The sequence below is a fragment of the Strix aluco genome, chromosome 5, assembly GCF_031877795.1.
Source record: "Strix aluco isolate bStrAlu1 chromosome 5, bStrAlu1.hap1, whole genome shotgun sequence".
Taxonomy (NCBI): Eukaryota; Metazoa; Chordata; class Aves; order Strigiformes; family Strigidae; genus Strix; species Strix aluco.
Window position 1 is genome coordinate 37,403,870 of NC_133935.1, and position 288,358 is coordinate 37,692,227.

General features: G+C 41.1%; 3 protein-coding genes across 11 annotated transcripts; 2 read left to right on the plus strand and 1 right to left on the minus strand.

Annotated features, from left to right (window-relative positions):
• The first annotated feature begins 14,070 nt into the window (after positions 1–14,070).
• On the plus strand, positions 14,071–157,744 carry TMCC3 (transmembrane and coiled-coil domain family 3). 2 transcript variants are annotated; one of them, XM_074827058.1, is made up of 4 exons: positions 14,071–14,120; positions 152,008–152,906; positions 154,337–154,472; positions 157,255–157,744. In XM_074827058.1, the coding sequence occupies exons 1-4, from the start codon at positions 14,109–14,111 to the stop codon at positions 157,555–157,557; spliced, it is 1,350 nt and encodes a 449-aa protein (XP_074683159.1). In that variant the 5' UTR covers positions 14,071–14,108; the 3' UTR covers positions 157,558–157,744. The 2 variants fall into 2 exon arrangements, with proteins under 2 accessions (XP_074683159.1, XP_074683158.1); XM_074827057.1 differs by lacking the exon at positions 14,071–14,120 and adding an exon at positions 109,518–109,715.
• Positions 157,745–168,689: 10,945 nt separating this feature from the next.
• Positions 168,690–195,092, plus strand: CEP83 (centrosomal protein 83). 8 transcript variants are annotated; one of them, XM_074827050.1, is made up of 16 exons: positions 168,690–168,770; positions 175,161–175,319; positions 175,679–175,829; positions 177,063–177,155; positions 177,444–177,575; positions 181,263–181,514; positions 182,849–182,980; positions 184,983–185,097; positions 186,452–186,596; positions 186,731–186,880; positions 187,565–187,640; positions 188,759–188,916; positions 191,623–191,752; positions 192,631–192,734; positions 193,372–193,552; positions 194,192–195,092. In XM_074827050.1, the coding sequence occupies exons 2-16, from the start codon at positions 175,171–175,173 to the stop codon at positions 194,375–194,377; spliced, it is 2,154 nt and encodes a 717-aa protein (XP_074683151.1). In that variant the 5' UTR covers positions 168,690–168,770; positions 175,161–175,170; the 3' UTR covers positions 194,378–195,092. The 8 variants fall into 8 exon arrangements, 7 of the variants coding, with proteins under 7 accessions (XP_074683151.1, XP_074683149.1, XP_074683153.1 ...); XM_074827048.1 differs by lacking the exon at positions 168,690–168,770 and adding an exon at positions 168,846–169,058; XM_074827052.1 differs by lacking the exon at positions 168,690–168,770 and adding an exon at positions 168,853–169,005.
• A 1,131-nt stretch (positions 195,093–196,223) lies between these two features.
• PLXNC1 (plexin C1) lies at positions 196,224–269,071 on the minus strand. Its single transcript, XM_074827056.1, has 31 exons — positions 268,121–269,071; positions 257,096–257,218; positions 255,580–255,714; positions 253,465–253,565; positions 246,995–247,109; positions 245,860–246,004; positions 242,391–242,460; positions 240,963–241,038; positions 240,789–240,842; positions 236,192–236,331; positions 234,916–235,095; positions 233,533–233,620; positions 232,431–232,637; positions 232,128–232,319; positions 228,555–228,654; positions 227,416–227,517; positions 226,928–227,031; positions 223,573–223,614; positions 222,958–223,082; positions 222,221–222,419; positions 220,681–220,827; positions 213,062–213,239; positions 211,787–211,890; positions 207,404–207,458; positions 206,281–206,312; positions 206,085–206,192; positions 203,970–204,133; positions 203,380–203,527; positions 201,418–201,558; positions 201,255–201,329; positions 196,224–199,565 (listed from the first exon to the last, which is right to left on the minus strand). Exons 1-31 carry the CDS (start codon positions 269,069–269,071, stop codon positions 199,461–199,463), a joined length of 4,506 nt encoding a protein of 1,501 aa, XP_074683157.1. The 3' UTR covers positions 196,224–199,460.
• Positions 269,072–288,358: the final 19,287 nt, after the last annotated feature.

Consider the following 288,358-nt stretch of genomic DNA (forward strand, 5'->3'; position numbering starts at 1 on the left):
CTCTGCTCTCAGACATGTCCCTCTAGTTTAAGAGCTGCTGAATTATATGTTAGCAAGTACTGAGAAGGAGGACAGAATGAGACACATGCGTGAGATATAGGGGCAAGAGCTAAATAAAAATAAATTCATGGGAACTCCTAAATTAGCCAGTTCTTAAACCACTTAACAAGTGCTTTTCTGACACGGTATATTACTAACTTTTCATCAGGTTTCACACAGTACAAAATTTAATCTCCCTGAAATCATCTAGGTGTGTTACATCTCCATGTTTACCTGTACAAGCTTGTACTCTGAAATGATGAAATAAGACTTCTTTGGCAAGTGTCAGAAAAATCACAACAATTGACACTCTGCGCCTACCATCAATTCTTGGAGTGCTGTCATCCCCTGTTGTCTCTGCCAGTATGTTTTTTCCACACTCCCAGTCACTACTAGGGTATATTTATCTTAGTTAAGTAACGTCAACATTTTATATACTAGCTCCGCATAAGTATCCTTCCAGTCTCCTGGAATTTCCCCAGTACCTTCAAAATCGAGATCAGTGAAAAAGAAGGATCCTCAGCCAACTCTTCTACCTCTCATTAGGTCTGGCTTCCTGTGATGTTAGGTTTCATTTAAATAAGAGGAGGGTTTTCCTTTTGCATATGTTTTGTGTTAATTCTTTTATTGTATTTACTTCTGACTGGCATCAGAGAAACTTCAGGTGATTGAGGGTCTATTTTTTCTTTGTTGCAAGGCTGTAGCAAAACCAGAATGTAGGAAGTAGCTAATGCTAAAATTACACCTTGTTTATATATTTAGTGAAAAATTACCCTGCAGAAAGCTTTGCTGACTGATAGGGGAGTGTGTGCACTCATTTCACAGACTGGACCAGAGCTGAAAACCCCAGTAAGGCTGCTTCCAGGCAGCTGCTAAGCAAGCCACAACGTGGTGCCGTCATAAAACTGACAGGGTGGCTTCACACCAGCTGTAGCTGCACTCTTAAATTAGCATTTGGTGGCTCTAAAAACGTAGTACTTTATAGTTGCTTGTCAAAATCCTCAACTGAATTAAAATATCACATTCTGTATATCTTACCTGATGTGTTAGGCCTTACTTATTTAGTGGCACAAGCTTTATTTTGATTCTGTTACTCTTGCTTCATCTTGTCATTCAGAAATTTCTAAAGGAAACAAAATTACACTGCCCCTATTTGTGACTGTGATAACTGCTATACATTAGGATTTTTCAGTCATCACCAGTGCTTCCTGAATCATTGGTTTCATGATGTGAGCCTCATGAAGAATCTGGCACCACCGTAATGCTGTTCTTTGCATTGAAGATAGGATGTCTGGTGTTAACCATTTAACAGAGAACAAGCTTATGGTGCCAAGGAGAAAGGGAGAGGTACAGGTACCAGGGATATCAAGTTCCTGCAAGTTTTGTAAATACTGACACTTGGGTAAAGGAGAAAGAATTAATTAATACCTCACCAGCAGATGGGGTGCTTGTGTGAGCTTCACAGTCACTTGTGCTGCCTGGCCTGCCCCTCTGCACCAGCCTGCATGCCCCAGCTAGCCAGTAAGCACGGGGTGTGAACCAGTGTGATGGCAGGCAGGGAGCACTGAAAGCAGAGGAGAATTTAGGGTATGCAGAGGAAACGGGGTGTGTGATGGGGTCATGTAGGGAGGAAAAAGCCAGAGATATTTTGGTGGGTGCATGAGGCCATGGGGTCTTCCTTAGTTCCAGCACTTGTGCAACAGTGTTTGTATTTACCTACATTTAGCAGCTGACCGATTGAAAATAATAAGCCAAACCATGAGGCGAAAGGTTGCCTCATCCTTACCAGTTCTCTGTGCTGTCCAAGATCCCACCTATTTTTTCTAATCAGAAAGTAGTGGCCTTCTATGGCTTGACTGAATCCCACTACAGCAGGTGAATGGCCTTTCCCTTCCCTTTTCCTGTCAGTCTACAAGAGTTGAATCAGTTTAATGTATGCTGCCACAGACAATTCATTTACATTTGTTCAAAACAAGAAGTCATAGTTTGTTGTGTAGACTAACTGCTAAAAACAAAAATTAAAAAATCCTATGTCAAGACACATTATATATTGAACTTATGGTTCTACACTTGATTCGCCGTTCAATAGCCAAAATACCAGACAACCAATCTCTGTGATGGGAATTGATTTTCATATGATGGGTTTTATGAAGTAGTAAATATTACGGTACTTGGCCAATTCAACGCAGCCACCCATGGCTTTCCATTTTGCTCTGCACAGACCATATACCATTCACAGCATACTATGCTGAGTTAAAAGATAGGGAAATGCCAACTAAATAAAAGCCATCTTTTGAGTGTGCTAGTGCTTACAGTCTTTGGTCTGGTCACAGTTTACATCACTGAGCTTTAAATGGAGATTATCTTGACGAAAGCCTTTTTAAGTCTGAGAGATTCCAATTTTGTATTGAAATACCAGATGTCACCTCGAGATTTAATATATTCTTTCATTCTAATCGACGGCAGACAAACTGTTTGATCTGACACTGCACACTGAAGTTATATTTTTTCCCATGCTGTGTGCTAAAGATCACTTTAAAAATCTGTCAGTAGATGCCTGACAGCTTTGTTTGTACTTGGTAATTAAGGGGCCTGATCTGATGTCCAAATGGCTCTGGAAAATGTTTCATTTTCTTTGCCAATTTTTTGCTTTATATTCTTATTACTCTTATTGTTTAAAATAGTCTTTTCTCTGTTCTGTAGGAAGGGAACTGGGTCCAACTATTGTCTTGGGGAGTGTGTGTTGAATGGAAGGGTTATTCACACTACCTATTTTAAGTAAATTTACCTCATTTGTCATATAAGGACTCTCCCCATAGGCAAGGTAGAGGTAAATGACTTGCCAGCAGCTGAGCTAGGCACTGAGTGTTTCATGTGTGAATATCCACCAAAGGAACACAAACTGGAAAAAGTAGAGCAATACTTCATTCGATCTGAATTGCCATGTTCCCAAGTCCTTGCTGCTATCAAAAGTAGGTCATTGTTACGAATTTGAAGTGGACTGTAGTGCTTTACATGCCCCAAGTTATGCTGTATTTATAGTTTTTTGTGGATGTACACACCTGCTGGGACTGTTGAGAGCTATGCCATGTATGGTAATTTGTAACAAGAGAGGATCTGCACCTCAGAATACCCTTCATGTGGAGAAGATATTGGTAGTGGATTGGGAAGGAATGCAGTGAAGGAACATTTCTAAACTGTGTTTCTTCTACAGAGGCGGTGAAAAGCAATGCTAAGAAACACAGAAAGTCATTTCAGGACAGTCTAACACTGTTTGGTGTAAGTGCAAGAAATCATTTCAACACGTAGTAAACTTCAAGCACTTTAAGCAAGTGCTTAAGGGACTCAAGGATCTTATTAAATGCTTTCCTGAATCAAGACTAAGATCTGATCACTTAAATAAAATTAAGAATTCTGTAAGCTTAGCCAGAATGCAAAACTGAAGTCAAGACCCAGTCTGATAAAAGATCCACAGCCCAGGCAGCCTTCCAGAGGGCAGGCACTCTCAGATCTCAGTGCAGTTAAGATATGCAAAATATTTCCTGGATGCACCAGGGCCATAGCTGAGTTAGCCAGCTCTGGGAAAGCCTGGGTTTATTTTTACAGCAGCTGTGGGGAGAATTACTTTATCTATAGAGCAGGTAAAGCCAAATGCAAATGTGTTTTTGTATCGTTTAGAGAATCTACAAGCTTGAACCAGAAAGGCAGTTACTGAGGTTGCTACAAACACAGCTTGGTGTGCTGAGTTCAGTGAAGTTACGTTTAGATAATCTCATAAGTAGCAGGGTAGCTACCTGCCACCATGCCATGAAAACATTGGAGGGGGGCATCATTTCTGGCTGAGCTTGTTTCTTTAGTCACAGAATACTGTTTTTCCATTAATTCTGATCTGTTCTACCTGACTGGAATATTTTGTTCCTTTCAATAGGTTTTTAATCCTTGAGCTTACTCATGTGCTTCAAAATACATGCTTAAGTGGTTTGCTTGGTCTATATTTGCTTTACTAGTAACTGCTGGATGCTGGTACTAATGCTATCACTGTAATAATTTTGATCTCATGACTAGAGGACGATCTTGAAATAGTGATACTGAATGTATATATGTTTGCTACTACTCCCTTGCCTTTTCTTTTCTGGGGAAAGTTATCTTTTTAGTATCTTACATTCCAGTTGAGTTCTTTTACTAAGATCTATCTATCTAGAGCTCTCTGTCTATCTGTTGTTCAAAATATATCAACATAACAACACCATAGCCAGTTATTTGTTTTGCCTACGAATATGCTTGAAGTAAAATTTCTATTTTAAATGTGATCCTTACTTAACAAAGCCAATCTCTTTCATCTTGCATTAGCTCAGATATTCCCATGTAAAATTTTCAACTCCCCCGCAACAGCCTATGAAGTCAGAAAAGGCAGTTTCAAAATCTTTGTTGGCCTGAAGCACTTGATTCCTGACTACTAGGCAGTTTGATAACTCATCTAATTCAAATATGAAAAAGGGTGAGTAAGCAATAAAACATTTCAAATCAATCCATCTGGCAGTAGGTAAAATAGCTATAATGAACAGCATGTTTACAGAGCACGTTTCCTACTCGGTCTAGTCATTTGCAGGATTCAGGCCACGGATGTCACAGGTTGTCTGAGAAGCATTAGATGCAAGGAGATGACTGCATGTGAAAGCTGAGTTTGAGGATAATTTATGATGATGGGTGGTTGCTGTTTATGCACACTTCATTAGCTAAGTCAGTCTGGCTAGTGCTCCTGGGACTTCTCTGCTTTCCCTACTGCTTGCTGATGGCCATTTGCTCTGAGTTCATAGGTGACTGAACACAAACATGTTTTTGGGTATATGATTTGCTTTATGATGATTAAGGAATGCATGAGACATCTGTTATGGATCTGTTAGGAGTTGCTATGTATGTCCTTTGGTACAGGAGCTCTGAAGAATACATCATAGTATTTCTGCAGGCAGAGGAAAGACACAATCTATTAAGTTTCTGTTTAAAATAGGGCAATTTTATTCTGACTTGAGATGCTCTAGGATCTAACAAGATCCTAAATTCACAGAATCACAGAATCATCTAGGTTGGAAAGGACCTTGAAGATCATCCAGTCCAACTGTTAACCTAACACTGACAGTTCCCAACTACACCATATCCCTCAGCGCTATGTCAACCCGACTCTTAAACACCTCCAGGGATGGGGACTCCACCACTGCCCTGGGCAGCCCATTCCAACGCCTAACAACCCGTTCTGTAAAGAAATGCTTCCTAATATCCAGTCTAAACCTTCCCTGGCGCAACTTGAAGCCATTACCTCTTGTCCTATCGCTTGTTACTTGGTTAAAGAGACTCATCCCCAGCTCTCTGCAACCTCCTTTCAGGTAGTTGTAGAGGGCGATGAGGTCTCCCCTCAGCCTCCTCTTCTCCAGACTAAACAACCCCAGTTCCCTCAGCCGCTCCTCGTACGACCTGTGCTCCAGACCCTTCACCAGCTTCGTTGCCCTTCTCTGGACACGCTCAAGTAATTCAATGTCCTTTTTGTAGTGAGGGGCCCAAAACTGAACACAGTCATCGAGGTGTGGCCTCACCAGTGCCGAGTACAGGGGTAAGATCACTTCCCTGTCCCTGCTGGCCACACTATTTCTGATACAAGCCAGGATGCCATTGGCGTTTTTGGCAACCTGGGCACACTGCTGGCTCATGTTCAGCCGGCTGTCAATCAACACCCCCAGGTCCCTCTCTGACTGGCAGCTCTCCAGCCACTCCTCCCCAAGCCTGTAGCGCTGCTGGGGGTTGTTGTGGCCCAAGTGCAGCACCCGGCATTTGGCCTTACTGAAGCTCCTACAGTTGGCCTTAGCCCATTGCTCCAGCCTGTCCAGATCTCTCTGCAGAGCCTCCCTACCCTCAAGCAGATCAACACTCCCACCCAACTTGGTGTCATCTGCAAACTTACTGAGGGTGCACTCGATCCCCTCCTCTAGATCATCAATAAAGATGTTAAACAGGAGTGGCCCCTGGGGGACACCACTCGTGACCGGCTGCCAACTGGATTTAACTCCGTTCACCACAACTCTTTGGGTCCGGCCATCCAGCCAGTTTTTTACCCAGCAAAGCGTGTGCCCATCCAAGCCACGAGCAGCCAGTTTCGCCAGGAGAATGCTGTGGGAAACGGTGTCAAAGGCCTTACTGAAGTCAAGGTAGACAACATCCACAGCCTTTCCCTCATCCAATAAGCGGGTTGCCCTGTCGTAGAAGGAGATCAGGTTTGTCAAGCAGGACCTGCCTTTCATAAACCCATGCTGACTGGGCCTGATCATCTGGTTGTCCCTCATATGTATAAAATTCACTCCCAACATGAGAAGCTTTGTATCTGCCTCAACCAATCCTATCAGCATAATGTCTTGGTATTATGAATCTTTGGATTGCCATTAGTGGGAACGTGTGTACATAAATAATAGCAGAATTTGGCTTTGTGTATGTAAACTTTTTAGACAAATCAGTAGGAGCAGCAAAATCAATCAAATAGCATCTGAAAAGCAAGAACATGAAGTGCTCTTTAATGATCCCAAACACGACAGCTAAATTCACAGTGAGTTAGAAGTTATACCACCATTGTGGTAGCATACTGTTTAGCAAGGACAAGCCAATCCTTTTGCTTTGTGAATGAGGAATAACACTAAATTTTTACAGTGATAATCAAACTCCTCGTGTAAATACATATGGAAGCATTCATACAGGCAGGAACAGGAACAGTTACTTGACCAACCTTCCAGATTTCTAGGAACAAAGGACACAGTAAATAAATATGTGTTTTGTAATTGTATCTCTTTTTTCTGAATGACAGCTTCCAGGAAATAGTGACAATGACAGTTCTGGAGATAGGATTCACTCTGGTTGCTTAATACGACTTGAAAAGTGCAAATAGCAAAAGAGCTGAGAATATTACAGTAAGATGCTATATTGCAAATGATAAAACAACCCCCTTAAGAAATTCAGATTACTGGTGCACCATTTGCCATTGTCATCAAGACACCTGTGCAGGTGAAGCCAGACAACCAGTATGCATCAGCAGGAACTGAGGCTGTGTGTCTACCACATGAGCATCTCAGTAGTAAAACTACTTTCAAGATGTGCTCCCACTTCCTTCCCAACTCTCCTGCACTCCACATGCTTTTTCCTTCAGTTATGCTGCAGGTATTAGAGCAGTTGAACAATTCAGCATAAGAGCTGAACTGACAAAACACTCCAAAAATAGGCAGAATGGTAGCAACATGTTATGCTGGTAATGGAAGTGCTTACATTGGAAATACTTGTCCTTGAAACCAATATTCACTATTCTGGTATAATTGTCTTATACCAAATAGCTTCCTTATTGTAGCCATATTTTTAAAATTAGGATAGCTGCAATAGCAAGTGCTCATACTAATTGAGTAACTGAGCTAATAAAACTGTAATCTGTAGAAAAGGCCTGAGAACCTTCTTCCATGCTTATTTTGAAATATCTCTCTTCTCCTTTCTAAGGTGTTATGATTCACACACTGCAGTACTGGGCATTTCCTCAGATCAATGTGGAATATGAGTGAGGCAGCAGCCCTGTTTGGTCCACTGCATGCTGAGCACTCCCGTCTTCAAAGTCCTCCTCGAGTCAGGTCTCTTAATATCCACTCACTCAAAGTTGGTGATATTCCAATATTTTGGGCTGAAGTCTGCTTGGGAAACTCTTCCACTTCTCTGGCTATTTATATTGTACGCATGAACAAAGCTGTGCATCTCTCTTGTGTTGTTCATCCTAGGATTTGCATTTCCCACAGTGACAGGAGATATTAATATCTCTGCAGAGTGGACTGAGCCTAGAACCTGCCCTCTCATTCAGAGTCAGCACCACATCTGACATCACCCTGACTCACATGAGAAACACTGAGGTCTTACCGTAACGTAGACCATCGCTATTTTCCTGCTTTAAATCTTACTATAGAATCACCTTCCGTTGATTTTAGAAAGTTTAGTTAAATAATGCTTATATTAGACCTGAATGTATGCTAATCTGAAATTCAATAATTCATGTCACTATAATTTCCTGTATACCTGTAAGAACCACAAAACTCAGGTTATTCTTCTACATTTGGTATGAAGAAAATAACTAGGATGATGCTCACATTTTATTTTGTATTTGTGCATATAGTATTATTTTATTTTTATCATGGGCCTTATGAGCAGACAGCTACTTCCTCTATGAACTATCTCATAGCTTTAAACTGACAGCTCCTGGAGGAGAGAGATAGCATATGACATGTGTACAGAATCCAAGATTGATAAGGGTATGCTTTCATTCATTATAATGTCTAAGAAGGAGTGAAGATTAGCAGTTCAATCACTCATTAATAAAGACTTACTGTATTCCCATTCATGAAAGTGTTAGTCAAATTCTAAAACATTTTTAAAAGGATATTATTATTATAATTATTAAAGTTTGATTTAGTACTTTCCCCTCATATGACAGTGTAGAAAAATGTCTATCAATAAACAGAATTTTAATTAGTCTGAAAACTACCCCAAAATTACTGATCTTTTTCCCTTCTTTTTTTTTTAATTTTGGGAAATATCTTTTCTGCTTACAGACTGACAAGAGGGAGGACTTAAATCTATGCTTGCTGTAGTTTAACAGGTTGCTAAACCTCAGCGGGGCCAAAGAACTGATACACCATTCCAGACAAGAGAGGATCAAACTAGGTTATGTTACTTTTAATTTGCTGTGGACAGAGGTCTGTGACTCATGTCAACTGAATTAGGACATTAGTGTCAGAGACTAATTACAGAGCCCACTGTGAAGGACTTGGCAGGGCAGGGTGGGAGCCTTGTCTCCCAGAGCAGCTCTGTCCACAGCCCCTTTTCCTGGAGGAGCTGGTGCTCGATGATGGGCTGGTCCGTGCTCCTGTGGAGCAGCATACACACTGGTCACTGAGGGAAGACAATGCTGACCTTGGCTTCCACAGGCTACCAGGCTGTAGCTTGTGTGAGAGCAGCCTGGACAACGCTGTGGTGGGATGAGCCACAGAGATGCTGTCTCGGGGTACGTGGTGCCAGCTCATGGGAAAGAAAGTCACCTCACAAACCCAGTCTTGATATGCATGCAGGGTAAATGAGGCAATCCACAATCATGCTAAGTCTTGTCCTCTGTTACAGCTATTCTTCTTCCAAATTCTTTGAGGACCTCTTCAAGCTTTTTCCCCCAGAGCAAGATTTAGTAAGATCTGAGCAGTTTCACACCCATTTCTTTCCTTGATTCCACTGCCAAATGGGATTGATTTGTCAGTTTGTCTTATTGTCTGTTCATGTTCTACAATAAGATGGCAATCTCCCATCCCTAAGAAGCTTATAGGTTTTTTTGGCAGTGAATGAGCCGTATTTTTCCACAGTTTGGCTGTGAAAATGATTGTTCTCTGTCTTGTGTTGACTGATTAGGTGAAGTGCAGATATAGACAATCTCTTTATTTTAAAAAAAGCCCCTCCTCTTGTTTCAGCTGATTGGGTGGAGAGAAGGTTTTGTTCCCATAGCAACATTTTGCACTCGAGCCTGGAGAAATGAGGCAGGCTGGAGGCATTTCAAACATGTTGCATTTAAAGAGCGGATTGTGCTTTACAATGCGTTTTCATTTTTGGGTCTGACAGAATTATTTAGTAAACACCAGAGAAACAAATAGAAAAATCTTTATATCCCCATACATGAAACTTGAGCCTGGTGATACTAGGTATGTCACAGAGCATTACTTGAACTGCTCTTGTAAAATGTGCACAGCGAAGCAACCTGACTGTGTTACTATCAGTTGCCTGAACAGACACCACAACTTAAAGTAAAAATCACTCCAAAGCTCAGATGCCGCTTTTGTAAGAGCCCTTCTCCTACCTTCAGCAGAGACAACAACACTGAGCGATGTGTTTGGAGGGAACTGGCTAGTAGGCTGAGGAAGAGTAAATTTATGCAGGAGGTTGTATCCCAGAGACATGGGGCAGCAGTAGGGGAGGAGCTGTTGAATTCTTGCAGAAGTGGCAGATAGGACAAAAGGAAAAATGTCTTTCCCAGTACAAGGAGCTGCTGAAGGAAGACGCCACTGGAGAAAGAATGGATGACAAAAGCACGTCACACTGTAAAGGTTGATCATGTGGTAGCAGGGGTAATTTTTGTGGCTAAAGAAGAGGGAATTAGACTTCAATGACCGAGGGAGAAGACAAGGAACATATTTCACTTCAGAACTTTTGGTTCATTTGTGAAATACTGGGAAGAAGGGCAGAGCAGAAGAAATTTGTAGTAGTCTTTAAGGGAGATGATAGAAACTGGCCCTTCCTATTTGGCTGCCATCTATCTGTGTTTCACCAGACATACCCTCTCACTCAGCACAGATCTTCTTTAGGCAGAACTGGAAGATTCCACATATTTATCCAGGATTTCACTTTGGGAGGTACACAGCTCAGTGGCACAGTACACACGTCAGAAGCACAGTGGTTTGGGCCAGGAAAAAATGATGGCAAGTCACCCAGGACAGAACTGCAAACAAAATGCACACATAGAGTCAATGTTAGAGTATTTTGGGAGTTATATATTATATTGATATACCGTGATACTTTAATGGGAAATTGAGTCATCTTTTCTCCATGTTTTGCCTTTGGGCACTGATAAGCAAAGTAATGACATTAAGAATAACCAAAAAGTTGGTGTTATTGGCAAACACCTTAGTGGGAACAAGTTGAGAGAGCATTGTTGTAGTGTAGCACTGTTCTGCAGGTAACACAAAACTGTAAAAAGGCCCCGATACAAGAAGGCAGTAAATTGTTGCCTAAAGCTTTTTTAGGGGAAGGAAATACAGGCCAATTGATTTCAGAAGTTTTGTGGAAGAAAGACACCTCACACCAAAAAATATGAGTGAAAGTCAGAGGAAATATGAAGCAGGCATTGTTGTTCTGAATGCTGTTTGCTCTCCAATTATCCAAGCTTCACCTAAACTGACCAGCTTGGGCTGAAGTTCCCACCTATCATATTCTGATTAAGTGGCATTATTGCATGTGAGTAAAGCTCTTTGAAGACCAGCAAACTAACATGGCTTTGTCAAAACAAGCTTAAAAATAATTGTACAATACTTTTCAGTCATAATTTTTATTAGAGGGTTTTTGGAAGAGGAAATAAATTTGTGTACAGGGAAACTGATCAAGGGTCTGTTCCTAGAGATCATGGATCAATCCCACCAAATCATTCATTGCTTCATTCCCAGACTTCCTCTGAAGATGCCTGGCATCACACAAGGATGAGAAGTAGGCTAAAACTGTAGGAGAAAAGGGGCACACAGGGTGATGCAAGAGTGAGTGTACCGAGGAGGAACATGGAGAGAGCTTATGGCAGCAGAAGGGCAGGAGAAAGGGTGGGTGCCAAGAGCCATGTAGAGTCACAACAACTGATAAAGATCACAAAAAAAGAAGATAGTGATGGGATGAAAGAGTGAAAGACAAGCAATCCTGATGCCCTGAAATGATATTATCTCAGACAAGACAAGACAAGTCAGCAAAATTAATTGCTGCTGGTTGGCCCGATGGCCGTGGAGTTGTATCAACAATCCCTGCCCACCACATTACTTGACAGGTCTAGATTCCAAACTTTTCCTCTACTTTAAAATGCTAACAGTTTCAAAATAAAGGGATGGACTCAAACCTTTATAGCTCCAGAAAAAAATGCAGTTGTCAACAGTACAAGAAGGAGGCAGCAGTATTCCTGCTGTTATGAGAAATCAAATAAAAAACATGTGCTGAGGTGAGTTGTCTAATACAGCTTTTGAAAGACGTGGACATCAAGGTCTATCTCCAGGGCAAACGGCTCAGCCCTGCATTCTGGGAAGACAAAAGCTCTGGCCTTGAGGTGGGAGCCAGATTTCCAACAACCTGTCATCAGAGATCCCAAGGAGGCTGCTCTATGAAAATACGAAACTATGAAAAAGTCTTGAACTCTCCTAATGCATAAAAAGCCAAGGTAGCAAGCACTGAGGTTTGGAATACTCTAGGAGCCCCATATCTGTAATTTAAGCATTGCAACACTTGAATCTTAGGGTCTCAACTCTCTTTTAATTGTACTCATAGATCTTCTTCAGAAAAGAAGTGATTCCATAGGACATGTCTTTTCATGAGTATAACTACAGAGAAAACAAACCAAATCGCCAGACCAGATTCCCATATGCCTTATGGTCCAGGGTTATTGCTGATGTTCTTATTCATCTTGATTATTCCATTTCACTTATAGGCAAAATAGTAATTGTATCAAGCTTACACAACCAGCCCTCATGCATGAAGGACACATGCACTTCAGTGAGAAATGTTGGGAAGAAAGGAAAGCCATTTGAGTGTCTGTCACGGCCAGGGCTGACAGCAGATACATTAAGAGGGATGTGTCCCGGAGCATTTTACACTGGGCAGTGGACAAGAGTCAGACTGTAGCAGGCAGTATTTGTGGAAACGCCACCAATTTCTGTGAACAGTTATCTACAGTGACTATGAAAACATCATATCATAACTGTAATATCGAAATGTTGGTAAAATGAGGGGTTCTTAATTTTCAGGAGGCAAGAGAAAGGGAAGAGTCAACCTGAGCAAGTGAATAGAAGCGTGGCTGAAGCCTGTATAATCAGACCTGAAAGAGGAGAAGTAACTAACAATCAGTACTGTGGTGTGGCTCCCTGCTCTCCGTGACGTAAGGTTATGAACTCTCTGTTAACCTGCCAGCTAATATTCAGTTGCTTCATCTAAACTGCTCCTGTCAAACTAATTCCAATTGTAAATGCAATGATAGTTTGCTCTATCTTCTTTGCTTTTTACTTACTAACTAGCTTGCTGGAAATGAATTTGCCGTGGGTTGCTATATGCTCACAAGACTGAAGTTTCATGAAAAGTTACTTGAGAGTGTACCAGGACATGGGGACAACTTGAAATAATGGGTTCCCCCGAGATATGCCACATCCTTCAGAACCTGAAACGCGTGGTCCTGTTCTCCCGAGACACGGTGGGACCTGCTGCTCCGTCACCTGGGTTCGGCTGCTGGGTGCACAGGCCCACCGGGGGTGCGTGTGTGCAGGTGTAACACGCCAAGCTGTGATTCACCTCCACACACCGGGCACCAGGAGCCCCAGGTTCTTGCACTGACTGTTAATACAGAAAGTACGTTATAATTAGCACTAAATACCTTTTGAGATCGGATTCTATTTTAACTCGAGAACAGCTTGTAGCTCTGACAGCGTACTACAGCTCGCAGTAAATCGCTCCTGGAATAGGTGTAATTTGCTTTGGGCGAGACTTGCTTCGCTATGGGGAGCTGGAGCACTATGACCACGGACGGAGTGTTCAAGCGCCAGCCCAGCGTGGCCCAAGTGCCCCCCAGCGCCGGCTCCGGCCGGGGCGATGAAGCCACCGAGCCCGACACCTGCCCCCTGCCCAGGAGGGGAAGCGACTCGCAGCCCTGCCCCGCTCTGCCCCAGACCAGCCGACACCGCCCAGCTGGGCGCAGGCGGCTGGCGCGGGGGGAGGGCGCACCCCGCTTTCCGCGGGGCGCCGCCGCGGCTCCCCCAGGCGCTGTGGGCGCCCACGCAGCGTGACCGAGAGCCGGCCAGAGGAGCCCGGCGCCCGGCTGCTCCCCGACCCTCGCGGGTGTCGAGGCCGCCCCTTCAGCCGCGGCCGCCCCAGCGCCGGGCAGCGGGCGCCCGCTCCGGGCGGGGCGGGGAGGGGGCTGCGGCCGCGGGCCGGGGCCGGGCGGCGGGGGCGGGTGGGCCCGGCCCCCCCCGCGGCCGCGCTGTCTCGTGGCGGGCGGCAGCCGTCGCGCCGCCGCTCAGTGTGGGCAGGCGGGCGGCGCGCACGGAGGGGCCGCCGCGCCCGCGGGCTCTGGGCAGTGCGCCGCTGGGCCGGGGCCGGGGCCGGGGCCGGGGCCGGGGTGTGCGCCCCGGGGCGGCCGCCGCAGCCGCGCTGCCCCCTGCATGGCCGCGCCGTGAGGGGCGGGAGCGCGTGGCGCCGTGGCGGGGAGCCCCCGGCGCTGCCTGCCCAGCATGCTGCGGAAGGTAAGGACCCCGCCGCTGCCCCGCCGGCCGCGGGCCCGCACACCGGAGCGGGGCCCGGGAGCGCGGGGCCGCCGCCGAACCCCGGGCGCCGTGACTGCGAGTCGAGGCGGCGTGTGGGGTGTCGCGGGGGCGGGGGGTGGCGGGCGGCCGGTGATCGGTGTGTCCGCCGGGGTCCCGCGAGGGGGCGCCGCGGCGCCGGGAGCGGCTCCCGCGGGGGGTGGTTGCTCCCGTCAGGGCGGGCGGGGGCCGGGGGGGGCCGGGGGCCGCGGGATCCCGCCGGGCGCTGTCCATGGTGGGGGGCGGAACAGCGGGCGGGCACGGGCGGGAGACACCGGCCAAACTTTGCTGTCCGCGGCCGGCGGCTCCCCGTGCGGGCCGTTTGCAGGCTGGAGTTGCCATGGATGCCCGCGGCTGGCAGCGCGCGTCCTGGGCGCGGGCAGCGCGGGGCGCGGAGGGGCCGAGTGCCGGGTGTCCCCGCAGGCCGCCGCCGCTGGCAGCGAACCCGGCGGGGGGTCTCGGCCGGCCGGCGCGGGGTGAGCGCCCGGCGCCGGGAGCCGCCCGGGACTGGCGGTGGGAGCGAAGCCTCCCTGCCCGCCGCTCTATTGTTCCTTCGTGCGCGGCAGCAGCCGATCCCTGCGCGGTGAAATCTCGGGCAGGGAGAGGGCTCGGCGCGTGGAACGGCTCCTCGGTTGTGCCCTCGGCAGCGGCGCCGATGGGGCTGTGGGAAGGCGAATGCGAGACTCTCGTGGCTGGTGAAGGCGCTGCCAAAAGCTTTAGAAAAACAACCTGAAGGTCTGAGCCGAGGGGAGGGCGGCTGCACAGCAGCACCAGACCCCACTTCGGAGCCGCGACCAAAAGCTGTTCAAGTCAATAGGAATCCTTCACCTGACATAAGAGGGGGTGCATACAGACCATCCAGCTCCTATCACAATTTGCAGTACTCCTTCCGAAAGGCAGGCTTTCCTTCCAGGTGGACCTGAGCTGCTTCCCATCGTTGCTGGAAGCTGTCTGTAACAGGAAAGTGCCAGTGTAGAAGGAGCGTTACCAAAAGAATGAATCATGTAACTGCTCAGGCTTCTTGTCCCGCCGTTGTTCCTGTCTTGCTCTCATTTTGTGTTATCTTCCCAAATTTTGTTGTTACAGCTTTAGGCCCACTAGCCTAAGTGTGCGGTAGCTCAGACAACTGGAGTAGCAAGACATCCCTCCAAATTTGTGAAAAAAAAGCGTGAGGAATCTCTAGCCTTGCTGCATGGTGAGTGAGGTGGTTGGAGCCTGAGGTCCACTTTGGCACTTCTGAGCTGCTGATCTGGGTTCCAATGGCTTGTGCTTGGCTTGGCAGAGCCCGAGCGACGCAGAACAAACAAGGTGATTTAGGATTTCGCTTTGTTCTGGAGAGGAACCCTCCACTTAGCCAGGCTTCTAAAGCCCGACATTGCTAATCTCTTTTTACAAATATTCCCAGGATTATTATGTAGTTGTTACACAGTTTGGACAGGCTGGGTAAGAGAAAGCTGATTAATTCTATCCTTGCATTGTGAATAATGTGGAACAAATGCTTCATTTGAATTTTACCTTCTTCCACTATCCATCATACTTCTTTGCTTACAAGGAGGGGGAGTGCAGAGATGGTCAAGATTTGAAATTAAGGATTTATTAAAGGTCAGAATGACCTTGGGGATTGTGGATACAAGGTATTCGAGCCTTGTTTCTTTTTTATACCTAATTCTGTGGCTGCCCAAGGGCTGAATCGGGGCTTTAGGGCTGGTCTATGCTGGCAGCCTGTTCTGTGCTCCACATTCATGAGCCATCCATTGCAGACTGACCTCTGTGTGAATTATAGAGCACCTGTGCTAAATTCCTCTGCTGTACCACCAAAACTAGAGCAGTACCAAGAGAAGTTGAACTAAGCTAACTTTAGCTTAAAAAATGATAAAATTTGTAATCCCTAATTCTTAGGCAACACATCAGGGCTAATGAAGACTGCATGAAGAACTGTCTGAGAAAGGGAATCTCCTTTCAGGCAGAAGGAGAAAGAAATAAGAAGAAACACAATTGCAGCCCTCACTCTGGATCATGAGTGCCCCAATCCTACTTCAGGCATCCCACTGGAGAACCTTCCTCACTGAGTTCGTGAATCAGGTCCTTAGCATGTCTTGGAAGAACAGTTGTCATGTGGGTGACCAACAGTTAAAATTATTTTCATGCCATGGCTCTTTAGGCAGGAGTATGAAACCTCAGTGTAGATTGCTTTGTCTCTTCTTCATTCTCTGCTGTTCCAGAGGATTTTCTACCATTTGTGACTTAGCATCCCCTGTTTGCTTTTATATGTCAGAAGGGGAGACAAAGTAGGGAGAAACCCCTGCTTTTCTATTTTTCTGTCTGTCGCTTGATTTTATGGCCAGCAAGAGGAAGCCTAACATTCAGGACCTCTCTGACTTTGCTGTCCCTCAATGCAGTTGATGTTTCATTGATTGCTTCAAAAATAAATTAAGCTGGAGGGGGCTGGGCCACTGAGATAGAAAGCTGAAATGCCTGCCCAGGGTTTAGTATGGGTCAACAGCTCAGTGTTTAAATCCACAATTTCCACTTGGATCAAGTTTTCCAGTGCCATCTGCACTCATAAAGGAGCAATAAGTACAAGAGTTGTTTTGGATATCTCAGAAGCGTAGTAAAAACCTGGGTTTCGTTGCCAGAGACAGATGAAATAACGTCCTTGCCCTTTCTTTTGGGAGTGTACTGAATTTCAACTCTAACATGGCAAAAATTGACCTGTGAGGATAGGTGGAATCAGTGAAATCTTAGTGTCTTGGTGGAGCTGCTGCTGAGTTGTGTGTGTCAGGTGGGCTTTCCCTAAGCTGACCCCTTGGCTCCTCAGGTAAGCTGATCTCTCCGAGGAGCCTGCCTGCTCCCTGTGCTTCAGTCACTGAAACAGGGTGAAGTCCTTCAGTCAGTAGTGACCTGAAGCCGGCAGTAGTACGCAGGTGCTGGCAGTCCTGTGGCTTCAAGAGTGACACAATGATGCTCTGTGCAACAGAGCACTTTTCCTCACCAGTGCAGAGGCACATCTTAGGCAGATGACCCTCCATGTGTTCCTCAGGTCCCCGCTGTAGTCCGTGGAGGGAAGCAGAGCAGCTCGGGCTAAGCGGGGTCTGGGCTGTGTGCATCAGGGCTGTGCGGTATGGAAGAGAGACCACCATGGGGAAGGACAGGCAGTAGCAAGATAACTGCTAGCCTGCTGCTTTCAGGGCTCTCTGCTGAACCTGGAACCCAGCTCAGCAGCTCTTACCGAGTGTTCCTGCCAGGGACCAGTTTAGACTTCTCTGCTTGCCTCCCAGCCCTGCTCCTCCTGGCCTCTCCAGCTACATATGTCCAACCTGTTCTTCGTAAAAGGAGTGTTTTCTAAAATCTTCTGAGTACTAGTGAGGTCGAGGTTTCCTAATTATCCTAACGCTGTTTTTGAGATGCTTTACAGGGGTTTTATCCTTCCAGAGAGCATGCCCCCCTTTCTTGTCTCTACACACTCTCTTTCAGACTTGAGAAACATGACAGTTGTATGTACAGCATTTCCTGGCCACCACTGCTTTTTCCTTCCTCTTCAAACTGTTCAAAATAGTTAAAGATGACAGGCATTTCCAAGTACTTTCTTGCTTGTATGAATACACTTTTTTAAGAACACCATTGCATAGTATCTAGGTGCTGCAGCTGGATGTATAGCCAACGTCAGCTGAGGTTGGTCCACTTGATTTCATGCCAGGTGAAAGATCCACTTCTTTTTCTTCCCTATGCCCCTCATTTTTTACTCAGTTTCTTATTAGTAAGAAAATACTAATGCATATATAAGCAGGAAGAAATCCCTGAGGGTTTTTTTCTGTTTTTACATACCTGCCCCTCCCCGGTCATTCAACTAAAATAGATTGGCATTCTAGTTAATAGAGACAAGCTGTCTATTAGACATTTCAGGAAGGCAGTTACAGAGTTAGGAGCAGAGAGACTACATTTTCTGGCAAAGGATGAAAAGCCGGTTCTCCAGACCTCAGCATTCTTGTCTCTTTAGACTTGTTTCTCTCAGCTTCTCTTCCTAGATGACCTATCTGTCTTAACTGACTGTATTAGGAGCTAATTTATTCAGCCTTGACAGTCTTTCACCAGATCACTGAAGTACATTTAGATAGAAATTCTCATTTGTATCTGCTTTTATTATCTTTTTGAATGTCAGCTCTGTGTATCTTGTTCATTTTTGTTAGGGAAAACAAATTGGTATGTCAAATACTGCTGGAGTTATTTCTTCAGGCAAGATGTACCCAGACTTGGAAATTAATGGAAATAAAACACATCAACAAGAAATTAGTATTTAGGGACAACAAGAAGAAGAAATTAGTATGGGTAGAACATACTGAAAATCCAGACTGGGCTAAATAAAGTGTGTCATGAAGATGAAATTGTGTGCTACTTCTGTTTTTATTATATATCATTTAATGTTCTTAGGTGTTTTTTGGCTCTGATGCTCAGTAATCAGTAGTTACTTTTGTAGGTACAAATGAGGAGGGAAAGGAAAAAGCCTTGCTTGGTAATGCTCTGTTTAATTCATGAGGTAGTTAGGAGGGACATATATACCTTCACAGGTACAGAGCAGTGCTACATCTTGCTATAAATTTTATTCACCAGATGTTTGAGCAGAATGAAAGCTTTATTTTTAACCAAGTTGTCACTGTCTGGTCTTTACAAGTTGTTGGGCAAAACTGCACATACTGGGACAGTTTGGGCTAATGGGAGTGGGTGGCACATTAGTTCTGCTGGGGAAAAAAAATGCCCTTTTGGTATGTTTAGTTGCTCAGAGATTGTGTTCAAATAGTATATAGCACTGTCAGTCGAAGACTACATTTCAGGGTTGAGGTAATAATGAGATTTTCCTTATTCAGCTATTTTAGAGGCTCTACTATTTTGGCTACCCTCGGGGAATATCAAATGTGTTACCAGTTAAATCCATGACAACAGATAACTTAAGCATTAGATTTAGCTGAGCTAATGTGCAGGCAATTTAACTGGGTAAGACACAGGCCACCCTGGCATGAGGGAGCACCAAATAAATCCTTGCCCCAAAGACAGCAGAGTGGGGGTTTGAATAGGGGTCTTCAGCCGTCAGCAGAAACATGACAGACAGGCAGTCGGAGACTGCTGCTACAGCTTGAGCGGGCTGTGACTGAGGTGGCTTTAAGTGGGTTTTAGTGGATTTTTAGTGAATTTAGGTGCCTGGAGGTGTTTCAGTGCCTGAAAGATTACATGATGTGCAAGTGAGGATTTCGGTTGGACGTAGCGTTGGTTTTGAAGGACTAAAGAGGATTTCCTGCCTTTACCTCAAGCACTCCTATTTGCTGAAGAGTTCATCTTTTCCATCACTGCTTCTGCTGGTTTTTTTCTGTGACTCAGATGATTAGCAGTAGGACCCATCTCTGCCAATAGTGTCTATGATGCAAATACAGACAGAAACGGGGCTGAAATTTCTCAATGCTGAAAAGACTTGAAACAGTAGCAAGGCAATAAAGGGTACCAAGGAAATGAAACTTCAGGCTCGGTGGTGGTGTGTGCTGTGGCAGGCAATAGATGATGGAAGAGCAATTCATTCTGCTCTGCAACGCAAACTAGGTTGCTTAAAAGGTAGCCTGGTATTTCTGCAGTTTCAGAGATTTTAAGTTGGAAGTGTCACTGTGGTATAAATAAATGTTGACGGACTGTCTCAAATATATCTACCATCTATTTAAAATCTCTGTCCTAAAATTTTTTTTTGTAAGATTCTAGAGTAAAATTCTTTGAAGCTGGGCAATAAGGAGCCAAAATCTAATGGAAAGTCAGTGAGCTTTGTGTATCGAGTCCCTGGGTTCACTTTTGAAAATCGGATTTAAATGGCTGATGTGCTTTCAACTGTCTCTCTTACTGGTCCTATTTTTATCTGCCACTTCTGTTGGTAAGCAGAGAGGAGAGCGAGGCGTAAATGGCATGGGGAGGAAGAATTAGAGAGTGACCAATTGTTCACTGTCTCTGTCAGCAGAAGAATTGGGGCCATTAAAGGAAACCATCAGGCCCCAGGTTCAGAGCAGAAGGATGTGCTCTCCTGTGCAACTCCTTGCCATTGGGCAATGTGGGGGGCATGAGTTTCCATGGATCCAAAAAACAAGCAGGCAAAGTCAGGAAAAATACTTCAGAAGTCCCTGAGTACAAAATTAACACCGCTGGCTCACAGAATCATCTAGGTTGGAAAAGACCTTGAAGATCATCCAGTCCAACAATTAACCTGACATTGACAGCTCCCAACTACACCATATCCCTCAGCGCTATGTCAACCCGACTCTTAAACACCTCCAGGGATGGGGACTCCACCACTGCCCTGGGCAGCCCATTCCAACGTCTAACAACCCGTTCTGGAAAGAAATGCTTCCTAATATCCAGTCTAAACCTTCCCTGGCACAATTTGAGGCCATTCTCTCTTGTCCTATTGCTTGTTACTTTGTTAAAGAGACTCATCCCCAGCTCTCTGCAACCTCCTTTCAGGTAGTTGTAGAGGGCGATGAAGTCTCCCCTCAGCCTCCTCTTCTCCAGACTAAACAACCCCAGTTCCCTCAGCCGCTCCTCGTACGACATGTGCTCCAGACCCTTCACCAGCTTCGTTGCCCTTCTTTGGACACGCTCGAGTAATTCAATGTCCTTTTTGTAGTGAGGGGCCCAAAACTGAACACAGTCATCGAGGTGCAGCCTCACCAGTGCCGAGTACAGGGGTAAGATCACTTCCCAGTCCCTGCTGGCCACGCTATTTCTGATAGAAGCCAGGATACCATTGGCCTTCTTGGCCACCTGGGCACACTGTTGGCTCATGTTCAGCCAGCTGCCAATCAACACCCCCAGGTCCCTCTCTGACTGGCAGCTCTCCAGCCACTCCTCCCCAAGCCTGTAGCACTGCTGGGGGTTGTTGTGGCTGAAGTGCAGCACCCGGCATTTGGCCTTATTGAACCTCATACAGTTGGCCTTAGCCCATCGCTCCAGCCTGTCCAGATCTCTCTGCAGAGCCTCCCTACCCTCGAGCAGATCAACACTCCCACCCAACTTGGTGTCATCTGCAAACTTACTGAGGGTGCACTCGATCCCCTCGTCTAGGTCATCAATAAATATGTTAAACAGGAGTGGCCCCTGGGGGACACCACTCGTGACCGGCTGCCAACTGGATTTAACTCCATTCACCACAACTCTTTGGGCCCGGCCATCCAGCCAGTTTTTTACCCAGCAAAGCGTGTGCCCATCCAAGCCTTGAGCAGCCAGTTTCTCCAGGAGAATGCTGTGGGAAACGGTGTCAAAGGCCTTACTGAAGTCAAGGTAGACAACATCCACAGCCTTTCCCTCATCCAATAAGCGGGTTGCCCTGTCGTAGAAGGAGATCAGGTTTGTCAAGCAGGACCTGCCTTTCATAAACCCATGCTGACTGGGCCTGATCATCTGGTTGTCCCACATGTGTTGTATGCAGGCTCAGAAGGCCTTGACCTGCATTGCTAGTGGCTGGAAAGTATTCTGGGGGGCAGCATTGCACAATTGTGCTGGTTGTGAGAGTCATCCCAAGGCATCCACTGTTGGCTGCTGTTTCAGCCAAGATACAGGCATGGATTTAATGCGAGTGTCTATGCTCCTTACAGTCCAGCACCACACAGCCGAGCTTTGTTTTCTCCTGAGGTTGGTTGTGAGATATTGAACTTATTAGATTCATAGTGTTGATTAAGCAGGTCAGCTGAGAAATGTTTTATGAGTCTATATCGTCTCAGAGAATGTGTGCATAACTTAAGATTGAAGCAGCGGGAAAGCAAATGGAGGAAGATTAAGACCTCTTAAACATGTTGGCTTCATTGAACCAAAAACAGAAGGATTTTTTTAAAGTAATTTCCTGTGTTCATGACTCCTGTTCAGGGCAATGGTAGGTCAAGGTGGCTGGTTGTGTGTTTCTCAACAGCTTGCCTGTGTCAGGATGAACATTTCCCTGTCCTCATGTTCTGAGGTGGGGACAAAGCAGGCTCCAGCACAAAAGACACAAAAAAAGGACAGTTAATATCTTTTCCTCTATATGTTCCCCACTGCTGGAACATTGTCCTGGTGAGAAGACAATAAAATCTTAACTTTAAAAAATATATATGAAAAAATTCTCCAGACAAGTTAAAAAAAAGGGACAGATGAGCTGACTGACAAAGGAAGGAAATTTTGCCTCCTTTAACAAAGATGATTTCTAGGTCTGCCCAGTGATAAAACTGCAATTTCCAAAGGGTTTTTAATTTCCGTTGTTTGGGGTATGGCTGTGCTGGATGGAGTTAATAGGTTCACCTTGGTATGAATTCCTGGTCAGTAAGCCATGTGTGACTATTTTTTCCTGTTAGCCCTTCTTGCAGTAGTTAGCAGTTAGTGCAAAAATGGATTTCTTCAGCCTGCTGCTTTACCATGTAGCAGAGGTACATTTAGAACTTGGCATCGATGGTTTGTGTTTTGGTCTCCATGGCCGCCTATTTACTCTGAGAGAAGCAGCGAGTCCTGCTCAGGTGAGGATGCGGCTGGTGTGTCCACCCAGTGCACCAGACAGTAACACCCTTCTTCCAAATAATTCAGCTGAAATTGAGCAAATCTGGGTATTTCTTGGACGGACCAGATCATTTGATGTTAGATTCTGTGTAGTTTGATGATGACTGAGGTCTCCTTAAGTTATAATATCCAACTAACTGAGGTAGCATCTCGACTGCTTTGTGGTGGGACTTCTAGGCCAAGTATCCCAAACATTTCAGAGCAGCAGATTATTGTGAACTGTTAACCCTGGTAAAACTATATTGATCGTTTTTCAGTTGGAAGCTGTTACACATTTCTGGTCTGTGCACCATTTTCTGAAGCCTTGGTGATGGTTTGCAAACAGCACCAAGCATTCAACGTACCTCCTCCTTGCTGCCTGAGTGATTTCCATCTTCAGAGGATAAGTGGCACCAACCTGTAGTCCCTGTTATGATGATGCCTCCCCTGAAACAGGGCTTGTGGCTCTCAGTGGCTTGGGCTTTAGGCTTGGTTAAACAGGTATGCTGTTTTCACTGGGCTATTGACGTGTTGTGGGATTTTGCAGGCAAATTTGTTTGTTCTTCTTCTGCTGTGGTCTGTCTTGGGCATGTTGTTGGTGAAGGAACCTTTTTTCTCATTGAAGAGGAAGTAAGACTTCCAAAAATAATTGATAGTCTCCAGTTGTAAAGTGAAAAATGGCTAGGGCTCACCTTTTCTGCCCTACTACAACATCTGTACATGCCCTAAGAGATCTCATGTGGCTTCAGGACCTATAAAATGAGGACACTGTCTCTTTGGTCACTGGTTTCCTGCTTCTGAACAATTGGTCTTAAGCTATTGTATTTAATGTAGTGAAGTCTGACCTTGAATACTAGAAATCATTATAAAAGGAAATGCTTCACTGGCCCATATTATTTTTGTCAAAGTTGTTTTTAATAGAAAATAAGGTTTTGGGTTTTTTTTAAAAAAAACACCACAGAAAAAATATTTTTGCTGACAAGATTTTTCCCTGAAAAACTGACCTCTAGAAAGAAAAAGCTCTTTATTCTCAATGGGAAGTCAAAATCTTTTCCGGAAGGGGAAAAGATATATATTTTTTCCAACAACAATATAGTATTAATGCTTGCTAGTTTGATGCAGATATTCTACTTTTTTTTGAAACGAGTTAGTATTTACATCTGGTTTTTCTTTTTTTTTTTTTATTATTGTTCATCTTGGACATTTGCTAGCATATAATTATGCATACCAGTAATTGAATCTGCAAATCTCCCAGTAGTTCTCCATCCTTTTCAGATGCTCGAAAAACTGTTCTATCACATGTTCTCTTTGTCTTTTTCAGCTTATTTCTGGGCAGATGAATAAACACACTTTTTAATGCATTTCAATTATCTTGCTTTTTGTCAAGGTATATTTTCAGGTAACACAATTAATTAAAACTCCATTAACCATTTAAAAAGGACATATCCTCTAGTGGCAGTCCTTTTGTACTGGCCTACTTGAGTTAATGAGTGCAAATGGATGTAGGATACATATTGACTTGCTCAGAAATAAAGGGGGATTTTTGTCCTTTTTCTTGCTTTTTTATGTATGAAGGAAGCCTGAAGAGATACTCTTTTCATTACTTTTTACCATTTAGATTCAGTTTATTCAGGCCTTCCTAAGAGTTAGATTGCAGGGCTATGTTTTAAAAATTTTATTTTATTTTGGTTTATGTTGTTGAAAGCAGGGCTGGTTGCACAGACTTGGAATGCCTTCTCAACAAATGGATTCTCTCTGACCTTTAGTAAGAAATAATTAGGACAATTTATCTAAACTTTTTGCTATTTGCATACCCTCTTAGCAAAGGTATAACCGTTCCCAGCCCTGCAGCCGAGAAGCTGTGTCCAGCCTCAGAGGCTTTTTTCCTTCTGCTGCCAGACCGACCTGTTCCCATCCCCTGCTGTTCACTTACCACCGGAGCAGCCAGTTGCTGAGGAAGCTTGTTCGGGCCGTGGGAAAGCTCAGGTAGACTGAGTTGTTTTTCTGAACTGCTTTGCAACACAAAGAAAACTTTTCAGAGAGGGCAGCTTTCACCGCTGCTCGCTGCTTCCAGGTCAGCTACTGGTCCAGGCAAACTGGGCTTTTGTGGCTTGCAGAGCACCTGCACGGGAAGGCAGCTGAGCACAGAGACTACCTTGATGAGGGAAGGGAGCAGGAAAAAGGTCCTTCTGCAGAGTGGTAAGTGTTATATTACGTGAATAAAGTTTGATTTTTTTAATTACTGTGGAGAATTTTAACCAGAGACCTTTCTAGTTTGTAACCCAGAGTGCTGTCATTGCAGAAACTATGTAGAATGAGTTGAGGGGATGTAGAATAAAATGCTGCTGGCTTTGGGTGATAATAGAAGCCACAGTTTCCTGACACTTATTTATCATTCTTCCTTTTAATGTGTTATCCAAAAGGGTTTTTTTATCCAAGAGGATTTTTTAACTTAGCCCTACAACAGGTGACTTCTTTTAACTACTGTTTCCAGATCCTAAAAAGTAGGAGTGCAGCTTTAGCAAGCAAGAATGTGTATCTATATACGTAATACTCTGGTAATTCACACATGTTGGGAGAAAAAGAGCAAATTTATATCCTAATAGCCTTGGAGTACCAGTTCTAGAGGTGGGAGTGAGTAGTCAAGACTTCTGTACTTGGCACCTCTGCTGCCAAACTCCACAGAAATTGGAATAATTAAAGATGAAGTTACTTTTATTCAGTCCGTCTCTTACAGAAATAAGGGAATGGTGGAGAATAAGGAATTCTGAATCACTGGTAGTGGATAGTGATCTAATGTAAATCCCCAGGCAGGTTAAGTTAATGTATTCTCGGCATGATGCCCAGAGTGAGATGGGGGGGGAAGGGATGGGAAGGGATGAATCAGCTCTGATGTTTTGCAAGATCCTGCCTTCTACTTCAATATTGTCTTGTTTTCTTTGCCTGAATTTATTCCTGACAGGTGGTATCAGAATGTTTTCGTTAAAGAAAGGCAGATACCTCCCTAGAATCACAGAAATCTTATGAAGTCTACTGTGGCAAACTAGTATTCAGACTTACAAGTGGCCAGATTCTCTTTGCCAGTTCTTTAAAGCTTTGAAATTCCTCCTTGCTGCCTAAAATCCCTTTTTTTCTGGGCCCCGTTATTCAGCAACACATGGACGAGAGCACACAGGCTGTATTGCTTGCTGCCTGCCCCTGCCCGGAGGGAGAGTGGCTGCCTGCCGGAGTCCGGCTGGGCCGCAGCCCGGTTGAGCCTTTTCCCCTCGCAGCCCTCATGCAGCGGTCGTGCTGACCTCCAGGTGGGCTTGGGGCAGTACCAGCACACCTCCCGACCTACTTTAACACTACTCAACATTGAATCACGTATCAGCCTTGGCATACTTTTTAAAACTACTGTCAAGAGAGGGTAAGTTGGTGCTTTGACAAGCTGGGCATAGGAAGCACTCCTGCAACAATGGCACTGTAAGAATATTAGCACTTGCAAAGGGTGCTTGTGCCTCCTTTGTACACAGCTGGTGGAGCCAGGGTAGATCGTGATGCTCAGGGAACAAACATGTGAAGTTTGAATCTCGACCATCTGGATGGGGTGGCTGTGCCTCACCTCGTATGTCCTTGAGAGCTGGTCACTCGAGTTTGTTGAAGTCTGTGCCACCTGCTCTGGTTTTGCAGTTGTGGTACCCCAGTGAATTTGAATGAGAATGTGGGTCACTGTCAGACTGTAGTGCTGCGGGGACAGAGGAGAAATGACCATCTGAACCTGAGCAGGGTGGGCAGTCAACCAGATAGCTACTGTTTCCAGCTTCAGGTGGACCAGGTCTCCATGTATGGGGTGGGACAAGGGAGGCAAAGAGGAGCTGCCTGAAGAACAAAACGCGCTCGTCATGAGTCTCAACAAAACCGAGCATGCTGGAGGTGGTTTTTAATTGCTGGTTCTGGTGTGCTGAACTGCCACCTCCAGAATAGCCTGCCTGTAACAAGTGCCCAGGAGTTTAGGCTGGGTTTACTGTTTTCCGTGGTAACTAAATTTAGACAGAATATAATTTAGAAATGAAAGACACAAATCACTAAACCAGAGGGAAGCATGGCATTGAGTTAAATGAGAAAAAAGTAATACTTTCCCCAAGCTAAATAACAATCAGTTCATTTGTTCCTTGCTTCTGGAGCCCATATTGATTTCATAAGCACATTTTCTTCCTTGACACTGCAGCTGTAGGGATTTTGAAAGTATATGTGTGTTCTCAACATTTTTTGCTGTGCCTAAGGTCAGCATTGTTAACTTTACTCATCTGAGTGTTTGGTTCAGTCTCCTGGGCCTATATAGTGATCAGCTTTGGCTGTCGCACAGGGCAGCTTTTGTCAAACAGCTTTAGAGATGCTAATAGGGGGTGATGGAAGGGGAGAGATACCACAGGGCTGAGTGTGCATTAAAAACCTATTGCCTTGATGTACCTTAATGGTTGTAGGATTTCTCATTTTCACAGTGCTTGTAAGCATTAAGGAATCCTCCCAACACCACTACCAAGTGATGAACAGATGTATTATATATACGCACGGTACATGAGAGGGCAAGAGATAAAATTGTCTTGTGTAAGGGTTGTCAAAGAAGCCAAGGGGAAAACCAGTAGTTTTAAATGACTGTCTTATCCAAGACAACTAGAATTTGTCTTTCTAAGACACTGCGTTGTAAAAGCATACACTTGTGTAGGCACATGCATCAGTGCTCTCCTGAATAAAGAAATGTTCCTGAACTAGTGTTTGGGAAACCAGTGCAGCTTTGAAATAGCTGAATGATTCTGCAGGGAAGAGCTGTCAGGTTTTTTTTATCTGTTACTGAGCTTACTAAGGGTTTTTGTTTTAGTAGGGTTTAAGATTAGAGCTTGTTTAGCAATTTCAGACTTTTCTCATGTGATTTCCCCTTCCCCATACCTCAGTTTGAAAAGGAGGATGGAGGAGAAGAAAAGGGACAGTGCCTCCGGAATATGTGAAGAGGGGTGATTGTGTCCCCGGGCTGAGGATGCCTGATGGGGCTGTGGTCGTGAAACTATGGCTAAGGGAAGAGGCGTTGCTTGGACCTTCAGGGGCTCTTCTGCTAGTTCTGCTGGAGCATCCTCGACTGGGCTCTGTAGGTCCTGGGCTTTGTCTGCTCCTACTGCCTGTTATTCTCACCCTTTGTAGCCAAAGCCTTTTCAGCTTAGTTCCACTGTTGCTGCATCCACCTCCTCCCATCTGTATTTGTTCTCTGCTGTTAGCAGCTCCTTGGCAACCTGCCGCACAAGATATAATCTGCAGCCTCACTTAGAGAATTACTCTACTCTGACCTCCTCTGTATTGCAGACTACTTCTGCTTCATAGGGCTTAATCCTGCAAAGAGCTAAACTCAATTTAAACTAGGCACCCTTAGCTGAGACTGCCTTCCCACGGGTGGATTTATGGTTAAGAGCAGCACATGTGGAAGTACATTAACCACTACAGCATAGAAATCAGTATGATGAATTAAATATTTCAAGTGAAGTTTGTAAACTAATTCTATAAAATCACTTTTTTTGAGGAGGATCCTCTTTCATGAATAAAAAGTTAAGGTAAAAATGAAAGCCTATTCAGTGTTATTGATTTTAAAACACTGTAACATACTTCTTTTGCCGGTACCACTAATGTTTTCTGATTGGTGGTCACTGAACATCATTCAGGATTTTTTTATATATATATATATAAAATAAATCTAGAGATGCATTGGGAATAATATCTCGTAAGACAAATACTTATGTATAGTGAAGAACTAGGACACAGATAATTATGTTTCTGGCCAAATTAAGCTTCTGCATACTGAAATATCCATGAAACAACCTGTCTGAGGCATTTTAAATGGCATAAAACTCACCAGCTGTATCCCTGCTGATTCTAACCCATTGCAACCCGTGTGCTCTGAGCTCTACAGCTCAGTAGACTGATACCGTGACTTGTTCACAGAAAGGCTGACTGGGTTCTTTTGTTTGCAGTAACATGGTTTCAGAAGCTGTAAAGGCCATTTCTTCTGTACCTTGGGTTGCTCCATGATAACCTCTTTATTTTCTGCAGGCACTTCCCTCTGCTCTCCTTCCAATGGCATCACTCCCACAAATGCTGCCTCCCACCTTCGATTGTACAGCTGTTGCCTTGGGGTCCATCCATCAGCGCCGCGTCCTTTCAGACTTCCCTGGCAGGCTCTGCAGCTCGGGCTTGCCTTAGCCCTGGTCCCTGTCTACTGCTGTGTGATGTTTGTGTATCTCTTCCCAGTTCCCTCATGGCTGCTCTGTTGTCCCCTTCTGCTGCTCTGTCTTTTCTGCAGTCGGTGGGCGAGGCACGTACCAGACATTTTCTTCCCCCTCTCCTTTCACTGAATCCCACTTCTTTCCCAAAAGCCCCCTCAGAGCCAGTGCCTTTGCACAACCTTGCCCTGTGACTAGGACTCTGTGTACAGGTCTCGCTCAGCTATCTTACCCTGCTAGGATGCTTTTCAGATAATGAGGTATGAAAGAGCAACACAGTTTACTCCAAGAGTTGAATTAGATTCATGTATCACCTGTAAACCTGTCTTCCTGAAAACAGAGCAGAAGCTGATGTCCCAATTTTCACTAATGCTATATTTTGAGAATTTTTCTGTTAGCCGGTGGGACATGCTGCTACCTGGGAACCAGGCTCCTTTGATGTTTTGACAGTTGTGAACCCCCCTATGCTCTCTATGGGCTCTTCCCAAGAAGACGGGCTGTTTGATTAGTAGAGTGTTGTTTCCCCCTAGACTTTGATTGTGTTTCTTGTGGGGTTTGTTTCTCTTTTTAAGAACGCCAGGCAGATACTAGTAATGGTGATTAGTGAGTTTGTTGCATTGGTACTGTTGTGTACTTCTGCGTTTGAGAATTGGGAATTAATCCATGCTGAGGAGTTCTGCAGAGTCCATCACCAGTATATACAAAAAGGGATATGCGTACTCACATACTGAGCTCACTCTGTTTAAGTATCCTGCATTGCTACAACAGACTAAGAATTACTATCTGCATGTAACATTTTTGTAGTACTAGTTTAAACTAATTCAGCTGTGTATGATTTGCCTTCTGGACTCTCCTACTAAAAACAACTGATGTTAGTGCCGGTGTAAATTAGACATGAGCAAAAACGCTGTTCAGCTAAACAGCTTGAATAACATAACAAATGGTGCCATTTTGCATGCCTATTCAGAGCACAGAAAATCAATCTGCTTTCAAAGCTGGAGCACTGCCACTTGATTTGTGGGTTTCTAGCAGTTTCAGACTTAAATCCCAGTCTACTTTATAGTTAGCATAATCATGCTGTCCAGTTGTGAGCATATAAATTGGACAGATTATGTTCAGGAATTGCATTGTGGAAATACAGACAGGTCTGTTTAATGAGGTACAAAACCTGTTTGGCCTGAAATGTATAAACCTCAATTATCCATATGCCACAAGGGACAGAGGATAAGTTTGATAACCAAGCTTTTAGAAAATGGCAGGAATATTCAATATGATAAGCATTAAGAATCATGACCTCATTTGGGATAACACAAGGCTTGGATTATTGAAGTGCTTCTGTATTGGATTCAAAGAGTGTAATAGTGTTTGATGTTTGGGCTTCAGTTTGGTAACTGCTATTAGTATCCAACTCAAAAAGATCTGTAAGAGACAAGTAGGTCCAAGTGCTTCTCACTGCCACTGGTACTCTTCAGTTAGCTATTACTGGGCACAGAAAAGGAGAATTTGATAGCCTGCTTCTCAAAGAGAGCCAATGTGCCATTTTCACACCGTGTATTTGCTGACTCCAGAAAAAATATTAGTGGTCTTAATTTTCTCTGAAAGTTGTATTTTAAAGAGAAAGCCTTTTCTTTTTGTTAAGGTTTGGAGCTCAGAATATTTTGGAATACTTTTCTTGCTCTTCTAGGGTAAATCCCACTTCATTTGAATTAATTACTGCTCCTATGGTGATATTTGAAATAAAGACAATCTTGGATGCTCAAAAGCGGGAAGAAAAAAGATTAAAACTCATCATATGAGTCTTACTGATAGAATCTTATTAACTCTGCATGCTGATGTTCAGAAGTTCCTCCATCCTTCTGCCTCCCACTATCTCTGCCTTTTGGTTTTTAAATGCATGGAAGGTTTTTCAGACAACTCCAGTAGAAGTAAGCTTCACACTACCTTACTAGAGTGGTAGGGATCAACTCAAAATCATCTGAGTCACTACACTCTGAAGTGATCAGTGTTTAAATTCTTGGTATGGATTAGCATATTCTCCTGTTTGAAATACCAGTGAGTTTATAGTAAATGAGGACATCCTCATGTTGATATGGGTGGACCATTTTGGTGGCTCTCCAGTTGTTTTACTTGACTACTTTGCATTCTGCCAGACTGTGTATGAGTGTGTCTCTGCTCCATGGGCAGAACAAATGGATGAATCCAAACAGATAGATGCATGAATGAATGGATATTGTTTGTCTGTTGAGATGCAGCCTAGGTCAATTCACTGGCAATTGCACGCCGATATCAGTCTGAAGCTGACACTGCATCATTATTCCGCCACACAGTGCACTTGGAAAGTGGTCTGTGGCCCGTCCATCGTCTCACTGGCTTTTTGAACACTTAATCCCTTGGCTGAAAGGATGCCCATGCAAGGTCACTACTGGGATGTAATGCTAGATCAAAAGTACCTGTAAGAAAGAAAATATCTAAGGCTGGGCTCAGGTAGTACTGCTATGTGTTCCTAATGTGTTCTTCTGCATAGCATGTAGTAACTGGAGGTGGACAAGCCATACTTTGTGGTAGAGACTGGTTTAGGACCTTGCATGTTCATAGTAAAGGGCTGCCTGGAAGCTGAGGAGTTCTTTGCAGTGCAGGAGACCAGCTGGATACAGAAGATCAAGGGAGACCTGAACTCATGGCCTTGCTATTTTCAGAGCAGTTGTGCTCCTACATCACAACCCTGCAGAAGGTTCTTTATTAGGTGAGCGTTTATCTTCTGACCCATTTCTTTTCCTTGTGCTATGAATAACTGGCCCTGTACACTGACACACAACCAGCATCTCATTCTCTGTGTGTGCACAGGATATCTGGAGATTCGGGAGGGTCCTTTTCTTTGTGTTTGAGAAGATTTGTTAAGAATCACAGTCTTGCACTATTCTCTCCCAGACTGTCATAATCTCCTGCCTTCTTATAGCTGGCTTGAGGTCCCTTTTGTCATTCATTTAAAAAGTGGTGCCAGCTCTACTGTGTTGTTTTACAACAGCAAATCAATAATCACGGCAAATCTCTGTAGTTCATTTTACCATAACCACTGTTCATTTCCTGTGACTCCTCTTGCAAAGCCTGCTTTCCCAAGCTCTCTGCCAGTCTTGTGCTGCACATTAGATGTGAAACAGAAAATTACTTCTTAGAAGGGTCTTTTTTGGCTGTTAATGTGTCACAGAAAACGAGCAGAATCTTTGTGATATTACATGGCAGAGGACAGTCAGTTGTATAAAGTGGGGGTGTGTTACACACACAAACATACATTTTGAAATAGGAGGTGCAGTGCTTGAACAAAACTGAGACATTTTGTTTTTCAGGACAAAATTTAGCAATTTAAGAGTAAATAATATATGTAGAAGTACATATGCCAATGATGTTAACTCTCACTATATCACTGAGATTTTTGTAGGATGACTTTATTCACTTGATTTCAGTGACAACTCTCTTGTGTTCTTGAGTATAGAAAATGTCAGGGAAAATACTCGGAGGTAATGTTTCAAAGCAGTGCCACCTTATGGTTCATTTCAGAATAGGAACGTGTGGCCTCACCCACACAAAAACATCGTGTGTATCTGGCTGGGCTCTCTAACTTTCTTAAATGGTCACCTTCTGTGTTTCTGATCACAGGCGTCAGTGATGGCCTACGCCTATCACTGTCACGACTAATTGCAGAGAAACAAATGCAATTATTAGACTGCTTCTCAAAGAAGAGCCGTTCCCTCTGTACAATTAACCATCCCATTGCTCACATGGGCAAAAACTTCTGCCTCAAGTCCTTCGCTCCCAGACTGCTGTCTGAGGTGCACATGCAGCTACTGTCTAGGGCTCCCATTTCTGCTGAGATGTTGCGTGCCAACCCAATGTCACAATCTATAATCTTGATAGCTGCAGTCCGTATTCATCATACCTACCCTTGTGGTCCTGTCGCTCATGCCATGGTAAATAATCACTAGCTGACCAACAGCAGGAGGAAAGACTTTGAAGTTCTGCAGCCCTGTTGCTCTTCTAGATCCCTGATCCCTAAGCAGCATGAGTTTTGTGGGCCTGGATGTGACCCTGCACCCAGGGAAGATGATGTTAGAAAAATCCTTGCAGAAAAAACTGGTCTTCTCAGTCTCTTCCTGCTCTTGTTGCAGCTTCTGGCAGGACTAGCTGCTGCCTGGATGCCAAAAGCTTGTCAGAGCTGCTTGGTTGTGTGGTTGCACTGAATTCCCCGAGAAGTCAATTACATATTGTCATATGCTCATGTGTTAATTACAGCTACTGGTGCAGCTTGGAGACCTCTTTAGTCTGCAGTAGCTGTAACAGTTTGCAAATAATTCTGGCTAGCCTGTGAGAGAAGGGTCACTGAATTACACAGAAAAATCCTGGGGATACTTTAATTAAATTCTAGGTTTAAAAGGAGCAGCTTCTTCCAGCTACTGCAGTGCATAAGTCCCAGAAGTGGAATTAAGGAAGATGGGATTCCCTGCTACCCTGCTGAATGCAGAGGATATCCATTTCTTGGGGAAATTAGTATTTGAACTGGAATGAGAAGTGACACAAGGATGGGTGAGGTGGGAGCACCTGGGACTAACGTTCAGCTGTTACTGCACTGCTGCTCAGTGCATTTTACACAACCACCAGCACTGCTGTCCTCAGTGTTGACCCGCCACCAGTTGCAATGAGGTTAAAATAAGGGCTGTTAGCTAGGCTTCGACTCTTTCTGTTAGACTAGTTTATTCACATACAGCACATAGACACTACACAGCAGCTTTACCAAGGGTTGTGCAGAGATGGCCAGCCCAGCACGACTGCTAAATTCCCTCAGATTCCAGCAGCAGTCCCATGTATTGTGGAAGACAGTAAAGTTTAATAATGAAAATCTCATCATTCATATTATCTGCTATGAATTTAGCTTGTTCACAAAGATGTGTATGTTAAGTCCCGTGGCTACAGAGAATACTGTGTAAACTGTTTCCTATCATCTTGAGCCTTTTCATTCATAGACTTTTAAAAATTAAATTATACTACTATTTTCTGTTCTCACCATGTATCCTATAAAATTCCCATCCTTTCTCATACATCCTTTCTTCTGCCAAATAGTTTGACAGCTGCATGCTGACTGCCTCATTTGACTGATTTGGCCAACAAAATCAAAACCTTGGCCTTCCCTCACTCTGGTGTTAAAAAATACACAGAGACCTCATCGTATTTGAGATCTCCAGTATCTGTCTGATTGGTCTGAAATCAACATTGAAATTTGTTACAGACATATACACAGACTGATCCTGGAATTTTGATATCCATAAGGAGCCAGGCTAACTAAACCAAGTCAAAAGTATGGAAATTACAACCAATATAAGATGAAAAAAATTAAAATGATGAGTGTATGGAGGTATAAGAAAACAGTCCAGAAATTAAGGTGATGCTACACTAGCTGCCTTGTAAGAGCATCTGAAACCCTTCACATCACTGGCCTTCCATGATTTAAGGAGTATTGCAAACTTTTCTTCTGAATGTCTTGATGTCTTGACTCACAGTCTTTGGTCAGGTTCTTCTTGGGAACAGATGGTTACAGCTTTGCTGACGGCAGTTTCAACACCAGCACCATGCTGAACACTGGCCAAGGGTGAGTGCCTTTTGGAACAATTTTGCAATGTACCTTGAATTTTGTATTTCCAAATCACTTGGAAAGAACTGTGCTGCTTTGCCTCGAGGCATCCATAGTAGCTTTAATACATGATACTGGTTTGGCAGGCCTGTCTGTGATTTACTCTTTTGCTTGAAATTATTTCTGTATAGTCGATATTTCCCTTTCATTGTAATAAAGCTTTTTTTATCAAACACTGATTGTATGTTATAAAAAAGATTTATCCTAAATGAGAGAACTCACCGACAGGGAACTTGCTATGTTCCTCTGTGCCCTCAATTTAATCTTTCAACAGCATTGTCTGTTCATGGAGTGTATTCTCATTCTGATGCATGATGGATTTATTGGTGTCACATAAACTATTGGATATCAAAATCATATATATCTGGGGAATTAAGTAACTGCAGTGTTGGAGTGGTTTCTGGTAAGTAATTTCAGTCCGGTGACTTCAGACACATATGGTAGGTCACACAAAAGTTCTGAAATATCTAAATATGCCTGTGGCCATGTGGAGCCTGCCCTGACAACCTGGTATGCCGATTGCAAGCGCTAGATGCCGGAGCTCCCTGCTCCCTGATGGCAAGGGCTAGATGCCAGAGCTCCCTGCTTAACAGGCTTCTCTTGACGTAAATGGGAACCTTACTCAGCCAAATAGGACCCTGTGATGCACAGGTATATAGTTCTGACTTTCAGCAGCATGCATATGTTTTCATTTATGCACTCTCACTCTGCATTATTAGGTGAATGGAATAGTTCTACTCCTTCCGTTCTTTGTAAGAAAGGGGTTTAAGTTTTAGGAAAAAAGCTGACTTTCAAGAAATGTGTGATATTAATGGAGTAATTGTTATAGCTTTGTTTTGAGTCTCATTTGAGTTGTTAGCATTTTAGGTGTGTAAATTTCTTTTGTTATATGTATTTTTGAGACAGCAGTTACTGGTTTGACTTTTCTTTTAAGAAACAAATTTAATGGAGACAGAAGGTTGTTTTTATAAAATACTTCTTACCTTTAACTTTATGTTGCTGAGTTTTAGAGACAAAGAAAGAAGCTTTTCAAAGATTCTGCCAGTTTCTTTAACGCCAGGTTTTCCTATGCTGGAGTGTGTCCAAAGAAGGTCAACAAAGCTGGCAAAGGTCTAGAGCACAAGTCTTATAAGGAGTGGCTGAGGGAACTGGGTTTGTTTAGTCTAAAGGAAAGGAGGCTGAGGGGAGACCTTATCGCTCTGTACAACTACTTGAAAGGAGGTTGTAGCAAGGTGGATGTCAGTCTCTTCTCCCAAGTAACAAGCAACAGGACAAGAGGAAATGGCCTCAAGTTGTGCCAGGGGAGGTTTAGACTGGATATTAGGAAAAATTTCTTCACCAAAAGGGTTGTCAAGCACTGGAACAGGCTGCCCAGGGAAGTGATTGAGGTTTAAATACCTCCATCCTTGGAGGTATTTAAAAGACATGTAGATGTGGCACTTAGGGACATGGTTTAGTGGTGGGCTTGGCAGTGCTAGGTTAACGGTTGGACTTGATGATCTTAAAGGTGTTTTCCAACCTAAACGATTTTATGATTCTATGATTCTATAAGAAAGAAAGCATTTATAAAGGATTCAGGATTATATGAGTAGAGAAATTGGTCTTGATTTGCTTCTGAAGATGCAGTTTCCAAGGCTGTATGACCTCCCAAGTTCAGGAGGGCTCATAGTTATAGCGAGACTCATATTGTCGGCAAGGCATCACTGGTGACTGCTTTTCCACAAAGAGTCTTCTGGTGGTTTTCTTCTGTCTTTCCCCCCTCTCCCTACTTTTCTTACCTCAGAAAGAGGAGTCTTTTGTCACTGTTGTTTGTTTTAACGTTCCCTGGTGTCTTAACTATGGTTTCAGGTATGAAACGGCAATGCACTAGTTTTCCAACCCTCTCATTGGTATTCCTGGATGGATTTAAAGATGGACTGATCTTTACTTGCCTCCAACAGTATCTGAAGGTTTATAGCATCTCTGTTTGTCAGCCTTGAAGGTTTGCTTACACTTGCATACAAGATCTCACGGCTGTAAGTGTAGCTCAATATTGTTTTATTTCTCTGCATTAGAAAATCTCTCAGCTTTCTGCAAGATGAGGAGACTGAAAACCATGCCATGTCTTGCTAGTGTTTTTTACATCTGCCAGAGCACTGTAAATGCGTTTGTGACACCTAAAATGTGATCTGCCTCTAATTGCACCACCAGTAAATACTCATGGCTTATTTTTATGTTGTTTGCTTTTTAATGCATTTGAAGCCTGTGTATTGTTTTCACATCTTTAACAGAGGATTGGTTTTTGGAAAATTTTATCTGTCTCATAAAAAGAATCAGGCTGCTTTTCTCACCCTTTTTACCTCTAAGATGTACAAATGTACAAGAATTTGTGCAAAGTGATAAAGCGTGTAACACAGACAGTGATGCACTATACGTGCTTCTCATGTGAGGGCATTTTGTTTCAGTTACACCTCTTGGTTTATCCCCTGGAAAATTATTATAGGTGCTAGAATTTGTATGGAAAAAGTACCTGCTAAAGGGTACGGGGTAATTAATGTTATGTAGGACTCCATGCTTGCATGGATCCTGCTGCAGGATCAATGTGTGATGTCAATGTGAATCTGGATGAGATGCTCAGCCTGTGAGGTGGAAGTAGCAGGCTTAGGGTCTAAAATGCAACATAATGCTTTGTCTTCCAGTTTGTTTTTCTGAGCTCTGCAGTAAATGCTACTGCTTGAATGTTCTCCGCTTGGTTTCTTCTTTCTTCGAGGCACTGCCTCAGATGGAGTGTGTTAGGACAGAGAGCCTTGGGTAGTTGAGCTTTCAGCCTCCTGCTCTGTTGCATCCTTCCAACACAGCACTGCAAGAGAAAAAGAAAAGGGAGAGAGATCATACTAGGAGCTAGGCTTCCTGCAAGAGCCAGGTTAACCCCATCTCCTTGCAGAAACTGAGCCTGGATTGTCCTGTATCCTAAATTCCTCATATACAAAATGACTTTAAGCTGCCACACACTGCATCTGTTGATGTGATCAGTCCCATTTGTTCTTGTACACTCAGTTTGCTGAGGTTTTGATTTTGTACGGATGTTGTACTCCGAATCCAAAGCTTAAAGAAAGCCATGAGGTACCCAGTGACTTCAGTGGACTCTGGGGCCACTCCTACATGCTAAATTCATTGATGCCTTTCAAAGGACCAAATGATTAGATGGAATTTTGAAACAGTAGAATAATCCATGCAAGGTACAACATACGAGTCTTTCTGCTTCACCTGTTCTGAAAGTTATTGCCTCCCCTCAGGTAAGGGATGTGATTTTATACCAAAACTAGTCTGTGATGTGAGACTGTAATACAACTTTCTACTTTCTGTAGATATATAGAGTATACATTATGTGTAGACGTATAATTGCAGTAAGACCTTCTTGGTTACTCAAAGATCCACAGAAGTCAAATGAAGTAATTTTTTCTGTCATCTCTAATGTGGTTTTGGATTAACAAGGGACAATGGCTTGTGGTGTTCTTACGGCCAGGTTCCTCATGGACCTTCAGGAGACAGGTTTACTGCATCTGCTTTTCTGTGAACACTGCGGCTGGCAGACGTGTAGATCTGTGTAAGGTTTGACATGTTTAGAGGGAAAAATGAAGTTCAGATCTGCGTGTAGGCTGCCAGAAGACTGCCTTCAGCTGGCCAGGATCGTGTTTTCTAAGACTATGGGGCTTTCAGATGAAGCTGGAATATTGGGAAACTTGTGGAGGGGGAGAGTTGTGTCTCTATCAGCTACAGTCAGTTCAGGCAGGTGCTGTATTTTGACTTTCAGAAACATTCACTTGCTCAGGCTCTTGCCATGTGTCTAGCTCACCTGGTCTCACTGTGTTGCTTACGGGCACTTGCTGGGTCCATTTTCAGGGAGGGTTCGTTATGTCCAAAGAGATGTGAATACAGATTTTAATTTAAAAATGCCATGAACTTGTAAATTCATACTTTATTAATTTTGTAAAAATAACAAATCACATTTATTTGACACAATGATAAGGATGCACAGACTGAGAAACCTTTGTGTTGTGTTTATAAAGGGGGACTAGAAAGTAACTTCATTCACTGTAACCATCTCCTTTTCAGAAGAGCTAGAGTGGAAGTGAGCTGTAGCTATGCATAGATTTTGCCTTGAAATTTGTAAGATAGCAAATATTTGTTTTATTCTTCCTCAAAGGCTTATCCAGTAGCACAGAATAAAACAGAGGTTCTTATGGAGAAATGCAGTGTCGTTCTCTGGATTTAGCAGTGGGATTTTATTGTAGTCTTATGGCAATTTTAGCTATGGTCTGTTCAGATCCATATTGAGACCTCCAATGCCAAGGCTGTGTGACTAAGAAATTCAGATCCATCTCCTTACCAGCAGCGTGAGGCCGTGAGGTTTGAGCCTGGCTCTATGTTTTTCCCAGTGTTTAATGAAGGTTTGGGCCCTGGTTTTGTCTGATACTCGGCTCTCACTTACAGAGGACCATACCTAGGATCAGCCACCACTGAACCTGTGTCGCTCAGCCAGCCATGGAGAAAGCTGAAGCTGTGTGGGTGATTGTGCTGATGCCCACCAGCCCCAGGTTCACAATGACATGAGCCCACCACACGTGCTGTGTGTCTCCAGCACCTGCCATGCCGCGCCACATGGCCCTTCAGCATGGGGGTCCCCTGCCGAAGTGCACATGCCGAATTCGTTTCCAGTGGGCTCCTCCACTGCCATGTCCTGCCACCCCCATGGCTGGGAGGGAGGCACTTGGGGGAACACCAGCTGCCCAGGGCTGCGAGAGGACGCCAGCGTGAACAGCCTTTGGGAGGCATTTGTTAAACCTTAGCTTGCATGTAGTCTCACCAGCCACAAGCCTGCTTCATCAAAAGGAACACATTCCCCAGGTGTTGATTTAGACCTGAAGAGGGGCCAGTGCTCTGGAGTCACGACAGCCTCCAGTCTGCAGAGCAGCCTGGTAAGGAAGGCACAGGGCTCGCAGTGGGTCTTTTCTAAACGTGATTTCTCTGTGTCTTCTGGGGGGGGTCATTGCAGTTTTCTGTGTATCATTTGCTCCCCCTCCCCTGCAGAAAAGAATGCCATTTAATGGACTCTGCAGCATATTTTGACATCCTTAAACATAAAACAATCTACAGAAATGGAAGAAGATCTGTTTAGATTTAGCTAAGACTAAAACTAGTCTTTAGAGTCTAGAATTTCACTTTGATGGTGCAAAATTGCAGGACCGAAAGTATGATAGAATAAATCTCCCAAGATCACTCAGTTCAAAGATTTATTTTATGTTGAACAATATACATCTTGTGAAAGATTTGTTGATTAGGGTTGTTTCTGAACCAGTCTCTCTTGTGGATATAATCTCACCTCGAGAGCATAAGGTTAAATAATTCTTTACACCTGCTCTTGCAGTTCAAAAGAGGCTGCTTCACAGTTGCTGTTTGATGTGATTTCAAGGTCTGCCACAATGCAGAGTTATTTTTTTCCTACCTCTGCTGAGGAATCATGCAAGTTTTTTCAGGCACTGTTGCTTCATTTGAACAAAATAACAACAAAACCTTCAGGTCCAGCATTTCTTTCTGGAAAAATGTTCAAAGTTATCAAATAAATCAGCACCTAGCAACAGATTGCTCAGGATATGTATGGATGTGAGTAAGTGATTCAGTAATAAACAACTTGGTGATACATACATTGCCAAATGTTTTTTCCTGCGCTACAGGACAGCAGTACCAGATTGGGATGTGAGCCGTTTGATTTTTTGTTTGTTTGAGTCACAGGTGGGTAGTGATTTACATTTCAACCTCTTATTTTCTATAGCTAGTGAGGTTTCTGCACGATCTGGGAAGAGGAGGATCCTGCTAAGTCGAGCTCTTGTGTGGTAGCATCGGCAAGTCACAAGTAGAATTGGCTGGTGCAACGGTGCAGTGCCCGGTTGGATGCTGGTGGTTAACCACCAGCTGGCTCGAAAAGGAGGGTTGATCAATCTCCTTGTTTACCATTGATAATAAAGGATTTAAGATCCTGAGAAGGTAAAGAGCTAGAAAAGGGCTAGAAAGGTGTAGAAGATTCCTCCTTTCCCCTCCATTTTTCATTTTGACTGAAGGATCTCACTATGGGCAGCAGCAGTGACCTGTCTGCTCAGGGAGAAGAGATTGCTGGGTTTGGTTCAAGAGGTGGATCTGACAGCTGGAGGGGCCATGAGCTGAGCCTTACCCCAAACTTTCTCTGTGACCCCCAAGGTACTCGTGGGGTTTCACAGCCCTTCTTCCTCCACAGTGGGAGAAAAAACAGCTGCTATTCTTGCACCTTGTGCTCTGATAAACTTAGGAGTTACTGCAACTATGGTGAGTAAAAATTGAACCATGTGTAATATTTGTGTGTCTTTAACGTGGTGTTTCTTTCCCAAATGGTGGCTGAGAGTAGCTGAAGCATTTTATTCCTCTGTATTATATGACTTAAATAGCCCTTTTTAAATTTTAAAGGGATTAGCTTCCATTTGTGTGTTTATCTTGGATCTGTTTATTAGGTTTGTTGTATCAAATGGTCTAGAAGTAAAGGCTCAAACCCCTGAAGATGCAGCACAGTGTGCATCACAAAAAAAATAGGAAGAAAATGAAGTTGTAGTGCATACCTATACATGGTTTTTATACTAGTTGAAATATTTGTATTTGCAAGTGCAGGAACTAGTTTTACAAGGTATGCAACGTTATCAGCCCACACCATGGAGCCAAATACAAACATAAGGTTGGGGGAAAGAGAAGGGAAGGGAACTGTGCAGTGGACTGGTATCCTTCCTCATAAGACCAGGAGTGCACATCAGCCCAAGTAGTATTGCTGAGGGTTGGTGCTGCCTGTGGTTATCTGGTGCCACTTTACCTTAGTTTAATTCATTCATGAAAAAAAATATTGAGTGAATCAAATCTTTAAAGATATAAAGTGGAACAAATTTTTTCTCGAGAGAAAAAGTAGATTTGATGTCACTATCACATTCCATATATATGAGACACTAGTCAGATTTTTTGTTCTGAAAAGCCAAGGTATCATGCTTTTCTAGAATTTTTTACTTTTAAGTAAAATTAAAAGTTTTAAACAATAATTAATGATTTTGTGGAACTTGAGAATACTTTGAATTTTTTATTTTCCTAGGAATTTAGAAAATGTTTGTTTTCACTTTGTAACTGAGCCAAATAATCGGGGTGGGGGGGGGCGGCGAAGAACAATATGAAGCAGTTTTTCATTTGCCAATGCCATCAAATGCTATGGGAGTGATAATTATTTTTATTAACTTGCTCCAACAGCAAAAGCTAGCACAGGGACATGCTTCTCTTGTCAGAGACCCAGCAGACAAATTTTAGGGGATTCTGTGACAGGTGAAGTCTCTCAGAGTCCTTCAGGATCCTTTGGCTGGCATCCTTAAGCACAGGCCATCTAAGAAAATTAAGATGCGCAGTGTCCATGACTTAAGTGTGTTAGCTGCATTACTGTTTATTTGCTGCTTTTCATGTTGTGTTGGTGGTTTAATTTCCTTTGGTGAGTGTTTTGCTCAGAAGCTACTGTTTCTGTCATCCAAGTGACATCTGAATCCATTAAACCTAATTTTACATAAGCATCCAAAATGGCATTTCGTCTTTGAAGGTGAAGCTTAGTGGGGTTTTGAATGCCTGCTTTGGTCTCCCATCAGTGCTTTAAATGCAGGTGTGAGAGTTTTGAGCAGGCTTCTCTCCTCCTTCCTGCAGAAATCAAGGAAATAAGGTTTCCTTTAGAAAGATGTCATATCAGAATGTTCCCAGTTATTACAGTCTTGTGTTATTACCACTATGTGTGCACAGATGTGAGAGTTCAAAAATAGCTTCTGCTGTACTGTATAGCTTTGTACAGCTGAACACACTGTAGTAGAAACACTGTAATAGGAGTGGGGAAGGAAAAAGCCTTGCCTTATCATCTGGTTTGCAACACATGCAGGCAAGACCTTAGCTATGTTTCCCTTGTAGTTTAAATACCTCTTGGGTGTTGAAAGCCACAATTTTTCGGTCTTCAATTCTAATTAAGATGAAGGAAAGAAGGGATGGGATGAACACCTCTATCGTCTCTCACAGTGATAGACTGTATGACATAAAGTAGCATTTGCTTCTTGCCTTCAGCCAGAAAATGAAAAATATTGAGAAAGGTCTGAACAGATCGTGTGGTCTACTTAAACAAGTTCTCTGAGTTCTGTATTTTAAATTAATTAAGCTAAAAAAATTAGTTCACCTGTAGCCTTTTCTTTTTCTAAACCTTTTCCAAATGCCTTACTTATGAATTCTATTGTTCTGGTTTCCAGAAAATAGAGCTTTCAAATCATTAGTGCTAAGACATATTTCCTGAGGTCTTACAGTCTTTTCTTCCATTTTCTTACAAAACATCTGAAATCCTATCCTGAGGCACAGAAACAAGGTTGTTTGATTTCAATTTCACGTTCTTTAACTAATTAACTTATCCTCTTGCTTTGGCTGTCTCATGGTAATTGGTCCCAGATTCTTGGTATAAGCTCTACAAGCACTTCAGGAAATAGTAAGAAAAGCCCAGCCTGTAACTTAGAGAGGGCTACTGTGGAAGACTGACCATGATATAGAGCAGTTGCAATTAAGGGAATGTTTCTGTATCAGTGGAGATAAAGCTAGGTGGCTGTGTACTTTCAAACTGCTTTTATCCTGGGTTATGTGGATAAAAATACAGCTCTTAAAAATGGCAATTTTAGTCTGAACCTGTTAAAACTATGGCAAGCTCCAAGAAGTGTGCAGAGGATGTCCTGACCAGGCAGATATGTCAACAGGCCACAGTTCACCCAAAGAACTGATTTCTCATTCCTTTGCATCTGATAGGTTTCTTTTCACATCTGTGTGAAGTGAGTGACAGTGTTTCATACTGAGTTTACCCAGAGCAATACACAGTCCATGAGGCCTCCAGTCCTGCAGCCTTGGACCTTTAGCTTCTAAAATGTTTGCACTTCTTTTTCAATGTGTGCATTCAGACTTTTTTTGAAATATTACCAATGTGATGAAATGCTGGGCTGTGGGCAAGATTCTGATCTTGTTTATAGTCTTCCTTCCAGTGTAACTTGGCAGAATTTGCTGGAGCCAGTCTTGATTTACATGGAAGGTTAGTTTGCAGATCCTTGCTTTCTTCATCTTTCAGCTGCTTGATGACTCTGGTTCCCTCCATTTTGTAAAAAATTACTGTTGTAGCTAACACATTCATGATTAAGATGTAGTTTTTCCCATCCAGACTGTAATCCCCAACAGAGTTTTCAGGACGGTTTGAGATAGTAGCTTTGGGGAGGGATGGTAAAGAAGAAGCTGAACTTGCTATGCTGCAGGGAGACCAACCCCCACCGTCCCATCACTTCTACTTCCCCCACCACTATGCTCAGGGAGTAAACACTGTGTTGGTTAGAAGGGCCAGGATGTCCCAGGCAGAAGGAATCTGAAGCAGAAGCTGTAAGGACACTGGACTTTCTCCTCTATTTTGTTTAAACTGCCAGTGCTACCTTCTCCTGTTAGGAGTGAGGACAAGCTTGTTTTCTCATCCTTTCCCTCCCTAATCTGTTATTCCAGAATGGGATGAAATTTACTTCAGTCCCTGGCAACACTTAATATGTAGGTGTGAGCAAAAATACCTCATTTATGGTGAAATGTGCTGCCAGCTACAGATGTTGAGTAAGTCAGAGAGTCCTTAGGCTGACTTAAACCTACTGACAATCTAGATGCATTATCCTGCTTGTTACAGAACATTGCTCCTGTTCTTAGACAAGCCTGTATTGCTCTAGACAAACCAGAATGCATCAAATCATACGTGCTTTTAAGTACATTTGTAGTATCAGGGCTGAAAGGGGGAAAGTATTGTTTTTTCATTGCATCTGAATAGAATCGGCATGTCCTGCAGGACTCCCAGGCTCTACTGTTAAATAGCTGGCACCTTCATCACCCTTAATCTCCAGTGCAACAACAGCAACACTTCTCTGGGTGCCAGATAACCTTGCTGTGAATGAAGTGGAAGGAGTAAAGGCAGCACTGTCATCTCTCTAAACTACAACGAGGTGGCAGCGTATCTCAGTACATTACTGATGCTACAATAGCCCACTTCTGGTAATCGGAGTTGTTCAGGGAGCCTCCTGAGCCAAAGCTTGTGTCCAAGCTGCCATTCTTACTAGCTGCTGATGGTCACAGCCTCCATGAGGTTTCCACATTTTAGCCCATTTATACTTCTGTCCACCAGAGCATCACTGCCAATAACTACCACAGTTAAACTGTGCCATGCAACAGGGGTGGCTTTTAACCACAGGTAGCTGGGGGTAGTTGTCACAGGCAACAGATCAAAGTGGATGGTGAAGCAAAATCAGTTTTGTTGGGTGCTAAAGCTGTAGGTTTGCCTGCACTTAAATTAGGCTGTCAGGAATCCTAATGCTGCATGTTTTCTGGCTGCTGGGAAGAACTGATTTAAATGCCACTAAGGGGTCCTCACACTGATCTGCAGAGCATCTCAGTGTCATGTCACATTTGTTCCTTCCATCTGTTGCTCACTTCTCCCACTTGCTTACGTCTGCGCACAGAGGAGCTCTTTCTGTATCCTGAGCTGAGGTCCTGTGTACAGCTCTGCACATGCCAGCAAGGACCCACTGAGTGTGGGCACAGATTACTGGGGTGAGATATCCCCTAGACCCCTAAGAAAAGAGGACACTGATGACAGCTCCCAGAAGGGCTTCTTCATGCTTCTTTCACAGCTTCCTTACTCCCTGCTGGTTGTCTTCCCTGGCTCCTGAAAACTCCTTCATTTCCTTTTAGTCTGGTGCCTGGGGTATCTGCTCCACTGTCCTTCACATGGAATTGCACTTCAAGCAAGCAAGAAACTTAGAACTGGCTCTGTATTACAGTGTAGTACATATCATGATGCATGAAGGTCTAGAAGGGTACCAAGGTGTGTAAGCACTAGAGAGGTGAAAAGTACAGAAATATTTGCACCCTTCCTGAAGACAGGTTGTCACCTGTGTGTTTAAGGAGCATCTTTGGGGTTTTTTTTCACTCTGAATTTGCTTGGCTCTACATAGGCCCAGAGATGTAGCTCTTGAGAAGACTGGGGAAAATAATAATTTGGAAACAATATAACAAGGGGAAAAAAGACAGACATGATTTTGAGAAGTGTAGAATCAAGGGCAAATATCCCTATCAGCTTGTAGAGATGATACCATTTTCTTATTCATTTGAAGTAGATTTTGTTTTTTTGGTTTTGCCAGCTGATATATGACCTTTTTGCTTTTTATTGCATATATGGTGTCCTGATTTACAGCTGTGTGGGAAAGTAGTAGTAACTCTTTTAGTTAAAGCAAGATTCTTATCTGAGGTGTTTTTGTCTTAAGACTTCTCAGAGTCAAGATACCTACTTTCCACTAGAATTACATTCTTGTATTACTTTCCAGCCTGATCCTGTGCTTGGAATGAATTTGCCTATTCTTTTGCAGTCAAAACAAGAATGTATTTCTTCTGTTATTTTTGCTTCTGAGGTTTTTTCCTTAGGACAGCACATAGACACAAACTTCCTGAAAGTACTTTTGGAATGAAAACAAGCTTAAACTGGTGACTCAGTTGCACAGCTTTTTCTGGTATTTGTAGAGATCTATCCCCTTAACAAGTGGTCCTATGGCTTCAGGGGTAATGACTGCAGAATTAGATTCAGGCTTGAATTCATTGCAGGTTCATTGCAGGATTATGAACAGCTGCTTCTGCTGGTTGTAAATCCTTTTACAGAACTTCAGAATTCGGCCATAAAGCTGAAAATTTCCTCTGCTAGAGCTACCTGAGGGAGACAGCCCTGGCTGGGACAAAGGTGAAACTGGAGCAACAGAGTGGGTGCAAATTTACCTGAATTTTTCAGCGGTTTGCTCTAAAGGAGTTCAAAGCAAAACTGAAGCTGTCTTCACTCCTCTGGGAAGATCAGATGGCAAAAATGTTGCTTAATTTTCCTAAGAGAGGTGTTTGGCTGATGAATATTGATTCGCTATGGAGTGTTTCTCTTGAATTCTGATTTCAGGTTGGAACAAATTTTTATCTGGCCCACAGACTAGAAAACAAAAATTGGCTGTGGTTGATTGATAAGAATATGCAGTCCTTGGCTAAAATGAGTATCTGAGATTTGGTTGGGAAGATGGAGAAATCAATCACTGTGTGACAAGTCCTGGGACATGTGTTGGGTATTTCCAGAACGTATTTCACTGCTTTAAACTGCTTGCATAACAGCAGGAAATAAAATTCAGCTCTGAGGTTTAAAGTGTTTATTCTGTGAAAATCCTCTGAGTTCAATCTTCTGCAGATATTGATGATCCAGTGAGAATTAAACCTTAGCAGAAGGTTTGTGAAGCATGAACATGTACATAAGCAAGTGCACACACTTGGATATGCATGTTCTGCATTAAAGTCCTTATTTCCTATTTTGGGAAAACAAAATAATTGACTCAGAATAACACAACTGAATTTAGTTACTTGAAGTAATTAGGACAGTGTATGTGGCTTGTGTAGGAGCCATGAGGGTGACTTTTTGTATCAAATCATAACTTATTCTAAACTTCTAACTCATTAAAAGATGAAGTGTATCAACTGGCTCCCTTGTTTTAGTGGTCTCCTGGGACTGTGGACTGAAGCACCTTCTTGAATTGTAGCTGAAACTGCTCCACTGTATGATAATGGTTCAAGAAGAATTTCCCAAATGGTGTTTTGAGTCTGTCAGCATACCAGCTACTTTGGAGAGCACATACAGCTGTGAAAGAGGAGGTGCACTTTGCTCTGAAGTGGGCTGCCTAGAATGGGATATGAGGGCTAATAACATAGTTCTATTTTCAGTAATGTTTGTGTACTTTTTGCACAGAGAGAAAATAATTGAATCCTTTGTGGCAATCTCTCCTTTTGGAAATGCAGAGGTCTAGCGTTACGCATGTTTTACAACTACCTTCTCTCCTTTTCCACTTGTGGGAGTATGTGTGGTGTTAATCTGTAATAACATCTGGGGAAACAATCATGGTTTTGAAAGGTTTTCTTTTACCAGTTTTTATTAGCAGTTTTTGCCTTTTTTGTGGCATAGTGTGTAAAAGATGCTGTGTGTACAGTACATGGAGTGGTAGCAGAAGTTAAACTGGATTGGAGAGAAAAAAAAAAAAAGCAGACTTGGGAGACCTAGTAATACTAACACCATTTTGATCTAACACGTACTTTGTGGTAGGCAAAAATTGTACTGGAGTAATTTCCTGGCATTCAAACATATATCTGAGAACACCTGCTATTATAATTCCAGCTTCATGTTCCAAGTGAATAGAATCCAATAAATGTTACATTTCATTCTCATTTTCCATATATAGACTTCAGTTTCAATTTGTATAAACCATACACCATGGAGTGTGTTTCTGCTTCCTCTGTTTGTCATTCTGTATATTTTCTTGTACACGGCAACACTTCGAAAAGATTTGCTTTCTGAAGCATACTGAATGAGGAGATGTATTCCCCAGATTTATTCTCCCAGTGTTAATTGTTTTACTCTAAATAAATCCAGCAAGCCTAAGCCAGAATATTACATTTTATGTTAAAGGTTATGATAGTCAAGTGAATTGGCAAACATACAGAGCCTGTTTGTTCCGTTCTTGGTGGTACTTGTACTGACATGGTGTTCTAGATTATGTGTCTTTAGTCAACAAATCAAAATATCATAAAAGTTTGTTTAGCCCATGTTGTGCTTCTGCATGCTTTGATCTAGCAATGTATGTAGTGCTTGGGAGGCTGGGAGCCTGTAGAGGATGTCTTGATTTACAGTACAGATGGATAAAATGATTTGAAAGCTGGTACTGCTGCATTTTCCCACTTTCCAGGTACTTCTGATTTTGTGAACTGTACTTTCCTAGTGTTTCTACTAATCATTGGTAACGCAACTATTGTTAACAGGTTTAATAACAACCAAGTGAGATATGAGTTTTAATTTAAGTTTTAGTTTCTACATTCATATCATAATTTTGCAGTTGTAATGTGGAGTAGTAACATATTGGTTTGTTAGCCACAGCTTTGTTAGCTATGTTAAAAAGAGAACGCTTGATCATCTTGTGTTTTAAAAGTAGGCATAATTAAATCATTGCTAACCAAGAAAACAAATTAAAAGTTCTTTCACTAAAATACTTAATTTGCAGTGTTAATTTGCAAAAACCTGGGGGATGATGGAGACTGAGCCTGTGATGGGTGCTTAATTTGATGTTTCTGGTGCATGCAGTGCTCTAATCCTAATGACTTTCAAATGATGGAAGAAATGAGTTGTGTTCATCTGCCATCGCCTGAAAATCTTGCTTGCATATATCAAATGCTGCAATCAGTTGAGAGGACTGATGGAAAATGGCAGCACATAATTTCATTCCAGTGAATCTCTGTGCTCCCAGCAGGTTATAACTGGTTTTTCTCTCGATACCTGTAGATTTTGCACTTTTATTTTCCTGTTTTGTAGTCTTTCAAAGCGTCCTTCCCAAACCTGTATCACCTACGCACATGCAGACTGGTCTCTGATTCATTTCTTGCTGTTGGAGAGTTGCGAAATGGCTCTCACAGATGGAGAAAAGGTCCAAAAGGGAGGGAGACTCTTTGCTCACATAGCTACTGCACATGCCATAGGAGCAGGCATGCTTTGATTAATGGGGAGGAGAGCTGGAGAGAAAAGGGACAAAAAGCCTCGTGCTCTCCCCTGCTCTCCCATCCCCTGTGGAGCAAATATTCAACCTGTAGCCATAAAAACTTCATGTGGTTGTGCATTACACTGCAAAAGACCATTAGAAAGATACTTTTTTGATTCTGTTTGATTTATAAAATTTACTGATGTTCCCTTTTTTATTTCTTGATTCATCCCTCATTTGTCTTTAGAGTGATTCTCCAAATAGAAAATCAGTAATTGAATTAATTTCTTGTAGTTGACCAGAAGTTTACTGCTATATTAAATATGCTGTTTTATGATGAAGGTTGAAACCCTTTCCTTTGGCCTCCATGGCAAACTGAAGGAGGGATGGCTTGCCTTTGTCTTCCAGCCCAAGCCTGCTGTCAGTAAGGACTGGGCAATGGGGATGCCTTTGTAAGTACAGTGCATTCTTAAGGCTAAAGTGGTTCTGCTTTCCTTATCAGAAAGGACTATCTGAAGCAAACAGAAAAGGGCTTGTGAGCCAGCAGGTATCTTGTATGACATGTATTCATACCGAAATTGCCATGGCCTCTGGGTTACCTTTGCTTATGTAGGGGAGGGAACGGTAGAGCGGGAGGAAGGAGACATGCTCCCAGCCCCATGGTGTAGTGTGGGCAGAGCATGCTCTGCCTGTCTCCAGTGCCAGGCAGGGGAGCTCTGGCACCCACATGAAGCCGGGTTGGTGGTGGCTGGGCTTCAGGGGAAGCGAGTAGCCAGAGGCCCCTGTCTGGCTGGTGGTGGATCTTTTCCTCACCATGTCCTTGCCTGTGGTCTGGGAGCGCAGCCAGCCCCACTGTTGGGCTCTGACGGGAGAGCAGGCACACACTGCTGTGGAGATCTTACCCATGGCAAAAGAACTTCATGTTTTCCTGAGACCAGTAAATAAAAAACACTTTCTGAGGCAGTGGAGGGCGGCCTTAGCTTCTTACAGGCACTGGCATTGAAATGATGTCGGTTTATGCTATCTGGTCAGAGATAAAGTTATCTTCTCCAGACGTTTCCATAACATTCCCTCAGCCTGAGGCACTGAGATTCCTGAACCGACACTCTTGTCTCCTCTTAAGATATAGTGTTTCCCAAGCATGTAGTGAGCTGAAAACACGGGTATCTGCAGCATCACAGGGTAAGAAAATGTCAAGGCTTTCTGATGAATCTCTTAAGTTTTCAACATACTAGTGCAGTACAACAAACAAGCATGGGCCCCTGTGAGTTACCATGCTGCTTCTAAGACATCTGTTGCTTTTGATTTTTGTATGTTTGGTTGATATTAATTAACACAAAAAGAAAAGAGATGCTTTTATATTTATTTTGGAGCTCTTTTTGGTGCTAGAGTTGCCCATGAGTGCATTTGTACTTTCTAGGACTGTCAGATGCAGGGAGTTCTTCAATTAGCAGCGAAACTCTCCTGCCGCTGGCTTTTTTGCTCTGTCTTGAAATATGTCACTTTTGCTTCTCCTTTTCTTTTACCTGATTTTTTAATTTTCTCCCTGTCACGTTACGGTAGAAGCTGTAATGTCACTGAACCACTGCTGTGCCTCCCTGTCCTTTCTGTATCAATCAAGCCATCTGGGACAGAGAGAACACCTTGAAGGTCACAGCCCCACCTTTGCTCTGGCTGTACATTGAAATAACAGGTGCAGGCAAGAAGGAAATTAGCCCTGTGTTTAGTGGGGTGATCCGAACCCTGAGCCTCCATTCTTGTTCTGATGCTGGCTGTCCCATTTATAACTTGCAGATGCATTTCCCTGTGACAACAGTGCTGTGTGGTTGTTAAAGGAACTGGGATTTCTGTAGAACAAAATTTCGCATGCCGCAATATGGAAAATCTCATCTGACCAGTCTGTGATACAGGATGAGTAATGGGAATAGTAGTCACGTGGAAGTTGTAATATGGTGAGGGATCCTGAGCAGTAGCAGAGAACAGAAGTAGAAAAATCCTAGACTAAGCACAGCAACCCCAGTTACTGTTCTCATTACATTTAATTATCTGTGTTATTCTTTGGCCACCCTGCGGTAGTCCATGCTTTCTGAGAGGTGTGGTACCTAGGCTGGGTGCAGTGCTCTTGCGGAAGCATTAACATCTACAAGTGAAACAAATGTTTAGGTTCCAAGGTGATGTTTGTTTTAGTGTCATCATTTGTTTGCCTGTTTGTTTTTGCAACAGCATGGCGTGGACATACATTTGTGACCCTATCTGATCTCCACATCCACCCATTCTCCATGTTGCATTTGTGCAGCTGATAACCACTTCATTTATTCATACTGTATTATCATCTTAAGTCCATTCCAACTGATCTCTCAAATCCTTTTAGCTTCTAATTCTGTCCTCCCACGTGCTCACAGCTCCTTCCAGTTGCTGTCTGTACTGTGTATAGAAAATGAATGTTCTCTATTTCACTGTCTCAATTGAGAGCTAAGCGAGTATCACATGGTATGACCTTCCTGTTTGGCAGTGAACCACTGAGAAGCACCTTCTAGTTTCGTATTGCGAAAGAGCATAAAAAAAGCTGTATATTAATTGGAGATACAGAGCATCTCCTACTTCTGTCTTACAGAAAGGCCTTTCATCCTGTCGTAGGAGGAAGAGTGACACGATCTGTCTCTGATAAATCCACATTAGCTTTTCCTCAACACTCTATAACCTTCTGGGTGCTTGCAAAGAGATCATTTCCTCTCCTGTTTCCATGTTTCCTGTGAACTGAAGTTCAGTGGGGCCAGGAAATTACTGATCAGTCAGCATATTTGTTGCTTCCAGAAAGACAGAACATTTTCCGCTGAATGGAAGCTCACAAACACAGTCCTCTCTCTCTTATGCGGAGGTAACTATAATCTATTTCATTTTCATTTTCACTGCGTTTTTACAGAAACTGTGTTTTCCATCTATACTTTTGATGGAAAATTACTGTCAAGCTTACTTCCAATAATCACTGCTGAATATGGTGTCCTTTATTTAGTGAATTACCATGGCAGTGGAAATTGTAGTAGCCTACTCTTCAAAATAGTGGGAGTCGGAAAACAGAGTCCTATCTCTGATGCAAAAGCATTGATCTGTCTGTAGCTGTTAGTATTGGGAGATCTAGATAATCAGCCCAAATTCACTCCAAAGAATCTGAAGCTTTTAAATGACAACTCATTCCTCTTGGCACAGAACATAGAGAGTGCTTGGATAGCAGTTAGGTGTCATAGTTAAAGGAAACTAGTTAGGTGGATGAACTTGGGCAGCAGGAAGCAAGTAAATGCACTTTGAAGTCAATGATTTACTGCATGAATTGATGCAGTCACTTAACCCCCTGAAAAAAACATGGGGACCTCACTAAACGTAGAATGGCCTGAGAGGGACTCTTTGTAATCAGTTTTGGCCATGATTGTGACTATCCAAAATACTGAGACTAAAAAGACAGGCTGATCAGCCAACTAATTTAGTTTGTGATCCAAATTGTATTAAAGTTAATGGATGGACTGTGACCTCATGAGAACTCTAATAAATAAAAGAATTCACTGAGCCCAAGACACATCAGAATATTTTTCTTGCTGTTTAAAAGTTATATTTAGTTTAAAAGTTTCAAGCCTTCTTCTTAAAATAGTATCTGCCTATGGTGAACCGCAAATGACTAGTCTGGATTACAGCAGAGCAGAAGTTAGTGAAACCTTTGTCTATTCTTGTATTTCCTCAAAATTTTCAGTTTAAGATTTCTTCCATATCTTAACCCTACCAAATATATAACCTACTTGGACTTTTACCTTCATTATTTTTCATGTTAACGTCTTGCACAGTTTCAGCTTGCTAGTTTTAGGGGAGAGATGAGTCACAGAATGGGGTAGGTTGGACAGGACCTCTGGATGCCTCTGTTCCCACCCCCTGCTCAAAGCAGGTCCAGTTAGAGCAGGTGGCTTGACTATGTTGCTGTTGAGTTTTCGGTATCTCCAAGGATGGAGACTCCATGGCCTTTCTGGGCAGCCTGTCCCATGGTGTGGCCAAAACAGAACTCTGTTGAGCAGATGACATCCAAAACAGAGCTCTGAAAGGCATTTCCATGATCTCAGTGGATGGACATGTGTCCTGGGTTTCTCTAGAAACAAGCAGGCATTCATAATTGTAGACAGGCCTAAAGAGACCTTATGTGTGATAGATACTCCATCCTAATTTTTTTTTTTTTTTATAGCCTCAGTTAGGGTTTAACTAGTATGTACACAATCTATAGTCTTGGAGTTTTTCAAACAGGGAGAAGATCCAGTCTCAGCTTGACCATTGTATCTCCCATTAAGTTTCTCTGGTTGGATTTCTTTGGCTGCTACAGAGCTTGCTATTTAGGGTTGATCCTTTGGATTGGCAGAGAAGGTCTCCAGGAGGCTGTGGTGGACATGGAGACGTCTGAGCCGTCTGCTGAGTCCTTTATGACCCAGTCGCAGTGGTGCTTTTGCTGTGTGTGTTTGACATTGGTTTGGTAGAAAGCTTGTCTGCATGCAGGCAGGAGGGAGAACATTAGCTCCTATAGCCTTCCAGCAAACACTTGGGACCAAAGTCTGCCATGGTGCTGGCCTCCATCCCTACTGAGCTGCAAAAATCAGCTTGAGGGGACCAGAAAAGCCCAGAGGAACAGTAAGGTCTAAGCCTAGAATTAAAAGTGACTCTCTCTTGTGCCAGCCCAGGCCAACAGACTCTAGGGCTTGCCTCTTATAAGATTTAGCCTCATCATTTCTTGAGGCTGGGCCCCACTTTGTCAAGGTGGGACTGCAGGCACCTGCTGCCTCCACTCTCTGTTAAGGTCTGGCAAGTAATGCTGCAGTTAGCACTTAGAGGGATAAAGGCTGCTTTTTTCCTCTTACAGCCTCTTGGAGATATGTCAGTAAACCATGTGCATCGTGTTATGGAAAATACTAAATGGAATAACTGTCTTACAAGATCCATTTTTTTCCCCTCAGTAAGCATTGTATGAAGATTAAATATAATATTAGATGAACAGGTTGCTTATATTACTAGCAGCATCCACTCACAGGGACACTCACTTCACTCTGGTTTTAGAGTGACTTTTTTTTGGGATGGCTACAGTCAGTTCTCACCTTTAAATACCAATTCTACCATTTCTAGTTGTTCAAGCTCTGGGAAAATAAGAATTTTGAGACCTGTAAACCAGAAGATGAAAACTAAAAGTATACAATCTAACATCTCCTGGTTGCTTTCTTAAAACAAGGTCTTAAATCTCAGGGACTCTCAGTACTTTAAAATACTGAAATTCTGCTTTGACTAGTCTTGCTCTGCAGCCTTATAGTGTCTAGGGTCATTGAAACTAACCTCAGTTTGGGTCTCAAAACTCAGATGTTAATACCACTAATTATCTTCTGGCATGCTAAAATGGCAAGAGTATTAAAATAGTTTTTCATTTTGTTGTCCCTGTTTTGACTGATTGGATTGTTTGGATGTCATTAGGATACTTATTTATAGAAAGAGTATGAGCGTTACACTATGAGCAGTGGAAGTAATTCGTGGCTGCTTAGCTGGAAGTCCAAATGTTAATTTTTGTTAGTGTTTAAATTAAATAAAAGTACCATTTTGTTCAGTTCTTCAGTATCCAAAATAAATTGATTACATAAGTGCAATTAAGATAACAAGCTTAATTTCTCCTTTTATTGTGCAAGTTGACCGTGCCATTATTAGCCTGCAGTCTTCATGACTTTCTTATGAATATTGTACATTGCTTTGCAGTCACTTAATAAAATTAAATTTCCTGAACTGAAGAGAAATAGTTGAATTATTTTTAGAATAACAGCCCAGATATCCATAGCATGAAGATAACAGTCATATTTTATCAAAGTACATCCTCAGTAAAAGATGCTTTGCAAAACATGTCTTAATCGAGATAGTGTTTAATCTTCCTGTTTTCTCTGGATTTTAGGTACGTGATTGAGAGTTCATGATTCAACAGTCTTTAAGTCATTGGTCATGCATGACATAGGGTCCTTAGATTGCAGAGCTCAGCTCTTAATAGAAGAAATGCTTTAAGGAGCTAAAAAGTCCTATCATGAACACACATGCACCAATCCCCCACCCCCCCCAAAAAAAACCCCAAACCCAAAACAACAACCCACCAACCAGCCCACATGTTAAAACCCAGTACTTCCTGACAGAAAAAAAATTAGGAGCAACCCTTACCTCCTAGCAGATCCTTATTACAGACTCTGCATGTTACTCCTGCACCAGAACTCAACGACTTTTTTTGTTTGTTTGTTTAATGCTTAGAAAGACCTCAGTCTTAGAACTCCTACCTCTCTCTCTCAACTCCAGTTTTTGGCTCTTTTTCTCTTTCGTTCCCCTCCATCTGTAGAGGAATAGCACTGTGGATTTTTTTTTTTTTTTTACAATCTTTGAAGTCTAGCTCAAGAAGTTACCCATTTGTGTTGACTTTAACTTTGAAAACTGTGTGCAAAACTTGGGATTAGCTAGGGAGTTTGTTCTCTCGGGTCATCCTGTCATGGTTTGATACCTGTGGAGACCTTCTAGCCTCTGTGAGTGAAGGCTGCGGCACCTCCAGGGCCTTTATATGGTCCTCATGACCATAGTGTTTATGAGAAATGGTATTTGGTTGTACAGCAGCCTGGGACTGAGGTAAGAACAGAATATCAGCCCCTGGAGCCTCATTTTGGTTTTGCATCTCTTATTTCCACCCTAGCAGACAGGGCAATGCCCATGCCTGAAACTTTGCTTGTCCCTGGAGTGTTAGGCCCGTCCAGGTCCAAAGTATATTTTGGGTCCGGCTTCAAGCCCAGGGGTACTAAAACTGAGGAAATATTCCTGGGCTGATTAGTGACTGAAGGAGGACATTGATCTCATGATTCTGGTTTGCTAGATATATGGGAAAATTACTGTGTTTTAGAAGTAAAAAATTGTTTGGGTGGGATTTTTTTTGACTTACATTTGTTAAGGATGCCTACTGGCACTAGATGGACATATAGATGTAGTCTCTATATAAGTAAACCAAAGAAGACCGTGATGCTATCACTGATGGTCCACACTTTAATATTAACTAGCAGTTATGTGTTAAGTGTTGAAGTGAGAGAGTGCTCTGCAACATTAATATGCTTTGCACTAAAGTAGGTAGTGTGATGGTCCCTAGCTGGAGTGTAAATGCTACACTTATCGTAGAATGGTTTGGGTTGTAAGGGACCTTAAAGATCATCTGGTTCCAACCCCCCTGCCATGGTCAGGGACACCTTCCACTGGATCAGGTTGCTCAAAGCCCTGTCCAGCCTGGCCTTGGACACTTCCAGGGAGGGGGCATCCACAGCTAATCTGGGCAGCCTGTTCCAGTGTCTCACCACCCTCTCAGTAAAGAACTTCTTCCTTACAGCTAATCTAAATCTACCCTCTTTCAGTTTAAAACTGTTACCCCTTGTCCTATCACTTCACTCCCTGATAAAGAGTCCCTCCCCATCTTTCCTGTAGACCTCCTTTAAGTACTGGAAGGCTGCTATAAGGTCTCACTGAAGCCTTCTCTTCTCCAGGCTGAACAACCCCAACTTTCTCAGCCTGTCCTCACAGGGGAAGTGCTCCAGCCCCCTGATCATCTTCTTGGCTCTCCCCTGGACCCACTAGAGCAGGTTCATGTCCTTCTTATACTGGGGGCCCCAGAGCTGGACACAGTATTCCAGGTGCGGTCTTACAAGAGCAGCACAGAGGGGAAGAATCACCTCCCTTGACCTGCTGGTCATGCTTCTCTTGATGCAGCCCAGGATACAGTTGACTTTCTGCTCTGCGAGTGCACATTGCTGGCTCATAGTCAGTTTTTCATCCACCAATACGCCTGAGTCCTCCTCCGCAGGGCTGCTCTCAATCCACTCATCTCCCAGCCTGTATTTGTGCTTGGGATTGCCCCGACCCACACGCAGGACCTTGCACGTGGCCTTGTTGAACTTCATGAGGTTTGCACGAGCCCACCTCTCAAGCCTGTCCAGGTCCCTCTGGATGGCATCCCTTCCCTCCAGCGTGTCAGCTGCACCACACAGCTTGGTGTTGTCAGTGAACTTGCTGAGGGTGCACTCAATCCCACTGTCCGTGTCACCGACAAAGATGTTGAACAGCGCTGGTCCCAATACTGACCCCTGAGGAACGCCACTCGTCACTGCTCTCCACTTGGACATTGAGCCATTGACCGCAACTCTTTGAGTGCGACCATCCAGCCAATTCCTTGTCACTGTGTGGTCCATCTGTCAGATCCATGTCTCTTCAATTTAGAGACAAGGATGTCATGCAGGACAGTGTCAAATGCTTCGCACAAGTCCAGGTACATGACTTAACCCATTATATCACTGTAGAGTTAAAATCTGATTAAGATACCTGACAGAAAACAGTGCAGAGAACAAGTTTACAGGAAATACAGATAAAAGTATTCCTAAAAAGGGAAATTTTATTGAGTGGAAAACAGACTGAAAATGCTAGTGAGCTAAGTGCTACTGGTATGTTTTAGTTGTCCCTCAAATTTTCCTCAGTAGGGATTACAGTTTGGTGCTGGGTTGTGGCCAGAATGCCAAGCAGTGCCCTCCAGAGCAGATCAGGTCATTTGTAAGTCTGCTGGTTTTACAGCATGCAGAGAAAGGCACAAAAAGTTCTAGGTGTGAGCAACAAAATCATCTTCTGTTGTTGTATCTGTAATAAATAATAAAGCTGGAATAGTGCAGGATGATAAAAGGACTAAATGAATGCCTGTGTGTAGACTTAAAAATAATTCAGTGGAAAAGGAAGAGTCCTGAGGTTTTCTTGGCTAATGTTTTGCAGGTCAGACTGACTAATGAGTATAATAGTCTTATCAGCCTTAGTATCTATTAATTCAAATCATGTCAGTCATTAACTGTTCTTTTTCTTCTTCTTTTTTTAGAAGAGGTACTCATATATTTGATCAGTTCTTAATGAGGTGGCTCCATTTGATTTCTTTGCGTAATTGCAGTTAGTGCACATCTGCGAGTAACGATTTTGAGTTTTGCTTTTCCTTTTTTCTTGTTCCAGTAAATCAGTCACAGAAGAAAATGTGGAGACATCTGAGGGGAAGATCTAAGTAGCCTGCCAGGCTGCCTTAAGATCAGACATCTAGCAGAGTGGTCTAGAAAGAACAATACCATCTGGACATGGAAAGAACCCTTAAGATGTTTTTGCGTCACACAGGGTTATTGACATGGCAAATGTGCAGCAGTAAAGCCTGCCAGAAATCTGTGAGCTGGTCCATGTGCTTTCCAGCAGCTGTCGGTGTTAAAACTCCCCAGACTAGCAGCCTGCAGCTGTACTTTCATTAGCTCCCTGTGAATTTCAGCTCTCACTGAAGTTCAGTTCCTAGATGGCAGGACTACTTGAAGACAAAAAATCTCATTTATTATTTTTGGGTCCCTGTTATGAATCTCTCCCAAAAGTTTTTTCAGTGTTAACAGCTGAAACATACTGTTTTATCCAATTTAAGCTAGTGCTAGCATTCAGGATCTATGTTTCAGCCATCTACAAAATTCAGCTATTTTAACTAAAACTGTTCTTAAAGCCTAAAGACTAAAAATTCTGCTCATGACCATTATCCAGACTTGTCCCTAGCAGATGTTAACACCTCTTGTTCTTGAATAAGCCTTTGAGATAGTTTCAGTCCACCAATTACCTAGCAGCCGCTCAGCTGACCCATTCGGTTAGCGTGGAAAAGGCAGGTGGGTGTTGCGTTTAGCCAGGTTACTTATTCAGCATGGATAGCCATCACTTACAGTGAGGGCGCCTGGGACTGGGCTTTGGGATGCAACTGGAACAATACATCAGCTCTTAGCCAGAATGAGCTGTCTTATCAAGTCCACTGCTGTGATCAGTGCTTGTTGCTCATTTTAAATTCTAAATTGGTGTTTTAGTCCCTGTACAGCTAGTGGGACTGATTTTTCAGAAGCTGTCTCTCCAGGTCTGGAGGAAACAATTTGATCTTACCCCTCTGATTTGAGGAAAGATGATATTGCGTCCTGCCATTCAGCTGCACTCTCTCATGATCCTTCAACAACTGTCTTGGATTTGGGGAGATGTAAGTGATGCTTTCAGTGTTCTGTTAAGCAAAACCATTTCCAGGAGCTAACCTGGCATAAATCAAAATGTGATGAAAGTGAAGTTGAAAGAAAAACAGCTTAAAAGCCAGCCTGTGCTGTAATCACCCTGTGAACCTTTCCCTCCTCATTTGGGTTCATTATCCCACCTGAGGAAGCTTAAAATCAGACAGTGCAGATGTTATCAAATATGACTCTGTATTCTGCATGCAGAAATCTGTGCTGCCTCCTGACTCTGCTCCATTTTTAGCTTTGGAGTAAAGTAGCGCTCTCATGATTTATTACACAAAACATTCTGGCAGCAGAAAGGATCAAGAGTAGGTGGGGCCATTATAGCTGTTATCTAATTCCTTTTGAATGTTAGAGAGTATTTAAAAATAAAAACCCAGCCTTTTTTAGTGTGTGCTCCAGGGTTTCCATTTTGTGTCAAAAAAGAAGTGGTCTGTCTGTAGCTAGTTGACCCTCCCTAAACAGGATAAGATCCAAACACTGAAAATCAGGAGCAAAAACTCCCAGTAACCTCAGGAGGGGCAGGGGTTTTATTCCCTTTAGTGTGACCACGAAAGAGACTTCTCCCTGCTTGCTGGAGGACAGCCTGGACACCTCCCTTCCCAGCCTGTACACCTGCTTTTGTGGGAGCAGAGATGGTGCTGGAGGGGAACAGGCACTCCCTCCTGCATCTCCTCCTGGTGCATGGCTCCTGCAGCAGACTCCTCTGAAACTACCTCGATCATGGTGCATGATGGGGACAAACTCGTACCTAGTAATAAGCCTCTTCACAGGCTCCAGTGAATAAAGGACTAAAAGCTAAACATGGGAGCATGGAAAGTACTGTCAGCTGTCAGAAACCTCACATTCAAGTGCAGTGTAATTTTTTCCAAGCAGAGAGGCACCACGTGTTGGATGATGCGATGGGCCACTTGTTGGTCATGTGAACAGGGAATGGCCACAGCACTAAGCCACATCTGTGGGCTGTGTAGTGGGACTGAGGAGAAGGAACAGTGTCACCATCTGAAATATCCTCAGCAAGAATATAGGGCTGTGGCTCTCTCCTGCTCCACGTCCCCTTGTGTTGGGTTTGGCGGCTCAAGGAGATCATATATCATGCCAGTGAGCTGTGTACAGCACATGGGTGCCCAGCATGGTGGGGGGACGTCCGTGTGTGGTATAACCCAGGCCTGACTGGAGACGGGTGTGAGGTAGGAGCCAGTGTGTGCCTGGTACTCAACACAGTGGGGAACAAGTGCTGTGTCCTCAAGGTACAGCTGATGCAACCTGCGGTGCTGAAACAGTTGCAATTGGGTGTAGTAGGGCTATGCATAGTGTGCCTCTTGGATGAAGCTAATGCAGAGAACAGGAATGAACTGGCCCTGAATAAAAGATCTAGAGTATTTTGGAAAAAAAAGCATTATAAAAATAAAAAAAGACAAGCTGGTGGTTGCAGTCCTTCAGAGAAGCTTGCTCTGCAGTGCAGAAGCAATGAAGATTGCTTTACTCTTTTGTTTGATCAAGAAGTGCATTAGTCAAATTATTTGGTTTATTCTTTTGCTCTTATTTAAACTAGCCTGAGAACGAGACATGGCCAGTTTCTTCCAGGGAGAGTTTAGAGCTTCTAGAATCTGTTAAGCACTCATGTCTGAACTTTAAGCTTGATTATGTCTGACTGTGTAGGGAGGAGGAGCAAAGGGCTTATCTTTCCCTCATTGGCCTTAGTAACCTTGCAATGAAAATTCAAACCAGTTTACATCTTTTTATAGAATTTTTAATGAAGTTTATAAAGAAAAAGTGCATAACTGGAAAAAGAGCAAACCTAGGTCCTCCTTGCAGTTTCTGGTTCCTGTGTATTCCTGAGGGGTCTCCAGCCTTTTCACTAGTACTCAGCTATCAAAATTCAGCCTAGAAACATTGCCCACACATCTTTGCTCAGAAAGAGCAGCCTCCAGAAAAACTGTAGGTACCACATGCCCTCCCACACCTTCTGTCCATCCTGGACAGGCAGGGCGAGTAGGCTGATTGCAGGCAGACCTGCCGTCTGGCTTGGTGCTGGGCAGGACATGCTCCCGCAGTGCAAGAGGCTTTGCATTCATGCAAGAGGAGTCGTCTAGTTTTGAGGAAGGCTCTCAGGCTATCTTTAGCAGACAGACAACTGCTGGGTTGTATTTCTAGAAACAGAAACAACCATCTAGTCTAACTTCAGTGCTGTTCAGGTCCCTGCTGCTCAGCTCACACTTCTGTTTCTCTCCAGGGGATAAGTCGTACAGATGCTACATGAAGGCAGAAACCATCTACCTCTCAAAGTTAACAGTACCTACTTAACTCTTCTCACGTGGCTGGGAGAACGCTGTCCTTGTGGACTGCTTAGGGAATACTGTTGGTATCTGGAGTACAGCTCACAAGTCATCTGCTTTTCTAGCCAGGACTAGGTGGTCTGCTGTGGTTGCAGTCTGGAAGTAAAGATGTTCTCCACATGCTCAAACACTTTTTAGTTTGACTATGTCTTCTGCCCTCTCATGCAGGCCTTATTCTTTGCCTCTATCACAGCAAGCTGTATTATGTGTGTGGTAAGCAAGTAGTAGTCAGCCTGCAGAGGTGACTGTTAGTGTAGGAGGTATTGTATTTGTATCCTGACTGCCAAGAGAGTGGCAGTAATAATTACCAGTGATTAATTAGATGACATGAGCCGTATGTGATAATACCAGTATTTACTGGAGTTGTTTTACTTTTGAAGTTCATGCAAGATCAGAAAATAGGTCAATCAGCTTTTCTGAAATCCTTGTTTGCAGTACTTAATGGTAAACGCAGTCATTTGGCTTCATGTACCTCACAATTTTCCTTCAGTTTCAAAAAACAGAGAAAGACTTGCATTTACAATGTTCCAAATATATTTGTCATGTTCCTCACTCATCTCTTGTTTTGCAAGTTTTGAGCATTCATTGGTCAAGTTAGCAGTTGACTCAGTCTATGAATCTATTATCAAAGGTTTTTGAAAAATTGGCCAGGAGACCAGTTTTACTGGTGCTGACTTGAATGCCCACATGCAGAATGCAGTGGTATAAATGAAGAAAAAATTTATCAAAGGTCCTAACCTGTTATATCTAGTACTAATTTTTAAAGCAGATTAAAATCAGTGAGAGTTGTCACCTTCCTCCCTTTAAATGTAGTTTGGTTTTCTTTCTGATATATAATAGCCAAGATACTCCACACCGTATGTGTATTCTCACTATAAGAGAAGAGTATGTGAAATTTCTTCAGAATAAGAAGATATTTCTGTATTTAATGACTCTTTAGATTTTGAATAGCAGTTGACAATACAATAACCTGGGATTTCGGGTGTGGAGGTGTTCTTGTGAGGGGCAGAAGGCACTAACTGAAAGTGGAGCAAGTTATTTCATATGATTATTCCCTTACTGTGTGGTCATTCATAATAAATGCATTTTGTGGGTACGGCAAGGCTGGTTTTTATAAGGAAACCTGAACAGGAATATTTTGTGAGCAACACATGAATACAGAGCACAGAAAGTAGCTGACATTATGTGAGTAAGAACTGGGAAACTGAATGGGGAAAGAACTCCAGAAGTAGAAAACAAACAGACAAGCAAAATCGATTTTAAAAGATTTATTTTTTCTTTCTATGCAAAGCAGCAAAATGTTGGGAGTTGGGTGGCCCAGTGGAAATTCCTGCTCTGGTGCAGTGTAGTTTGGGACTGACTGCTTGGCTCCGGGTACTCCTTACCTAACTTCAGGTAGCTGAATCTTAGACAGGAATAGCCCAGGTCAGCCATCTAATCACTTATGGTAATTGAAGGGGTTTTAAATATACAAAAGCCACCACTCAATGGTGTAAGTAAGACAATTTACATTCTGTTTAAAAGAAGACTGTTTACAGCCCCTAAGTTGTGTAGATAAACATGCGCAAGATAGTTCAAATGATGAGGTACAAGGGATGTGTATGACTGGATTTCTTCTGGGACTGTGGGAACTCTTACTATCAGTATCTAAGCGTCAGGCTACAGCCTGTTGGTGAAAACCTCGAGCACCTCAGGGGTATTGTGAAAGAAGGCCTCTTGATAATGCTTTAACGGTAGCAAGGCAGTGCCCTCTCTTCTCTGCTCCATGGATGGGAGCCCTAGGGAACATTTCCTCCTAGTTAGATGCTGCTGTAATTAGTGTGTGTAAATATGCTAGCAAAATAGTAGATGTTACTCCTGACAGTTGGGGAGTGTATGAACATTGTGCTTTGTCCATACAGCTTAGTGCCTGGCAGGATCTATCCATGCAGTATGGTGCAATGCTGTGTTTGGAAGCAATGCACCTCTATTAGATGAACCACAGGAAGAAAGGCCCAAAACCAGCTCCTAGAACAAACTCATTTTTATTGGTTCATCTATCCTCTTTGACAAACTTAAGTATTTAATGACTGATGTGTTTGTTGAGCATTCTATGGTGGTATTTTGCACTTATTCCAACACTTTTATTTCTTTGAATGCAGCTTTCTTATGGGACCATACAGGACAGTGTCCTGACAGGACCAGGTGATCCTGCCAGATGACTGCAGAAAGCTCAGGTTCCACAAAATGATGTATCATGGTACCCTTGTTTTGAAGATAGACACTCAGGGATTAAATGCATGGATTTAGGTGTCATAAGCCAGTTGCTGTTCAGGCAACATGCGCTCTTATTCTGTGTATTGGGTGGCAGTAATGGGGGAAGTCAGTTGTTACAGAAGACAGCTGTATGGGGTAGGTTAGTGTTTTTCTCCATGTGTGTGCATGTGGGCCTGTGGGCTGGCACACAGTGAGACTTGGGCTTGCCTTCCATGTTAGACTCAGTGTCTGAATGTTTCATCCACGGATGTATATGTATGTATAGTTCCCTGCCTGTATACGGGCCTCAGGATTTCTCAGGATAAGAGTAGAGGCAGTGCACAGCACCTGTAGCACAGAGTCCTTATCCAGCGGTGTGGATGACATGCTAGGGATCTCCCACATCTGCCTTGCAAGAAGGAATACTGCAAGGTCTCGGTTCTCTATGTCATTCATTAGTTTTCTTAGTAGGAGGAGATTTAAGAAATAGGATCTCGAATCCACAAAAAGGGATAATTAACCATAATAACTGACAATGCAGTGTGTGTGTGTTAAAAACATATAGGTAGAGGGAGGATTTTGAACTTCTTAAAAGTAATGCATTGTAATAGCATTATCACTGCAAATATCAGTGAGCAGTTGCTTTGGGCTTCCTCTGGCCTAATGTGGTTCCTCTTGAGAAAACTGAGACTGTAGCATTTACATCCAGTTCAGTTCAGGTTTTTTCAGCCATTCCATCTGAAAGGTTGCAGCTCCCCTCTGGCTTTGGAGCCTTGTACATAAAACTATGCATCCATTGACACCACTCCTGGGGCTAGAGGTGTGCTGGGTTATTCTCTAGACTTCTACGGCTCAAGGTTTTCATTCACGTAATGATTTAGGTCACAAGTAGCAGCATACTGGGAGTTTCACTTTCTCCCTCATATGCATCTCAGAGAATCTGTGTTGAAGAGTGAGTTACGTTTTAAGGGAGTAAGAGGTTGAGACACAAGGTGTAAGATGCCTTCCCAAGAGGGACAGGACTTTATTCTTGCATCTCCAGCCTATCCTAGTGGGATGAAAAAGCCTTGAATTGGATGTAGGCCAGCCTTAGTGCAAATCATAACCAGGCCTGGGATACAAACTCATGATGCTGGTGTTTGCTCACGAGGCTCAGAAGTCGTCATCTCTTCACTGCGGGGAATCCTGGGTGGCTTCTGGGTACCATATGGTGCAGGAGATCAGAGCTGCATGTTGTAATCTTTGCTGGCCTAAAACGTCTGTGCTTCTGTAAACTGGGAAACAGCAAAAAGTGGAGCAATTGTTTGTCAGAAAAGCTAATAGACTGCATCAGCACTGTATTTAATGCAGACCCTTATTTTGCCCGTTGTGTTAATTAGGTGCTATTTTGAGTTCAACAGGGGATGCAGTGTTTTGCAGACCAGACCCTTGTTTTGCTGTTACTTCTTTAAACAGTTAACTTGACACCAAATCCCGCAACACAATTATCTCCATTATTAATAGCTTTCACTGCTGAAGTATTTTTAGCCTTATAAGAAAATACACAAGAAAAAGAAAGGAATCCACTAGCAGATAAACGTAAAGGCTTAAGCAGGGCTTTCACTGCAGTAGTATTTCTTACCTGATGTGGGCTGCTTGGGGTGTGTGTAGGGAAGAGCCTCTGTGTGACTGTGTCCTAGCTGGTGGTGTCTGTCTTTCTGAGATAGAGAATTGGATGAGATGATCTGTCACTACTGTCGAAGTTTGCTTTTTTTTTTTTTCCCTATTAGGACAGGAAAAAGGTAGATAAGGCAGATGACTGAAATGATGAAGTTTCTACCTCTGACACCCACTTGCATGTGTAGCCCTCCTCTAGAAAATTAAACATGTAACACAAAGTGTCAGCCACTCAGGCCTTGCAAATTTACACCAGTCCTGAGCTGTAAAAAACAGTGCTTTCCTCTTGTTTTCTGGTTACAGCTTCAGGCAGTGGTGCATGCAGTCAAGATGACTTGGCCAACTAATGCCAGCACTTACTAAACAGAAGGCGGAAAAAGAGAAGTTAAGAGGAGAAATACAGAAGAAAGAATGGCATCTATTTTTTAGAGGGGTAGGATTTAGCTGATGTTGCTAATAATAGAGATTTTGCATTCCATGTCACTGGCAAAACTTTCATCTCTGCAGTTTTCATTAGTGGGAAGAGTGGAAACAAAAAATATGGTCACTTCTGATCCTTCCAGACCATCCATCCTCATGGGCCTTTGACCCTTTGGTGTCTTCTAGATATACGATTTCCAGAAAGTAGTGGTAACTGTATGCACTCAACATTTACCAGTCTGAACACTTTCATAGCATCTGCCATACTTCATTCTAAATCTCCTATTTCTAGAGTATTCTTGGTTTTGGGGGGGTTGGGATTTCCCCCCCCCCCCCCCATGGTAGCGCATGAAGGTACCCAAAACTGTGAAGAAATTTGATTGATTCTTTTACTTCAAAATACCAAATTACAGAAAGTGATTTATTTCCTGTTTTTTCTCAGTTTTATGACTATTGTTTTTATAGATGTGTGTCTGTTTAGTGGCCTGAGTTGAATTTCATTACTTTGGAAGACAGACCTCTGCCCCACACCCTTACCTTCTTGCACAGCTGAGCTGAAAGTTGTGCACATTTACTTGAGATGGGGAAAAAATCCCATCCATGCTCTGAGAAAGAATTCAAATTTTCTTCAAAATTGGGATATTGCAGTGTGAATGCATTATGGGACACTAGTTAAAGTGTTTTGGTTACTTTCTTTTTTATATAGTTTCTAGATCAGATTCCATTCCATGCTCCTTTTGCCTTCACGAACTGATGGATTTTAGATATCTTGAAGCAAAGTTACTGAATGTTTTAGTTTTGCTATGGGGAAAAAATAAGGACACTTCTCTTTCTGCAGCTAACACATTAATTAGTATTGCTAAGCCTGTATATAAATATGCCCAAAAACCTTCAGGGCAAAAAGAGCAAAAGCTTTCCAGCACCTGGCTTGTAAGAATATGGTGGGATTTATGGCAAAATGTATAAATGGTTGCAACAGATCTATAAAATCTACTGGCAAAATCTATAGTTAGTTTTTCATTGTTTAAACAAATTAAAAAGTCCATGTCCCTTCCATCAAATTTATGGCCTTGTTTGAAGCCCAGTTGACTTCTGCCTTTCTAGACTTCAGCAGGCTTTGGGTCACATTGATATTTTAAAAGGTAAGTGTTTATCTTCAGGGGACACATATTAAGAGATGGGGAAAGCCTGTTGGAACATATTCTTCATCACTGTGAATCCACTGTGAATTTTCCTATGGTATTTATGTGATTCTTTTCACATCTAATTGTAAATCGCTTCATCAATGAAGCCTCCATCAGCTCCCTAAGGGAAGCATCCCACATTTTGGTAGAGCTTTCCTCCCTGATAGGCTCATCATCCATGCTCCCTCTCTCAGCTGAAACCCTCACTCTTGGTGTTGACAGATTGTACAACATCTCACTTGGAAAACCTGAGCTGACTTTTGAGGACGTGTTGCCTGTCCATGGAGTTTGTTTCTAAGTATTTTCCTCTTTCCTTTCTCAGGCTAGCACTAGTCAGGGGCTGCCCTCACTTTTTAAAAAGGCAGTTGCCTTGGAGGTAGGAGAGGGGACAAGTCCTGCTTTGCTCTTCCAGCGCTATCTGCCAGAAGCAAAAGCCTGTGCACCAGCTGTGATGGTCTCCTGTATTCCCATCTTTGGGGCAGGGTGAGCTCCTTGCAGCACTGATGGGGGAAGGAGGGATGGCACTCCCAAACCAAGTGACCTGCATTCCTCCCAACAGGAAGAATAACTGCTGTTGTTACCATTGCTAATTTTAATATAAATTTTTGCTTACATGTTTTAAAGAGCATCAGTAGGATCAGGCCATGGCTCTGCAAACAAACCCACCTGGATTATGTATTCTGTTTAATGCTTATATTTTGCCAGGCACAGTGGGGTCTTGCCCTAGACTGAGAGTGCGACTGTGTTATAACTAATAAATAATAACATCTGACAGTAATTGTTTCATTACTTTAAGAGTCAGACCCTTTATTGGGGGATTTGCTAATTGACAAACAAGTTGTTCAGCTCTCTGTTTCCATTAAGAACACTGTACCAGGCTTTTTTGAGTCTTTGTACTGAGATGGAGACTTGAAGTCATTAATCATCATAATAAATACAAAAAGAAATAAGAAACTAGACAAATAAGTCGGACTTTGGTGCTTAATGGCTTGTTTTAGGATTCTCTCCAATGCTCCAGGGAAGTGAAATAGATAGAGGGATTTCCCATGCTGGTCATAGCCTGTATCTGTAGGTGACAGGAGAGGTAGGAGGCAAAGGAAGGGTGGCACGGGGTCATCACAGCTTGGCTTTGACTTGCCAGCCCTTGCAGCCATGCAGCTGCCCTCCCAACAGGCTGCCAGGGCATACCTGGGGTGTACTGGTCCTCTCTGCCTTGGCCACCTGAGACTGCCGTGCTCTGGACACACTGCAGAGCACTGAGAGGCAAGTTAGTTTCCGAGTTAAACAGAGATGTGGTACTAGTCTGAAAATGGAAAATCCCTTCCTGGTTCTGCCACACACTTCTGGTGATGCCTGCAACAGATTGATTCTCTCCCAGTTTCCAAAGAACCATGGAAATACCAGTTTCCGCTAATTTCCCACCACCTTGCCCTGTTTCCTCCAACAAATGTTCTTTTAGGGAATTCGGAACATTTCTGCACTTTACTGATAAAAAATGTTTGCTTCACCTCTGCAAAATGACACTTAATCCACACTGATGTCTCTTCATGGAGGTGAAAGACCTGTCAGCCCTGCAGTGATGCGTTTCTCAGGAGTTTTCATCGTGAATAAAAGGGGCAGCAGTTCTGACTGGATTGCTGGGCTTGTACGTGGATCTTGCTATTTCATTTCTTGTTGCACAGATGATTTTGAACAGCTTGGAAATTATTTTCCTCCTTTATGAATAAATCCTTCTTTGACAGAGGAATGCCACTTTTCTCCATGATGGTTTTCAATTCAGTTTTTATCTTCCATCCTGGTCACAGATTGTTATCTCTTTACATTTATTAACTGAAATGAGTGAATGCCGATTTGATGGGTTAGTCTCTGCTATTACTGTAACCTGACTCCCCTTCAATAAAGTAGATACCATGGGATATTTTTTTTTTTTAACTACAAGATATGAAGTTGAATGGAATGAGAGGAAGTTGTGCCATATGGTGTTTGTGTTCCATAAATCACATTTCTTACTCCTCCAGCTGTGAGTCTCCTCATGTGCCTGGGAGATGATTTTTGCAGGCAGTTCTGGATGCGATGTGCAGGCAGGGTATGGGCCAAGCCCTGTCCCCAGCTGAGGGAAGATCACATTCTCTTCCAAAACTGGTTCTGGCATACAAGAAAAAAATCATGGTATTCATCTTCTTCCTGTCATTTCAGCAACATCACCATTACATTTGTAACTCTAATTTCAGCCTAGAAGAAAGGTGGTGGAAGATGGTCTGTGTTAGGGTATGAGCACAAAACCAGAAGCAATTGAATTGCCTTCTCTCGAGTCATCCCTATGCGTCAGCTGAGCCTGAGGAGCTGGTTGTGTGCCTGGAGCAGCTTGCTGGGAGCAGTGGCAGCCAGAAGGCAATTACTGCCCTAATTTATGCTGAGACCCACATGAACCCTGAGGATGGGGGAGCCCAAAGACAAGTGAACCTTCTTGTGCATATTCCACCTTCTGTTGGTGCTAGGCAGAGTTCATGTCTAGTGATTGGAGTTCTTGTGTTCAAGTGCCACCAGTGAGACTTCTCAAACCACACTAAAAAAAAAAATAAAAATTAAAGGTAAATAATCATGCTGAGATAAAACAAAGATGATTGTTAGGATTAAGGAGATCCAGAATTTCTTTGGACCAAAACCTGGTTTACCATATGCTGCAAAACTCTTCCTTGAATTCCAGTTGAGCCAGACTTTCACAGATCAAGCTTATTTTGTTTTGGGGAGTCTGCGGACTTGGAGCAGTTTGGGCAGTATTTAGTCACCTGTGATGTGAACATGTAAAGCAGTGTAGTGAAGTAAAGCCAAACAAAGTTCTTAGTTTGCAAAACTCTGCAATGAAATTTTTATGAGTTTTGTTACTGATCTTGGAAGGCAGAGAATAACTCAGTACTACATAGTTCTCAATATCAAATGGTCCTCTTGCTCCGCAAGTTTTGACATTTCAATGTATTTTTCAAATATATTTTGATTTCAAAATGAACCAAAGTGAACCATGTAAGTAACTTGACTTATGAGAATTACCACACTAAATTCATGCAAATAACGACACACAGGTGCAAGAATGTTTGCAGGACACTACTCAAAAGGAAAATGGCTCTGGCCCCATTTACAAGGTGCAAATATTCTACTTTGTAACTAAAGATGTCTTTAATTGAAGTGTGACTTTCACTGGCAACTTCTGGTTTTGCTTTCAATATATGCCTTTGTGCTCAATGATGGCAGAAAAATTTTCCATAAGCAGAATTCAAATGTGCTGTTTTAAATTCATGTAATGGAAAAAGGCCTATTAAATATAATACAGAAAGGACCACTAGATATATTTCAAATTTTAGTGGGCACAGGAAGGAAGGTAAAACTAGCATTTATTCATTATTTATCTACTTTTTAATATTTATGACTAGCTCTAATTGTACTCTATTTTCTTTTTTGTTTTTTGAGAGTGCCAGTATAGTTAGATTCTGTAGAAGTAGTATTTTGGGGCAAATAGCAGATCTGCTGATGTCAAGTGTTTAAAAACTGAAACCGACAAAAAAACCTGCTTTATTCATTCATCGTATGATTCCGGAGCCTTCAGATGCACTGAGATCTCATTTCACATTTTCTCTAGGAGAGCTAAAAACTTTGAACTTTGCCATTGTTATTTTTCCTACTGGCAGGTGATATGTTCATCTGATGGCACTGATCCAGACACTGGGTCCTTTAGCGTTGTTGCAGGATTCATGATAAAGTTATGAGAGCTGGAATAGTGCATTGGAAGGCTTCCATTCCCATGATAGTAACTTTGCAATCCTTTAAGTGTCTGAGCAGAGGTGATAATGGTGAATATCTGACTTGAGCTGAAATCTTTGTCTAGAATTTGAGGGGGAAAAACGGTTTATCCCTTCTGAGGGCAAGATTAAGGAAAACAGTTTGGTCTTGTCTGTTTGTTGGTCTTTGAGAGTAGGCTGGCAGGCTGCAAGGACCCAGGAGGAAGAAGAGCAAAAGCTTTTTGTAATACATAACAAAAGGGCTTTGGTTCTTGCAAGGAATGAAGGATATGGCACGTGACTGTGGCTGTTTTGCCTCCTGTCTCACAGGCTTGGGGAAGGGACTCCGCTCCCAGACTTGCCTTCAGACTCCCCTCTGCTCCAGAACACAAATCCAGAAATACAAATATCTGTTTCACCACATACCCCTCGCTGGCCTGTGGATTAAGAAAGTCCCCAGGTAGTGCTGATGAATTTCTATTCCTCTGAGGGCAACTAGGTACAAGATTGCTCATCCTGAGGGACATGTGGGATGCAGTGCGGCATGCTGGTGTGCCTAGCCTGGAAGGAGGAGAGGGAGGACATTTCCTCTTTTTTTTTGTGCAGGTAATTAGCTCTAGACCACCAGGTTTTGCCCCAAAAGGCAGATGGGTGGAAGTCTTAGTTCTGGGAAAAGCTTAAGTGGGAATAGAACTTAAGTTGGAGCTCACAAGTACCAAGGCTTCCCAACTATAAGACACAAGAGTTCAAGAAACCAGACTTTACTCCTGCTCCTCAGAGAACTTTCTGTCTCGTTAGAAAATATGTGTAGAACTGAGTGATCCAACTGGAAACCATATCAATTAGAGATGCACTTTGACTGTATTAAGTGCTATAAACGTGCAAAGTTCTGTGCAAAATGAAACCAAAGTTGGTGGATATTATGGCACTGATATTTCTGTGTCTCATTTTCCCTCTGTAAAATTGTAGCCTGTAATTTTCTAATGCATTTAAGATAACTTTAGAAAAGTTTGAGAACTCTGATGATCCCACAGTAATACTCTTGCAGAAATGCAGGGTAGAGGGATTGGGGAGTGACATTATAAAATAAGAAAAACACAGTTGGAATGTTAGATGGATAACAGTGGCAAATGCTGTTTTCTTCATTCAGGTAAATGATGCAATCGTTTTGTTTGTCTTTTTTTCTGTATCCTTCAGTGTCCATCAGAAGTACTGCTGTTGTGGTATGCTCTTATCAAGTTCCCTCCAAGGGCAAGCAGAGGTCCAGGACACGTTTTGCAGTCCTGGGAAGCATGGCAGAGCATGGCAGGTCCTGCTCACCTAGGCGTAAGCATGTGGCTTTCTGACATGGGCTTTATCTTGCTACTCCTGAGAGTGAGGACGGAAGTGAGAAGCGTGGGCAGCCAGAAAACAAGTGTCCGCTAAGATGTGCTTCTTCCTGGAGGGTTGCTGGGAAGTCAGTGTGTGCATGCTCCCCCGGCATGGAGAAGTTCCACCAGCTTCAGCACAGATGGTTATTGTGACTAGCTGGTGTGCCCTGCACTGTCTGTCAGTTAACAAGGCAGGAGAGCGGCCAAGCACTGTAGAAGCTTCCTTGTTTCAGGACATGATTTCTTTCTTCCTTGTTAACCAGCCTTTGATTTTCCTCCTCTGAGAGGGCTGACAATTCTCTTGTGTTTCAGGAGCACCCTCTTTCCCTAGTCCCCTGGCAAGCGCACTTTGACATTCTCTCCCATCTTTGATTGTCCTTGGTCTACTCAAGCCTCCCTTTTCATTCCCACTCCTCCTTTGCAGGGTCTCTGCCTGCCCATGATACTCCCAGCTCTCTTCCCCTCATCTCCTGTGTGAAGAGTGCCAATGGGCACTTTTAAACCTTTCCTCTGTGCATGCTGTGTCTTGTCTCTATACCATGAATCAGTGGATGGTGATGCAGCTTTGCTGAAATCACGGGCGTCACACTGACCTGTGCTTGCTGAAGCTCTAGAGGTGGTTAATGAGTAGCTCTGGGAGGCTGATCCCAGATGTGGCGGGTGAAGCTGGGGAAGAGGGTGTACTGTGGGTTATTAATTGTGCATTTGTTTTAACCTGCCTGATCCTGTAAATGAAAGTCTAGCATTGTGGAGCCCAGTGTTGAACCCTGGAGATTACTGAGTAGGGATATTTGTAGGTACTTTGGCACCGGTGTTCATATCAGGAGCTATTAAAAATAATGGGATGCTGCAGCTTTACTAATGATTTAAGAGGTTCTCCTTGCATCTCAGTATGCGTCTGATCTGATGCAGCTATCTTCATTATAGCATCCCACGGTGTTTTGTCTTTATGAGTACATCTTGTTCTGGCTTGTTTCAGAAATCTGCTCTTAGCTCTAAGGTCTGCAATTGTTGGCCTGTAATTACTACCATTATTACGGTGCTACTACTGCACTGGTCTGAACTGCTGGCTATTTTTAGATATGACATTGTTCAGGTTTTTGTTGCATAGCTTATTTCTCTCATCATGAATCAGCAGGCTGCTCAGTATAAAATAATGCTGGTTTTTAGAACAATTAGTGCAGATTTATGTAGATACCAGTTTGCCAGTATTTATACAAACATATCTTTAGATGGAGACCGTGGTCCAGTCCCAGGCTGAGGGGGATTGTGGTCAATATTCTCTTCTGGTGGCTTGAAATACTAAGTACCTGCCTTGCCTGTGGGCCAGGTAGTTGAGTGGATTTACACTTAGTCTACAGCAAAATCAGATACTCGATGTGCACACAAGTCATGTAGGTAACATTTACCATGACTGAATCTGTGAACTGTTTGTCCGGAAGCTAAACACTGTTAATGTCCTATTGAGAAAGAACCAGGTTTATGCCTTATGGAGGACTAATAACAGGAAGCCTGACTTCATGAAAGCTTGGGTAAAAACCTAGAACATATGCTGCGTCCGAACCCTACAGCTAATGTCTGAGTTCTCTAACTTGTGTCTTCTGTTTGAATTGTAAAATGTTAGCCCCTCTGGTGGCTATAGCGTCCTTGACTCCCAGTTAGTATTGATCATAGATTGTGCAACTTTTGTAGGTAAGTGGCAGCTTCATGTTTCAGAGATCTTCTTTGAATGCCCTTAGGTTTTACTCACAAATAAAACTATTCTCTTTTCCATTCCCTGTTAAAGAGAACTTGCTTTCTGTTACACCTCTAAACCAAGATCAAGAGGTGCTAAATGTAAAAACCCAGTGAGCCTGGTGAAGAAGAAGCCTGTGCAGCTATTGAAGATACAGTCCTTGATTCCCCAGGAGAAACTTTTAAGACTAATATCTCAGAGAGCAGGCCAGTCTACTTAAAGGCTCAGGCTTAGTGAGAGGTGATTAAACCCAAATTAGAAACAGGCAGTTTCCATCTGTGATTTTAGAATCCTGGAAAATACTTGCATTAGAAAGGAAGACACCAGAGCACAGAACTAGAAAATAGAAATCAGGAGGCTACCTCCAACACGGATGTTCACTGCTCATGAGTACTAACAAGTCATCACAACGAAAGATAGAAATGGGGTCAGAAAACTAAATCGGATTCACCCTAAAATAAAGCTAGATGGGGGGAGAAATTTTCATAGAAAGATAAATACTTGAAATGTTTAATTTTGAAAAAATGCCAGGAGTGACAGTGTGCAGTTAATCAGTTATGATGTTGCAATTAATATGAATTATTCTTTATAATTTGATAGCATTCAGAGGTATCAACTACAAATGAGCATTTAATTTTTTCCTATAGAATCTGTCATTGTTTTACCTATAGTGGCTGGCTAATTATTGCTTAAATCTCAGGAGTGTTACGAATCTTAATTCATTAATGTGTTTAAAGAGCTTTGATGCTCTGTGCTAAAAGATGGCATCAATATAAAAATAATGTTAAGCACTTACATTTTAGTATTATTTCTGGATTTTGTTTTTGATGAATCTCTCTAACATGCATCCCCATGTACATTTATGAAAATGTGTGCATTTTCGGTTTCAGATTTCAATAATTTGTACACTGCTCTAGTCTCTTACAGTGTGCTTCAGAGGGAAATTTATTGATAGTTAAAAACCCCTGCATTTCTATATAGTGGCGTTTTAAGCCTTACTTACATTTCAAGTGAGAAAACACATCCTGAGATATGCCTGATGAGGCCTGAAACTGCTGCATACCATGAACAGTCAGCATGTGGCAAGCTGTGAGTTCAAGCCTGTGACCCCACCATCTAGAGGATTGCCGGCAGCTTTCCCTGTAGAAGACATGAATCCATTCTGCAGATAGAGAGAGGATGTTTCAGCCCTTTTTTTCGTAGAGGGTCTGTATCCAGCCGTCGGAAGAGAGAAGATTTCATGACTGGAGTGGCTGAATGTTGTGATGTTCAATCACAAAAACTGAAGGTGTTGTAAGTAATCTGGTGAAAATGGAGCCAGCTACAGCGATCACAGCCTCATCTCTCTGAGTGTGAACAGGAGCCTCCTCCGTAGGTAAATGAAAGAAATTAATAGCACTGATAAAACTATCCTGTGGACAGTCACGCAGAGACATGAAATGCTGATGTGATTGTTCATCAGAACGAAAAACCGCCTCACTTCAGTAAGGGACTGCAGCTAACAGAACAGAAGTATTTCTCAGGCCATTTTTTTTCTCTCTGATTACTGAAAGCCTCCACACGAAAGCAGAAGAGAAACCCTCTTAAAAAATTTGGTTGCTAACTAAATTGAAGTGTAGGGGCTTTTTAAAATTATTTTCTTTATTTCTGGAAATATATCTTCTTTTTAGGGAAATAAATGTATCTTTATTAACCTTGCCAGGAAATACTGCTGAAGATCATCAGCTCTTTTTAGCATTTCATTTCTAAATGTGCACATTTGAAATTTTAGGCCTCAGTGAGCTTTCTCAGTGATGAATATAACTCCTCATTTTGCCCCACTGCGCAGCCCACTTGTCTTAAGTGAGCTGCATCTAGCAGCTTCTTTCTAAACTTCTGGAAGTTGTGTACCCTAGCCAGCCATCAGGGCATTCCTGTACCTTGTGCTACCTCATCCCCAACTTGAGTTGCAGCTGGTTAGGGTCTTCAGTTAGTGCCTTTTTTCTCCTTCACCTCCTTGTGTGTGTGTGTTTGGGAGGGCAGGGAGGACTGTGAGGACTTCATGGGCACCACATGTGCATCCCCTCCTTCCTCTTGCTGCCCCGTGTCCTCTGCTACAGCTCCTGACTTCCTGGGCTTGCTGGGTTTTGTTCTTAGGAGGCTGCCACACATAGGACTCACCCAGCCTCTCTTTTTTCTGCTTCTCCCTATGCTAGAAGGTGCATAGGGCAGAGACCCCTTCTGCCCCATTCCTGCTGTGGCTCTGTCTTGAGAAGTCAAAGTAATTGTACGCCAGATACTGCATTTCGAGTTCTTGGCTTTGTTGGCCATTAGAAACCCACAGGAAGGTGCTGTATATGGGGAGAACGAGAGTCTCTGGGAGCATCCTAGGAAATGGAAGGCTGTTCACTCCTGCTGGGGTGCTCCGGCTCCAGAATTAAATACTGGGCACTGCCAATCAGTCTACCTTTGTTCCATGACAAAATACAGCTTGGGGATTAATGTGGTGCAGGGAGACAACTCCACCTGCTTTTAATTTCCTCAGTAGGAGCCTATCTGTCTGGCTGTCAGGTTGTGATACAGTTGTCTTGCTAGTTGCATTGACTCGTACTCTCTTTTCCTAATGATGCGTGGAGATCAATTACCCATACGTTGTTTCCAGTGCGTGTATCTGCCTTTCAGGCAGTCCCTCCTGAGGGGTTATTGACATTCCTGTAGAGCGTGAGAAATGGATGGGACTCTTGCAAGCAGCCTCTCTACTAATATGTGAAGAGATCCTGAGGAGGGAACTGGGAAATTGTTTCCTTTGCCTTACAGTGTTGTGTGATATATGTGCATATGAGTTCTCTCTAAATGTGTTTTCATTTCTTTTTGATTTCTTCATTAAAAGGTGTGTCACACATATCTTCTTCCTATTGCTTATGGCTAATATGCAGCTGAGCAAGTTTTTCAGTATCATGTCAAGACTAGAAAATAGAGGAGAGTGAGCTGGTTTGTTCTCAGGCTTGAGAAAAACATCCTGAATATGCCTGCTCCCTTTACCTGGAGGCAGTGGTTGCACCCATGGGCCACTGTGGGCCTCAGTTAGACACCCAGATGTGGCAAAGAATCAGCATGTGCTCATTTATGGTACTTGTTTTATTTGTATTTATTTGCTACCATTCACTGTTACTTCAACATAAGAGATGTTTGCAGTGAATTATATCCTGAGTTGGTTCTTCGTTGCTCCATTAAGGACGAAGCAATGTACAACCCTGATAAACAGAGCATCTTGCTTCAATCATGCTATGCTACGTTTTACTTTGTTACTGAAGGCTCTTGACTTTTCATTAGGTTTTTAAAATACTGATGTTAACCCTAAGTGGACTGGGATCTGCATGGTGAGAGAGAAATCTTATCCCAGGCCATATTACCACAGATGATACGTTAAAGTGTTCAAGCTCATTGGATTCATTTTTCAAGAGAGCCAAGTGACTACACCTGCTTGACCATTTGCTCACAGCAGTTGGAGCAGGACGGTCTGTGATGGGGCCCAGATATGGTGTTTATCAGTGAGGCTGCTCATCATCCTTGCAGAGCCTTACATCTTCTGGCTTCAATAACATGCTGATTGCTAGATTAGAAAAATGCCTCATTAACACTTGTTACTTTTAGTAGGTTTGTTTTGACTGAACACAGTGACATGACAGGAAGTAACAGGACTTTCTGTACAGAAATGGGGAGTTAACATTCTTTATCTTAGCTTAACTTGGCAGAAACCGAACCATGCCACTGAACCTAGCTTTTGCAATATGTTGGACTTTGAGTATTTATTCATTCTTAACTGTATGAAACTTCTTTACATGAATATATCCTCACTTATGCAGAACAAATATTTTAAAATGCTTAATTCCTCCCAAATTCCATTTTCCCAGAGTCCTTACTGTGACAGAATCAAAGAATAAAATTCACTGGCAGTGTGGTGGCTCTGTCTTGTGGTTACATGTGCTTTCCAGTAAACAGAGAAGTTTTGCCTTTGCACATTGCCAGGTCAACACTTGTAAGAGGTGACATGATGCTGATTTGTTGGGCTGGTTGGTCTGTTTTAAAAGAATTGAATTACAGGGTGAGGAATGCACAGCATGTCAATAAATAGCAGCATTGCTGTCTGCAGATATTTCTGGGGTTTGGTTTGCTTGGAGATTTTTTTTCTGTTTCATTACTTATACTTAATGAAGGAAGCAGACTACTTAAAGGCACATAGGAGTTACCAGTGTGGATCCCACTGCTAGTTCACCAACTCTATTTACGATCACAGCTAAGTGCATCAGAGGAAAGAATAATATGCATCATGGAGTGTACTTCATAACTTGTCTTCACAAAAATGACCTTCTTAACCTCTTCTGTCTGCTCCCCTTCTGCTCTCCAATTGCAAAGATGTACTTTCTAATGTTACTTTCAAATTTTCTGTTTGTAAGCTGCACTATTGTTCCTGGGTTGTTCTCATACAGAATTGTTCAGGTCCACAAGTCCCACTTGTTCCCCTGTTTGAAGCCATTTTCTAACCCTGCAAGTTAGGTCCTGACCATTTGGGCAGACTTCAGGTGGCAGCTGATGCCCAGGGAACCACAACAGTTATAGGATGTCTGAGAGATGTCTGTGAAGGGAGGGGAAATGTCTTTAGGACAGAAAGAAACTCGGCAGGAAAGCTAGGAATAAACAGATTCGGGCATTAACCTTGTATAACAAGGAAACCAAGTATTAAATTGGGCACAATGGAAACTCCTTTGTGAGTTTTATATTATTGGAATATAATTCCATCAGATGACAGTGGGATGTGTCTTGGGCTGGGTGGAAATACTTTTGCTGCCTATTATTCTGTGGAAATCCACCAGTCTAGTGAGTATTTTCTTGCCAGTTCATGTCCACCACTCCTCACTGCATTACTAGCACCTGTGAGTCAGGTGTTCACAGCACAGCATTGGCATTTCACATCACCCAAGTGAACCTAACAGGATTATAAGGTGCTTGATCTCATCCAGACCATTTGACAGCTAAACATAAAGGCTGTGAACTTCATTTCCTCCATCCATCAGGTCTCTGTTTACACAGACAAGAATGGGTGACAGCAATGTGCTGAAACGTGCTGACACAGGAAGCACTTCTACAAGAGGTGAGCTTGGCTGCACTGTAGAGGCTGTGCACTTCAACTAGTCCAGCTTGGAGAAAAAAAACAAATGCAGTGGAGTCAGGTATTTTTGTACATTCTTGTAAATAAACAGAACTGCATCAAAATCCCGCTTTCTTGAATGCCAGAGGAGTCAGTCAGTAACCCAAGGCAGTGTCCTCACTCACATCTCCAACACTGGGGACAGCGGGTAACTCCCCAGGGCTTGCTCTGAAAGCTGCTCCAGTCACCTCCTGCTGCACTCATTCAGCCATGCTCGAGGTTTTTTCTCATGCAAGCCATCTCTCCAGGCTTCTCATGTTGAGCTGTCACTCACACATGCATTTCTGACCAAAGCTATTCACTCCAGAGCTTCACTGTTCAAGGTTCAACAGCCTTTGGCCTTCCCCCGGTTTGGGAGGGCAGGAGGGATGAATACATACATCTCTGTCAACAAACATCTGTCAAGGACTGTTTAGCTAGCTGGTCCCCAAGGCAGCTCTGTCTCTTTAGCTTCTTCACATTTTTTTTTGGTTTCTGTGAATTTTGGATTTTCTAGATTTTCTTTTAATCCTTTTAGGAGACTAACTAACTACTTGCCCATAAAGGTATGTAATACCACCGTCCCCTCATTGGTTTTGTGGAAGGTATGTAAGTTTCTTCTGAATTTAGCTGGAAAATTGAACACTTTCAGACATAAATAAATTAAACTAATTGCTTTACAAATACCTGACTTTATTAATTTCAACCAAAACTTTTCAGTGACTTCTGGCTGACTTGCAACTTTTGCCTGGTCAGCTGAAACTGCACTCTTCTTCTGCAAATAAACTGTTAATATACTGGCCCAGTCTTTCATGCTAGTCTAGTGTCTTGTTTACAGCAAGCTGAAACCAGCTATGCCTTGATAAAATATGCATGTTTCCCATATTTTTAAATTGATTTTATCAACTGATAAAAAATGGAGAAATTTTATCAATTTCACATTGCTGTCATGGAGGTACTACTCTGGAAACATGGGAAGTATGTGCATCTGTCAGTTTCAATTTGATTAGAAAGGTTGGGTATCATCAGTTAAAACAGGAGATTTGTGAATTGGGTGCTCCTTAGAAGTTCAGGAGTACTCACTGAAAGGTTAAATGAACTGGGGCACACTATGCATTTCCCTTCCCCCCCATGACTGAGTAGAAGAGATGAATGCTATTTCAGACCGGTGCATCTTGTGGATGAATCCCTTCAGAGTTATTTTAAAATAGAACTGTGGCTTACAATGTCTTAAATAATATTTTTCCTAAAGATGCAAGAAACTGTTTCAATCTTTGATAAAGGTGTTTTCTAGTGTCTATTTTGCTGTTACTAAAGCAAACCATTACCATTGAAATGGCCTTAAATGAGGTGGTTTGTATAACAACTGAAGAGCAACAAAACCAAAACAATGTGCCTCTAATACATACCCCAAACACATACATATTATTTAAAGATATTTCAAGGACCTAGTTAGATTTGGCATCTTTTAATTAGAAGCTTAACATCGAGCTGTACTAATGCCACAATTAACTTGGACTGTTACTAATGAATTTTCTAAATACATTTTTATGCACGTTGTTACTACCCAATTGCTGGAGGCAAGGGAGTGCTGGGGAACCATACAAGCAGTTGCAATAATATCTGGGACTAATTGCCTCTTAGGGCTTGGCCTTTGCCAATTGCTTGGTTTTCATCAGCTTCAGTGATTTATTTTTCACAGAATCAGTCAGAAAATATGAAAGCAATCAAGTTGGTTTGCTTTTGAAAAACATCATCTGTTGTTCATTTTCAGTGAGTGCTAAAGCAATGGTATCTTTGGGCTGCTGCAGATAGAGTCCAGTTCCTGCCTTAGTTGAACTTTGTGAATTGAGTTTTGTCTGCCAAGACACTACCCGATATTCATTAATTTTTAGCTATGTCAAAATTTGGGGGTAGGATGTACAACTTCTTTGAGGTAGCATTTAGATGTATTATGTCCTCTCTGCCAACTTCTGTACTTAGCAGCCATGAGTCAGACCTTCCGAAGTAATGAGATTAAAACTAGTGACTTTTTCTCTTTGCCGTCTGTTTTATGTCAGGTGACACTCTTGACAGATTTTTAGCTTTTCTTTGTAATCACAAATTTACACTATTGAAGAATATGAAACCTGAGAATCTCAGTTTTATTATTCCAGAGACTGGGAGCTTTGAGAAACTATAAATGTCAGGAAACTTGGATAAAATCATGAGAGTTGACAGGGCTGTGGTGGGACAACAGAGCCTTCCTTTGGTTCTGCATGCGAGCCTGCAGATGGGCTTGGACGCCTCTCCCAATGATGTCAAGGGATCAAAGTTTGTCAAGGGATTAAGGCCTCCTGACCCAAGAACCCAAGAGGAACCAACCCAGGAGTGACTGACAAGTAAATGACACTAAGGAGACACACACCACAAGCGTGGTCCCCTTGGAAGGTTTGTGTGGGATCCCAGCCACTGCTTGTCCATATCCTCTGTATTGGCTAGCTGTGTATGGGTGGGGATCTGAGGAAACTGCCTACTTCTCAACTGTATTGAATCCCTGTCAAAAATTGATTACTTGGCCCATGTGCAGCTGTACTGTGGAGACAACTGGTCTTCACGTACTATTTCTGAGTTATATGCCATGAGAACTCTTACTCTGGTCATAGGAAAGGTCTTTGTCTGACCTAACCTTTGTCTGTGACAGTGGTGCAGTGTTTATCTGCCCTTGAAGAAAAGAGAAGAAAGTAATATCTGAATTTCCTCTGGTAGTGAGCATAGCGATTTACTTGTTCTTCGTAGAGAACTGTGCAATGTTAGGAAAACAGTGTTTACAAGACAGAGCTCCTGATGGCATTCAGAGCTGGTTTTCATCTGCTTGTCAAAGTGACAACAGTCTGAGCTACCTGGACACAAGAATAAATCCTAAAATTAGCAATAGTGGTTTGCAGTTGCATATTCTGACCCCCTCAAGATTTTGTAGCTGCCCCCAATAAGGAATTAAAAACAAGGGGGTACTGTTAACCTTGTATAATGCTTATGCAATTACCAAATGGAATGATTGGAGAAAATGTAAAGAGAGAAATTACTCTTGCATTTCACAGAAATAAAATAGCAAGTTGTTATCTTTCTGAATTTCTGTGTTTGCATTACATTTGAAATGGATATTTCCTAACATGATTTAAATAAGCTGTGCATGTACTTCTCTGATTTTAAAAGCCTGATTATTTTATCCCAAGAAAGATCTGTGCATCATCTGAATGACACACATTTCAGGATCTGCTTGTGTTCTGCTGAAAAGTCATTAGACTAAGGATGAGGAATGGCAACTGAGGAAACTCAACAATGTAATTATCTGCAAGAACTCTGCTACAGCCTCTGGTGATAAACTACAGTCTAGGTCCAGTCCTTGAGGTTCCAGACAGTATTACCTTATGACTTACTTAGCCTGACTCACTGCTGAATCTCTTCTCTGTGGTCTAATGCTGTGCAGTGTGCTCCCACCCTGTGGGAAATGTGAAGTCAGTGGCCAAAAGAACATGTGTGATAAAACCATTTCCTTTCAGTATTTGTATTACAGTCTCACTTCCTTTTTTTGGATGTGTACAAGTGAAAAGTGTCAGCTTTGCATTCAGATCTCAAATATACTCCTTTCAATCAGCCAAGCTAAGACTTGGTGACATATTAAAAAAAAAAAAACACAAACCAACAACCATGTACCTGGTAGTTTAGGCATTTTGGTTATGATGTACATGTGCTCTTTGGTCCATCTAGGCATGTGGAGTCCACAAGCTATGTTCTGGAATTGGAGGAAGTTGAGAAATGTGCATTTAGAACAGTGTGTATTGGCTATACAGAAGGTTTGATTTCCCCACACCTGATGACACTTTTGCTTTGTATCAGCTCTCTCACTTAGGCACCATGTATGTGCTGTTCCTACAACTCCTTCAGCGCTCTGTGTGCTAACAACCAGCTGCTGCATGGTACTTATGGAAGTGGGTTGGCTAGAGAGAAGGATGTCAAGGAGAGGAGGCACAAACCACACTTAGCATGCAAAGAGGGCTTGAGAGGAAGAGGTGGGTCGTTGTTGTCTCCTGCTTCTGTTCTGCCAGATGTGTCTGCTCAGATGTGCAAGAAATTGCCTTTTTTTTTTTTTTTTTTTAAGTTACTAGATGGGTAGAGCAATGAGATCTTTAATATTACCAAGGAACTGAGAAGATCTGGACCTGTCCTGAGATTTGCAGTAGGTATCATGTTTAGTATATGACAAGTAGAATTTTTGTGATAAATTGTCTGTACTTCTTACTGAACCCAGTAGGAATCCTTGGAGAAGATAATCTGATTTCAGAAGACCAAAGAAATTCAGAGGGAAAATGGGAGAACTGGGCAAAACAATGGGAGATCAATCAGGCTGAAGGAAGCCAGCTTTTTCTCAAAAAACTAGGTATCTTTAGGTAAAACCAGGAAGCCCATACCAAACCTGCTACAGGTAACTGTTTTTGATGATGTAACTCACATGGATTGTTTGAAAGTGTCTGGCAAAGTTATCTCTTCTCATAGCTCAGTCCAAGACACTCACTACCAAGGCTGGTAAAAAGAATAGGACCTAACTGTTGTTGAAGTATTAAGGATCCCAGAAATGTTCTTTGCTGGATTATTTTTAGGTATGTCAAACTGTCTTGAATGAACTAGCATTCTGCATTCCCAGACACACTTGTTATCAGGTCTTTGACATTTCTGAGCTTTAGTTAGCAAAATTTGTTTTCTCTAAGTTTTACTCAAAATTAGGTATAGCTAATGACATTTGTGTAACTGATTTTTTTCCTCGGAAAAAAAGGGATAATAATTAGCCATTTCTCCTTTTGTATTTGATTTGTTCTTGTACAGTGCAAGCCAACCCTCCTTGAGGCTGGTTGTTTTGCTAGAATGACAAATGCTCATCTATGGTCTTCATCAAATGAAGACCTTGGGAAATACTGGGATACTATGTTCAGGTGAAGGACACTGCTCCTCTCTGTCCCCATGCCTGATTTAAAGAATCAAGGCAATTGGTAAGATGGTGAGAACAGACATTTTAGCAATGCAGATTCCACTTACAACTAGAATAACTTACGTCTAAGTGTGCCATGGTGATCTAAGACAGACAGGTGCTGTAGATATGCCTCAGGCCTTCTTTCACAGGTGATATTGGGCAAATCAGGTGGCAAGTCTTCCTTCTGTACCATCAACCCTCAGGTGTGTGGCACAAAAATAACTGGAGATGGCAAGTGGGCCTGTGGGTTTGAGTTCCCTGAGGAAATGACCTAGAAGAGGCTGAAGGCAAGTTTAGCTGCTGTGGGACCTGTGGTGGCAGCCGTTTGGCTGTTTCTGAAGAGTGGATCAGATAGGACTGGTTGAGGTAATCTTTCAGCTCCCCATAGATTTGCATCTATATCTGCCTTTTCTGTGGCAGTTCAGTAAAGAAAACCCCTTTGTTTATGACATGTGAGTGAGAAGCCTTACTGTTTGGAAAAGACTGCTTTGGAGACTTGTGGTAAGTGTCCAGCAAATCAGCTAAAATGTATTGGTCTATTTATTTCTGCCTTTCCTAATCCCTGGGAGGGATTTTTTTACCAGACAAGAACCCAAGTCACAGACTCGAAGACTTGCAGCTGAATTTTGTCATTGACTCATCACATGCCTATTGGTAAGCCATCTGCAAATAAGATAATTGTAATTTGGGGTGTCTCATCTAAAGACCTCAATTTCCATTGCTAAAAAATGAGACTAATGCATATAATACAAGGATATTGTGTAAAATAACTCAGTGTATCTAACTATTGAAGAGCTCTCTGCACGTGTAGAGGGCTTGTTAATGGCTAATTAGTATTATTTAACTGTACTTCCAGCCATTAAAGCTTCACTGTCCCAAATTAAACCAAATCTAGCTTTTATTCTAACCTGTACATAGAGAATAATTTTTCCAGCCATAGCTGTGTGTAACTTGCCATTTGCTGTCATCTGATCCACTTACTAGCTCTTGACAGTGAATTAAGTTCAATCTCATCTGTCTCGGTAGCTCAGATGTTCCTAGACTTCATCCCAAAAACCTTTGCACACAGTTAATGCATTAAATTCGCATTTCGTTTAGTGGAGCAGTTGTCCCATTTCAGGCACTTGAAGGGTGAGAACCCTACTCAGTAAGTAGTGATGCAGGTTAAAAAATCAGTATATGCCACACTCAGCAGGAAGCTTTTTAGACTGGCAGAAAAGAGACGTGATAGATTGGCTGCTCAGGCAGTAGCTCACCCCTTGCAGGTATCGCAAAGCTGGAGAGAGCCTTTCTCCAAAGAAGGTACCTGCTTTGTCAGTTCAGATATTACTCAAAACAACATGGGCTTCATCTCTGCATATACCAAGACACAACAAACTAGGATAACAAAGGATTTTCTTTCTTCTTGGTTTCACTGGCTGGAGGCAGAGGCAGACTCAGCACAAGTGTCAGAGCAGGCTGTAGAAAGTAGCACAAAAATGCCGATCGTTATCTATAATTTCACTGTGATGTTTATTACTGTGTTTCACAAAAGTGATTTCCTTTATGAGGCAATTTCATGCCTTGCTACTTCCTAATGCATCTCGCTGCTACCTTCAAATGTACAATTTTAGAAGACATTTCCACAAAATCCTTTTCAGTTCCCAAATTTTAAAATATTCAGTGTACTCCAGCATGAATGTCATTAGGCTTTAGAATCTATAGATCTACTATATTTACTTTTAAATTTCATTTTCTAGAAATACTCAATTACTTACAGCAACATGTGATTGGTGATACTTCTGTAGCCTGGTGGGATACAGTTACTTGGTTCAGCAAAAGTTCACTTTTTGAAGTTTCACAGCAGGAACATGTTCTTTCAAAGTTGTTTTCAGCAGTTTCCCACTTCCTCCTCCTTGCACGTACTTAGTTGTTTCAGTGTTCATTATGCTGTGCTGAAATCCTGCCTCTACAAGCTCAATGCCTACTCCAGGTGGATGGCATATTCTCATTTATACCCTTTCAGGTGGTGTGGCTGAACTTGTCTTCTAAGCAAGAGAGCAGAGGCTTGGCCTAGAGCTCTTTAAAATCAAGCTTTCTATTTACTCTTGGTGGGCTTTATACTGAGTTAACAGTATATTCCAGTCAAGCCCAAAAGCAGCACAGCCCTTTCCCCAACTTTCCCTGCCTGAAGTCCAGCACAGAGCAGGTTGTCGTAATTTCTTTCATCTTTCTGCCAGTTTTTTTTCAGTTCAGCCTGAGTGCCTGCTGTCTGATATTTCTGCCATGGGATGTGTTTTAGAGTAAACAAGGTTTGTTTTAATTTCTCCAAGATAAATTACCTGTAAAAAAAAAAAAAAGTTGCTTGTAAAAGCCAATTGCACTTAGTCAGTCTGAAACACACCAGTTAGTGTGTCTCATTTCAGAGCATGTGTCTGAGCCCCTTGCTCTGCTCTGGTGTCAAAGGCTGTTCGTAGTGAGTACCGCTGGAAATAGGTACCTGCACTGTCAGGGCCAGCAAAGCAAAGGTGCAGGACACAATACGAAGCCTAACCAGGTGAGCTCTTGTGCTTCAAGCTACAGAAAGGAGCATGCTTTCTGCATGCAACTGTCTTGAGTTGGGGATGGGCCAGGAAAATAAAAAGGAATCATTCGGATGCACCTGAAGCTAAATGTGTAATTTGTTTAGCAGTGTGAAGTTTGTATTAATGTGGAAGCAGGAATGGGGCATATGTGTCAGAGAGCAAGAGGGAGAGAGAAAGGAAAGAAAACGTCACAATTATTGGAAAACAAAAAGTTAAAAACCTATATGTTCAGATCTGATGCTAGTCAAATTTCTTAGTAGTTCTGAATGATGATGAATGGAAAACTAGAATCCCCTGAACCTAAATATCCTTATATTGTAGTTAGTCCTGCTAGATGTACATGTAAATCCAACAAAAGTACTTCTGTGTCCACAGATGAAAACCTACCTGTATAAACCCTCTCACCCCTTCCACCTTGCCCACCTTGAGCTTCTAACTAGGAGGAATCGGGAAAGGGCACTGTTGGATTTGCAGTAAAATTTGGCCATGTGTATATGGTGCAATTATATGTCATGCCAGACAATAGCTGTATTATGTCACTCTGATTAAAAAGTGGACTGCTGTATCAATCAGCTGCTGCCTATCATGGTATCAGTCTGCACAATGCCGTTAATTTGGCAGACTTTTAAGCAAAAGAATTATAACCTCTTTCCTCATGATCACTTTATTAAATCCAGATTGATCTTTCATCCAAAACGCAAGGAATCTGCCAGCAGCTTAGCAATTAATGACAATAATGACCTGCTGTACAACAAACAACAGTGAATTAAAAGTGTAGGTCACGTCTGCATTTGCAACAAGATACAGATAACTTTTTTCAGCTGTTCTTAATTCTAATCTTTAAAAAAAGACATATATACTAGGGAGAGTCTGTTAATTGCAATTGAACTCAGGTTCCTATTTGAGCACTCAAAGATTTTGGCTCACAAATAGGGACAGCTTATGCTAAGTCTACTGCAGCAATTCTGGTCCCAAGCTTTTCACTCTGCTCTTCTTCAAAGATTTGTGTCCCTGCTGCTGGGATTACTTGGCTAATCATAAAGCAGTTGCAGATCTGCTTAAATCATAGCTGGATGCACTGGGAAAGACCAAAATTGATGCCAGTTTACATTAATATGCTGGAGTGATACAGCATCTACTTCACTAGAAGCTGAGCTGGTCCTGTAAGGAGGGAGGGAGACATCTAAAATGGGCAGATTGTTGGGACAGAAAATTCTTCTAAGCTTTTCTAAGCTCATCTGTATCTATTAATGAGTCAAAGCTTTAATTCCCAATGAATTAAACAGATCAACTCCGAGAGAGTTTTGTATGAGAGTATTTTTAAGAATCCAGCCCTTAAATTCTTAACTTATTTTAATGGTAGGACTGAAGCTCCTGAATCACTTAGACTTTGCAGTGTTGTGCCTAAAACACTGTAATTACATCTAAAAATTCATACAACTCAGACACTATCTGTAAAAAATGTTCTCAATCAAAAAAAAGTGCATACTCTGAGTGAATGTGCTGTTTCTGGTTCACGTTTATACTTAAAAGGGGTTTATTTTAAAGGTTAAATGCTTTATATTTTTGGACAAACATGGAAGTGAAACTGTTATATTTTAGCATCAATTTTAACAGCATTTCTACTTTCCTTTCATGATGACACAGGCCACATTGGTAAGATTTTATCTGCATGAAAGGTAAGAAACATCCCTATTACAGTATCAGGGAAGATGAGTGAAAGTGTAACTTAAGTCAGAGGCAAAACTGTCTCTTAGTTTAGCGAAATCAGAGTTTTCCTAGTGCGTTTGAGAATATATTAGTTCTTTGTAAAAAATCTTGTTCTTTCCTTTAGAATAAACCACCAGAATCTCCCAAGTATGAGAGCAGAAAGAGTCACTGTACTAGCATAAGCCTCTAAACACCACTGGAGACATTATTGCTTGAACAATTTTTTTTTGCTTGCTTGGATTATTCAGCATGTGAAGATATATCAGTTGTTTCTCACATGTGTATTATTATCAAAGCCAAAACTAATCTTTGTCAGATCCTGTGCAGGAGAACCCTGGAGCTCCCAGTTACTTGGATGTAAGTCCCAGCTTCTTGCTTGGCCTCCAAGAGGGCACATCTAAAGGTCTTTTTCACTTTTTGAAACACTAGGCCTTTCCTGACTCTCCATGCTGTCTTCTCAGAGCTACCAAACCCGTGGCACTGTCAGAGTATCCATCAGCTCCCAGCCCTGCTTTCCCCATCCCTTGCTCCTGTCAGTCTCATGGCCCCTCTTGTGTGGTACAGAGGATGCAAGCTGCGTCTCTTCTAATGCACAGCAGGTGTCTTGATCAGTGGCTTCATACCAGTTGGGAAAGAAGTACGATAATTTCTCAAACCTGTTATTTTTCTAGGCATAACATGGCCAATAGGTGTTTTGGCTATTACAGTACCCCCACTTTAGCTGGGGTGCTATCCCAACTGTGAGATCTGCAGTGGTTTTGGATTTCAGAAAGGTGCTTTTCATACTGCTTGTGTCTGTTCAAATGCTGTATGTTTTGTTCTCTGAGACATTTCCTGACCACTCAGTTGAAATTTCTGATTAATTTAGATATTATCAGATTGAAATGTAGTTAATTACAAAAACAGAGGTAACTGCTTCAAAGATGATGCTTGCATATATACTTCTTTCTGTTGGTTTTTTTTTTTCCCCCTAATTCTACTGTTGAAAAACAACTTGTTTTTTGTTTTGCTGTGGAAAGACCCCACACAAAGAGGAGACACAGATAGAGCTCAATTGTGCACAAAATGTTGTTAAATGATGGTGTGAGAAAATGAGGAAAAGGAAATAGTTTTTTCACTACCTCTTTGAAATCTAGTAAAGGGGACTGAGCCTGGTAAAGTTCAAACTTGGCCATTTACCTTAAAAGTAGAACACTGAAAACCAGGTACTTCTAGCAAGAAATTTCTGTAATTTCGCTTGATATATTGTGAACCTGCATCTCCTGAATGGATAGGATTTTGGAGATGTCCAGGGTAGTAATATACACCTGTTTTTTACTTTATTGCGTGGGAGCTTCACATCCAGTTTGGTTTATCTGGTATGTGGTATTTAAGTGGAGGTTGCATTTCATTTATCAGCTCATAATTTTTTATGCACGTAAGCATGACGAAAGGCATGCCAAAAGAAATATCTGCATTTGGATTGAAATGATCCATTAATATGAAAGACAAAGATATATCAACTTCATTTGTATTCTGTATACATGCATATGCTAAATACTTTTGTTTTCAGAGTGGATATATTATGGCTTTTTGACTCTGAAATAATTACAAGCCTCAGCTATAGTTGAAGTGTTGTTAGTCACAGTGATTTAGCTCTGCTGGTAATGTTGTGAATATATAGACTATTAATATGGTGTGGGGCAGCAATGATGAAGATGAATCTGTGGCTGTACTGAGTGTTCACCTTTCCAGACAACACCACTCATCTCTCTGTCAGTACTCGCACTCATCCACCTGTGTAAAACTGGGAAATGCTATTAAAATCAGATTCTTGTTTTAACTTTTTTTTCTTTTAAATTAAGACCATTATATTACTTAGTTTTCCAAGATCTTGTGTACTAGTTCCCATACCCATCCTCCCATGCCCTGGTGTCTGAGTGTTCTCAACATTTCTCAGTGCTGCGTTTGGTAGGACCAAAATGTGACAAAAGCAGTTTATTTTATTATTCCGACTATACTATTTTGCTTTCTTCAGCTTTTCTCAAAATAGCCAGCACTCACAGCTTCTTTTATTTTCCAGTGATATTTGCAGATACTGAGCATGTCTGGAAATTACAGTGAAAGTAACTAAAACAGGAATTCAAATAAGCTTAAGTACTTCATTTGGAAACCTTTGCAACTGACTTATTCGTAGGCGATGATCGGTCTGAGCAACAAGTCACAGTATATTTCTAAATGAAAAGTCAAAGTGTATTTCCAAATGAAGAGAAAAAAGTTTCAAGTTTAGAGAGGTTGCTCAGAAGGCACTCTGCACTATTCAAGTGTCTGTTACATTAAAAAGATGGCTATTGCTCCCCCTCTTAGACAAGGCAGCAAAGGCAACCACATCCTTGTTGTGCACTTTGTGTTCTCAGCTGCAGTTTGGGATTACCAAACCCACTAATTCCTCATTCAGCAGAGACCTGAGCAGACTTCGGCTATGGGATTTTTGCTGCCCCAGACGAACCTGAACACTGGCACGCTTCACTGCCTGGGGTGTACCATCAAGCATGTCCACTATGGGTTTTTACTGTCTGCAGAAACTATCTAACTACTAAGATAGTGTCTGATCATGTAGAGCAAATCTTTTTTTTGTCTAACTAAACAGAAATTATATTTTTAGCCTTTCTGCCACTGAATTTTTTAACGTTTTTCCTCATTCAAGTGAGTAGCAGTTTACTGAATCTTACAGTAGATGTTCAGTTGTAGCTTGTACCCAGAGAGCTGACGATGTTACGTGTTCAGTGAATTACATGGTAACGATTGACTTTATCAGAGTATAGTGCCAGGACAGCATGTTTCACTGCATTGTTTTTTGTAATGAAGGAAGAGAAAAATACCTGTAGGTGGCAATAGAATCGAAGCTGTAGCCACATGCCATTGTGAGGTTTTTTAATTAGTAGGTTACCATCAACTTAATTTTCAAGTTAGCTTTTTGCAATTCTGATTCAATCAACTGCTTTACTGATGTTGAAGGCCAGGGCAGCGTGGTCCCTAATGTCTGGCTGCAAATCTATGTGCCATATTCTCCACGCTGCCAGTACTGTCTGGCTTAGGCAAATTCATGGATGGCTTTAGAAATTTTGTTTCAATGTTTATCTATTATTTATTTATTTATTTATTTATTTTTAACCAGTGAGTGCTAACATGGATTTTTAGTGACAGCATTGAGAGAAGTGTGTCACTTTTATCATTAGCCTTATTTTAATGCACAAGAAGCTACAATGATATAGTCACAAATTACAGAATTGTCTCAGTGAACTGGAAAGAAAAAAGGTTGCGTATATCCAAATTAAAAAACTCCCAACATTGTCCATGGCTGAAGACAAACTTCTAGGCTGCGGTTGCTCTTTCAAGATGAACTCATGATGCTGATGGGTAACAGCATTATCTGGGGAGTGTAACGGTACCTGCACAGCTTTGAGGGCAGCTGAGGGAGGAGGTGTGCTGTGAGCACGAGCAGCAGCACAAGGGACCCTGTTGGGGTTAGCAGTTGATGGGCTGGTGTGCTCTGGGTTTCAGCTACGCTTAGAACAGACCTCACGCATCTTACACGTGGGCTGCTGTAACCTGGGATAGCTACAAAATACTCTGGGAGGTGTGACTGGCTCCAGGTCTGCAGGACTCAGAGCAGCATGTCAGCTGCTTACACTGCATTCATTGGGTTGCACAATGCCTTTTGCAGTGCACTTCTTGAGTAGGAACATGGCTAAAGTGAGAAGTTGCTAATTCAGTTGACCATTGCACTATGATGCACTGGATTTATCACTGCAGTGGTTAAAGACCAACTAGGATTACAGAAGTATTGTAAACAACTGCATAGGTACAAAGTAATAAACAGTTCTTAATTTACAGTCTATATCAGTATTTCTTCTGCATCATCATTACTTGGTAGGTTATTTAAATGCCTACTGAAAATTAAGTAAGATCTTACTTTGACACAAATAGTTTTCATTAGATGAGGGAATACTAACTGAATAGGAAAATCTAAGTTCTATTTATGGCCCATTATCTGTGGTGGCATTTTTATTAAATTCCACAAAATAGGGAAGAGACACATCCACTCAAAATTCTAGTTGCACTAGAATAACTATTTGCCAGAATATTATTTTCTGGGGGAGTCTAATTTATGCATTCCAAGTACTTTGCTGGCTGATAGTAATTCAAAATAAAGAACATTTTTTGCAGAAATTTAATCATTACCTTCAGCTGTGAATGCCCATTGCTCAGAGAAAATTGTCCCTGTAATTGTGCTACAATTTTAACTGGCATTGTAATTAAGGCTCTTCTGCTTATCAGTGTAAAACCAGGGACCGTTTGTTGTGCACCTGAATACAACGACTAAAATGAAGAAATTGGAGAAATAAACTCCATGTAAAATGTTGGAGTTATTTGAAATAATGAAATAATTGCAAGTGCCAAACTAACGTGAAATCAAAGCGAAAGAGAGCAAGCCTGTTGTGACTCTGGGAGCAGCAGGTGAAGTGGTGACTCTGACCTACTTTGCTGCACTGGTTTATTTGCATTAGTCATCCTGGTAGCCAAAACCCAAAGTTCCACATCTTGTTGATATTGTTACCCAGATGCTTGTAAAGGAAAGTCTGTGATGGTTGTTTCAAGCACAGCCGTGATTTCTCTCTCTGTGATTCACTATGCCTGACTAGACTTGTCTTAGAAGGTTAGCATGTTGTTCTCCTTGACATATTTTATCCCTCTTTTTTCAGTTCTTTTTGCTCTGCAGCTTCAAATAGTCCACACCTTTAAGAAAACTTTTATGGTAGTGGAATTCAGCAGTCAAATATTAGGAAAAATATAGCTAAGACTAAGCTTACAACTGGTGTGTGTAGGTCTTGTATTTAATTATTGATCCTAAATTGTTTGAACTACCTTGTACCATATGCCTGCTTTCTTGGTAGTCTTAGAGATCAGCCTTTGTGAAGGAACAATGTTACAGCCTCCAAAGGTTGAGAAAAATAAGCAGCCAACACACATTAGGGGAATTTTATAACAGTAGTGGTGGGTGGAAACAAGGTTAAAAACATTTCTGTGAATCAAAGATCAGACACAGGTTTCTGTTGTCAGGGCTGGAAACTCAGTTAAAGACTGATGACTTCAGCTGAACTTAATTATCTTGTTGTATAATGATCATAAGAAAGGGAGAGGCTTAGAAATACTGCCTTTGCTGTCCTTGGATAAATGTGGGCAAGGAATTACTAGGTAACATTGAAGTTTACTTTTTTGTGTGTATGTACATGCTTCCAATCTATGCTGTGTGTTTGTGGGTTTTTTTAATATGATGTTTTAAAAAGATCATGAGAGAATTTAAATCTTCACTTGATTACACAGGTTACTTAACTGCTGAGGAACCTGGGGGCTACCCAACCCATGATAATTGTGCTAGACTATAGATAAATGGTTTACAGACCAGCAGTAACATTCTAAAAATACATTGCTGCTTCTCAGTTTTACAACATGGGCAGATCCTACACACAAGCTACAGGGTTCATACGGGATATCAAAACATATTCCAGCAAGTTACAGACATCTGTGTTTCCTATGCTGCCATTTTCCAATTCACATTGTCCTGTCTTGCAGCAGCCCTCAGAGAGGCTGGGGAAAAGCACATCTGGAGGTATGCTCTGTGATAAACATCCGTCTTTTGCCCTGCTCCAGGTGACCGTAGGGAAGCATCAGGGGATGATGTTATGTCTGTTGGGAGGGATGGTGCAGTCCTCTGGGCCTCTTACAGTGGCAGAGCTAACTAGCCTCTCACCTGGCTGTTTAGCTCCCATCTCCCTACCTGACACCTCCTCCAAGTATGGTGGTATATGGACCCTGTAACCTGCCCTAACCCTCTGTTGGCTGGTGTGGGACTTGCACAGCCCACTGCATCCCCCCCAGAGGCTGGTGACTTTGCAAGTCAGTGAGAAGTCACGCTTGGTGTTGCTGCATGCTCCCATGTTGTGTGTGCCAGGTGGTGCTGCCATGTCTCACTGGCTCCTCTCCACAATTAGCGTCTTCCCCAGGGAACTTAAAGGGGGGATGGTGGTGTATTAACAAACCAACATGCTTGTTCCTCTGAAAAATGCAAGCTTATAGCCACCACTCAGGTTTTCTGTCTCTTCTCTTGCTCTTCCCAGACTGCTGCTTCCTCCCCTGAGTTATTCAATGTCCTATCGTGTTCTACTCCCTGTATGTCCAGATGATGGTGCAACACATGGGTTAAAAATAAGTCTTTTGAATGAGAAACAAATTTACAGCAACAGCAGACAAAAGGAAACAAAAATCAATAGAAATGGGTTTCTGGTTCAGAGTTTCGTTAACGTCTGCAGCTTTAAAGGGATTTGAGATTTTTGTGAGGTAAATGACTTGTTGCAGGCTACACAGACATTTCAAGTTACATAAAAATTTTAAGGCATAAAAAAGTGTTTCTGCATACTCCTGCTTCTGGGAATTTGAAAGGTTACTGCAGATTTCCTTTCCTGTTGCTATGCGTTTTATTTTCATTCTTGGGAAGCATAGATGAAGGTGAAGGTAGCAGCTGTTTTGGGAGGCTGCCCGTGAAGCAGGAAAGTTTTGTCAAAGTGTTTTAAGTATCTTCTTCCATTCTTGTTCCACCCTGCACAGGAGCAGATGCCGAGTACCATGTGCTCTCCTATTTTGTCTGTCAGCTTCTTACATAGGATTCGTCTCTGCTTCTTGTGTAAAGGCCTCCAAGTAAGGCTCAGCCGCTGAGCCTGTTCCCCTGTCTCCGTCCCTGTCTCCATTTTGTAAAAATACACCTGGAGAAGGGTTACAAAATTGTATGTGTCCCAGTAACTTCCTATGACAGTCCTCAGGGTCCCGTACAGACAGTGTAACATCTGAAAGTATTTGAGAAGCATAGCAACAGAAAGACGGAGCTACCAAGGGTCCATGTCTTATCCTCCCCAGATGAACTGCTGTGAATCAGTCCTTGCTGGCATTTATCCAGGGTAACTGGCATTAGTAAATAAGGCCACAGGCAGATTTTAACAGGAAAAAATAGCTTAGAATTTATCATATCATGTTAGTGGAGGCAACAATATCTCTTGGCAGGGTTTTCACCCACCCCATGAGTGGATGGAGCCGGACATGTGCCTGCATGTCAGCTCCTCAAGGACATGGTAGGTGACATCTGCCACCCCAGCCCTGTCCTTCTCTGGTCTTCCTGGGGAAGGATCAGGCATGTAACTTCATGGCAGATTAAGCAATGTTGGACTGAAAGAAAGTGCTCACTGTCCTCCACCTGGGACAAGAAAACACTCTTTTTGCTGAAGCTGTGGCTAAAACACGTGCCTTGCACAATGGTTTTATATTTTTTAGGCTTCCAGTTATCATGATACATTTAAAGGAATGTTGACAAATACAAGGAGATTGTTTACATTGAGTTTTCTCACCTCAGGGCAAATTTAAAACATATAGTACCGCTGGATTACAGCACGCTAACAGATGCTGTGGATTGTTTCAGGCAAGCTTTCATGTGTCTTGCAGTATCACCTACGCAGCAGATTGCTGAGTTTTGTTGCCGTGCTTAGTATCAGTTCTAACTTTCTCAGTGCCCACGTGCTTTAAACTTCCCTTGAAAGCAGGCTGCTGCCACAAAATAACCCAATTTCTGTTATTATTATAACATTTAAATGACATACCGTGGTCAAAACAAACCATCTGTGCTGACGATTTCCATCGGTACACAGCTGAGGCATCAGCCTTCAGCAGAAGAAGCGACCCAGTTAACACCATCTTCCTTATGATTTATTTCAAATTCATCTAACACATCCATCCACTGTCTTCCATCTTTCAGAGAGGCTGACAGAAGTGAGATTAGTAGGAAACTGTCTGAGGGGTGAAATTCATTCTTTGCTCACGACAATACCCCCGACCACGGCACGGAGCCCAACACAGAGAGAGCTCAAAAGTTTCTGCTTTGGGAACAGTGTTGTCTCTGATTTGCTTAACAATATCACTTAGATATATTTGTTTGTGTTATATTAAAGCACAACTGCTATAAACAATTTATATATATTTTAAAAAAATACATATCCTTCAGACTGATATTTGAAAGATCCCTCTATGTATGAAGTCTTTTAAGTAAGCCACAAAATCAAAGGATGCAGAAAAATTAAGGTTGAATATTAATAAAAGATTGCAGCAAGAGGCTTTTCAAAGTCCCTGTTTAACAGTGTTAGTGCTGTGGCTGTATCTGAAAGTTAATTTTGTGGTTTTTTTCTGTTGTTTGTTAGTGCCTCACCTTGATACTTTCCAGTTCTCTTTTAAGGAAAAACATTAAAAATGAAGTGAAAAGACCAAGTAGATTATCCAGGGAAAGTTAAGTTTTAATAAATGATGCATGTATTATAGCCCTGAGTGATGGATAATTCGATAAAATATCAGTGTGCCATTGAAATAACCTTACAGAAGAGCCGTTGGCCATAAATTAAGTCAATAACTTGTATGTGCACATTTCTAAAATATCGAAAATAGTTTCCATGTTCTCTCTCACGTGCCACATGATCTGACAAGGTCAGCATATGCTTCAAAGTACTTGCATAAATACATCAGTGTCTTTGCAAAACTATGTAAAATTCAAAGTCCAAAAAATTAGTCCTGAGTATCCATTGTAGCAGGTATTTCACCTACGTGGTAAATTCTGCCACAGCTGCTCCAGAGACTGATGCTGACCAATACTGACAGCATGATCTACAAGGTCCAACTAAATTGTGATGTCTCATGTAGGAATCCCTGTTTGTCTAAGCAGCAGCACTATATGCTGATCAAATCCTTTATGATCAAAATCAGTTTAATTACTATCATTAGATTTGAATCAGAGAGGTAACATAGATACAGAAACATAGAGACATATTTCTGAAATTTCTTATGGGGAACAAACTCTTGTCATGTATGTGGCTCTTATGACTCATTCAATTAAATCCTAGTAAATTGAATTAGGAAAAGCCAGCTAGAACAAATTATGTCTTTCTTCCCTCCTCCTGAGCCATTGTCCTGGTGGAAGTGCTCCTGCTAGCTTGCAGCCCACCTATTAATAAGAAAACACTGCAGCTGCTCAGTATTAAAACTGCAAGTTTTCATACAGCTTCTCATACTCCTGATTCAAGAAATGGTGTTATTGCATATTTTTTCTTTTATATGTGTATATATATGTATCTATACATAGACATCTATACATTGCTGAAAGCAAGGTTTTATTGCATATCTGCAGCAGGGCAGTAGTAAACTACAGCCACTAATGCTGCATCTTATTTGAATGGTTCTGTAGAACATGAGAACTTCCTCATTCCAATTATGGGACTGATTTTTTTCCCTGCTTTAATGGCTGTCCACAATTTATTAAATTAAACCCCATTGGCAATAATAGAAGAGATTTGGGAAGGTCCTTAGCTGTTGGAAATGGGTAATATTCACAGAAGTCAAAAGGTTTGTCCCAATTTCACAACGTTTTAAAAATCTGTTGCAAGAATTAATTACTAAAAATCAGCTCAGAAACCCATCCAATCAATCTGCAACATGCAGAACAAGTCTACTTATATTTTTTTGTTCTTGGGGTAAAAATGTACCAAGGCTGGTGGTACATCCTTTCTCAAACAAACTGTTAACTTCCTTCCCACTGCCCTGTTTTACTAGTTCCTGTCCATCCAACACAGTGCCCAGCTGACAACTGCTCAGGCTTTTGACAGACTGAAGTCAAGAAGTCGTGGTATGGGTGTTTCCACTACACACCATGCAGTGCCACATGGAAACCGCTCGCTCTGCCTATAAAATGCTGTAAGCACTGAGGAGGCATAAAATAATAATGTGTATTTATACATAGGCATGTCTATAGAATACCTAATGAACACAGAGAAGGTAGCTTGAGCAGTGTATTCTTAACCTGAAAATTTTCTGTTTAGTGTTTTTCTTATTTCTGAGATTGCAGGGCAGTATGAAGACATGTTGAAAATAGTAGGGATTCGTTTGCTGGAAATGTCATTCACAGCTGCTGAGGAATATTGAAAAACTAGAGGGAGGGGAAAATGATCACATGCGTGTGTTACCAACATGCATTTGTATGTGCGTAGCTCTAGAAGTTACAAAAAGAAACAAGAGGGCTGTGTCAAGAAGTTTTGGGGAAATCAAGTCACAAAGAGGTTTGTTGCAATGCAAACAATTTGCAGGGAGTTTAGCTCTGTGCACATGAAGAGGAAATAAAAAGTTATTTATAAATAGAAAATACACCTTGTGGGGGGAAACCTGCTGATGTGGGGTCTGTTAATCTCTTGTTTTAAAATTGCTGTATGATTTTGATAGATGGGCTGAAGATGTCTTGCTGAGAGCAGTTAGTAAACATTTGTTTTTATTCTCATCTTAAGAATTCACTTTAAGCTATTTAAATGCTTTAAGACATTGTTTAACTTTTAAATGTTTGTTCTGCTGCCTGTGTCCATTCACTACAGAGGAATGCAAGAATTCCCTGCTGATTTAGTTGAGCTTATCTACTTCTTCTCTGCATCGTTTAAGCTGAGTTGTGTACAGATGCGCTATTATTTCTTACTACTGGATGCCTTAGAAAAAGAAATACATTATGGTTTTGGAGACTGACCAGATGAAGTCCAGATAACTGAAGGAAATTTCATTACTGGTAGCAAGGGGAAGGTTTATACAGATTTAGTGAAGCATCCTCTGGAGATGACACAGTCTTAGAGAAGATTAGCATATTCCTGGTGGGTCGCTTATCTGAGTTATATAAAATGATTTTTTTTCCCTTTTCCAGCAAACCAGATAATTGTTTGCATACCTCAGATGCTTTATCTCCACAGATGTTCTAATGCCATGTTTGCATTATTCTTGGTCCTTCAGGCAGTCCTGTTAGTTTTCATTTTTCACTCATCATAATTTCAGCAGCTGGTATTGTGATACTCTAATATAATTGCTGATCTCAGCTTCACCAGAAGATTCACTCTGAAGCTTTCTGCTAGGTTTTTGCTTAGATGAAGCTGTTTGTTATTTTTCCAAGGCCTGACTGAATCATACTATTATTGAAGTTCTATTAGAAAATGAGAAAATAGTTAATTTTAAAGGTTTAATAGTTCATTTTGGGGCGCCCATGCTTTTGCAGATTTCCATAAATGTTAGATGGCTTAACATTTGTCTGTGTTCTCACTCCGTATCTTTTACAAGGATAATTAACCTTCATAAAGATCCACAGTATATTGATATTAAGTCTTTGGATATATGTGTACCCAACATTCTATGACACAATTAAACCCTTGGCAACTGAGAATATGATTGCATGATCAACTTTAGTCCTTACTTCTGACTTCTGTTAGGTTCTGCCTTCTGCCCTCAGGCATGATTCCCTGCCCACTTTCCTGAGTCAACACCACGGCTTGAGGATCTGTGCAGCCAGTCAGATGAGGGAGCTAATAAAATTCATATGTATGTATTTTTGCAATCAATAATTTTTTTAGAGGTAGTTTTCACCTGGATCAGCTCTCTGAGCAGCTCACAACTGTTCCATCCAAATTACAACCCAGCCTTAAGGCTAAGCTACTAGACCAAACACAGGCATTAAAGGCACATCTCTCTGCCCTGATAGTACATACACGTGTAGCATTACAGACCACCAGTCATCAATTCTACACACTGACTCTGAAACAGTGGCACCCAAGCAGTCAGTGGTTTTTGTTGCAGTGTAAGTACATAGTATAAATATTCTTCTGCTTATGTTACTGCCCGTGGGCAGCCCGCGTGGGTTGCTTCCAGGTCGGTATCAGTAAGTTGCCATTTCTGTTTATGGCCCTGGGGCCTCTTGATACCTTCCGGGGCTGGTAGTTTCAAGGCCACTGATGTCAGCCGGTGGCTGTGCTGTCGGGAGGCCCCACCTGTAGTTGGGATCATTCTTCATCTACGCAACAGGGGTGTATATAGAGAGCGCCCGTTTGCAGGTGCTTGCTATTACTCTCCGTGCAGTTACATCAGAGCGACAGGTACGTGACCAGAACAACTTTGCTTACCAGCCAACGCAAAACTGTGCCTTTTGGCTTAAGTAAATCCTCAAACCATGCCTAGAGTTTCAATGGCACAGAACTGCTGGAAAATGATAGGTTATTGTCATGAAAACTTGTAGCAAAAAAGTAAGTTAAATGAAAATTAAAAACTCTCTGAAGAGTTTTTTCCTGTTAAATTATCAGTGAAAGGTTTGTGATATGTTGTTTTAAAAGATAGAAAACATGAAAAAATGGATCGCTTAGAAAAAAGACAACCTTTCATTGAAAGAAATGCAAAGTTTTTGTGAGTCTTAATGAAGAATATGCTCTGTTGTTTCATAATTGTATCAGACCTGTGTGTTTGAGATGCTGAAAACCATTGGAATTGGTGAGCGTCTGAGCGAGTTGCAAGGTAGGCACTTTCCCTTCATTGTCCTCTATCTTTGGATACCACTTGTTTCTGAAGGGTTTGTCTTGATTTGTGTAATACAACTTCTCCTCAGCTGTGCTACTTTGTTATAACTTTTAGATGCCTGGGCCCTAAAACTCTTAATTACTTATGTTATATACCATGTTGCTATTAGAGTTTATGTATTGCTTCAATGCTTTCTACCCAGACTCCTAATTACAAGTGTTTCAAAACCTACATGTTAATAATTAAACTTTATTAGCAGAATAGGAAAGCTGGAACATTCAATTTCTCCCTTTCTAATACCTTAATTAACTTGTTTATAAGACTGTGTGTGAGATACAAAAACACAAATAAATTTAAGGGAACATTGTAAAAGAACAGTTTCACTAGTAAGTCTATAATTATTACAGGTTTTTTTTCCTCTGTTTTGATTTGTAAGCATGTGCCTATCATGCTTGATAATGTCATGCTCTTGGAGTGGGCTTGAAAAATCTGTGTGACATCTGTAAAATTGTTGGCCTGAGGTGGTTACAAAAAAGAAGTGGAGAGCTGCTCGTAGCTCAAGCAGAGGCAGTTACTTGCCAACCTTCCAGATCAGACCAACCCAAACCCTACTGCTGAAATTGTGTTGTTTGTTTTTTTTTTTTTTTTTATTTCTTAGACAGGAGGAGGGACAGCTTCATCTTTCAGTGACCCTTGAAGCTAGCTGGTGATGGGCAGGGCCAAGTACACAGTGGGAGCTGGAAGGGCAGCGGGGTTTCAGTTTCTTCCAGCCATAGAGCTGTCTGGCTGCTGCAGGGTGTCTTCTGCAGTGCTGTCAGGTGGCTGGATACTGAGGCTCTCTATGCTTCTGTTGCCTTAGAATTGCTTTATGTATAAATGCCTTACCAACATATCTGTATTGATTAAGGAGGTAAAGAAAAAGAAATCCTAGCCTTCATGTATATAACTTTAGTAAGAAAAGCTCAGTTACAATTATACTGGGAAAAAAGGTATTAATTTTGTTCCAGAAAATTATATTCCTATATAGCAGAATAGGAATGTTTATTGGCAAATGTTGTATCTCCACTGTTCCATTTTCTAGTGATCTCATGCTGTAACATTTTCCATTCATGGAAGTTCAGGGGGAAACTCCCCTGAAATGCTAGGACTCTATCTTGTGTTGCTACAGTTTCCAAAAATATTGCAAAGTAAGCTGCTTCTTATGTATTCCTGCTAAAACTCAGGTCCCAGGGGTAAGAAAATTGTACTGTATGATATCTCATTTTACTGGTTGTATAAGAGCAAAGCAGAAGAGTTCAAGCTTTCAAAAATTGTCCCCAAATTTTTGTAATGAATAATAGTTTATGAAATTCTGTTTTTTAAAAGACCCAAAAGGATGAGTATGAGTATATGTTAAAAATTCAGACTTATTTTTTTCTGCTTAAAATCTGTATCCTCTCACAAACTATTATGAAGCATCTGACACCACCAGGATAGTTAAAAGTAGAAATCATGTTATATCTTATCACTTGCCTCCGTGATCAGCTAGTCACATGTCTAAACTCACTAAACCTAAATGCCAATCTAAATCATGATTTCAATAGTCATAATTATATAGTTCTGATGCAGGAACCTATACATGCTGTTGCTGCAGTTTGATGTTGTTGAGAATGAATACTTACGTGCAGGAAGTTATGAAGCTCTGCCCCAATCTTTGGGACATTAGTAGTGAGTGAATTTGCTGTGGAATATGCAGAAATATGTGATAAAGGCCTTGCATATTGAGGCACTTGGCAAATCTATAATCAATGAACCTGGATTTTTTCCATAAAAAAACATTATAAAGTGAAAATAAAATGAATGTAATACCTGTTAGCAATATAACCAAGAAACAAATACAGCAAATACTTTGTTCAATGAAAACTATCGTGTAGAATTATATAGTAATACATAGTAATAACCCAGAACCAGTTCCTTGATAAATTAGTATATCTAGATGAGTAAAGGGAGTATGTTGCTGGATACTTATAAATGATGGTTCATACAAATTTATTTAGCATAATCCAAATGTCTATGCTAGACTATGCTGTGGGTTTTTGTTTGCAATTTGCTGCTTTTAAAATATTTGTTGTACTTGGAAAATTTATGTCAAATGTAGTGGCCTTTGGGCTTTTCTGCTTAGTTGATGTTAATTTTCCAAGTCCCTGTCACCCAAATCAAAGCTGAATGTCATATGTTTAGGTCTGGCAGATTGAGAATGAAACTGGAAGGAGCTTTCAGGTTTTATTATGCTCCTCTTAAATGGGCTCTTAACCATATTTATCTAATGTCCGGTTAACCGATCAGGTAACCAACTTAACACACTTCCCTGTTCACCTGGGTTTAAAGGAAAGCTTTCATCTTGCATCAAATTAGATTTACCAGCACTGTAGTTCAATGAGTTGTAGGTGGTTAAGTTTGATAGCAGTGAGGGAACTTGAGCTTCATGTCCCTGTAACTTGCATCTCTGTAGATAGGGAATTACTGTAGTGAAACCCAAAGGGCTGCGTTGTAACAACGCTTACCGGGAAGAGGCGTAGGCTTACTTGTATAATCATTAATTTTTCTGTCCTGTCATAACCCATCTGAGTTTTCTGGTTGACTGGCAAAGAGGTCCTAATCCTGCATTTGATGCTGTCTTTTGATATGAAAATAATTGATGTCACACATTTAACATGACATAATTTATACAGAGCCACAGCCATGCAACGCACTTCACAGACAAATAAAATCAACAGGTTCCTGTCCAGCACAATCTACAGTCTCTGTGTGCAACCATCAGCCACAAACTGAGCTGGGATATCTGTGAAACTACAGCCATAAAACAGTAAGGTGAAAGCTGGGGTGTATTGACTTACAGAGCCTTTAGGAGCTCAGATGTCAGCTATCCAGCTACATGCCACTTCAGGGGGGGCTGCGTGTGTTTCTCTGAGCAGTGGGTAGAGGTGGCACATCCTGAGAGCAATTCTTGTGCTCATGGGCTATGTCTAGTTTGAGGTTTTTGGCTTTTTTGTTTTAATTTGGGATAAAAGGTTGTGCTGATGTAACCACCAAGATATGCAGTAATAGGAGATGCAGGCTGGCTCTCTTCTGGCTGCAGTCTGAACAGTTTGGATGCAAGTTCACATTTGTGTTTTGGAATGGGGTACACCTTTATGCGCCAACAGGCTGCAGCTGTTGGTCCTGCATTCCTCATGGCAATATCAAAGTGGCTGATTCGGGACAGACAGGCTGCATATACTTATTCCCGGAAGGGCCCCAAATCACATACTATGAGGCAGAAGAAAATGTGTAAGCTGATGAGTGGCAACCGCTCATGTTGCCCAAGGGAGAATTCTGTACTTGCCTCTGCAACATGGGTCATCTTTAATGTAAATAGCTGGGCTCCAGGCAAGTTTTGGGTATACAGAACAGCTGGCATTCAAGTCTGCTAAAAAGTCGACTCTTATTCAGAGCATTTGAAATGCAAAACACTGCTACCATCCTGTAGGTACTGTTTGCACTATTGCTGTCACTCAGCGGCAGCAATGAGGAATTATGTAGCAGAAATTCCTAGGGAGGAAAGGGCTTGAAATTGCCTTTCATCATACAGCAAGGGACACAGGATAGTAAGCAGGGAAAAGGAAGAAGAGAGAGAATTTCTGTTACCCTCAACTGAAATTTTTCACTTGCTTCTCTGCCCTTCACCCCCTATCAATGCATCTCAATAATACACAATGACAGTCTTAGTTTTGGAGTTTTCTCCTGTGTAGAAAATGGGTACTCACAGAGTGTCCATGGCTGTTATATCCTGAAAGTGCATAAAACATTTCTTAATGAGGAGAGGAGTTGATTTAAAATTTTAATTTGATATCTGAATGTTTATCAACATCTTCTGAATGAACGTCATGGCTTGGCAACGCAATCTGTAAGTCTCGGTGTGATCCCTTGGTAGTTTGTGCTGGGTACAGACAGGCAGAGTATCTCCTTTCCTGTGGGTGTGAAAGGCTCATGCTTTGGCAGATAAACTGAGAACTGTGACAGTGTGCTCACGGATAACTGCAAGACCGACGTCACTCAGCTCTGTCCCATTTGCCGTCAGACTTAGAAATAGCACTGACAGTCTGTCATCACGTAGACCTTTTCCCTGGAGGCTGGTTGCTACAAGCCTTTGGAAAAAGATTTGGAGGGCATGTTAAAAAGCCTCTCGTAAGAAGCCCCAGTATCCTGTTTAGAGTACAGATGTTACCATTGTGGAAAAAAGGGACCTTTGCCTTCTTCCTGATTGTGCCTTTGAAATATACACTTGACACCATATGTTTCACTTCTCTCAACAACATCAGAACACAACATTTAATAATAGCATTTTTAATTCCGGAAAGCTCAAGGTTCTCTGCAGAAGAAAGATGTGCTGTGCTGCTCCTTTTACAAATGTGGTCGTGGAAATCCAAAGAAGTAAATTGCCAAGAGCCAGGTTCATGATAAACTGGAAAGAGAACAGGGCCAAACCTCAAGCCAGCCTTGGGATGACAGGATTTCCACGCCTTCCGTCTCCTGAAAGGTTTCCTTTCTTGTGATGCTTCCCAGTGTGTGTGTACGACCCCATCTATGGGATTTCATTGTGTGGGAGTTGGGTTTTGCTAAGTAATCCCACTGTCTCCCTCCATGGCCTTTGTGTAAATCAGTGTGGATGATTTGTGGCTCACAGGTGGGACTGCTGTGTCTGCTGTGCAGGGTCATGCAGCAGGAAATGGATGGCAAAGATGCGGCTTTCGCAGGGAAGTCACAGGAGTCATCTGTAGAAAGCTCAGGCTCCACCTGACAGGCCTGCTTTGGGCAGTGCCTCTGCTGCCCCGCCAGAGATTTGATTTTCCTAAAACAGGGCAATGCAGGCAAACCCAGTATTGATGTCTGTTCCTCTGAAAGCTGAATACAGTGATGTACACCCTTGCACAGTGATCTTAAGTCTAACCAGACCTTGCATTCCTAATGGGCATTATTTTTTAAAAGGTCACTTTAAAAAGATAGGCAAACCAATGTAAATATCAAGAGTTAAGCATTGTGGGTCATGCCAACACGCTGAAGTGAAGGAAAGCACTGGTAAAGGATGAAGTTAGTCTGTGCCTCTAAGGACAGCTGGGCATTCAGTGGGGGATTTTGAGGTATTTGAACTTTAAAATTGACACAGTGGATGGCTGGGATGACTTAATTCTTTTATCATTAATTTAAACCATAGAAATGAACTTTAAAAATACTTTGTGAGAAGAATAAACGATGAGAGAATTCATCTATGGGCTACCACTTCTATTTATGTCACTATGAGTCCAGCCTCACGCTCCTGCCAGTATCTGGAAGGATTTGCTTTAGTGGGTTGAAGGTTCAGTTGAGAGTAGGTGCAGTGTGTGGGATGAGCATTTATTCAAACCCTGTGGGGTTTTGAAAAAAACAGTGAGTGAAGTACCTGGTGAGGCTGTCAGAAGTATGGTACCATGCAGTATTCTGCCACATTTAGGGAGTCGTATGTCTGTTTTGGAGTGAGGAAGGAGAGCTGTACAAACCAGCTGTGTGTGAGAGAGGAGGGGGAGCTGTCTTTGCTCAGCCAAGCAAAATGAAATGTATTCTGCAAACATGCCATGGAATAACAGTCTTTCTGCTCCTACTACAGGCCAGGGAGGACCTAGCAGTGTGTGTGTGAGGGGGGGAAAACAAAGGGGAAAAAGAGCAGCCTTTGACCAGAGAATTGCATGGCATCATAGCTTGATATACACTAAACTTACATTCTGAAGACGCAGACGATTTGACTCCAGCATATGAAAAGAACCATTTATTGAGATGTTCACAAAGTGTGGTACCTGCAGAGACTGCCAAGATGGCAACAGCTCCTAATTCAGCTTGCATGGAAGGGCTCTCCTGACCTGTGGGACCGGTGCCTCTACCCAGCAGCTATTTCTCCTCCACCATAACTTGCTGCCGTGTGCAGCAGTTGTTCCTAGTTGCCCAGCCCACTGCCCTGTGGTCACAGCTCTTCCAGGAACTGCCCCAGGGCCAGGGCTTTTGCTGCTGGTGCAGGACATGGGAGCCATAGTTGCTGGTACCCGTGGCAGTAACTGCCACCACCGAGAGCAGAGCCCAAGCAAATGGAGCCACAGGCTTGATTGGAAGGTGTGACTAATGCAACACCGAGGTCTTACGAGACTAACTGTATTATCCTCGCTTCTTAGAAGCTACATTAGGAGAGAGTGCTTTCTTCGTGAATATATTAGCATGTATGTTAATACTACTGAGCTCAACCACACATGATATGCCTCTAAATACATATTGCACATCCCTGCCTCATTTCATCTTGAAGAGAAGTTTCATCATTTTGTAGCTAGTCTGGTATTATTTAAATAAAGCTGATATTATTTAAATAAAACTCTTAAAACTTTTGAATAAACTATGATTTATAATAAGCCTTGTATTACTAAAGAGCCAAGCAGATGAAGCCTTTTATGTGCCCCTTTTCCAATTACTTACCCTCTCTATGCTTTGATCAACTACATCTGGCAAGGCTTTAAAAAACTCCGGAAAGTTTCTGAGGAAATAAGGATGTTTCATCCTAGGTGTTGGAAACTGCACAGTCCCCTTTGGAAATGTGCAATTATGACTTCAGTGAAAACCCCAAACCCACAAGATTTGCCTATTTAATTTCTTATTGACCTTTACCTCCAGAGTTCCCCACCCTCTGGCACATTTTGAGTCATGAATTAACTTTCATGTCTGAGCTGAAGGACTGAAGAAATCCCATTCCCATTTTAAAGTTTTTTCCAGCAGCCTTCCAACTTCAGCTATCTTATTCAGCTGTGCAAGAAGTATAGGAAGGATGGCAAGTCATCACCTGTCCCTTAGTAAACCCACTCACTATGAATTTGGGATAACTTGTGTTAGAGTTGAAGAGGAAACACCTGCTGAGAAGGTGAGGTCTAGGATTTATTTTTACTTTGGATTTTCAGATCTTTCATTTTTGAAGACCTCATTACGTGAAAACACCAAGGAGGCCCTTGTGTCAGATAATTAACCTCTGATAGTAGTGTTACCGTGGAACATAAGATTCCAACAAAAAATGTAAATGGTGGCAGGGAAATATTTTTTTAAAATCTGCAAGCTCCCCCTAGGATAGTTAGCTGTGTTGATTTATGTATTTGTATATGCCTTGGGACTGTTGCTGTCTCCAGCTAAACAAAAGCAGTGTGATTCATGCATGAGCATCGTAACAACTGTATCTAAAGGGTAAAGTCCTGCTGCTGTTGCAAAGGAATCAGTCTGAAGGAACTCAGATTTACTTTGTGTAACAAGGTAGAAGTGGTAACCCAACTAGTCTACTTTTTCCAGAAAAGAAAAAAGTACATCTCCTGTACAACTTAATGAGTGATTATAAAAACAGTATTCTACTTACATGTTTCAGTAGTTTAAACTATGTTAAGTGTTACTGATTTAAATGCATTCCTCAGTAGGTATTTTGAAGATAAATGCAACAGTCAGGAACCCTGCTGAACTCTTAGGAATTTAAGTAGATTGGCATATGCATGCCCTGGAAAACATGTTTTCCTTGGGTGTTCACAAGTATGGTTTGAAGCTCCCCTGTGCTGGGACACCGAAGGATTTATCTCCTGGGTGTAATGTGCAGAACTGGGGACTGAACTGGTTGCCATGTTCCACTGAACATTGGAACTTTGGAAAATGCAGACTCTGATTGATTATTTAGTTGGTTTGACAGAATTTTTGTAACATGTTTATTGTGAGAAGCTCTGGGTATAGATTGTTTTCCAGCAGCAGCATTCAGCTATGTCCAGCGTGCCTTATGCTACTGCAGTCAAACCCTTACAAGTGAGTCTGCCCCAAAATGAACAATACACTTAATACTTCTGGTTTCCTCCTTTCTTTCCCCTTTGGACTTCTGAACCTTTAGGACGTGCTGTGTTTTGTGGGGTTTTGTTGTAGCCACAAGGTCTAGATTTCTTTTAACAGAAGTCGAGGTGGCCACTTGAGTTTATCTGGACAGTAACTCCTTCCAAGAGCTGGAGCTTTGGTGAAGAGCCAAAGCAGTGGCTGTCAGCAGGAGGAATGGGACTGTCACCCCTCTCTCTGTCCGGTCATTCCCCTGGGAAATCATCCTTGTCCCGGCTCCTGCTGCCCCCCAGAAGCACCAGCCTTCAAAATTTTTTTTAAAAAAAAGCGATTTATGGCCCACTCCCTCTGGCTAAAGCTCACTCCCACACTCTTCTCCCCTCAGGCATCCTCCCTTTTCCGAAGCGGGGGAATACTGCAGCCCCGATCCCCTCACGACCCGACCGTTAGGCTTCACAACGCGCGGCCGACGGCCCTCTTCGCCCTTCGCGGCGGGAACCGGAGCGCTGAGGGGTTAATCCGGGTGTGCCGCTTGAGGAGAAGCGGAGCGGCTGCCGCCGCGGTGCGGGAGGGCCGGGCACGCCCCTCCGGGCGTGCCCCCGCACCGCGGCGGCAGCCGTGAGCCCCCTCAGTCCCGCGGCCGTTGGGCTGGCGGTTGGGCGGCTGTCGGCGGGACCCCTACCTGTGCGCGGGCTTTTGGTGGGCGCCGCTGAGGAGAAGGAGGTGGCGGCGGCGGGGCAACATGCCGGGTAGCGACACGGCGCTGGCCGTGGACAGGACGTACTCGGACCCGGAGCGGCATCGGCGCCGCAAGACGCGGGTAAGGCGTGTGAGGGCACGGAAAGGGCGGTCGGGGGCCACCGTTGGAAGCGGGAGGCCCGACGAAGTGAGTGAGGGTGGTGGGGCTGCCCGGTGGGCCCGGGTGCCGAGCTCTGGCGACCGTCAACCTGCAGCGTGTTCCTGAGAGGTTTCCGCGTTTGCTGTGCTATCAATCTAAAGGGAAGGTTTTTATCTGTGCTTCTTTCATATTCCTACTCTTAACTACTCTTTGGTATAGGGAAATGAAATGAAACTGGTTGTTGACATAACAGAAACCGATGTTCAAGATATATCCACGGTAGAAACTAGTTGGAGGCAAGAACTTACTCACCAAAGTCAACAGCGGTGATGATCTAATAAAGTGACACTGTGTCTGATCACACTGGTGAATATGTGGTTTTGGTCTTGTTTCTCAAAGTCTGTTTAATAACATCAGGTGATTGTGTCTAGCAGCAGGGAATGATTACAGTTCCCTTCCTGAAGTTATTTAAAAGAGAACTGTGGCAGGGATGGTGAACGACAGAAAAGATGTATCTGTGTGTGCTAGGGAAAAAGTGAGAGCACACTGTATATCCATGATGTATGCCTTTATGGTATAGTTTTTCTTACGGTCTGCTGGCAAGTTCATCTTTTTCTTACTATTTTGATGTTTTGTTCATACAATACATGATAAACACGTATAGGCAATGCTAGTGATCCTTTCACGTATTTAGTAGCCTTTGTGGTGAATGTCCTGCTGATGAAGGCAGTTGGCTCTTTAGTTAATGCACAGATTTCAAATTCTTACCTAAATACTCAGCTCAAACAGGTGTAAAACAAACGGCTCTTTCTTCACATGCAGTGCAGGCAGATGTGAAGAAAAAGGAGGTTGTTCCAGCTGATTTGGGATATTGACAAATTCTGTTTTCCATGATGAGAGCCTGCATCTGTCAATAAAGGAGCTTTACAGTTTGAAGCGTAGGGATTAGCTACTTGTGAAGGAAGACTGGTTTGGGGTTTTTTGGGGGGGAGGGTTCTTGGGGGCTTGGGTTGTTTGTTGTTTTTTTTTTGGGGGGGGGGGGGGGGGTGTTGTGTTCTTTCTTTGTGTTTTGTTGTGTTTTGTTTTGTTTTTTTCCTGTACTGCACATTAGCAGTACTTTTCATCCCTCCAGCCCATTAATGGACAGTGCTGGAAAGGAGATGGTGTGCTTCAGATTGTTGTTGCATAATGAAATGTTTTAAAAATAGGTAACCCCATACACTCTAGCTTTACTACTGGAGTCCCTACTCTTAAACACCTCCAGGGATGGGGACTCCACCACTGCCCTGGGCAGCCCATTCCAACACCTAACAACCCGTTCTGTAAAGAAATACTTCCTAATATCTAGTCTAAACCTTCCCTGGCGCAACTTGAGGCCATTCCCTCTTGTCCTATCGCTTATTACTTGGTTAAAGAGACTCATCCCCAGCTCTCTGCAACCTCCTTTCAGGTAGTTGTAGAGGGCGATGAGGTCTCCCCTCAGCCTCCTCTTCTCCAGACTAAACAACCCAAGTTCCCTCAGCATCTTCAAGGTCTTTTCCAACCTAGACAGTTCTGTGATTCTGTGAGTCTACTGTGTTCTTCATACTGTAAGCTGGGTGCACATGCCAGTTGTAACCGAGTTAAAAATTTCATGTATTTCCTTTGTTTTTCTTTTTGAAAATTGAACTGATTAGTTTTTCTTCATTGTTCTTGCTGTAAGACTAATGTACTACCTAGCTTACTGTGGCCATGGAAGAAAGTTACGTACCTTGAAGGATGATTTTTGGCATATTTAAGAGGTTAACCTGAAGCCTCCACTCTGTAGTCTAGCTGCTCTGCTTAAAAGCATAAAGTATCATGGCTAACGTTCAGTGTTGTGTATTGTGCTTGTGTATTGAAAAATAAAAACCCCTTCATGCTTAAGACAATTTTATGAAAGCATCGGGCTTCTGTCTGATTTGGGGTTTCTTTTAATCAGGATTAGCCACTCCTTCCCTTCCTGCGACCACAAGAACTGGAAATATAACTCCGTAACAAGTTTGTAGAGTTGTATGTAGTTGCATTCCTCCAGGGTTTGGGCTTTACAAGTTGTGTCAGATATCACAGAACTTGTAATATAATTGCTAGAGGTGGTAGCAGCTGGTTGTATGTTCCAGATAGTGGCAAGAGCTTGCATTAAATCCATTTGTGCTTATTCTGAACAAATAGGATTTTTTCCTGAGTAAATTACCTGGATAACTTCAACATTCCTCTTACTGCTTTAATCAAGGGGATGGAAATGGTCAGGCACTGGAGCAGCAACAACTGATGGTATTATGTAGGAAAGAAGCAAGAAAACAGGATAATGTTTTTCAGTTAGACACTGAATAAAAAGCATCAGAGCAGCTGGAGTTAAAGCAGCCGTTCCCAAACATTCATGGAGAAAAACAACGCTGAACACAAACATAGCAATACAGAGTTGATGGGAGGACACTCAGAGAACCTGAACAAGCTAGGGAGACTTGTTTGTGCATGAAGAAAGTCTTGGAGTTGGTTTTGTCAGCGGGATAGGGACAGTGTATAGTAAGTAGGGTGAGATCTGTTTCATGAAGCCCGGGAAAAAGAGAGGTGTTAAAGTAGTTGCTGGATTTCATAGTCTGTATAATATGGGCTACTGAGTCCAGTTTTTAGGTGGGCAGGTTGTGAAGGACTTCTCCAGCCCTGTAGGTTACTGCCTGTGTCTTTCAAGCCCATCTAGATTTTTCTTATGAGAAAGTAAAGCCTCCTCTATGGACAGGCAAGAAGACAGTTCCAAAATTGCAGCTGTATATACTGTAGGAAAACATCATCAAATTCAGTTTGCAGAAGTGTTAGAACAACTTACTCTGAATATAGCCTGAGTTTGTAAATGGTAGAATCTGAGGGGAAGAGGATTTTAAAATACCTGCTGCAGCTAAAAAGCTTCTTCAGTGTAAGGCAACAGGTCTGTTTGATAACTTCTTCTTGGAGGCCATTTGAAATATATCCTGGGCTCTGCTAACAACTTTCCAATGAACCATGTCACATTTGGTGCAAAGTTCCCAGTACCTGAATGAGAGAAAATACTTTAATGAAGAACAGCTGTGCTATTTGTAACACGGGGGAGTCGCTGCTGCCTAAGGAGGCCAAGTATTTTGAGGGAGAGGCTGGATTCCTTTTCTCTTCCTTGGACAAGTCACAAGAGAGCCCAGCTATGCTGTGCATAGCAGCACAGAGTGGGGCATAAAACTACTGTTGCTTGTAGTGTAATGGTATCAGTGCCTGACAGTTTTGGTATTATTTGATGGGTACAGATTCACAGTCATGTGGTTACCTTGGTTCTGGTTCTGGTCATTCATTCCCCGCTTTAAGAAGGGTACCCTTCCAGGGGACTTTTCCTACCCCTCCTTGTCAATAGTATCTGGTCACTGTAATCTGGATTACTGCAGCTCGCTCTGGTGGCACAGGTGGAATCAATGTGGACGATACGGCTATGCAAACTGTTTCAGCTCACCTCTGCTAATGCCAGCTATTGTAGCTTCACTGTGCTTCATATCCACTACTAGTTGATTCCTACAACGCTTGGAAAATGAATCCAAATCTTTCCAAATCAGGATTTAAGCCACAAAGTAGGACAAGATTTGGGAAGAAGGGTTGCATTTTTAGCTGTCATGCACCAAGTACTGTTGTTGCTGGAATGTAGCTTGCGGGACAGCTAAAGAGTGTTATGGTGCTTTAGGGAACAAAACCATTTTGTAGTGAGTACTGTGGGAGACTAGAGGTGCTCAGATTCTGGCTACACTGTGCTTCTTGGGCAGTAAGTCCATGCAGAGGTCTATGCAGTTGAAATAGTAACATTCCTGATGCTCAGACTAGCTTGGCTATGCTAATTTATGCTTCATTGTGTTGATTTTTGCTTCTAGAGCATTGTCAGGACTGCCTTTCAGGGCTCTGTTAAAGCTGTGATCTCTGAATGCTCACCAGGTTGTCCTATTTAGACCTCAGAAACCTGTGTACACAATTTTTTTTGCTGCTGATCAGGGCATTGCTCTTCACTCTTGATCACTTACTCCTTACAGAACAAAAATCCTCTAGATTTTATCATGGTTATAAATGTATACGTATGGCTTTGTAGGAGAAGAATCCTTTTCTAGTACAAGTAAGACACGTGAGTTCCTTTACTGCATCCCATCAGAAGTCTATGCAGCAATACGTCCTGCTTTTAACAAGTACCAGATGCTTTGGAGAGAGATGCAGGAAGTCCTAATTACATGGTTTCTTGCACACTGGACCCTATTCAGAACTTTATTAGTGGTAGACTTATATTTGAAATAGTAAGACTTCCTCCTCTATTTAAAACCAAAAATCCTTAGCTGTTAACAGATGTGGTTTATTTATTAACAAGTAGAGAATCTTAATTTTAATCTTCTTGTGCTTTCAGCTTTAGTGAGACTACCAATAGAATCAGTGTTTTGTGTATGAACTGATTCTTACATGACAACACACACAAAAAGGCTTACGTTAAAAAACAAAACAAAAAACAACAAAAAACAAAAACCAAACCAAAAAACCCAGAAATCCACTTGCTTTCTACTGATGAAGAAACATTCTGTGGAATGTCTCTTCTCACTTTCCATGTCTCTCTTATGATCTGTCCCATTCATCTTGTCTATAAGCAAGGCAGTCTTTTTAATAATCTCTCCTTGTATGGAAGTCATTCTAAGCCTCTAATCGCTTTCATCATCTGTCCTTGAATTCCCTTTATTTCTTAAAATCCATAGTACATTTAGAGGAAATAACATAAAGGGACCTAGAAGGATTAAAAACATAAAAAAACCCCACCTCGAAGCAACCAAACAGCAACAAAAACCTCGACCTAAACCAGAAGACCACTGCATCCACAGTTATAGGAGAAAAGGAGCTTTAATCTCCTGGTGGTCCTTTAAATGCAGAGATCACCGTAGAAGAAATGCTTGTTCTGGGCTTCTGTGACTTGTAACCAAACCTCCATGTATTTTATGCGCAAAGAATTTAGACATACTTTTTCCAGAGTTCTCTCATGTTTTGACATAAGATAAAGATAATTTGATGGGATGGAATATTGTTAAGACTTTCAAGCATTGTTTTTAAATCCACGGTGTATCTAGAAATGTGTGAAACCTGTCAAAGAGTAGGCTGCATGATGTAGGGTTTTTGGGAATAAGAGAGGGAAGCCATAACTGTAATGTGAACCCAAAATGGCAGATTAGCTGGTTAGTACTGAAGAAAGGCCCCATTTGTTCATTTAAAACAGTTTTGGTTATATTGTCATTGTAGAAATGTTTGGAAAACTGTAACTTCTCAATTTTTTTGCTTGTGCCAGAAAGGAATGCTAGGAAGTTTACAAAGTTGGTATCTTTTTTGGTATACTTTGAGTTTTGGGATTAAATACATCTAAAAGACAAAGGTCAGTGCTAGGTGTAATTTGTTGTTGTCAAACAAAATAAAGGGGGAAATTGTTGCTGTACAGCTTAGTATAGTATTGCTGTGCTCCCTTGATCCTGCAAGGTGAACCTCTTTGGTAGAGTTATAAGTCATAAAGTTGTTTTTTCACCCAATCTGTCTTCTCCCTTCCAACCCAAGAAGACAGTTTTAAACAGTCAGCAGAAGTAGGGATGTATGTTCTTTTCAAAGTTTAAACTGATTTTTAGGTTTGGAAGTTTTATATTTAGACCTTTCATAGTTTTTGGTCTCCACCTGGAAAATTAATGTGTCTGAAGATTGTACAGTGTCTCCTTTCCTTTGCTGTCCTTATTGCAGTGAATGGTATTGCTTGCAGGACTGGGGGATCTATTATCACCTTTTAAATGTTAGGTATATTAAAAAAAAGATCGCTGGAGGAAAATCATTTTTGCTTTCTTTTTGAAGGACATGTAGTTGTCCTTCTGTCAAGTTGCCAGTGAAGATGTAGGGGAATGCCAACAGCTCTTGATCCCTAGCTTGCTTGTTGTCCTCATCTCCATAGGTGAGGTTTTAACTAGGCACCACCTGGTACAATGTTTACATAGAGGCTGAGCCTTTGAGGTTTTGGCTGGATTTGACATCTAGCATTGTCCAGGCTAAAAATATTGCCACTGCCCGTTGTCCAGTTTTTGTTGTTTTGGCACCATTAGTAAATGTGCAGCTTTCATCTTCACCCCCCACAGTGAGTGTGGTTTTGGGAAAGACCTGTGTGGGAGATGAGTTTCTATGTAGTGTTGGGTAATGGTAGAATGTAATTCTCATTTTTCATTTATGTATTAGATAGAGAAACTTTGCTAAAGAGCATTTGCACTCTTGCTAATGAGGGTTGCAAATATCTTTACTATTGAAAGTTTTCTGCTCTTCCCTTAGTCTGAAAGAAGAGCGGAGGATTAATATGCAAAGCCAAAAATAAACGTGCTGTTCTAAAGCCTTGACATATGGGACCTGGTATGCAACTGGGATGGCTTGTAGCTGTGCAGCTAACCTTTTTCAGACACTCAGCAAGTGAGAACTTCTCTAAGGCAGCTTTTTATATCATCGTACATAATCTAAGCTTTAATTTAGGGACAAGGATGAAACTGGAGGGGTGTCTCTACTGGCTGAGGTATAAAGAATATCTACAAATTGTGAGCTGTGATGCTGTTATTGTAGAAAGTTGAAATGAGGCTTTTTGTTTTCCAAAAAATTCCAGAAAAGCTCAATAATACTGAGAGCTGTCCCACTTCATTATTGTTCTGTTTAGGTGTTGCAACTGGATAAAATTCCAGAGGGCAGAAGGTATGGAAACCACTGCTACTAATATTTTCTTAGTTACCTCTGTACTGGACACTGAGACTATGGTATACTTTAATGGACCCTTGATATAAAAAATTTGGCATCAATTCTAAATACTTCTCAGTTAACCTTTATTATAGTAGGTACTTTTTCCTTGGTTTTCCTATTTGTGTACAGTTTAGTAACAGTCACCTTCCTTTGTAAATTTTTGTTTCAGTAGCTCTGGGTGAAGAATTCCTTGCATGGGGATGCAAGGAATTAATACTGTGCTATTGAATTAAAAAAATGTGATCCAAGTAGTGCTGAATCCATTGGAAACTTTTGATTGACGTCAGTGGCCTATGGAACCAATTCGAGATTAATTAGAACAGCCTTCTGGAAAATTCTCTACGTATTGTGTTCTTTACAGGATGGTGGATGCTACTTCCAGTTTGTATTATAGTCTCATCTATCTTAAACCAGGATGGTGTAGGTGGGTTTTCATCTTTGTTTTTGTTTTGTAAATAAATGTTCTTGTCGTGGGTTTAGCTAAAAATGTATGGAAACCTGTCTAGTTTCCTGGCAAAGGTTGTGATGAAAAGAGCAGTCAGTGTGTGTGTGTATATATATCTAAGAACTGCAACAATTAAACGCTCTGATTATCTATGTCCTGTGATTTTTGTTAAAGTTAATAGGACCATGACTTTCAAAAAGGGTACTCACATTGTCTTCTCAAGCTTTTTTTCTATTGACTTGTTAATCCTGTGTTTAAAGCAAGGCTTTTCAGTTGAAGATGAAGCATTATGGTGGAAGTTGGTGTTTTAAAGATAGGGAAGACTGCAATGCACTGGAGTCAGTTTATATGCGCAGGAGGTGTTGATATATAAGGTGAGACAAAGTGTTGCACAGAGCTGGTGGAAGTGTAAGCCCTCCATTCTTCAGAAAAATCTGATACTGCCTACCACCACCAGAAACTTAAATATCACAGGAAATGTGAGGAGTCAGTGCTTTGGTGTCTGTAGATTATTAGTTTTTAAATCTAAGTGAATTTCAAAGTGGGCTTTCAGTGCTACACTATAAGAATTACTGTGATAGGAAGAGAAGCCTTGTTAGGGTAAGTTGATGTAGCAAGTTTCTCTGGTTTTACAGCATTCACTCCTCCTTTTATTCTAACTTATTCCAGTACACGTAATACAGAAATTACAATTAAGCTAGTGCTCATTGTTCAAATGCAAAATGATATAAATATGCAGAAAATGTGCTGCTTGATACCAGCATGCCTGTACAGGTGAGTGACGCCCAAATATCAAACTGACTGGCCAATTAGAATTGACTCTTAACATTTTTCTAATTCAGGGCAGTACAGCTTAGTAGCATACTCTACTGTAAGTGTGCTAAGGACTTCACCCCCACTTCCTAGGAGATGAATTTATATCGAACGGGAGGTGGCTGTTTGTTGGACTCCAGCGGCCGTTGACTGTGTTTTGGATTGCAGTAGGCAAGAAGCTTTGGTTGAAGGCTGCTGACAGCTGCAAGGAAAGGTGGAAGCTTTGAAACCAGTAGGATCAAACCCAGTACTAGTCTCAAAGAGTCATTTAGTGTTAGAAAAACTAAACGAACAGATCTTGAGTCAGCATTGCCTAGATTGGGGTGAGGATCCCTTCTTAAGTAAGAAGGACCAAAGAAGACTTGACTGGGCACTCATTCACAGCTTCACCTCGTCTGCAGCATTGCAGGTTGCCACCTTCACCCTGCCAGCTTTCCTAAAGCTGATCAGAGCTATCTTGTTTCAAGTCCATTAGCAGCACCCTGGCACAGGGCTCCTTCACCCCCATTGTGGTCATACTGTGCTTACAGATTCTGCACCTTTCCCAGTGCCAAGCTTACCCACTCCCTGTCCCAGGGCTGAGGGGCCGGGGAAGTCTGTGGGTGTGACTGGGCAGCTCTCAGCAGCTTTTGGGCATGGTCAGGGCAATAGCAAGGAATGGAGAGGATAGTAGGGAGACTTGATAGAGAGAGGAACAGAGGTAGGACTTCACATTCTCTGCCCAGAATGGAGTGTCACTCCCACTTTCTCTCTGTCTCACTTTTTTTTTTTTAGCAGAAGTGTCTAAATGTTGTAGATGCTGTAGGTGAGACACAGAATTCCATCTGCAGCAAATTTTGAATGTACTGGTCTGGAGCCTTTGAATCCACACTTTGATATTTGTGCTGTGTGTGGACACTGAATTATCAGTGTCAGTAGTGTCATACCAATGTCAGTATATTATAATTATTTTATTATTATAAAATAATAAATTAGCATTATCTTATGTAAGTCTAGAAGAAACATGAATTAAAATCTGAAAATTATGGTAACTGGGAAAGGACAGGAGAAATGCTTCTTGGTGTTGGGGGTAGGGCACATATTAGAAAAGGAAAGAAATAAAATAAAATTAAAAAAAGGAAAGAAATAAAAAAAATAATGAGTGTGAGTAAATATAGTAAAAACATTAAGCAAGAAATGTACATTGCTCCTGTGATAAGTCTTTTTGTTAAGGCATTTTGTTGCAGGAAAGCTTTGCTAAATGTCAACTTCTGGAACCCTTTTGTGTCATACCTGCCTCAATTCTACTGTTTACCAATAACATTCTGATACATTGGACTGTGAAGAGGATGCATCCTGTATCACATACCTTTGGATTCTCTTTGGTGTCATAATGACACGGATGACTTGAAAATAAAATGCTTCAGTACTTGGTATTGCTTCAGTTACTGATGCTTGTGCATCATATGGGAGTGTGTGGCTTTTACTATGTTAGGAATCTTTGCTTTACTAGAGGTTTTGGCAGGAACAACACAGTTCTGTGTCATGGTTGTCCTTGATATTTGTTGCCAGATCAGTAAAGTATCTCTTCACCTCATCAGATTTCTGATTTGTTTCTTCCCCCTTCCCTGCCATGTCCAGAAAAAGTGGTTATCTTTGTTCATTCCCCACTCCTCCCATATCTTAAGAAAGACATCTGGCTACATCTTGTTACCTGTCACCAGTCCTTTTTTGAGCAAATTACACAGTTTGATGAACAAAAGACGGGTGACAGCCTGCTTCTAAGATAAGAGTTAAAGGGATATTCTTAGGAGTCTCTTTTAAAGCCAGGTAGTAAATGGCAGCAGACTGATTCGGTAGCTGCCAGGCTCCTGTTGTGCTAAAATGGGACCAGAAGGTTGGCAGTGAGTTTGCCATACTCTTTAAGTTGTTGTCCTGCTCAGCTTTTTATGAGGGTCCCTACAGTGGAACCTCTTCTTCACACATGAATTCATGCAATGGGTGATACTTGGGCCCTTCTGATACACAGCATCATCACAAGCAGGTGCTGCTGGTCCTGATGAGGGCCTGTGATCTGTATGAGAGTTATGCTCCTTCTGTCCTGTGCAAGTGGATTGGATTTGGTAGATTTTTGTACCAGAGACATGGGGAGGCTGGAGGATGAGAGGGAGGGAAAACATTTATTAACAAGACCTGAGGAGGATTTAAGAAAAGGAGAAGATTGAAGACAATGAGAAGATCTTTGACGATCAGTGAGAGTTTCTCTTTTGTTTCCCATTCGGTATATGAAGAAATTCAGAAACTGTCCTTGTTGGCCTTTGCATGTTTTGTTCCCATAAACTGTATGGATGTGGTTGTCAGTAGTTTGTCTTGGGAAGCACCAAGGAGGTTACTGTCTGTAAGAGCTAGATGCTTACTGCTACTGGTAAAGGAGATGTGCCATCATCAGGTCATTCCATTGTGTCTTTCCAGTGTTAACTCCTATGGTATTCTCTCTCTAGTGCACAGAGTGATCCTATTGTGCAAATCTTCTATTTCTGGTATTTGTGAAACTGGCTTCCTGTGGACTTCTACTTGAGGGACATCATTGGGTTTTGCAATATAAATGTAATGTAGAAAAAAGATGCACCTTTCTTTTCTGTGCGTGTTTTTTGGGTTTGTTGTTTTTTTGGTTTTTTTTTTTGCCTCCAAGGAACTCTTTTTCTCTTTTTACCAAGGAACTGGAAAGTTTTGGATTGCAGGTGAATTCAGGAGGGTGAATAAGACACAAACTGACAAAGCTGGATCTGAAAGTGATCAGGTGGAATCTCTAGTGACATTCATAAAACTTGGCATCGAGCTTTTGTTTGTGATTTGTTGATGCCAGAAGCTATGATATTCTTTTAGGTTTTGGAAGCTGGACTTTGAATGCAGTAGCTTACAAATTGTTCTTTCACAAAAGTTTTGACCTATGCTGCCACTTTTCATGCATACTTTAGGTGGGATTTCTCATTTACTAGTGAATATGTACATTACACAGTAGCATATGTGTAAACTGCTCTTTAATTTTGAAGAAGTATTCTTGCAATGAAGATACACCCACTTCTGTTTTGAAACAAATAGCCAAGCCTTTGTTTCAGTTATTCTTGTTTGGACTTGAGAGAGTCAACTAGACTAATCTTTCTGTGCTCTGTGCCATTATGTGGTGTGGCAGTTATGTCAGAGAAGGTTGAAGCAGTGATTTGCTTGAAGAGAATCTGTGTTTTGAAATGAAGTCTAGAGCAGTGGTGACAGTGTTAGCCTAAAGCTCTGGTGACATGGGTTCAGGCTACTGTGACAGCTTTCAGCCTTTGTGTAATGATGGGAGTTATTTAACCTCTGAAGAGAATGTGATTTCTCCCAGCATGCGCAGGGGAGGAGATAAATACCATGAAGGATACATATTTCAGAATCATTAGCCATCTGGGTGGATACTTCAAAGAAACCAGCCTCTCTGACTTTTTTTTTTGAGATCCAAAAATATGCAGTGGATGCACGTTCCTGCTCTCCACATCAGGCAGATTTTTAAGGCTATCTGCTATAGGTGCTTCTTCCCCCAGATTGTGCAAGTCTTGTGTAACTGTTAGAAATCAGGCATTTGCTCTTAAGGGACTTGTGTAGGGCATCCTCTATAGCTGAGAGGGGTACAGCTCTTGCAAGTGATCTGTCTGATCTCTGGTAGAAGCTTAGAAGCTTAAAATAAATCATGTAAAGGTGGGCATCTGAAGCTGGGTGAAACTAAATCCAGTCTAAGTAGCTGTGTGACAGTGGATATTGCAGGCACTGCATAAAAGATGCAAGTTTCACCATTTTTCATACATTATAGAACTAGATGTATGTGCTGAATATCTAGGCATCTGTGCCAAATCAACTTTATTCTTGAGTGGGACTTAAAGTTCTTTTTATTAGGCAGAACAGCAAAAGGCTTTTCTGGCTCTCCCTCTTGCACAGTGCATTCTTAATATTAGTGAATCTTCATTTCACTTGTGCATAACTGTACTGTTTTCCTAAAACTTTTTATTTGTAAATCTCTGTCTTTTGCCAGCTTTGCCATTATGCATAGAAACCATTGGTTTCTGGGTGCTCAGAAATTTGGCAGTACAGGATGTTACCTTTTCTATCCCCTCTTCTCTCTGTTTTGGCTCTACTATGATTATTACAGAGTGTTCCTGCTGTGAGTACTGTACAGAAATCCATTATTTTTCTCTGTGTAGTTAAGCCAGAATTAAATTGTGGAAAGGTTGCCTTTTTTTTTTTGGTTTTTTTTTTTTTTGTTTTGTTTTAATAAAGGAAGAAAGGTGAAAAAATACCAAAGTGGCACTTGGAAAGAAGGAGAGTAATCTTAAATTCACCTTCTCATTACTGCAAGAAAGTAAAAAATTGCTTCTGTAAGTCTGTTGGGCTCTTATTACTTCTGGTGGCAGCAGGTGCTTCTGATAAAGTTAAGTTTGGCAGTGTTTTGCACTTTGTTAGTGGTGCACTGAATTGGAATTAGACTGGTACTGACTTCCATGTGTCGTCTCATGGGAGACTTGAGTCTGCAAGCAGATGAGACCACTGCCAGGGCATTCCCATCAGCTGTGTCCTGCTCTTGGGTAAATCAGCAGCAATGCTGGGTAATTTCAGTGGTGCAGGATTAGGCTTTCTGCAGATGCTGTTTGTAATAATTTCATTAATGAAAACAGGCGTTTATGAACTTTTAGCATGTCAGTAGCCAGAAGAAGACAAGCTTCTAGTGATAGGACCTGGGAGTACATAGCCACAGTGTATTTGTATTGTCTGATTAGAGGTGTTGCTGTTGCAAAAAAAATATATATATTCTTTCAGCAAGGTAGGCATCCCAAGGTTCAGAAATTCAGAACTTGATCTTTAAAAAGTCTAAGGCCAGAATTTCTGTAGGAATTTTTAGAACGTGGAATTGGAAAGTGGGATTGAACTTGTTTATTTGTGTATGTACAGTACTACTTTGGGTTTGAAGTAAGCTTTTTTTCCAGTATATTTTTCTGTTGGTTTAAGGAGCTCAGCTTGGCCTTGCCTAACCTACAGCAGAAGATGTATTGATAGGATGCATTAGACAGTTTATTAGTCCTTATGTGTCTGTCAGACCTCAGTCTACCTTAACCCTTTTGGCAGGTTCTGCCAATTAAAATGAATCCTCCCTAAGGAGGGATCTAGTTTTCTAAGACTAGGATGTAAAGTTGTATAGTCTTTGAGCATATGCAGTGAGTCTTCACATCTTGGCAAGAAGTTCTGTGTGGTAAATTCTCAATGTCACTGTTACATGTTGTTTATATGAGACTACTTTATGCCCAGACACTGGCAAATATTAGTGCTGTCACGTTCGCTCTTTAAAGTAGGTGTGGCTGAAAAAGGAACCCATATAGCACAGTGGCAGGGGTAGAAGGGCAAAGAAGGCTGAAGTTTGAGGTGGAAAGGCTGTCTTGGAGCACTGCTGTTGTATTAAAGCATGTCTAGAATTTGTATTCAATAGCTCTGACAGAGGTCCAAACTAGAGGCTGCCTGAGAAGATATGTAACTTAAGTTGCATAAACCCTGGCCTTCCAAAGACAGATGATAATGTGTCATAATTCCTTTGAAACTTTTAGTCTTTATGATGATCTTCTAATTTCCTTTATTCCCATCCTCAGAGAAAGAATGCATTAGTTCCCCTTGTAAGTACTTCTTCAGCATGAACTGTCAGTGAATTCCCAAAACTGTAATGTCGTCTTTTCAGAATGTGCCCTGTAATCTTCAGTATGTAATTGCTTTTGCTATTCCTGAATGGACATTTTGAAGAGAATGGGAGGAAGGAGGGAGCTGGGGGAAAGAGGAAATTTCTGCTCTTTATCTATAGTGCTGTGGCTCAAATCAGTGTCTGTGAGTTAAGGAAATTTGCGCCTGACGCTCATAATTCCTCAAGTGTGACTGTGTAGTTAATATTTGTGCCTGACAGTACGTAGGGAGTTGAAGCACTGGTCCCTGTTCCTGCAGCTATACAGCTTATCTTGCCACTTCCCCTCACTTTGTCTTTCTCTAACAATGAGAAAACAAAGGTTATTCAGCCTTATACCATTATTATAGATGCTGATTGAATTACCTTGTACTGAAGTTGTTAATATGGAAACTGAAATTTTAAGTGAAGATTTGGGTTAGAATTTGCATTTTTAAAAGTGGAGAAAATAATTTTATGTGTAAAACAGAACCCTCATACTGTTTTGGGTGTGTGGGTTTTTTTAATATTTATGTCTGATTTTAGGAAAATAAAGGGCTACAATTTATTTGTAGACTGCCTAATAAGATAGTTTTAAAATGTCACATAGAGTTAAATTCACTTTATTAATATCCCCTGCACATTGCGATAGAGACTTAATTTCTATTTTTAAGAAGAAATTTTTGTCTCTGGTTACATCCAGTGTAGCTTGCTAATTTTAGGGGTGTGAACCCCTCATGGTTTATTGAGACAAAGTTTTAATAGCTGCGTCTGAATACCTGTTTAAAATTTATCACGGTATGTTTCTATGTAGAGCCAAATATGTTGCTTATGGTGTTGCTGTTTTGGTGACTAACAGGCTGATAAACACATACTTCAATAAAAGTAGGGTTAGTGAATTGGAAATGTGAAGAAATTCTCATTCCAAGATGATTTTGAACAGTGTCATGTCTCATGAATCATTGTATCAGTGTGTTTTAATGCTACAGAGTTGGAGTCGGCTTGGAAGTGTTGTATTTGAACCGAGTGTTTGAAATTTCCATATAAAGGACAGTGAATTTGCCATGTATTTTACTAGCCAACACATGAAGCAATATCTTTATTTCCTGTAGTTATTAGTCTTTGCTGAATTTGAGGAAGCTTTCAGTTTAGAAGGGTAGTGCCTGGTACCATCCAGTGTTGTGATTAATATGCTGGCAAGATTCAGTTCTGAGTGCTCTGAGACTTGAGATAAAATTGCTCGTTCTCTGAAATGTCTTTTCTTCCTGGGGCAGACAGGTCTATCTGTTGTCAGTATCTTTGCAATAGTGGTAAGATTTAGGAGACAGTCATGTTAACAGAAGTACAAAGTGTCCTCAATTCAACAGCTCATTTGAAAACACAAAACCCGCTCAGCATTATCACAGCAGATATGCTCGCTTTTTTGAATGTTGAATGCTCAGTAGTATTCCTTAGGCTAACACTATGCTCAGCTTGCTTCTGCCTGAGCAAGCTTTGCATTGTTTATTCAGCCCTTTGTCATTTTAAAGAGGGAGAATGACTGAAAATTATGCTCATGCATTATTTGAAATTGTAAGCATATGTTTTATATTCTGCATCATTTCTGTATACTCTTTTCCAGAAGTGAACAAATTGACAGTGTGAAAATATCGCAATGGTCTGATACTTGAACTTCCCAGAAGATGCACAGATTTTTAATTTCCTTATTGGGAATGATGTCAAGCCATCTTCCTGTTTCCACCCAAATAATGGACTGTCTCTACTGTATAAATCTCTTTTCTGGCAAGGTGTTTTTCATGCAACATGGTGCTCTCAAGATAACTTTTTTCCCTAAATGGACCCAGAACTCCATGTTCCTGGTATGCTAGATGTTACCCTTGCAGGTGCCAAATGTAGTTTTCTAATTGCTGGACATTAATTTAAAATGACCAGTTTGCACCAAATAGTATTTTCAGTAGTAACAATTTTAGACTCGAGGTTGTCTGTGTTTTGTGGGAGAGGAGAAAAGGACACAGATGTAATTTTATTGCCATAAAATATGCCATTGTGTGTTTTGTTTTAGACATATGTACACACATACATATTTATTCATGTATAAAATATTTAAAATTTTTATACCCTTTTTATATTTTATGTATTTCACCTCTTTTCCTTTTAGAAAAATGAGCACAAATGAACTGAAGGATGAATACTGTATTTGTCTTAGAAAATCTGGCTCATCTTTTCCTCCATTTTTTCTTGTGGAAGAAAATATTGTAAAATCACACCATGTGAAATGCGTGGAATGTGATTATTTTTCTTTTTTCTCTGGGAGCTATATTTCATACCAATTCCTGCAGTTTTCAATCTCTGGGAAAACTTGTATGGAAATTGTAGTTTATCAACTTCATTATGAAAGGACAAAGTTGAGACTATAGGGAAAAGTGCTATGAAGATTAGGAAGTCGCTGTTAATCATTGTTTATCTGCAAGCTACCACAAGAAAAGAGAATTTTATTGCTGTTGGCTCAGGACATACCATCTTTCGGGATTTAATGGTCAGTGTGAATGACAACAACAAGATGTATTAATTATTTTTATTTAAAACATTAGTATTTCAGTGGCTAAACTGCTCCTACTCTTGCGTGTAACACCATGATTTTAGCCAGAAGTCTCATAAATTGAACTGCCTATGGTGGTTATGGTGCAGATAGACTTAGATTTGGTAACAAAGAACCTGTGCTATCCTATCAGCATAGATTTTTTTTTTTAATAACATAAAAGAAAACCCAGAAACCGTCTAAACAGCCCTAAAGGATTCTTCACGTTACAGCTCTACATCATGTCCAGAGCTTTTATGAAACTGATGCATCATTTTTCAGATTATTTGGGCATTTTTTTCCCAGTCTTAAGTGTGCAGATTTCCCATTACCTCCTAGACTAACCTTTCTCTTCTTTTCCTTCTACATCCATTTCATTTTGGACTAATACATTCTTAGCTCTTTTGTCTCATTAGATTTCATCTCCTTTGGATACCTTTAAATTGTGTATTAAGTGTTTCAGATACTTGCTTCCAAAGTATTTACTTCTTTAATCCCTTAGAACTAGAAACAGTATGTTCCACTATGTAAATAAAAAGAGAATAGGTAAATTTCCCAGTGAAGGTAAACTGGGAATGAGATTAATCTATTTAGATATGTGCATAGAATTTAAATAGTTAACTTTGTCCTGGATGTTTGGCAAGACACTGGTGTTTAAGAGTGGAGGCAGAATGGCAAATCAGAGTGAACATGTAGAAGTGAGAGGTACTTGTAATCAAGGTGAAAATAAAACATGGACTTAGTCTGCAGTACTTGTGCTGGAGAGAAAACTGCAAGGAGTTAGCAGGACTAACCTCCTCCAGGAGAACAGCAAATGTAGGAGCTCTTTGTGAAAGAGAAGGAAATACTCCAAGTAGATACAGGTCTTCGTTATAACTTGAGTGACGTGGAAGGCTTTAAAGCAAATAGATCTCTGAGCAAATTTTCAAGGAGAGAATAATGAAAGACTTTAATTAAAGTCCTGGAGGTAAATAGAAAATGAAATAAATTTAACTTTTGGTTTAACCAGTGGTGGATCCAGCCGGTTAATCTGGTGTGTTATCTTAGCAAAGGTGAAGACCGTGTCTGCTGAATTTCCTCTGCTCGGAATATGAGTCCAAGTATTGCTATGGTGCAATGTGATAAACAGTATGTGAAGTTGGACATTTCACAAGGGATAGGGAATTAGAAGAGAGACAGGGTTAGAGATGGTTAATAGTCTTGCAAAGCATCTGGTATAATATTCCTTTAAGCAAAGAGAGGAAGTTTGTACTATTAAATTAATTTTCCTTTAGTGTATGTCATCCTGCACCTATCCACCAATAACAAAGAGAAATGGTTGAAACCAAGCTGGGTGTAGAAGAGAAAGATCTAACTGCAAGTAAGGGTAGTAAACCAAGGTAAAATTTTTATTCGTTGGAGTAATGATGTTCTGAAATTGCTTTCCAAACTTGAGTAGCAGGAAAAATACATGACTTCTTTGGAAAGGAAGCCTGATAAGTTTATGAATGTAACTTCAATGTTAGGAGCCAGGAATTTCCTTTAAGTCCTTTGTTTCTGTCCTGGAAATTATTTTACATGTTTCCTGAGGCTTCTGCATCATTCAGGTCTGTTGAAGTGAATATATTCTGCCTAATAAATTTGACAGGAGACTAGAGGCTTCAAAGGTAATGAGCTCAGACATCTTGTGAAAATAATTTTCATGTGTCATCACCAGGTACTTACCCATTCTCATAGGGATTGAAAGTCACAGACAATTTGCACATTGTCCACTGGCTACCATGCCAGTCTGTCAGTAGGCAGATAGTTCAAGATTATCCACAGAATATGCTTTCTTGCCAACCTGCTGGGCCAGAAAGGTTATGCAAGGGACACTAATGAAGTTGGAGACATTGTAAGCAGAAAATATCCTATAGCATTTTAGGGACATAAGACAATCTGAGGGTATTGAGCTGCGGGGACTGAGGGCATCTGGGAAGGTGTTGCTGGTGTTGTTGCTGTAGGAAACAAGTCTAAGGCCCGTATGATACCATGTTTCATTGTTTTTTGCAGAGCTAATGCTTCTGCTGGATTGTGGAGAATTATACAGCAGACTGTCCCTGCCAGTTCTTCTCTTACCAATTCAAATGTGTCCAAGGGAATACAGCAATCATTCCATGTTGCTGTTCAGGCTGAGCTGAGGCCCAAATCTCTTAAGAGGTAGCGGGTGATTTTGCATTATGGAACACTTCCAGAAATGTTCTTTGTGATAGAGAACTGGCAGGCCCCCTATCTCACGTGCTTTTCCACACACAGGAATATGTATGCACACTTGTATTTTAGTTCAAATGCAATTATTATGTTAAACTGCTTAACTAACAATCCAATCAATTTAGTGATGAGGAAGCCTTAATTTTGCTTAATAGTGTTAGACCAGAATACATATTCACTGTATCCCTCTGTCCTAGCTGCTGGTTGTGATACCCTCCAGGTGTATTGGAAAAAGTTATATAACGGCCATTGTGCTGCTGGAGTTTGCAGCCCGGGTAGTTCAAGCCAACCACAAATTATTGCTTAAAAACCAGTAATGCTATGTTAATACATAGATGTTCTTGCCCATAGTGCTCACTAGTTCAAGCATTAAGTCACATCATAACAGAAGATTAATGTTCCAGGGACATTCAGTCTATTATTAAAAATGGATTGGCTAGACTTTGTGGGCATACGTGGTTTCTAGCAGTGATTTAGAGATGCTTCTTGCAAAATTTATACAGCTTGTCACAGTAACTGTTGTTCACCTGTCAGTTGTCCATTGCAAGACAGTTGGGTTGCTAGTGTCTTTAAAGCAGTTACTAGTATTTGCTTTTGAGCTGTAGAACAGTAGACAACTTGCTTAATATACAGGCTGTACTCAGGTATGAGGTTTCCTATTTAGCTGCTTTAGTAACCTTAGAAGCAGATGCCTGTCTGCTGGTTCTAAACACAGTCTGATGCTGCTATCTTTGGGTTGACCATCAGTTTACATGTAAGCAGCCCTGCAAAAGAGCTTGCTCGCTCTCTCTGGAAACAAATTTTTAATCATCTGTGGTCTCCTCTGCATTGTGTTGCTAACAATGACACCCTTCAGAAGGAGCATGGAGTTAATGTGGGATCAAGTTATCCACCTGATGGATAACTGGTGCTTATTCAGCCACTGATGAGGTGTAACCTGTGCCCTTTGATAGTGTCTGTCTGCACCATGGACCTCTGCTACAAAAGACAGCTTTATATTCTAATTTGAATGAAGTTTTCATATCAGCAGGGTAGTGATGAATTGACAAAAGTGTGTTAATGAAAGCTCTGTTAATGATCTGCTCTAAATGCCTGGGTGAAAGTGCTCTAGCATCTTCAGCGCGTCACATTGGAGTGTAGAAAGAGAAAACAGGCCTGCCAGAGAGCGCTCTTTAGGAGCATTGAGAAGGCAAGTTCGATTTGTACACAACATCCCAGCCAACTCGTGTACTCTTAGCAGCAAATAAGTGGCCAGGGAAAGCACTGTGAAGGAAGGGTGGTGACTTCAAAATGAGATGGTGTGCCTTTGGAAAGGCATAACATGTCAAGAAGTAGATATTAACAGTAGACCATTCGCTGCGGTGTGGTGCTTGGCATTATACAAAGTGCTTCTTGCCACAATTGATGTGCACAGTTATTCTTGTATCCACTGCGTTTTGATGTGCCTGTTTCCTATCACAGCAGTGCTCTCTTCACTGAGAACAAGTGCCATAGGAAGTGTTTGAGTTGATACATATAGAATGTGTCATTGAAATTTTAGAAGGGGACCAGTTCTTTTTTTTTTTGACCATTTCCATGGTTGAATTTGTTACTGGAAACTAAAATCTTAGTTTTTAGTTTTAAACAATTGTTGAGCTTGTTTGGTGTTTTTTTTTTTTTTAATCCACATTCCATGAGTTAATTTAAGATTCACAGAAGACTAATGTTAACTATATTTGGGCATATGCTTCATGTGGCAGGGGATAAATGGAAAATTTTTGTCAATCTACATTTTGAATTCTCTCTCCAAGAACACAGCATGTTCATCGCTGTCTAGTGGTTTGGGTGGGTTTTTTTCTTTCAGTAGGCACACTTAATTCTGTTTGACAGTGTTTCATTGTCTTCAGGTGCATAGTATAGTGATGTTCCTGATAATTTTTTTGAGAATCTGAATTCATCCATGCTTGCAAACACAAAAAGCAATTGATGTTAGTCAAATATTTGAAATACCTTTCTGCACTGCTTGGCTGACACAGTGTGGAAGAAAGGTCTTTACTGAAGTAGCTCTGGTTGCTGCTTCTGAAACTCTGGATCTAGGTGTCTTGACAGACCTCTGGGGGTTTTCAGTATGCTTCATTCCTGTGCATGACATTAATATTTCACTTTCACAAACATTGAAGCAAGAAAATCATGACCTTCATAAAAAACATTACAAATATTGCTTTTTTTGGAGTGGATTGTGCTGTGGTATCTTACCAAGTGTTAAGTGTTTAACAGCTTGTCTACACTTCATGCACTTTCATTAAAAAAATAAAATTTGACTTTTAATAATTGTTGGGCCTTGCTGTATACAAGGCTGGATATTGCAGGTAACTTTTTAGCTCTGGTTCAATGTCTACTTTCCAACACATGTTAAGCTTCAGTTGATACAGAAATTTTTTTTCAGAATTTTCCTATTGACTTTTCTAATACCTGACATATAGAGCAGGATTGTCCAAGAAAATGTTCCAAAGAATGTAAGCTATTTTGTGCAGGTACTTGCTGTCCTCTGACTAGTTGGTGAAAATCTTTCTCATGAGTATATTTAATAGAAAAACAGTAAAATCAGTAGAGTTTTAAAATAATGTGAAGTGCTCAAGCATAATAGTTAAAGTTGCTGTAACCACCAGCTTGGGGTTCTTAAGTGGGGAAATATGCACAGAGGAATCTCAACAGTGACAGGCTGTCGTGGCTTGATTTCAAACTGGAGTGCAATCACCTCTCTTCAGTGGTGAATTATTTAAGTATATAAGCCAATTCCAGCCTACCATGATTTTAGAGGTAACTAGGTGCATTACTTGTGTTATGCATTTAATGAAGAGATAAGAACAGTGTATGGAAATCAGGTTCTGCCTACAGTCCATTTAAGCACTCTGGCTTGCATACAATATTAAGTAGTGATGGGTGTGTTTTTTGGTAAGCTCTGTTCAGGTCATGGCTGGTGGGGAACATTACAGCACAATTGCTCTTTTAATGGAAGAGATGTGTGGCTCAGACCCTGCTGATTAATAATGTACTGAAAAAATGGTCCAAAATATGGTTTTACAGGAATGGGATAAAGATTAGACGAGCATGTTTCATGGATATACTGCAGCATGAGTAAGCTGCAGCAGAACTAAGGAAAGGAGTCTGTTGGACACCTTGAGTATTCCCTACCATCTTGTTTGCTGCGGTGCTTGGGAGCCTGTGTTTCTGAGGTGTTCAATCTGATTGGGGCCTCTGTGCTCCTGAGGCAGGATGGCCCCAGCACTGAGGGGCTCAGGGCAGCAAGTTCCCTGTTGAAGAATAACAAGAGCAAGCCCAAGAATACAAGGCAACATGCTAGTGTGCCCTCTTGCAGTGACAGTGCACTTCTTCAAAACACATCTGTGGTGTGAGGACAGTTTTCCCCTTGCTGGGGCATGTCCTCACTGCCCTACTGTCTTTTGTAATCTCTCCGTAATTCTCAGGGTCTGGTGGCTGAAGTTCTTCAGGAGAGGCAGAGGAATGCCATTGTCTTAGCTGTCAGTTTTGTGGTTGGGGTGTCTTCCCTGAAGCTGTGAGCTTGAACATGTCTGAACCTGAAGACAGCCTAGAACCCAGCTGTTACTTCCTTGATGAACAATCTTAACTGATAAGCAAGCCTACAGGTTATTTCTTTCCCTATGTCTGTTGCTGAAGGCACATATGACTAAACATGTGATTCATCTTTGGAGTATTTCTTCCCCATTGATTTCTTCAATGAAGTCTTGATACATTTGGCATCTGAGTTGATTCCCCTAGCAACAGATTGTGTTATCAGTGCCCACGTTAGTGGACTATTATGAAGTCAATGCAAAGAAATCCCTGGAGAATGAGGGAATAAACTTTTCAGGAAAACAGATTTTAAAGCATGTGAAATAACAGGAAAAAGAATTCAGGAAATGACTGGCTAAGTGCACCTCACTTGAAACTGTGACATTTGCCTTAGCACAAAATCTTCAGACTACCTACGTTAGTTCTCCTGTAGGTTGTTTAGAATCATGGCTTTGTTTCAATCAGCTAAAATTGCTTTTGAAGTATTACTTACCATCCTTCCAATCTTTATTTGAGTGGCATGGAAGAGAGATGAAAAGATGATGGTAATTCTTTTCATTATACAGATACCACAGAGCTTTACTTTATTAATTGCTGTAAGCTTAAAAAAAGGTTAAAAGAAATGGGAAAGTATATTTTATAGTGCAGTTGCAATCTTCTCCCTTTCATGCAGTATCTAACAGTACAGTGCAATGGTAGGTTTTAAAGCAGATGTTATTTTTGCTTGACAGGCAAGTGGCAGCCTGGATAACCATGAGTAGATTATGACTGATAATAACGTAGCACTTCAGCTTTCAATATTGGCCTGGGTTCATTTTGGGTTTTGTTTTGGTTTTTATATGTGATCCCTTTCATACTTTTTTGTGCTTCTGAGAATTGAAGGCACATACACAAGAGACTAGAGAGGAATAAGTTTCTTCCAGGCACTGGCAGGCTGATGGGGAAGGCTGAATGTCAGAGCTTGTTACACGGTTTACAGAGCTGCTTGTTCTGCATTCACATTGGTTTGTATTGCTGCTGTTAACTTACTGTTAGACTCCTAGAATTAAAGCTGCTGTTGCTTTCCTGTAGAGTTATGCAAACTAATGAGTATCTGTACGTTTGATAGGGCATCTTTTGAGAGACTGGGAATGAACTACTAGAAAAATTGTGATTGGATAGTGAGATTATTTTCTTCAAATTCCCTAATGTGAATGGATGCTGATAGGATTTACAGGAAGTTGTACTACTAATGACAAATTATAGGCTTCTGTTATAAATGTTACGAAGTTAGATCCTATCTTCAAGACCCATTGGCTCAGAGATGAGCAAAATCTATTTGAGTCAGGAAATTTTGGGGAGTAGGCAGAAGTTCTGGATGAGGAGAAGGTATCCACCTATTACAAGGTATGTAGATGGAAAAGTGGGAGGGAAGCTGTGACAGAGAGGGAACTGAGAACTGAAGAGTTCACAAAAAAGTATATAGAGATAAAGGAAAGGTGGTAAGGGGGAAAAGCCTGAGCTCATGTGAGGCAGAAACTCACATGAGCTTTTGCTTACGCAAGTAGAACTCATGAACTTGTGCTTAACCAGTAAGCTGTGATTTGAAGTCCTTGTATGTGGCATCCTCCAATCCTCCAGGAAGGAGCAGAATAGGTCCTACAGTGTCTTCCCTGAGTTTAACACTTAGAAAAATTCCAGGCCTTCTTGCTTCACCCAGAATACTGACTGGTTCAGCTTCCACCTGCCAAAGTGGCTACCATCATCATTTGTGGATGCCAGCCATGCGATGGATGAGATAAAGTGAAGACATAAGAGCCTAGGTTTATGATTTGCAGGTAGCAGAATCACTATGTGCAAGGTGTCAGATGCATGTGGTATCAGACTGAGGATGAAATTTCACCTGAGGTGGCTGTAGGAGCTATGTGACATCTAAATGTAAGCACAGATCAAGTGTCTATGCTTGTCAAAGACACACACTGTTTACTTTTGGCCTAACAGGGTCCTTGAACATTTCCACAATGAAAGCAGTTTTTTGACACTTGATCTTCTGTGGACGGGAGGTCACAAAATCTTCATCTTATGAACACATGCTCAACAGGGTCATGAGGCAACACTGACCAAAAGGGAAATAGATAGATCATGTTTTAATACTTGGAACTCGTGACTGGTTTGAAAGAACAATGTGGTGATTAGTCTTTGTTCTTTTCATCTCTGGCTGGTATTGCCCACCAGTGTGTCTGTGTGCTTTGGGGCTAGGGAGAAAGGCAAATTCCTATGGAACAGATCATTGAGAACATCTGGCATGACTATCTCAATGCAAGCTGTGAGACACAGTTTGTCACTGGGGCTTCTCTTTCAACTAGTGGAGTTTTTCTAGGATTTGCCTTTTTTGCAGGTCAGAAGTACAGCTCACATCATTCTGGCAGGTTGTGCCAGAGACAGGTATCTAGAACTACCAGCTTTGACTTTTAAATTCTGTTATTAACAATGAGAACTCTTCAGAAGGTGATCATAAAAGTATAATACCCCCAACTCTGAAAATTTTACTCTTACTCTAAAAATATTTTGATCTGGCTAGACTTGCTCCCTGTAAAGGATATTGGCATGCTGCCAAGTCTATAGGTAGTGATTTTATGTGCATTCACATGTAGGAGTCTCTTACATGACCAGTCTGTTAGCACATCTGCTGAATCTGTTAGATTTTTTTTTCTAGTTGCACTGTGAGATGTTGTGTGACAGCAAGATAACTACTTGTAGTTGGATCTCAGCATTCTAGGCTGTAACAAAATTTCGCTGGTTGGGTTAAAACTTACATAGTGCCTACAGGGTTGTTGCTGTGTGTAATGAAACTATACACCGTCTGGAGCCATGCTCTTTACAAGAATTCTTTCCAGGAAGATTCCTTTCCTTTCCCTACAGATAATAGTAAAACTGTAAGAAAACTTGTGATCAGTTCTGACACAAATTTCAACCCTAATACATTAGGTAATCAAATATCACAATCTTATAATATTTTAAACATAGTAAGAAACTTCTCTTATGTGTTACCTCATGTGACCCAGAGCCATCTAGAGAACTTGAAGAGCAGTGTTAAAATGGTATAAATTTTTTATTACGCCACATCGTGTCTTGTTATTTACACTCTGCTAACCCTCAACCCCAGCGCTGCACGCTAAACAAGAATATATGCTCAGCATTATTTTTTAATTTTAAATTTTTATTTTAAAACCTGTATTGTGAAGTCAATACCAGAAACTAAACATCACCTTACTCACACTAAGAGTAGTGAAACAGCTTTTCAATAAAAAGCTGAATAAATGACAAATAGTTGTTTTTACTAGTCTATTTCAAGCTACTTTAAATGTGCTTAAGAGTCGTTACACGGATATACTACACTATAGTGGTCCCAGTATCTCTGGCTAAGCAAATCTGAAAATAGTTGAACATATAGCTGCTTTTATTTTGGTGAGTCTTTGGCTTTCAGCTAGCAGACAGCCCTAACAGGATTTTTCAGTAATTTTTACTGTATCTTTTGCTTTTAGGCTATATGACTGTTGTCTAAATATTGTTAAATTACACAGAGGAATATAACACCTGGTGTATTTATTTCTGTACTAACCTTTATAACGCTCTTGTTAAAGCAGTAAATGAACAAGAAAGATAATCAAAAGCAAATAAAAAGCCTACAGACCAAATGGGATGAATAATTAACTATGTCAGTTTATTCCATAAAGTTAAAATGACACAGTGTTGCCTGGTTAGTGCGAGAATCATATGTAGAGACAGAATTTTAAAATCTGAATTTGGAGAGCAGATCAATTAAAGGAGTGACATCATTTGCTCTTTTGGGGGGGGAGGGCAGAGTTCCTTGCATTCATGTTTGTATAGAAGGTTTTTGGCCTGTGCAAATCACTGCCACCCATTAAAGTTTCCCGAAGCATTTAATGAATGTTTGTAAATCTACAGGATTCCTCCCTAGCTGACATAGAATATAAGCTATTCGGACCACCGTGAGTTGCTAAAATGTTAAGTATTCTTGTTTTTAGTTTACTACCTGCCTTCCCCCCCCCCCCCCCCCCAAAAAAAAAAAAAAACAACCTTTGTTTTATTGTAAGCAGTGCTAAGTCTACAGGAGCTAATTTTTTAAAGTATATTTCTGTCCAAACTTAATGCTGATAGAAAGTACTTTTCTCAACTTTGGAAAACAGTTGATACTCGAACCAAAACCCAAACTGCAGCTAGGTTGGTGCGTGTTATGCTCCTGCATACAGAAGGTGACACCTCTAACCTGTTTCTTCCCATTGCTTACCTGCAGGCAGTCTGCTTTGATTGTAACAAATGTACCAGGAACTAGGGGGTCATAAGCTGAAGTAGCTTCCATTGCAGTTTGCACTGTAATTTCCTGGGCAACCCTCTATTTCTCTGAATTCAAAGTTATATCAGCAAAAGCTTCTTGACACAGCAGCAAATACAAATTGTTCTGGGAAGGGACTCTCCAAAGTCTAATGGAACCACTATCCATGTGACTCCTGAATTTTTGGCCTTGGCTGTAGTTGTGAAACCTAGACATATGTTGTGGAATTTTCAGTAAGGTGATAGGTAAAAGCATTCCTTAGAAATAATGGAATTGAAGTTGAGGCATGGCAGACTTCACGGATGAGCAAAGAGCAGTAGTTGAAAGGAAGAGCGGGACTTGCTTGAGGAACTGTTGGCACCATTGGCTTGTGAAAGAGCTATGGTGTGATTTATGTTTCTCAAACTTGTCAAGTCACTGTCTACAGAAAGCAGAAGTATTTGTCAGTCTCTTTCTTTGGGAAGAGTATCTGGAAAATGTTTTTTCAACATGTAACACAGTATATAGAATATTAACTCACTGTGTAGAAGTTGTAATTAGGCTAGCAGCATTTGGCTAATCTCTCAGGGGGCATATTTTTGAGGATTTAGTAGTGGCTATAGAGCTTCATCTGCCTGTTGAGGCCCCTAAATATTTGATTTATAGACAGTAGTTTATGCAGGTTAAATTACTCTAAGGACATGACCAAATGAGAGATAAAGGGAAAAAATATTTAGACAACTTTCTAATGCCTTGATCTTTTAAAATGGGTACTGTGTTTTGGGTTTTGTTTTGCTTTTTCACTTTCAAAGGTATGAGGTCTCCTATGTTGAATGTTAGGCTGTGTACTACAGGGTTCCAGAGCCTGTAGTCAAGCAGAGCTTCCTGCTCAGGTACAGAGCTTGGCTCAGTGCAGTGCCAGTAACCGTGGTAGAACTCCCAAGGACAGCACGACTCTTGTCTCCTTCCTTTCCCACTGAGCTCCACTTTGTTCCTTTTTTCTGTGCTGTTGCTATGACTGAGTATGGTAATATGTTTATAAATCTTTTACACCAAAGCCAACCATGTGATAAAGCATATCCTTTTAGACTATCTGAATAGAAACTTAAGAGAGAAAAAACCCGAATCTATTTAGAAAGGTCAAAGGAGAGGGAAGCAGGCAGACTAGGAACGGAATATTGGTTGTGGCTTCATTTCTAATCAAATCATATTGGTGAATAGGCTGCTAACATCTCCACAACTCTAAAAACAGAAAAATCTAATAGGAGTTTAATACGTAGGAACTAGCATTAAAAGAGAATTGGTAACTAGCATTTATGTCTATGTGCTTTTGAGGAAACCCTCTGTGTTTAGCTTGAATGTCACATGCCATTTTCTGTTGATAATTTTTTTAAAACGCTCTGAATTAAGATTACAAGCTGCTTTAAAAAGACCATCAGGCTTACTGCAGTATTTTATGGTGTAATAAAATTATATGGTGAAGCTAGGTTGGGAAACACATGACTGAAATTCTGTATCCTGCTTTAAATCATTCTGTTGTGCTATAAAGGCCAAAGAACATGGGGAACAAATTTACTTAAGTTGGGCAGCCTGTAGCTTCATACAAAAATGTTATAATGAGGTGAGTGGAACTATTTGACTATGACAGTGGCTTGAGAGAGGCTCTGCCAATTCTCCGTGGTTGGGTAAGGGAGGCAGTGACTTTCAAATAACTGAAAAATAACTTTTAAAATGTTCTGAAGGATCTTCTATTGTTTTCATACACTTGGCAGAGAAGTTGATTGGTGAACTCTGTGACTCAGTTCCTGGAAGGCATAAGTCATGGATGTTGAGCATTTGTGTAACAACTCGACCAAGCAGAAAAGCAGTAGACTGTGCTCTTGTTGCAGAAGTGCTATCCTGGTCTAGCTAACATGGGTTATGTCTATGTAAGAATCTGAAATACTTGCTTAATGAAGATTTTGTTAGGTGTAATATGAATAACTTCTACTACCATCTCTGCTTAGACAATATAGGTGGCTTTGTGTTTCTTCATAGCATGTGAAGCTTACCAGCAATGCTGAAAGAGATCCTCTGGTAAAACAGACATCTATACTAATGCCTAACTTGAAAATTGTGCCTTTGTCATATATATTTATACCAGTTGACATGCTTATCCCTATGGATTTAATAATGGACACTACTGAGGATGTAGCAAAATCCATTATCTTTTGAGACTGTGTTTTATTAATTAAGCAATATTATCAATCGTTGTGTCAAGTATTCTTTCAGATTGAAACATATGGATTCCATAAAATCTTGTGGACTATCCAGAGTTTGCAATATCCAGAATAAACGCTTGTTGTTTTTGTGGTGTAATATAAGTCATCACTATTATTTTAAAAAGACAAATTGTTCTGGGATAGTCCTAATTTTCTATATCTCCTTCTATAAGACTCTTAAACATCAATGCATTGACTGGCAATTTTTGTAAATCTTGGCAAGTATTGTACCAGGTAAAATATATCCCAGATAAAAAGCATGATTAAACTAATTTAAGTTGCAAATATTAGATGAGCAAAAGCAAGAAGAGGGAAGATATAACTGAAAAGAAAAATATACAACCTTAGAGTATAAATAAGCACATAACTGTTAGTGTAGATATTAATTCTGAAGCAAGCTATACTTTTATGTAAAGTTGACTGTACACTACTGCAATATTCTAATAGCAATATTAAGGTTTCCTCTTCCAAAAAATCTCAGTTTGATCAGTGAGGACCGCTGGCTAATATGAATTGATGAGTTTGTCTGTTTCGTCTTTAGAATCTAAATTATGGTTAGTATGGCATCTGCCCATGTAAGTATCTTGGTAAAGTAAACCTCTCTGAACTTTAATTATGTTTCAACAAATATTATTTGAAGAATAATTTTATCATTACCTGAGAGATATTATCCCAGAACAATGAAACATTGTTAGTCTTGCCCTATTCAAATAAATAAATAAGTAACCCCTCTGACACCATCATGTCCTTTGGAGTGTGAGGATGAAACACTCAGTATATCCTTAATGATGCAGGGATCCAAATTAAATTGTGACTCTAAAAGCATTACCAAGGGTCTTAATCCCCTCTGTCCTCCTAGATAGTTTTAACAAAAATTAAAAATCTGAAACACCTTGAATATGAAAGACAGGGGTCTGTAACACTTATCCAAAGGCAAGAAAAGACAGTAAAAGCAATACAGGCTGCAAAGCATCGTTGCTTGTCATTTTCTCATGTGACTTTTACTGTTGCTGTTGCATTATTGGTGTTGCATTTTTAGCCCTGCTGTCTCCTGTGGTAGTTCTGGACTAGATCTGTGCCACATTGAGCACAATTTTGCATAAACATGTTAATGTAGCAAAGAAGTTGCATAAAGTTGGTCCATAACATTTTATTAACCCTTTCAGTTATAATATCTAAGATAAGGGGGTTTAATTTCACTGTATTAAATGACTTTCAGCAACATGGTTTTAGCAGATTAAGAAAGGCCAACTTGAACACAGTTTTTTCTACTGAATCTGTCCTGTTCTATTAATTGAATGTCCCATGCAACTGTGCAGTTTCTGAGCACTTTCCTGTAGTCTGTTAAACAAAGTCACTACTGTTTCTTGCCTGTGATTCTCATCTTGTAGTCCTGCATTTGGGAATGGTGTTTGTGTTGGATGGCAGAGAGAAAGGAGTTGGTTTTTTCTTTTGTTCGGTTTTGTATTTAGTTTATGAGCACTGAATTTGTGCCTAAATTTTGTGTATAATACATTTCCTCCCGTGTATTTATACTACATGAAGAGATGTTCACCAAATGTGCCCTGTAGTTGGAGTAGAAGGCAGTGAGCTTTGTAATGAGCCTTTAGTATCCGCAGTTCATTTCGCAGGAGTTCATTCCACCCTTGACATTTTAGTTCTGGCCAGAGATAGATGTATTTTCAGTTTGCAAACATCTCTGAGAGGAGAAGTTTGCTTTCATTTGCAAGTACTACCCTGGCAATACATAACGGCTACTACTCAAGCTTGTTCAAAATTACATCAGAGGCTTTGTACCATACTCTCAAAATTTTGTGAATGCCCGTTAAAGACGGTTGTTTAAAAAATAGTTTCTTTCTTTACCCCTAAAACTTGAAACAAATTGTAACAAAAGTGTTAAGTCACAAGTAATATGGTGACATAAGTATAATTTAACCTAGTTTATCATCCAAACTTGTCTGAATTGCTATCTCAAAGTAATTCAGTTTAATAAATCTCACTGATTGGGGAAGTGTTTTCTCAGGATAGGAATATTTTTAAGACTAGATAAAAATTTTACTGTAGGGTTTTATTACTCTCTAATTGGGTGAATCTCTTTGATTTTTTTCAGTTAGACAAACCTTCTGCATTTTGTGTTTTTAATGAATTGATGTTGTCTTATTGACTTGAACTTCTTTACAGTACGGTTTCTTTTACAGGCTGATATATCTTCTGTAATGTTCATTAGTATTTGAAGTGTACAGTGTATACAAAAATTTGAAAGAAAAAGGAAAAAAATGGAGTATGGAGGTGACCCATCACTAAATACAAACAGTGGTTTATTTTAGGCCAATAAAATTGATACAACAGTCTGAGCTGACCTTGGTTCAAGAGTGAAAAGACTCATAGGAAAGTTATTTGGGTTTTTTCTTGGTTTTTCTTTTTTTTAAAAAAACAAACCCCCAACCTCTTATAAGAATGATTCATGCCATTACAAACTCATAAGCATTTTAAAAGATTTTGTGATTAAACTCTTCAAAGTCATGTGCTATAGACAGTGTTTTAATGTATGGTGATTCCTTCAAGACAACCTAAGAGTTTAATTAAAATTTTTTGTAAGCTTCTAAAATAATTTTCTTCCTTTGCAAGTAACAAATAGGCAATTGGTGCACACACAAAACATGTTTCTGGAGAGTGCACAAAACGCTAGCTGAAGTAGTTGTTCACTCCGATGTGTTGCTATTATGTGCACATGGAGCCCCTTCAAAATGGAGGGTTCAGGGAGATCTGCTTGTAGAGGCACACTCATCTTCAAAATGTGTGCTATTTGTGTCTCTTTCTGGAAAAGTTATCTTGTTGTGAATTTGTATTTAGTTGTAACTATTTGAATTGATTCATAGAGTGTAAACTTAAAATACCATGCCAAGATCCAGAAGGTGCACATCAGCTGAAACACTGCTTTATTTTTTTATATGTATATGAGATTTTTTCTGTGAACTAGTACCTGCTTATAATAATAATAATAATTTAATGTATATTTAAAAAAATACAAAAGCATACTTTTATCTGTGTACATTTATATAAATAAGAAGATAACAAGCATATAAATAATATTTGAGGACATTTCCTCCAGAATAAGGAGTACTGTTATAGTTGCTCTCAAGAAGATTTGATTAGTTATATTCATAAATGGAAAGCATTGCCTGTGACCCACTTTACTAGCATAGTCACAACAGCAGAAAACCTTGTTCCGTTATATTTTTGCTTTTGAAAACAACGTTATTTGTATTAACCTGGGGGACAATGTTTCATTTTCTTCCAGGAGGAAGATATGCGAAGAGTACTGCAAACTGGTTCTGTTGCCTAATGCTTTATATTGCCCCTTCACTGAAATGAAAATATTTTTGCTATTTAAAAAAGAAATGTAAATAAGAAAACGCTTTAAAGTTCTGTTGTTGTGGTCTTCAGGAGGTAGAGGGTTAAATCTCTTGAATATGCAGAGAATTTTGGCACTTAGTGCACTGCAATTAAGATGTTTTCTCCAGAGTTTATTCAGAGCAGTGTTAATCAGTTACGTATAGTAGCTTAAAATACCATTATTGCAGCAGTGTTTTTGAATAACAAATGATCTGTGTAATAATGCATCTGTGTGATTCCAGTTTTAGTTGTCCTTATCTTGCATAATGAAATATGGTTTTGTTATTAAAAATAATTTAAAACTTTTTTTTTTAATAAAGTAGGCTTTCATCTCCCTTTTCTTTCTTTTCTGGGCTTGTCTTCTTTCTTTTTTTCTCTTTTTTCTTTCTTTCCATCCGGATCATGAAGTATGGCCAAAGTTTTGATTGTTGGTGACCCAGTCTCCCTGCAATTCTCTGCCTTTGGGCTTACTTGTGGTAGTAGATACAAATAAAAGCCTTGGATATCAGGTGTGAAACAAACAAATGTACTCATAGGTGTAATGTGGCAAATAGTGAAAGTTTGCCTGTGTATATAAGTAACTAAGCTTAAAGTAAAGTTGTCTTGTCAAGAGATGTACTAGTTACTATGGAGAGGGAAATAAAATGCTTTTCAAAATGGAGATCCTTTCCTGAAGAGCAGCCTCAAAGTATAAGGGCAGGGGTGGGAAGGAGAGACCTTGTGGTGTTCAGCACGCTTTCAAGTTCAAATAAGTTTGTTTATGGCTGACACCTGGAAGGAGTTCTACCAGGTATTGAACTTAATGGATGAAAAAAGCTTAGGGCCCCTAATATCTAAAAGTTAGAGAGATGTCAGGAATATCAGGTATGCGTCAAATCTTCATAAAGAGGGATCAAAGCCCAGCTGTAAGCCCCCCAGTAGCTCCCACAATAGCGAAAAATGACATCTAAGCTGCTTATTAGGCAGCCTGTGCTTGATAGTGAACCAGAACTTATCTTTTGATTAGGCCTTCATATCAACAAATGAATTAAAAGACCTGTGTATAGGCAGAACTGCTGATGTAACAAATGTATTTTTGAGATTTTACTTTATCAGCCCAGTGTGGAGAGAAGGGGGAAAAAACAGAAGCAGCAAGCAGGCTTGTTTGAATAAGTGACTCAGTTCATGTACAGGACAAGATGTGATTGTTTATATGCTCAGGATGTGCTGCTACAGTATTAACGCAAATGAAAAGATCTTATGCGTGATGGAGCTATTGTTCTCCTGTTTATAAATGGAAGTTTTGCAATGGTTAAAACAAACAAAAAACCCCCCGTCTTGGGTCTTTTGCCTATGATGGTCAGTCTATCTGGATTTAGAGTGATTTATCTCTGAATGGTAATACTTCCAAAATTCCCTGCTACTGCAAAGTCTTAATGTCCCTGTTACAAAATAGGTTTTTATATAAGTGTTGCCAGCTCAAAGCAATAAGAAGTTGTGAATTAGACTTTCTAAAATCAGTGTTGCATTGTAGATCTGTAAATCACATATTTAAAATTTCCTTGATATTTTCTGTATTTTGGGGGAAGGAGGACTTGGTGGTGGACTATTAAGTTAGATGTGGGAGTTATTTCTCTGTAACAGAGGGCAAGAAACAGTAAAATTCGCTGGAAGTCTCTTGTACAGTTCCAGGAGCTGGGATTTCAGGAAATGCTTAGACAATCTGAATAGCAATAAAATTTTGCTGGCTGTGAAGCAGCAAGAACCGGGTGGAGGGAGCAGATGATTTACTGTAGCTTTATCAGCATGGAATAGATAATAGATAATGTGATGTGAAGTTAGACAATGGAGAGATATGAAGGAAAGCATACACTAAATCACAAGTGGTGGGAAATCAGAAGCATATGCTGTAACTATGAGAAGTGGTTAGTCATGGCAGGAATGTGGCTGGCTTTTTATCAAATTCTCATTCATAGACAAGGATTTAATAATTGAAGATATATAGCAGATGGCTTTTCACTGAGTATTTCACAGTATTCTGGAAAATTTCATTCTTGCTACCTATTTGAACATCTTCAGAAAAAGCTTATTATTGAATGGGAGGGGAAGAAACTCTATAAAAGCTGAAGAGGGGGACAGGGAGGGAAAGCACTTATTGGAAACACTAGAAGTGAGTTGAACAATTAGTCTAGAAGAAAGATACAGAATGTCTTGCATCACTCTTCAAAAACATGCCACCCCCACGCTGATTCACAGTGGCTGTATTTTGAGGGATTTGTGTCAGGTGAAAGGCACTCTTCTTCAGTGGGAGTGGGAGTGCAGGCTTCTCATAAGCACTTCTTGATGGAACCACCCGTGTGGTACCTGGGGCTCCCAAGTATTTCCTTAAATTGCTATGGAAACCTGGGACAGAAGGAACATACACATTAATGTGACATTTATTTTGATTTAACAAGTTAGGAGAGAGTATTTTAATGACTCCTTAATTATTGGTGCTTATCTAAAGAGTAGGACTGATCTGAAGCAAAATAGTTAACTGTGGGGTGTGGAGCCTGCCTCTTGCCCACTTAAGAAACTTAAGTGTAGTAAATCTGAGTAGTAGTAGTTTATTGCTGTATTATTTTTCCCTAGCTGGGACAGTGCTTTTTTTTTTTTTTTTTTTTTTTTTTAACATGACTGCTGGACAGTAAATGGAAAGTAGCTTACTTTTATAAAGGCCTGTTGAAGTTTGCAGTGTCTAGGCACAGAAGTTGTTTGTATTGGAACTGGTTTGCTCGTGTCAATCTTATGCTGTGGAACAACCTGGAACAGGACTGAGTGCAAGTTCTGACACGGGAGACTTTTCAGTGGATGTTGCTGGGTTTTGAAGGAGCTGTGTAAGGAATAAACCAGAAAACTGCCTCTTCCCGCCATTGTTCTCCCATTGTTGGCTTAATCTAAAATAGTGCCATATCTAAAGACTTATTTACACACAAGCGGTGACCTAGCTAATTTGGCCTTAGTTCAGTCCTTTAATTAGAAATTAGATAAAAGGTTATTTCTGGGATACTCCTAGTTTGAATTGAGTGTGTCCATAGCATTTGAGGCAAAACAACGTTGGTGTGAACTTGGCTGTTTGAGTCACAGGTTATACATGACTGTTTGGCATTGACCAAATTAGACCAAGGGAGTAAAAGCTGTCTTTCTAGTAACAGCAGAATTTATGTGTATGTGCTTTCTTTGCAATTACTTTCTACAGAGTTTATTTTAAAACATTTTAAACCTTTTTTTTTTTTCCTTAAACTGACATTACAAGCACATTTACATCTATCTTTGAGGTTACTGTGTGTATAGTCTCAACTCTGTGGTGCTAATAAGAATTAAAATGGAGGGAAAGATAGGTGATCAAACTGACCCTGAGAAGGAGTGGGTTCTATATTTGAGGTCTTGCCGAAGTTGCTTAGTATAACAACTGAATTTTTATAATTACCAGTCCATGTTGGCATAATGCGGAAAACTTTCAAACGTATCCAAAGCTCTACAGGCTAGTCTGCCTCCGTGTGATGCCTTACTTGTGAAATGGCCTTGAAGCTCCCCAGCCTTTGAATGTTGAAGTGTCAAAGGGTGTCTGGGATTATCTTTGACTACCACCTGGAATAAACCCCTAATGTGTGTTAGTGAGACACCATACAGCTTTCTGTTTGTCTTTTTGGTAGGTGATAGAGGAACTGTTGATGGTAAAAGAACCATCTTCTGTGTTACTTGATTCCAACAGCGTTTGCCAGGTGGTCTTGGACAAATCACCCTGGATCTCTGATTTCCCTGGTAAAAAGTAGAAGCAGGGTTTGCTGTCTCCCTCCATTCCTATATTTCAACCCTCTGCATGATTATTAGTATGATGTTATGAGTGTAGGTACTTCTAGATACTACTATTCAGTAGCTCTTTAAAAAAACATGAGCAGGTGTTTTGCTGTAACATACTGTACAGCAATTTTTGGGGCTGATTTTATATAACTTGAAATCTTTTATGACGATTAAGCACTGTTTTAAGCCTTCTATGAAGGACTCTTCTCCTATGGATTTTAGGAGGAGCAGTGAATTTGAAAGAGATGGTAAAACTCTCTCCCCAAACACTTTCCTGCTTTGGAATATATTGAAAAAGTAACAAAACCTTCTCTGCAAGCTCTTTTACCCATTGGAACCCCTGTGCTTCTGGTACATGGATATTTCCTGACAAAAAGAGATTTACTCCTGATTATTTTGTTGCTATTGCTAAACCCTCAAAGCTTTAAAGCTGCCTTAATCCTATCTTGTGTGTTTCTTATGGGATTCTTTCTCTTAAACACTAACCAGATACCCCTCTAAAAGTCTTGCAAGATATAGACTTAAACTGTCATCATAAACTTTTGTTTAGCTTGCAGAGCTCTGACTGGTGATGGTAATGAGGCTGTTTGGGGAAATTAAAAAAACCCCACGAAACTCAACCTATATGAATGAGTAGATCACTTTGTCTTCATAGTTTGCTTCAGTTAGTGAAGCAACACAAAGATGCGTGCTTTCTGGAGCATGATGTTTATATGCAGTCAATGACTCAGTCTTGCAAATGCTTTTTCTCTGGGCTTCTTTCAGCCACTTCTTAAAAAGAGTATAAAACTATGAAATAAACAGTTGAGTTCAGTTTGACACCTAAACATAGGTGGCTGAGCTCTCACTTGTTGGTGGAGAGCTATTGACACAGTCAGTGAGACAGAGGAAGTGATTCATCTGAGCAACCATGAGATGATGCTTGAGGGCTGCATGCTCTCTATTCACTATGGATTTCTTTCTCCCAAATGGGTCCTGCTCAGGATCTTTGGGGAAGAAATGACCTTCTAATCTGCTTTACATTTTGCAACCTGAGGATATAATGACCAATCTACACAAGTTGTTAAACATGATGTCCTTGCCCATTCAGCAGTTCCTGTCCATATGGAACCCCTTTCCATCAGCCTTACCTGTGGCATTTGGGTACATGGATTCTTTTGTGCTGTGGGCTCATTGTTAGCATGGCCTGCAAATCTGAGCTTTGGGTTGCTTTTGCAGGCAGGGAGAAAACACGTGGATCGCTGATGCCAATAAAATCCCTATCCTTGCTTCTGTGATGGGGTTTTCGAAGCGCTATTGTGCTCTGACTGCTTCTCTGTGAATGCAGGTTGCCTTTTACCCAGCTCTCCACTTACCATTTAAGATGGAAAGTATACCTGGCAATTCATGCATAATGAAGGGCTTCTAGCAGTGTGCCTGTGTTCATTGCACCAAGCTCAACACGGCTGCCCCTTTTGAAGCTCTGGACTTCGGCTTGGGTTGGGCTGCATGAACAGCCTGGCCACGCAGCCAAAGATCTGTTTGGCTTCTTGGAAAAAGGGGGGTTGGGGCAGAAGGAAGTTGCTTTACCTCCAAGAGGTGCCTATTGGTGTGTCATCTGTGGTGTCTGACTCTGATGCAGGCAGGGAGCCTGAATTGCTGCACTCCTAACTAAATCACTGTTTTTAAAAGCTAGTCTTTGAGCAGCACAGACATTACAACTAGTTCTCAACTGGCTTGTAGCAAAGTGCATATGCGAACTACTCTGTAAAAAGCAGTGGTCTCTCCAAGCCCCAGATTTCTTCTTTCAAGCTAACATCAGCTATGGCTATCCATGTAACTGTGTGCAAATTGTTTTTTCTTGTCTCTCACAGGGGTATTTGCAGTAGAATTTGAAGTTGGACCTCTGGTGTCTTGGGGTAGCAGTAGTGTTGGTTGAACTATAAAGCAATCAAAAATGGATTTTTGCCAAACTCTTCTACCTCATCAAGGTAGAGGACAGGTGATGGGCCACTTGTCTTAGAGATACCTGGGTCTTCCAGTGTCCGCTTGCTTCTGATTTTTAACCACCACCACCACTGCCCCCTCCGCCCCCCCCCCCCAAGTATTATATCAACAGAAGATTTCAAAAGCCTCTGTTGCTTGACCACCCAACCTTGCAGCATGATGGCAAGAGGAGACCTGCCATTTTGTCCAAATACAGTCAGACAGAGGACTGTCAGATAAGACTCTTCTGTACCCTTGGTGAGCTCTCAATCCAGTAAGCTAAAAAACTACTCCTAGCAGTGTTTTTGGAATTTAGACACTATTATTTTCTAAACTTCACTGAATTTGAACTGACTGTATGATTATTTTTACTCATTCCAGAAGTAGATTTGACATATGCTAACTAATTTCTCCAGCTCCAAAAGCAATGCAACTTTCAGCAGATGTATTCCCTCAATGCTATTGTTCTTTTTGTCTCTATTGGTGTTGTGACCTTGAAGTTCCAGGAAGGCACAGGGTGCATGGTGATGATAGATCTTGCTGAACGCTAGAGACTCCAGTGAGGAAGAGGACATAAAGGAGAAGGGATCTGGTTTGGGCTTGTATTCAATTATTGCAATATATTTTTAGACTATTTTGTACTAAGGAAGTAAACACTTAATGCTGTGTAAAGGTTAGAGATAGACCCACCCACTCTTGGAAGTATGTACCGCTTGTCCTGAGTCATATCAGTGATGGATCTGTCTTGTGTGTATATGCAATTCAGTGATTTATTACAGTATAATTTTGTGCAAAAGCTTATTCAAAAATGTCTTGGGTTGTTTCAGGAAACTATTGTTTTATACTGAGTTTTTTTTTTTTTTACTGAATTTGTCCAATTTAAATCCATTTAAAGAAATATTTGCATATGGGCTACAGATCTAGTATCTAAGCTTTTCAGCTATTTGCCTTGATTGCTTTTCTTTGCTGTATGAGCCTTTGGAAAGATGTAAGTATCCTATGTCAAACTACTTTTGTTTGTATTAAATGTATATTTTAGCTACCAGAACAGTATTATGAGTGTTATCACTTCAAAAAGTGATCTGTAAAAGATTCTTCCTATTAGTTATATTTCTAAGACTTGTTCAATTTAAAAAAAATCAATAAAAATGGAAGTTGATTATGTGATTTTGGCACTCTTTAGGTATCACCCTGAATATAGAATGCCATCCGTGTGTGTCATATCTGTGCAAATACTAAAATGAGATCTCATCAATAAAGTAGACTTTCTGCGAAGCAGATATGACTGGTGATACTAAATCATATACAATTTATAAAAATTACTTGCACCTCTTTTTAATAATAAAGCATATGGCTCAATATCAGTTATTTTTAACAAACTGGTAAAATGCAGAGCTATTAGACCACAGCAGTGGTTTTAATCCTTGGAATAGAGTCTGAGTCTTAAAGGTCACCATTAACCAATATTCTCCAGAAGAAATTGTCAGCTCCAGAACTTTTCAGTTTTCATTATTCAAGTGTCCATTTTTCTTAGAGATTGGTGAATGTGGACTTTTATGTTACCTGGTTTGCACCCTGAGCAGTGCAGTAGCAAAAGAAAAAGAAAAAAACCACCCTGCAATCTGTAATACAGTTATAAGGATAAGAATATAAACCAGGAGTAGAGATCATCTTGTCTGAAATGGTCAGGTACAGATCCAATTTTATGGCTGTACGACCCCCTCTGTGTTTGTAACCCATCATGACAGCCACAGGGTGAGAACAGTTCTCCTGATCAATCTGTGCATGGTGCATGTCAATAACAGTAGGATGCCATGTCTGGTTCCTGAGCCTGTATTTTAAGGGCAAGGAAGGAATGCTGGAGAGAATTTCCAGGAGGGCCACCAAAACTGTGCAAGGGGGGGAAAACAAAACATACGGCAATGCTTAGTGATGTTTTAATGTTTTTTTTTCTAATCAAGATAAAAACTGAATGGTGATCACTGGACATACATGGGTGCATAGGTCTTGCTGCAAGATATTCAGTATTATAGACAATAATCATCGAATCATAGTATGATTTGGGTTGGAAGGGACCTTAAAGATCATCTGGTTCCAACCCCCTGCTATGGGCAGGGACACCTTCCACTAGACCAGGTTGCTCAAAGCCCCGTCCAACCTGGCCTTGAACACTTCCAGGGAGGGGGCAGCCACAACTTCTCTGGGCAACCTGTTCCAGTGTCTCACCACCCTCTCAGTAGATAATTTCTTCCTTATAGCTAATCTAAATCTACCATCTTTCAGTTTAAAACCATTACCCCTCATCCTATCACTCCCTGATAAAGAGTCCCTCCCCATCTTTCCTGTAGGCCCCATAGTCTTCTCATCTCTAGGCTGAACAACCCCAACTTTCTCAGCCTGTCCTCACAGGGGAAGTGCTCCAGCCCCCTGATCATCTTCTTGGCTCTCCCCTGGACCCACTAGAGCAGGTTCATGTCCTTCTTATACTGGGGGCCCCAGAGCTGGACACAGTATTCCAGGTGCGGTCTTACAAGAGCAGCACAGAGGGGAAGAATCACCTCCCTTGACCTGCTGGTCATGCTTCTCTTGATGCAGTCCAGGATACAGTTGACTTTCTGCTCTGCGAGTGCACGTTGCTGGCTCATAGTCAGTTTTTCATCCACCAATACGCCTGAGTCCTCCTCCGCAGGGCTGCTCTCAATCCACTCATCTCTCAGCCTGTATTTGTGCTTGGGATTGCCCAACCCACATGCAGGACCTTGCACTTGGCCTTGTTGAACTTCATGAGGTTTGCACGAGCCCACCTCTCAAGCCTGTCCAGGTCCCTCTGGATGGCATCCCTTCCCTCCAGCATGTCAACTGCACCACACAGCTTGGTGTTGTCAGTGAACTTGCTGAGGGTGCACTCAATCCCACTGTCCGTGTCACCGACAAAGATGTTGAACAGCGCTGGTCCCAATACTGACCCCTGAGGAACGCCACTCGTCACTGCTCTCCACTTGGACATTGAGCCATTGACCGCAACTCTTTGAGTGTGACCATCCAGCCAATTCCTTGTACAGCGAGTGGTCCATCCATCAAATCCATGTCTCTCAAATTGGAGAGACAAGGGTGTTGTGCGGGACAGTGTCAAATGCTTTTACAATAAATACTGTAGTTGGAAATCAAACTTTTCACATAGTGTCTCAGGCATTTTGAAGCAAAGCATAGTTAAAGCATTTCACAAATGCATCTTTAAAAGACACTTTAATACAGCTTCTGCCTTGTCTCTGGAACAGTCTTTACTGAGCAATTGTATTAGTTCCCTCTGGTGTTAAATCTCTGAAAGCCCATTATGGCTAGAATGTTTGTTAAGCAGTCTGTATAGATATGATATTGTGGCAGCTTTAATGACATGTACCTTCTTTGTCACAGCGGCTAGCACAAGATGATAATGGGGGTGAAGCTATTTTGGTTAGATTGTTCTTGTCTCATGCCTCCTGCTTTGACTTTATATGAGGAAATACTTTTTATGTTTTGTATGGGACTATCTTGCCTTTCTGTTGAGAAAGATGAGTGATCTGTTGTGTTTGTGTTATGACCAAATTGCCTGATTGCTTTTGTTATGATTCCTGAGAGCATTGTTAAGGTGTACTGAGTGTATGCAGTTTTCTTTTGTGAGTTTCTTTCTGTAAATCCCACTCAATGAATTTGCTATTAAAACACTTAGCCCTACAGATCAAGTTGTTGAGCATCTTCATTAAGCATGGAAAGTCAAATGCGACCAGTTCTTTCTCTGTGCTATCTGCACTGAAAACTAGCAGCTGCTTCCTGCTGAAGCATGCAGTAAATTTTCAAGAACTCTCAGCTAGTTGTGCAAAAACTTTTAATTGTGTGACAGATTTGAATGGGAGAAGTGTGTATCAAAAAGGACTTTAACCTGATAAAATATACTGAACAGTATAACACCGCTGTAGAGGGAAAAATCTGTTTACACCTCTGTCAGTGTTTGACCATTTCTAAGAGAAAGATGGAGTGATTATCAGTCATGATCTCTTTGCAGCTTTTAATAATAAACTATATAAAAACTATATAGATATCAAGTATATATATAATCTATATACTTGAATAATTTTCACTCCAATTAATCTTGCTGCTTTTTTTAATAGAGCCAGGCAGTTCCTTGGGCTGTTTACCAACCTAAGAAAGTCAAGAAAAATGCTTCTTAATTTCAGAGTTCATTTTATTTTGCTACCATAAGCTACTTGGTATCGTGAACTTGCTATAATTACATGCAGAAAAAGAAACTGAAAGTTGGATTTAAAAAAGTAAAATCCAAATTCCATTTATCTCTTTTTTAATTTTTTTTTTCTTTTTCCTCTCTCAGGTGGAAAGACATGACATGAATACCCTGAGTTTACCTCTTAACATTCGCCGTGGAGGCTCTGACACCAACCTGAACTTTGATGTACCAGATGGGGTCCTAGAGTTTCATAAAGTCAAACTCAGTGCAGATAGCTTGAAACAGAAGATCCTCAAGGTTACAGAACAAATCAAAGTTGAACAAACTGCTCGAGATGGAAACGTGGCTGAGTATTTGAAACTGGTAAACAGTGCAGATAAGCAACAGGCTGGGCGCATTAAACAAGTCTTTGAGAAAAAGAACCAGAAATCTGCCCACTCCATTGCCCAGCTGCAGAAGAAATTGGAACAGTATCACAAAAAGCTCAAGGATATTGAGCAAAATGGATCTTCCAGAACTACTAAGGATACTTCCAAAGATAACTTGAAAGATATTCAGCATGGAAAGCCTCGTACCTCTGGGCATGGGACAGAGAGCAGCAAGTCAGGTGTCCCGGGTGTATCTCTGACACCACCTGTCTTTGTTTTCAGCAAGTCTAGAGAGTTTGCAAACCTGATCCGAAACAAATTTGGTAGTGCAGACAACATTGCTCATCTCAAAAATACCTTGGATGAATTTCGGCCAGAAACAAGCTCTAGAACGTATGGGGGCAGTGCCACCATTGTTGCCAAACCAAAATATGTTAGTGATGATGAGTGCTCAAGTGGGACCTCTGGCTCAGCAGATAGTAATGGGAATACTTCCTTCGGTCCTGCTATGGCAAGTACCATGGACAGCCAAGGAAAGCTTTCCATGATTTTGGAGGAACTAAGGGAAATCAAGGAGACACAGTCCCAATTAGCTGATGACATTGAGAATTTAAAAACACAATTTAAGAGAGACTATGGCTTTATTTCTCAGATGTTACAAGAGGAAAGATATAGGTATTTTTTTTAATTGTTCTCTTGAAATGACTTTCAAACAGTATAGAAGCTGTTTGGAAGTTGTAAGTGTGGGTGTGTGCTTGTGTGTGTGATATTTCAGAAGCAAGAGGAAAAAATAATTCCAATCAGTATCTGGTACCAAAATGTTCCACTCCTTCCAATAACTGAAAATACATGTGGAACATTAATATTTCCTGTCAAATGATGTCATAGTTCTTTGCCTTTTGTTGAAGGCTTGTCTGAAAATTCTCTCATCATTATGTGACTACTGCATATAGGAGATGATGCCAATTGTTTTGTAACCGGTGGAAGGATTCTTATCTGTTGTAACTTGAAAGTGCTAATCGGTCTGCGGTGTAGCAGAGCTGACTTACAGCTGATAAGTACACCCTTTAGTCCTGAGTACCTTGTCCAAATACTTCTCAGACATGTTGCTATCTTGTGGATGCAATGTCACTTTGTACCCTGGTGTAACACATGACTGTGAAATGTAATTTTAAGTGCTGTAGCACAACTTCCTCTTGCATTTATTACTTGGCAATTAATTCCTTTCTCAACCACTTGGCGAGTGGGGTATGTTTTACAGAGGGCTTGCACCTGCTGTACCTATATCCCATTTGTCATATCGCTTGTTAAAGTAAGTGTTAATTCTTGAAGTCTTTACTACACTAATGGGCAAAAACTCAGTATGAAATGCAATATTTAATGTTTCCCTTGTTTACAGTTCTTGAAATACAAGGGAAGGCTGGATATCAGGTGGTAACATGGGGGAGGAGCAGACTTTTCTGACAGCTCACTGCCATGAAGATCTCAAGCCTCTTGCCACCGTTTCGTCAGCTAGACAATTTTGCCTCCATTTTTGTGCCAGCTGCAGTGTTTGCCTGCTTGTGTGTTAAATCAAGTTACAAACTCACAAAAAAATTTTTAGTTTCCTGATGGTTTAGTTAAACTGGTTTACCATGCAGAGACATGCCAGAATAGGCTGTACATGAATGGCAGGACCTTGCAGTTGTGTTTGAGAGGGGATCCAGGGAACATGTTTTTCCTTTCATTACTGACAAGCTGTTAACTGGCTCAAGCTTACTTATGAAACCATATCTTCTGGTCTAAATGAAGAGTGAGAAATGGAAAAATGTGAGTCGAATACCCTTAGGCACTGTTTATAGTTCATATAATTTGCCAATGATGTACAAATATTTGCTTTTTAACACCCACTGCCAGCAAGAAACACTCAAAAAAGGCTTTCAGTTTGCTGAATAAATGCTTATGGAGAGTTTCCAAAATTTTTACTGATTTCTCTGTGCTCTGTAATGCCAGTCAGATGAATCCATAGTACACCGAGAAATTACCTTTTAAAATGTGTAATTGTTTTCATGATTTAGCATTACTTGAATAGAAGGCACTAAATTTAGACCTTTTTTCCTAATAAGATACGAAAGATTGGAAGACCAGTTAAATGACCTCACTGATCTTCATCAACATGAGACAGCAAACTTGAAACAAGAGCTAGCCAGCATAGAGGAGAAAGTGGCGTATCAGGCATATGAGCGATCACGAGATGTTCAGGTACTTTTTATATTTTCCATATCATAAACTTCTAACATTTTGTAGAAATCTTGTACTGTAAAACACTTGCATCTTTCCACATCTTTGTATATAAGGAATCTGGGGAAAGATTTAGGCCCGTTTTGTCTGTTTTAAGGTGAAAACCCAGCATGTTTAAATCAGTGACAGTCTCCATTCGTTTCAATGGATTCAGAATTTTACCTGCTGGAATTGATGATATATCCTAGGCAGACTTGTGGATGAAGAATGTCCTGTTTTAATTTCTTGCACCAGAGAAGGAAGGAATTGAGTCTCCCTGTATTGTACAAAATGCCACTTTTGACGATGTCATAACTCAAACCTCTTGCTTAGACTTTCTCCAATATGTAGTCATATTAATGGCAAGGTTTATTATAAATTAAGGTAAAAAGTAAGAGCTAATTGATAAATAAACTTATAGATTTGCCAGTTATAATTTAAGAGTTTTAATCCATGGTCACAACCACCCCTATAATCAAAGCTGTAGGGTATATTCACCTCAGTGATCAGTTGTAGTCATGTCTGGCTTTAATCAAAAGCCAGCAATAATGTCTAAAAGTTTGTCCTGACAGCATGTACTTACATACTTGAATATTTACATACAACATAAGCATTTATATAATGCACGATATTTCTACCCAAAGTCTGAGCAAGTGCTGAAAAATGGTGAAAACATTGTTTTGCCCTAGCTTGGTTTTAAATTCACTAACAGCTGTGGAATGCTCAAAGACTGTCTATGCATTGGCTCAGATGGTAAAAAAACCATCCTGTCCTGTACACCCTGTGCCCACATTTCTAAACAGAGAACGCAGGCAGCAGGACAGTCCCACTGTTTCCTGATTGGTGTGAGAGTCAGGAACCCCCTGGGAACAGAGTGGGAGAGGGATGGTACTGAAATCTAAGCATATTGTAGGTTCTTTTGTAGGTTTAAAGAAGAGCGGTTTCTCATGCAGGACTCCTTTCTGTGAAGGCATCTTGAGGATGTAAAAACAGAATGAGACCCAAGATCTCCAGCAGAAGGGCTGTGAAATGTTTGCTAACTCATTTAGCAGAACCCTGGAGGGGTGTCAGATTTTTAAAACTAATTGAAGTGCCATGTTGATGCACCCTTGTTTCTTTTATCTCTGTACAGTTGGGCCTGTTTAAACCTGTCTCTTTGGGGGTTTGGCAAATAAGCTAAAATACAGTAAAAGCATTTAAGTTGTGGATATTTTAAGTAACAACCTAACTTCAGAACACTCTGTCCCTAAGGGATGGGCAGATCGTTTTTAAAACGTTTGCTCAGCCTCTCAATACAGAACTGCAGGTATTGGACTTTTGCAGCTGGACTTTCTCTAAAGCAACATGAGATGATTTGAGAATAACTTACAGTCAGAGTGGAAAGACCAGGAAAGTTCTTCAGTGTGTAGTGGAGAGCATGCATGAACCCTAAGGGGCTTTGTGCCACCCATTAAGAACTGTCTTCTGTACTACTACTAATTCCTAGAGCAGTGACAGGAAGCAGTCTTTCGTAAGGTGCTGTGGCACCTGCTTTGCACTGACTTTGGTGCCTGCCTGGTCCCACGGTAAGCCAGTTCAACTTGCCAAAACAATGGAGAACTGATCCAACAAAAGAAAGCTAGTAACTGTGTGCAGTGGTTTGGTTTGGTTTGATTTTTGGTTTTCTTTTTACACAGAGGATTGGGATGAATCAGCTTACTGTGTGATCAGGTGAACACCCCTGCCAGTGCAAGGAAAATGTTTGGAGTTTGAGTGGGGAAGGAAGTAGCAATGCTGAAACATAATTTTTTCCTTTTACACAGTGGAAAAAGATTATGTCAAGTTGATTGATCTCATTAAATTATAGCATCGCACTGTGTTACATAGTGGTGCCCAAATCCCAGCTCCAGAAAAAAGTGGCATTTTGTGGAAAGTTAAGTGAAGCAGTTAGAAATTGTTCCATATTTCATTTGAGAGGGCTTAAGTGTGGATTTTTTTCCACGCTTAAGTGTGGAAACTTTAAGTCCACTTAAAGTGGAACCACTTTACTCAAAGACAATCTTTAGTCCACTCAAGCAGAAGAGCAAGGTTTGCTTGCTTTAGAACAAAATGTGAAGCAGAATATATCATGTGAAAGAGAATTCCATAAAAGCATCACCACACATTTCTCCACTGTCTCCACTGCCCACTTGGGGTATGGAGTAATGAGCCTTCGCCCTGATGGAGGGAGAGGGCAATCTCTTACTGAGGACTTAAGCCCAGCACTGTACGGTGGGTGCCTCCGAGAGAAAAAGTAATGTAGACTGGAGAGGTGGTGTAAAACAAATGCTACATGTTGCAAAATAGATTTAATTAGTATCACAGCAGGCCTGTACTACCCTAATGTTTTCTATAGCATGTACAAAGAAACTAACTTTGATGCTGGTTTAATGCAGTGAAAGTTGCCACGGCAACAGCTTTCCCAGTTCTCTTATCTCATCAGTATATGCAGGAAACATTAGCTGTCATGAACATTACAAGTTATGATACTTTTTCTCAAGCATGAAAAATATAAAAACTACATTTTGGACAGTCTAGTCAGACTTGATTATGCCTGAGCAGGCAGTGATACACACATGCAGATATATATGTGCATTTATTTTTTAAAAATTTGGTGGTTCATTCAAATTTTATGAGTCTATAATAAATTACACTTCTAATCCAGCTGATGGACGGCTCTGCAGCTAAAACAGGAAAAGTGGTGTATGGAAATACAGCTGTCCTAATTCTTGTTTTCTGTCTCCAGGAAGCTTTGGAATCATGCCAGACCCGGGTTTCAAAGCTGGAGCTCCATCAGCAAGAACAGCAAGCGCAGCAGTCCGAAACAGTTAATGCCAAAGTGCTCCTGGGGAAGTGTATAAATGTTATCCTGGCCTTCATGACTGTCATCTTAGTGTGCGTTTCTACTATTGCAAAGTTCATTGCTCCTATGATGAAGAGCCGTTTTCATATCATCTGCACTTTTTTCGCAGTGACGCTGCTGGCAATATTTTGTAAAAACTGGGATCATATTATATGTGCCATAGAAAGGATGATTATACCAAGATGAAGCTGCTGGTCTGGCTGCTTTCTTTTTCTTTTTTTTTTTTCTTTCCCTCCCTGTTTTTTAAGTGCTGTATGTATAAAAATTATTTTTTTGTTAGTTTAAATGTGCTGACTGGATGGAGAAGGCTACAAAGACTCTTGGACTTCAAGGTGTAAATACATAAATGCAGTCACTTGCCTGTTCAATCTGATTGTGTCTAACTGGCTATGTCTCTGATGAGCTGCTCGCTTATGTCAGTCTTCTGCCTTAATCCAGCAGGTTTCCCACTTTACAAACCCACACCCACAAAAGATGGTGTGGTGCTTTGGGAGGAATCCGAGCAACTGCAAGTGTCAGGTGTGCTTTTTACTAGACTGGAATGCAAAGAGAGTGATCAGGAGGGAGTGCACCATAATGTGTATCAGCCCTGTTAGACTAATAAATTAATTTTCTCTCTGAATCCAACTAGAATGATAAGCCAAATTATGCAGTCATATGTGTTAATAGTTCTTGATTCTAGATTAATGGCTATCTGTATATGGGGTTTCTAGTTTTCAGGACCAGCAGAACTTGATGCTTCTGTTAGTAACCTTTGGCACAGAGAGTTTATTGTTTGTAAATTAGACCAGTGATGACTACTGACCACAGTTAGTGGTTGTTCTATCCTGGCACTGTTCCTTATCACATTTGGGAAACACATAAATGTGGCATAAGACTTTCAGAGATGAACGGAATTGAATGTGACACGATCTCCAGGCCACTTCGTAAAGGATTAAAGAAACCTGTAAGTGGTGGGTAAGTTGTCGTGCAGACCAAAGCACTCGCTCGCTTCAAGCCCTGCAATCTGCAAGGGGAAGAAGTACACAGAAAGGAAACACTTATCTTAGCCTTTGTTAGCACTAAATTGTTGTGGTGCTCTAACTGAATGCAAAGCAGAGAGGTGGCGGGACTCTGGGCACAGTGGATTTTGTTCTTGTGTCAGATTAAGGAATGTGGAAGAAGCATGAGGGAACAGCTTCTTAGGGCAGCAGGGGGTTAAACTTCTGTAAATATACAAACACTGTGTAGACTCTCTTGACAAACATTCCTGAAAATAATGTATTAGCGTACAGTACCACTACTAGGAGACAGGGTTAGTTTTGCTTTCTTACTGGAATTTATGCAAAAAAAAATTTCCCTGAAATCTGCTTGGCTTTCAGCCATGATGTAAAACAAGATCTTTAATTAAAAAAAACCCAACAAAACAAACCACCACAACCAGAATTCTCCTCCACTCCATTAATGAAAAAAGACAGTGTCTCCAGTTATTTGATGTTCAGTATTACTTACTTCAAAAATAATTGTCATGACAGATTTTCTTTTCAGTTGCAATATTTGTTATGCTGGTTTTATGGTGGGGGGGGCGGGGGGAAGGGGATTACTCTGTGTGTATTTGTTTTAATCAAGTGCAATAGTTGGTGTAGAAATTCAGAAGACCTTATTCTGAGGAAAGGGGGTGGGGGAGGGAAGGCAGTGAATGAACTTTGACATTTTATCATGATTGGATTAACTGTGAATACAGTTACTTTTTGTGGCTTCAGGGACTGAAGGAAGGACAGAATTAACTGCATAAATAATGATATGACTCAGCATTTAGAAAATTCAATTAAACCACTTTAAAAATCATTGAAGAATTCTTCATATGTGCTATGTCCTTGAACAGAGAAATCAGGAAGGATTGTGCTGGCTCACAGGCACCGGAACTGGATCAGATCAGGCACACCCATGTTATCCTAACCCAGCCCTGCCTCATCTTCAGAGGAAGGTGGAGTGAAAAACAAAAGTCCTGCTGAGAAGCATATGCCTTTATAAAGCCCACTTACCTGTTGGTTTATTCCTGGCTGTGTCAGGAAGAATTATTACGTAGATACATTCTTCTTTCCCTTAATGTGTTTTTTTTTTTTTTCCACTTTGCCTTTACTCCTGTATTCCTGGTATGCCCTGAACAAGGAAGTGTCACATACAGGTATTGTGTCACACATAAAACTTTTCTGTCTTAATTGCTGCATTAAGGGGAGACCTCTCTTCTCATTGTCTCTTAACCCGTTTCAGCACTGTACGTGTGCATTGCAACAGGCCTTCACCCCCACCTTCCCAGTGTCTGTCCTTAGCCTCCTTTACAGACAGCTAATAAACTTAGGAGGTTGCTTCCACCAATGCAGCTTATAAACTTATCTGCACAGGAAAGTCCCTTCCACAATGTTAGAACGATTAAAAGTAAAAAACTAACAGCTCTTTCCTGGCCTTTACATCACAAGAAAGGGTTTCTCTTGGTTTGTTTTTATGACCTTTTGATGTGTCCTGAGATCCTCTTGGTGTTTTCCACTGCTTTCATATAATTTGTTCCTATCTTCGTTTTTGAAAAGACGTATAATGTCTTTTATAGTCTGTACTTTCTATTTCTTTAGCCAATGAGTGTGGTTCTACTCAGACTCCTTTCCCTTTTGAAGTCTTTTCCTAAATTCTACCACCCATTTTACTAATCAGCCCTATGACTTTTTTATTTGGGCCTCATTTCCATAGGCCACAAGATTGTACATACATGACAAAAAAACCCCAGGAGTCCTGGTACTGATCCTCAGAAAGCTGTGACTCTTCATGGTGTTTTCTTGCCATCTTTTTTTATGATCTCCATTCTTCTATTCAGTTCGCAGAGCCACCTTCTGGTTTGGCCACTTGAGAAAACACTGTTTGTCTAGCACTTTGTCAAAGGGGTTCAGAAGGGTACATGTGCAAGAAAGGAATACCACATATAAATAATTTTTACATAAGAAAAACTCCTTTACCTGTTGCATGGTTATATGCTTAAAGAGATAATCCTCCCAGTGCTAGTGTATGTAGTTAAAAATGTAATGTCAGGTAGTCTCAAGGTCAGGCAGGAAAAATATTAGTCATTTTTCTTATAACAAAGGAAGTTGGTATTACATGACCTGGGGATGTGAAGGCTTCTGCTCCAAGGTCATCTTATTACAATCCTGGAAGATGACCTCAGTGCAAAATGAGGGTAGAACATAAAATCAATGGGCTCACGAAAGATTGCTGGCTCTCTTGATAAAATCTGACTGGGTCCAAATTGGAAACAGAAGGGTCTTGTGTTTCCATATTGACTTTGATCTGGCAGAGAACACAGGAAAAGCTGTAAAGGCTGCAGAATGCTGCTCATGCAAATGAAAACAACCCTAATTGGTAAATGGGCACAGTACTTCTCTAGGTTGTTTTCCCTGCTGGATTTAAATCACTGGAGGATGTGACATGCATCAAGAAATTAAAAAAAGTTGTGAAGGGCAAAAGCCTGCTTTTGGGTGAAACTGCTATAGTTTTGCACAGAGTAAGGCTGCACCACCCGGAGCTCTGCCAAGTGGAAGGCCACCCAGAGTTGGGGAGGGAGGTCTCCCATCCTGCCTTCACCCTCCCAGTTCTTACCTTGTGCTGACACTGGTGTGTGGTGCAGTCTTCCATATGCCATGTTAGCTCACCAGTCTGGAAGAAAAACCTAGTGGGAGAGGTGGTTAGTTCTCCGCATCTAGAGACTTAAAGCCTGATGGAACAGTCTCATGAGTGTGAAGCGGGGACAAAAAGGGAGATGAGCCTTTTTCTTTCTTGCTGTGGTGAATCATTAGCTGCCCTGCAAACTGCACTCTAGGCAGTGTCCCTGCAGAATGATGGGGCAGCTTCAGCGTAGAAAGGTTTCTCCTAGCTTTTGCCTACAGGGAACAGGTACAAGCAGCACCAGGATATGGTGGCAGAGGCTCACCAGCTCTGTACCCAGGACCAAGAGCAGGCTGGTGGCGGGGCTGGCGCTCGGGCCGCTACCTTTAGTGTCAGCATCACTTCCACTGCTTTGGCTGGGATTATATGAGCATACCTATCTGGCCTGCAGTCAGCTCTGCTGGCTGTGGAAGTGTGCCTAGGCCATCCCAAACAGTTGCAAGACCTCTCTTAAGGAGAACTTTGTTCAGCTTCTCAAACAATTAACCATGTTCTGTCAGGATACCATTTCGTTTTATGTTCTCATACAGCACATTAGACATTCTTAGTGTACTCCTTACACTTACTCATCATGAGCCTCTAAAACACCTCCCACTCAACAAAAAGTTGCCAGACAGTGCCTTTTCTGCTTGGCGCTGCCTGGTAGTCAATTATTTCACTCCACTTTTTCAGCTGGAGAACTACTGTCAAGCCCTCCAGTTAGTTGTTAATACCTGTTCTATAGGTTTTTGGCAGCTTTTTTGCTCAGAGGCTTCTGAAGATGTAGTTTCTCAATGAAGGTTAGCAGAGTTTTCCTGGTCTCTCCCATTTCAGCATTCAGGTCTAAATTAGGTTTCCTCTAAAACTTGAATAATGGGTGCCTCCACTAGCTTCAACTATAACTCTGTTATTGTTGAACATCCAATTAGTCACTGATAGCACTGAACGAGACCCAGTTTAAATTCCTTCTCCTTTCTGCTTTATGTTATATGTGTTCAAGCAACTTCTCATTTTACTGCGCTCTGTGATGTCTACTTGTTCTGAATTCTTAGAGAAGCACTATCAAATCTGACGGACTGCTTTTGAGTTTAATATCGAAATGCTTGTGTTATGCAGTGCCTCTGCTGCAGGACCATCGCATATAGGTCCGATATCTGCACTATGTGAAGGATATTTAAAAGCCAATGGTTTTCTTTGAACAAATCATGACTGCTTATGGGGAATAGAAATTCAATAGGTGAAGGTGATTTGCTGCAGGCAAGGTACATGATCCACTGACTAGAAGTTGAAGCTAGACAAATCCAGTGTAAGCATAAGCTTCAGTTTTATAATCGTAAGAGTTACAAGCTAATTTTTAGCTACTGAATAACATAAGGACTCCAACATTTGAAGTTAAAGTTGAATGCTGCTGTTCAAAGAGGAATGAGTTCAGGCTGATGTTTGATACAAAGTCAACGGCATAATCACGGGTAGTGCTTTCTGTAGTTAAAATCAATGAATAAGAAATTATTTGGGGAAAAAAAAAAGAAACCCACAGAAGTTTGTGGTTCATTTAGGTGGTATGGAAACCAGTTCTGGAAACCATGACCCTTTTCACTGTGATATAGACATTTTACTTCTGGATTCAATGGTACAACAGAAGGTGAACAGAGATTAATGTAATTAAACACTTTAATTTGGATAACAGAATTTAATCACTTCTGAAAGTCCATCTAGGAATAGCAATCAGGCAGGTTTATTGTCCTCTTTTTTTAATCAAGCAAATATTTATCTGCTTTTTTCATTTACCATCATGCCAGAACGTGGCCTTTAATTATATTGTTCCCTTTTAAAATGCAAGAGATTATAAAAGGCTTGTTTTCAGATTAAGTTTGAATGGTCTCTTTGATGCTGAGTAGAATCCAGCAGAAAGAATCAGATAAATTTACATTACAGCAGTAAAAAATTAAGAAAAGTTTAATTTTAGTTAATGGAATTGCTTATTTTCCCTGAAAAAGCAAACTGAGATGATGCTGTATATAAAGACTGCATGAGGACTAGTCCAACTATGGTTGATTTGCTGTATGTTTAGCATATTAAGTTGTACTGTTGTTGGACAGTTTTGCACAAAGCCACCTTTCTTTTTACCCAGGGAACCTGGGTCTGGTAGTATGGAGGTGTACCAAAAATTGTCTGGTTTTATTGACTAAAGTTAATTGTCTCAGTGTGTGATCTACAATGTTTCTCATACCATTTTTTGTGCAGCACCATGGAAAGATACAACTACAAAAATTTAATTTTTGTATATTTTGTTGTGTAGTCATGACAGCTTCTAAGGTGCCATTAACATTTTTAAAAATAAAAATATTTACATTTATTTGATGATATTGTTTCTTAAACTTACTATCTGATCATTCAAACCCCTATCAGTTTTTCTTTGTCAGTAACAAAGTTATTCTACTGAGCATAAGCCCCAGCTTTAAAATACTGACGAAACTGAGCATTCTGCTCTGCTGCAGTTTTGACCAAAACTGGTAATTTGAATTTTATTTACAGCTATGACATGGCAAAACTGCAAACATCAAATGAGGTATCATCATTGCTCTTCTCCAAATGTGATGCTGTTGTGCCAAGCAGTTGGACTCACTTTGCATTATTTTTTTTGAAAAATGAATTAGAAACCTAAGCTGAATTTTTACATTATTGTCAGAAATCTTGGTCACATGTGCCAAAAATGTAATACTGACATGCCTAATAGTTAATATAGCTGACATAAAGCAAAACATTTTCATTTATTTTACACAAAGCAGAGGTCTTGTCAGCTGGCACTGGCAGCCATTGGGAATGATGCTATTTTTATATCAAGAACAGGGTAGAAACAGCACAGTAACAGCATGTTGCTTTGCAATCATGCTGTTATTTCCTATTTCCTCCTATTCGAGGAAATGGCATACAGCGCCTCCCGTGTCACCTGCAGACTTTCCAAGGTCTTGTCGTGCAGAGTTTCACGTGGGTACCTGGAACTCAGTCTCTACTAAGGCTAACTCTGTTCACAAACAGCAGGTTCCCCCCCACTCCCAGGAGATAACTTTTGCCTGCTTCTGGCATGGGCTGAATAACCCCTGCTAACACACTGGCAAACCAGACATAAAAAAAGACATCTCACTCATCATCACTTCTCTCAGTTGTTCATAACTCTCATTTTGAAGAGTGTATAACACACCCTGGCAACTGTTCTAGCACCCCAAAATAGAAAGGCAGAGAGGAAAATACAATGGTGCTGTTTAACTTAGCACAGAAAGAGAAGCGTCACTCCCAGCCAAGCAGTGGTCACTATGCGGTGTTAGCAATCACCGCGTGAGACAAACGACCCTTACCAGCAGCGTACACTGAAAATACTTTGTGTTGGTGCTCCCAATACCTCCGAGAACCAAAGTTGTACGAATGTGCCAGAAACTGGCTGGAGGCATCCAAGACTTCATCTGCTACTGCACTGCAACTCATTTTGCAACACGAAAACCTGCTTTGAACTAGCTAGTTCAGACACTGCTAGCTGTGCAGTTTAAACGTGCTGGTAAATGCTTCCTGGGTGTGTGTGTGCCATTGCTCTACTTGTGCTACTCCAGAAGAGAACCGCAATCAAACAGCAGGTTCAGCTGCCTGTGGCAACTAGCACAGAGTTGATGTAATTGAAAGGAGAAATTTCCATTCCATATCCTCCTCAGTTCCTGTTTGGACTGTGGCCTTAGGTGACAACTCATTCATTTTGTGAAGTTACCTAGTGGATCGATGCTACGTTACCTTTTCTGTGCAGCCTACCAGATTCAGACAGCAGTAAAGCAGAGAGGCTGAGCTCCCCTGCCTTAGGACAAGCTTGAAACTGGCCAGCACTAAGCTGCTGAAAGCCGCATTGACACACTTTTGACAGAAACTTTAGAAATTGAGCTTGCATTTGATGTAGTTGTGATCCCTTCAGTTGCTGAGTGTGTGGTTCTACCTGTCTGTGTTTGTCAATCTGGAAAAACTCTTTAGTTAGTGTGGCTAGAATGGAGTCAATCTAATGGAAATGAAAGCGAGTCAGGACTGAAGCCTGAAATATATGAGAACAATATACATAAATGTAAAATCTCCTTGTAGCCCAATCAATTCCCTCTGTATTTTTCTGTTGAATACCATTTTAACAAGTTGGTACTGGTCTGGGAAACATCCTTTTTCCCCATTGCCACAGACACATGGTTAAAGAGGAAGGACGCAGAAGATCAGTATTATAAGTACGAGATGCTTTATGTATGTACGTGCTGAACAAATAGAGAACACGCCTCTGTGATCAGCAGTCGCATACAACACCTTTGCCCAAGTGGTAGCTTCACAAACTGCCTCAGGCTTTATATCTACTGATGTCCTATGTGCTAAAAATTACATTCTGGCCCTACTGAGCTCAATGGTAAAAACCCCTCTGAGTTTAACCAGGGAAGACTCTTCTCACAGCACTATGGCACTTAAAAGCAATATCATCTTCTGATTTTTGCAATGCCAGAAATATTATTTTTCTCAGGCAATCTACACACAGCAATGTATGGTTTTAATTCTCCACCACAAATAGCACACTGGTCGGTCACAGGCATCTCTGCTGCAATTGTATGAGATGATGAAACTATTTGGATGCTTTCAGGCTCTGTGGACTCAAAGGCTGAACAGAGCTTGTACTCCTAACACCAATTTCCCCACTTGGCCTCTATCCTGCTAGGTTGGATTCAGGTCAAGGTGACATAAACTAAGCATGGATTAAACTACAGGTATGACGAGCAGCATGTGTGTATAACAGCAAAACCCTTCTCTAAAGATATGCCACTGGGCTACAGGAGCTTGAGGATTTCTCTAATCTAGCAACTATTTTCAGCTTGCTCAACTGAGGCAGCAAGGAGGTCTACACGAGCTTTCAAACTCATCAAGACATTTTCTGACCATTCTTACACAGTATCTTCCTCCAAAGAGTTTATCTGCAAAATGCATTGAAATATTTTCCTGGGCTTCCTTATGTATTTTACAGCTCTTTGTATGCTATTTTCTTTGTGTGAGGATGAACCTTGCTGCTCTGTGAAATGCTGATCTACCCAGAACTAATATAAGATGACATTTAAAGAGACATAAATAATCTCTAACATTGTCAACCAAAAACCTTGAGGTCTCTGAATAAAATCTCTTTACTTTTACTTGAGCCCCATGGTGAATTTAAATAGTGTACCTTAAAGTGACTTTTTTGTAAAATAAACTACTGAGATCTGTAGCTGAATATCTATTTCTACAAAAAACCTGTGTTGTGGAAGATGTTTCAAAAAGGGGAATTTGCCACTGTTGGAATAATCCAACATATTATAAAGGTAGTATACCCGCTCCCTTTGGGTACTGACTTAATTAGAAGAGTAAGACTGACATAACAAAGAGAAAACAAGTAAACAAACCCCAGTATGTGTTTCCCCTCTCTCCTCAACAGGACGGCTTCTTTTCATATTTACTTTTTTTTTTTTTTTTTTAAAAATTCATCTTCTAATATTTATAGACTTTATTCTGTAGCTGTTTCTCCCTCTTGCTCTCTAGGCTCATCTCTTGATTGACCCGCTTCTCTCTCTGCTGTGTCCATAAGCCCCACATACCTGCTTTCTATTCCTCCTTCCTTCAGCCATCTCCGTCCTTGTACCCTTGAACTCCATCTTGCCTGTTGCTTTTTCTCTCTCTTTCCTTGTTCTCTACCAGATTCCCAGGTCTAGCCCATCGCTACAGCAGGTCTATTTTTAAAGCAAGCAGAGGTAGGAGCAGGTTTTCAGCACTGCTTCTCACATTGCTGTGAGACATGGATAGAGATGGTCACTGTGACAAAGAGCATCATTACCACCCATACTTCAAAAATGTTAGCTATCAGGTGAGTAACTGGAATTACCTGACTCAGTGGGCCTCAGAGGGAAACAAGTACCCTTTTTTGATCAATGTGAAAAACACAGAGGCAAAAATAAAGTAACACAATTTCCACCATCTTGAGTCATCCTCTTAGAACAAGATTCCACACTGGAAATGATTCCACAAAAATCGCACCATTACTCAAGTTAGCTGGCAAGAGACACCCAACCCTGTCTGTCGATTTTAGTTACCTAATTAATTCGAGATTTTCTAATTTTTTTTTGCTATGTCCCCCCCAGAGCTCACATTGAGCGACCTAGATTCATGACATCATGTTTCATATGTAAATTAATTGTTTTCCAATAGATTATAGCTGTGTAATCCTGATGTGAACAGACATTAACAGAACCAAAGAAAGAATCTGTGCCATGCTTCCATTCCTGTTAATGAGGATGTACAGGGGAGAAAAACTTCTGTTTGATCTTAGTTAGCATTAATATTTGTAGAGCTGATAGGGAAAAAATAATTTAAAAGTGAGCAAATCTGATACAGAAAATGAGTCAGGTATGGAACTTCATAAAACTATTTTAAAAGATTTTTTGCATTGTAAAGCTGTGTAGAACTACAGGTTGGTTTTTTTTTTCATCAAAATCAAATTTTAGTTCATTTTTGAAGGTGAACTTTTAAGTTGTAACATAACTCATTTCAGTATAGGTATACATTGATATAGATTGGCTAGACTGTTGCTATTTCACTTCTAATATTGCAAAGGTATTGGCCACAAGCACAACATACATGTAAAACCGTACAGCAACATCAGTCTGCACAGTCAGACTTCCAGTGAAGTACTGAACTCTTGTCACTGTAGCTATGGAAGTGGCTGTAGAACGTTTTAGACATCTTCTTATTAACTGAGTTTACAACCACCCCTAGGGGAGCTAACTGTAATTGTAATCTCCAGATCTGTACAAAACTACTGGCAAATGTAACATTTGGCTTTTTTTCTTTTTCCTTGGGGATATGTGTGTGTCATCAGCAACATCCACCTTCTAATCTACTAATTGAAGCCAATTTTAACCCTTATTAAAGGATTGCTAATCGTATTAGGGGAGTGTCAATAGCAGTCTAGATGATCATTCTCCCGCTCTAGTCAAAGCGATTTTAGAGAGAAATTGAGGAAGTTTACAAGATCACGTTTACAGTATTTCAACTGCTTTTACAAGCCGATTTCTGTCAGAAAACAGCGACCATTGCCAAGGACGTTGTTTTCCTTCGTGCATGGCATTGTAAGCCTGAGCGTTCCGCTTGGCATTAGCAACTGGACAACAGCTCCCTAGTACCGCTGAACACAGAGCAGAACGCGCACTCTTCCCCTCACTACAAGGCGCCGGACTGCCATCAGACATTAACGCACCATCGCGCTTTCGTTTCCGTCGGCGCCGCGAGGTCTCCTGTTTTCCGCTCTCCTTCCGGAGCGAAGCGGCAACGGCCGGCACAGAACTTCATGAATCCGGTACAGAAGCTTAAAGCCGCTACACAAAACCCGCATTTTAAATACGGACGTCCACCGGAAGGAGGTGGCTTTGCCGCGGCAGCCTACAAACCGCCCGCCTCACCGACACGGCCCAGCCGCCACCGCCCTCCGGCACCGCCCCGCGGAGGGCGGGGCAGAGGGCGCGGGGGCGGGGCACGCGCACGCGTGGCGCGGAGGTGGCGCGAGCCCGTTTCCCCGGCAACGCTGCCCCGCCTCTCTCCCCCCCCACCCCCCGCTCGCCTCCGCCTTCCCCGACCGCTCCTGCGCTCCCAGGATGCTCCGCGCCCCGCGGGACCCCGGCGGGCGGAGGCGCCGGCGAGAGGTGAGGCGCCATTTTTAAATTCCTCGAACCGGTGGCGGCCGCTGCCGGCTGAGCGGGCTGGGCTGTGAGGGGCAGGGCGTCGTTGAGGAGAGGGCGGGCAGGCGGACTGGGGCCTTCCTGCTTGGGCTTCCTCTCGCGGTGTACGGTCTGGGAGGCTCTTTGGCCTTTGCTCCGGCCCGCTTTGCTCCTCCCCTGTGCCGTTACCGAGCAGAGAGCTGCAAAGCCGGGAAGAGAGGTCGGCAGCCCGTCTCAGAGTGCGATCGTCGTTGTCTTGTGTCCCGTCTGGTGGTAAGAGCCTGCTGCGGCCTCTGTTGGGTGGTGGGTTTGGGAATCGCCCGGCACAAGTCCAGGGCGGTGACGTTCAGGGGTGGGAAGAGCCCGCTCACCGCCAGACTTTCAAATGTTAACGCTTGCATGCTTTCCACCAGTGAACTTCAGCCATGTGCAGTTTGAGAGTAGTGATTATTTTTCTGTGCTTCGGGATGTGTGACACCCGTATTAGTATTGTGTCTCTGACCAAGCCCCTATGTCCATAAGTCATAGGAAAATTAAAAATCTCATGGTGACTTAGCTTGCTTTGCCTCTCACAGGCTTTGTCCACATACTGTAAGGTGTATATAATCATATTTCTGCCTACAGGAGGTGTAGGATATTTATGCTAACATGAGACCTATGCCCTGTCTGAACATCTCTATTTTTAAGTCAATATGAAAGGGAAGTGATTTTTCAGAAGAGTTTTGGTTATGGGCTATAGAATTATTTGTTACAAGCAGCCATCCATATGCCCAAGTAAAACTTTGAATGAGATTCTAGTGACTAAAAGTTTATCATGTGTGCTTGAAGCTCTCTTGTCATGAGAAAACAGTGGAAAACCTACATGGCATATGTAGACTAGTGTTGTGGTTTAAACCCGGCCGGCAGCCAAGCACCACACAGCTGCTCGTTCACCCTCCCTCACCGTGGGGAATGGGGGAGAGAGTTGGAGGGGTAAAGGTAAGAAGACTCATAGTTTGAGATAAAAGCAATTTAATATTTGAAATAAAATTATAATAATAATAGAAAATACAAAAAAGTAATGCACAGTGTGATTGCTCACCACACACCCACCGATGCCCAGCCCGTTCCTGGCCAGCAATTCCAGAGAAGCAAGAATCCCAAAACCACAATCTCAGAAGTGAGCACAAGCTTCCTGGTCAACCCTCCTCTGTATACTGAGCATGACATTGTATGATACAGAATATCCTGTCGGCCAATTCAGGTCTGTTGCTCTGGCTGTGCTCCCTCCCAGCTTGTACACCTGTGCACTAGCAGGACATGGGAAGTTGAAAAGTGTTTGCTTTCTTTAGCAACAACTGAAAACATCAGTGCATTATCAACGTTCTTCTCATACCAAATCCCATGCTGAATCCAAAACACAGCACTATTCTAGCTACTAAGAAGAAAAAATTAGCTCAATCCTAACCAAAATCAGGACAACTAGCTGTTCTTGAATACAACTAGATTTACTAATTGTAGCTCCCATACAAAATTTCATTTTGGTCAGTAACTGCTGTCAGTTTGACTTAGTAGTGTATGTTGCTAAAGGAAAAAATTTCCTTTATCCTAAATTAAGATATAGTCTTGTTTGTTGCTTTTCACCTAATGATTAACCATATGTCTAGTATAAGACAGAAATTGAAAGCGTGATACTGTGCGCCATGTATAGGGATAGGCACTGAAATAATGAATGCTTAATTGTTGTTGGAATTGGTACTTTGAACAGTGTTGTGAAGGAAGTGATAGTAGTTTGAGTGAGATTAACGTCTTCCGTAATGTAGACATCGTACAGATGTTCTCCAAAATTTCTGCACTGAGGTAGGCAAAGATATTAAGTGTTTATTTTCACTGGATTCTCTACAGTGACATCTGAGCAGTATCCAGATTATGGAATTTCCTATAATAAAGGTTTTCATGTTTCTCTTTGATATTTTCTCTCCTATATATATATTTATTATATTTTTAAGGTGATTACTTTGACTATTGCAAATTGCTGATGGTGGATTAGTAGACTGTTAAAGTAGTGAGAGATATGCTCTCATATTTCTCAAATTATCTATTTTTTTTAATTCATTTGATGTTCATAGGAAATCTGATCTCTCATGTGCTGCATAGTCATTTAAGATAGAATTTGTTTCACTTAACTTTGGCTGTCTAAAAGCTAGGTATCTACTCCAAGGTTATGATTTTGTGAACATCTGAGCTCATGATGTGACAGCTCTGCTCCTGAAAGGAGAAAGCCTTGCTCCTCCTCCTGCCTATTTACTTGGCTCTTTGTTCCTTTCTCCTAGCCAGTACCAGCTGCCTGCTTTCACTGGTGATATAGTTTGTTGGATTTTTCCATGAGCTAGCATGACTCACTGACCTCACAGAAAAACTATTGAGCGTTTTCTGCTTGTTTAAGTGTGTTGGCTTCTTGAGCTAAATCAGTTCATGGGAGGTTCTGATGAATGTCAAATCTAGAAATGGGGATGAAGGAAGGAGGAGTGGAACCTCCCCATTCCTGGTAACAGTAAGCTCTTGTATTGGATTACACTTTTTCATTAGTTCCTTATCTAGTCTTACTGTAGACTCTTAAGCAGGGAGGAGAAGGGGTAGCGTTTGAAGAGTCACTTTCATGAGGCTGTGTTTCACTTCTCACTTATTCTTTCAGGCAAATAGTTTATTTGCTCGCAAGACCTTGGCTGATTCGATTAGAAAAATAGAAAAGAAAGACTGTATGAAGAGGTCTAGAGTTCTGACAGAAGCAGGCAAATGGATTAAACCGTACATTGTGTGGAACAGCTGTTTGGCTTTCAACAGATTTTACTGATAATTTTACTGCTTGAACAAAACATGGCACAAGGCTAAATACTGTTATTTTTTTCATCAACAGTTGCAAAATTACATTCATTGTATCACCTAACTGTTTAAAACAGTGCTCAAATCTGATAAATGTATGTGTTTTAAGTGGCTGTGGTATGGAAAGCAGAGCCGTGAATGAGTTATAGATGTCACTCAGGTGAATTACCAATACATGCTGAAATCATGTAATTTGGTTATGCCAGGTAAGCTAGAAGGAAGCCTTGCTGTTGTAAATAACATGGAATAAAAATTGTAATATAAATAAATAAAATTATATTGATATCTTCATATTTTTCTCTAAACGCAGGTATTCTTACCATTTTAAATGCTTGTAGAAGACAAAAAGTTAAAATGATATAGCTGAAAAATCTTGTAAAAGAAGAAAATGTGAAGTAGGTCTTTAAGCAATGTTTTTCTCTGTATGAAAATAAACAATTGGAGAAGAAAGGCAAAACAAAGGTGATTCCTGGAAAACTAATAGAGTTGTTTCACTTAGCTAGATATTCTACAATAAATATTGCTATTTTAGCTACTGAGTGTGCATTTTCTAGATTTCAGGGTTCTGCACCAATACCTTTATATGTATACCTGCACAAGATGATGTTAAGATTTCATAGTATGAGTTTGGGGCAACTGATACAAGCTTGCAGTTCTGTAACGTGATAAAATTTGGCAAATATGGAGAATTAATTTTAGATATGATGTGGTTTTAGTTTATTTAAAGTATGTTTTATGGTTCTTCTACTTCTTGAACAGATCTCCAAGAGAGGAAGAAATTTCAACTAGTGTTCCTTTAAAATATTTCTGAAAAATTATCGGTGTAGTCTTGTGTAATTTTGAAGATTATTTAAGGTCAGTTCATTGACTGTGAGCAAGTACTGTAAGCCATTAGCACAGAAGAAATTCTTCTTAGTAATATATTTGTAGCCCTAAATGATTTTGACTGTTGACAGTTCACTGCCAGGAATTATTTTATGATTGGGGGGTTGGGAAGTTTTTTATTTGTGAGAATGTGAATAGGCTAAGTATGACAAGTTGCTATTAATGATTTCAAGGAAAGGGCTCTTGTGAAGTGATGAAATCGCTATGTTATTGTAGTTTGTTTCACAGTTGTCACGAGGAATGCAAATCATTAAATTTGCCACTAGATGTCCCTGCAAGCCAAAATAGTTTTGTTTCCTTAAATATATACTGCTTAGGTTTTTACAGTCTGAAACAATTGTTTTGTAAGCTACATTTTTTTCCATCTGTTCTTTCCTGTTTTCTTTTTCATTAAGTCTTCATGCAGATGAATACATGACCAGGTGTGTGTCTTGCTTTATAGTTTGTGCACTTTTTGATAGTAGCGAAAGCTGTGAGGAGAGAATAATAGACTTCCCACCAGCAGCAGCTTGGAATTGAGAGTACAAAAGGTTGCACTTCCATTTATCTTTTTCTTTTGATTGATATGTTCTCAGAAAACGCAGTGGGTTTTTGGTGTCTTTGACTTTATATCTGTTATGTCACTTCAGAAATACTTCTTACTCAAGTAGGCTGCAGGATTCAGCCCCACCTTTAAATCCTGTGTTCCTAATTCTGAGCTTTGGCTTACAGTTTGATAGTTACATTTGGTATCTGTAACTCATGAAAGCAATGGTGGGGTGTTCTTTGGTTTTGGGCGTTTGGTTGGGGTTTTTTTTTGGGGGGGGGGGGTGTTTGGTTTTTTGTTGTGTGGTGTTTGTTTTTTTTTTTTCTTCACAGTGATCATGATAACCCTTGGGTTTTCTCTGTGTACCAAAACTTTCTGTCCTCTCACACCATTTATTGTCCTTATGATCACTGACCAGTTCTCCTCATACAGCTGTTGGTTTAACAATTGAAAATGTCTTTATATAAAGAGTTTGGAAATTGCTGTTGTGCTTTGTTTCTTAACAACCAACAAAATTCAGGAATAAAAAATAGATATTGTATTGATTAGAAGGTTTTTCAGAACTTGTGCTATTAACATTTGAAATCAGTGTGCATATAAGACACTCACTGAGGAGAGTGTTCTTTATACTGATTTCTTTCCCCTTATTCTCTCAGCAAATTTGGGTAAAGCAGAATGCAAAGCTGCTATTGTCACTTTACCTATACTAGTGTTGTAACTGGTAGATTTTCCTCTGACCTTTTCTCATCTTAGTGATGGAGGAAGGAAAAATGGGAAAGAAAACTTAAATGTAAGACTTTCTTGATGGTATTATGTCTTTTAGTGGAATGGGCACTGACATGCAATGTTCATTTTCCTGTATGGAAGATAGATTTTCATCTCGCTTATAGTTCAGGGGTTTATAAAATCAAATGATAAGTGTTTAAGATAGATTCATGAAAGATTTAAAGAATGAAATGGTCGAAAACATTATATATTCAACTGTATATGTAAAGAAGGTGTATTTGCAGTGATGGTAGAGATTCAACATTTTTCCTGTCTGAGTTTTACTTTGTACAAAGTTACTTTGTATTACACTTTGTACACCGCAACCATGAAGTTCTTGAGCAGCAGTCCAGTTATGTCAAAAGCTAAAATGGCAGAGTAGTTGGTTTCAAAGCTTTGTAACTTCCCTAAAATTCAGTTACACTCCTCCCTCCCCCAGATCCTTTAGAAATGTCAGTAATGATCAGATTAATACATCTTGCCTCTAATATTGGAAAGAACTAATGAGGCATATTAGAATACTTCCTCATTTCTCAGCATCTGTTGATTTGCAGCTTTCTCACACCAATGTGATACTGTCACATTTAGCAAAACTCTTTCTGGAAAGGTCACAAGAAACCACGAGATAGACTTTGAAAACGAGGAAGTGGCATGTATCAGTGATATATTTCAGGGCTGAATTTTGGGCAGGTATTTTCCAGACTGTCCATGCAACCTTAACCCTTCTCCAGAGAGGGCTTGGTAGGAATTCAACAGTGAGAATTATCTGTTCTCCTTCCAGCCGAAATGGTGGTGTACTGAGTAGTACAACTTGTTAGGACAGCGTGACAGACTGTGGCTGTCATAAGTAGTAGTAAAAGCTGTATGTGTCTGATGTCTGTGGCCTCTGTTTGAACTCTGGTTAACAAAGCATGATTAGGGCATTACTAGCATCACAGTTTGATTTTCAGTGTACAGCATAAGAATAACATTTCGTGTAATCTATCAGATAGAAGTGCTTGTACTTATTCTGTATTGACTTAAATAATCTCCATGTCCAAGTTTATTCTGTGACCCTGGAAGGGCTATTACTTTTCAGGGCAGGCAGAATGAGCAGAGGAGAGTTGCCCTTTCAGTAGAGGTCTCTAACCTAAGTTACAGCAGAGTCCAGATTCTTCTGTACTGAAAGGAAAAGTAGCGTGTGAAATCTTTGAACTGTGAATGTACTTGATTGCTGATTACATGTCCTTGTATTTGTCCAGGTGATTTGATCTTCTGGGATGTCAGCAGAAAAGTGGATGGTGTTGTAGGTTATACATTAATTTCTATTTTGTCCTCTCTATACTCATCGTGAACAGTTGTCATAAAATGGATGCTTTGGGCGATCGCCTTCCTCCCGTGGTTGGAAATGGTGACACGGCTAATTCACAAGAATTACAAAAACTTCTGATTGATGTAAACATGCGATGTGAATACCATAAAGCACATTACGAGAATATAAAGGCAGAACATCTAAGGTACACTAATTCAAACATGTTTCTTCATTTGAGCTGTTAAAAGGTGAAGCTAAATGTTAGGTGGAAGAGATTCATGTGTGTGTGTGTGTGTTAGCTATATCTGTATTTAAGGACAGATTTGAGTGTTGTTCATATTAGAAAATAATTCAGAATACCTTAAGACATTGCAGATTATATTTCTGCAATACTTTTTATCCTTGTAAATATGGGATAAATTTTCAGTATGTTACAGAAAGAAGATATTAATAGCTTAGTTCTAACTTGGTATTTGTATGTTTGCTTCTGCACCTGAGTGTTTTGAGCTTTAAGATATAATTTTAGGGGGTAAATGTAAAATAAGTATGTATTTTATCTTGCAGGTTACAGGAGGAATATACAAACTCACAAGATGAACTGAATCGGTTGTTAGTTGAAAAGCAGACTGTTCATGACAAATTTCAGTTTCTTCTTGCTGAATATCAAGAGGAGTTGCTGGGTAAAACACAAGAGCTGGAAAAACTGAAGATGCAGGTGAGATAATTTACTGGCAGGACTTAATATGAATTTTAATCCTGTAATAGGGCTATGCATATATTTCTGTTTATGTAACATGTATGTACCTAGCCTGAATGTATTTCAGATATCTTGAAATTCACCCAACCTGAGTAATGTTTCTTCTCTAGAATGACTATGGATTGAAATTACTGTTTTCTTGTTTAACTGCATCTTCCAAATCCTGTTGTTATGTGCTATGTTAATAATAAGACTCTCACTCTCTGTGTGTGCTCTCCTGGTATGAGGAGAATCATCTGCCCTGGAGGATAACTTTAATGCCTAAACCTCTTAGGATAAGTGACTGGAAAAACAGCTATTTGTTTCTCTTCATGATGACAGCTTTCTTCATCTTAAACAAAACCCAAAACAAACACAAAACCAAACAAAAACCCTGCAACATTTAAGATAACTTAGATGACACTTTCTGTAACTGCTTGTTTCCTTAAACTAATGGTGAACATGTTCTTAGGAAACAAATATAGCATCTAACAAAGGATCCCAGACTCTGAATGGAGGAGATGTGCCAATGTTCCATAACTAGAATTAGTTTTTAGGGATATAAGGGTACAGATAAGTGGAAAAAAAGTAGGATAAATTAGAATATGTCACAGGTTGTGGATGAAATTTTTTTTAAACAGTTTTTCTTTGTAGATAGTTTGCTGTGTTAAGCATATCCAAGAAAACTTAACAAAATACCATGCAGCATGGATTTTGAGGCAGGGATTCCTTCCTGATCTTAGTTTCATTTCAAACCAGTACCCATGTATCTGTTGGAGAACATGTATCTAATGTGTTTTACAAAGAATTGGTTTGGTATTGATTATTTTGATTCTTTGGGCTTGGTTCACTTACTGTTTAAGTTTTCCAGACGCTAATTCTTTATCTTTTATGTGAGACCACTTTTCCTTCCCCCCTTCCCCCACCATGAAGATAAATCTCTTGGCAATTCAGCTTGACATTTCTATTGCTTCTACCAGTAAAAATACTGGCATTTTAAATGCTTCTGTTATCTTCCCAGAATATTTTTAGTTCACTAATATCATGGGTTTTTGCTTCTGTAACTACTACTGAAAATTCTTTAGAAAAACATAGAAAATTAAGCAGGATTTCTAAAATCATATTTGAAATACTTTATTCCTGGCTATTTGTCCTATCACAGTGTAAATAAATTAATATGACTAGTTATTTATGATACCTTTTTGTCTTAAGGTGCTAACTCCTCAAAAATTAGAACTGTTAAAAGCACAAATACAGCAGGAATTGGAATCTCCTATGACAGAACATTATCAGAAGCTAGAAAATGTAAGTAGTAAGTATTGAAATTCTATTTAATTTAGAGTAGTGATCACCAGTTTATAGTTGTTCCTAAAACTTTAGGAAATTAAAACTGAAAGGGGAGCAAGGTATGACATTCTTTGTCTGGTACTGTTGCCCCAGCCAGTGAAGGTTGAAAGCCTAGAAGAGGGAGAAGAAGGGATTCAGTTCATCAGATATAACTTGTGAAATGATAGGAACATTGCATGGAAACTTGAAGGAAATAAATCTGAAAACTTCTCTGACTGATGTTTTTTGGTTTTTTGTCTAACTTAGGAAGTGGAAAAATACAGAACAGAATATAACAAACTTCGTTATGAATATACTTTTCTGAAATCAGAATTTGAACATCAAAAGGAAGAACATGCACGTATTTTAGAAGAGAAGAAAATAAAATATGAGGCTGAGGTACATAGAATGTTATGGTAGCTTACAGTGTGTCTGATGACAAAGCTGCTTGAACACCATGAAAACGTTGGTACTTGATGGGTTGTCAGTTTGACACCACTTCATAATGTAGTGTTTGTTTCCGTTCTCTTAATTCTCAAAATACTTTTGTGACTTCGCCTAAAGCTGTCTCTGTAGGTTTGTTCAGTGATGTGTCGCAATATCATTTGTGCTATTAAAAGTAAGAATAGATTTGCCTTCTGATAAATGACAGCCAGTAGCTTTGCTTAATGCCTTTTTTAATTGCATTTGTGATGGAATTTGAGACATTACAGTAATCTGAAATTAATAAGTTATCTAAGCAGCTGATGTATGTTTAGATTTTAAATTATTTGTGTGACAACTAATCCAAGAAGAAGGCAGCAGAAGATACTGTTAATACCAGACAAGGGTACATTTTTCAATTAAGTTGGATCATGACAGTGGTGGTCAAAAAGGTAATGAAAACTTTAGTAACTTTATTTCAGTTGTATTAACTCTTGAATAAACCATTCATGAATTTTCAGAATTGGACTTTCAAAAGTGTAGCTAAATAAATTGACAGCTTATTTATGTTTTAAATATATGCAGTGGTATAAATGAGTGTTGCATATGTCATTTGCATATTCATTTAAGTATTTGTCTGGGAGCATATATCCTAAGATGCCAGATTGGAATGTATTAGTCTAAACACGAGACACAAATCAAAGCAATCATTGCTTTCAAAATCAATCCAAATTTGCAAATGTATTGCATTGAAAACAGAACAGTTGTCCTTCCTGGAGTTAAACCCACATGCTGCTCTACAGCCTGCCTCTCTTGTGGGCTTGTTGAGTTTGTGCTAGTCCTGCAGCTAATTAGCACACTTACAGAGAATGAAACTACCTCGAGCCCAGGGTGCAATGTGATCTCGTTTCTCTTTCTTAAAGCCTTTTTAAGCTTCCATGCCATTTAGCACACAGAGGCTACAAAAACATCCTAATTCTTAAATGATTCCTTGGGCATGTCATGCAATAAATGTTCGAATCTCCTCATAAAAGGAATTTGGAGGGCTTTTGCTGCAGAAATTGGCTTTGCTCCATAGAGATCACTGATGCAAGTTCTAAAAGCTGTGCTGCAGATCAGAGTTTGGACTCTCCAAATACCAAGAAAACTCTTACATACCTTATTTTCTCAATCTTTTGCCCCAATATTACATTCAGTCCATGTAACTCATTTTGAAACACTACAATCTATATATTTATAATCTGTTTGTTAGTTACAGTCTTGAGATTAGTTTGTACCTATCATACTACCTTGTAACAAAAAAACTCTTTTTTTTTTTTTTTTTTTGCTTTATTTTCTGTCTGGCAGGGCCCAATCATGTTGGCTGTCTTGAGTTACTAGCAGATTTGAGTTCTGTTGTAGTTATAGAATTGTGGAATCATAATATAAGTTGGAAGAGACCTCTTTCTAGTCCAACATCCTTCTTAAAATATTGGAGTGTAATGAGATTGAGTTGCTCAGGGCCATATCCAGTCATCTTGAACATCTGTGAGGGTGGAGATTCCACAGCCTTTCTGGGCAAACTATTCCATTATTTAACCATCTTCACGGTAAACCTCTTTCCTAATATCTAATTGGAATTCACATGTTCCAAATTGTGTCCGTTGCCTCTCTTCCCATCACCATGCAACTCCTCCTCTTCTTCAAGCTGAAGAGGCATAGTTCTCCTTATAAGTCACTTTCCCCAACCCCCGACCATCTTGGTGGCCATCCACTGGACTTGCTCCAGTTTGTCATTATTCTTCATGTACTGGACACAAACTCCAGGTGCAGTCTTACAAGTACTGGAAGGGGACAAAGGATCACTCCCCTGGATCTGCTAGCTATCTTTCTGCTAATCTGCCAGGATGCAGTTGGTCATCTTTGCTGCAAGGTACTCTGCTGACTAATGTTCAACTTGATGTCCACTGGGACCCACAGATCCTTTTCCATGGAGCTGCTTCCTAGACAGTTGCCCCCAACCTGTACTGTTGCGTTGGGTTACTCCATCCCAGATGCATGACTTTCTTTTGTTGAAGAGGTTCCAGTCAGCCCATTCCCTCAGCCTGTCCCGATCCCTCTGAATAGCAGTTCTGCTTTCCAGCACATTCACCATCTTGCCCCAGTTTGGTGTCACCCGCAAGCTTGCTGAAAGTGTACTCCATTCCATCATCCAGATCATGAATGAGGACATCAGTAAGTACTGGACCCTGTACTGGTCTCAGAAAGACCCCACCAGGTGGTCAACTGGGCTTTGCACCACTGATCATCACTCTGAGCCTGGCAGCCCAGCCAGTTTTCCACTGTCTGGGTTTTGACTGGGTTAGAGTTAATTTTCTTCCTAGTAGCTGGTACAGTGCTGTGGTTTGAATTTAGTGTGAGAATAATGTTGGTAACACACTGATGTTTTAGTTGTGGCTAAGGACCGCTGATCCTAAGTTAAGGATTTTTCCATTTCCCATGCTCTGCCAGTAAGCAGCTGCACAAGAAGCTGGGAGGGAGCCTGGCCAGGACAGCTGACCCAAACTAGCCAAAGGGTTATAGCCATAGAGCATCATGCTCAGTATAGAAACTGGGGGGAGTTGGCCAGGAGGGCAGATCACTGCTCCGGCATCGGTCGGTGGGTAGTGAGCAACTGCATTGTGCATCACTTGTCTTTTCTGGGTTTTATTTCTCTCTCTTTTTGTTATATTCCTTTTCATTACTGTTGTTATTATCATGTATTATAATAATATTTTATTTTAGTTATTAAACTGTTCTTGTCTCAACCCATGAGTTTTACTTTTTTTTGATTCTCCTCCCCATCCCGCTGGGAGGGGTGAGGAGTGAGCAAGAGGCTGCGTGGTGCCTAGTTGCTGGCTGGGGTTAAACCATGACATCCACCCACTTTATCATCCACTTTTCCAGCCCATATTTCACCTATTTGGTGAGAGAGAAGATTATGGGGGACTGTATGTATCAAAGACCTTGTTAAAATCAAGGTATACAAGATCCACTTCTCCTTGTCTGCAGTGCCAGTCACCTCTTTCTAGAAAGCAGAGAAGTAGGTCAGGCACGCTTTGCCCTTGGTAAGCCCTGCTTTCCATCACCTTGTCTTTCATGTGTTTAGAAATGGCTTTTAAGAGATTTTGCTTCATAACCTTCACAGAGACTGATGTGAAGCTGACTATCCCATAGTTATCTGGATTCTTCTTCTTGATCTTTTTGCTGCCCTTGATGATGGGTGTGCTGTCTACCTCTTTCCAGTAATCAGGAACCTTCTCTGATCACCATGACTTTTCAAAGATGATAAAGAATAGCCTTGTGATACCAGTGAACTCCTTGAAAATGCTTGGATCCATCCATTCCAAGGACTTGTGTGTGTCCAGTGGATTAAATGAACCCTAACATTTTCCTCCTCTACTCTGAATACTGCTTTACTCCACAGACTGCTAGGGGGCCTTATCAGTGAAAACTGAAGCAAAAAAGGCATGGAAGAATGGGTCTGTTGGTTTTCCTACTATAAGAAAGAAAATAAATGTGAATGTAATTTCTTAATATTTTAAATGCACATGGCTGCTCTTTCCTGAATTGTCAACTGCTGTATTTGTTGCCTGACACCTAAACAATGTAAAAGCTTTTGTTTTTCTGATTAACAACTATCAGATTGCAAGGCTGGATAAAGATAAAGAAGAACTCCATAATCAGCTGCTTAGTGTTGATCCCACGAGGGACAGTAAACGCGTGGAGGCACTCTCTAGAGAAAAGGCACAACTATATCAGAAATTAAAAGGCTTAGAAGCAGAAGTAGCAGAACTAAGAGCAGAAAGAGACAATTGTGGTGTGCAAGCAGAAAATGCTCAAAGAGTACAAGTACGACAGTTAGCTGAGATGCAGGCTATGACAAGGTCTCTAGAGGTAAGATTTTGTGGGGTTTTTTTGGTTGGTTGGTTGGTTGGGTTTTTTTAATTTTGCCTCCTTGTAGAGTGTAGTAAGAATAATGCTTGGCCTGATAGAACTGTCACTGAAGTGACTGATAATTTTGTCATTGACTCCACAATTTGAATTTGTACATTTCAGATTTAAAACCAAATTCTAAGTACATTGGGAGTCATGTACTACCAAGTCAGCTTTGAAAAGGTGGGGAGCTCAACCAAGAGATTCTGTTGAATGATCTCTGTTCTAAAAATGCAAGTGATACCCATGTTTGCAGTCAGTAAGATGCACATGTCAGCACTTGTCACTTGTCTGGAGTTAGAAACTGATGATATATTAATAATCTGCTACAGTAAATTTTTTATTCTTTTCAAAAATGTCATATGATGCTCCCCTATTTCTTTAATCCCTTTCTCATGTGTCATCTTCTTTCTTGCCTACCCCTGTCTCTCCTTTCTCGAACACGTTACTGCAATTGTTTAGTTCTTGGCTGTTGCTGTCCCTTAAAAAAACTTTGGTATTTCTGGCCTGTTGTACATTTTCCTAGGGTTCCACTGTATTCTTCATCTGTGGTCTTCAGTCCTCCTGTCAGTACTTGCTTTCTCTCTAGGTAGTGAATCTTTCCACGCAGATTTCTTGCACAGTTGCAGCATATGGGTAGATGGTTCATTTTCCTTTTTACTGTTATCAGTGCTGTATACCTTTGTTATAAAATGCTCTGATCACAACTTAATAAGAAAAGTGCTGTAATATTCTTAATTTAGAAAACTTAAGAAGTCCTGCTGGAAATAGGCCAGTTCAGAAAAGGGAAGATGAAATTGTAGGTTAGATTACCTTTTTGATGCTTACTAGAGCTCAGGATCTTGAGTCTATAAAATTCACAGTAATTGCATTTTATTTCCTCTCCATGATGTTAATTCTTCAGTTAGTGTAACTGCATAGGCCAACATATAACAATTTTTGAGCACCACTTATAATCATACTGGTGTTTACAGCCCAGTAATTTACTGATAGGAATACCTGCTGCCTCCGAACCAAGTCAGATTACCTCAGCCTCTTGTGAAGTAGGACTGAAAATGTGTGTGATTCTGTGCAGGCAGTGTTAGTAAAAACAGTTGTGGCTTTTGAGTAAAATTCAGGACCTTTGTTGTATTGGAACATATTGTTGAGCAAAGATAACTATTTATATATTACATTATTATTATATAATATATAAGGTCAGTGATATCTGAAAGCCCAGATCAATTGAACCTTTCAAGTGAATAGCAAGAGACAGCCCTGCTCCAAACATCTTACTAATACCTCCTTTATTCAAGGCAGAAAAGAAGTCTGCTGAGCTACAGATTGATCGAATTGAGAAAGAACTGCAGATGAGTCATGAGCAAAACATTCTCTTAACCAGCAAACTTCACAAATCTGAACGAGAAGTCAATTCCTTAGCTGCTAAAGTAAGTGCTTTTTGGTATCAGAAGTACATTTTTCATATCCTGTTATGTTTAAGTTTTTCTGTTTCTGTTTTACAATAAGAATAAAGTAACTGTCTTCTGCTGTGACTTAAAATAGGTTTGGATTTTTTTCCCAATTTCAGTTGGAAGATACAGAATATGTGACTTTACAGGAAAAGCATCATCCCTAAAAGTATCTCTAGAGATTGAGGTTATGCTCTTTTTACTCAAGAAGGATACACTACAGGAAGAAAACTTTTAACTTCTACCATAGTTGTTCTTTAACAATCTCAGATTTAGTTCAAAACAGGCTTTACAGTGCACATTTATGAGTGTGAAATATTTCATTTTGGTCCTTAATACAAAAAAGTTCTAATTTACTGTAAGAATAGGATATACCTATACCAGTATTTAAAGCCTCTTTATACAATGTGTAATACTTGTCTCACATGAACAATAAATAGGAGGGGAAACTTCTGTTAAAGTCTTTTTAAATTAATTGTCTATCAGAATATACAGAAGATTGTTACAGTGTTTACTTTTTATATCAACTGGTGTTCTCTGCTCACCTCCAGAAGCAGGAGAAAATTAAAATGTTCAGTGTGTTTCTTGTAGGGAAGAAAGTAGAAACTAATTTCTAAACTAACCTCCACCTCCTTCTGCACCCATTCAAACTTATTCCTGAGCACAGGTGCACACATTCATCTTCCGGATTTTATGCCTTAAAAAAGCCACCTTAAATCTTTGCAAGTTGCCCCGAAATGTTCTCAACTTAGTATTTAAGCAACCAAATCCACTGTGTAGTTACTTAATAAGCTGCTATGTCATTCTTAACCTTTTGCCACTTGCATATGCTAGCAGGTTGTAATTACATTGTCATTGTGAATGGATTTTCATTATAAGTCCTTTCCTCTAGATACTTAATTCTCATTGACCATGTAATTACTGCGTACAAATGCCTAAACTATAGAAAGTTTCCATGCAAGCCATAATTGTCTTTGATTTGATGTTCTTAAAGCTCCTGCTTTTATGAGGCCATTTGATGTGTATGTCACTGTTGTAGAGAAGTATTTGAATTTAAATGCACTTTTAAAACTATGAAGACCTGGATTTTGAGAAAGTTGTGTAGCATTCCAGGAGGTCAGGGGTTAAAGTAAGTAGTTACCAAATTGAAATTACTTGGGAGAGCAATTGATAATCTGTTTTTGCATATCACTGTTTTGTTTTACTTAGGGAAATTAAATGTAAGTTTATTTTAGCTTGACTCTGAAGGATCTTTAGTCAGAAGTGAAGTATGTGTAAACTGACACGCTAATGCTTGAGTTAGCGAGGCATCAGGGTCTTAGCAGTTTGGATCAGTGTCATAGCAAGATATTTCCAAGGAGTAGTCTTTTCAGAAATACCCCAATATTTGGAAGCTAGGTTGTAGAATGTGTAGTATTTACTCAGAAACCAAGCTTTCACAGGCAATCCTGTGCATATATCACCAAGGCTTCTTAAAAGAGTAACTTTTATACATTGTAGCTTGTAATAACTGGCTGGTTAAAGATGAAATACATGTCACTAGTCAGACAGCCTGGTTCCTGGAATATACATTGTGTTTGAGCACTTTAATTGGTGCTCAATAACATGGAATATATAAAACTTGCATTTCAAGATGACTGACAACTCATTCAATAATCTTCAGTGTGTGACTTGAGGAATTAATAAAAACCTGTAATAGCACTGATTATGATTTAGAAAATCAGATCATGCCAATACAGTTAGTGTTACAGTATCTATATAATCACCATTAAAAATTACCGACAAGAGTGGATATTCTAGATTGGCTTCAGGAAAGCAGTGGATGAAAAGAAAAAATTTAGGGTATGTTTAAAGTAAGTGTAGTCCATGATTATTTGGCAGATTTTCTTGTTAGCAAAGTATCACATGAAAAACATACAGTGAAGCTGCAAATATATATATATTTATTTTAGTTGATTTGGGTTTTTTTTCTAATTCATAGGTAGAAGAACTTAAACATTCACATAAACTGGAAATAACAAATGTCAAACTGGAGGCAGCAAGAACAAAGAGTGAGGTAGAAAGAGAGAGAAACAAGATTCAAAGTGAAATGGATGGTAAAACGTGCAATTAATTTCTAATTATTTCTTTTGTAACTTCTAATTAGAATACTACAATTATTTTTCCTCCAAATGTTCCCCAGCAGCCTTCACCTTCTACTTCTGGTCTAGGTCATAGAACTGACAGTTCATTTTATACCTGAAATAACGGTGTTGTTTCACTTGATCTACTAGGTCAAGAAGAACAGTTACAGAACAATTTTGCATTTATATAAATTAGTGAATTTGTGACACAGTTTGAGGGTAATCTGTTTCAAATTGTGTACTTCATATGTTTTTTTTTTTTTCTATTATTGCCAAATTCTCAAGTCTTTCACACTCTGCTTGAAACCTTAAAGTACCATAGGGCTTCAGTGGTCGTTTTGTTTTCTGATTCTGTGTCTGTGGAATTGATAACAATTGGGTAAGGCTGCCATGTGAAACAAAATACAATTTCTAGCTTTATGCTTTGAAGAAAATAGGCAGTGTTCTGAGCTACCTAATACAGCTGAGTATGTAGGCAACTTGAAGTAGCTTTCTGGAATGAAAAGGCCAAAGCTTTCCAGTACTAGTTATATGTTGATTTAAATCACTACACATCTTTTGAGGGGACTGTCCTCTCTGATTTGCCATAACCCCAAAACAGTACCTTCATCTTCCTGGAATAGTTGTTTCTGTTCACTTGCTTTAGTATTAAATTCTCTAAGAGCAACTAAAAAGTGGTGTTTTCTTTATTGACTTACGGTATATTGTGAACTAAAAGTGTTGGACCCTATGAAATATGAAACTAATTGCTGACAAGGTTTAAGCTAACCTGAACTTGCTGTGGAATTCAATTTGTATCGCTGAATTAGCTAAATAACCAGGAATCATTGTTAATGCATGTTGGCTTATTTGCCAGTGAACACAGGTGTCTTGATCACACACTTTTAATTTTCATCTTTTGTCCCTGCCTATAGAGTCATAATTTTGGAATTGCCTCATTTGGTAATACGAGTGGATTAAAATGCAAGATTTATTGCAGCCAGGTTACTATGGTTTCACTGGTAACCAGTTACTGTTTACCATAAACTTTTCCATTAAAAAAATAACAGATTTTCTCGCTTGACCTTTTCGTAGCTATTGTGGAACACTTCTAGACAGTGATTCCAGTGTAATGCTTACTCTTCAGAAGTTTTTGAAATGTTACTGTTACACTAAGAAAGGCCATGTCTCTTCTGTTTTTCTTGGCTTTTTTCCCCATACATTCATTTTAACATGTGACTTGTGATTTTTAGCTCCCTTCTATCAATTTATAAAGTTATTTTAATACTGGATTTCATCAGGTTGATATCAATAATGACATTTTAACTTTTTTTAATGTATGATGCAGGATTGCTGTCAGACAAGGAAATTCTTAAGGCAGCTGTTGAACGTCATAAGGTGCTTTTAGTAGAAAAGGATCGGGAGCTAATTCGTAAAGTGCAAGCTGCCAAAGAGGAAGTTTTTGAAAAAATTGCAGCCTTACAGGATGAAAAGTATGTTTGTTGATTTACTGCTCAACTTCTAAAAGAGGAGTGTTTTGAGTAACTTTTAAAAATATCATTCTTAGCAACTAAACACTTCTGGCATTTTGTCATGATTCTTGTGTGCATGTTGAATGATGTCTCAGGTTAGAACTCGAGAACCGATTAGCTGATCTAGAGAAGATGAAACTGGAACAAGATACTTGGAGACAATCTGAAAAGGATCAGTATGAAGAGAAACTACGTGTTGTACAGATGGCAGAAGAATCTAGCAAAAAGGAACTTCAGTGTTTGCGGTAGTGTGGCTTTTCTAACCTTAACACAAATTTCTCTTTTTTTTTTTCCCCTCCTAATTTCTTTACAGTAGTCAGTATAAAAGTTTGCTATTCATAGATACACAAATGTTCATTATGGTAAATTAAACAAAACTATCTTTTGCATTGTGTAAAAAGAGGGAAGAATTAAAAATGTGCCATTTAAAAAAATTGACATTTTTCATCCAAACCTTTAAAAATTATATGATTTTTATGAATATTTTAAAGACAAAATTTTGTAATACTCAGTTTTGTTAAAATTGGGTCCATGTTGGCTGCTGGCATAGCATCAGTGTTAGAGTAAACCATTTCTCTTTCCACAATGGCACCATATCAGCAGCTGGCAAACTGGGACCCTAATACAATATTTCTTTGAGTTGGTTATTATAATAATTCTCAGTGAAGTTGTTTTACTCTAGTATTTGTATGAAGGTCTGTATGATAAAATGAGCAGAAGTCATACTGCAAAAGCAAACACATCAGTGTATTTCTTACTCCCATATGAATTCAAATAATCAATAAAAATATATTTTTAATCATTGTTTACTTAAATATTTGTCAGCCTTTCAAATTATGCAATATAATCTATTGTCAGATTGATTTGTCCTAACTTCTAACATCTATATTTTAATTAGATAAAAATAAGGATGTCTTATACAATTTTAGATTAAAAATTCAACAGCAAGCTATTCAGACAGAGGAGCTGGAAGAAAAGAAATGTGAAAGTGCTGATCTGAAACAGGTAAGGTTATATTGCATTGTAATGTTTTATAGAGAAATACAATCCTTCCTGCAGTTACCATGTCCAGTGTTTGAAGATTAGATTGAATTTTTAAGGCTTTTTCTTCCCGAGGGACAAAATGCATGCAACAAATATTTAAAAGGGAAGGTGTTCAGAAATCAGTCATGGTTTCCTAGACCTTTATAAATGGATTACAGCTTTTTGCTTCATGCGTGTTGTTGGGTACCAAGGATTTCAAAGCTGAATGTTTATAGACTGGTATATTGAATACGCTTATGCACTGTTTAGCTAGAGATTCAGTTTCCATGGAGACTTATAAATTGTTTCTAGGTAATGCTTTGCATTTACACTGCATCTCTCATCTGAGGTTCTTCAAGTGCTTAACAGATGTTTCATAAATGAATAAACTAGTGTAAAGAGGTATATTTCTATTGCAGAGTGAATTGATGGCAGTGTTGAAAATAAACCCTAATTCTTTTAACTCCTGCTTGCCCATGATGTTATTTAGTAGGTAAGAACACAGCTGTTCATCGAAGTAGTCTGCAATCTGCGTACACTTGGAAGTTCAAGGAAATATTTTTTTTCTCCAGAAATTGGGGTATCTGTGTGTCCATGTGGGGAGAGGAAGAGGAAAGGGAAACCATCCTTTCTATGTACTGGTGGCAGAGGTTGGACTTTTCAGACTCTGTACTTGTTTTTGCTAACTGGTCGGTACAGCCGCTGTTGGCTGTAACGCATTGTGCGTTATGAGAGAGAGTGAGTCTGGGTAGCTCCACAGCTCTGTTACTAAATGTTGTGTGGTGCTCGAGTTCTGTTCAGCTCTGGGGCTTAATGTTGGATTTGTTAAGTTCTGGGGGACACATCAATGACTGAAGACTCCTGCCTCCCTTTCTCTTTCTCATTTTAACTACAATAGAAAACCTTCTTTGTCTAGTAGCGATTTACTGTCAAGCTTCTGGAGAAGCTGTTGAGTAAGGAGAAAAGGGACAAATAAGAAAGGCTCATGGAAAGCTACCGCAGCCTGTTGGTGTCTGCGTTTTGCTCTATCTCAGTATCTCAAAATTAATTGTTAGTTATTTGCATACCTTCTCAAATGGAAAAATTTATCTTTTTTGTAGCAAGTTCATGACATGCAACTCCAGCTTGCCTCACTTTCTCAATCAGAAAATGATTTGCTTGAGTCTAATCAGAAGCTGAAGGAAGTAATCGAGAGATTGAAACAAGAATGTCAACATGCAAGGACTCAGGCAGAAAAAGCTCAACTGGAAACAGAGAAGTAATTTTTTTTCTTCCTTTTGGCTTTACTTTTCCTTTTCATACTGCTTGTGTTCCTTTCATGCGGATTACTTAACTATGGATTATAGATTCTGAATAAAGTCAGAAATTAAAAATGTACAGGAAATATTTGACAATTGTAAAAAATGGCTATACCTTCTGTTATGCAGTATGTATAAAAGCTTTGCTTGTGGTTACTTCAAAAACAGGAGTTTGTTTCCATTCATGTCTGTTACAGTTAAAATTATTGACTAGTGAAATACACTATTTGTATAAAATGAAATCCTATTTATACCGAAGTGAATGTCAAACTTATATTACTTTAAGAGGATCTAGAGTTTCACACACAGCTCTTTTAAGAGTGTTTAAGCATTAAGGGTGAAAAAAGCATTTAAGCATTGTATTATGCTTTGATAAGGTTTCGAGGCAAATAAAGCCTTAATGGGTATCTTCTAGTTCCTCTCATCAATATTAAAAATAATCACTTTCCTTTTTTGCTCAACCTTGACCACATACCATCAAAATATGCTGATAAATGCTGAAGGAAACCAAATTTTGTTCAGACTCCATATAGCAATGAAATTTAAAGATTATTTTGTTAGTCTGAAATGGCTCTTTCATATTTCCTAGCCTAATAACCAAATACATGTCTAATGTGTACTGGATTATTGTGTGGTGGGTTTTTTAAAAAGTCAGAGTCCCAGATTAAATAGAAAACTTCCAAAAGATATAATCTAGCATTGTTTGTTTTAACTTCTCATTTGCTGCAAATTGGTACTGCAGTTGGTTTGTTGTCATTAGTTTAAGTATTGCTTTTCAGTTTAACATTTGAAGAAATTATTGCATTGGGACTGCAGAATATATTCAGTTGCCCATAGCATGCTAAAATACTTTGGATGTTTACTTTTGAAGGTGTATTCATGTTTTGAGTGAGATTGTCACTGTTATTTGAGTGAGACTGTCAATGTCACTTACATATTTATGGACCATAGACCAGTCAGGAGTAGGTTTTCCTGGAAAGGCAGTGGAAGGAACTTGGCAGTCCTCAGAGATTGTAGTATAAGTCTGTAGATAACGGGAGATGCACCAAAGCTAAACCTGCAGAAATTAAGCATCTTTGCAGCCTACAGGTAAGTCCTTCAGGTCTTACTGTCCTACTGTTACCCTGGGAGCCTTGGGACACGTTTCCATTCTTCTTCTGACTTTGTGGATGATGGGACTTTCTTCCTCAGTTCAGCAATTCTCATGAGTTTGAACTCCAAGAGTTAAGTTGCACCAAAGCAACCTAGCTTAAAGAGGAAGTGGAATAAGGATCAAAAGATAAGAAAGAGTAGGATAAAAAGTTTCAGATAAATGAAATAATGCCGGTTGAGCCATAAGTAGGCAAAGCAGCTGCCTGCCTGGCTGCGTCAATCTTAGGCTTGGAAATGAAAATGTGAAATGAGAAAAAGGGCTGAAGGCAAACTGTGAGACTGATACAGATCAGAGATGAGCTCAAACAGGCACTTGTTAAGCATTTCAGGAACAGCATTAGTGGCATTTAAAAAAAAACCAAAGAACAAAACACCTCATGGTATTCTTAACCACTGTCTCAATTGAAACTCCTTTCCTGTTAAGTAGTGCTTTTCAAGAAAAGTGTTTGGTTCCTGGGTAGTAGTAATTATTTACAGTCAATAGCAAGGTACAAACCACACTGTGTCTACTAAAAGAACTGTGACAGGTACCAAGTGGGCCAGGATCCCGGTTCTGATATGAGAGTGGATGATTCCCAATACTGCTACTGTGGGGAAGGGAAAGGCTGTTTGGTGAGAAATTTATGGAGATTCATTCCAAGTCCCTGTGGGGAAACTGAATCAGCCCAGGACTGGAGTGGTATGGATGCATTTCTTAAAAGAAGAAGTGGCTTGGCTTAGGCTGTATTTCTTAAAAACTGCTGCACAGAATCTCAACTTCTGATTTTTACTTTTTTTTTTTACATTAATGTAGTTAAATACGCAGTTAGTTCTTGTCTACTTTGACCCATAATGCAGATAGCCCAAACAAACAAGACAACAGAGAGAAACTGTCTCCTTTCCTATCCACTGCTAGAGAACTCAGCCTAATTTTAGTATGTTTTAACCATGCAAAGGCCTAAACAGATAACATATGCTGTTGGTGGTGTGTGTTTGGCTGGAATGTTGTCTAGGAACCGTATCAAGTAGGAGCTCCCTGTTGTGTTGATGTTTGTTCTGGTCGGGAGCACATACTAGTCAAGTCTGTACTTCTCTGTTACAAAGGCGTAGTAGTCTGTGCAAGGCAGCAACCTATTCTCTTAACCTTACCTCCCAAAAGGAGAAGGTAGTTGTCAGATCCTCTGACAACGGATGTTTGGCATAGGTGTCTACTGTTGTGTTCCAGTGTGATTGTTCTGAAATTTTCCGTGGATGGTTTGGCAGCATGCCAAATGAACAAGCAGCTAACAATTAACTAGCTTACTGGAATCAGTTTTCAAAATTTGCCTCATAGTTGAACAAAACCTAGGATGATGTTAATGCACAGGCTTGAATGTTGTTAGTCATAATTAGATTGTTAGCACAATCAAATTTAAACCAGATCCTTCAAGTATATAAAGGTAGGAGTTGTGAAAAGATGTGCATGTGTTTTATGAGCCTTATGAGCCTGTTTGGTCTGTATAGCCTCTTAATCTTTTAACTTGATTTTTTCAAAGGACTTTAGAATACAAACGTATAGAATGGCTGGAGGAGAAGCATGTGCTCACTCAGTGCATCACAGAGAAAGAAGAGAAATACAACCAAGTGAAGAACAAGTTATGTCGAGCTGCCATTGCTCAGAAAAAGGCACGTTGACTTCTCCTTTATGAATGATCCAGCTTATGAAAAGTTCAGCTTTACTTTGGCCAGCTACAATTGTTTTAGTATTAAGATCTTATTTGCAGCCTACTGTATATAATAACAAAATATATCCAGTTCTTCAAGATTAGCACAGAAATAGGTTGAAGTGATATGCAAAAGAATATTACAGGTAACAACTTTGTTATAATGCCATCGAAGATTTTTGTGAGCCTTTTTTTGCACATGCGCGCGCACACGTGTGTATACGGTTATTTAAGAGGTGGGCTCCTTGGTGAGTAAGGATGATGTTTCGGATACTAGACAAATGATGTTCTACTTTTCCTTGATGGAATATTAATTTTTTTTATCTTCTCCTAAGCTTGCTTTTTATGAAATAACTTGAAAGGAAAACCTAATTAATTGTTTATAAAAGCTCAAGATTAACTGGCAGTTTTATACATTAGATGTATACAGGCTATGAAATCTACCAGTAGCTTTTAAGGTTGTAAAAAGTTGAGGTCAACATGAGCCAAAAAAACCCCAAGCAAGAATACATTTTTTTTTTTCATGTTTATACTTATATATACATGGTCATTTGAAGAATGAGTTTTGTAATTCTCAAATACAGTTAGTGTTTGTTAGTAGAGTTAGTCACTGACCAATGAGTGACTGACAGCTGTGCACCTTCCAGGCGCAGCTATGGAGCATTTCCATCTCTTCTCTTTCCCATCAAGGGAATTCAGAACCCTCAAACAACACAGCACCTCTTCTTGAGGAAGGAAAATCCTAAAAACTGTCACAGCTTGAAACCATGGACAGTGTAGATTTAATAGGATCTAATCTATCAAGGTTTTACTTACCTGTTTGAAATATCTGTTTTACAGAGAAAGACTCTCAATGATAATAAACAAAGGAGGATGCAAGAGAAACTAGAACTTTTGGAAGCCAAGATGGAAGAATTAGAAAAAGAAAATCAGGTGTTAAATAGGTAATAAACTTTGCTTTTTCTTAACTTGAAAAATGATATATGCCCAAGATCAGACTTACAAATATGAAGTATTTTTGAAGATACATGATACTTAATTTAGTAACTGGAGTCCAGTCTACTGGCATTTTCCACACTAGAATTCTTGGAATGGAGTTCTTTTAGGATGGGCAGCTGAGAGCTTATAAAACAACTGCAGGGCTGCCTCTTTGGGAAGAAATAGAGGCAAAATATCTGATAGATGCAGTTGCAGGAATCTTTTCAAAAGAAGGGAGTGAAAAAGACTTCAGAATTGCAAAAGAAACAGACTTAACATCCTCTTTAAAAGACAAACTCCTATTTTTTTCTCTTCATTGAGCACCTATGGAGGGCTTGATTCAAATAATTAATTTAATGTGGCTCCTGTGGCTCACTGCTGTGAATGCTATTAAAAGCTTAATCTATTCCATGTAAATTCTAATCTGTAATACAGCAGATAGCTTAATATGTAGAGGGACTTTCAGATATTTAGGCAGAAGAATATACACAGGTCTTCCACCTTCCAGTTCTTCTAGTATATAGTTTTCCTTCATAGGGATAGTAAACAGCTTCTGTGGTGGGATAATAAAGATTCTGAGCAATAAGAAATCTCATTTCTTAGGCAGAATGTTTCCTATGAAGAACATGCACGGCTCCAGAAGAGACTAAAGGATTTGCAACGTAGGCACAATGAATTCCGGAGTTTAATTCTGAATCCTAACATACCATCTCTCAATCCAGTCAGTATGATGTCATCATCTGCCTTGCCTCCTGGGCCTGAAGTGTCCTTCCCCCTTCTTCAGGTGGTGATGTATTACAAATTGTGAAAGTAGAACAACAAAAGAGGGTACTGGAACAGACCTTAGTATTAAGGAAGGAGTATTTGATCTTTGAACAGAGAAAGGAAGCTTTGAGGAATGCTTCTAGTGATGTTCCGTTCCTCGCAATAGGAAGGAGTACTTGAAAGACAAACAATATGTTACAGAATGTAACAAACGGGCAGTTTTAACCTGGTTCTTTGTACTTTAACCTTCTTCTGAGAGGCTTTAAATGGCTCCTTCTGGGCGAGAAATACCATAGTGGTGTTCTCACACCATGGTTTCATTATTAAAAAGCAGTATTGCATTATACGTACTCCGGTGAGCTTCTGCAGGTGAAAGTCTCTCTGGCTGAGGTTGACCAGGCTGACTTTACACATTCATGGTAATTGGGACCTCAGGTCTGTGTGCCTCTTCGTCTGAGGAGTATTTCTTGCTGATGGTGTGCATCGTGAGTGACAGAACAAAACACTGAAGAGTAAAATTTAATGAATAAGGGTATTTTGGACTTCACAATTTGTATTTTAAAATCATTAATTAAAATAAATTATTGCTCGTTTTGGTCCCTTGTAGGTGTGCAAAATGTAATAGAGCCACTTTTTTTTTTTTTTTACACATTTCAAGGAGGAACAGCATCAAAGAGAGCTCTCCCTGCTTCGCAAGCGGTTGGAAGAACTAGAAACCACACAGAGAAAACAGCTGCAAGATCTTGGGCCATCTAGAGAGCAAGTAACAGTGGGTGTATACGGGGACTTGGCTAGAATCAAGATCACTGGAGAAGGTGATGTACAAAATGAGGACTCCAAATAAAATCTGTGAACTCTACATGCTATTAGTTTTCAGTAGCTTATCCTTTGTACATGCTTTTCATATTTTGCCAAAAACATGCTTGTATGTGCCTGAATAGCATAAAATATATTCTGCATAGTTTTGTATTTTTGATAGACTGTCATAAATTATCAACTATAATGGTGCAAAACAAAAGCATTGAAAGAATAACTACATTTTGAAATGTTTTTGTATAAATGATGTAAAATTATTTGGAAGTCAAAACATATGAAATAATCTCCTCACACGACACTTTAAAAAACATATATCAAGGTTTGGGTTGTGCTGACATTTAAAATGAAAGCAAATTTTTTTGATAAGTCCTTAATACTTACTTGATAATATCCTCTTACACTAACTTCTACACTGAAGGAGTATCAGTGTGGAGTTTTGCTGGGTTGCTGTTTTGATTGTTAACAATGCAGTAATCCACAGTGTTGGGATTGTTATTTTGAAGTTCCCATTCAGATAGAGAGGATGAAGTGAAATGGAAGAAGGGCTGAAAATGTTTACTTGCTACCCCTGACAATGTGCCTCTTGTATTTTTATAACTGGAGTAAGCAATAATTGGGTTTTTTAATATGATGTAGTAGAGCTGAAGTATAACAAATTGCCTTCACATTATGAAAATGTAAGTTTCTATTTGTTGCTACTGTAATTTTTTACTTAACTAGAATAAAATTATTTATTCAAGGTTGAACGTATTTTAAAAAATGATCAGTTTAGTAACAGAAGCTTTAAACGGATCAACTTTTTTTTTGGACTTCTTAGTGAAAACTTCCCTGGAAGTGTTTTATCTGGTTTTTGGGGTATTTTTTTCAAAATACTGCAGTGAAAGTATGAGAGAGTGAGATATGCAGACACTTGATAACTACAGTGCATATGATGAAGTTGTCAAGGATTCAACTTTTCTCTCCAGAGGCTCCTTTTTTGATTTTCCATACAGTATGTAAGTATAAGGATCGTATTGCACTTTCTTGGGAATTTGCTAGATTTCTCTGAGGAAAACAGTGTAACTGTTAGAAATAGCTTCTGTTACTTCTACTGTCTCCTGCAGGGTTAATTTGGAAAAAGTAACTGTCTGTGCCTGAGCCAGCTCTGCCAAATGTAATGTTCACTGAGGTACATAATGGCTGCAAAGAGCCAGCTCTCGGCAGCCTCGAGTTTCTGTCCCTGGCGCGTGGCCTTCAGCAAGGCTTTATCTGATGTCGAGGGGCAGGGAGGGCAGTTCATACAAACTGGGGCAGCCTCGGAGGGCAGAAAAAGGGCAATAGCAGGAGGAAGAATGATGGTTATCTACTGGTTCTTGGGCTCCCTTTCCCAGTCCATCTCTGGCTCTTTGCCCAAGAGTTTATTTCCTGTCCCTGCAGCACCTTCTCCTGAAAGAACGCTTATCAGGTTATCCTTGGTTTTAACGTTTTTAGTTTTTTAGAAGTATCGTCGTAGTGCGGCTCCTGAAGGCTGGCTGGAGGCATAGCGGGCACCACACCCCCAGCCTGGCTCCAGCCTGCGCCACTTCCCAGGGTGGGGAAGGCTGCCAGGAATCCCCCACCCAGGGTTCCCCCTGTCCACCAGCTCCCTGCCCGGGCCGGGTGGCTGCTCTGCAGCGCCTGGGTTTCAGGCCAGAACCTCTGCGGCCCCAGCATCCCCCAGTGTGGCACCACACCTTCCTTTTTTAAGTACTTCCTGACTTCAGCTGATGGAAAGGGTCAGTGCTGCTCCCTCCTCAGCTGATGCCAGCCACTGTCTTACACACCATTCCTTGTGTGGCCTTGGCACTGCTACGAGCTGCACGTGCTTTCTTTTAAAGTACACAAATTAGTCAAAGTAACCTCCAAATGCGTTTTATTCTAGATAAACCCATAAAAACACCAACATGTATTTGTCATTTGCACCTTTTTTAACCATTCATTTTAAACAACAGGTTAACTTCTGTACAACAGGAATTACTTTACACATTAGTAAGATTTGACTTTAAACTAGATGACTGCAAAATAATGCTCTGTAAGCTAGTGTTAGAAAATATGCTGTTTGCTGTAGCAGTTTGCCTGTAAACATGTGAAAATAAGTTAAAGAGAAGTTTGCTTTCATTTCAGAGAATGCTATTAGATTTGTTGGGTTGCCATAATACAGCTTTAGTCAGAGGTGGTTCTTTTTGTCCGTGTAAGAATTGCAGATGTGGAAGGTGTGCCAATGTTTTGTGTGCTGACCCAAACCTACCAAAAGAGCCACAATCACTTAATTATACTTCACATCACTTCGTGAGATCCACTTGATGGGTTACAAAGTCCCAGCATGACTTTAAATGGTTTACTAACAGAGTGACGCTGTTTAGGAGGCTTGAATAAAAGGCAATAATCCTATTCCAGGCTGTAGGCTAAAGCTACGGTGCCTGCTTCAACACATACTTAATCTCTAGAAATCATTAAAGCTATTGTAGCAAACAAGCAGTAGTACAAATACAGAATAGGACTGATTTTTCATTTCCTCATCATATAAACACATATATTGAAGTTCACAGGATCAGACCCACGCAAACAGATTATATTTTACAGCTTTTTCAAGCAGAAATGTTGGTTGGTTTGTTGGTTTTTTTTTTTTTTTTTTTTCTGCCTGTACAGAAGGTTACTGTTGAACAAAACTATCACAGTTCATTCAAATGCACTGCCAGCAAACACCTAAAGTGGAACGGAACTGCTGAGATGTCTGTCTGACCGCAAAGAGTAATCTGCTCATGCCCCTCCTTTAATATTAATTACTGTGCTTTTTTTTTGTTGTTTACTTGATGCTGCTTTAAAATGTTAGGTTAAGAATGATAAAAATCAAGCCCTTAAGTACAGGTATTCTAAGCTTAAGTGCTACTCAAGCCACGGTCCACTCCTTTAGGACAGAGGGCAAGATAGGTTAGGGTTGGGGTGTTTTTTTTCTAATTAAAATTAAACATCACAATATATTGTGCCAGGCAGCGAAGAGAACTGCTGAAAGTACTGCAACGTTGTAGTGCAGTTTCCTGAACAAAGCCATACATTCCATCAAGTATAAAGTGTAAACTTAATAGCAAGTGTAAGACTTGAATTAAACAAAAAAAAAGCCATCACAGTATGGGTTGGCGGCTGCCCTCTCTGATACGCAAGAGGTACAACTTGTGCAATCACACGGTAGGGAGGGAGCAGACCAGTAGGCAACGTGCTTTTATGTTTGCTTTTTTCCACGTTAACGGGTGACCTTTGCTTCTGCCAACGCATGGTTGGTGTTCACCGGCCCTGGCTGGCCGCGAGCCATGGGCTTGTGCCCGGTACCAGCTTCTGGCAGCCTTTGCAACCAAACCGGCCAGCTCTGGGGCTGCTCTACTGCAGCCTCTGGGCTCCTCAAAGCAGCAACAGCACACAGCAGTAAATGGTTTGAACACTTCGCTGCCTGGGAGTCCCACATAGGTGTCTCTGGCTGGTCACAGCCCCAGCACAGACTTTTTATACTAAACTTGGGCCATCTGTGCCGGTCGCAGCGCCTGGCACCCTCGCCACTGCCAAGGCAGGGGACGGCTCCTCCCTCTCCTGTGGGACACTGTGCTACCCCACTTGCCTCTGGTGGTGGATCCCTCTGGAGACGTGTGGAAATGTATCTCCATTCATCCATGCCTCACCTCAATCGTAAGGGCAGGTGGTAGCCTTAGTAAGTGCCTCTGTGTGGTTGGAGCAGAGCCCACGACAACAGAACCTTTCAGCTCTGTAGCGGAGGGTAGGACTGTGCTGGTGCGGTAGCACAGCCAGAGCCACGGCTGCTCCTCCGTGGCTTTGCACGGTAGCCACTGCACCAGCCTCGTCTCAGCAGCATAGCCACACATCTGCTTTCCAGCTGGGCTGTTAGCCACCAGTGCAAATGGAATGGATGCCCTCCTTTCAAAATGGCCAAGCCTCAGCAAACACCCTAGCAGGACTAAGGCAGACAGTTGCCCCCCTCCCCACCCTCAGCCCCAGCTACCATGTTTGTATCTGTTTCTCACCAGAGATTACACCAGCCTTCCTGTTCTTACCTATGATGAAACTAGCCCTCTTTTGACAAAGCCTTTGTGTGGACAACCTGAAAAAAAATATGCTGGCTTTAGATTTGTGAGGCCCTTGTACACGGACGGCAAGACTGGCCAGGAATGTCAGCACTGATGCGTGGGCCGATCATGCACCTGAGTACAGGTTTGTGCACCAAAGTGCAGCCATCGTCAGCTGCTTCATCAAATCACAACAGTGTTCCGATGCGGTGCAGCTGCACGGAGGTTTCACACGTGAAGCTGCTCACAAGTGTTTCACAGCTTATTTAAGGATGGAAAGGTAGAAATGTAAACACAGACTGATGCCTGTCTAGCGCCGTTCTCCAAAAGCCTCCCCCCCCTGCTCAGTGGTGGGCTTCACTTTGCACGTGGAATGTCTAACCTAAGGAAGGTAAGTCCTGCCATGTGGCATTTGGCCTTCAAACCTCAGACCCACTTTTTCTGCTAAACACACTTGTGCTAAGTGTCACTTTGGTGCTGTTTTTTGTTTTTTGTTTTTTTTTTTTTCCCAAACAGGAACCAGTGTACATTTGTCTGGAAGGAAGGAAACTGCAGCTGACCCGTATTCTGAAGCCGGAGCTCATACTCACAGTTTGCCAAGGCTGCTGAAAAGATGTGGCAAAACATCATCTTTCTCTCTTTAAAAAAAAGAGCTAAGCAACTTACAAGTTCACACAGGCAACTCTGAACTTGCAATGTGTTTTGTGCATCTCCTGCAAGCTTGTTTTTATGTAAGCGAAAAGCTTACTTAGGCAGTATTACTGAATCAAAAGGTACATGTGTTCAGGTACCTAAAAATGCTGGCCCTGCCAACACTAGACTCACTTTCACATGCCCACGTTTGAATATCTACCCCTGCCCATACTTCATTCCCAAATGTAGATATTACTTGGAATGGTCAGAGTGGAGAAGAGTGTCCAAATGTTTCAAACCCTGTACATATAGTCAGTCAAAACAGTTTTGGAAGCAGCAGCTCTTATTTAAAATCCCCCACAGCGATGCTGTGAGTCAGTGTTCTGCTCAAAGCCATTTGCATTTTTTCTTTTCATCAAATAGGGCTTTTACTTGCTGGAGCTGTTTCTGGACTTCTTCAAACCCCCGTTCTCGCTCGAGTTTGCTGACAATCTGTTAACAATTAGCAAAAAAGAGAATAATTTTTTTAGTGCTTATTTTACTTGATGTTTTTTAAAGTCTGCTTTTCTGCATTCCAACAACTACTGGCAGAAAAATCCATCTGAATGCCTGCCTATATGTAAACATTCTTTTCTGACTTTAACACTTTATTTTGGTAGTTTTCCTTTCAAGTCATTATGATTACAGGATTTGCAACACTTCCACAAAAGAATGACAGAGCCAAGCAAAAAAACCCAAAACAAATCCAACACATGTTCATCTCTTGAAGTGTGAGGCAAAGCCAGCGCTCCAGTTTTACCCTAGAGCAGATTTGCACGTTAAATTTTATTTCTCTTCCTCTGCCCTATAAACTGAGGGCAGTAAACTGCCTCTCTTCCTCTAACTGGCCCACTTGGCACTGGCCCAGGTGATAGGAAGGAGCACTACTGCTGTCTGAAAACTCTTTGCTGGCAGCTCTACAAAGCAACTGAGGTCTTAATAAACAATGAATGAGGTTTAGCTGCTCCCAGTCAAAAGCCAGAGGGGGAAGAGCAGAGGGAGTGTTTCCTTCTAAGGATGGGGTAAATTTAGCCAGTACTAGCTTCAAAAAAGAAAAAACGTGCACTAAGATTAGAAAGTATTCTGAAGTCTCCTTTGTCAACAATTGTAATGAGCTTAATAAAGCGTAGTGCTGTTCTGAGTATCATCCCAAGCTTCTTTTAAGAGGCAAAGATTTGGTGCCGAACCCACATAATTTGAGATGTTAGAGATCAGAAGTGGTAAGCTGGCTAACAGGTGACTGAGAGTTGGATGATTACAGCAAGTGCTGATGCTGCGCTGCTGGGGATGAAAGAGAGAAAGGTCTGGTTGCTGGGAGACCCAGACAACCTGCTGGAAGTGGTAAGGAGGCCTTCAGGCAACACACCCCAGCTGGCTCTTATCTTCCTCCCTGCGCAGGCACACACAGCCTCTGTTAGGATGCAGAGCAAGATGGAGTGGAGAATCCTATCATGCAAAGCAGAGGGCAGGGATTTTCTTACAAAGCAGCTTAGCCTGTGACTAAGTGCTTTCAGCTGAGAAAAGATTTCTTTTGTTAGCAATAGCAGGGAATGGAAGCTATAGCATCTTTTCTTTAACAGAAAGACTTTTAGAACAGAGTGTAAGAGGGCTATGATGGGAAAGGAGCAGACAGCTCTTGCTTTAAGGCTGAGTGTGCTCCACTGAGGTGTTTGTACTGTTATGTCGAGATCCTTGGTGCTACAGTCTAATCTGATTTCTGAATCTCCAGGGAAATGGAGTGCATGCACAGGAGTTGTGACAGGCATTAGCAGATAGTCTGCAAACACAGTAAAACAAGAAGTCTAGACTACATAGGAACTTTCTCAAAACTGCAGGGAGAATTTTATTGCTACCGTCTGTGTGAAATGCAGTGGTGACAGTAAAGCTGCGTTTATGAACCTTTGGCCTGTGACTCCTCCAAGAGAGGGGGCTCCAGCCACCCTGGGGGCTGCACCGCTCTGGCCCCACACAGCTGAGCAGGAGGAGCAGCCCCAGCTGCCCCACTGAGGGGCTGTCTCTGGAGGGGCACCCGGCAAGTCACAGGCCAGGCCAGCCCTTGGTTACTTTGTCAGGCTCAACTTTCAAGCCTGAGGTAGCGAAGTTAACATTAAGGGGTTAAGTAGGAATAGCAGACGTGCTTACCTCATCATAATATTTCACTATGTATCTGTAGATTTCAATCAAGGCCACTTTCTCATTAAATTCATTTTCATGTTTCTAAAAGAGAAAACAGTTCTGGTCAGACAGTTCTCCTTTTTTAAAACTTAACATGAAAGCAAACAGAGTAGCTGCTTCTCAACCATACCTTAGATTCCTGAGTTAGAAATTCTTCAACCTCTGAAGTGGTCAGTGGAGGCAGATCCCTGATGGCTTTATAGTACGCTTTCACCTCCTTCTTGTAGAGTGGAATGTCCTTAGCATAGAGAAGTTTATTTGTTGGTGCTTCCTTAAAAGAAAATATTTGAAGCCTTGTCAATTTTCACAGCACAGATTTCCTAAGGTTCCACCTCCAGACAGTTAATTGCATCTAATTGTATCTATTCTCTGTGTGACTCACTTCTCTTTGCAGTGGTTACACGCAAGGAATCAAGGTTATGAAATCAAGATGAAGAACAGGCGCAGGACCTCAGTAATAGTGCATTGTGTTTCACGACAGTTGCCGTAAAATTACTTCTACTGGCATCAGGAGGGATGAATATTGTCCCTTAGACATATTTTTCTTTCTTGCTTCCTTCTCACCCCTCCCCAGACCTGAAAGATTGTGAAAGCTGATCCAAAGGGCTTAAGGCTGATACCCTATTTACATACAGGATACAGCAGTGCTGTGGAAAGTTCCCCTGGGGTAACATGCCAGAGAGCCTTGCTAGGTCCTGTCCTGGCAGAGGTTCCCCTAAAACTCTCCTTCCGCTCAGGGGCTCCAGGGCATGGAGAGCTGACTGCCAGGAATGCACAGCCAAAGGGATTTATTTTTTTTCCCTGGGGCTTCCACAACCCAGGCCAGCACTGACCTACCAGGCAGCTTCTGAGGAAATAAATGCTGATTGTGGTAGAAGCCGAAGCCCCACCTGGAAACCATGTTTTCAGAATGTAAAAGTGGGGGCTGGTAGTTTCCTGTCACTGCTCTAGTTTAAATTCTGGGGAATAAATGACACAACCATGTGATATCTTGTCACTACTGTTTCCACTGTGTGATGAAATGATTTCAATGTTTGTTTTCTAAGTGGCTAAAAATGTTTTAAGATAAGAGGCTAAAAATCATGAAATACATTTTAGTACTAAAATGCCACAAGAGCTTTACTGCATTACAAACCTTTACCAGCTTTCAACACCCCTTTCCAAATGGCTAATGGGAGCTGTTGTAACAACAGTACTTCACAATGGACGTTAAGCATAGAAACCTAACAGACCGCACTCACTTGCAGCTTTTCCATCAAGTAAGTAATATAATCAGATTTAATACATGACACTTCACCTCTAAAATAAGATAAATAAGCACATTATTTATCTTTAAATAGGTTAGCAGTTGGTTCACATCACATAGGAAATTAATCCATTTTTATACAAAATTTTTAGGCTACAAAATCTCTAGTCTGTTTTTCTAGGTAGTATGAGCCTGAACAAATGCTTACTACTTTGGTCCAAAAAAAAAAGGAAAATATCTTCAGGAAAAATGATGTATTTCTGATCCCCAGAGTTCTGGACACTGTACTAAAGAGCTTTTGAATGTAAGATTTCTGGACTTGTTACTCCAGCAAATAATTTTGCATATAAAAGGGAGCAGCTAATACATGTGAAAGGAACTGTTTGAAACTTCAGAGCTCTTTCAAGTATTCTTACAGCTCCCAGTAGCTAACTGTGTGTGTTTTCTGCACACCGGTGTGTGGCAGACAAAATTTGGACTACTTATCAAATAATGTTAATACTTTTAAGACCTTTGTTTAAAAAATATTTAAAACTTCATTAAAACCTTACAATTTCCACCCTCTTCCACATATTCTATGAACACACTGGGCAGAAACTAACTGCAGAGAAGACAAGATGCAGGTAATTATAAATATGGCATTCTAGTAGCTGTATCTGTCTACTCTAGTGAATTCTTCAAAGTCTTGTGAGACAGAGCAACAAGGAATGGAAACCCAGCTTAATTAGGCCACTGACAGTTTTGCCGCTGATGTCAGCAGATCCAGGACTTCATCCCCTAAATCATTACACAGTTGAAAAAGACACTAGCTGAGAAGTTAGCAAAAGACTGGAAGGGCACCATTACCTTTCCCAGTGTCTGTTCTGCTAGAGAAAAGGCATCCATGAAAGCTTGTGCGATTACAGACAAACAGCCATCTATATGTGAAGTCTTCTTAATATCAAAGACAAATTGGGGATTCTTCAGGATGTTCACCCAGAAGCGAAGAGGAAGACTAGAAAGAGAAAGAACAAGCATCTTTAAAATTAACCACTCGGGTAGCACAACTGCTTTAAAATGGTGGTTTAATTGCACTGCACTCATGGAAAGAAGCACATTTCTGGACCACTTATTCATGTTAAAAAAGGGATTAGGAACAAAGGCTACAGAGCAAACACATCAGTCAGTCACCCTGCCATCTTCAAATAATGCTCTCAACCTGCAGATACTTTTTTCTGAGTGTGAAATCAGTATGCTGACTTAGAAGTCCTGGAAGCTATGGTGGTTTGTACTGGTATCCAATCAGTATACTAAAATTACTGGGATCCACAAAGCCAACCACATCTTCACCCAGACATACCAAAATCTTATTCTTCTCATCACAGGTGACATGTTCCATCTTTGCAACTACATTTTCAGAGACTGCATGCACTCCTGTGCAGATCATATGGGCATACCTGTTGGTTTTCCATATATGGACCACATCAGGGTCAGTAATTTTTTTGCTCTCAGCCTGGGCATCCAGAAAGTCAAAAAAGTACTTGATGGCAACAGGTGCTTTATTGTTGGGTAAACTCCAAATGCTCCTGAAGAGCTTTTCAACAACTGAATGAATTGCAACCTGAAAAGTAAGAAAATGAACAGTGCTATTATTACACAAGAAAATAATAGGATTTCTTGTCTCAGAGAGCTGAACGTGCCCCAGGGCAACCACACAAAGAAACTACAATAAACTTGCATCACAGGTTATTGGCAAACAAGACAGTCAATAACAAAAACAAAACTACAAATACACCATAAGGAGCTGCTGTCAAATGTCACATGTCCTATCACTTTACTGACAGGAGATTTGCGGTGAACTCTGTGATAAATCGTAGGTGGAAGGAATCACTCCTTCCAACAAAGACAACATCAGCTCTCTGGATACTACTGACACCATTGCTAAAGGCGTTTGGAACTTGTGACTGGAAGTAAGAGAAAGGTGAGCAAAAGGAGTTTAACCAGTTTTCTAGGGCACTGGTCTTCACAGTGCCATCTGCGACACATGTTGAACATGTGCTCATCAACACTTCACAGACAAGTGACTGTGGTGCTTGAATCTAATTCTAGGATAACAGCTTTGGGTGGCATATGAAGACACTAATATTAGAGAGAAGAACTGAAAACTGGGTTTTTCTGGTCCAGAAGTGAAGCTATTTGGCCCACAAAAGCAAGGACTTGGTTGCTGATGGACTCGCTGACATCATCACAGAGTATTCATAAGTAGAAGCAAACAAAGCAAAATGCTGTTTTGTGCTTTTTTTCTTCACATCTGTCCTGAAGCTTGATTAAGCCCAATCTTCTCTCAACAAGAAGAATTTAAGTGTATCCCAGGGCCTTGATATGCCACACTGGCCAGTTCATTTCACATGCCAAACAGTTTTTCACATGCCGCAGTTGTGTCTGTGTGTGTGTATGGGTGAGAGAGAGGGAGAGAGACATGGTTCAATGCAATTTCCTTTAGTGCATGGCCTATCATGGGTGGAATTTCGCAGTGAAGGATATCACGGCACTGTTGTTCAGAGCACTATCCTACTTTGGAGAAGGAGATGATATAAAATTTAAATTTAAAGCCCTTTAAAAGGACTATTTCTTAAGAGTCTGATCTCTTCTTTTGTACTTCAGTCTTCCACCATAAGATACTACTGGTTTACTCCAGCAGTTCCTAAGGACTTATGTTAGTTTCCACAGCTAATGAGAAATGACCAGTCTTCATTTTCACTTTGGGTAGTGTCCCAAATTACTTCAGAAGCTATCAACAATCTAATTAAATAATGATTGATCGATTTTTAAATGCAAGAAGTCCATGATCATCATCCCTTCAGGCCTCTTGTATCGCACAGCTCTCAGTGTTGTGCACTGATTAATATTTTAAATAATACGCCGTGGCAAAGAGTTTTATAACCCTTCTGAGTAAGTCAGAAACAAGATGACATAACTGGAGGGAGGGAGTAGGCTTATGCCTAAGGAATGCGCATTGTATAAATTAGGTAATTGTATTATAAATCCTAAGGACCTTGTTTTTAAAATTAATCTAGTTATTTTGGATGCTTCATTTGAGACCCTAAAAGGTTATTTCATTTCATGGGCAGTATTCTGTGAAACTCAGGCCTTGGAAGTTGTCTCTAAGCTGGGCAAACTCTAGGAGAGAGTGAGATTGTTGACTGAAAGCTGTCTCTCCAGAAGGGATCATTCTCACTCTATGGGACTCAGTGGCAAAACTCACTTTCTATAAGCTCAATAACTACCTTCTTTCTCTAACCTGAGAAAAAAGGTTGTGCTTACTGAGGAGATAGAGAGTGTTAGTAACAGACAATTTCAGAACTCTAGTGTTAGAAAACCTGAAACGTGTCCAACTTGCAAATGGTCAAAATCCATAGCTAGCACAGTGATTTTTAGGCTACCTTTTTATTTAACATTTGATATACAAGCAGGAAGTCTGCGTAATTTCTGCTTTAATTTCTATTTCTGTTGTGCCAAACTAGCCAAGCCTAACATCAGCACTCCCTCAAAATAAGGCCTTTACAGTTTACCTTGGTTGACAGAAGCTTTGTCAGATACATTTCTTTCACTTTGAATTTTTGCTTTCCTTTGTGACCTGCTCCTTTCACATCTTTGTTTGCTTCGGAGTCTGGTAAAATCTGTTGTGAAGAGATTAGAGAGATTACACAGATACAAATACAGCTCAGAATTAGATCTACCACTTAACAGGGTAATGACAGAACTCACCAAATGACAGTGTTCATCCGAGTAGTCCACATCTAAACAACAGAAGGCAGAGAGCAAACAGGCATTAATGAAACACACAGCTACAAGTCTGTGACTTCTGCTGGGGCTCTGGGCTGTGCAGCAGGGTGCATGCCAGGATGCCGAGCAAGCAGACTCGGTGTTGTGCTTTCCTGCCTGCAGTGTGGGGAAGCCTCTGAGAAATGCACAGGTCCTGGCTCACCTCCCCAGTGCCAACCTGTACTTCAGACCACTAAGCTAGGGCATCATCATCTGCTGCTGGGGTAAGCTGGCAGCAAATTGCAGCTCCTCTGAAAGGAGGACAACAGACAGTGGATGAGATGACTGCATTGGTTTAGTCTCTAAGAGTACTCAGTGCAGGCGGGTTGAGGTCAGGCTTGAAAGCAATGGCTGAGAACAGACAACCCTGCTCTTGCTGAGGGAGAGCAATGCCATTCCAGTGATTTTCACCTCAGGGACACATCTCTCCTAACTTCACATGTCCACTTTGACGGTGAGGTGAATCGCATGCTAGAAGTGTGTTTCTCCCCATGGACTACAGAAAGTCCACCTCCCCCGAGGCACCAGCTGGGCTGGAGCAACCTGCATCACAGGGGTAGGTCAGATGAACTGACCCTTGTAAGCACCCTTTAACTCCTGACCTGCTGTTGAGACAGCTGAATCACAGCTTTAGAAACATAGTCAAGAGAATAAAGAAAATTCCAAAACTGTGGGTTTTTTTGTTATGCCTGTCTCTGGACAATGCACTACTATGTCCACGATGCACAACGCTGGGCACTGGAGCAGGGCATGTTCCCTGTGTTGGCCTCACTGGTCAGCACTTTGTGTCACACAGGCTTCCCCGCCCTGATTTCCTGCCTATGAGTCTGTATCTTTAAGCATTCATTTGCTGAGGAGTGTAAGTCCTTCTGTCCTCCTTTCCTTTGCCTTCTTCCCTCCTCTGAGGTCCACTGTGCCTGCCAGAGGCCCAGGGCCAGGGTAACATGGTTCTTCACTTGGCTCAGCTACATCAAAGTGCCAATTTTTCTGACCTCCTATTGACCAAGATACAACCTGTCATAGCTCAGCTCTCTGCATTCCCAGCCCATTCTCCACCAAAGATTACCTGATCGGGTATTTGCCTTCTTTTTAAAGACTTTTATGGTTGCTCCATTTGAAATCTGAAAGCAAAAACAAACATATCATGCTCAAATGAAAGCTTCTAGAATTCAGGAAACCCTCAGTTTCATTTCCTCTGTCCTTAAGTCTGTGGCAGCACAGGAGCACGCCAGCCCGCTTTGTTCTCACCACCGTGTGCACAGACAGCTCTCAGCAGGCAGCCAGGGCTGGGCCTTCTGGCACTGCAGCTTGTTAGCCTTACCTGACAAGGTGGGAAGGCAGATCTTCCGACAAACCGGCCTTTAAGACCTTTACCCTTCTTTGATTTTTCTGGTTCAGTCCCTATTTGTACGTTCTCATTTTCAGGTACTGCTGTGCTGCTTCTTGCACCCATCTTTCTACAAATTGCCCAGGTTGAATTCTCTGGCTCCAGTGCAACAGGATGTTACGGAAAGGTGAGGCAGAGAAGGGAACACAAGGATAATTTCTCTTCTGGCCCCCCTTTTTCCAGCTCAGCCCAGTCCCGCCATGCCCTACAGATGGGCCATGCTGAGGGTCTAGCCTGGTGCTTCCAAGAACTATTTTCAAACTGAGCAAAATAATTATGCCCTGTGGACCGTAAGGTCAAGATCCGTATCTAGCTACCTTGGGATTTCTAGGAAAAATCCACCCTGCTCCTTCTCTGAATTTATAGTGCTGCCAGGATGATAAGTATTGACTTTCTTTAGAAGAAACTGGCAAGTCATGCTTTTATTGTCAAAGAGTAACTCAAAAACGGCTCCCACTGAGAGCTACACCACTGTTCTGCTGTCAAGTGTTGCATCTTGCCAAGTGCTAGTGTACTTCTCTCTATAATTACAAAAACAACTGGCCAGTTCTAGGAAGGGATCTCTGCCAAAATAATTTAAGTCTTTTTTAAACCTTGGCAGCCAGCCTGCTGTGCAAAACCAGTTTAAACATCAAGATACTCTATCAAAAGCTGTGTCTTATGCCAAAGAAATCTGCACTTATACTTGCTCCTGTAAAGTAAATGCAATCTATTTTATAAGTATGATTTTTTTTCAGGGTTTCCATTTATCATACTGTGTTTCAGAGCTCTTTCAGATAACACAGAGCACTTTAAAACCACACTACAAGTGGGAATATGCTCTAAGGCTAGCTTGTGAGGTGGCACAAACACCCAGAGTCCTTCTACTTGACCCTGAAGATAGGTAAAGGGCAACAGTGCTACCCAGCAGCTCACCCCCTCCCAGAGCGTGGTGGGCAATACGCTGCCTCCACTCCCTCTCCAAGAAGCAAGAGAGCAACTCAATGCTGGAATGTGTTGGCTCCTGTCCTGAGGGAGATGGACAGAGCTCAGAGGGAGAAACGTGCTTCCCTCCAGGAACCAGAGGCGTTGGTGCAGTGCAGCCATGGTCCAGGTCCCCACTTCAGGTTTTATTTCTGGGTCAAATGATGCTTTTAGCATTAAGTGGAATATGATTTCCCTTCTTTATCATTACTGCAGCAGTCATACTTGCTGTTTCTTTCAGTATGATTCAATTTTTTTTAAAAAAAAAGCTCTTCTTTTTTGTGTTCTGCTGCCTAAATCATTTTTCATGGTGGGCTGCTCCCGTGGCACCTCAAAACATCTTTGCTTTGTCAGGTGTGTTACTGAGGGGGACAAACAGGGAAGGGGGAGATCTGTTGAGATCCACACAACATGGAGTACAGCTACTTTGCAAAACAGAAGATGTAGTAGTGTGGCTGTATGACTCCTTGTTCTCCAGGTCTCCTGTCCTCCCTATAACCAGTTCTTGCCAGTAAGCTCCCTGGATCACACATTCAGATTCGCTCTCTGGGGCTGTGCCTGCTCCTGGAATGTGCAATGCTGCTACAGGTTGAGAATCTGGGGATCTGTGACTGGACAGAAGATCTGAAAGTGGTTCTCTAGCTCTCTTCTTGCATGGGAAATAGCACATCATGATAATCAGCAACTTTCTTGCCAAGGCTTGTGGTTATTCTCACGCAAACAATAGTGCAGACCTCATAAATAATCACATCAATAACCCTACTAGGAGAAAAAAAATTAGAGGAAAAGGAGCACAGAAGTCTAATAAGAGTACAGTGGATTTTTTGAAACACCACACAGAAATGCAAACATCCCCTACTTGTGCATTTTAAAAATCAGTGTAGAAACTAAGTCTGCTTTTTCAAGAGTGACTGGTGATTCTGGGACCTTTACAACACAACCCTCATGCTCCAGTATCTCTAAAAGATTTGACGGTACTTCCCATTTTCAAAAATCTGGTTACTTTCTAGCATTTAAGGCTGGCAAACAAAAAGAAAAATTCAGGCTTGCCACAAAACTCTAGGCACGTGGGAATTCCTCAGGCGACATCACTGCCCTCACACTGTGCACACAATGTTCCTTTTTCTTGCTAACTAGACACCTTTACATTTGTTTTTGCATTAATATGGATACAAGAAAATAAACTAGATATGCTAATGGCTGATACTTGCCACTAAGCCACTGCCTAAAATGCCACTAAGCTTCTGCCTAAAATGTACATTATTTTGTTAGTGTCAGAAAAAGTGAAGTAAAATATCTGAGACACCCAGCACAATTTCCATAAGGCAGCTGCTAAACTATAATTAGTGTAGTTACAGCTTTGCAAAAACAACTGAACCTCCAACCTAACTTGCATTTGCCTGCAGAAACTTCAGACCAAATCAAGGGCTGGGACAAAGATACCCAGGAATGATAGCGAACAACTGGAGCAGGCTCATTTGCACGAGGTATGGCACCCATGAGCCACGGCATGCCATGAACTCTGGAAGTGTAAAAAGCTTCCAGGATAAAATCAGGGAGCACTTGCATTAGCTCCCTGTAGTAAAGAAAGCAGGTACTATCACATTAGACAGAAGTTCAAATATTTAATCAGATTCAAATCTACGTTGACCTTTGCTGCATAGTCTCTGACTGCAACACTACAATGTCCTAATTTCTACAAAATCTTTACAAGTGGAGTGGAGGAAGTCCCACGTTAATCTACAGACTGGATTCAAGAGAGGCACAGGAAAAGCTGTATTTAAGACTGGATGGTGACTCAGGACATCTGGGTTCATTGCTGCCTCTCCAGGAGGTAAGGAGAGCAGCAACTGCCTACAGAAATCTGTAAAGTGACTCCAAATGAGCTTGCTCCAGATCTGAGCAGCCTTGTGCTCTGCCCAAGCTACAAACAGTCCTGCTGGGAGTCCTCGTTTCTCTCAGTGGATGACACTGTATTTGCTCATGCAGACAGCAATGTGTTCAGCGTTGACTCAGGTTTCTCAGCACCACACTGCACTGCATGGCACAGACCTACACTCATCAGCAAAACTTCTAAATAAAAATTATTATGTCAAGAGCCAGACTTTCAAATTCAATGACAAGGCATGAAGAAAGCTCACTGAAAGCACTCAGCATACTAACCTAATTTCCAAAATCTATCTGTAAGCATCAAAATGTGAGCTACCATAACACCTGAGGCCCATCATCTGTTGCACATTTTACCCCAGCCTCTCACCCTCTATTTTGACTAGTGTCAGTGGAAACTCCTTAGACAGGCAATGCTGCTTGCTATGCTTTTGCAGTGTGCTACACCCAGAAGGGTTCTGTCACCAGTTGCAGCCTTGTGTGTGTCCCGTTTAGATGAGATGTTGGGGGATATGGTGTAGGGGAGAACTTTGTAGAGTAGGGCTGATGGTTGGACTCAATGATCCCAAGGGTCTTTTCCAACCTGAATGATTCTGTGATTCTGTGAATGATGGACAGATTATCGCAGCATTGAAAACAACTGGTTTATAGGTGCAATTGGAAGCGGAGGGGAAAACTTATGGTACAAGTGGCGACAGTAGATGAAGCAGAAACAGAGAGAAAAGGGGGAGGAGACTTACACAGGAGGTCTCAAGAGAAGAGTGAGCAAACTCATCAGTCCTTTTTATTCTGACTCTCAATGAGCTTCCACAATATCACTACCGCTTGTTCAGATAATCAAAATATGAGGTGGGAAGAGGTATAAACAATTGCTCATGGTGCAACAAAACTCAGCAGCAGAGACTAGAAGAGGCTCAAGGCAATGTTCATAGCTGGAAATCAGATGCTGTTTTAACTGCAATGCTCAACAGAAGTAAGAGTTTACGTGGTATGCTTGAACCAAGCAACCCTGCAACAAGCAAACCTCTGAAAAGTAACAGAAAACATATGACTCACTGGCAAGAAAGGTGTGTCATATGTTTCCTTCCTTCTGTTGACGATGCTCAGCTATCTCTTCAAGATTTTAATCAATCAAGATACTTCTGTGCAGGCAGAATTTGGGAGTTGGGGAGAAACTGCTTCTCTATTCATTGGTATGGCTTCCATGCTTACCTCGTAATGGCTGATGGTATTTAGTTTCCTTATCCCATCCTCCATCACCTCTGAGGAACCATCAATATCTAACAATTCTCTTTGCTGCTCCTCAGACACAAGTTCTGCAGTATGACAGCAACAGAAAACAATTACATCCCAATGACATTTTCACTGTACAGATGTTTGTAAAGAAAAACAACACCTAATTATTTTGGACTAGTGGCTCCCAAGTGAGCTGTTTCTCTCTATCCTTGTGCTGGGTCACATGAGAGTGGTTTTGCACTCCTACACTACAGATTCCTTTTCTGGGGTGATAGCTGGGTGGTTTCCATTACTGCAGGCTATCAGTGCTTCACTTTGTGTTGGTCAAGGCAGAGTTTTTAGAGGTACTTTCACCTAATCTAGCTATTCTGTTGCACAAGAGCACCCTGGGGTTATGGCCATGTTGGGACTCAAAGAAAGGTTTCACAAGACACTTCTAAGAGATCACTAAAATGAACTGTACAAGATTGACATAGTATTTGTGAAGGGTGGTCAGGCACTGGTGGTGGATATAAACATCAGATATGAAAGTAAATTATCATCCCTTGCTGACATAGTGTCTGAGAAGGTGAGGAAATATCAACATCTTAGGGAGCAAGTCCGGGAGGTGACAAATGCCAACAATGTAGAGTTTGTTAGCTTTCCTACTGGAGCATGTGAGAAGTGATATGGTGGCAACTGTAGGCTTTTATCTGACCCTGGGCTCTTGAAAACCCGACAAGAAAAGGTGACCCGACTCATCTGCTGGAACGGTGTTATTTACATCTCTAGATATTGTACATATCTTTGTGAGTCACAGGTGAACTATTGTATAAACCTAATCTGACAGTAAATAAACTATATTTGTGGGTTCTCCTGATCAAGGGAAACGTAGGCCCGTTGGAAGTAAGGGTGGTAAGAGGGATAGTAGATAAGGACTACAGTACTTGATCATGACATTTCAACCTACCCGCTGTACTTAGGTGGATGTGCCACCTTAGTTAAGCCAGAAAAGGAATATAAATTATACGTGTTCAATAAATACCATGATTGTTAACTGCATGCTGAAGTCCTTGCAGAAGCAAAGCAGATGTGGTTCCAGTGTTCTAACTGGTAGCATAAATGACCTAGTATTTCCCTAGAAATTCCTTACAAAAGCTATGTTCTGCCTAAACGCTAAAAAAAATCAAAGCCAAAGGTAGAAATTCCTAACAAAAAAACTCCACAGAGCAGTGAACTCTATGAAAATACAACACAGTGACACTCTCTTACCAAGACCAATTTCATCCAGCTGAAGACCATAGAGAAAGCCATTTTTATTAAGGAAAGCCTGAAGGCTCTTCTCCTTGGCTTGGCCTATGGTGTCGCAGTCCAGAACATTAACTTGGATAGTTTGACAGGCATCTTCACTCTCATTTTCCGGGATTTTTTCAAAGATAATGTTCACTGTCTGTAGAAAGAAACATGTTATTCTGATTTATAGGGAACTCCTGGCGTGGGAAACCTGCAAACTCCTGACAGCAAACCTGAGAGATTTTCAGCACATTTATTATTAAAGCTATTTCAAACAAAGATTATTTGAAGGAATTACACAATGAAGCATTTATAATTCCTCATGTCTGAAGAATCAAAGATACATAGCTATATATTTCCAAAAGTGTATTTTGTATTCTGCTTTTGTGCAAATCTATTTCAGTGAATTACCAAAAAAAGACAGGAGATCAGGAAAAATTGCAATGCACGTTCTAAAAAAAGCAGATCTTTTATTTAAAATGAATGCCTTAAAAGCAAAACTGCAAGTGACTAGAGATCTGATAAGGTTGCTAAGTAAGTCGTCATGGTAAGCATAATTGATTTTGAGTGGATAGGAAGCAATGTTAAAATGCGTATTTACATCAGCAGATTATGCTGAGTGCCTTATATCGTACAAAAAAATACACCTCCCCTGGGGACGTCAGTCAGTGTTTGTCTGCATACAGTCCTGTCTCTAGAGACAGCAGAGACAAGGTTACTGCAGAAGCAGTGGAAAGGGAAAAAGCACGTTGCAGCAGACCAAACCCAAAGTGGTCCAGATCTGCACGAAGTGTGGTTTATTCTATCAGTTACTACTGCAGGTCAAATACCCACACAACTTATGCAGTTACAACAGCTGCTCTCAGCTGGGACACAACTCAGCTGCTAGGCTGCATAGTGAGTATGGGCTAGAGGGAGGTGCCAATGAGACTGGGTGACCGTCTCCAGGGAATGTGTTTAGTCAGGTCATACTTCTGGTCAGGTCAGGCAGAATAACTGCCAAAAGGCACGGAAAAAGGGATAAGCACAGAACCGCTAGTGCCAAGTGATAAATAGCAATCATTTCCATTGCTGCAGCCTGCTCCTTGCAGAGAAATCGCTGTTCAGCTACATGGATACAGATGTTCTGCTGGAGATGTCTTGGGACAGAATTAAAACAAGTGTTTTAGGTGCTGGCACTTGACTGCAAGTGGAATAAGAAGATCTGTGTACCTGAACCATTCTGGCTGTTGGACACTTCTGGTCTACTATGTATCTTTTGACTGAAATGAGAGGGCTGCAGGTGTGACTCAGTGAAGGAGTGATTATTAAAAGAGGAAGCAACTAAAAAAATTTTTTTTCCCCGCTGTCATGTGAAGGAAAGAACTTCTGTCCAGGTTGCTGGAGGGACAACTTTTCTCTCTTCTTAGAAAAATGGGTAGTTATTAATAGTTGTAGAATGCTCTTTGCTGCTCTATTACCCAGCAAGAGTGGAAATTACAACACACTGGTGGTGAAAAAAAGTAGTCAATGAGATGTAAATTAACTTTACTGTTTCTACAGAAGCAAAAGGAGTATTAAAAGCTGGGTTGCAAAACTATGAAGATCAGGATTTAAGAAAGACTAGGATGTAACTGAAGTAACTGAGAATAACTTAATCATGACACTGAGATGTTTAATTGTGAGGAAAATGAATCCATGGAAAGGACAGACGGAATGGAAAAGGAGGAAATGTGGGAATGATGCCTGCAGAAGGAGAAGCAGACTGGATGCCATGCCTCAGGTTGGGATTTCATGCGGAAAATTAGTAAAAAATATATTGGCACAGAAATGAGAGAGTCATGCTTGGTTAGGCTCACAGACCAACTGAACAGACAGCAGTCCTGTCCTTGACTTTGACTGCCCTGAGGTCATGGTCTTGTAGGATAAAAATGTGGACATGGACTAACTGTATTTTGTCTTTGGAAAACTAATTTTAATCAGTCTTTGTCTCTTCTAGTCTCCAAAGTGACCTTTCTGGAGTAGCTACTCACACTTTAACTGATGCTGATTTGTCTTTACATCCTTGGAAGCATTTCTGCCTTTAGTTGATCCTTTCCTCCTAACATTATTCCTACACTGCAATATTCATGTTCCTGCTTCTCCTTCGCTTCCTCTTCCTTTCAGACTGTCAAGAGAAACTGTCTTTTTCTCTGTTGAATTTCCTTTTCAGCAAATGCTCTCACACAGATTGCACATAAATGTGAAGCCTCTTCAGTTATTAGCATGTAATGGAAAAAGGACTGTAAAAAGAGAGTAGTCATCCTTTATGTAGGTGGAATACAAGTCATTTAAGGACTCCTTAATTGAAAATATCCACAATATGAGGATAATAATGACACTTTATGACTTAAAGAAGTGGTCAGATGGAAAGAAATATTTAAACACATATGACTTTCTAAACCAAGAGAGCCAGACAGTTTTGTTGATACGATTCCCTACAGAAGTTAATCTTAAGTGATGAAGCAATTGATGGGGAGCTAGGAAAGCCAATTATTATTAAGTCTTCCCTCTGTAGCTGAAGTTTTCATAAATCAGATTCAACCTGTCTGACAGCACAATCCCTGGCTTTAGAAATCATTAATCAGAAGCTGACAGTCACAATCACTGCATTTAGACACATAGTGTAGAACTGGAAAAAGAATCAGAAATGACTGTAAAATTATGAAAAAGCCCTTTTATGATCAGCTCTGAAGGTCAGAAAATATTTAAGAGAAATCTCAGGTGGACACATGGGAGTCACAAAGAAACATCACTAGGCCCTTTTCTAAGCTCTCTTACTTTGCAAAGGAAACAAAACCACAAGTTAACTTTGGAAAAGATTCAGGATGAAATTACAGGACATGCGGTTCAACCTAGGAATATCTAGAGTTGAGACTTCATGCACTAGAAATTAGTGATTAGCAACACAGTCACAGCGCTCTTCAGCAAAGGCCTAACACAGGTTGCTAGAATCATTAAAGGCTACTTAAGGAGAACAAGGCAAGCATCTGCGACTACTTGTATAGGAACTAGCTTGGAACCTAGCTAAAAGACAGAAACAAATTTTTAAAACATTTTTTCACTCGTGCAGTGACAGAAATAATGGCATTTGAAGACAATATTTACAGATGCTTCTTCAGATTTGTAGTTTTCCTGAAAATGAATTTCAAACAAGGAATTATTTAGTAAAGCTATTAATAACCATAGCAGATAATAAATGAGACGTGGTTTAATAAAGAAATGTGATAATACCATATTTTCTTAGAAGTAAAGAAAAATCATCTGGGATATTCAAGGGCTCTTATTCATTACCCTGTTCTCTATTCAGCTATGCATCTGAACAAAACATATTTCCATTATCAGACAGCCAAGAAAAACTTTTGATTGGTAAACGTTAGAGAATTTATGTAAAGGAGACAGTACCATGACATACAGCACAATGAAACTGCCTTAAACCTACTCCCCTGTCTCCGAGACTATGAAATACAACAAATAGGAAAAATCAGACTTATTGTATGATCCTTCTGTAGCAGCCAAAACGGTTACCCATGAAGAGGTTATAGAACAGCTCACAAATTGGCATAGAAAATATTACAGGAGTTAAATTTAGGCTAGATGGCACTATGCAAAGCAAGGGTTGTACTCTCAATGCTACAGTATGGCACTCAATCTGTATCTAATTCAGAAGACTCTCCTATAGCCAACATCTGCACTGCTCGCTTCCTAGCAAGAGGGCTGTTGTGTCCTTTTCTGCTGATGAAAATCCCCATATGTCACATGTTTATAATAGCTTCCTTATTTCTCACAAAGTTTGCCTAATAATACCACAGTCATGGTGTCTTATTAGGAAATTGGGTTCCCTGTCTCTGCTTTACTCCCTTACAGCCATCCCACTTCTTTTAACTCATAAAGCAGTTGAACATTTTAAACAACCTTCCACCACGTGACTTTGCTTCACTTTCAATAAAAGGCTGTTGGCTGAACAGGTGAATCAGATAATTTCTTCCCATCTAAAAATACAAACTCATTTCAGCAAAGAATTCAACAGCCCAAATCCCTTTTTTAAAATAAGCAGCAACTATTCAAAAGAATGTTGAAGCACCAAGTCTACCCCATGAAGAAGTCTCCCCTGGTTTTCCACAGGTGAGATTCCACCAAGAACCTCTCTCATGCCGGGTTGGCATTGTGTAGCTTTTCTACTTAAAATGAAACATTTGAGTGAAATGCTAACACTCAGCTGTGCACCATGCTTCTTCATCAATCATTGAGCAAATTATCCACCGAGGGGTGCAGCTGCTTGTCTGCCTGTGAGAAAGCAGGCTTGCTTCCTCAGCCTGTGAAAAGGCTCCACAACATCCAAGTCTCTTTTCAAGGCAGTTTTATTTCTCAATACTCAAATATAAGCACAGTGTGAAATCACACAACTTCTCAGCTCATACTGGACCAGTGCTCTTAGAAGCATCTTTCCTTCAATTCCTCTGCTTGAGTATTTACTTCAGCAGCCCAGCTCTGTTCAATATCTGATGCTTTCCAGCAGAGAGGGGTAACAGTAGGGGGTTGGCTGGCCCCAATGTCTGTGGCCTTTTTAGGAAAGGCATGGGGCCCAGCCAAGAGACAGCTCTAATATAATTCAAAACCAACATGTTTCTTAGTTCTCTTTTTTTCCTGTTACAAATGGCTGGAATTTTAGAAAATCTCTCCCATTCTTCTTTCTCTATGCCCAGTGCTTCTTCCTTCTCCTGCCCCAAGAATTTATCAGCATAGTGGTGTGTTTAGAAGACCTGTGGAGCTCTCCACTGATTTTTAGGAGCCTGTCTGTATCCTGCTTTTATTGGTTTGGAACTTCAGTTCTGAACTGAAAGATTCACACGCAGAGTGCCTAGACCCTTGTTTGTGCTTTGCTGCTGATTTGAGAGTTGAACTCCCTACCAGATGCATCCCTGTGTCTTCGAGTGCCTACATAGCTTAAAAATCTGGACACTGAGTGTCTGCAGATGTGCATCAGTATCTTTCTATCACCCTTTTTTATATTTTGTGGTTTTATACTTTGCTCTGGACAGGTAGGTTTTAATGTATGAATATCGTGGGACTGTGGAAAGGAGCAAAATAAAATACCAACAAAATACTGCAAGACTCAAAATGTAACTTCAGTGAGCAAATGTGCAAATGCAGTTGAAAGCTTAGCTCAGAATTCATTCCACTTAGAAAACAAAATCTGCAATCCTTTAGGCAGAAATTTTCTTCTAAAGGAAGAGAAAATACTTGGTTGCCTGTCTATATGTTCACAGGTTCTGCATGTCATTGCAATACATGTGAAGTGGTGTCAGTGAAAGAAGAAAAGCTGCCTCCTTCCACTTTAGCATCCTTTTAAATGATATTCTTGAAGAGAAAATGTGCACAGCTGGCCTGCTTCCCCAGCCCAGAAAGCCTCACTGTTCCACCTAAATCTCTTTCACAGCATAGTTTTAGTTTCCAGCATAAATCTTAGACAAAACACCAAACAAAACTGTTTCCCTCTCCAGCCAGAACTAGAGTCCTTGGGCTGCATCTCTGTAATGTTACTGCAGGATCCTCTCTCCTCTTCTGATGGTTTTAAAGAGAACATTCAGCCACTTCTCAACTAAGTCCAATAAACCACTGGACCTTAGTGGGGAAAGCTGACTTATTAACCCTCTAACAGTATCATTATCTCCTAGAGCTGACTTATTAACCCTCTAACAGTATCATTATCCACTATTTAAAAGCAGGAATACAAAGTACAAAGGCAGCAAACAACGTCTGAGAAAGGCTATCTGCTCTCTCACTTCCTCATCCATCCCCAGACAGCCTTCCCCACTGATACCAAGTCCTTCAGACCACTTCCTCTCTCTCCTCTTCACTGCAGGCTACCCACAAGACCCTATCAGCGACTGCATGCATAGAAGTAGCACTAGGAAAAGTATTTAAGGCAGTGTTCAGTAGTTTCAGAGTCATCTCTTCCCCCAAAGGTGCTCTCAATTTGAATTTGTGCTATAAATATGAAAAGTCAATCAATTCCACAGAACCAGATGTTCCTGCACAGTGTACTAGTAACAGGCATATAGAGCTCGCTTGAAAATTGTTGCTCTGCGTTAACTACTGGGTTTTGCATCCTATGGCTATATATAGCAATATATTTAAACTTACCCTGGATCCCAAATGCATGCCAGAATGCAGCGCACAAACAAGAAAACCAAAGATACAGTATTATATGTTTAATTTTTAGTCACAAACTTCCCTTCCAAATGCGCACTGTGGTAACTTAGCTCAAAGTACCTTCAAATGAAGCTTCCAACAACAGCTTTGTAAATACCTACAAGAAGACTTGACTATAAATTTGTCAGTCCAAGAACTTTCAGCAGAAAATGACAATTCAGAAATGTTTCACAGAAAGGTTGTCATTTCAATGAGCATCCTACGTGACCCAGTGACCTAAGTTCAACAGATTGCTGACCAGCTAAAATTTCTAGGGTCATGTAGTCTACTCCAGTATGTGACATCTTAGGACCTCCAGGTTCTTGGTGAAAAAATGGAAGATGGGCAGACCTGGAAGCTCCAGCCCTACCTGAGGCTCAGGATATGGGCTCTGAAAAGCACTGAATTCTCCAAAGCCACCAGCACTTGCAGTGTCCCTGCCACGGCAGTTGCTGCCCTGGCAGTTTCTGCTCCCAGGCTCTGAACTATTCAGTTGCACTTCTCATATTCCTAAGTATGTCTGGTAACTCTAAAAGGAAGCCAGGAGTTAAGAAGTAAGGAAGCAAGCTATGGAAATGACTGGAAATGCAGATTTTTGAGTTCTCAGACTCAAAATCACTTGGAAATTCTGGACAAAAAAGTGCTCTGGTTATTCTGAAAACCTTTTTCAGACCTCCCACTCAAAAAGTCACCATTTTTACATGCTCCAAATTGCAGTAATCCTTGCTTTCCTTTCTCCCCTCAGTGTCAGAATGACAATCAGTAATTCCAGCTTTCAAAGAATTCTGGGTGTAACTGTAAAATAAGAAGCACTTTGTAGTTGCTTTGAGAAAGGCAAGAAAGCTGTGGTGAAGTTCAGAAACTTAGCTAGACTACCCATGTTTTTAACCGAGCAACTCATTAAAATCCACCACACTGTAACCTTGCTAATTTGGAGCTAATAACATGAAAACTCTCAGCAAATTACTGCTGCCTGAAGATTAGCCACAAGTAAACACAATAGAAAAATAAAACCTCTGCATTCCATTCTGTCACTCATCGGAAAAGTGTAATTTAGTTTAAACTCTAAGCATATGTTTATATTTTTGTAGTACACTTTAAAGTAAGAAAGAATTTTAATACCCTGAGACTTCATTAAACCTAACCTTTGGTGATTAAAGCATGCTGTGAAGTAAGGAGTGAGTGCTATTTGTGAAATGTATACTGGTGAAACATCAGCTAGTTAAAACTCTATTGTGTTTTGAAACTTTGTCAGCAATAACAATTTTATTATATAGATACTTAACCATCACCATAGTGTCTAAGAGCCTTAATTTAGCTTCCTAGAAAAAGAGAAAACATTGTAGTTGTCCACGTTTGGAGGGAACACAAACTGGCAAACATACCACTGTTTTGAATTCAGACACTTGCCACAGCAGCCAGTCTTCGTTAAGCGTGTACAGAGCTTTGCAAGTGATTGCGTCAACAGGTCCTTTGTTTATCCTCTGATTGAGAGTTGTCACTAGCAAATAGAAAGGTTCACCGATTGTCTCCTAGAACATGAAACAAATGCGAGGAATGTGTTTATTTTTGTAATCATTAAATGGGCATGAATAACTAGAAAAAAATCAAGTGTAAAAAATTAAGTTATCTCCTTTTAACTAACTTGTTATCTTGCAATGAGAAAAGAAAATCCCTCTGAGCAGATTTATCTAGTTATTTGTTTAACCTCCATCCTTTGCTTTTGAGTGTGGAAATCTCATGCAAATAGCAAGGGACAGCTGGAGTGTGCAGCAAGATAGCTCACAGTCCCTTGCTGTGCACAAAGCACGCTACAGACAAGCTGCTCCTACTCCACCTGCCAGATGCTTCCTAGTTCCACCAAAGAGCTGGTCGGGGGTGACACGTGCATACGTTCACACACATAGTTCAGCTAATGTTTCCTTTCTCCGTCTTGTGAGAAAGCAAGCTAACGACTAGTTTCCTTTTGAACTGGTGTCTCCCCTTGTCCCTGAAAAAAAGCCTTGGGAGCAAGGTGGTGGCACACACACTGGTGTATCAGCAAAAGAGGGGATGAAACTGGGGCTTCCTCTCCTGCTTGAACCCCAGGCTTCAGGAAAGCACCTGAGAACAGAACGACGGATCTGTGTTTCCACATGACACCATTCCTGCAGCCTGGCTAAGGCATCTCACTAGCACAGCTCTGCAAAGATGACTGGTGTATGGAGAACAGATCTCTGACAGTTCCTTGGGTCTCTCCTGGGTTTCAGGAAACCAGTGCGAGCTGCTGAGCCTCAAACAATTCTGCTGCTGTATTAATGCAAGGACTGATATGAGTGATACCAACAGCGCAATACCATCACGCTGGTAAGAGAGTCAGGAAGCACAATGAAGCATTGAAACCAAGAACGAAGTGGTACCAAGTGGGCTGAACTAAACAAACAGTAAATGAAAGAAAATGCTTATTTTGTTTCCACTTGAAGTCATTTAGTTCTTGAAATCTGCAACGTTGTTTGGAGGTTAAAAAGTTTGGAAAGAAGCTTAGTTTTCCAAAAGATCGTATTCCCTAAATCTCCATTATGTGGTAGCTTTCCAACAGCTTGCATAGAAAGGTACAGCTGCATTTTAACAAGCGTGTCACTCTTTTAGTATGATCGCAACACATCTCATGGAGATGAAATAATGTCTGACATGAGAAAAGGATATGCTAGAATGGCAAAATTACCCAAATTTCAGCCAATGACATCATCATTCCTTACAGATGCGCTCTTTTCCTACATCCCATTGATGCTAGCTAGCTAAGTCACCTAAACTAGAAGAGTGCACATTAATAATGTTAAATGTTAGATTGGATGATTTAAACCGATCCCTCTAACAATTCCTATGGAAGAAATCAGTTACAAAAATTCTCTGTGTATCTTATGTAGTGAAAAGATGTACACGTACCCGGAGAAATCCAGAAAGGCAGACAGACATCCAGTTTGTCAGCAATTTTTCTACCACAGATTCAGTTCGTCTGAGCAGGAGCTTAGGCTGCACATTGCTTGATTGCTCCATCAAGTCCTTTGTCAACACTTCCAAAATATGGGTTAGATAAACTAGCTTAGTTTGTAGTGCAATAGTCAAGAAGGATGCAAACAAGCACCTGTTAAAAAAAACACCAACTATAATGTTTGGAATTTCTCTTCCCAGTTATCTTTAATAAATTAAACACACTTTAGTGCAGTTCATATCCTAACTTTTTCCTCCTCAGGCACAGAAACTGTCCACTGATCTCTACAAAAATATAAAAAAATGCAAGTCCATCTGCTCTTGTGATTATTTTTTAAACACAGAATTTGTGTCTCTAATTCTGCAGAACAACACCTGCTTCAGTGACAGAACATTTCTAAACTGTAGAACTGTTGATCTAACTGCAGGAAGTGTTTACAGTTTTGAAGTGAGTTTTTCCGCTCCTTTGCCTCTTTGTTTACATGTACAAACATTCTGATTTCTCTTTAATGGCTTGTTTCAATGGCAATGTTTTTTCTTCCTCAGTGTGTGCAGACGGAGATGGAAAAATGCTCTGGAGTAATGCAAGCTTGTTTTGCAAGAACTAGAAAATACATTTGTGTGCTACAATCCATTTTCTTTTTTCCTGCGAATTCTTTGTCTTGAAGATGATAAGCATAATCATACCATACCTGTCTTTCACAGAGAAATTTTTCTGCTTTTCAAGGGTGTGAATGAGAGTAACAAGAAAGTTCTTGTTACAAATTAAAGCATGCAACATGTTGAAGCTTTCATCCTTGCTTGTTTGGTCTCTGCTCTGGAATAGTTAAACAAAAATAAGCAAACTGTAGTTCGGCTATGATGGATTCTTAATGCTCAGAAAAATGGTAAGCAACATATGGGATAAGATCATGGCCTCATTTAAATCAGTGGGAATTTCACATTCATTTCATGGGTCTCAGGATTTTACTGAAGATGCATTTGTGTTTGTGTACAACACAGAATACACACATGCAGACCATACCTTTTCTGAAATATACACAAAGTAGTGCCAATAATTAAGTTTGCCTGTTATTTCCCATGACTAGATTCTGTTTATTGTATTTAAGCCATAATAAACATTGGGTAACAGCATCTTACATATCATTTTTTTTTTTTATATAAATCCATGTAACCCTCCTCATGGGGGAAAGGGAACATATTGAAAATGCAATCTGATGTGTTCTAGGACAACACTGAGATAAGGGATACAATCACCCTTGAAAAAATATTTATCAATTAAGGCATATCACACTACATCAACTTACCTGTGGCATGTCTTCACTGAAGATGGTTGCAAAGCCTCCTGACTAAAATATAAGACAGGTGACATTTATCATTCTTACATATACCAAAAGTTTCTAACACATGTATGTTAAACACGCCAAGCATGTTCCTGATGGCATACAACTTGAAATAAAACAATGGAAATGCTGGCTTCTAATGTGGCTACAATATAAAAACTCTGTACAGTAACTTCTGCAAAGGTGTTGCCAAGGTTCACTGAAAAGTGAACTCTCAAAGATAACCTGGTATTGACTTCAGTGTTACTGTGTGCCTTACTCCACGCTGCTGTAGTTAGCAGGCAACTAACACCACAGGAAAAGCTGTTTATCACCCTCATCTGCAAATGTGCTGCTGTGCAAGGGGTGCTGCAGGCTGCATCCTTCTTGGACAGCAATGACAGCCTTTGGTATATGGGGTTTCTGTAACAGAGCGACACTTGAGTTCATCTGCCTCCATTCATTTCAAGGCACTTTATGAATGTTCACTAATGAACTCTCCAGGAGGTCCATGCTCTCAGTCCCCAGAGAGGCACAGGTGCCACCACACATCCAGTCCTAGAGAAAGCTGTCACAACAAAGGGAAGCCCCCAGTTCTCAAATACCTCTTGTTTAACTCTTACAGCCTGTAAGGTCTCAACACAGCTGCGTGTTCCCAAAGCAGCACTCTTGAGCCACAAATTCACACTAGTAACATTTACTGTCATCTGCTTTATCTCTGATGCTGGCAGACCCTGTTTTCCTTATAGAATCATAAAATCACAGGATGGTTTGGGTTTGAAGGGACCTTCAAAGATCATCTAGCTCAACCCCTTGCCATGGGCAGGGACATCTTTCAGTAGATCAGGTCCCGGCAAACCTGACCTTGAACACTTCCAGGGAGGGGGCATCCACAACTTCTCTGGGCAACCTGTTCAGTATCTCACCACCCTCAGAGTAAAGAATTTCTTCCTTATGTCCAATCTGAATCTATCTTCTTTCAGTTTAAAACCATCACTCCTCGTTCTGTCACTACAGGCTCTGGTCTCTCTCCATCTTTCTTATAAGCCTCCTTTACATCGAAAGGCTGCAATAAGGTCTCCCTGGAGTCTTCTCCATGCTGAATAACCCCAACTTACTCAGGCTTTCTTTGTAGGAGAGGTGTCCCACCCCTCTGACCAGTTTTGTAGCCTTCCTCTGGACCCACTCTAACAGGTAGGTCCATGCCTTTCTTTTTCTGGTGGCCCCAGAGCTGGATGCAGTATTGCAGGTAGAGTCTCATGAGAGCAGAATAGCGGGGCACAATCACCTCCCTTGACCTGCTGGCCACACTTCTTTTTATGCAGCCGAGGGTATGATTGCCCTTCTGGGCTACAAGTGCACATTGCTGGCTCAAATCTAATTTTTCATCTACATATCTGATTTTTCATCCCTCCCTTTCTTCATGCTTCCTGTTCTCTTCTCCCCTACCATACTCTTCTTCCTCTTCCTCCACTGGCTATTCCCATTTTTCCAGAACTTCTTCCGCACCCCTAACACCACCTACCAATAAAACACACACACACAGTGAAACAACCAGAACCATGTTAAAGGTTAAAAATGCTTGTGAACAGGGAATAAGTGTGGTAGCATTCCAACAAACGTGGGAAATTGAGGGAAAACAGAAATAATAATCTAAATTTAACATGTAAAGCAAAATTCAAGCTGAACATAAGGAAATTTTAAGAATAGATGTAATATCCATTTAACACCTACAAGCACTAAGCACAAAACAAAAGGTATCAAGCCAGACTAAATATAGAAAATTGAAGCAGCAGGAAGTGAGAAGCTCAAAATGAAGATGGGGTCCATCACTCTTAATTTTAGGTATCTGACTCCCTCTTTAAGCAACCCATCCTATCCTGAGACAGATGTCTCAGGCAAGTGGGATGAATCACTTTCTTCAGCTGCCTGTCTCTGCACTGACTATAGAAGGTGCTCAGTGAACAGCTTTGATGTCTGTGTTTAAACAGCTTAGATTAGATGAGACAAAGACCATTGAACACACTGGAAGGCAGAGAGTACAATATGGACATAATTCAAGCACATGGGGTTAGTGAGGGAAGTGGTGGTTTGTCACCTCGACCCTTCTGTCAACTCTTCTGACACTCGGTTGCAACCTACCACCCTGTTGCCTTTTTTGTTCACCTGTAATATTTGTTTAGCAGAGCGCTGCTCTCCTACCACATTCATACAGTGCAAGGCATGTTTGGACACTCCTGCAATGTAAACAGTAAGTACTTAGCAGGAAAAATTAGTACACAATATATTAAATAACTTGCCTGACACTGTATGTCTGTAAAGAGCTAAGAGTGGCAAGCTTACCTTTGTGGTATCAGTATTTGAAACTGAGATAAAAATCTAACTGGAATAATTTCCAGGATGCGCAGTGGCACAAGACTCGCCAAGGCAAAACAGGAGCCCTTCCTTTTCTGACCTCACATAATGCAACAGAGTGGCAGACTTCGTGCCTTTTTTTCTTTCCTTTTTATATGCATAAAGCAAAGCATTTCCATCCAGACAGCTTCTACAGATTGTTACTGTTTTGACAGGGGACTATCACTAGGAAAAGATATATTCCTAAAAATAAAAACACTATTTTAATGCTAATATGCCTGGCAACAAAACAAACTGAAAGGAAAGAGATGCAGAAAGTAAGGTTTTCCTTGGTTCACTTTCTTCACACCTCCTAATGACCCCATACGAATTAGACTGGGGGCATCACAGCAGTACCAGAAGAGATATTCCCAGTTTCCTTTCATGAGAGAACAGGACTCAAAAGTGTACAAAGATTATGCATATGTAATTTTTAAGCATTTGACCTGCACTCCTTTGAATCAAGGTCTTACCATTTCTGTCAGCAGCTTGGAGCAGAAAGTCAGCACAACCTTAGAGCCATTTCTTCATCCCACAAGTCTAATTAGGAAGTGTCATGATATTAGCTAGCATGTTAGCTAGCCTGACTGTTACTTTAATTAGCATGGAAAGTGAAAGCATGATAACAAAAAAAGCAATGGATAAATTATAGCTTTGTTAGGATGGCCTGAAAGGCAAGCAGCTTAGTGTGGCTGGGCAAAAAAAAAATGGATGCACACACAACCCTTGAAAATTCAACGGTGCTTTATCTAATGCATCTAGGCTTGCTTAAATATAGAGATGTACAGTCTTAAGTGTTCTTTGGTAATTCTTGATTTAAGAGAAGTTTCTTGTGAAAACAATGTGCAATTACTGTGTAGTATTTACTTCAGCTATTTGATCTTGACCTTCCTAGCTTGTTCATTATTAGGCAGGGCGGACAACTGAAAGACTTGTAAAAATTTACCTCTGGAAAGAAAGTTCTAAGAGCAAAGTGTTTGTAGTCAAGGAAGGGAACAGTTCCAAAACTATCCACCACATCTAATTCATCCATCTGCAGTTCAGCAAATCCTGAAAAAGCACACATCCCCCCACCCAGAGAGTTAGTTTAGCTGATACAAAATCATCTTCACAATTATAACTTGGCCCCAATAGATGTTCCTTAAAAAACAGTGTTCAGGGAAGAGGGCTTGTTCTTCTAGCTGAAGCCCTTATGAGCAGGAAAGTACCAATCCATTTTTCTCCTCACTTTTGTTGAAGGAAATATTACATGCAATCCTATTACCTCGGTGCTATCTGCTACTGCAGTGCACATCAACATTAAAGAGGAACTCTGATACAACACAAAAATATTCTAACAGCTATGAAATGAAAATTTATATAATATGAGGTTCTTGATAGTTTCTGTTCAGAAATTATGCTGTACTTAAGCTCTATAAAGCTCTTTAGACCTACCCTCACGTATTTCCTTCCGAATCTCATATTCCAGCAGTTCAAGTTGCTGACTCTGTTTACGAGTTAACTCTTTGGATTTGTATCTAGTAACTATGAATGCCGCTAAAAAGGAAGAAAAAAAGATTCTGAGTACAGAAACTGCAGAACAGACAACCCCTATACAAGATATATTTTAATATTATTTTAAGAAACAGAAAGTTTAATATACACTTGCACTCTCCAGGAGGATTACTGTTTCTACCGTTGTCAGTGTTCTGGTGCCCATGAGCCCTAGTTATCTGGATCTAAACCCCAATGTTTAATAAAAACCATTCCTTTTAACAAGGTCTTAGAACTGTCAATCCAACTTTATTTGAAAGTACAGCACACCCTGCTACGTACAACCTGCACAGTGAGACATAGAATCTAACCACCACTTCTACTACTAGAAACTACTTAAAGGAGCACCGAATAAACAGGAAAACAGTTGTTTTGAATGGGAAATCCACTTCCAAATTGTTAACTTCTCTAAAGCTTATTTTGAGAGAGTAAAGGCATGAGAGATGGATCCTGTAAAGGTAATACACTTTTTAAAAAGAAATCCAACCAAACAAAAGAACAAACCCCTAAACTTCTTACAGTAAATGGAAATTTATCAAATATATAACCAGGTCAAAACATTCAAAAAAAAGGAGTCACAAAAAGAGGAGGGCACAACTATTTACTCCCCTCAGTTTAGCAATGATCTACAAATTCATGAATGATCCAAACAAATGAGACTGAGCAGAAACACCACAAACACTGCTTGAGGATAAGCAGTCTGTTAGGGAACATCTGCCCCAGGGACAGGAGGGGAGCCCAGCTCTGGCTGCTGGAAGGGCCCAAGTTGTGACACACGGATGTCAGTCCTATGGCTTCCCTCAGGAAATGATGGTGAGTAACTCCAGCAGAACAGCCAAAACTACTGTCTTGATGTAGTCTGACAAGATGGACTTCACCACCAGACCAGAATTAACTCTGTCCACTCCTACTGAGAACAGAGGAAAACCACCAGACTGTTTGTGACAGTCCCAAACATGTATGTGTGTACATGTACATATATTTATGTGTTCTGATTATATCCTTCAGAAAATCAAAAACTGAAAACACATTTTACTTACCTATAATGACACCCACTACAATAGGCAGCAAAATAAGAACATACAAATAGATGTGTGATGATGTTGGCTTGACTTCATGCTCAAAATTTCCTAATTTGACCTGAAGAAAAATAATGGCTGTGTTAACAGATGACAAATATAAGTGGTTAAAATTACATTTATTATATTTAAAAAAAAATAAATCTGTATTTGAGGCACATGAAGGACTCTGGTTCTGCAGATTATTGGGAAGACAGCAATTCAGGAAAACATATGTGAACCAAAACAAACTTAACTTTTATTGTATTTGATGTTTAAGCAGGATAACAGAGCAGTGACAAGAGAAAAATCTGGAGGTCCTCATGCAGCACCAAATTTTGCTATTGCACCCGCTGCAAACTAGAGCCTTCAAATGACTGGAAAGATCTGGCCTCCAGCTGGCCAAGTGGATCATGCACTTCAGAATTGCTGCTAAACATTCTGGCATTTTGAAGCGAGGAAGGCGAGTGTTGATAGTTAAAAACAGTCCTTTGCACTTACAGTGTTACTCTGCTGAGCAGAAAAGATAAGACTCATGCTAATAAAGAGAGAAGTACAATTTTTGATAGATGCCTGGCCCACAGCCCTCTTCCCTATTTCTTTGCAGAAGTTTCAACCTCTTTATGTAGGCATTCCTGAAGGTTCGCTTAAGAACAAATGCAACATACAATACATGTACAGCATTGCCCAACAGCCATGGGCTTGTTAAAGGCAGGACAGGCATTAATTCTCAGGAATACACAAAGTGCTGAACTCTGCCAGATGCCAAACTGAGGCATTCACCACTGATAATTATGGCAGAAGAAATTTCACAAAGGAGGATCTCAGAGAGGACTGTGAAAACACATAAATAAAGGGTAGCTAAGACTATAAACAGACTAGAATTAAAAATATGCTTTGATACAGAAAAAGAATACCACCAAGTGCCAGGGATAGACACGAGCCTGAGATAATTGAAACGGAGAGCTGGGTTGGAATTATTTTGGGTTACAGCAGGGAAGGCAAAGATCTGGTGATCTCAGTCACAGGCTTGTCACAGGAGGTGAGCAGCCAGGGCAGCTGGAGACTGCCAACCTGATAGTTACATCGCAGCTACACAGACACGAGTAAGCAAAGAAACCCCACTGAGCTGGAAGGACACAGCCTTTGTATTTCTGGGGCTACAAAGAACAGAAGACAAAGCAGACCTATTTCCTCCATCAAATGGTATTTTTCCTCAGTTGTTTATATGTTTTCACAATTCCTATACTAAGCACTTTTGGTCTGAGCCTTCCTATGATAGCATTTGCCTTTTCCAAGGCTGAAATGCATTGGTGGCTAAATATATTAATCATCCCGTGACTAACATACCTGCCTTTCTCCACTTGTCATGTCCAACCAAAGCATTCCTAAACCAGAAACTTCTGTTACTCATCCCTGCTTATTGAAAACTGAGACAAAGCATCCATTTAATTTTCTGCTTATATTTAGATTATCTTTAATCTTCACCACAACCTTCTTATTCAGTGTCCCTGTTTCTTTCCTTATCTTTTATTTATCTTGCTTATGAATCACGGACTAAATAAGCCATACTTGAACTCATCCAATTCCTATTCCTAAATTAATTTCATTCTTCCTGCATGACATTATAAAACCTCCTCTGGACTGGTAATGTCTCTGAGCTTTATGTGATCAGCAGATGTTTTTAGCACATGTCTTATTTTTGTGCTCAAGTCACTAGTGATATTAAATAATATCTATATGAAAATCAACATTGCCCAGAGTCAGCTCCCCATACACAGCATCCAGTTTTCCTAATCCCTAGCGTCTTCATAATCACCACATTAAGTAGTTTACTGAATGACTTCTGGGTACAAGTGATCTACCACTTTTTTGTTGTTGAGGAAATCACTCATCTCATGAAATGAAGATATCTAGCATAATCTGCCTTTATTAAAAAGGAGTTGACAATTATCCCATTTTCCATTTACCTCCAGGTCTTTCATGAGTCCCTCATTCAAAACCCATTATAAAGCTTTACACAGAGCTAGGATTAAATCAGCAAGCCTCCATTTGCCTAGCTGGTTTTTTTTCTTTTAAATACTGGTTTTATATTTGCTGCTCTCCAGTCATACAGTATGTCTCTTGACTGCAGTTTTATTTAAAATCTTTCCTACTATGCCTAAAATATCATGTGCCAGTTCTTAGTGCTATGATAGGAATGATCCTGTTCCTGCTGTCTTGACTCCCTTGATCTATCTGAATCTTGCTTCTGTCACAAGGATGGCATTTTCTTTGACACCTCCACTCAGACTGATCATCCTGTCTTTGACCCCACACTCGATATCCTCTTTCTTCCTGAAAACTAAGGCAAGAGATACATTTATTCTTGGGCCATGGTTACCTTTATACGTAGCTTATCCCTTCTTCAGAGTGGCCCTACTTCTTCTATGATGATTTATTTATAAGATTGAAAAAACATGCGATGATTTCCTACTTTTATATTTTCTTGATGTCAGAAAAAATAATTTTTAAGAAGTGGAATGTTACATTATAACTACTGCATTTGATTTGCCTTAGCAAAGTGGTGACCTTTCTACGACAGTCATTCCTATGAAGCTTGCAGGATGAGCATGTGATTTTGCAAGGCAATGTTAATATTTAAATGCAACACCAATCTCAGAAAGGCTTTTCCATGCCATAACTGGCTCAGACGGCAGGATCCACAGATGGGGGATCAGTTAACAGTGATATGAAATTGAGAATAGCTTCGTTAATCTTTACTATGAGCCATATGCCTTGAAGTCAATAGAGTTATTTCAGTTTCATACCACCATACACTGCAATAAGAGTCTGGCATCATTTTTTCTCCCTCATAAATGGTGATGATTGCATTTTAAAAAATTCATATCTTCATCTTATTCATGGAGCGAATATCTTTAAGCTGCCATTTAGCTTTGATATCCATGCTAATGTTCTTATATTTGGGCCTGGCTTTGTGCCATATGTTCAAAGCATTTTGGCCTTCCCAGAGCACATTGAATTTCACCCCCTTTTTCATCCGGAAACGCCTTCTCCTCTGTCTCAGTGGTGATCCCTATGTACTGTTCCAGATCCTCATCTACTTGAGTAGGAAAAAGTGAATGGGAGGACACAATCCTTTTCCTCACAGCCACACTGCAGGAGCAGATTGCTTACAGATCTAAGATGAGGGGCTCTCCTGGAGCCAGCAATGCTGTACCAGTGAAGTCTGTGCTGCAGCTAGAGGTGTGACAAGCTACTGCTCTCCTGGACCTCAACAGCAGTAAGCTCAGTTGGGCTGCAAAGTCTACCTCTGACACCACAGCAGTAACCAGACAGTAAATTAACTCAGTACTGTTAGTGGTACCTAAGTTAGGCAGGCATGCTTAGATAAGAGGAAGATAACTGTACTACCAAGTACAAGGAGAGCGAAAATGTATCCAGTTCCTCCCTCTATAAAGAGCATTCATGGCAAGAGCATTAATGCTACATTTTACTACATTTGTATAAACATCCAAACACTGTTGAATTGCAACAAAAGGGAATTCTACTTACAAAAACTTTCACTGTGGAAAAGTCAATCTTGTCTGTTCCTTCCCTTTTGAATTTGCACAGTATGGTGCTGCGGTCTGGCTTTTTGGTAATATTTTGGACACTGAACCAGATCTTTCTGGTCTGTGCACCATTCATGTATGACAGATAAACCTCTACCTCAGTTTTAGAAATATTCAAGTTGTCATTTTCTTTCTAGAGGAAAAAATTGAAGAAAATAAACAGTCACTAAATACAGTAAGAAATAAAATGATCCCCAACAACTATTTTAAATGAGGAATTATAGTTTATTACTTTCAAACTTACATATATTTTTAATTCCAGATCAGGATCCAGCTCAGTGTGCAGCTGGTAGTTAATGAACACCGGGTCAGGGTGATAGTGTAATTTGACACATGGTATAAAGGTAGTTTCCACTTTTAACATCATATCAACAACTTTACCCTCTGTTGCATGGCTCAGGCTTGGTGTTAAGTAATAATATTCAGATTCATTTCCAGGACACCTGGAGACCTAGAAATGCAATAGCAAAGTTGTAACAGTCATTAAGTACTCAACAGTGGGTACAATTACAGAGGCACTCAAAATCATTTGATAATGTCTTCCTGACTTTACACAGATATTTGCTAAACCTCTGAGATCAGGGCTGCATGCAGAGCACCTGGGAAAATTTCTGCGTTGAGCCTATGTCTACCTTTAAGCACATTTATCACACACTCTGCACGCTGCTTTAAGGCTGATTGCACACTGCTAAGGCAGCTATTTCCTGCAGTGAGACAGGAATAGTGACAGTGATTTCTCCTTCCTTCCCCTCAATGCAGGTGACAAGAGAAGAGCAGGAGGAACTCTCCAGCACCCCTGGGCATTGGCTCTCCTCAATTTAGCTCCCGAGAGAGGGGGGCTGCTACAGTCACACCACTGTTTACTCCATGGGGTGGTGCTGCTGTTTGCCAATCTCTGTGCTCCAAGCCCAGGAGTCAACAGGGTGCCTACCTCCTCACAGCCTCGGAGAAAGTGTTTCATCCCCACATCAGCTCCAGTCTGCCACCCCTTGCTGAGGCAGTGACACCATTTGGGTTCTCAACACAAAGCCAGAGAAGTACACCACCCTCTCCTCCCATATAAGGAGGTTGGGGAGACTCAGAAAGGACAGATTTGGAACAAGTCTCCGGAGCACAGAAAAAAGGCTCAGGGAATTATGCAGAAGAGTAGCTTATGTGTATCCATAATCTTGTACTGAGAATGTCTACAACTGTGATCCTACAAGTGGTCATATTTATTTCAGTAGGGTGACTGATGTGTGCCTGCAAGTGTTTGAAAAATATTGAGATTCTCCTGAAACCTTAGGAACAAAACCTAATCCCTCAAGAGACCTCTATTTGGTATTGTAAAGAAGATTCAGACTTACAGTAAGGTTTGATCTCTGGTCATCTGAAATAATCACACTGTCCACCACATTAAAATTTCTACCAATTGTAGTAATTTTGCGACCACCACTGTAAAAAAAAAAGGGGAAGGTGAAAGGAAGGGAGATTAATATTGCCTGTTTCCCACAGATCAGTCCTGCATTAAGGCTTCAGCTGTGAATAAACCGCTCATGTGCATTTTGCTTCGGTAGCAGCCAATATAATAAAGTCAAACTGCAGGACAAGATCATTTGAGCTATACGGTGTATTTCCATTCTTTCCTCATAATGTAATGGCAGAGACTTTTGCTACCACAAAACCAAATGACTTGATAGCATACAGATGCATCTTCCTTTTCAGGGACTCTCCACCTCATTTTCTATTCACACAGCCAAAGAACTAGACTGTGACTTAATATTCTGTCTTGAAGGAAAAGCATCATGGTATTTTACTGTCCCAGAGCAGCCCTGCCTGTACTTAATTCTTGCCTTCTTCAGGACAAACCAGTGGTGCCAGGCACCTCACAGGAAAGATGTTCGGCAGTGTTCAGACCATCTGTCTCAGCACACACAATGGTGCTTGTGTCTGAGGACTCTGGCTCACAATCTCTGTTGAACACAGTTGGAGTGGTTTAAGGTATGATTAATTTCCAGCTGTCTGAGCTGCCTCTCACCTGGAGATGAGGGCATGCATCCTAGCCGCTCAGCTGCTGCAGCTGCCAGCCCAACTCATTACCTCAAATCCACATTTGCCAGTGCTTGACGCCAAGATATCAGATTAAGAACATGTAAGGGAGTAAAAACTCTGCAGGCAGAGGGACAGGTAGAAAGCTGTGCCTAAGAATATCTTAAAACCACCCTGTAAGTCCTTCATCAGAGCTGTGAGTCTCCCACAGAACACAGCAGAGGCTTGAAAATGGCTGTTTTGGAATTAGGGAACCCACTCCTAAAGCAAGTCTGTATGTATCACTCCAGTCGTTATTACTTTAACTTCATTTCCAATTCACTGATACTTTATACTGTTTTGGAGGTGAAGGATGTATTAGTATCAAGAAATCAAAGTTAATTGGAGTTTGAATTTATGCATGTTACCCATATTTTGGATTTAGTTTTAGTATGAGGAGATAATTTTTGACTTCTACAGAGACCTGGGGTGGGCAGGAAGGAGTTTACAGAATCCTGCAGAATACAGAATCCATCTTGCAGCTATCATAACCCTATCTGTATGTTAAATCAGTTCACCAGCATAAATTCATTCTTCACAACAGGTTACAGCAGTCATCTGAGTTTATATCAGCTGCAGTCTGGCCAAGGAAGGAGGCTCATATCAGCTCAGTGGGACTACATTTTAATAAATACATAAGAAGTATAGAAAGACAAATTTACCTGATCCAGGAGGTATTTGGTGTGATTCCAAAACATGATGGCAGTGAAACATAATGCAGGGTCATTGGTGGTGAACACTTTTTCCCATTAGCCTGTATACATATACTTTTGGCCTCTTTACGTGTTGGTGGGAGAGCAAATGTCATTTGCGTATCATTTAGCACATTTCTAACTTTAATGCTGGAGGAGAAAGAAAACAGTCAGATGCTGAAACACAGATGCCACTATGCCATTTGCTGGTGTTACTACACGAATCCTGTAACCTAAAGCAAAGGATAAGGAGAAAATAGAAATGAACCTCTCTTTGAGCTGTGGGATGGAGGTGGAAAGACAGAGCAGGGAGTTGAAAAGACAGAGTAGGGTATCTTTTGAATGAAGTTGCTATGTGTCACAATAATCACAGCAGACAGTACAGATATTGGTCTTATGGCCTTGTGAGGCTATGTAATGGAATGTGTGATTTTGCTCTTTACTGTGTACTTCCCTGTGCTATCAGCATGGTCCGTGAGCTAGTAAAGAATGAGAATATTCAGCTTCATTTTCCTTCTTCTTTTTCTTTTCCTCTTTCCCCCCTCCTTCCTCCCTTTCACTCCTTCCCCTTTCTACTTCTTCTGTCTCCCTCCTTCCCATCTCTACCTCCTTCTCTCCTTTTGTTTTCTGTGGTCCCCATGAAATTCATGGTTGAAGTAAAAACAGAACAGTACCATATGAACACTTTTTCAAGTGTTCATATGTAAAATGGACTTGGTAATCACAGACAGCCATTGCAGCTGCACCTAAAAATGACTGATTTAGAATAAGATAGCCTCATTATCTAGGGGGTTACACTGTGCAATCATCAACAGAGAAAAGTACAAGCTGTTGCATGAGAGATTCCCTTCCCCGGCACGGTGTTTGCGCTTTGACAAGCAGAGTCCTAGAATATATGGGGAATATTTTGAAGCAGAGGAGAGTCAAACAAAAGCTGAGACTTTCCTGTGACCTATCTTTTTGTTGCCTGCTGCAAGGTACAGAGGCCACAGGTACAGAACTGTCCTACTACTGCTGAGAGAACTGTCCACCTACCCATCCATTCCTTGTACTGTACCCAAACATCAAATTAATTTCCATCCTTTGGGAATTTAAAGTGGAATATAACTAAAGGAGTGAAAAGCATCCCCCTCTCTGCTGGGAAGAGGTCCATGACAGCTGTTCACACAACTGTATTGCTAGGGAAAAATGGGCATAATTTTCACCATGCAAAGTACATAGTATTATTTTTCAGAGCTTAACTCACATGTCTGGTTTACAGCCAGTGATTCCAGTCAGTATCAGTTTTATGCCTGATGCACGTGTAAAGTTTTCTCCTTTGACTGTTATTTCACTTTTGCCTAGTGTAGAAATCCACAAAGGTTCAATGGAATGAATGCTGATATGCTATTAGAAAACAAAGCAAAACAAAATCTGGTTACAAAAAAAGCTAGGCAGTTAAACAACAGCTGCAAAAACAACCACCACTCAGGAATGCGGGTTTTATGGCACTGGGATACATTTTTCTTATTAATTTCAAATCCTGTTAAGCTCGATCTTGGGAAGTACTGTCAGTCACAACTTCCTTACAAGCCAACTATTTCTACCTATATATTTTATATTTCAATTTATCTCATAACAAAGTTGCTCAAAGGAATCACAATCTGACATACTGGAAGGTAAGTATCATAAAAACCCAGCTTGAAATGATACATTTTGTGTGACCCTTGAAGAACTAAGAAACAACACAAGACAAAACCCATGGTGCTGTCACTATGAGAGATCAGTGAAACAAATGAAGGCATCTCTTGTGACCTGAAAAGGGGAAGCAGGGTCAAATCCTAGAATGAAAAGTCAAGAAAGAGCCCGAGAATTAGCTTTACTAGAAAGTCCCTTCAGTCATACATAGAGCTAAAGGTACAACACAACTGCGGTGATTTTTTTGGTATCCTATTTTGGTGCTAAGAAGTTTACAAATCTATTTTCCAGCATTTAAGAATAATCCTAGTTTGCTCTGATGCTGTCACAATCTTGCAGAAACATGGCCAATTTTAAAACTGTTTTTCTTTGTGTATCTTTATATTTACTTATTCTAACTTACTAACACTACCAAGCGAGAAAAGAGATTTTTTTCCCTAGCATATTTACTTGATACATTTGACAGCATCTCATGTTTAATCAGTTTTGCTGCTTCCCCAGTTTTATAACCACACAGACGGTTTCCTCTCTGTGTATCTTTCAGACAACAAACTCCAAACATTCAAAAAAACAAGAAAATACACATGTGAAAACACAAAGTGTTTGGTACCTTCTCAGGCAAACAATTTCTAGCTTGCTTTTAGACTGTCTGTAATACCAGTGAGTATTTAGAGTATTGTGATTATCCTGATCTCTGCTGGGCACTTGTGGACACATTCACTGGGCAGTTCATCCTTTCCAACCCTGAGAAGGGTGCTGGTGCAAAACCTCTAGGGAAGTCCTTCCCACAGGGTTTTTCTCCCCTCTAATCTTTTCCGGTACCCAGAGCAGCACCAAGACTTTGGGCTGGTGGCCTGAGGGGACCGCCAGGGTCACACTGCCATCCTCTGCAAACACAGCCTTTGCTCATTTCAGAAATGTCCCTGGAACGTTGTCCCCACATGCTACCATGGCCCACTGAATGTCGGAGCACTCCGGAGAAAATGTGAGACCTGTCACAACTGATTGAAAGCTGCAACTTATGCCTTAGGAAAGGGCAAGAGAGTGTAAAGTCTGGGGCCAGAGGGGCCCCATCAAAAGGGCCTTCAAGATGACCTCTGGTATGGATAATGCAGGAGGGCAAAGGAAACTCCTGACAAACAGCCTGAGGGGGAAAATTCACTCCCACCCTGACCTGGGGATCAGTTTAACCCTTAGTATGTGAGCAGGACAACTGAAGCAGAAATCTGAGAGATTAAAGCCAGCGAAGGACCAGTGGTTTTCTCTATCTGCATCCTGCCCCTCTGCTTGTGCCCAGCCTCCAGTACACCAAGGACAGTCAACATCCTCATGCAAATCCAGAAGCTAAATACTACAGAAGGGAGTAAAACACTACTTTGGGACTCTCACTGGTAACCATCAGGAAGCCCTGAAGCATGGGAATAACACAGTATCATACAAACACAGGGAGATCCCCCAGAGCTGCATCAGGGCTGTGAGCCCTGGTGAGGGAAACGCCAGGCATCCCCTGCCCAGGGGTGCAGCAGGACACTGTGGTGCTTCAGGGCTCCCGTTGCCAGGCACCACACACCACGGCGCACCTCAGCTTAGCTTGCCTTGTTTTTCTTACACCAAGAAGAAATCACGGGAAGAACGGCTCACTCTGGAAGTTTCAGTCCTCCTTGAAATCATGCCTTCCCTGCGGCTACACAACACGGACTCCCTCGCTGCATCCTGCCTCGGACTCATGGCATCAGCACAGTCACTTGCAGCGCTAAGGCAAGTTGGCCTTGGCAGCTTGACCACCGTGGTTTGTGACACTTTCCTCAGCAGCAAAAGAATCTGTAGGGAACTGAATGTGGGAGGGATCAAGCATCCTCGCTGGGGTCTGCGGTGCTCATTTCCCCAGCATCAGAGAGCCACTGACCTTCCAGTCGCTGCATGGCAGGGAGAGAGACACCCAGCAGCAAGAGGGAGGGGAGACAGTGGAGAGGCAGGATATTTATAAACATCACTAGTTGTGAGGCGTGCAATGAAAGCAGTGTAAACATGGAGAGAGACATAGAGAAAGCGTGCGCCAGGTCCTCAGGTAACATAAATCAGCACAGCCCTGTCAACTTCAATAGAGCTCCATGTTTCTGAGCTGCAGCACCCACCCCCTGCATTCCCTGGACAGCCTAATGCTTCCCTGGGGCTGCGTAAACAGTGGCACCCACATCCTCAGAGGTGTGGTTAGCATAGCTGCAGGTCCCAGAGAATTATCTGGCAGCGGCCCAGATTAAGCAGCCTCTGCCACTCCAAGGAGTTTGTCCCTGCTTCAGCACAGCCTTTCCTGCGGTGCTAGCATGGGGCCCCAAGGCCACGGGAAGAACTGGATTGGGGAACTGGCCCAGATGAAGCCCAGACCTGCTGAAAGACAACGGTTATTTCCAGCCAAATCAGTTCCCCAGTCAAGCATACTTGTGCAACCACTCCAACTGCTGCTCTGGCACAGGGAGGGGGAAGGTGCATGCACGGAAACCAGCAGCTGGAGTCAGGAGGAGGGCTGGGGCTGCCACTGAAAAAAGAGTTTATTAATGCTCAGCTAGGGTTGTGGGAAAACACAAATCCTCTTTCTCAGCTCCAGTATGTTCTCCTTAAAGCACCAGCAGTCAAAGGAGAGCAGGATTTCAAATGCAATTTCGAGCCCTCTGAATGGATCAATCACTTCTAAATAAACATCTGCCTTTGGACTGCCTCTAGCGCTTTCACTGCCTTGTCCATCACTGTCTTTCTGAGATAAGGCGTGTGGAAGAAAGCCATCTCCCAGGCAATTCTAACTATTTACCAATGTCAAATTAATGCACTTGGAAGCAGAGCAAAGAAGAAATTCCTCTGTTCTTTCACCAGCCGCAATGCTTTATATGCAGACCAAATCCAGAATATTAATGCTCAGAAGCACAAGTATTACAATCCCACTCATCTCTGTGAAAAACAAAACGGATTTTGTGATTTTATTTAAGAAACCTCAGCTGAACAGCTGAATTTAAGACGTAATTCATGTCTTCACAGGTAGAAGTTTGGGTAGTTCTAATGAAACGTTCAGAGATAAGAACACAGTTGCTATTTATACTAACCATGCTATCACTCACAGAAAAGCAGAAACCAAAAAGTGTAGGCAGCAAATCTCTATGTACTTACTCATCAGTCAAATTTCTCTTCACTACTCATTTCTTTCCTAACACCCACATGTCAGAAGCAACCACTGATGACAAGATCACTCAGTTTTATGAGAAAATAAAAGCATTTTGGCACCATAAAGAATGAAGGAATAACCTCGTGGTTAAAGGGCTGGCCTACGAGGCAAATTGTATAGACTGTATGGTCACATACAGTCTATATGATTTCAATAGAGAACTCAACAACCAGATTCAGAAGGTATTTTGGTACCAGTGACACTCTTTCCTTTCCAGTGATCCAGCTGGAGTAGGATGGATGGAGAGTAGCTCCATCTCCAGTTTTGTCTACAGCCTGGAAGCAAGGAAAATTTTTCTGGAAGTCTGAACCAGGGATTTACTAACACCCAGGGTTTTCAGTTCCTGGATGCATCCTCTAGCCACTTGTCTGTTATGCAGAAATGGGGTGGCACATCCTCCCCTTCCTCTGCTCCCCTAGCAGCTATGTTTCAGGAGAAGCTGTGATCTGGCTGCATAAAATGAGGAAGAGGTTTGAGACTCTGAAACCTAGTTTCACAGAGTCGCCTGTGCCAGCAGAACTCAAACATGCATTTAAGTATAGGTAAGAGATTAAGTCTGAGATGTTCTCCTTTGGGTTTTTTTGTTGTTGGTCAGCTTACACGTCCCAGCCCTCAGCACGCTGGCTCCTGGGGAGTGACTAAATACAGCATACAGAGACTTTGCCATTTAAAGCAGTATTGTAAATACTGCATCTAGAGGTACGCATATGACTATTGCAGTGTTCACTGTCTCAATGCCTGGATTTGAAACACAAATCTTTGTGGGTACCTTTAAGCACCAACAAAGCACTAAGAAAAAATAGCATCAATCCAAGTTCTGCATTACCTTTCTATGTAACCGACTGCCTCCTCATCCATATCTCTGTTCTTCCTGCAAAGTCCTCTCATTCTAAATAAATTTCTCCCCAGCCCACAGAATCTCAGTAATGCCGATCTTAAAATGCTAACTAACCTCTGTTTTCTGCGCAGTGGCGATCCCCTTGGAAGCAGCTGCACTACAGCTATCCTGAAAAAAAATCAGCATTTCTTCACGTCAGGACAAGGAAGAAACAGATTGCTGCTCAGATATAAAAAATACAAGGAAAAGGCATCACAGAGGATTCCAGTCCTCCCCAACAAAATTCACCTGGCAGGTGGTGGCAGGAGAGACACGCGTCCATTTACAGCTGTCACAGTCACCCTTGTGTATACACCGAGAGCAGCTGGTAACACACAAAACAGAGTTTTTGTAAGACATGGGAACTCAATCTAGATTCAGCCATGAATGTAAAATTTCAAGTGACAGAAAAAAGCACAAACTCAAGAGAACAACCTGGCAAACATGTAATGAAATGCATAAAACACGTAACCTACGTTTACCCTCCAAGCCTATTGTTCTGCTGTGCTTGTTCTGAGGACAAATTCTGTATGAAATACAACCTGAGCTGAGATGCTGAGTCTCATAAATTTTCAAAAAGCATGAAGCAGATGGAACACTTTGGGTTTCACTTTGCTGTGGTTCTCTCCAGTACGTAAGTGGCCAAATAGTACTTTTTAAGCAGAAAAGGGCAGAAAACTATCACTGATTCTCTCACAGCTTTCCTGAATTTCTGTTCTGTGTGTGTAGTGCTAGCAAGTATTGCTAGTTTGCTACTGCCTTCCCCTACCAAAAAATATACCTGTTGGAGACTACTTTGCCCCTATCTTGCTTTGCAATGCGTCCATCAGCATGGAGGAGAGCCAAGAGCAGCACAGGCCCTCTCCATGCATGCTTAGAAACGCTCTGATTTAGAGAAAGACAGCTCCTTCCCTGTGTTGCTCCAGGGAGAGGAAAGTGATGTGCCACTTCCCAAAAAGCAGGAGCTCAGTTTCATTCCAGGTGCCTATGAATTAGTCTCTTTGTATAGGGGAGGAGCATTCTGAATGGGAATACTGTAGTTACCTACAGCATAGGTTAGCCAAATCTTAAGTTTTAACAACCATATATCATACAGGGTTAGACCACATACTGGGTACAAATGCTTTCTACCGTGAGCTCTCAACAAAGAGAGTGGCTCTGAAAAAGAATGTGTACAGGAAAATAGGTGTTCATTATTCCTATTAGCAGATTAGATGTTACTTTCCAGTTTAATTGTATTCACGTTACTCATTGACCATATTTAAATTGCACCTGGCTCTATTAAAAAACAGCTCTATAAAGTGACTTTTACAGAATCTCTTCACTCCTCTGATCTATGTCTTACCAGGGGCCCACCTATTTCACAAGGACAAAAAGGATTTTAATGTCATTGTGACATCCTCTGTTATCTCTTCAAGCACTTGTCATAAATTCAGTCATTGTAATGACTCGCCTACAGCTAGGTGCCAGGGTCCCACTAAATAAGAGTCATCCGAAGAAGTAGCTTTCTGAGGACAATAAAAAAAGAGAAGGAAATGGGCCAAGAAAAGAGATGTGACTATCTTTAGCAAAATGTATTTCCTTAATAAATACACAAAACGAATGATCATACTTCAGACCCCCTCCCCCCCACACACATAAACCCCTCAATGAAGTCAGTAGGAACGAGGCTCTTACTTTTTCAGCTGAAATGTTTGTGTGATATTCCAAGAGCTTGAGGAGAGCGATGCTTCGAGAACTAGACAATCTGGAAAAATGTGACTGTTAGACACATGATAGATACTACATGAAATAACTGTAAAAAAATAGTTGAGTTGAAAGCTCATGTGCCTTCCACTGTTCTCTACATGGTACGCACCTTCTCTCATACATTCACTCACACTTTTGACTGATAAAGATAACTAGATTTTGTCCTTCCGTAGCACCCTTCAGCTGAGTTATTCCAAGACTTTATACACACTCATCAATTAAGCTTGATGCCACCAATGCATGGCATACAAAAGTAATGTTATTGTCAGGATACAGATAAGGAAATGCTACCTTAGAGCAGGGATATAAAATCATCTCCTGAAGAGCACACAGTGGTATGCTGGGTACAGACAGACCCCAACTTCAAGCTTTCTAACACAACAGACTGTTCTAATGCAAGAGACCCCAACATACCATATGTACTTCTCTCTCTCTCTGTCTCAGAGACTTGGTTTCAGAGTCTTCTTTTGTAATCTATGCAGTAGCAATTTTCATCCTATTTAAATCTTTTATGATTGCATGAGTCAATTTGCCATTATTTCAGCTAGCAATTACTATACCGACAATTCACTGGCAGCTGTGGAATGAAAGAGTATCTCCTCCTATGAGCAGAATACCACATCGAAAAAGTAGAGTTAGATATATACCACTTAAACCATGGTCCCTTTCATCTGTGTGCCTGCAGATGTGTATGTCTGTGAAATGAATGACTGTCTGAGATCAAATGAAACCCATGTGTGCAGACTTTTCTGGCTTCTCTACGCTAGGAAGTAGATAGCTTTTTAATCCGGGAAAGTTATACAGATTTAAAGTATACCTGCCTTGCAAAGGTAGAGAAAGCTTTGTCTTTATCACAGGCTGGCTTGTTCAGATGAAAACCAGCTTTGGCTACATCTACATTGTTAAATCAGAAGTATCTCCTACCTCCGTGTGTCAGCATGGCACTTGGGTGCTCACTGCAAAGGTCACCTGCACTGCTTGATAGAAACAGCCCTTGGGATTGTTCGTATGCTTAAATACCTTACTAAACAGATACCAAAGAGTCTGATTTTTTAATGCTTGAAGATGTGGATGACATTCTGAAATCCTTCAGCAATCACCTATTTGCATCTCCAGAAATCTGTGTATCTGCAGAAATCTGACACGTTGGGCACAAATTTCCTAAATCATTTGCTTAGGTCATTATATGAGAAGGGTCTCAACACATAGCTACTGAAAAATAGTATTTTACTAGGAGTAGTAAGTAAAAGCAAGGAATTTATCTGCTTCTGGTAGAGCTTGTCTTCTCTTTTAAGTTTGTATAAATACTTTAAGGACAACACTGTCAAATACAGTTCCCTGTTTTTTTCTGTTTTGAAATTAATGGAACCTATTATTTTTTGTATGGCCTGGGCTGACCTTTCAAAATGCACCAGACTGCACTGAGTAGCAGGTATTTTCAAAATGTTTTTTTCCAGAAATGATACCTGAAGGAGTTTTGCAAGTGCATCTTCTTGTGAGACTGAGGTCACTTTACATGCGGTACCATAAATACTCAACGTAACTCCCACACTTGCATTATCTACTAATATATCTCAGCTCGTAGGAGCATGTGAGTGGCAGTAATACTGGTGGGCACAAGCTAAGCTCACAGCCTTCTGGTTAACACTGTCAAGGGGCTCATCTTTGGCACAAAGCACAGGCAAGGCGAGCTGGCATTTGTAACACTATACTCTGAAAACCTGCTAACAGAGTAAGAGAAACCCCTAGTCCGAGAAGACAGAGCACCAAAACAATGTACTCCATAACTATAAAAAAGCACAGGTTTTGGTACTGGGTCAATAAAGGACCTTTTTTTTTCTTCTCTAATGTATTTTCCCCTCTTAAAAATCCACTAATAGTATTTATTAAAGACTGCTTAATAGATCAGAATACTCATGGATATCACCCTAGTTGTCACCCGCTAGTGACAAAGTCTTTTATTCTCGATTCCCAAATCAATATTAGACAGGAACTTGACACAACACTTGTATGATGCCAGAGATGCTTTTCCCTTACAAAGGCCATCAGATGAGCTCCTGAGATCCCAGTATTGCAAGGAACCTCCTTCAGAGCAAGGGTCTCTCAAAGAGAGAGCTTTTTGCAGCACTGAGCTCTTCAGAACAACAAGTCTTTGTAAGTTCTGGTTAATATTTCATTCCTCTTTCTACACAAAGGTATTATAAGAGAATCAGATTCATGCAGAGTATTACATGTCTTTTGGGCTATATTATCTAGGAAAAGACAAAGGCAGCATTTATCTGAATTTTCTGTTTCCTCTTCAAGTCACTTAAGAGCACATACTATCCTTGAGCTTGCTATCTTTGTCCCTCAGTTTAGATTAAAACTCTCTTTTGTATTCTATCATAAGCAACTTAAAAAAGGTACAAGGTTGACCTATATTTAAAAAGCTTTGTGCTTCTATACAGACCTTTGAAACAATGCAAGGGGGATGTTTTCCTTCTATTAGTCAAGTAAGACTACTGTGAAGGATTATGATCTGATCTTTGAGACCAAAGCCCAGAGGTCAGCTGAAATGCCTAGACATTCAGTAATTTACCACCTCATTCTAAAACTTGTAGTTGCCCATAAGATGCACAAAACAGATCACGTGCAACATGCGTTCCATACAAACGACTCAGGTCTCTAATTCTGAGAACTACTGGTGAACAAAGTAGTATAAGAATTACTGCAAAATGATTCAACCAATAATTCAGAAAGATGAATGAAATCAAGTCAAAAAGATGTACCAGACAAATTACGCTTGAACCATGTATTTTTCTGCTAATCTTCTGCATGGGACAATCACTTTCTCACAAGTGTCTAAGTTAGGTTGAAACAATTAATTGAATGTTAAGATTATTTATTGTACAGATATTAATAGTCAGATTCTTCTCTTATTTATGCTAGTACAGTTTCCTACAAAACCAAACTCTGTTTGCAGATGAGAGAAGGGTTAAGATGGGTTAATTTGTCAAGGCAGAGCATGGGACCAACACTGCTTCCATAGCTCCAGCCAGCTTGATGTTCTCTGAAGCTATCTTAAGTTTCCTTAGACAGTAATTAATGGCACCATGTAAATATACTCTTAAGGCTAAAACACCGCACTGCTACAGGCCAGACTGAAGAAGCTGCTTCTAGCCATAGGTTGACATGTTTTATTACTTCTAGAAAGGATTCCATATTAACAAATCTTTAATTATCAAGAATAGTGTGAGTATACTCAAATCACTTGACAAAACATGAATATTTTTTTAAATGACATTTAATAAAAAGCATTATCTGCTCTCACACTCATTAGGCCTGTATTTATCCTCAGTTCTCCTTGGTAATAAAGGACAGTGAATAAGCATTAAATACGTGTAATAGTAAAACATACCATTATCAGTTATCACCAGAGCGGTTAGATTGCAGAAACAGGATGAATTTTTCAGCACTACATTTTCATAAAATATTTCAACAGGTTTTACAATTTTTATCACACAGGAAGTAAGGACTTTGCTTATGTTTGCAGCCACAGCAACCTATAGAACGATAAAAACAAGAATACAAGAGATTTCTTGTAATACTTGTTAAGTTGTCACCTTGTCTTTACAGAAAACTACAAATGATGAAATGTATAAAATGAAAATTTTTGTGGCAGAAGCAGACAATTCACTAGGTAGCCTCTCAAAGGAAAGGGCACCTCCCAACTGAAAACGCAATACAGAAGGACTCCTGAAAGGAACAACATTGCTTACTTCCAGAAATTAAATGGATCTGTAAGGCATGTTAGGGGAGCAATCTGGAATAATTTTGGATTTTAAAACAAGAGTCTTGCTATAACAGTGTTATATACTGTTATAGTCCCTTAAAAATATTTGAGCAAGGATGTACAAATCCTCAGAGAGAGACAACATTTGCATCCGTAACCAGTGCACTTAATTATGAAACAGAATTTGTCTTGTAATGAATTATCCTTTGTTTCTGGCTGAGAGCGCTTTACAAATATGATCACATTAGTGCATTCAATCGGGAAACCAGAAACAATAGCATGCAGATTAAGTGGCCAGTCACAATACTTGATAATCAAACACTCAAGGCTGTGTGTGCTGTGAACAGATACTGAGTAAATACTAATATCAAACACTTAAAGACACATTTGTGTTAGCATATGTGTCCCACTGAATGTTTTGTAACTTGTTACAAAGCTCAGAACTTACATAATGCACTTGATATATAGTCACTGGAAATATTAAAATAGCTGATAAAGTGATACAATGGAAACGTTGCTTTTGTCAGCACAGTGAATTTTTGACCCAATATCATGAAGTATAGCGTCAGGATACATTTTATAGGAGAGGAAGAGAACATCCATTCAGCTTACTGGGATTTCCAATACATTTGCCAATTGTTGAGATAAGAGGGACTAGTATATGAAACATAGTGACAAAAGAAGGGAAGCTGCAATAAGCGACAAAATGACAGATTTCAAGTCACAACAAACAAACAGGCATAAAACTGGGTGCACATACCTGATTTTTGGCAGGGAAATCTAGCAGGATTTTCAGATCTTTATCAGGTGCATGCGAAATGTTATACCAACCCTTTAAGCTGTTTGAACGTGTACAATTTTCTTTTAATGTGCACCTAGAAGTATACATAAAATTATACTAGCCTCCTTATTGTGGCTATGACTTCAGACACTGTACTTCAACTTATTTAATGTTATTGATTTTTTACAGGAACACTATTGATTTTTTACAGGCGTATGGTTATAACTGCAAAAAGCTTCAGGAAAACAATCAGTAAAATCTTCTGTTTATCAAAATAAATTACAATGCATTGATATATGCTCTAGGGTCCCATTTAAGTCAATGGGACTCAAGCAAGTATTAGAAGCTTGGCCAATAACAGTGGGCTTGGTAGCCTGGGATGGAATTCATCACCCCCAACTTGATTGCTTCATTGTACAGCTCTAGATCTGACCCCCCCAGTTCCCTCTACACTCAGTGGGGAGAAATATGCTCTTTCAGGGTTCAATTCACCTAACATATTTTAGATATTCATACAAAAATGAAATAAATCACACCATAGAAGCTGCTTGTTCTCTCCAAAGAGTGTAAGAGGAGATGGGGGTGAAGCTCAGATGTAGAGCTATGCTATGAATGTGTATAGTTGATGAGATGCATCCTCCTTTCTAATCTCCTCTGTTGACCACTGATGTGAATAGTAATCTTTCCCTTTTATGTCAGTGCACTTGGTTAAAACCACTGGGTTTGAAAAGGTAGTTCAAAATAGATTTCTCTGTCTTCAAGAATAAAATCTGTTTCAGAAGTAGGATGGCACGAAGTAAACAAAAATGTTATAGATGCCATATTGTAGGAAACATAAACTACACAAAAGAAAATTAAGAAAGAATGAGGAAACACTGGGATATACAAGTACTACAAAGATTATACATATTAAGAACATGATAAAATGAGAACATAGGCATACAAATTTAGATAGACAATCACCATATTTGAAAGGTGAATTCTTAAAATACTGTCTGCTGTGAACAGTTAATGAACAATCCATAGATTAACTCCAAGTAATTTCATAGAGCTAGCAATTAAAGACAAGTAAGTGCTAACTGCATATAGCTTAATATTTTAATATTAAGGTTGAATATATATAAATAAATGCAACATTTAATATAGTTTTAATAATACTACTTTTCTACCAAACGTAGAAGCACGTATAGCTTCAATCATGTGATCAGTGATATGTGCCTTGATGAACTATTCCCTCACTAAAAACTAGAAATGAGTACTACTTTCAAGGCAGGGGCCTTTTTCATGAGGAGCTCACTGTATAAATGTATTTCACAAACAATGTGTTTTCTCTCCAGAAGGAATAACACAAGAATGACTTTCAACAAAATGTCCAAAATAACCCCACAAACCATGGAAACCATAAAGCCATCTTCTCTGTAGATCAAGACACTGGCAACTGGAATGCAGTTAAGCACAAGGTCACTTCCTTTGTGGTCTAACTCAGGAAACTTGAGTTCCTGCTGCACAAGAACCTGGTGGGGCTTTGCATCTGAATATATTCAGATCATAACTCTATTGTAAGAAATTGGGATTATGCCTGACATATTTCAAACTGTTTGAACTAGGACAAATTTCAGTCTCATTTATCTCTCCCTTCACCTTACTGAGATCACAAAGGTCCATTAGCATCACAGTTTTAGAACCACAGAGGACGGGATCTGTCATCAACAGATGTGCATAAACCAGATGCTCGGATATGCACACATAGGTACATCACTGGCAGTGACGCATGGGAGAGAATCACAGAATCACAGAATCAACTAGGTTGGAAAGGACCTTGAAGATCATCTAGTCCAACCATTAACCTAGCACTGACAGTTCCCATCTACACCATATCTCTCAGCGCTATGTCGACCCTACTCTTAAACACCTCCAGGGATGGGGACTCTACCACCTCCCTGGGCAATCCATTCCACTGCCTAATAACCCATTCTGTAAAGAAATGCTTCCTAATATCTAGTCTAAACCTTCCCTGGTGCAACCTGAGGCCATTCCCTCTTGTCCTATCGCTTGTTACTTGGTTAAAGATGCTCATCCCCAGCTCTCTGCAACCTCCTTTCAGACAGCTGTAGACGGCGATGAGGTCTCCCCTCAGCCTCCTCTTCTCCAGACTAAACAACCCCAGTTCCCTCAGCCACTCCTCATACGACATGTGCTCCAGACCCTTCACCAGCTTCGTTGCCCTTCTCTGGACACGCTCGAGTAATTCAATGTCCTTTTTGTAGTGTGGGGCCCAAAACTGAACACAGTCATCAAGGTGCCGCCTCACCAGTGCCAAGTACAGGGATAAGATCACTTCCCTGTCCCTGCTGGCCACGCTATTTCTGATACAAGCCAGGATGCCATTGGCCTTCTTGGCAACCTGGGCACACTGCTGGCTCATGTTCAGCCGGCTGCCAATCAATACCCCCAGGTCCCTCTCTGACTGGCAGCTCTCCAGCCACTGCTCCCCAAGCCTGTAGCGCTGCTGGGGGTTGTTGTGACCCAAGTGCAGCACCCGGCATTTGGCCTTATTGAACCTCATACAGTTGGCCTTAGCCCATCGCTCCAGCCTGTCCAGGTCTCTCTGCAGAGCCTCCCTACCCTCAAGCAGATCAACACTCCCACCCAGCTTGGTGTCGTCTGCAAACTTACTGAGGGTGCACTCGATCCCCTCGTCTAGATCATCAATAAAGATGTTAAACAAGAGTGGCCCCAAAACCGAGCCCTGGGGGACACCACTCGTGACCGGCCTCCAACTGGATTTAACTCCGTTCACCACAACTCTTTGGGCCCGGCCATCCAGCCAGTTTTTTACCCAGCAAAGTGTTCAATCATCTAAGCCTCGAGCAGCCAGTTTCGCCAGGAGAATGCTGTGGGAAACGGTGTCAAAGGCCTTGCTAAAGTCAAGGTAAACTACATCCACAGCCTTTGAGAGACAGTCTATAGTTTCTGACAGGTTGAAGATCATAATGCTGAAGATGCAAGGCAACACACTTGCAATACCTGGCACTAAATAAGTGTATGCATTTCAGTGACACTAATATTAAAATATTAAAAAATAAAACTGTTTATAAAGCTGAATATTTAAAACTGTCCTAGGACAAAGTTATTTGCCTTCCTAGACTGCCTGAGGAATGCAAGCAGTGAACATGTTTCCTTCATCTACGATGAAGAATCTAAGAGTTTAATTGCAAAAAAAGGAGTGCCATCTAGGACCCAGGGTCGTGCTTGTCTTCATGCCAGGGAAAGATGTGTCCTGTGTTGCTCTAAATGCTGACCTTTAACACTCAAATAATGTGTTCTGGAGAACGGTCATTTCGTAGGAAGCAGTCACAGAGAGGGCAGTAGAGCATCTGAAGACCCTCAGCATAAATTCTCACACCTGCCCTGCACAGGCCAGAAGTAAATGAATTCCACTCATCTAAAGGTGAGGTTATTTTGTTATATCCCTATTTCTACACAATTGATATTGTTTGAAAACACATCAGAATGAATATAACTGATAAATACTATTTGTAAACCACATGGTTCTGAAAATTAACATACAGACTCAGACGACTACTAAGGCTGGCTTTCTTGGAAAGGTGGACTGGACCGGACCCTATACAAGAATGAAGCTATAAGGTATGAAACTCTACAATCAGATTTCAGACATGCATAGATATGTGTACAGAGAAAAGCAGAGTCAATATTTTTTTAAAATCTTTCACAGCAAGCTAGTTCTTTATACTACTAAAGATTTCTCTTCACAATTGGAATCAAGTTCCTCTTATTTCATTATGATAACATGATACCTATGAATACCAGTTCATTCGTATTTACTTAAGTCTCTGTTTCACTAATCTTGTATTAACTACAGATCCTCCTGAGTTTGCCCTCTCTGCCTTGCTAAAGCATACCGATTTCCTCATGAATGAGAACGTGGCTTCCGAGAAAGTTTTGGCTTCCTTTTCCACGGTATTAGCCCCTGAATGAAGTCCACAGATATCACATACACTGACCAAATTAAAAAGTAAGTCTGGTCATGTCAGATAACTACAACATATTGTGTTACTTCTGTATGGAAAATACATGTAAAATATCAGTGCCTTGTACTGGAATAATTTCAGCATACTCCAGGTAAATCTGATTCATCTATAGAAAATCTATAAAACTTAAGAGAAATCACACAATGCTATAACTAATTGTTTTGAATGATTGTAAGTGAAAAGGAGAATTTATATATTTGTCCCTATAGAAGAAAGAGCACAAATAGGAACAGTAGAAACATTTTGTTTCATTTTGTTTTCACTTGCAATAGGATGTGCAGGCTTTTTCATCAAAATACTGGATTTGAGTTCACACTGTCTTTAAAATGAAGCACTGCTGGTAAATTTTATTTTAAAAATGGAGTGCATATTTAATATAAAATTTATTTCCCAGTAAGAGTATAAAAGATATCATCGATCTCAAAATTATTACAAAATATATTGCTTTAGCGGACATGTATAGACTTTGATTAAAATACCGGGTAAAAACATGTCTTCCTCTTTTTCTAAAGCTTCACTCAGAGCTCTCGCTTCACAAAACCAAATACTTAATGATGCTAAATGTTTAACAGTGAAAAATTGTGTGGGTGTTGACCAGGATCCATATTATAGTAATTCACTTCTCCAAAAGAGTAAATTATTTCTGTTTCAACCAGATGGAAACTTTTGGTGATTCACCTCATAAACAGGGGGTTTACTGACTAATAACTGTTACTCGAAAACTCTTTATAAGGTAACTAGAAGCCTGAAAAGCTTAGCACTGAAATATACACAGTTTCTAATAAGGTAGCAAAAGAGTTTGAAGAAAACATGTTACAGAATAAACACCTACTCTCTTCTAATAGCTACCTTTGCAAACACAAAGTAGCAGGTCATCAGCAAAATCACCTTAACTTGAAACAAACCAAATTGGGTAGTATTAACCGTCTAAAAGAAGGTGACCAGTGGAATTCCTTAAAAAAATCAACCTTATAACTACTTTTGTTTAATGTTTTAATGACTGATAAAATGGCATAAAAGCAGGTTTACACTGTCAACATCTGCTGATGATACAAAGTTGGGAACATTACCATGCAGAGGAAGATGACAATATCACACAGGAAAACTTGGATAACCTCGAAATGGGATGACATTTCAAAGCATAAAGTACAAGAACATGTACCTAGAGGAACAAAAATCTCACAACCCATATGTGTTATAGACTGGAAACTCATCAGTTGGAAAGAAAACAAAGAAAGAGAAGGACCTGGGGGCACTATTTGATCATGGATGATTGTGGCCCATCAATGTGAGACTGTCATGAAAAAGACATTTGTGATCCCAGGACACACTACATAAGGTGCTTCCCGGACAGACTGATTAAACACCACTGAGCAAGGCACAGCTGAAACCTATTCTGTAATACTGTGACAGTCCTGGCCATCCTTATTTTAAAAGGATGCATAAACTTCACAGAAGGACTACTGGAGTGGAGTTAAGAAAGGAGTGTCTTATGTGAGAGTGTCTTAGTGAAGTTAGCTGTTTTAGCACACCAAAATGAAAGTGAAAAAAGACTGCTTTCACAAAAACATTGAGGAAGTAAGTGTGAGGGAGAGAGGAAAACCTATTTAAGCCAAGGTGATGTGAGCACCAGAACAAATGAGTATAACCTGTCCGTGAACACATGTGATGAAAATGAGCAGACAGATTTTAACCAGCAGAAAACATGAGACTCTCAGATAGCCACACAATCAGGGCATGGAGGACAAAAAGCATGTCTAAATTTAGGATGGTCCTTGATTACTTTATGAGTAGTGTTTACATGATGTGGTTGCTTGCAACTGCCAAGACTAGGCTTGATGATCCAGGAATTTCTCCAGTCCGGGCCAAAGACGTACAATAGCTTTCAAACCTGCTTCAAAGAAAGCAGCAAAACTAATGACTCAATGTCATCCCCAAATGTGAGGATGAAGTGTTTAAAAAGAAATTCTCCTCTAGCCTAAACCAAAGGCAGTGGTTCCAAAGCAAGGAACTATGAATACTGAAGACAACTGAGCACTCTTTCCCCATTCTAGCATGCAAGATGACTCCAGCTATTAAGAGGCTTCAAGTATGAGTATACAATTTTATCTCTCAATCAATCTGTAAAGCAAAAACTTCTGTTCTAAAACCAAAATAATTTCTTTTTCTTAGCCCAACATATATTTTATGGGTAGGACTTAAAAATCTGAGGGTTAACACGGTCTTTAAAAGCTGCAGAGCTCCTTTTCACATGACAATAAAGTGTCTCGCATTTATGGCTATGACTTAAAAATTCAGTAGATACAATCTTGATGCTGAATAGCCCCAAGCCAGTCAAAATGTACACTGACTAATAATGCATTGCTTTTATATCAAAGTCTAAAATACAAAAAATACCTTCGATTCAAAGAACACCACCCACAGTAGGGATCCTTTGCAGATAAGCATTCTTGCTCGGAAACGTATCTACTGCAATTTGCAACTGGTATTCTTCTCACCTAAAACCAAAGAATGCAATAACACACTGAATTAAAATAGCCTCCATAAACAGGGAAATTTAGGGTTACCATTAAAAATCTGACAGCAACCAAGCACAATCCCTTTGGGGAAGTTTCTTTATGGAGTTCACTCTGCCAGAAGACCTTTGGATAGAAATATGCAGCCTGTTTAACACACGCTGTATTTTGCCATCAGATGATGAAACGCCTCTGACAATGACAGTTTGGTTCTAGGACTCAAAGGCCAGCATGAACAGATTAATGCAAGAAAGACTGGTTAGCATAGTGAATAGATAACAATAGAAAGGAGGTATATTTTACAAATAATGCTCTGATTAGCAGAATACCATTTTCCTCTATCAGGACTGACATTTTTAAATGATTGATGAAGGTGCATCCAAAAATGCATGCGCAAACCAAAATGCATCTGTGTTTGCATCACCATGTCAGGTTACTGCATGTGCACACTAGAACAAACACATGCAACTACTTAGCATGCATGAAAATGCCATTTCAATAAGTAAATGTAGATAATTGTGGCTATATTATATGTAGCTATACTTGTACATTCAGCTCGAATATCCTAGCCAGCCATTTTCAGAAAAGGAAAGGAAAAAGAAAAAGAGAAAGCTGATTACAAATACTGAATACAAATACAAATAATTTTATTAATAACAATGTTAATTAATAATCTTAGTAAGAAAGATATTCCTAATTCAAACCATTTTACCAAATTTGCAAGAATTAGAAGTTCCTGTATTTTGTGAACAGCTACAAGAATACATGACTTTCTGCAAAACTGTATGTACCATTTTTTCCAGTCATATCTTGTAAAATTCAATTTATCTGAAGGTGTGTGAGGTAATCAGTTCAGAAAACAGCCAACATCATAGACTACTAGCAAGTTAAAAAAAACAGCGTAGAGGCCTTATTTAAGCTCCAAGAGATGATCAGAGAGAGGCATTTATTCCTAAAAAGCTGTTGTTCCTCTATAACAACTTGCTCTTTTACCAAAGGTCAAGAAAATTCAAATCTTTACTTTGAATATCTACATATACTTTTGTCAGAAATTTTGATTCCTTCTGCTTTTGTAATAGATGGTTTATATCAGCCAGGAATTCTCCTACCAACTTACACACTCTTTCAGACAGCAGGCTACAATGCTATGTTCGCCGCTGAAAAGTGATTTTATTGTAAATGAAGTGCTAGGTGAAATCCCGTCCAGCTAGAGATGGACAGCCAATCCTTATGTTTTCACTGCCATCTTCCCTGCTGCTGGCGAGACAAAGGAATTTGCTGAGTTGATGCTCAATAGCCCTGCTGCAGGATGCGCTGCAACAACTGCACCGGCACCTGGGAGCTGCTTTCTGCTTGACATGCAGCTCTGATGTGTTTGTGCAGTAGCTCCCAGTGACTGCTGAACTTCTTAGCCTCACTATGCATACACATTAATCACTTCTGATTGTGTTTTTGTTTGGGGTTTTTTTTTAGTCTATGCCTAACTGAAGACAATGAGAATTTTATGACTGATTTCAGCAGAACCAAGACTTCAAACCCATCTCTCAAATTAAGAGATTTCTCCACATTAGAAACTCCATAATTGACTAGCAAACCCTGGCCTATCAATACCTGGATTGCTAATTCAGAGGAAGCCAGTCTCCAAAGAGTCTACAAGTTTTGTTTGCTATCTCCAAGCTTGATTCTCCATGATGCCTCCAGGAAAAAGAGAAACAGAGACTCTCTCAACAGAATGACATAAAATAAGTATGGGATTAAGAGTGTTGCTGGATCATAGCAAGTGGGCAGCACCATGACAGTGGAAGCTCTTCCAAGCTCTGCAGAAGTGCAGGCCAAACTTAGACAGCATAACCAGATATTAAATGTAAAGCTGGTAACTGCAGTTTGCATATTTAAGGTCTAACTCTGACCCAAACTGATGCTTCACTTACAAAATCTTGGCAGAAATCCTTAAAGCAGCAGTTTATTTTATTGTTTTATTTAATATTGTGCTTACCTTATTGGCAGAGGACAGATAGATGTAGTTATTATCTACTGGATCAAGTCGAAGTTTGGGGAAAATGGAGGTTTCTTCCTTAATTTCATATAAAACCTCTGGGCAATTAGATTCCATATCCTCATTAAGAATAGCCTAAAACACATGAAATTAAATTATTCACAAGTCCTTTTATTGATCAGTCAGCACTTTAAACAAAAGCCTAATCCAAATAAAAGCCTACATTGGAGCTTCTGAGATGATTTACTGTGCCCTGATTCAATTCACCTACTGCACTGGTTCTCACACTGCAGAGATAAAGACCGCCAGAACAGAATTTCAACAAAATCCCTGTCAGATACATTTTGCACTGAATCTGGCACTGGTTTAGTGTATGAAACATCTCTCCCACCGAGTATCTTCCTGACTGACGCAGAAACTGAATGTGGAAGAGATGCCTAGATCCCAAAGTCATGTGTTAAGTACTCCTATGAATGAAGAGGAAAGTATTAGCCTTCAGAAAACAAATTAACATTCAGACACCCATAATGTAAAAAGGAACCTACACAAGTTACTGACTACTGTCTTAGGACACAAGTTTCTTTGTGGCTTCTTTGTGAGCACACATCTGAGGTGGTATTCCTTTTCTTACCTTGCCCAACTCTACAGTTTTCTGCCACCCTTTGCACAGAATTCAAGAGAACCAGAGACCACAGAAACTTTATTTTGCAACTTAATAAGCACACCGACCTTGATATAAGGTTTTCCATAAACATAACTAAACAAGGGAGATATGTTCATGATCTCCACTGTGCTAAGGAGACATGGAAGACTACAATTTCATTTTTCATTATCAAAAGCATAGTGAAATCAAATGGGCAAAAACTTTCCAAGCTCTCTACTATATTCCTCTCCAACTGCCTGCTTAATAAAAACCAAAAATGAGAGTCATCCTTTGCAGCGTAGACAGGAAATGCACATTCTTGCAAAACCCAGAAAAAACCTGAAACATAAAAGACTGAAGGGTTGAAAAGTTTGATAATGAGATAAGATGACTTTCACTTCCAGGTGATTGATTTAAGCTAGCATAGGTCATCTATTCAGAAGCTAAGGCAAAATGAATCTTGACTTTTCTCTCTAACAGACAGCTATTCACATCACACAGATAGGCTAACAAACAAATAAATATGCTTCCAAAATCTAACAATATTTAATATTTCTACTGGAAAAATCAAAGCAAGGAAGGAAACAAAAGACAGAGTAACTGAGAACTCCACAGTACATAAATTGATACTGTGGGCATTAGCAGTTTAATGAAATGTTTCCATGAATTTTAAGCAGGGTACATAATTGTTTTTGAAAGTTATCTTGTTCTCCAAGTAATGATACAGCAGTTACTTCACAAATAAACAAAAAACCAACAGAGATTCAGGGGATTATATCTGTTTATAATACAGTGCCTAAACCAGGAAACATTTACCCATTTGAACACAGCAGCAGCTGATGGATAAAGGAAGAACTGCCACATTCAGCTTACCTTCAGTAACTGTCCATCATCTGTTCCCAGAAAGAGAACTATCTGATTCAAAACAACTGTGCCATAAACAGCCACTAATCCAGAGTGAATCAAGGTAGGTAATTTCTTGATTGATTGTGCCTCCTGAAAATCAGATATAAGAGAAAGCTATTACAAAATCATTCACCTATACTGCAAAACATTAAGAAAAAGAAGAATCCCTGGAAAGATTCTCAGAGAACTCAATTTTAGACAATACTTGGGTAACACTTTAATTCTGACACAATTTCAGAGCAACATATCATTGGAAATGGCACGTGAAATGTGAAACTAGTTTTTTATACATGGCAACTGTTCACATCAGTGATAAAGATTACATTTACTGCAGCTAAATCACTAACTTCAGCAGGACACAGATTTGGTCTAACAGCAACAAGATACTTTGCAACAGAATTTCTCCTTCCTGGGACATCATGCCCTGGGCTTATTCTGAATTGCCTGTTCCTCTCAATGAAGACATGCTTTGCCATCACCTGGCTGCACCTACCACAAAGGCTACAGATACACTCAGCAGCCACTTTTAAAGGCATGCAAGTATTCTGGAGAAAGGAGGCACTTCAAACACACAACCCCCTTTGTGTGTGTGAGAGTGTGTGTGTGTGTGTGTGTGTGTGTGTGTAAAAAAATGTGGTTCTTCATCCTCCCCTTTCTGGTTTCCTGCTTTACACTACAGGAAGTTGAGACTTGTGTATTACGTAAATACAAAAATGAGATAAAGCACTGTAAAGTTCATGTTAGGGAGAACATAAATGTACCTGTGTGAACTTTAAAATCAACATGTTACCTACAATTCTCCATCTAAGTTGGAGGAAGTTGAGTGACAAACACGTGTAAACAGCTCATGAAAGAAAACATCATGCAGGAAATCCCTGTATCTTGCGGAAAGAAAAACCAAACCAAATAACCCCAACTGCAGACAATCGAGTGCTGAAAGTAAACCCTGATGTGTGAGAATAAGGTGAGAGATGTTCTCTGCCCTGAACTACCTACAAGCCCAGATATCTCCCTAGCAAGCAGTAACTCAGTTTTGCAGTCCCGTAATTGCCTTAAGTCAATCTCCATGGCAGATACTGCCAAAGGTGTGATCCCACCTGCTCTCCAAACAGGTGCAATTACAGCCAAGCATTACCTCCCTTTCCCCTCTAGTAGTATAACGCTTTGCAGTGAGCTTAGTTAAGGAAATGATGTGCCTAGAAAATGGTCTGTAAATCCATCTACCTACCTACCTAAATTGTCATTTGAGTCATTCCCCTCATCACATGAACATGTGGCTGCACAGACACCAGTGCTGGCACAAAGGAGCAGCAGGCATGGAGAGGTGGGGGGCAAGAGCTCAGGTGGGACCAGGTCCTTGGGAACAAGCCCCATAGGTCAGCCCAGAAACTCAGGTCAAGGATGGATTCCTAAACCTACAGGAACGCTCTGAGTGCAGGAATCTATTTCGCTTTAATGCACAACACAAAGTGTGAGAATGGACCATTAAAACTGACATTTTGTAGAAAGGTGAAGGCATTTCTCAAAGTTATGAAGCAAATCCATAACACAGTAACAGCTGAATTCAAGTCTCTTGCATGCTAGGTTGCTGGCTTAAACCCAAAAAGCCTTTCCACATAGAAATACATTTTTTCTGAACTGCAATCCTAAATCAATTAAAATCTTCTTCAGTCATCTGAATTATTTTAATTAGCTTGCAAGAACAGCCACTTGGAGTAAAAGAAGACTTGATTAACTTTCATATTTAAAGATACTATTTTTTTTTCATGCAGCAGGAAGACACGGGAACTGTCATGTACTGGCACAGAACTTCAGTAAAACCCACTTAGGCATGAGACTGCAGTACCATGGAGGTCTGTTTTAGATTACGGGGTGGGGAGGGAATGATTGCAAGCATTTTAAGGTGAAAAAAAGTTAACTCAGTTTTTTATTAGATCAGAGGGTAACGAAATTCCAGCACTGGTGCACACAATGAGCCTTCACTCAGGCTGAGGAGTGAGGAGAGGAAGCTTCCAGGCTTTCATTTCCACCAGAATTAGGATTTTTTTTTTTTTCCTGCAGTGCACCATGCAGTAATGCAAGAAAATGAACCACCCTAGGTTCCTCACAGACTCTGTACAATAAGATCACAGAAGAGGAGAGGACTCACCCAGTCTCTGAAAAGCTTTGCTGCCAGATTTTATTTTGACCCACATACCAGTAAAATAACTAGTGTCATATCAGTGCATCCTCCTCATCTGACTGAAGAACCAGTACTGACAAGTGTGGAAGCCTCCTCCCCTTGCTCTGCTTGCTAGAGGGAGGGTCAGTGCAACATTGAGCTAATACAGATAAGAGGGGGAATTTAGATGGTGGGCAGTCACAACAAAAATTGTCTTCTCTTTTTTGCAACCTATTTCTCCAGCTTGCCTGTTCTCTCCAGGGTGCAGCTGCTGCTTTCACCCTTCTATCGTCCCTTTTCCATGTGCATTTATTTTTTTACCAAGCCCTTTTACCTCTTCCACTGTGACTAATGGTGTTACAGCACTGTAGGGCCTTCGCAAGCTTTTTCTTTCATAGCTAAATCCATCCTTAAAATGCTTCTACAGTCTAAACTTCCTTTATACTTGAAGAACCACTCATCTCCACGTTCATCTATCTGTCTATCCTGTACCATTTTCAGGGTCATATAAAAACAAGAAAAGCAAAAGAAAAGACAATACTACTCTAGGAGACTTTTCTTTTCTTTTAGTTCTTCAGTTCCACCCTTTGTTCTGTTCTATAATCCCCCCATATCTTCAAGTGCATAGGTAAACCTAGAGATCTCCCTAATTAACTTGCATTTTGCTTTTAAGTTCACCCCACTATGCTGTTTGGTTATTGGCATGAAAGGTATTTATACTCATTTTCTATTTTGCATCTCATTTTCAGATTTATCTCTGCATGATTCCAGCTGCAGCAACCATATTCACACTTCTACTTTCTGTCTTGATTTCCTTCTGATTATTTCACATTGCGTGCCTCAGAGGGAAGGGCAACATTTTTAGCTCACGCAGCACTCATCATATTGCAGCTGGCCAAAAAGTAAAAAAAAAACATTTGAGCATCAGAGTGAATGAACAGATGCAGCTATACAAAAGGACACAAGACTTGTGTGAAGCATATAGCAATAGTCAACACTGGCACAATACATAGATGTTTTTCCTAGAGGGAAAAAAAATCTGGAATCTCATTCTTCTTTCTTAACTTCACCACCCATCAACCACCTGCATCAATTTTTGTTATATCAGAGGGTAACTGGTACAAGCAGCAAGCCCTTATTAGAGCTAAGCAATGACGAGACGAACTGTTCCAAAATTTTAGTTCCATGAGATTTTTTAATTTGTGCACTGCATAGCAATGCTAGGTGGACAAACCATCCCAGGCAATCAGGCTGCAAAAAATCAGGGAGGATGACCAGGAAACGAGAGGGTCTTCACAGAGACCTTGCAGAGGCAAGATTCCGAGCCTCATGATGCAAGGCATGAGGGACAGTCAGAGGCTATGCTTGAGCAAGAGGTTGATGGAGACTCCTGAGATGGGGGAAGCTAGAAATTTGTGACTTCTTGCAGCATCAGAAACACTCCTTCTCTGCCCTCAGATCTGAGTTTACAGAATTCATAAAGTGTCCTAATAACCAATGAGGGAGAACAAGCTCCATTAAGGGAGGCTTTGAAACCAGCTGAGCTTGAACAGAGTATTAGCAGAAAGCAAGAGAAAGTGGTGGGTGACCATGGTTGGAGACTCCCTCCTGTAAAAACTGCTAAACCGTCATGCTATTACAACAGGTTTCTTTTTTTTTTCTCAGGGGCCCCAACCCATTACATTGCAGAGAGACTGACAATGACTTTCCATTCCTTGGATCACTACCCATTGTTGCACATCCACATCGACACCAAAGACATTGCCTAGTGCAGACCAGAACTACAGAGCTCTGGGGGCAAAGCGAAGGGGATGGGACCCCAGGCTTTGTTAACCCTACGGGGTCAGTGAAGCGTGATGCTCTTCTGGATTTGCGACTCACAAACAAGGAAGAACTGCCTGGAGATGTGATAATCAATGGCAGCCTTCACTATAGTAAGTATTAACTGAGTTCAGGATCCTGAGGGCAGTGAGGAAATAACAGCAGAGCACAGAGCTGAAGAGCAGGCTCCAGCTTGTTCAGGGAACTGGTTAATGGGATCCCCCCGAGAGGCAGCTTTGAAGGAAAATGAAGCTCACGAAAGCTAGTAGGTCTTTTAGGACAACCTCCTCCAAGCACAAAACTCAGGGAAACAGACAGATGTATCAGCAGATGGCTCCTAGTTAAGCAGAGAAGTCATGATTGAACAACAATGCAGAAAAACAGTATGGAGGTGGAAGCAGGAACAAGCAACTAAGGAGGAACTGCCTGGACGTGTAGGGATGGTGTTAGGAAAGTCCAAGCTCACCTGATGTTGAAACTGGCATGGAATGTTATGGGCAACAAGAAGAGCTTCTACCACCACACGAGCAACAAAAGAATAAACAATGAAACTGCACGCCAGCTGATGAATAGGTCAGGTGATTTACTGACAGTGGATGCAGATAAGGCTCTGACTTCACCGGCAATGTCTTATGGTTCTTTGTACCTACAGAGTTCAAAGAGGAGAGAAACTACCAGTACTGGAAGAGGATTAAACCAGGCATCTCTTAAGAAATCTCAGCTTACAGAAATCTCAAGGAAACCAGATGGGATCTGTAGGAAGAAGCTGAGAGACTGTCTGATGACACTGCGAGGCCATTCTCTCATATTTCAAAAGTTGTGGAGATGAGGGGAAGTCTCCAACAACTGAATAAAGGCAAATATTGCACCCATCTTCGAAAAAAGACAAGAAGGATGACCTGGGGAACTACACATTGGTCAATCTCACTTTCTCCCTGGGAAAATCATGGAGCAAATCCTCTTGGAAGCCATTTCTAGGCACAAGAAGAAAGTGACTGGGAAAAGCCAGCATGGATTAACCAAGGATAAATCATGCCTGACCAACCTGATTGCCTTCTGTGATGAAATGACCCAGTTTGTGGAGGAGGGGAGAACAGTGGATGTCATTGACTTTAGCAAGGCTTTTGACACCACTTCCCGCAGCACCCTTGTATCCAAGTTGAGATGTTACAATTTAGACAGGGAGACTACTGGGTGGGTGGAAAAACTGGATTGATCATCAAGCTCAAAGAGTATTGGCTAATGGTTTTTACTCTACCTAGACACTAGTTACAGATGGAGTTCCTCGGGGAACCTATCCTGGGACATGTCCTGCTCAGTACCTTTATCAATGACCTGGAAGAAGACACTGTAAGCTTCTGGGTTAAGCTTGTGGATGACATCAAAATGAGCTGTCATGCTTGAGAGCAGGGCTGCCATTCAGAGGGACCTAGATAGGCTGTAGGAATGGGCCAACAGGAATCCCAAGAAATTCAGCAAGGACAAATGCAAAGTTCTGCACCTGGGATGGACTAACCCCCTGTGATGGTACAGACTGGGGAACAGCTCTGCTGAAAAGGACACAAGGGTCCTGGAGGGCAGTAGGCTAAACAGTGTATCCAGGCAGCAGTGAAGGTTAACAGTATCCTGGGCTATATCAACAGCAGCATAGCCAGATCGAGTGATTATTCTGCTTTATCTGGCATGTGTTCAACTGTGTCTAGGATACTGTGCTCAGTTCTGGGACCCTCAGTACAGAACTGGTCTTGATTAATCAGAGTGGGTTCAGTGGTGGGCCACTGTGATGGTCAGAGCCTGGAGCACCTGCCCTATGAGAGAAGACTGAGGGAACTGGCTGGTTCAGCCTACAGAAGAGACAATTTCAGAGGGGCCAGAGAAACAGAGATAATGACACAAACTGAAACAGAGGAGGTTTCTAGTGGACAGGAGATTTAAAAACATCACTATGAGGACAACTAAGCAGAAGAGGTTGTCCAGAGAACTTGTTTAGTCTCCATCCCTGGAGGTTTTAAGATCTGACAGGACAAATCCCAGAGCAACCTCATCTGATCTCAGAGCCAACCCTGCTGTGAGCAGGGGCCTGGACTGGAGACCTCCTCTGAGGAGGAGGCCTCCTTCCAACCTGAACGATTCTGTAATCCCAAGGAAGCGAATCCTCTGTTCAAGAGCCCCCAGGCTCTCCAAAGTTTCCGCTAAAAACACCTGGTGAAGCCAGATGACTAAAAGCAATTCTTTTTCTTACCGACAATGTAAGAGTTTGCAAGTCTCCTATGGCTTACTTCCCACACCAAACAGGGCTAAACTGAAAATTTATTGTAACTGGATAGAAATATTCACTCTAGAAATCTGTCAAACATCAGATGAAATACTAGCAGTCTGGTAATACACAGGAGACGACTTTACTACTAGCAAATTAATTACAGGATCAATTTTGATACCAAATGATATTTAGAAGTCTGTAATTCTTTCCTTAAATAAAAGACCATGAATCATTTTGGAATTAGTTACAACACAAATTCAAATGTCATTCCTGTAAATTAATGGCCATGATTAAACTGATGTGACTGTTGACTTCAAAATCTCATTTCAGTAGAGCTTATACCAGCTAAGATTTGTCCTAGGATTCCAAACGATGCTTGATAAATTAAGGGGCATATACCAACCCACATATTTATCACCCACTGAAAAATGCAAAAATTCAAGGAACAGACTGTTATATATCTTTACTTGCATTAAATGGCAGATGAAAAAACAACCAAGATAGCTTAGCATTCAGTAGCCATCACACCTACTTAGCCTTTGCACATCATAAAATAAACACCTTAACATAAACTATGGCAACTTCTCTCTGTCTTACAGGTATATGTCTAACACTTTTTTGGATTTTCTCCCTGAAAAAATTGTAGAATCCTTTCCTTCCCATGCAACTTTTTTCAATGGCAAACCATGTTTTAGATGTTCTCTAATTTGAGCACTTCTCTAACTCATCTGTTTGGCTGTGATCCATAAGATCCTGGGATCTCAGAGGAAGATCTGAGATTCTAGTAGCTCCTGTTCAGCCGCAGAACAGAAGGAAAGGCCTTCTTAAAGCTCACTAGCTACTGGAGCAAGTTTGTGACAAATTCCAGCATTCCTCCTATGTACTGGCTAAGGAGCTTTGATTTCATAATTGTGATTCACCAAAAATGTTTGTTAGTGCTCAGTCAGGTTTCTGAAAAGAAAAGGAGAATGAGATTTGGCAAATTCACAATTATTAACTCAGGAAATTGTGAAGAAGATACTCTTATGTACATGCAGGTTACGCTAGCAAGTCCATTAATGCATATACCTTGACAATACATGTAAGTAGATATAATCAAAACTAAGAGACTGGTGGATCAGAGGAAAACAAGCTGAATATAAAACTACAAAATGTTTTCAGAGTAGTTTCATCTATGACACCACTTGCCTCTTACTAGTTAGGTATCATGTCTCTGCGAATCCAGTATTATATGTGTCCAGAATAAACACATCCAACTAGGAAAAAATGCTTTGTGCACACTGCTGCACAGAACGAAAACAGAACAAGCTAGTTGTCATAGCCAGCGACTCCACAGAATTTGTAGCAGTCATATACTTTTTGATAAAGCTGGTAAGCAAGGATCTTAAAAATGACTAATTTTCAAAGACTCAAATCCAGCATTAAAACTTAATGAAAATGTCAGCGTTGGCCTAAGTAGCAATGTGAGGCTAAAGAGATTACACACCTACAATGAGTTCCTACAGGATCTAGAGCAATTTGGTTCCAATCCAGTGAAGTACTCAAGTTCATGCTTAACTTTAAATGCACGGGCATGAAGATGATGGAACTGCTTATATGCCTAATGTTAAATATGCCCCTAAGTGCTTTACTGGGTTAGGGCCAGAAAGCTCGGTACCTTACAGGAATGAGCTTAGAGTAGAACATGCAGCAGTAGCATAGCAGGGAATTCAGGACCACAAATACCTTGGGCTAAGTCCCTCTTGCAGTGTACTATTGAGAAGCACAGTGCCAACACAGTGCCAATACAAGCAGCTGTGTGAGTGGAGACAGGTAAGAGGATGTCTTGACTAAAGGTAATCAGAATAACTACAGAAATCTGAAGAATTACAAGATCAGAAGGAGAACAAACTGCCAGTACTTCCTAACATATACTCTAACTATAAATTGTATTCCTGCAGTGAAAAAAAATTTGTATTTTCAATTCCTACATAAACTGACAGACTGTGTCCATGATCCATGTACCTCATCACATCACACCTGAGCTCCAGAATTCAAGTGTACCTAACAAAGAGGACTAAGACCCACAGCACCCTACAACACATGGCATCTGCAATGCAGAAGTCAGGCTAACGTTCAGCATGGTCCACCCACCACAAACACCATACAGGTCTTGCACTCCAGGCAACCATAACACTGCAACACATTCATTTGCTCAGTACCAACAGTGTCTTTAAAAGACTGGACTTTAAAGCAGATGCTAAGTACTGTTGCTTGCTGCCATTCCCACACATTGTACTACAATGCACTTGTGACAGCTCTGTGCTACAAGGCACTCCTTTCTGGCCAGAGTCACTGCTAGCTACTGCACATCCTTCTCCTACAAGCTGCGCGCTGAGGGACACGCTGCGCACCATCTTCCTGCCAGTTCTGAAGCCTGCGCACTTCTGTGTCCAAGAAGTGCATGTTCCACACTTGCAGGGACTCCCATGATTTGGTGAGAGACAGTAGAAGGATCCGGTCTAAAACAACCCAGAAGCAGCAACATATGGGCCTGTCATCTCCAAACCTACTCTGCAACAGCATAGCCTAACCTTCTGTAGTACAAAAAAAAATATTAAAGCTGAACTACTTGCATTTATTTCTATGTTTATACACCATAAGCACATATAATTAGCTAAAAAAAGGAGCCTAATTAGCCATGTAATGTTACAGGTCATATTACTAAACAAGACCCAGATGTCCTGCTATCTCACAAAATATTAAAATACCACTTTCCTATCAGTGGTAAACTGTAGTTATTGTGCCAAAATATCATGATTAATAACATCACCATAGTTAGGGACATAATGTTAAGCAAACAATCCTTTTAATCATTTTTAAAGTTGGGAATTCTTCAGCATTGTACCCAAATATTACATACATTTCCAGGAGGGATGAGCCTTTCAGCACATGAAAGTAACTTTGGAGTCACAGGAGTCTGACTGGAATCTGACCAACCCTTAAACAAGTGGATCGTTGATTTTTCATATTCAGGCACTGGGAGGCAATGGGGACGGGGGATTGAGAGGAACACCGGTCAGACTGCCTCACCTTACCTGCATTATGTCACTCTATGAAATCCATGAGACTCTTCTGGAATTTCTAGCATGGAAAGTGGCTTTGGAAAGTGTTTATAAAGGATCTGCTGCCCAGGGAGGTTTCTTTTTTTTTTTTTTTTTTTGTCTTGTTTTGCAGGCTCAGAAAGCACCTCACAAAGAAACTCCACAAGTAATTAGGAACAAAGAATACAAATTAAAAATCCAACTAGCAAATAGGTATGTTGGGATGAGGATGAAATTTCAAATTCATTCATCAAGTTTGCCTTGTGAGAGCACAGTAATCATGCAGTAAGCTATAAACTGGCACTGGAAATCAGAAGATTGGCTCCAGTTCCGTTGCGAGAGTTTCACTATTTACTTCAGCACAGTTGTTTCACCCACATACGGGGTTCTCATTCATAACTACATCCTCTAACACTGGCAATAGTCTTGCAGCTCAACAGGGAGATGAGCAGACTGAATCAGATGTGCCCTCCTGTAGTTTGGATTTGGAAGAATCTCGGCACTGCACTCTGCTACAGGCTCGATTTGGGAAGCCAAGAAGCAACAGTAAATCTACCGCACTTCTTTCAAGGAGCTTCCAACAAACTCCCAAAGTAACACAGCAAGGATTCAGGGGTTAAGCTGCAAAGTCCCTGGATGGTGAGGGAACTGAAAAAGGCCAGGCCTTGCTTTACAGTGGCTTGCTTGATCCCCTATAGTTCTCCCTGATACTTTCAGTGTTGTTCCTTTTGCCACAGTTCTGAAAACACTTCTTGAGTGTGACTTGAAAGCATGGATGGGCTTTGCAAAAACACCTTCTTCACCTGAGTTACATTTTAAGCTTCTTGAATTTCATTTTTAGTTCATTTCTTTACTAGCTACCAAGGCCACAGCAAAGCTGGTAGCCTTGCCCATCCTGCCCTCCATGTGCCCAGCTCACCCTCAAAAGGAGGAAGGAGCTGAAGAGAGTGTGTTACAGAAGTAGGTGACCAGGGGATCTCCATGGGATACCACTGCCTGTGAAAATGTAACCACTGCAACAACAAAAACATATTGCTGTCTGCTGCACATACAGGTTTGGGGGGGTGGCTGTGAGCCCTCTCGAGCAAGGCCAATCCTGGGAGGTTTGGGAAACACCTACCACCAAACAAGCAACCATAAATAACTAGTAAGCAATGGGGATAACCACACACACAGCCCGGTGCACAGGAGTCAATTTGATGGGCTTTTTTTCAGTTCTGTTGTAGCTGCAATGACATGAGATGTGAATGCACAGAATAAGATAGGAGATGCTTTATCTAGGTTGTATGGAAAATACAATGAAGTACAACTAATCCTTGGCAGAAAAGGGTGCCCTGAGTGAGGAGCCCGAGACTCAGGCCTGACCCAGGATGCCCTCAGGTGTCCTCTCAGACACGTCTTTCCCGAGAGGTAGGTGGGAAGGACACTGCAGGATCTGGTAAGGGATCAGCTTTTTAGAAACAGAAAGCGCTGGAGAAATCATCAGGGCTGATGGAGCCAGGGCTGATGCGCAAAGCCTGGCGCAGCTCTGAAGTTCCCGATGAACTTCATGTGCCTTCAGGTCAGGGACACCCCATAAGTCATGCACAGCAACACCAGCCACAACAACAACAGCGTCAACAACGGTGTGCAGGAGGAAAGCTTAGCAAAACGATGCCCAGACTTACACAGCTCTTCCCGTTCATGATGAAGTGCGTGGATGCACAGGCTTGCTCCTTCATCTCCTCCATCTCGAAGATGCAGACGGCGGTGGCATTCCAGGCCTTGGCACTGTGGCTGTGGTTGAAAACACCCACCCACCAGCCCCGCTCGCCCTGGCGGACGAGGCTGGAGGAAACGATGAGGCTCCTGCACCCGCAGTCCAAATACACGTGCCCTTGCAAAGTAAGGCCACCCTCTGAGGGGTGCAGCTGGTGCAGGACAGCCATGCTCGGTGGCTCCATGTTGTTGCCCAACCTGGCCTTCAACGTGTAGTAGGGAAAGAAGAGGTGATCCCCCCACTGGAGCGCGTCAACAAAGTGCAAAGGCTCCTGCTTGCGCTTGATGATGCCCAGCTCCTCCTTGGACTCCAGGTTGTCCATGCTGCGCACCGTGATGACGGTCGTCTCATCCGACTGGGAGGGCTCGCAGCCCAGGCGTTTCTTGGGGTCGCTGGCCGAGTAGGTGGCCGCCACGGCCAGGTACCAGGCGCCGGCCAGCTGGAAGACGACGCCGGCGGTGGAGCCGTCGGGCAGGCAGCTGACCACCTCGCTGCGGTTAAAGCGCTGCCGGTAGGCCGGCCGCTCCCACACCTCGCAGGTGCCGTCCTTCTGGGTCCAGCCCGCCAGCAGCACGCCCTTCCCGCCGGCCTCCTCGTAGGGCAGCAGCAGGTTGCTGCGCACCCCGGGGGGCTCCCCGCAGCCCTGCCCCGCCGCCGCCGGCACGACGCGGCGGCGGGGCCGCAGCTCGGGCCGCAGCTCGTAGAGGCAGCTGCCGCCCGCCACCAGCACGCCGCTGCCGCTCACCTCGATGTTGTCGATGGGGGCCCCCGGCAGCTCGAAGCTCTGGGGGCCGCCGGCGCCCGCCAGCGCCGCCAGCAGGGGCAGCGCCCAGCTGAGGGCGGGCGGCGGCGCCGCCATGGGCGCGGGCTCGGCTCGGCGCCGCGGGGCGCCTCAGGCGGCGGCGGCGGCGGCGGGCGGCGGGCAGTGCTGCGCCATGCTGCGCGGAGGGGCCGGGCGCGCCGCTGCCGCTGCCGCCGCCGCCGCTTCTCCCTCCGCCGCGGCCGGGCTGCTGCGCGGGCGGGGAGTTCCTCTTTCGGGGCGGGGAGGAGGGGGTGCCGCTACGGGAGAGGTGGGCCGGGCTCCTCCGGGAGGGCTGCCGAGCCACCTCGCCGCCGTGCAGCCGCCGCTCCCCCCCGCCCCCGGCCCCGCCGGCCCGCCTCGCCGCGGACGGGGGGCGGCGGCGGCGCGGGAGCCCACCTCGGCCGCCGGGGCTGGGGCTGGGGGCGGCCCCTTCGCCGCGGCGTGGCGGGACGCGGAGGGGGGCGAGACCCGCCTCGCCTCAGGCGGGCCACCGCGCCTGGCCGCCTCCCCCGGCGGCGCCCGGTCCCTCACGGGGACCCCTCCGGGGCAGGGCGGCCCCCGCGCACCCCGCTCCGCTTCGGCAGCGGGCGGAGAAGGGAGGCGGCGCGGCCGGGGGTGAAGGTGCCAAGCGGGGGCAGGCTGGGGAGCGGCCCGCGGGTGGGTGCGCGGGTGGGCGCGGGGTCAGACTCTGCCGGGCGCCGGCAGCGCCCGCCGCTGCACGCGGCGAGCTCGGAGCGCTGGCTTACCCCCCCCCCCCCTCCGCACAACCGTCTGCTAGACAGCACCCCCGGAGCCCAGCCGGTGGCCACACGGCGAGCAGGAAAACTGAGGTGTCAGATCTCTCGTTAGAGATCTCGGGGTCTGGCCGGGGGTAGAACAAAGGCTGCCGGCTCTCTCCCGCGCTCAGCAGGGTGGGCAGTAAAGCCCTGCCCTCTCCGGCCGCGCTGCTGCGGGATGGACACCCGGGCACCGCGCGCGGGGACACGACGGGCCGCATCGAGCGGCGCAGCCCATTCACTTTATTTCCCACTGGGTCGTTGCTGGTACAGGCTCAACAAAAAACTGAGAAGTACAGGCTGCGTATGCAGCTCATGGTAAATTACAGTTCTGCTGAATTTTAGATGAAAAATAGGTTTGTGAAAGGTAGCAAAGATGCATTTTAGTGTTCTCTCTTGGGTGCCTCTGGGTGGGGATGGGCATAGGGCCCATTGCCACTCTTACTGAGAAGACGACGTAATGTTCAAAACCGAGAGGCCATCTGACCCTCCATTTACACCGCTTTTATCTTAAAGTAGCTTTACAGCAGGGATAACTGGAACTGTAAAAACTAGAACAAAAGTAACCTGTATAAGTGAGTCCAGTGCGACATTTTCAAGCAGGAAGTGCGACATAGTTAGCAAATTATTATCTTTCTCCATTACTGTACCCAGCAGCAGTTATTGTGCAAGAATTGATACTGCTCTGGTCAGCAAAAATATTTGACCATCTTGCAGCAATCAGCATCTAGGACAAATATTACTGTGAAATTCGGCGCCTTCCACAACTCATCTGCTTATCTCTTATACAGTGACTCAAAAATGTGTCCAGAATCTGCAAAATGTAGCAGAGGATGTGGAACAGAATCATTGCGCAATTTTTCTTCTCGTCAGATGCAAAGAGATGTTCTACATACTAACAAATACTGCCTGCAGCTCCCCGTGCAGGACTGAACTTCTAGTCAACATGTAAGCAAAGTAAATCCTCATGCCAATATCACCAAAATAGATTGTGTACAGAAATGCAATTTATACAGCTTTGCGAGGGAGGCTGAACTTGTCACGCTGGAATGCATTATACACTACCTTGCCTTCTAGTTGCTTTCCAGTGCAAATATTTCCAAAGCTCTTAGTGATTTACATCTTGCTCATCCTATGAGGCTAACCAGGAAAGCACACCAACCTTCTATCTGCAAGACATCTTTGGTCCTGGCCACAGAGCATGTCCAGCAATAGGTTTCCTTCTACAGACATCCCTCCCTTTGAAAAAATCACCAAGCTCTGCGTTTGTTGGCTTTCAGGACTGACCGAACGGCCTGTTTCTCAGGCTTTATGTTTAAAATAAGCCACATGTACTTCACCGAGTGATTGATTTGGTTAAATGGGTGAGGCCAGGCTTGTTTTGTCTTAGAGAACAGCAATGGATCCTAAGGCTGCAGACTTCTCTGACTGCCAAAACAGCAGTGTTCTGCTTCCAATTTTGCTTATTCTAGGACCTGGGAAGGCTGGACTTGGTATGGCTGCTATCACAAGAAAACAGTCTAGTTGTGTGGGGTAGCAGGTACTACCACTATGGGATGGGATGGGATGGGATGGGATAGGATAGGATAGGATAGGATAGGATAGGATAGGATAGGATAGGATAGGATAGGGTAGGGTAGGGTAGGATAGGATGGGATAGGCTAGGCTAGGCTAGGCTAGGCTAGGCTAGGCTAGGATAGGATAGGATAGGAGGCTGCACCCCACCTGTCCCAGGGACAGCCATCGCAGCCCAATTCTGTAGACTCTTCCCTACCTGTATCACCCTTCTGTGTCGGTTCTTTCCTCCCTCTTCCCAGGGAAGCAGTAGCTCAGACCAGAGCTTCATCTTGCAGTGTTTAATTTTGCATACAATTCTGAGAGCCACTGAAGCAGCTTTGCACTGAGAATTAGTGCATGAAGTTTTGGTCATGAGTGGCCCAGTTCTTGAAGTGACAAAGCACACTCCTTTCAAAGCCCCTGAAGTAAATAGGAGCTCCTATCTTCAACCCGTTCTTCCAGAGATACCCATCAGGATATCAGAAGAGTTCAGCTTCTACTGATGTTATGGAAATAGAACAGGAGGTTTATTTTGTAATGCTGCAGAGTATAATATTTGTTATTAATACAGCAGACCAGAAAACAGTGCAATCAGTTCATTGAACTGATTCCAACATGAACCGATGTTCATGTTGGAACTAGATGATCTTCAAAGGTCCCTTCCAACCCAAACCATTCTGTGATACTTTTATAAAAACGAAGCAGACAACAGCGAATCGTCTTGCTGTATTTTCTTGGCTGTCAGTTCCATAGTTGGTATTTTTATCCCATTGTTGCACTGTGTTTTATTTTTCAGGCACTGAAGGAAGAGCGAACAAGGGAGTCTGCCTGTTTAACGTTAGACTTTACAAAGCATTGCTGCCTAACTCTGGCACACCAACCAAAATTTCTAAAAAAGCCAGGGAACCAAATGGAGCTTTCTTTGATATCCTAAGCAAGCTTTATATATTTCAGCGGGGCGTATGAGATCTGAAGTTAGAATGTGAATCACACCAGGACTTGGTTCTACACGTACAATTTAAAGAGCTCTCATTTAGATCTTCATCAGTGTTAGGCAGAACACATCCTGAATTAATTTAGGATTGCTTTCCCACTACAGTTCATCTGTTTGCTTCCCTCCTCCTTACTTTTCATCTGCATGCTAAATTTTTTTGAATGTATGACTCCACAGAGAATCTGACAAAATATTACTCAGTAAATGAGATTTATTTTTTATGTTTAATTTATTTAGCTTAACTTTGATATTTTCTGTTTTGAAGCTCCAAGCCCAATTAGGGTTTGATTTGATTTGTCTATTTAATGCGTGTTGTTACCTTAGCTTGGTTCTGAAATGTCTTTTCTCAAAGGATAAATAACCTTCCGTTTACAAAGTAATAATAGGTAACATTAATGTTAACATGCATTTTATCCTCAGTTATTACTTGAAATAACTGCTTTTCTCATTATATAGTTAAGTCAATTTTGTACTGTAACTAAATGTTGACAAAATAAAAAGGAAATGCTGGGCAGTTTTTCAAAAGGCTTTGCTGAGGAGGATTCCCTTCCTGGCAAAGTAAGTGCATTTTAATACCGAAATGCAGTTTCCAGATTTGGATTTTAGTTCTGCCTTTCAGTTTAATCTAAAAGTTACTGACCCCTCTGCATTTTTTTTTGGTGGTCTTCACAATGAGGAAATGGAAGATTCAAAAGCAGGCACTTCTGTGACCCTGGAGAGGAAATACCAGTCGCTATTGCAAAAAATGAGCAATTAACTGTGAAAGGTCTGCAACTAATGCAGTTGAACCTAGAGGACATTGACCTGAATTCATGAATGTACTAGTCACATATCTGCCTATATTAAAATATTCACAGGTACTAGTACTTTCTGTATTGTGGGAGGGAGAGGGAAAGAAGGGAGGAAGAAACAAAGGAAGGTTTTAATCATATCTCCATTATATATGCTATAAAATTTTGGGTAAGAGATCAGGAAACCACAATTATATAAGTAAAACACATTTTTTTCAATCCCATTGTTTCCTTTTTTTTCAAATGTGGTAGTTTTGAGATAACAGTAGCAATGTTACAGAAAAGGAACGGGGGAAGGAAAAATATAGTTTGCTCTTCTCTACATTGAAAAATGTTCATAATCTAAATTAAAGCAATACTGAACAGGTTGATTTTGTATCAGAAACACAAGTACGATACTTGGGCTCTAGATAATCTGTGCCACAACATTTGTATATAACATTGGACAAGACAGATCCCTCTCTGAACCCCATGTTTGTCTCCTCTGTTCATGAAAGAAATAAACTTACTTACCACTCAATGAAGCTCTGGTAATCCACCCCAGTAAAGGCATTATATGCATCAGAAATAAAATTACAGGATTACAGGAAGGTACACATGCTGTGCCGGTAACATCATAACTGAAAATAATGGGTTTTTATTCTCAGTTTTGCTTAAGTTCCAGAGCTGATACATATCAACAGCTATGTTTTACCTAGGATGTATTTTCTTTTTATTTATTATGAAGGTTTGTCCCATGGCATTCAGCAAAATATACCTCCATGAATTAACTAACCTCTTAGTTATGAGAGTTGAACAATATTGATATCCTTTTTTTTTTCCTTCACAGCTGGTAGGGTTCATGGGTAGTGCTGTCTGGCTTGTACTACAGTGAAGCAGAATGATGGAACTGGGTGGTACTGGTCAAAGCATGGTAATATGCCTGGAACTTGTATTTGCTGGTGTATTTGCATCTGCCATTTGAGTGCACACAAAGAATACCTGGCACAGAAGGACTTCTGGACAGAGAGCTTTGCCTATAGTCACTTGGGGATGGATTTAGTGTATCAGTGTATCTTGCCAACATCCGAGGCAATGCAGAATAAGGAAAGCACAAAGGTGTCTCAAAACCATGGTAGGTCTCTCCATCCTCTGTAGGTATGCACGTTGTTTCATTTTTCTGGTGCTGCCTGTCTGTGAAGGCAAAAAAACCCAGTTGGAATAAAAGGTGCCAGGGATTGAGCAAAAGAAAAGCTTTGCAGGTGTGGCAAGAGGGAATGCAGAGAGAGTATGAGGATAATGCTGGGGATTACTGAGGGAAAGAGGTTAAACCATTAAGGAGCAGAAAGGATGTGAGGCAGATGAGGGGAAGGGAACAATATCTTTTTAGATAAGTATGAGTGAAGTGTAGATAAATCTGGAGAGAAGGCTGATAACAGCCAACGAGGACTATGCTGTCATAACTCCTTGGGGATCTGTGTGGTGTGGTGTCAGCTGTAGCCACCAGTGATATGTCTGTGGGCTCCAGGGAAAATGTTGCTTTGCTGGAGTCCCACTAATGTGTCTGAGCCACTTGCCCAGGGAGATGCTCCTTTCTGATGAAACACTGGAGCAATATGCAACACCTGGGCATCTCTGACCTAGCAGAATGCTCTGGATGCTGGTTAATGCTTCCCTTCACGGGACCAGCACATCATAACCAAAGACTCAGCCTCCAACTAACTGGGGCTGGAAATTTAGGGATGGGTTCTGATATCATAATGTGGTCCAGGAAAATGTTTTTAACAGGAGCAGTGAGTACAGGGAGTGGCAATGCTTTTGGAGTGGAACTTCATGACTTTATGGTGGGGGTATATGACAGAGAAACCTGCAGGAATTTATGACCCAGAAGGCTCCTTCCAGTGCTTCATTCTTATGTCAAAGGGTAGTGCCTGGTATTACTCAATGCTTTTAAAAGTGACCCAAGCTCTTGACCTGGCTGTGTCTTCAGTCAGTGATAATAATCACACAGTGAAGGGACTTAACATCTAAAGCGAGGTGTGAAGCAAGAACAATTTTGATTAAATAAGAAAAGGGCAAATGCTGTATGATGTGGCCCTTCCTGTGTGTGTTGAAATACAGAACAGAAACTTCCATATCAAGTCACTTCCTCAGTATTATACAAACATGCCTTGAGTAAAACAAGGGCAAATTTAATCTGCTGCATCTAACTGTGCCAGTAGAAAAGGAAAATTATCAAGAGCCTGTTCTAAACTCCTCTTTTCCCCCTTTGCACCTTTACACCTGCAGAAGAGATACTCATCCAAGGGCTTACTAAACCATTTCAAAGAAAATCTGTTGGGTCAGCATGTTTGCTCTTTAAGCTGTCTAAACCAGAGCTTGTGCAAGTTTTTCTGCTGGCAGATCTGAAGGGATGATAAATTCAAGCAGTGAGTTGTGGTAAACAACTGGGTATGGGCCAAGAAGTGGTAAAGGAAATGGTGGCTGACCCCTCAAGAGTCTGAGTATGTCTCTGTTAGTGTCTTGTTGATGGGAACTGAGGCTGAGATGTGTACATACCCTTCACAGATGCCTTGAGTGTTTCTTAATTTACCTTCTTATTAAAGACTCATCAGCTGTAATTAAGAGCATCTCAGCATAAAAACACCATAGTACTGTCTTCCATCAGCACAGCCATTTGCAGAGTGACCGCCTGCCTAAATCCTTAATATTTTCTTATCTCTGGCACCCTTCTCTCATTCAGTTTTGTCCTCACCCTATTTGGTTCTAACAAACATAAAACCGATCTTTGATATATAAGTTTAGCAGACCTTTTTTAAAATAGAGGTCTTTGCACCTGGATTCAAGAAATTTTCACTTAGTAGAATTTGAAAAGCCTGTCATTCCATTAATAAGAACCTTCAAGTCATAGAAAAGTCTTAAAATGCATGCTAAAATTAATTCATCAAATTTATTTCAAATGAAACTTGGAATGCTCATACAGAATTGAAAAAAGCAAGTGCTCAAAATTGGGGAATAAGATGCTGTAATCTTCTTCAGGGACAAGCAAAATGAATGACTTCTTTCAAGAGTAATCATCTCAACTTCAATTACAGACCTGGTGCAAGAGCTGTCGTAGTATTGTCACATTGATATGCTCCAGGTTTAGAATAGGTTCTGAATGGATCAGGTACTATTTGTTTTCATCATTCTTTTCTCTGATTTCCCAAAATGCTACTAATTTTGTGCGATCCCACTGCAGATGTGTGTAAACACACTCATTTTTATTTATAACTCTGGCTTTTGGCTGTGGTTGTTAATCTGGTCACAGCCAGAGTTTCATAATCTGACACAGATATCACTTGGGAATTGAGTCAGACTACAGATATATGCTGCTGCATAGATAGATAGGACTATTTGTTAACTTTAAGAGAAAGGTACTAAAGGCTATTATATACAAAGGATCAATTATATGTAGTTTCCAAAGTATTCAAATACCCTTCTACTAATCCTGACAGTCACTTACAATATGAAGTGTTACTTTTGCTTGCCACTTGTATCAGCTGGATCTTAAAGATAATACTCCAAGTCCACCCTTCAGCACTGTAACACTGACATTGCATCCTTTACTTTCCAGTGTATGAACTAAAAGATGACAGCATACCAAACCTGCTTCGCCAGGGCAGTTTGGGAAAAGGATCCTCCAATATCTCTCACCGTGCCATAAATTCCAGTTCCCTCTAAGAGCCTTTCCTCCTTTGGCGTGGGAGTCCTACCATGCTACAGTCCTACCATCCTACAACCCAGATGCTAACTGTGGGAGAGATCCCATCTGAAACACTGGCTACAGCATCCTGTCATTACCAAGTATACAGGCCTCCACATACCCAGTTCAACAAATTAAAATACTTACCTGTGTTCGAGAAAGGTCCAACAAGTCTGCAGAAAAGCATCCTGGATTTTTCTTTTGTAATTAAAGATGTAAACAACACACAGGTGCTAGATAAGTTAATAGAGAGATGCATGGAATTATAGTTGATTTTGGAATAGAAACCAAAATGTTTTTCTAAATGCGTGTTCATTTAAGGGACTGTATAACTAAGCACCTATTTATGTATGTATCTACTTCTCCTTGCATACTGACCTTCATCTTTTGAAATACTATTGGTGAGAGAAAGAAAAATAACTGTATTGTTTCCCAAAGTTAAAGATCTATGCAATTATGCTGTGAAATGAGTGGCTTATCAGGAAAAAGTAACTTTGCAATTAGCTGTGCGTAGGAAGGCAATGAAAGATGTTAACTCCACTTGGGGGGTAACCTGAAAACTATTCTGGTGTTGAGTCCAATCTTGATCTCTCACTGCTGGTGCTTGACCTTTCTTCCCTGACTCCATGGCTGGTTTCCACAAGCAAGCCTTTAAGGAAAGGTAGAAGTTGACCCAAGTTTAACTCCTTATTCATCATTCTGGCAATTGTTTTTTATGTATCCCAGTCTCACTTCCCCCTTTTTGTTTGTGTTGAAGAAACTTTTGCATGGAAACAGGACGTTAGAGGCAGACAAGCTAGCCCAATGCTGCAGGTATTCAGTGCCTGCAGGGTGTGATCTGCAAGCTGGTATTTTTTTTCTTCTACATTCATCTAAGAGGAATCAAAAAGACAACAGAGTGAAAGACAAGCTTAGCACATAAAAAAACCCCAATATTTTTCAAAGTTGTCTGGGTATGAACAATCTTTTAATGGGCATTTTTTGAAAAACTGTTATCAACACAAAAACAGTACTTGTTTTTCTCATTGGTTTTAATGAAAGTCTGATTAAATTAGCCAAATTAATTAAGCTAATGGTATTGACCAAGAGAACTTTCAGTTTTGTGTCCAGAGGCTAAAAAGATAGTTTTTGCCAAATAATCTCCTCAGTGTTCCCACTCTGAGCTAATAGAAAGACCCAAGATATACACTACCTTTGCCACCGGAGAGCAGTGGAATTAAGTATTTTAATTACAACAATAATTGTTTTTAATTAGTGACGTGCACTAAATGCAAGAGCTTGTCTTTCCTTGAATGCTGTTGAATAGTGGTGTCTGAAGGAAACAAGGACAAACCCCTTAGTTCGATATGCATTTGCTTGAAATTTTTTCTTTTTTTTCCTAATATTTCCCTTTACTATGTTCATTCTGAGCAGGATCTGATTGGATTGTCACTGTCTCTGATGATTCACCAACAAATTTACCCAGAAGAGCTTGTTAGTTGATGGTTGTACCCTCAGTACATTACTCTGGAATACCATTTGGAAAGCCTGCCTCCAGTCTTTTCATTGTTGCCACTTTTGCAATGAAGAGGCTAACAGGCAGATTACTTTGCCTGTTTCACTTCCTTCCTTCCTTCCTTCCTTCCTTCCTTCCTTCCTTCCTTCCTTCCTTCCTTCCTTCCTTCCTTCCTTCCTTCCTTCCTTCCTTCCTTTTCTTTTCTCCCACTCTCCTGCTTGTTCTTTCTCTATTTCTATTTCTTCTCTTATTTTTCCCTTCCTAATCACCCCATATTTCAGGCATGTTTGTCTTCATGCTTCTAAAAGTGCTGTGTGCTCCTTGCAAATTCACAGTCTCAGGGGAGTTTTTTACACCCAAATACATGAGCATGTTCCCACAGGTTCCCCCTCTGTTCCTCTCAGTCTGGGATGTTTTCAGTGGCAGATTTGGGCGACAAACCTGTCCTGCATGCCCTATTTGCCCTCTTGCTTGAATGAAATCCACATTGTGAATATGAAGCCAGGGGATTCTGGATTGCCAGAGGAAAACAGGGATGGTGGGTTCTATACCTGAATGAAGGTCAGTGGAAGTAGGAAACCTTGGTGTATATGAGATCAGTCAGCTTCCCCATTACAAATGCCATTGAACTTATTTATTATCTGCAGAAATATCCTGATTCTTTTTTATCTTGTTACAAATACCTGTGGCTTTTCTCATCACCTGCAAACGCATCCAAGATCCCTTTTGTTCCCCGTATCCTCCAACTTCAGTAATGCACCACATAATTGACTAGATCTCCTATCCAAATAACCCTCTAGGTATTATAATGACACCAGTTATATGAAATGAAATGTTTATTGTACAGTCTGAAACTGAAATAGAGCTTAAATTACTGAAGCATACCATGCTTTAAAACCTTCCATGACTTAATCTACACAAAAGGATACCAGATACAGGGGTTTTTTTGTTTATGTGAACAGTGTATTGCTTTTAATATTCTTGTTGAAGTATAACAGAGGCAGGTCCTCAGCTGGTATAAAATGTCACAAGTCTGTTGTGGTCAATGAAGCAATAGCAGTTTATCCCAAAGGGGGATCTGAAACAGAGGAGAATATTCCGTCTGACTTAAAAGAAAAAAAAAAGCCATAATTTGTTTGTCAGCAAAATCAAAGCCTGAAAGTTGATAGTGTTCTCTATATCTCTATATTCTCTATATACTTATAATTTTATCTCATAACCTTTATATTCATTAATTCACCAAATAATCTATTATGAGACCTCTCATCAAAATCATCCTCCAGATAACATGACACAGCCAAAAATACACATTGAAAAAAATGCTACTCTGTGATAGTATAAAATATGAAATAATGATCCAAAATTTACCCTAATGAGAACTAGTTTTCTGCATGAACATTTCTGTTAAGTATTTCTGTGAACATTCAACATGTACAAAAGGCCTTTGAATCATTATCTTAAAAAAAAAAAAAAAAAGAATTAATAGACTTATATGCAGTTAGGCCTGGATTCAAAAAGGCAGTTCAGGAATTAGATCTGTTACAGAAGTATGTGGAGGCCAGACAGTGGCTCAAAGAGCAAAGCAAGAAGCTTGCTTTTTACACAGGGCAGAGCCGCAAGAAATACAATCTTTGCAGGACTGCTCTGGATTAACATAGATTGTCAGCCCAGATGTCTTTTCTTTAAAGAGTAGCAGTAAATAAAATCTCCCCCTTTTCAAGGTACTCAGAGTCTCTTAATCCAGGCTAAGGAAAATACTTTCTAAACTGACCCATAGGTGATGCAGCTCAGCAAAAAGTCAACATTTAACAGCTGTGTTCGGAAGTCTCCTGGGATCATTGTTTGCAATGAATGTTGGCAGCCACCAGGCTGGGAGGGGCTTCAAACATTTTGGAGGACAGGATTATAATTCAAAATGATCTTTACAAATTGGAGAAGTAGCCTGGGGAAAAATAGAATTAAATTCAATAAAGAAAAAGAAAACCCACACAATTTGTTCAGTCATAAAACCCATGGCTAGAAAGATGATGCAAGTTCCTTGAAAGTAGAAGGTTCCACATGTAACTGAAAGAACCAGTGTCACAGACACAAGGGTGGAAGAAGCAAGGTAACCCACAGTTTTACTGAAAAGGATCCATGGGGTATCCTATCACAAGCTGGAATATGAGTCAACAGCATCATGCTTTTTGTGCAAAGTTGCTTGGAGATGAAACTTCTGTATAAGCAGAAACATTGTCTGCCAGAGAGAGCATGAAGCAATCCTTCTGCTCTGCTCAGCAGTGGCAAGGCTGCAGCTGATGTGTTGCCTCTGGTTTTGGGCATCACCCTTCAAGGAGGAGGAGAACCAGTGGAAAGCAACAAAAACCAGAACAGGCCTTTGAAGACAACACTGGATTAATTAAAAGTGTTTTGAATTTATTTTTTTCCAGAGAAAAAGAGAAAAGGGTAAAGAGGGAAGGGTTGCAATGATCTTCAACTGCGTAACAGGAAAAGAAACTGTTTGTTCCCCTGTCTGTGGTTGATTGCATGACCGGAAAACTAGAGTGAGTAAGGTTCAGATTTGACATTAGGAAATGTCAGGAAAGTGAAGTCTCAAAGGGTCAATTGCTGGGCAGTATTTAAGAACATAAACCTTTGTCAGGAATAACAGGCAGAGTTGGTCTTGCCTGGGTGGTTCCACAGCATCTCACCAAATTTGCAATTGATGATCTGACTCTGTCTTGTTGAAAATAACTGAGCCTGAGCAGACGTGAATAATGAATAACTGGAAGAGGGAAATGTATGTGTGTGTATAGGGATGACACTATTTATTGGGGAAGATGTGTTATGCATTCATGTTTCATATCTTCATCCCAAACTCAGGCCAATAACATTCTGTATGATGATAGGATGGCATTTACTTCTATCTCTCATTCTCTATCAGTCTCCTGTGTTTATCATTCCTTCTCCCCCTTCAAACTGTTTTTTGGTTGGGGGAAAGTGGGGAAAGGGGTTCTCACTCTCTCATCCTGTTGGAACATCCTGCATTTTACAGGGGTTAGGAAAAAGCTCTGCAAGTTCACCTGGGGACGCTGACCTCTCTATTCCCACTCTGAGAAAAGGGAAGGTCCCTCATATCTGACAGCTGCGGAGGCCACTAAGCTTGAGCAAGGCAAAATAAGGTCAAGATTTTGCAGGCAGAGCATTTTCAAAGTATTGCCTGGGAAAACTGATGAGAAAATATCTCACTAATACATATTTATTAAAGGTAGAAAAATTATCTCAGATATCAAAGACAGCAATTACTGAAGCATGAAAAAGAGATGTGGATCCTCTTTAAAGTACAATTTTAAATGCAACACAAACCTTATGTCATGTATTAATCAGTACTTTTTTAATTGACCACAACTAATCAGCAAATATTTTTGTGCATTTAATGGACTTTAGACGGAATAAGATTTTACGTTTCCTACAAAGATGTATTACTGCTCTTGGGGTACTGGAGGTTTTTTGTTCTTTTTTTTTTTTTTTTTTTTTTTAGGATTGTAATCAGCGTAGAAGGTCCCTTCATGTTAGTCAGCGATCTCTAGAGAATGAAAATTTCAGCCACAACTAGAAATCATAGAAAATAGGGCAGAGCAGTACCTTAAGAGATCCTCCAGTCCATCCCCTCTCTCATAATGGAGGAAGAACTACAAGTAAATAATTCTCAAGAGACTTTTGTCTCTCCCATTTGTAAGAGTTATCAGTGGTGGAGAGTCCTCCGCCTCCCAAGACGAGCTATTCCTGTGCTTCATTAATCATATGGGCAGAGCCTGAATGGATAAGCTGAACAAGGTCTTCTCCAGCTATTTATGAAACTATCACTAAAGGTTTCCTGTCCCATTCTGCTGCCTGAGCTGTCTGCCCAGCAGCTCAGTGAAAGTCTGCCCAGCAGAGAGTGAAAATGGAGAAAGCCCCAGTGCGTCAAGCTCATGGTCCAGCCCGTGAAAGCGCCTGCGGCTGAGACAAATTTGCTTCTGCGGTGGGTAGAGGAAACCTTGAAGAGGGGTGGAAGTTGGAGATGGGGATGTCTCCAGCTGTTTGCTTCTTCCTCACTCTAACACCTTCCACTTAGAAGTGAGCGTTGGTATGTCAGGATGCTCCCTTGGCCAGTGGTTCCTAAAGGAGGAACAACTCATGAAAGCAAGGATCACATCTGTAACTAGTTAAGCAGTAGGTGTGTTTCTCTCTGGTGCTTAAAGTCTGGCATGGCAGGAGGGAGACTTAGAACTAGGAGAAACAGCTAGAATAGAAACCAGTTTGGAAACTGTCCCGCCAGGCATTTATCTTGGTGCACAAGGGACAGAAAAACGTGGCGCCTGCTGGTGCCTGTTTTTAAAGCTTGGCAGCTTCCCCTTAAGCTTCACAGATGGCTTTGCGAGGGCAGCGGTGATCTGTAGTTACGACCACAAGCCGGCAGGCGAGGTCTGGGCTGTGGTGAGCCCTCAGCAAGGGCTCACTCTCACTGCCTCTCTGCATCAACCAGCTTTCCCCGTTTTTTAACAGCTCATGGCGCTCTCTGCTGCTCCTTCCCAGCTTTTCCACACACCAGTTTCTCTCTCTGAACCACCACGGGTGGCCACATATTTGTAACCGCCTGCACCTCACAACACCTGTGTTTATTATCTCGTGTCAAGGGCGTGTTGGTGGTTTTCATATTAGTACTGATCTTACACTGACTTGAAAATGTTATTTTACTTTTATGTGGTGCACTAAGTGCTTTGACTGAGTATTTAGAAATGCATTTATTATTATAGCAAGATGTTTCTGGCTGCTACTGTCAGAGTAGGTGCTCCTCTATGGAAAGGCACCCCAGGGTTCAGCCCTAAGGGTTCCTGAACGGGTCCTGGAGCTCAGTCCAAAGGCCCAAGGCCATGCAGTGAGAAACCCATGTCTCAGGGAAGTCCATGAGAGTTTTGCCAGCAGCATGGGAAGGTATGGCAGCAGAAGCCTTCCTATGCACACTTAAGGGATGCTCAGCACATCTCCAGTTAACACAGGTCATGGCCATGCCGTTGCAGCTCTGCTGCTCCTGTTACCCGGCCAGGGGAATGAAGCCTGCAGGGGAGTGTGAGCATCAGCTGCCCTCATGCCTATGTGGGACGGATGCATTCAGGAGGCCAGTATTTCAGCCCTGGTGTTTCCAGGGTTACTCAGTGCCAAACTCAATACCAAACACTGATTCATGAAGTGTTGATACTGCACAACTTCATGTCAGCTTTTAAATCGTGAGCAACAGGGACCAGCAGATAGTGGACTCTTGGTATTGATATTCTGAGTCTGCCTATTTGTTTTCCTACAAAATAAGTGTGCACACACACACACATATATAATTATATGTAACACATATATATAGTTATATGTAACACGCACATACATGTGTAAATAGAAATATATGTAATGTCAAAGGCAGGGAATATTATAGTGTGCTATAGCACAGACTATACATAGCCAGGAGCTCACTGCAGGTATTTTGCTTCCTATTTGAAATTACATGGATCACATCCCTTCCCACAAACCATTATATAACTCTTCCATGGCAACTGCAGCAGTTGCACAGGAAAATAATGTTAGGAAAATATGTATATTTAGCTGTTTCAGTGAAAAAGGGTGTATTCCAAGGGTGATTAGATACCTCAATGCCTAACTCTTTCAGTACTCATGAGGGAGGCTGGAAACAGTTTCTCCTTGCTAGGACCTCCCTGAGTTTAGCTGGAAGCTTTTTACCTGGCGGACACGAGTACATTGGAGTTGGGAAATCTTTGGGCTAGTAAAATTTGCAGTCTATATTTTAGCCACTGGGTGCCGCTACCAATTCAGTTGACAAAAACAGTTTCTCCAGCAAATATGAGATTGTAATTTTAACAGCATGCCTTGTTCCAACTCAGCCTGTGACACTAGGTTTTGTGGGCTGCCTGTTGTCCAAAGGTTCATACAATAACCCTTTTTTTTTGCAGTCACCAATGGGCTTCAGTTCAGTTGCAGTCAAGATGTTTCTTCACAACAGAATGGCTTTTTATTAAAGTGCACAAGCGAAAGGTGAGCAGAATTAATAATAAAAGGGTCTAAAAGAGAATTTTAAGAGGTATTTCATAAACATCATATGGTTATAGAAGGTTAAAAAACCTGATTCTTACCATATGATCTGAGATGAAGCCACTGAAAATAAGCTATGCATCTCTACTGTTATACAAACTCATAAAAAGTATTAGTGAAACAAGATGATTAATTAATCCTATTCCAGTCTTCAAACATCTCCTCCATCATCATTAGAAAAGTTCTGTTTCAGATATTTTTTAAATCAACTGCAGATTTTTTTCAACTGCTTCCTCACATTATCCTCACTATTTTAATGATCTTTGTTCTGTCGGGAACTGCTGGATGTAAATGCAATACCATCACGGTACTCTAATGATACATTCAGACCTGAGAACACTTATTTGTAGTCCTCAGTGGTTAGGAAAATGCGTATTTTCTAACATAGGAAAAAGCCCATCACCATTTTGCAGCAACTTTAGGTAGATGGAGAAAATGTGATGCTGTCGAGTCATCTCTCTAACAACTGCTGGGCAGATGCCAGCTGAAAAAGACTGACAGAGCACTCACCTGGGTCTCCTCTGAGAGGCAATTACAAAAGGCAGAGAGAGGAGGATGTGGTGGGAATCCTGTGTTGGGTGACCAGAGAGTAAGAGGGGAGTGGGTAGCAGCATCATTAAGGACAAGTGGCAGGAGTAAAAGGAGCAGGATTTGGGGGAAGGGGGGCACAGGAATGTAATATTACCAATTTTCTCTAGTGAGCCTTTCTTACAAAACAATTGGGAGCCACTGACCTACAAGTCATGGTTCTGCAGGTGCTAGAGACCATTTTGACATCCTGGAAATCATAAATTTTTCCCAGAAATCATAACTTCTTGAATGCTGCTGGCATCTGGCCAAGTCAGATATAATTTCACTGATCCTCTGCCTGAAATCAATTCATGATAGTGCAGGATGGTGAGAGCCTGACAAATAACCTCCCAGAGCTGTTCTTAATTGCAGAGGGCTTTCATATTTTAAACAGAAATTTGCCTCTATTCATAGCCAGTTGCTTTCACTTGCCTGATATTAGCTCATGCAACAGTGAGTTTCAGGCATGCATTTCAATGCCAAGCTTTTGAAAAGAATTTAATATTTTTCTGTTAGCTATATATCACCTTGTTTCACTTCCCTGTATTCTGCAAGATCCTGGATTTTAAAAAGTAAATAAAAGAAATTAAGAGCGACTTCATGCCATTTCCGTGCAAGATACAGGACTGATGTTCCCACAGGAAAAGAGTCTGCTCAATTCCCTAAATGTGAGCGCAATAAAAATCCCCAGATTCTCATTAAATGTCTGGAATGTGTCAGACTGTAGAAATCAAAACACTCTGCTGAAATCGTTCAGAGAAAGCTCTGGCAGTCTCCTGCCCGATGTGTGCGTGAATGCGTGCATGTATGTAGGCATATACGTACTCCTGCCCTACTCCGTGGCAGCTCAGCTGCTGGATTGCCTTTGGTATTGGATCTGAGTGGTCCATGGCTGTTAATTCCTTGCAAAGAACATGAAGCAGTTGGTATCTGCTCCCCAACAGGAGGAAAACACCTTCCAAAACACCCAAATCTTCTTCTAAACAAATTCACATTGCTCTGGCAAGCCCAGTCACCATCTTAAAACTCTTTTTTCCCCTAGAGAGCTGCTGCAATGAGATTTTATTTGCATGAGCTATTTACTCACATGTTAGCCAATGCCATGTGAAGTCATTATTGCAGTCCATGAACTTGTGTCCTGAGAGAACAGATGGCCACCAAGACCTTGTCTGTTGGGGAAAGCAGCTTCTTTTGAGGCTGTCATGGCTGCTCCAGGACTCTGCATCCTCTTGCTTCTCCCTTGGTGCAAGGGACTCTTTCCGTGACAGCCAGGGTAGGAGCTGGGAGAACACTGTCTGTTACTGGAAAAGAAGAGCAGGCACTTGACTCTATTTGGAAATATAATTGGTGTGGTGTTTTCCCAGACTGATAACCACATCCCCCTTTCCTTAATAAAGATCTCTCTGTTTGCATTATTTTTCACCTGCCTGCTTGCAGCAGGTGTAAGGGCAGGCTGGTCCAGTGCCTTTAGCTTTCGCAGGTCTTGGGATGTGGGCTCAAGTTGCTAAGCCACTTGTCAGATGATTGACAATTGCAGTCACAACGGTGGGAAAGAACAATATTTATTTAAAGAATTAAGCTAATGAAGAGTATGGCAGAAGGATGGGGGAGGAGGGAGTAACACAACCCAACTGCCAGCAGATAGCTGTAGATAAACCATAGATACTTGTGCTAAACTAAGACAACCGTTTTTGTCCTTCAGAGTTTTTCTAGTTAGAGCACTGGTCAAACTTCACTGTGCTTTTTTTAAAAGATCTAACAGGAGCAAAACTGCAAATGCATGGAAGGAGACCTGACTCAGTCAGTTGCTTTTTATTGATGCCCCATACAAGCAAGCTGGCAGGAGCAGGAATCTAAGATTTCCTGAAAGAAAAAAAAAAAAAAAAGAAGAAGCAGAGTAGTCTTCTGTAGCTGTAGCAAAGACTGGAATAAAAACAGTTAGAGATCTACTAAACTGCTCAGCAGGGGGAAAAGCCTGCCCACCTTCACGTGCGCAGCTGAACAAATACTCTGTATTTGCTGCGATCCAAAGATACAGTGCCTGAGCCTTCTTTCCACTATCAGCTTTCTAAACACAGCACAGCAACAGCAGGCTTCAGCTGAAGCTTGCACAACTCTTGCAAAAAATCAGTCCTATTGCTTCTTGGCTAGGTTGGATATTCCTGAAATGCATTGCAGAAATAATCATAGTCTGACTGCCTTCTGGAGATCTTGTTCTGACTCGAAACCAACAAAAGCTCAAGCCTGCAGGATAATCCGAATGCTTCAGACAGTCTCCCTTACTCCGTGTGAATGGTCCCAAAACTGGGGCCTGAACGTAACTGCCATTGCAATTAGTGGCTTCAGGGGAACAAAGAAGGGTCTCTGTTTACTACGGTGAGACTGGTAATATGATCTCTTTCCCAGCACTAAACTCCCACTGGTCCACTAATAACCAATAACTGGGATTTCCATCATTTCCATCCTCTGGGAGACACTTATATATCACTGATTCATATTGCAAGTTTCCTTCTTATGTGACTGCCATAAGCCTGGCAAATCAAAGAGTGCTGACAGCTTACTGAAGGAAGGGATACTGAGCAGAGACGGACAGGAATTTTTCAACAAAACAACATGTCAACACCAAAACGTTTAAAGGAAACAATAGGAGTGCCAGTGAAAGTTTAATGAGGAAGGTATTTTGGAGAGAGAGGCATCCGTTTCCAACTGATGGATACCCCATGGGGAAGGGTGTTATCTGGCAAGCAGAAAGCCACTGCTAACTGAATCTGTACCTGGCTGTCTCCCTCTGTCCTGACCCGACGGAGCTGCTGCCTGCAACATGAACTGTGGGCATACTCCATTCAAAGCCAATATGCCAGATGGCATCCTCCATTCCCAAATTAGAGATCAAGCATGTTGGCAGAAACTCCTTGGGAAGAAGGAAATGTCTGCACGATGCTTCCTGCTCCATTCCCAGCAGATCTCCTTGCTGCCTCATCGCTCCTGAGTCGGCAGCTCCCAGCTCCCACTGGTGTCAGAACCCAGAGCTCCTTAGTTTTCTGAAACTACAGAAACAACTCTGTATAGCTGAGCCCTCTGTTCCCACCATGTTATTTCCAGTGCTTCAAACCTCTGCTTGATTATGTGCTACAAAGGCAGTAATAATTTTTCAGGTCTAATTTGATATGATACAGTTGAATCCTTAAAAGTAAACTGTTTTGGTAGTACCTAGAAGCAAAAAGAAACACCTCTTAAAATATTACTTTCATAAGCAATTTTCTAAGTTTTGAATTATTTGCAGGCAGATTCTACAACGAGATATTTGGGACCAAAAGATT

What these genes read in the sequence shown, in the direction of transcription:
- PLXNC1 (XM_074827056.1), bottom strand. Translation starts at nt 269,071, where the DNA reads ATGGCGGCGCCGCCGCCCGCCCTCAGCTGGGCGCTGCCCCTGCTGGCG. An exon ending in AATTTCTCTGTGAAAGACAG is followed by an intron (nt 222,420 to 222,957) that starts GTATGGTATGAT and finishes TTTTTTTAACAG; the next exon opens with GTGCTTGTTTGCATCCTTCT. An exon ending in GAAGGCAAATACCCGATCAG is followed by an intron (nt 206,313 to 207,403) that starts GTAATCTTTGGT and finishes TCTGTTGTTTAG; the next exon opens with ATGTGGACTACTCGGATGAA.
- CEP83 (XM_074827047.1), top strand. Translation starts at nt 171,272, where the DNA reads ATGGGGATGAAGGAAGGAGGAGTGGAACCTCCCCATTCCTG. An exon ending in CTATGACAAGGTCTCTAGAG is followed by an intron (nt 181,515 to 182,848) that starts GTAAGATTTTGT and finishes CCTTTATTCAAG; the next exon opens with GCAGAAAAGAAGTCTGCTGA. An exon ending in CTGCCATTGCTCAGAAAAAG is followed by an intron (nt 191,753 to 192,630) that starts GCACGTTGACTT and finishes TCTGTTTTACAG; the next exon opens with AGAAAGACTCTCAATGATAA.
- TMCC3 (XM_074827057.1), top strand. Translation starts at nt 109,638, where the DNA reads ATGCCGGGTAGCGACACGGCGCTGGCCGTGGACAGGACGTACTCGGAC. An exon ending in ATCGGCGCCGCAAGACGCGG is followed by an intron (nt 109,716 to 152,007) that starts GTAAGGCGTGTG and finishes TTCCTCTCTCAG; the next exon opens with GTGGAAAGACATGACATGAA. An exon ending in TTACAAGAGGAAAGATATAG is followed by an intron (nt 152,907 to 154,336) that starts GTATTTTTTTTA and finishes TTTCCTAATAAG; the next exon opens with ATACGAAAGATTGGAAGACC.